The sequence below is a fragment of the Lepeophtheirus salmonis genome, chromosome 1 (assembly GCF_016086655.4).
Source record: "Lepeophtheirus salmonis chromosome 1, UVic_Lsal_1.4, whole genome shotgun sequence".
Lineage (NCBI taxonomy): Eukaryota > Metazoa > Arthropoda > Copepoda > Siphonostomatoida > Caligidae > Lepeophtheirus > Lepeophtheirus salmonis.
Window position 1 is genome coordinate 19,356,908 of NC_052131.2, and position 288,358 is coordinate 19,645,265.

General features: G+C 30.9%; 2 protein-coding genes and 2 long non-coding RNA genes across 15 annotated transcripts; 1 reads left to right on the forward strand and 3 right to left on the reverse strand.

The window, feature by feature from the left end:
* The first annotated feature begins 43,837 nt into the window (after positions 1 to 43,837).
* LOC121120116 (kinesin-like protein KIF19) lies at positions 43,838 to 171,871 on the forward strand. Of its 5 annotated transcripts, XM_071888951.1 has the most exons (17): positions 43,859 to 43,893; positions 44,001 to 44,149; positions 78,518 to 78,910; positions 78,971 to 79,333; positions 79,480 to 79,740; positions 92,197 to 92,432; positions 127,377 to 127,675; positions 128,785 to 128,927; positions 128,993 to 129,206; positions 129,298 to 129,342; positions 140,352 to 140,476; positions 140,542 to 140,657; positions 140,719 to 140,829; positions 142,713 to 142,775; positions 142,935 to 143,051; positions 163,908 to 163,975; positions 171,607 to 171,871. In XM_071888951.1, the coding sequence occupies exons 2-17, from the start codon at positions 44,114 to 44,116 to the stop codon at positions 171,717 to 171,719; spliced, it is 2,703 nt and encodes a 900-aa protein (XP_071745052.1). In that variant the 5' UTR covers positions 43,859 to 43,893; positions 44,001 to 44,113; the 3' UTR covers positions 171,720 to 171,871. The 5 variants fall into 5 exon arrangements, with proteins under 5 accessions (XP_071745058.1, XP_071745052.1, XP_071745055.1 ...); XM_071888957.1 differs by lacking the exons at positions 129,298 to 129,342; positions 142,935 to 143,051 and having other exon boundaries at positions 43,838 to 43,893; XM_071888954.1 differs by lacking the exon at positions 142,935 to 143,051 and having other exon boundaries at positions 43,859 to 44,149.
* Positions 171,872 to 185,957: 14,086 nt separating this feature from the next.
* Positions 185,958 to 186,589, reverse strand: LOC139905592 (uncharacterized). The gene is made up of 3 exons (XR_011780473.1): positions 186,449 to 186,589; positions 186,284 to 186,398; positions 185,958 to 186,098 (listed from the first exon to the last, which is right to left on the reverse strand). It is a non-coding gene; the product is annotated as an uncharacterized lncRNA (long non-coding RNA).
* Positions 186,590 to 187,770: 1,181 nt separating this feature from the next.
* On the reverse strand, positions 187,771 to 230,281 carry Dic1 (Dicarboxylate carrier 1). 8 transcript variants are annotated; one of them, XM_071888983.1, is made up of 7 exons: positions 230,223 to 230,281; positions 229,592 to 230,001; positions 204,446 to 204,706; positions 204,201 to 204,367; positions 199,026 to 199,233; positions 189,977 to 190,290; positions 187,771 to 188,238 (listed from the first exon to the last, which is right to left on the reverse strand). In XM_071888983.1, the coding sequence occupies exons 3-6, from the start codon at positions 204,692 to 204,694 to the stop codon at positions 190,045 to 190,047; spliced, it is 870 nt and encodes a 289-aa protein (XP_071745084.1). In that variant the 5' UTR covers positions 204,695 to 204,706; positions 229,592 to 230,001; positions 230,223 to 230,281; the 3' UTR covers positions 187,771 to 188,238; positions 189,977 to 190,044. The 8 variants fall into 8 exon arrangements, with proteins under 8 accessions (XP_071745084.1, XP_071745087.1, XP_071745085.1 ...); XM_071888986.1 differs by lacking the exon at positions 230,223 to 230,281 and adding an exon at positions 205,379 to 205,757 and having other exon boundaries at positions 187,771 to 188,472; positions 189,167 to 190,290; positions 229,592 to 229,784; XM_071888984.1 differs by lacking the exon at positions 230,223 to 230,281 and adding an exon at positions 205,434 to 205,757 and having other exon boundaries at positions 187,771 to 188,472; positions 189,167 to 190,290; positions 229,592 to 229,689.
* On the reverse strand, positions 219,409 to 220,115 carry LOC139905589 (uncharacterized). The gene is made up of 2 exons (XR_011780472.1): positions 219,797 to 220,115; positions 219,409 to 219,626 (listed from the first exon to the last, which is right to left on the reverse strand). It is a non-coding gene; the product is annotated as an uncharacterized lncRNA (long non-coding RNA).
* Positions 230,282 to 288,358: the final 58,077 nt, after the last annotated feature.

Sequence of the window (288,358 nt, forward strand, 5' to 3'; positions counted from 1 at the left end):
ATCGGAGAGTTCCAACGCTTCTCTCCTTCTTGCCTTTTCTTTATTATATTACTCTAAAACTGTTTTTTTGTTTCCTTCAAAAAGTTACTATCATCCTCATTGATTTTTTTTTTTTTTTTGGTTTCATAAGAATAAACTATTATAATGAAAATAATTAAATTAGTGTTTTTATTAGTGATGGAACGATTAATTGGATTCGGGTGCTTTTTCTGGAATCGGGATTCTCCTATTCCGATTCTTATAGATTATTATTTATTAATTTTTACAGTGATAAATATCATCACGGTTATTTGTTATTTTTGAAATCTGTGCTGAATGGTGTCCAAAGGGTCAACAAGATTGTCCAACAATAGTGATCCTACCAAACTGCTTGAAGACTTTACTTTTTTGGTTGAAAATTTGGTAAAAACAGTGATATTTCCTACCAATCAGCATCGGGTTGTTCCTTTCTCCTTAATCTGGAAGAATACCTTGTTTTTAAATTGTACTTAGGATATGAAGCTGAAAATTTCCTCTCTATTATGACCTATCACATGTGAGAGGATCGAAGTAAGAACCTCAAGGATCGATATTCTCAATTTTTGATGAAGCTTATTAAAGAACTTGGAAATTGGGTTTGGGGCAATGTGAAAGTATCAAAAACAATGTCAATGTTTAGTGTTGGAAATACTTTGTGTGTGGTGAAAAAGTCCATAGTACCCTTTAGTAAAATCATTAGATTTCCAGACTTCAGAGTACATAACAAAAATAGAACTTCAATGGTCTCATATAACCCTTATGAAATGGCTAGAAGCAAAAGACACAGTAAAATTTTGGTCGTCTAATCTATATACTCTTGCTGAGCTTATGTCTGTTACCTTAACAATATTGAACTATGCGTATCTATTTATTTTGAATGAGTGTATTGATTGATTATTACCTCCTCCATGTTTTTACATCTGTTTATTAGTTCGTTGGTAACCAGAATTACGACTAAAGTTACAAATAGATTTTGATCTTTCTTGCTAAGAAGATTTTATACGGAAACATAAAGATACCAATAAATTTTGAGAGGTCAAGGCACCATAAAACGTTAAAAATACATAATCTATAATAACTTTCGAACATGTTGAGTTATAGAACTCATATTGGTGGGTTATTATTGTAGGGTTAATCATGGATTACATAACATCTGGATAAACTGTTCGCTTTTGAAATCACGCATCCTCTCTATTCCAAGTATTTATGTTTTGATGGAATAAGTTACAGAAATTTATTCTTTTATCGTCAATTACTTATATATAAATATTATTTTGCATAGAAATTGATTATTCTTCCTAGACGTAAAATATACCTTCAAATTGGATGGTTTTTTGTTTTTATACTGGTAAAAAATCTGACCGAAAGCTCAATGATAATAAAATAAGAACTTCTTTGCATAAAGTTCCAACATCAAACATGGAAATTCTTAATGAATGGAAGTCAGCTATAGCAATAATTTATATTCCCTTTAAAAAATACTATATATTTTTTTATTGATATCTGTCGAGTACTTATATACTCGTACAATTATTATTTTTTATATAGATGGTAAATCTGTTGATAGCTCTAAAAAAGTTATTTGGTCTCTTCATTTTAACTATGAAGATTTTGAAACAGAAACTAAATAGACAAATGGAGAACTAAAAGTATCATAAGAAAAAGTCGTATACCATCTTTAGTATTAAAAAAAGTGACACTTAAGCAAAGGACTAGTAAAATGGCTGATGCGAGGTGTAAACGGAAAAGTGATTAAATAGAATTAAGGGGGCAAAAGTTTTTAAAAGAAGATGATATTTCAAATTTGTCGTAGCTCAAACAAAAATTAGATATCAATTGTTTGCCTACAAAAATAAGAGTATATTGAATGGAAGATAAATTTCAATTTCTGTATATAACAAAATCAGATTAAGGTATTTGTCACAACACACAAAATTAGAGAAAGGATAACTCTCTTTTTCAGAAGATAATTAATGATTATTTTAATTTAATAACTCTATTTTTATTTAATTAATAATTGATAACTAGTTTTAATTCATTTTAGGTTGTTATTGGATTTAGTGTAAAAATTCAAAGACACTTGAAATATCAAATGTGGAATACTGCAAATAAGATTTTAATCAATGAAATAAGTCATTGGTGGTTGCAGAGTGAAAAAATATATGTGGCGAAGTTTTAAATTTACTTGCTTTTTTTGAAGACTAAGTATGAGGAAGTTACCGAACAAAATACATTTACTAGAATAAACACCTTCAATCCAACCATTTTCGATTTAGCTCAATTAATGTCCTATGAAAATACATGATATGATTTTCAAATAAAAATAATAATTATAGAACTGAACAAGAAATAAGTTTATTTGTTACTTTATTACTCTACATCGAGTGATCGGTGTAATAATGAATTATTCTAATTAAAGATTCATATATAAATATCCAAAAGTAAAGGTTCAACTTGCTGTCACAATAAATTATCAGAATCCATTTCAAATGAGATAAATATCAACCCAATTTAATTATGTACCGTATCTTCAGTTTGGTAGTGGCGATAGTAACAGTTTTTTAAATTAAAATAGGAAAAATAAAGACTAATTCATACTTAACATGATGAATAATCTACATTTAAAATTCTTGAGGTTAATTGTACATATTCAAGTAGATATTGTCTATATATATGTACAGGGGAGAATGAGGCATCCTTGATAATAAACTCTTCAAAAATGAACCACAAAGAAATAATCATCTAGGAAATCAAATCAGAAACACTATTTTCAACACTTTTAATGAATTAGAAAAAGGAGATCAAATCTAAATACAAGAGGTGAGACAAATATTACTTTCTGTGAAGTCATCGATAGATTAAAACAGGTTCATCAAGAGACGCTCTTCTCGAATATAAGATAAAGATGATGAACTACGAAGGAACTGACTATCTCAAACTATGTTATGGATATATTCCTTCAACAAATATATTCGTTCGATGTGGTTCAATAAGAGGTCCTTCCTCCATACTCAGTAATAAAGGCGATATGCAATTAAAAGTAAGATCTTAAATCAATAAAAGGAAATCTTCTTAAAAAAATTAGATCTTTCTTCAACCGAATTAAATCATACTTGATTATTGCTTTTGGAAGATCCTTCAACTTTTACATACAAAAAAAGGAAATTATCCAAGTAAATCTTTCATCAAACGATCCACAATTCCATGACTGATTACTTACATCAAAATGAGGTTTTTCAATGGACAATCGGATAAGTCCTTATCTTCACATTTATGATTCATCACTTTTTAACAAGAATTAATTATTTTCTTTTCAAGTGTTATTTAGTAGAATAATTATTATTTTTTCATTTGAAAAGTTTTAACAATGAGGTTACGTAGCTTGTGTTTATCCAGATCTTAAGTAATCTATGGACTATAACTTTAAGTAAAAGTCAAGGACTCCTGTAAGCAGGGCAAGACACTGCGCTCAGGTGTTTCCAATATGGGCCCTTGTTTATTCTATATCTAATGAAATGTCTCTCTTAAAGTGTTTTGCTACAAAATAAAGAGTTTTTAAAATTATTTTGCTAGGGAAAATCATCAAAATAATAAAAAGGAGGCTATATATTTCTAATAGAAGTGGTATTTTATTAATACTTAATTCAAAATAAACATTAAAAACATATAAAAAAGAAAAGTACAAAGTTGGTCCAAGTCTACAAGTCAGAAGATTTTGATTGAAATTTAGGTTTTTTTTCTATTAGCTTCTGAATTTCTAGCTGCTATTTTCTTTTTTGTCAAAAATCGGATGTCATCATTCAGTTTAGCCCGTAAATTTTTACCCATGACATTAAACAAAGCGAATTAAATTCTTTGAAGAAAAGCTGACCAGGAGTGTCCTTCTTCGCACTTTACTCCCACACGGGCAATAATGTCAGAGTTTAAACTGTCCTGCATCCTGTCAATGAATATGGAAACAAATGAAGCTCTAGGATTTGGGGCGCCAAGTAAACTCTCTTTCTCTTCAGGAGTAGCTGTGATGTAAGAGATCATGGAGGGAGCACAAAGACCGGAGAGGTAGAGAAGGTCGGATGGAGTCGACACCCTCCCCCCCCCTCTGTTCATTATGTCGATGAACTTTATCAGGTCTACATACTGATTGATTGGTTGGACTATCGAAGGTTATTGAGTCCGGAGGCGTGTCTCTGATGACCATTAACTCTTGGCATGATGTACAGCTGATCTTCTTGTTCAAAGAAAAACCAATATACCTGGCCACAAAGTAGAGAGCATTACTCTCTCCCTTGGAAGCTAGTTTCTTGAGGTTATCTGGTCGCCAGTTAGTCAAAATGGCTCAGCTTTACCAGGTCTTCATCAGCAGAGCTTTAATTTATGAAGTAATCATACCTGAAAATTTAAAAAAAGTAAAATTTTGTAATGATATTATTATATTGTACAAATAAGTAATACCTAAATAAAGAAGCTTACTATTAACAAATATCTTATTTACCTCAGAATTTGACAAGACTCAGAATACACTTAGAAGCTTGTATAGGTTCAATCTCTGAGGAGCTGAGAAACTTCACTAACTTGTTGAGAATGTCTTCTCAGGTCTTTGTTTGATTCTATTCCTCTTTTGCTTCCAGAAGAGAATCCAAATTCATAGCTTGAATCACAGTGTTGACCTTACCTTCTCGGGGGATGTGTGACACTGCCTTTTTTGTCAATCAACACACCAGAGTGGTACGTTTTGAATGACATATCTGTCTCAAACTGGATGCTGGCTACTACTTGGGGACCCAATTTCTCATCATGGGATAGCTTCAAAAGGGCAACACTTTGTTTTGCGATGAGGATGAAGTCTAATGGGAGTATCTGCTTGGCCAATTGGTCACCAAGTTCTTCTACAGAGAGGACTGACTCCTCAATCAAGAGTTCAAATTCCAGATGCTGTTATAGGTCATTGAACTGTTGAGCCCTACGTGACGTGGTCGTAGCTTGAGTTGGCCTTGATGACGTTTTAGGAGTTGAGAGGTAGTTGGGGCAGTTTGACCATAAGGATGGCACTACATCTGGTTTGAGGTACCATTAAAGGAAGGAAAGTTATAAGCATACGCATCAAAAGTGAGCAGCTGTCTTACCTCTTCTTTAGAGCCTTGCCAAGGATCTGACTTCTTTTAGACTCACAGATGAAATCAGAGTCCTTGAAATGCTTTGTACTTTTGGATGGTGACTAATCTGTCTTCTTCAGATCTGTTTCTCTTGGTATGGCTCTCAGCCAGGCGGTATCAAGTCCGGGGGCTCTCTCTTTGTTTGACCACAGATGGATCGTAACACTGGACTGTTGTGGCTCGTTTTCATAGCCGTTCTACACCCTGGAGCACAACACTTAGTGGGCATGATTGCAATTACATAGCAATAAAGTAACTAATAGCTATTAGTTATTATGTTACCAAACACGCTGCATTGTTTTTTCAATAGCCCCATGTTGCACCCGTTTTTGAATTCATGTTTGCGCGTGCCTGGTTCTGCTTATAGGAGTCCTTGGTAAGGTTGATAATTTTGGTAAGGATACAAAAGCGTGCGAGGAGAAGGCAAGAAATACTTATGGTATCATTGACTAAAATAATAAACATCTTCCTCTATCAAGAATGTTATCAATTCCCGCCTTTATTATTCAATATTAATATAATATAAATATTAGATACTGATAGTCGATAGAGAAATGAATAAAATGCCTAAAATAACGTCTCCTTCTGTCTCGATTTCTGGAAATGGAGGCTAGGAATTTGGAAATACTTACGGGACGGGAAACATATGTTTTATCGGACTTGTCGATATAAATGTGCCTTTAGTCCCCTGTCTAGAATTAAACGCCACTCATTATCCTCATCTCATATCAAGAGTATGGATATTCATCTATAAAATCAAGTTAATTATGAATACATCAAGTCAAACTTTAACTCTGATCTCACAAAGATGCTTATTGCATGTAATATACCCTTATCCATTGCTAATCATCCTACGTTCAAAAAATTCATGGAAAAATACAGGAGTAAACAAATCCGAGGAAGCATCGTTAAATTAATGGAGGATGTTGGTAATAATGTCATTTATAGAAATACGGCCATTATAAATTGTGAAATTGAGATAATTTTCATCATGTTTTGAGTCATCCACACCAAATTACGATCAAAGTTATCAGTAAAAAGTATAAAATATTTACTAATTTCGAAATGAAACACTGAATTATGTACCATTTAATAGTAAGTATTCATTTTTTTTAAATCTAACCATAAAATATTTTAGCTAAAAATATCAAGAATTATGATACACAACTCATTAAATGGCAAAAACAATTGCTTAAATGTTCACAACAACGAGGGTAGTAGCTTTGGATGGGTTGCAACTAGTTTTTATTTTCTTACTATACCCATGTAGGTTTTTTAAAATGAAAAACTAGGTGAACATCTATCTACGTTTAGGAATATAATACGGTAGACAACTATTACTATTAGTTGCCTTGTAGTTGTAAGTTTGAACAACTGCATCTAATCATTTGTGAATATTTTTCAATTTTCTTTGGATAGGGGATTTATACCATTATCTTTATATTAGGTATAGTCTTATAATAAAAAAAAATCTTATATCGAAGAAATCAATTATATATTAAAAATAAGTCGATATTATTTCTTCTTAACATGAAACGCTTATGTGAAAAAATAAAATTACAACATATGTGACGTCACCCAGCTCAGCCAATCAGAATGCAGACGCTAACCGACAAACCTATATTATCAATTACCTTGGTACCAACTGATTTGTAGCTTCTTTTTTTTTTAGGTAAAGGTTGCCTGATACAATATCAATAAGGAGACACCTGTCTTCCACTAATGTTAGCATTGAATTTTCAATGAAGTAATATACTCAGAGGAAGATATAACATAAATTATTTTGTGCTTCAAATAGAATATGAATTTGTTGTATACATCCCTGTTCAAAAATAGTTGGTCCCTTAAGGTAAAAAAAAAAAATTCTCTGTGTATCTTGTATATTATTATAAAGGTGTCATCACAAAGGAAAAATATCATGATTTATATGTTGGGAATATTTTATTAAAAAACTTTTGAACTACTCATGAGATATTTGTTTTGATCGTCATATTTAATACACAATTAAGGAAAAATGTATATGGAAGAAAATGAAGATATTACCGTCTTATGGTATTACTTAATTATTAATGATCTCTGTCACTTATAACTTACCCTTCATTTAGAAAGTAAAGTAGATATTAAATATGTTTTAGATGATATAAAGTATAATATATTAATTAAGGCAGTTCTTTCTTTATTTGAACAAAAATATTGAACTTATAAGTTATAGGTAGATGATGTTTTTGTAAATAAATAAAATACAGAATTTTTATTATTTAGATAAAACCTCGAATATTAACTGGGAAAATTATAAAGGACGCTTATAACGAGGGCAGTAGACTCGCTCAAATTTCAAGGCGACTCCGAGTTTGACTTGAACTTCAAGATCGAGTCTAACTGGAATTTCAAGTCTGAGTCCCAAATCTGGTAAGTCACACACTTTGATGAATATATGTATGTGTATATTGCAATATGTCTATCAATATTGATGAAAAGTACGACCAAAAGATGAAAAAACACTCTCATACTCTGCATCGTGGGTTCACATGTAGTAGAAACTTAATTGTCATTAAAACAGAATGTAATATTTATCTTCAAAACTAAACATTTTTGTTTCCATTATTTATATTTACAAATACTAAATGAGAAAATACAACAAAATAATTTTTAGATATCCCAGATGCTCTCAAGAAGAGGATTGCATTCAGAAGATACCCTTTATTGGTGCCCTCTGGTCACTTAAAATGAATTTCATTGCAAATAACAATGTGACGATGACATTGGCCCAAATGTATACACAAGAGCACGAACGTCCGAGGAGTACATAGAATTAGTGTTGTGTCGATCTTTATTTAGGACAGAAAACTGCAGTCCCGTTCAGTTCAGTCTCGGTCTGGTCCAATTCAGTCTGATATATTAGTCGTAAAACTGAGTTATGTCATTGATTACGCTAGTTAAAATGATTTCTTCTTTTTTAATCAGTTCTATTAATAACAGTCAGAAGGACTGGTCTCAATTAAGGGTAGGGCCAGTCCTAAAACTGGACTGGACTAAATAAATAAGAACGGACATAACATTACATAGAAGCCTCTTTGTTTATGGCGTCAAAGTCTATTATTCCTCAGAATTGGACCCTTTTTCTCTTCATGGACAACATAAACTATCAAAAAATTTCATTTATTAGTAAAAATTGGGAGAATTCTATGAAAATGACTGGAGATTACAATATGAGCGTATCCTCATCATCCCCAAAAAGTATCTTTGGATCTAAATAAATTTTTTGAGAAAGTTTGACCTCCCGTGATCAATGATATAGAAATGGAGATAGGTGTACACTATAGAGGTATGCCAAGAAATAAATGGAGAAATCTAATGAAAAATCGAGTCAACCTACGCTGTAAGACCTTTTCAACATTAACAACATTAGTGAGTATGTATTGGATTAACTTTATTGTATAGATTATCATATTTTGCCCCAAAATCCAGTGGGCTGGCCCGAAACTTGACACCGCGTAGCCCGATATTTTATAGCCCGATCCACCTCTACAAAAAACGTAACATCGAAATTTAACCTTAGTTGAAGTGATAGTTGTTGAATATTATCTTTTATTATATTGGATAAAAAAGGAAATTCATTTAGTTCACTTAATCGTATACTTTGAATTCATTTAGTTTTAATCGTTCATTTTTCTTAATCGTATACTTTGAATTCATTTAGTTCACTTAATCGTATACTTTTTCATCTTGTTTTTACTATTTTTCACTTTTTAAGCTGTTTTTCATCTTGTTTTTACTAATTTCTGAAAAATAAAACACAAGCATAGTAAATGAACAAATTTCCAACATCTTCATCTAGAGATGAATTTGGGATTTTTAGGTAGTGAATAAATAATAAGCATACCCTTCTCACCAACTTCAAATTTGCTCCAACTACTAATTTGGACGTTGAACAGTCTTTAAGTATGTTTAAACCTACCAATACTGACTGAATGCAAAAATGAATGGAATAAATTCTTTCTATAATCTAGATTTGTGGTTACAATATATCAAAATTTATCAATGAATTCTGGTAGATATTAAATAGCACAAATTACTTTAAATTATCCTTATAAAACTGTATTTGTCTTTAAATACAAATTACTCACTTAGGATATTTTAGGTGGTCATTTTTTTCCTCATTTTGGGGAAAAAAATCGCTCAAAAATCCTTAGTCTACTCATCAATCATGAATGATATCTATATCAAAGTCGGATTATGAGATTTAACTAAGGTGATAAAAAAAGTAAGGTAGCAGTAATTAAAAAAGAAAGAAGAAAATACGTCATTCAGCCATTAAAATGAATAAATAGATAATTTAATCTTACTCTGACGTCATAGCTGGCAATAAATTTAATCATATGAATTAATCATTATAAAGTATTTCCAGAATTAATTGTCATCATGAATATATATTTGTATGAGATATGTTATTACTTTAAGTCAAAAAATAATTTTTTATTGATAATTTCATGTGACGTCAATATTAGAAGCTATGCCATATACCACTTGAAGACCAAGTAGATTTTGTTTCACTTCGTTCCAGGAGGGAAATGAGGAGGCAGACCAAACAAATGGTAACCAATTTATTGATAAAGTCCTAGAACAAAAGGATGAGTATGTCGGGATACAGACAGAACATTCCCTTTTTCAGAAAAATACTCATACTCTCAATGCAGAATTAAAGAAAACGAAATCAGATCTATGTAAACAAAAAGTCAAGGTAAAAATTATCACAAAGAAATTAAATTGACTTGAAGCGAAAAAAAAAGTGCTCCTTTTCTACAAATTACAGTCCCTTTTAAAATTTTCATGGTGCAACCCCGTGGGTCTTTTTTCAAAAGAAAACATTTATTCCTGATTTTTCCAATACGAAGGTCATTTAAAAGAAAAAAATATCTAAATAACAATTTATTCAATCAAAATTTTTAAAAAGTAAACCCCTTAACGCCATTTATTTATAAAAAAACTAAAAAACTTACTTCTTACCGCTTTTTATTCTTTTTTAATATGACTTGAACTAAAGACATGTGAGATTTAATTCCTTTTATACAGTGTTTTCTTTATATTACACCTGCTTTTTCCCCTTTCGACTGTATGGATACATGATATAAATTAGGGAACACTGTATACAGTGCACTCTGAGACTGGTTTTCATACATACATATAAACTTAACTTTATGAATATAAATTAGTGTTGGAATAGTCTAAAGAAACTGCAGCCTTATTAGTCCAGTCCTAATAAAATTTATCAGTTTTAGTAAAGGTCTTTATTGTTCTTTTATTGGAACTAACATAGCTGAAATGACTAACTATGTACATCACAGGAGGTGTGTGGCTACTAAGTATTATTCGTTCTAACTATAATTCCTTATTTCTTCGTTTTTACATTTTTTAATCCTAGCTAGGAGTGAAAAACATAAAAGTATTGGTATAGAATGGCAGTTTCTTGGGAAAGTTCAGCCGTTGGTACTCTCATTGCCGTAGGCCCTGATGAACTACTCAGCTTTAACCCACGCCTTAGAATGGTCGATCTGTACTATAAGTAACATGCCCTATTTTTAACAGGAGAGTTGAAAAGATTTTCAGGAAATATTGCAAACTTGATTATTCAGGCAGGGCGTCACTTCCATGACTACTGCTGCTTATTTCCTACAACAAGGCCCGCCAATCCCCTTCTTTATAGAAATTGGTTCAGTAGAAAGGAAAAAATAACAAAAAAATCATTACCGAAATAAAAATAAAATCACAACCAAGCTTGTTGGTTGCAAAACACTGAAAGAAACTTAATTTGGAAGAGGAAGCCATCAATTCAAGAATAGTACAATCAAACCCCTTTACAACGTAAACAAAGAAGTGGTTTCGGTACAGACTGGCGACATCCTCGATATACACCAGCAAGTCAAATAAAACGGAATGTGGATATTTTTTCTGTAAAGAAGCGGTAGAATCCTCGTTCGACCTATTTTATTTCTGTGCTCGAGTGAGACTTCTATTGGTGAAGAATTTAATTACCGACAGGCTTAACATAACTCTAAAGGTGTCAGACTGGCTCATTACTCTTAAACTGAGAGGAAATAATGCTTTTAAAGTCGAAGCAATAGTTGCAAAGAGACTCACGATTATTTACCTCATCCTTCAAATAACTTTTGAATCTTTGATGCTTTCTTAAATAACTTTAGAAAACTTTGTTTTTTATTGATTTGTTTTTATAATTTAAATTATTGATATTTCGTGGGAATTTTGTACCTATGAAATAATAAACATAAAAAAAAGAAGTAAAAAAATGATTTACTTTTTTTTTTATGTTTGACTTTTTATTAATTAGGGATATAGAATAAAAAACATAAATATATGAATTATAATTATTTGTAAATAATTTGAAATAAAAATTATTTAAAAATAAAATAAAAGTATAACTACTATCCTTTGACTGGAAGACCAATTAATTGGTCCTTAGAGCTGTTGAATGGTAATAAAGATCTGACCAATAATAATAAAAAAAGACTGAAAGGGGGAGGGGAGAATGTTTACTCGTAGATAGATACGGCATTTCTTAAAAAAAAGTACATTTAATGACGTCACGATAAATCAATTTTACAGTATTTAAAGAACGACAAGTAGGACTAGATGGGGTCAGACTGGATTGCAATCCTTGTTCCTAAATAAGGACCGACACAGCACTTGACAACTGACCAGTTGCATAATGGTCTTTTCATTATGTCATGAATATAGTTGGTCAAATAAATATCTAGGGCATTGAACGTTTACTTATATTGTCTAAGTTCTCAATTATTCATAGCAATTAGAATATAAATATTACATAAACCTTTCATTATATTTGTATACTATATATGCCAGGATACATACTTAAAAGTAAGCATTTCTTTTTTACCAATATGTGTTATTGATTAATTAATCAATAACTATTATTCTGTATTATTAAGTTGGCTTGATTAAAAATATGAAATGGGAATTAGAAGTAAGGTGACGACTGCTTCAGGAAAGAGCCTGCGACTGGGGTATCGGCTGATTGATATTATGCTTTTTTTATTTTATAGAAGTAAGATGAAACTTTTTGGGAAATATCTTTTTGGAAGAACCTGAATTAGACCAAAGGACTTTTTTTTTTTAGTAAAGGAAAGTTTAAAAGAATTCCCAAGCTTGAAAAGTGGTAATTTTATTAATTATTGACCAGTGGCGTCGCTTTCTCTCTATTGTTTCTGAAGCCCTCTGATGTTCCAACATATTACATATAAGTCTGTTTTTGTGTTATCATATATTAAATCAAAAATGGTAAGACAGATGATTCTGAAATTTAGCAATAATACGTATAAATTAACCAAGCATGTTCCTATGCTCCTCTAAGTAGCCACGTGGCATATAAATACCCCTTTTTGAAATATTCCCATGCTCCCTGACTTCATAGGAAGGTTACTTTTGTGAGCGCTTAAAGGGGTAGATTTTGTGATCATACAATAAAAATTGAGACATCAACTGAAAGATGGCAGCTTAAAATTGGATAAAAGCTTGAAGGCGGCGCCTACTGGTCGTATCATCATCTTCAGTGATGAAAAAACTTGGACTTTAAATCCGATATTTAATCGCCGTCTCATTATGTTTGGAAACCACGAAGAATGATCACAACGACCAAAATTCCAGTATCAGTGATGAGTCCTGGCTTTTTGGCCTTCTCTGGAATTGGCATACATCCTATCTAATTTCCAGTGCGGTACTGCATCACGGTAGACGATTACGTGGTCAAGATAAAGTCTGATCAATGAGAACTTACCTGAGGGGAATGTATGGCTCAAGCATGGTACATCAACTGCTCATACTGCCAATCTCACCGAAAAATTCAATAAGGAAACTCTGTCTTTAGGGTTCGAAATGTTCTGCCCCCCATATTGCCCTACATCAATCCTCTGGACTTCACTATGTGATTACCCCCCAAATATTGCCTTTATCGGCCGTAGGAGCCCCAGACGACTTGAGGTCGTCATTGAGGTCGAAGGAGACTCCATTGATAACTAAAATGGAGGACGGTCCTGAAAAGGTTTAAGGAAATTTTCAGCAAAAAAATTACCCGAATAAGCCAAACTATAATTAAATTAAATCAAATAATTACAATTATTTTGTAAGACATGGTATGCAACAAAATGTTAATGTTTGCAACGCCCGCTAGTAAAAACACACATTTGATATTGTTACATAAGCTGCAAAACATGAAAATTACCATTAAAATCTTCCACTGCAATAGGTTTGGCCTTTAGATCATTTTTTTTAAATCACGTTTTTATAGGATATTTATGATTCAGAGCCATATTACGATGTTATATAACTACAATTATATATGAAAATAAAAGTTAAAATCAATGAAAAAAAAACATTGGAGTATCTAAAAGAATAATTATTTATTATGTTATCTTGATAGCAGTTCCAAGAAAAATTTGTCGAATCATAAACAAATCAAGAAAAATGAAGAATCTTATTTCGAAGCCAATATTTTTAAATGAATTTATGTAATAGGTTAAACTAAATAAATCCTTATATCAAAATTTAAAAAGATTTAACGTCAAAAAAAGGTCACTTTTGATTGACATTTTTATTTTAATTATTAATTTTCTGATTGGATATTTTTATAAATAAGCAATTAAAAAAGTTGCATGTAAAGTTCGAAAATTAAAAATAAATAAGTCGATGATAAGACTTACTTTATAATTATATTTCTAAGACAAAATTGGGCCACATTAAATTAAGTAGAAAAAACGGAGTTTTTAAACTAAAGTTCAATCTTGGGTATTTCAATTTATCTCAGAAAATTGAATTCAATGCTTATAATTGACCGTATTTTCTCTTTTAAATATTGCCTGTCATTTTATAAATATAAATGATTGAACCTTTGTATACATGATTCGTGTATTTTTGATAAAAATAAATTGTTTATTTAAACTAAGCCCCGATATTCAGCAATGAAAAAATACATTTACAGTGATTAATATACTACTAATAAAATACATTGTATATGAATTATATTTAATCCCCTGATTTATTTTTTTAACTTTAGAAGTAAATAAATAATCAATAGCTACGATCACACTTACCGGGGCGTGCAAAATTATTTACCGATGATGTAAATATACTTTTTAAGAGGTTTTGTGGCAACCAATCTGATTGTTTCGTATTTTTACTGTTAAAATAAACAAAAACCTTCCTATGAGAGCGTAACAACTTCCACACGTGAGACCATGTCCAATCAGGAAACAAAGAGGATCGAAATTGCAGCCCTCCTACGAGCGGGAGTGCCTCATAACAACATTAAGGAACAGGTTGGGGCCTCGTTGAAGACAATTTACAACGTTTCCAAGCACTTGGAGGCTGGGGGTGATCTCAAGCATTCCCCTGGGGCTGGCAGGAAGCCCACTGTCTCAACAAGGCAAGTAAAGGCAGTGTTCAAGAGGACTCCCAACAGGGCCATTGTCGACATGGCCAGAAAGATGGACTCCCAACAGGGCCATTGTCGACATGGCCAGAAAGATGGGAACGTCGACATCAACTGTTTCAAGGGCATTGAAAAGGGCTGTAGGAAAGTCCCTGAGGCGTACTGAACGCCCTCTACTAACTGAACGTCAGTGAGAAGTCAGACTTGAGCGTGCCAGAAAATCTTGAATGATATCAAGAGCTCATCTGGACGCATCATCATTTTTTCAGATGATAAAACTTTTACGGTCGATCCTGTTTTCAACAAACAAAATAACTGTGTTGTGAGCTTTGGAGATGTGCAAGATAAGCAGTGCTATGTGGCAACACCAAAGCACCCTGCTTCGGTGATGATGTTGGGTCTCGTGGCCTCCAACGGGAAGGCCATGAAGCCAGAATGGTTCCCCACTGGCTACAGATTAACAGCGGAGGATTATGTGAAGATTCTGGCGTCCAAGGTCCTTCTGTGGATAAAATCCATAGTCGGCAACTCTCCTTGGGGTTTTCAACAAGATGGAGCACCCGCCCACGCTTCCAAGAAAGCTCAGGAGGGGCTCAAGGATAACATGAACTTTTGGCCCAAGGACTACTTGTCCCCTCAGAGCCCAGATCTGAACCTACTAGACTTATCTATCTAGGCGCACGTGGAGACCAAGGCCTGCAAACAACGACACAAGAACATAAATGCCTTAAAGGCTGCTGTCAACAAGGCCTGGGCCTCCATGGACGCCGATTACATCCAGCAAGTGTGTGGCAGCTTCAGACATCGCCTGACCAGTGTCATTGAGTCAAATGGTGTCTACATTGATTAAATTTGATCACAAACTATTTTATTATTCTAAAAATGTATGAATAAATTGTTTCTCAAGTCATTCGAAATGTCATTATTGTCTGCGATATGTTCTGAACAAAAATCAGTAAGTAATTCTGCACGGCCCAGTATTTCACACGAATGTTGTTACCGGACCTCTATGATATTAAATAATCCCTCACTAGGTGTGCTATGAAATATTCTTTAAGTTGACACCACTTAGTCTTAAGAACACATTTTATTTGTATATAAGTATGTAAATATATTTGAATGAAAAACAGTAATTTTTAATCTAAGAAATAACAAAAATAAAAAAAAATACATTTTCAAAAGAATTATTAATAAATGAAATAACATTTCAAAAGAATAATATTTATATATTAAGGTATAATTGATGTATTCCCGATCTGAATTTATGGCGTAGTAGTATCAGTTCAATATACTTACTTTTTTTTTTTTTTTGAAGGAATACATTTTGACTTTTGCTATTCCCTATAATTACCATTTAAAAGGATGTACATACATTTGACTATTAAAATATACAAACTCGTAAAACACAAGGTACCTACCTATCTATTTAAAACAAATCCCTACGTCATGATTTAAAAGTAAATAAAAGACAATACATTACATGTACAGATGGCTATCCTCACATTTTGTCGATAAATCTATGGATAGAGAAGATGATAGAAAATGTTCCTTCTGCAAAAGAAAGACTGAGACATCTCTGCACTTATTCCACGTCTGTCTTAATCCCTCAAATCTAGCACATTCTGAAAACAAAATTTCTTATAAAAATTGATAACTAAAGAAGAATGGCTAGTATTCACCTATCTATCACATTTAGATCATTACTGCAGCTCTGGATCAACCTCCTACCCGAATTGTTGGAATCCCTCGGTCATCTCTTAGGGAGACGATCTCTGCCCATTACATAGACACTTTGGTCGAACCTTGACTATTACTGTCAAGGTCGTGCGATGCTCCTAAGAGTTAGACTTGGTAGGTGGAAGCATCTCTTGTATTTTTCAAAAGGAAACCTGAACTCATTGGTTCAGTTTATCACAGGGCAATGGGCATTGTCTCCTACGCCCACACTATCACCTGATGTCCCATGAAGTTCGCCCACTAGTCATGGGTGTGGCTTAAGGGATGAAGAACCGCTTCATCTGGTTTATAAATGTCCTAAATTTATAATGGAGCGGACACAGCTTTTAAACAATATTCAACCTTTTCAAGGACATTCCGTCTCCAGCCCCTCAAGTTTTTTTTAATGAATTCTGATAATGGGGACTGGCTGAACAATGCGCTATCCCCAGAACACGTTCAAGAAGGACTGCAATAGGATACCTAATCTGGCAAACTATTACGAGGGCACCAAAAGTTAAAGTTATTTTTACATATACCCGTACTGATTGTGTGTTTTATATGAAGTCTAACAATAAATGTTTTAATTAATCCAGACCATTACAAAATTGAGCTGATCAACTCAATAGTTATTTTCATCCTCTATACGGAGCACAAAAGCGAATCTCCTGTACCCTCTGTTTTATGTAGATTGATTTCTTGGAGTCTGAACCTCTTAAAGGTATTTGGACACCCGTGGAGCTTAATGATGATAAAACTCGTTATATTATATATTTAAAGTAGTACCCGGGATTGTCCGAAGTGATAATGCGTCGAACAGCAAACAAACATTACTTTATTGATGGAGAAGGGGAACTACCTAACGGACCCTTAGTGTTACTCTCCATTTTTGATGGACATACTCACACGTATCTTCTCAATACTTAGATTTTTTTATTTGGTTCCTTCATATTCATATATATTTATATATATATAAACAAAAAAGATTATATAAATATAATAATAATAAAGTACAGGACAATTACGTACAGATATGTAAAAAAACATTATAGTTTAAATTTAGTGCCCCGGAGTTGAATCACATCTACTATAACTATACATGCAGTAAAAAATCATTATCATGAAATAAAATCTCCAAAATAAATTTAATACATAAAATTAAAACGATAAAATAGGATACTACGACAAGCTTTTCCTAAAACTCTTGATCATTATGTTAAAAAATCTTTCCTGGTTGGATCCCCTAGATGGAATAAACTTGATCTCTTGTGATGCTGTGGACAATGTATTCATTCCTATGTTTGGAATTTTGAGCGATAAGGCCACATATGTTGGAGATACGGCCAAATTATATCCCTCACTTAATCCACAACAATCAGTTCATATGACGTCAGCCTGCGTACAGTAAGAGCTTTTGAGTTTAGCAGAGCAAAGTCAATTGCTTTGGTTTTGGATGAAGATCCTTTTTTCCTTTGTGAAAGTTCAAACAGCACAATCGCTTTCTCAAACGTTTCATCTCCACCCATCAAACCTTTTATATTTAATTTTTTAAATTCTTTAGAATGGTAAAAGAAGTGTTATCTACAAAAGCATGGACTGTGTCATTACTCATTGAGTATCTTACCACAGTCCTTACAAGCCATTGAGAAAAAAAAAAAATTAGGGGAAATCTGTAATCTGTTAGATATTCTGTCTTCCATAATGAGAGACAAATAACAGCTTGATAATATTTTTTAATATAATATGTGATGAGTCAGAGAGTAAGTTTGTGTGTCTAGATAGCTTACTGGCTAGGCTATAGTTTACCTACAAACACGAGTTGCTAAAACCAATCTAAAGCCATATTCATTATTTTATATACGTACTTCCCTCTTCCTTACTATTTTAATTTGCTCATGGTGAAAAATGAGTTCTCCTCCAACACACAAATATCCAAACAGACAGACAAACTTTAATATAGAGGATGTATTGTGGTGCTCTGTATAAACAATAATAGGCTTAGCAGGCTATGATATTCCTTTTTTTATTATTATACACAAACTCTACTTCTCTTTTGTTTCATATTTGTAGTATTAATAAATATTTTTTTAATAATAAATTAATAAGCGTTTTTAAACTTATTCCAAACTTTTATCCCTTTCTCTGTTTTCAATAATGTTCTATGTTATTTTTTAGATGAATTTTTTATTTTCACATTTCTGTAAGCATAACAAAGCAATTTTTATGGTATTTAAAACCTTGCCTTGAAAAGAGTAAGAAAGAATACCCATCCAATCAACGTTTACAAGGAGAAAGAGAAATAGAACATCAACACATGACAAAAAAATACATAGGAATTGTTCATGTTTCGTATGATACCATTTTGATAAGAGATTAGAGAAGAAATATATTATTTTATTTAATAGAACTACATTCAGCTTATACAGTTTCTTACGAGGCCATAAATAAATACACACATTCGAATTTTTCTTTCATCTCCTGTAGTTAAACTTAGTAGTTTTGAAATAAGCAGCTAAGTTTGTCGTTTATGTTAAGAGGGTTAGGTTTTTTTTTTCACGATGATTCAGGCACTTTTTACATCTCTACTAATAGCAAAATATAAGAAAAGGAGTTGAGGTCACAGCAAGTACTTTTTGGAGGTCAATACACTCCTTGGCAATTGAATTATATGAAAAATTGTCTGGAGACATTCAATTACTTTTTTGCAGTGTTGCAGGTACATGGTATAACACTACCAACAGATTGGAAGTATTATTTTTACAAAGCCAATAATAAAACTTTAGATTGCGGGTACCATTATAAACTGAATAACTATATTCTGTAAGGGATTAATACTAAAAGGCTGTACATAGACATAACTTCTAAAATGTATAAACACGTAAACTCTACTTAATAAAAAGGACATTACTATCTATTTAAAACAAATCCCTACGTCATGAGATAAAAGTAAATAATCAGAGTATTTTCTCTACTTTTTTTTTCAGGCATACCTTTTTGTATACTTATTTTTTTAAAGTAATAGTCAGGAAATTTATGTACAAATTTTGATACTTAAAGATTCATTTTTAATCAATAAAAAATCAAACTTTCTGTCTTAATGTGGTAAAGTGCGTAAGAATAATGTTAGTTTCTTATCATGAATTGAAAGAAACTCTTATATAACACTATTTAGAGTTAAAACGGTGTTATTCTAAACTTTAGATTTTCTTCTATCCCCTTCAATTTTTCTTCGAACAACACATTATTTCTTTGAGTTTTTATTATTTATTTCATTTTTAAGAATATTAGCAATGTAAATAATAAAATAAAAATGCACTGATAGTTACTTAAGACAAGGTTTTTGCTAGAAAATCAAAGATGTATGTATCAGCAATTTAAGTGTATCCATCTATCAATACAATAGAGTTAAACTAATAAAAGGGAATTGTATATTTTTGAAACAAAGGAAAAAAAATGTTGTCAAGATAGGAAAAAGAAAAGTATAAGCATATATGAAAATAATATGAAAAGTAAAGAGGGAGCAGCTTTTTGTAGTTGCCACCTTAATAGTTGTTCTTATTTTCCAAAGCTTGTATGATTATTCTTTTATTCTTAAAGAGATAACAAATAAAAGGCGATGGTAATCAGTAACAATTTCTACCTCGACGGTTTTTTTAAAGTTAAAACCTGAAGAGTGAATTTTCTTATCTTAGGCAGTTATCATTATTATTTAATTCCTAAGGAGTGAACTTGATACACAAAAACGGAATGAATAATTGTGCTCATAAAGACAGAGATTAACTCTCAGGATTGGTTGTAGTGCTAAAATTGTAAGTCTTTCTTCGACTCAGAGTAGAATTGAAGATTGACTTTGGATTAATTCTTCCTCATGTCGTCCTTTTTAGCTAAGCTCCTCTCCTACAAAACATCTTTAAAATTGTCACGATTACCATGTTAATTTCTAACTTCTTTTTTATAACATGCCAAAAATGCTACCGAATAGCGTCACTAAATATAAGTAATCACTCGTACGTGAAAGACAGCAAGTAACTCTGAGGATCTGTTGTGGAGTTTTAAGTCTAAGTCCTTGTTAGACTCGGAGTAGAATTGAGGATCGTTGCCTATATCACTGCAAGATTCGGAGTAGGATTAGGAAAATGAGTTTGTACACAAATTGTACTTAAAATTATGTACATACTAGATGCGAGGGTTGAAATCTGGACCCATAAAAGAGAGGAATAATAGGAATGAATCGTCCCATCTGCTGACAGGGTGTGTGTATGGACACAATCAATCGAAACATGACCTTTCAAAAAGACAAATGAATCGAGATTTCTGCTCTACTTCGCGCGGAAAAAACACCAACAGAGATCCGAAACTTGACTAAGGCAAGCGGGAAAACGATTAATAACATCAAGAGGGCCATTAATGGTCTTATTGGCATCGATATCGGTATACACAGTCCAGGTTGCAAATACCTTTTTGGAGATCAACATTCAATTCTGGCCAAAAAAAATGTGGCCACCATACTCGCAAGATGTTAACCAGCTCAACTTTTTCAATCTGGTCGTATGTCGAAGTCAGGGCCTTCCAGACAAGGGGACGGAATCTAAAAACTGTGATGGCTCCCGTTGATGAGCATAGGATCCCCAATTATATTATAACCACCTGTCAGAGCTTCCAGTGGCGCATCAAGGCAATTATCATTGCTGATGGTGGGTCCATTGAATATTATAAATAACAGCACACTTGCCAACATCTGACAAAGCTTAGATAATGTAGCTCAACAAGTTTCTGAAATAAAACTTGTTAAAATTCAAGATTCAAAAAGTTTAGTTTTCAATTACGTACCTGGTATATAACAAAGATATATTTCAATACATCATTTTCGCATTATCAAGTTAATTACTAAAGATAATGATGCAATATTGGATTATTTTGTAATTATCTCACTGATATTTATCTATTAAAGTATTATAGAATCTAGAATTTTGAGTAAATGATGGACAATTTTTTCCAGTGTCCTTTTCCGTTTATGGAGAAAAAAATTATATCCTCCATTACAAAAATATAGAATTTCGTTATAGAAAAAGTTACACGTATATAATATATCGAAGGAATTTAAATAAAGATTAAGGGGTAATATTGGAAACACGTCAGATACAGGCGTAAATTTATTTAATACGTTTATGCAAAAATAAAGAAATACTTTGTACTGAACTCGTACGTTTTTTGATTTGACTACAAATAGAATAACTAATACTGGGAATATTATTTTTGATATGCAAATGTACATTTTGCAAAACAAACAAATATTCAATATCATTTCATTTCTTTCATAGCGTATTTCTTAAATGATTCAAAACGAACAAAAAAACCCCATTATTATCAATTTTTAAGCACTTTATAAAATATATTAAGTCTATTGCATACAAAATAATGAAATATTCATTCGCTATCGATTTGCAAAAGTTATTAATATTTAGCAAAGAGTTCTTAATTGGAAATCATTTTGTTCAATTACAGAGGGGGTACCCAAAACTTGTAGTAACCTTACTCAATTATGAAAAACGTGGTTGTTATGGAATCCAGAAAAGAAAACCCAAAATAAATTTTTGAATTGTATAAATACTATATTTAGCTATATTTTTTATTCAATATGTCCTTCTTCACAAGCAATAACAGCCTACAGCTCTTGGGCACGTTGAAGGTCGTCACCATGGTTTACCATGCTGTCATGATGGCAGCTCGGAGCGAATCCAAATTTGGAAGGGAGATGCAACATACATTTTTTTAAAGACACTCCAAACTGATAGGGAGTTGAGATCAGGGCTGGAGAAGGGCCACATATAGACAAGCCAGAAGTCAGCCATATTGTTGCTACATAAATTATGGTTCTTCTTGGCTGTAAAGGGCTTTAATTGACATCTTGATCTTGTAGTTAGTCCGAATGGAGATGCCAAGGGTCTTTACAGCCTTCTCGGCACTTATACAGGAGCGGAGGAGACCGCAAACGCAATGCCTTTTTAAAATGGCTCCAACATAAATACACTTAGAGACATTTACCGTTTGGTTACATAATAAAACCTCATAATTAACAATAAGGGAAACAAAATCGTAATTAAATTCTACTACAATTTTTGGGTAGGTTTAAATAGTTATATATACATTGAATTCTTGCATTCTTTTACATAATTTTTTTTTGGGAGTGAAAATTATAAATAAAAGTAGAATTAAAATACACGATACATACACGAATGGATGTTTCTTTTATTTTCCTACAAAATTTAGAAAGCAATCAAGTAGCTTCACCATGAAAAGTCTTTTAACACATTGAAAAATAGGAATCAAAGTAGCTCATGGAAAAAACTCATTTGAATTCAATATGCTTAGGTTCGCACCCTGGTCATTCATAGAAAAAATAAATATACTTCATGTATATCGACTTCATATACAAGATTCTTAGGTTAGATGGATTAAATGTAATACTACATATAATGTGTACTTATAATTCATTAGTGCAACTCTATCTAACTAATAAAAGGGGAAAAAATATATATTTCATCTACATTCAAGGCATTAAGATAAAATAACCGCTTGTGTGCCCGGGGATTTTGTTATGATGCAGCTGTCTGATGACGTCTCTTTTCTGACTGCAAAAAACTGCAAACGAGCTCTTTCTCAAAATTAATATTTACAATTCAAGGTAATAGAACATGAACATTGTTTTATTATATTAGTTTGTAAATAAGACGACAAAGAGGGGCACCATATTGTACAAAATAATAGGTACAAGTACCTGAATGATAATTATCATTATCACATAGAGGAGACACCTGCACCCTAATGAATCTATTTTTATATTAGCCCTGATCTACAGAAAGTTAGATCACCTTGTATATAATATATATTTTTTAACTTGCTCATTCCCTAGTTTCAAATAAATCCGTCGAAAAATGTGGCCTAAGTGACAATTTTTTAAAGAATGCGGCGACCTTAACAGCCTGAAAATATAACGTATCTAGTTATAAATGGGGCCCTCAAATCTCAAAATTATTGTTTTTGTCTCCAAACGAATGTCTAAAAACACTTATGCTTATAAAATCACAATAATCTTTCTAATGCATATTGTACTTAGCAAAATGAATGAATTAATTGTCCTCTCATTATGAATTAACGATAATTGTTTTTTATGGGTAGAAAGCACCTACCATAGTTTAATATAAACAAAATGGATATTTTACAGCTAAAAGTTAGTAATGATATGTTTCATGTTTATGGGGAATTTGTAATATTTTCTTCGTTACCGAAATACGTAGATGCTATAATTATATATCTTAAATCATTTTCTGTGTTTTAAGATTTATTAGTTATTTCATTAAATTAAGTCAATTTTTGGTCATGAAAAACAAAGAAAAATTTCCACATTTTGACAAGTTGAATCCGGAGTATTAATTTTCATAAGATTTAAAAACCAGACATGTGAGTAGAGTCCACACTTGTTAAATTTTTTCTCTGATCTACTAATTGGTACGCACATGTGCCATTTGGAGGGATTGTTTTTATCATCTATTCACAAATTGATACACTTATGTTTCATTTTAGTAAAAAGTGAATGATTTTTTTTGAAATTTTCTTCTAGTTATGTAAATATTGGCGCGTGTTAATGCTAAAAACATATTAAAAAAAATTTAAAATTTGCCACAAAATATTTTGGTCCTTAAACGGTTAAAAAATGAATTTGAATCATTCTGATCTAAATATTCATCCTGAACGATGCCCTTTAAGTAAGTTTACATCCTTTTTACCTCTGTTGACGAAGTTTAACAGGGATTATGTTTTTGCCTCTGTTTGTTTGTCAGTTGGTCATCATGATTACGGGAATAATTAGAAATCTATTTTGATTTAATTTGGTACAGAGATGATATGTGATTACAGTCAAAGGCCATTAAATTTTGAGAAGTCAAGGAAGCTCAAAACGTAAAAAATAAATAATTTTCCAATATCTTTGGAACATATTGAGGTGCTGAGCTGAAATTGGTTTCATTATGTAGGTTGAATAAAGATACTTCATGTAACAAACAATCCAAGGGGAAAAAACACAATAGTGACTTTCTTTGGAACAAATTGAGTTTAAAATTTTTCTTGAACAAAGAAATACTGTTGTCTCAGAATGCTTACATCATCACTACAGCAAACTAATATTGACGTCATCTCTATAGAATTTTTTTAATATACTAAGTAAGTTGGAATGAAATTCATATTGTTGAAAAATAATGTAATCCATTTTTTAGGAATTACCTTAAAGAGTTAATCCCATATTTCTTTTTTCAATATATTTGCTTATTTTTCAAATATTATTAATATCTAAAGTTACTAGTAAATTGAAAGTAAATGTTCTTACAATATTTTAGATTTTACATATAAATTTGTTTAAAAAAATAAGAAATTAGCGTTGTGTCAAATTGAGGCTTTAATTGTTTGATTTACGTATTGGCAGATTATACTGTTAAAAATACATAACTACTGGCAGAGTACCTGTTGTACGAATTTATTAAAACAATTTATTAAAATCAAAGAAATGGGGATGAATATTTAAAGTTGAATACTATTTTTTTTCCATCTCTGTAGAGATAATCAAGGGACTAGGCAGAATTATCATTTTCATTCAATTTTATCGCTTTCCCTTTAATTAATACCCACTTCACTTTCACTGGTTAAAAAAATCAAACTAATATGTTTTGCTACTATCGATACAAATTAATCAATTAATACATCTATAAACATTTTTGAAGTATGTACATTTTGGAGTTTGACTGGAAAGAAAAAGTGTGACGACTTTCTGTTTCATACAGGGTGTTGTATGGAAATTAGGACACTTTTTAATTATAATTTCACTAACATTTATTTCTATAGTGACTGCTTAACGTCAAGCACAATTTTTCTGCAGATACACGGGGCATGTATTGTGGGAAAACTCGATTGGATTTTAAGCAATAATCATGACCGATAACCTTATGAAATGTGAAAATCTAAGCTCAAAGAAAAGTTTATATTACAAAAGAAAAAAAAAGAAAGAAAGAAAGAAAAATTACTTCCTCTTAGTGTTTAAAATTTGAGATTGTCAGATTTGATTGGATAGAGGGGGGTCCAGCAGCTATTTTGTACATCAACAAGTGACTTTAACAAATAAATAGAACTGTAACTTTATTTTTTTTCAATTTTCTACACACACTCATTGCGAAGAGGTTCGTCATCAGAAGTCCGGGAAGACGATGTGGCATGCCAAGGCTCTTAATGTCAGTGATTGAACTGTGAGGAGTATGTGAAGTATTTGGAGGAAGGCCTCTTCTGTGGGAAGTTATTAACAACTGCTTTCAACAGCAACCAATGCCAATCGGGTCAAAAAAGGCCAGAAATTGTTGACTTGGTTAAAGCCAAAACGACGGTTTAGCCATCCTCCTCCTCATCCTGTTCCCCACTCGACTATGCCATTAAAGGCTAAGTCGGGGAGAAAGCCTGTGCTACCCCTTGCACAAATTTGGATGACCTCAAGGCCTTTGTCGATTAGTTGTGGCCGGCCATGCCCGAGGTCCTCTTCAATAAGTGTAGCAGCGCCTTTAGAACTAGGTTGGAGGTCATGGTAGCGGCTAAAGGAAATCATTGTGAAAAGTAGAAAGATATATCAACAAAGAAGTTTGTGATAGATCCCTAATCTTATGATTCTTTTCATTATTACAAAAGTTTACCCTAATTGTTCAATATCAAGTCCACGATTTTACCTTGCTCTTAATCTTTTCTTTTCATCATTCAACGACTCGACTCAATTGAATAAAGTCTACTCAACACAAGGCAAAGAACTGCCAATACATGACAGTTATTTTTTTTTCATATGTCATTAACAGGAAGTTGATTGGTTATTGCTGTTCTTCGTACAAAACGCTCACTAAGCAAGTGTCTCAGGCATTTTTATATTTAATGAATCCAAAAGATTGTTAAAAACCACTATAGGGGAAACAATATTTTAGCAACAAATTTATGTAACAAGTTGATATATCAACTTCAAATAAAATAACTGTACTTTGGTAAATAAGGAATCAAACGCGACTATAATCAAATATCACAACTTTATTTTTCGATGAAATAAACTAATTAAAAAACTCACGTTACACTTAGCCATTGTTCAATTAAAAAAGTTAAACTTGAGAAAGTAAAATAGTTCATTAAAATTCATTTAATTAAAGGATTGGATATCAATGTTGAAGGAGCAGAATTTGGTATAGGGTTACACATTTAAAAAATAAACAAACGATATATTTAAAAAGCTTCAGTTCAGAATTAATGCATAATGTATTATATTCTACAATAGAGTGAAGGGTTCAGAAACAGAGGTTCCTTTTGATAATGCGTGGCAATCAGGCGGACGAAGTAGTAGCGGGGCGAACAATGTTTCACAGAATATCCTAAACAATTAAACTAAATGAAATTTATCTTCTGAGTTTTTAATGGTGCAGTTTATGAATAACAGTTAAGTGTTTCAATTTTGAATATATAAAATACAATTTTTTAGATTTCTTTTCATAATCTGAAATTTGCAAAATTCTTTAAACACGAACAATCCTCAGATAAAAGTACAACAGAGTTAAAAATGGTATAATGATTTTACATTGGCACAATTTGTCCAAATCGAATATTTCAAGCTGTAGTTATTCTGGAAACTCAATATTTTAAAGATTTCCACACAATTATCAATAATTAATCACATTATCAACTAATAATTTACAATTATAAAATAAGATATGTTGTGAATTAATCTTTTAAGCCTCTTGTATTAATAATACTTCCTCCAAGGTATCTTAATGAAAAGTTATCCAAAAAGTAACAAAAAAAAAAAAAAAAAATATGAACAAAATTCTGTCTATTAAAATACCAAAGTTTGGTTAATTTAACAATGGGGGAATGCCACTTATCTGATATTATTTTTAAAACTATGTAAAAAAAATTCATTTTGTATAATGAAAGAAAAATAAAACATTTTTAATTTATAAAACTTGTTCTTTTGCTGTCTAGAAAAAGAAAGTTATGTTGGCGCACCTCGTATGTGAATGATAAAATATTTAAAAAGCTACAATTCATTTATTCGAAAATAAATGTGATTATTTTTAGTTTCATGAATTAGGAAACTAAGATACATAAATATTGTTTTTATATAGGAGTTTCAAAAATAGTTCTTATCAAGGTCTTAAGTATATCAATAAAACTTTTATAAGAAAAATATGTGCAAATATTATATGGATTTATATACGAGATACCAATGAAGGCTTAATTAAATAATAACTTATCTTTGAAAAAAAGTTTTATTAATATAATACTTTAATTAATTGTTATATTTTAGTAATTAATTAATAACCTTTTTATTTTTGTACAATAGGGTTTTCATTTACTGGGAGCGAAGTAAATGGTTAGAAATGTTCTTTCTTTTTACGATCGTTGTTTAATTCCAATGGATACGTTTTGTAAATTTATGTAAAAGTACCTACAAATGGTTATTTATTGAGATGTTTGGAAATCCCAAGTTTTGGAAGAGAAAAAAAATCTATTTTCTTGATCAAGCGCCTTTTTTAACAGACGCCCCAGATTTATTTTAATTATTCTATATAATAATTGTTCTTATTTCAAGAAGATGCATTAACATGTCCTTTTTAGATTTTAACCTTTCATAATCCATTACCTCATCAAAATTCAGTTATTTAAACATATACATGGTTAGGGAGCAAAACTTGGACTCTTGAGCCTCCCAGACTTCATGACCTCTGTCAGAAGGTAACACGGAGTCTTTGTGTTTAAAGAAACCCCATGACGACCTTCCAACGATCCTGATGGTTCTAGAAGACAAGGAGAAGTCGTTGGTGAGGCGATTCATCGATTTGGTGGGGTGCTCCTTGATCTTTTTCTCCAAACTGGACAAAACTTTGGATCCCTCTTTAAATTAGGCCCTCCACTTCTTTCTTTCCTGCACAGGTCTCTTTCATCATTTTTCATATTATTCACCTTGAAAACCAGGCTCTTGGAGTTTTCCACAATGTATGTAATCCTTGCCGCCTCAACTTCAGCATCTTAAAGATCTGTTATGCGCTGCCTTATTATTTGTATTACTGCAGTAAAATTCACTGGTGTATACATATATAAGAAAAAACCTTAAGGCCAAGATTCAATTAAATTTGAAAAAATAATAATCTCATTTAATTGCTCCATTATTATAATAACTACTTGACTACACAAAAACAAAAAATGAGTTTTGGATGTCTCCAGTAATTGTACAAAGGAAACATGTCCTCTCTTCCGATGTTCTACCATATACACTACCTAAGGAGAGTAAATTAGTGATCACTCTGGTTTTCAACCAAAATAAGGAATAGTCTAACATCCTATTGTTAAGCCCTCGAACTATATCTCCGACTGAGGCTTTAAAGCTACTCCTATCTTTTTTCCTCTCTATCTGAAATAAAAAATCCAAACAAAACATGCTTTTGCTCAAATGAGACATAAAAATATTTTGTTTAATATCAAGCTAATTAATTTATCATAAAATATGATATTTTGCACCTCTTAAACATGTCATAGACTGTAATCTTAGTGTAACCAGTCAGTTGCTCCAGAGTACCCAAGAAGATGGCTCTAATACTCTCCTCCCTGGAAACCATTATTAATTTTGATGCTGATAAAGTATAAATAAAAAAATTATCACCTTACATATAATGTTTGTATATATATATATTTTAATTTTAATTTTTTAATTTACCTGTAAGATCTTGTACATATGTACAAGTAATGAATATTTCAAATAGTATACCGGTAGTTGCATAAATACGCAGACTAATTTTTAAACGCTTATCTCGAGGTTCCGTGACCGAAAATAAAAAATTCCAGCACAAGTAACTCTGTAAATCTTTGGCATTGTTTTTGTTTTTCTTACTTGCATCAAACAAAGTCGTTTACGATTAATGACGAGGCCAAACGTCATATGGTTGCCACTCTCCTCCGCGCCGGTAGGTCTTTCAAGGGATAATCAAGGACACCAGACTATCCAAGACTACTGTGTTCAAGGTCCAGTAGCTTGTCAAGGAGGGAAAAGATCTGAAGGAGGGTGTTTGGACCGCCAGACCACGGAAAATCTATGAGGATGAGGTGAAGGAGGCCTTCACAAAAAACATTTGGCCACCTCAATCACCTGATTTGAATCCCCTCGACTACAGTGTGTGGTGGTAAATTGAGAAGAAGGCCTGTGCTACCCGCCACCCGAATTTGGACTCATTGAAGGACAGCGTCAATGAGCAATGGGCAGCTATGGAAGACCATTACATCATTGATGTGTGCAAGGCCTTCCGCGGGCGCTTGGAAGGTGTCATAGTAGCTGATGGCGGTTATACTCAGTAATTATATTAAATTTTATACCAGAATAAATTCTGTATTATATATGTAATTCTTAAAAAAAATACGTCATACGAATTTTATTACACATTTAATGATTTGCCACAAATAGTCCGCGTATTTATGCAACTACCGGTATTTCCCAAGTTGGAGAATAATTATACTCCTTATATGTTCATAAAGTTATAACAAATAAATCCTGACAAAGTCCAGACTTTATCAACATCAATAACAAAAGTACAATGGCCATTGATCAAGGTATACGGCCTTTGTTTAATAATATAAGTATATAAATGATATTTTATTCAATTTACCAAACGTTTGCCACCACCACGCGCTGCATCATGTACATGAACCTATTTTAAACGTTTTTGACGTGAGCAGGATACACTTTCTTGGCTTCACACACTATGCTGGCCTTAACAGAGGGATGGGAATTGGCACATTCTTTCCTTCTAGCTGTCCGTAGAAGTCCAAGAGGATCCTGTCGGGGGAGCTGGGATATTTGGCTGGGAGCCAATCTTAGACAACTTTGGTGCTGTGGGCCGGTGCAGAGTCCTGTTGGAAAAAATAAAGGAGCCCGAACAAGACCTTCTTCATCTACGGGACTACAGTGTTCTTGAGAAAGTTCATTCTAATTGCTGTTAATAGCTCATCTAATGAAACATCATGAAGGCTAGGCTGCTCTCCTCCGACATATTCTTCAAATTGACTCATTTCAACAATAGACATTTGAACTGTTTATTGATTTATTTTTAGTATATAATGTACAGAGGGGTGTAAGACCGTTTATAAAACCTCCTTAACAGTAAGCAAAATCAACTAAGTTGCCTGGTAGTGTATGGATTACCAGATTATACTATGAGTAGTGAGATATTGTACGACGCCTACAAATCATCATCGTTTCTCCTAGACGTTGAAACGAACATCTGGTTGCATGGTGGTTCTATTTTTCTGGTTTTTGTTTTAATGTTTATAACATAGCAAAATCGTTACTTTTTTATTATCATTAGGGCATCTTCTTTGATATCACACTTAATTGAATATCTCAGAAACGACTACCTCGGCGACATACATGACTAACATTGCCCTTCAGAATAAATAAACAACACATCACAAATAAAATCTGGGTATAAATAATTTTATTAAACGTTTTTAATATTTATGTATATTAATTATTATACGCAAAATGTGCGTTATGTGTAATTTCGTAACCTGCCTAAATATGTAGATCCTAAATTTTTTATTTTGTTAAAATAGACCCCTGACAGCTCTATATTGATTCATTTGGGGTCAGTGTGTACCACTTTGGGAAATAATTGCTTAAACTAAAAATAGATTAATAAACTTTTATGCAATATTAGTTTCATTATTTTTTCCCGTAAGTTTCTAATTTAATATGCTTTTAAAACTTAGAGTAATGAATACTTAATGAATATAATTTTCTATGCAAGGAACGCACAATCTTTTTCATTTTCATTTTTTTAAACCAACTAAAGGCTATTCTTTTTATTTTAGTACTAGCTGTACAGTTGTGAAATGAAAAAAGGAATGGAATTAAAAGAATAATGTAATAAAAGTCTACAGAAATTAGAAGAGCTTTACTTATTAAGTATTATTCTTATGGCATACCGGGTAGTGAAGAGGTATTGTACCATCTTGTATAATGTACTTCATTTTAATCTGAATGAAATGAAAAGAACTGGGACAAGCTAAACATCAAATAAATCTTTATAGAATACATATAGGGTGGGGATTTTAAATCCAGAAAATTTAAGGATTATGTATATTATAATTTATTTCCTGAAATTAATTCAGCAATTAACAAATCTTTTTCTCCTACATGACAAGGTCCATAGTGAAGTCAATCACTCAAAGCAGCTACCTCCACCTTCAACAACAGCCTCCAAACTGGCCCTGAATAGGCCTTGATAAAAGACTCCTTGTCCATATTGGCCCCTGCCTCTAGAATGGATGTCTGCAAGGAGTCAACAGTGTTTACTGCGCGTTTATTGGACTCTCCAAGACACCCAAGAAATAGTAGTCCAAGGGGACCAGATCTAGGAGCTAGGAGGCCAGATTTCCTTTGAAAATGTATTTATATAAGTCTGGAGTGTGTTTCCGACCCATCAGACTCCTTGAAAGCCTTTGCAACATCGTAAGCAGCTGGTTTAGGGAATTTTGTAAGCTCAATAATCTCTGTGGCCGTACGCCCGTTACGGAGACTTACAATTATGGCGTGAGGGAGTTCGTGTACAGAGTAAATGGGAATTTTTTTAAATTTTTTCTGATACAGTTTTATCAGGTTAATCTGATGAGCTCACTTTCATAAACATAGATCTAAGGTTGCCAATATATTGAGGTCTAAACTTGTTCTGGACTTAAAATCCCCACCTTGTATATACAAGAACATTGTTTGTGTTCTTGGCTGCCATTGGCTGTAATTACCGGGCCCAAGCTTGACCAGAGGGCTGATCACACATGTGAGATGTAGTTCAGGGTCATATTCTTCCACTTCTTATTGATAGAGGACTTGAGATTGTCGATGTTTCTGTAGCGGACTCGATAGGCCGTGGACTCCACTTGCCACCTGATGCTAGATGATGTCCGAGGTGTGATAGCCGGTACCTTGATCAAAGTTGCAATCTCCATCCTTTTTCTTTGTATCTTTTCTCCGGAAGTGATATATATTTGTAATGTAATAAATACACTCTCTTCACTTATAAAATGAAATAAAAGTTTTCTGTACAAGAGTTCAATACCTGGTAAAATAAATAAATCAACCCAAAAAATATTTTAATTTTTTAAAGTAGTGTTGATACATATTAAAGTGATGTTTCCATCTTGATCACTCTTAAATCAATATGACACCATGCCACTCATTTTAATATTAAGTATACAATATTTGTTTACTTAATCCCGATGCTTATAAATTTAATCGAATTTCTCGGCGTAATGATCGTTTTCTACTTTTAAATTAATTTAAAATCTCTAATCATTGTTCTTAGGATGTAAAAAAGACGGATGAATTGGAGGAAGTAGTTGTACAAGAATCAGATGCCCTATTTATTATATAATTGTTTTCATTTAATTCCTTCTTTCATTAATAAGTATTCTACATTAAAAAAATCCCGCTTAGAAGGTAAAATGAAAAGTGTGCCCATTCAAAGAATATTCCTTTGATTTATTTAAGCCTCCATTAGTGAACTGGGATATTATAAAAAATCCTTCTTATTTCTTATAATCTACATTCTATTTCCATACTTTTCAGTATGAAACATTAAATCTGATTATATCCAATTATTTATTTAACATTATAATGGCTTGTTTAGGATATATTCGTGTTGAATGCTTAAAAGTCCCCCCCCCCCTTTTGACTTCTTGGATCCTTCTTTTTTGAATGTGATTACTGAGGCATATAACGGTAGTTACAAAATTTAGTATTGTAGTAACTATTTTATGTAATACACACAATCTCATTAAAAACTGATGGGTATTAATTTAATTCCGGAAATTTTTATAAAGTCATGAATATTTTATAAAAATGCTTAATCAAGAATTAAAATGTAATGGTTTTAAAATAAGATTAATAAATCATATTTTTTTTGAAATACACAAGCCATGTTGCTTAGATTATTTTAAAATGAGGTTTTTTTTTTCCGATCCCTTAATAAGTATTTGAGCATTTTAATTGATATTAACGATTGGAAAACGGATGGAATAGCTAAATAAAGGATACAAAATTTAAATGTTATTTATCGTTTGATTGTTTATCAATTAGTTCTTTTTGGGCTCTATTTTTTACTTTAGTTCACTTACCGCGCTATAAGAAAGATATTTACTAAAAGAGGGTTAATAGTGGTAGGTAACATTACCAGATGTGACTGTATTCAAACATACTTGCAGTATGTATGGTAAATTTATAAAGTTTAGATTACTATACCCTACCTACTGCGGTAAAATATGTAATATGTTTAGAAAGGATAATCATGAGATGTGTAACAATTTGAAAAATGAGGGCCTCATTTTTTGTATATTTTTTAAAAGAACTCTTCAATTTGTTGTTATTTATTGTTTCTCCTCATTTAAACATAGGCTTATTCATGGCCTTCATATGTATAACCTTGTTCTATTTTAAATCGATCAGAATCTAGGTAAGTACTTTTGCACAATTAAACATAATAGAGATTGGTCCAGGTGATATCCGAAACTGGAACATCAATGTAAGATTACCAACATATTAACGGATACTCGAGGGTCATTACAACTTAAAATAAGTATTTGGATCTCCAAGGGTAGTCTAAAAAGTTTCTAACCTCGACATGAAGACGGAAATTCTCATAAACAAAAGCTAACCAAATCTATTTAGCATATATTAGTAGTTACTCACCAAAGTTTCAGCCATTTTGGACGTGCCGTTGTAATGTAACAGTGAGTTGATGTGAGTGTTTTTGTAAAAAATGGACAAAATCGAGTATCGAGATGTCATTAAATATTAGTTTTTTAAAGTGTAACCTTTATATATAATCAAACTATAGTATATATATAAAGGCTTATTATGTTAAAATTTGACACGTCTAAGTCAATCTGTCAAAACTGTACTATATGAATGATCATAACCCACGAAACCACTAAATATCACTTTTTAATTTAGTTACTCAAAGGTTATTGCTTATTACTGTTGTGATGCTTTGGACATCTAATAATTACATTAACTACAAGAAGTATGTTTTTGAAAAGCAGCAAGACTTCAAAAGTCCTTGTTTCTTCCCAAATCACAAAGCGGATAAGTATGTACTTCTTTGTCGTCATGTGAGATTCAAGATACCAAATTTTACTCCAAAACAGCGCCATTTGTATTTCCTTAAGTATGGTGGAGGACATCCCCATTCTTGTGGAAGGACTTATATGAGAGGACTTGAAAAATACAAAACTTATGTCTCATTAGTTTGAATGGGCCTTTCTGACTCCAGGATTAATATGATTCGAGTTTTTTCAATTTACATAATGCGAAACATTGCTCAAAGAATATACTAGTCACAACAACTACGATATCAAGCACGTTGAGGTTTTTCCAGGAAGAGTTATCAATATCTGCATAAGCATACTGATGTCATGTAAAAGTTGCAATTGTTTTGCCAAAGAAAAAAACTATGATATCATAACAGAAGAAGTTCGACGATGATTTGGATTCAGAAATACTACCTCCAATTGTTCCACTATAAACAAAACCATGTATTTCTTGCACCAATCCATGTATAATATCAATGTAACTTTGAATACTTAAAATTATATGTTCTTTTATATTGTTTTCATATTTTGAGTTCGGAAAAGCAAGAAAATTTAAGCTTGAATCACATGAAATCATAACAAGAAGATGAATAACTTATTTTATAGAAAACTTCAAATTTGATCTACAAATTTTAAATAAACTGATATGATCAAACTACTCCAATAATTAGAGATCCTGTAAAAATTTATGAACAGTTTATTATAAGCTCAATACTATTTAAAATGGTAGAGTAATGTTATTTAAATTTGTAAAGTATATAAATGAGCTTGATTGCTTCTCATTCTTTTTTACACTTTCACTTTGATAATACATTTTTATAAAACTAACATATATACTTTAAAATTATTTGTTGGTTTTGTTCCATAATTATTAGTATAATAAAAAAAATTATTTTTTGACTTTTACTATTATTATATAAAACAAGGAATAATGCTTTCCATATGTTATTTAAATTATATTGTACCTACATAGTTTTTATTTATGAACAAAAATTGAGATTTATGTTAAAGCCTAAGAGCTTTTGGAACTCTTTAAGTTAAGATATAAATAACATTTTTTTTATTCGTCGTTGGGAGGACGGCGTATGTTTATGAAAAGCGTGCAGACGAGATGAGAACAAAGGTCGAGGACTGATTTGGCTCTTATCTCTACGCAACTTCTGCACCTAGCTAAGAACGCACTTCATCGATCAAGACCCTTTTCTGGTCATAGAATGATAGAAATTTAATTTGAGTATCACCCTTGAAACGTTCGTTTTAGGATTCTGAGATCGATCAAAGAGGATGATGGATTCATGAAGAGAATTAGAAGCAATTTGAAAAAGGGATGTTCCTCCACTTGCTTTTCAAAAGTGTGAGTGGATGCTTTTACAAAAATAATCAGGACAGTAACATCACCAGTTTTATATGAAAAATGAAGGAATTCAAAGATTAACCATTTCAAATAGAAAACATTCTTGACAGAAATTCAATTTTTGCTTGTTCGATTATAGCAGACTCAATTAATTCTTTTAGAGTCGCAGAGGTTGTGGAAGCTGAAATGGAGGCTAAAGCCATTCTAGAAAACAACTCGCCGAGAAGATTAAATTATCTGTCTAAAATGAAAAAAAGCTCAGCACTTAATGTCAAGAAAAGAGTTTCTGTTGGAAAAATCCTAACTGAAACTGAAGATATTATAAGCTACTTTCATTCTGGATTCCAAGCAATTGTTGGGTCTGGAATACCTCTTTTTCCAAAAAGGCGCAAAATGGCCCTGAATCCTGAACAAAAAGTGAAAAGTATGGAGAATATTACTGAAAAATATGAAGGTAGTAAAGCTTTAGGTCCGGAGGGAATTATTGCAACGTTTACTCAATGTTTCAAAGTGAGTAACGTGATAAATCTTTACACTGACTATGTGACTTTAACAATAGAGGGTAATTTTGAGCCACAACTTGTAAAAAAATTGTACTTATACTAAATTTCAGTGAAAGGTTTGAGAAGGGTTCGGGCCTTTCTATAAACAGAAAAAAACCTTTCATCTTACCCATTGGACTGTGGATACCTTCTCAAGGTCGAAGAGTTGCCTCCTGTGAAATAAAAAGGAAGATTAAGATCTTGGGTATCGATTGGAATAAAGATAGTGAGGATGAAAAAAAACTGAAATTACATTTACAGTTGTTCCTACAAGATTATATAAATGAAGATCTTTCAATGAAATGAATAGATCTGTACAACACATTCGTTGTTCCTAGGGTTCTATAAAAAGCCACATCTTGCCCTTATATAGGTGAAAGAATAATTTTTGATGAAGAAAGATGTTTCAGCACTCTATTTAATAAAATTTGATTCAAAGACCGAAAGTCAACTTGGAGCTGGCATAAAAAAACTTTCCATTGTCATTCCTAAAATCCACATTTGAATTTTAATAGAAAAAACAAGAAACTCTGACACTGAATGGCGCCGAACTGTAACTTATAGTGAGGTCTATTGGCGGATTATGTTTGGGTCGGACTTGACGAGCGATACCACTTCCAGACTATCTTAAGTTTGGGGTGCACGGCAAAGAATCCTTTGGAATTGCATTCTAGTTTATGAGAGCGATACCACAATTTATCTGATTAAAAAAAATCTTGGGAATTTTTTTTTCATCCGGAATCTAACAAACCCAAAAGGTCTAGAAGTTAGTGCAATCGGGGAAAAAGTTTTTAACTTTTACAATTTTGAACAACTTGTACATTTTCTTGATGGTAGATTCATATACTCTCTATTAAGATCTCTGAAAGAGCATAAGTTGTCGAAGCCGTGTTATCTAAAAATGTCCAGTCCCTACAAGATTTTCGAAGTTGATAGGATATTCAAAAAATCCCTCAAAATGGGGAAACAAAGATAATTGTGTCCTTAGCAAAAATCAATGACGGAAAGAAGTTAATTATCCAAATCCAGATCTCTGTGGACTGTATAAGATTCCCAAGACCGTTTAAAGACTGAGGCAAAATGTTCAGTTCGACAGACCGTGCTTTTGTGGAATGCAAAACGGTCAGCATTTTTACGCGTTTTATAACGTAAATCTGAAAGACCTCTCAAAAGGCATGTCGAATGCTTGGAATGGTATTATCCTTTTTGGACTCGGAGGACGCGGGACTACCTCAGATGCTGAAACAATAGAGTTCACCATTCTCAATGCAAAGTATCTTATTGCAATGAAGATGACATTATATGAACCACTACATCCCTACGAATTAAGGAGCATTTTACTGGTAGCTGCAGCAAGATATGCAGCTTTGTTTCTGAAAATACCTTCCTTGGGAAACGATAATTCTTGGACAATGGCTGGGAGAGAGATATAATACTTCCCAACTCTCTCTTTGCAAAACAATAAGATTATAAAGAAAATTTAGAAAAAAAATTAACAAACACATTTAGTCGGTTTTAAGTTCTTGATTGCTTTGTTATTTAAAATTTTTTTTTTTAATATTCCTCTGAAATTTTAATTTTACATTGTGATATGAATGTTATTTTATTTTTAAAAAGTAATTGACTTTTTTATTTTTTCTAAAGTTTACTTTTAAATGTACAAAACCTTGAATTTTGATGCAAGTTTAACCCCGAAGCTAAAAATTTAAACTATAATGTTTATTTATATATTCTATATATACGCATTAACAAATTAATGAACGTTGAATTTTTAATGTTCTTCCAGCGTTGAACTTAATTATATAAGTATTTTGAGGATTGAATAAAAAATAAATCTTTCTTCACCAAAATGTGTTTTGTATGTTTTTCCGAGAATATTTTTTCAGTCGAAAAATCTTTATCCTTGAAATGAAGGAACATATAAGTTTCTTTTGAGAATTAATTAATTTTCTATTTGAAAAATATTACAAAAAATAGATGGGTCAGGTTTTTTAAGTTCATAAATTTTTTTTTCTAAAATATGATTTTTTAAATCAAATAAGTTGTTTCAATACTGTTGTAATAATTTGTTTAGAACATTTATACATAAATATGTATTATTGTCCGACCCATCGCCAGACCTCAATCTTAGGGGGAGGGGATTTATTCTATCTGCACCTAGCCATATTGCAATGGGGTTGGTTATACTTATATGAAAGTAATAATATTTATAATAATCTTTTAAATCCAAAATATACCAACGTTTAAAAAATTTAAATACAAGTATTTAATTATAATATCATTCATCAATGTTTTTACGAAGGACTACTGAAGAGTTCACATAGTTATCCTTCGGTATTATTAATATATATATATAAAAAAGGCGAGCTTCTGAGGTTTCGTTGACTTTTAAAATTTCCATTCATCCATTTATCTAGTAATTCATGGTCAATCCAACTCGGAGTAATTTAGCCAAAAACAAAAAGTATTTTATGAAAAATTATTTTGAAGAGAAAATCGCCGATTACTATTTAGTCGGATTACAAAGATGAAATCCTTGCTGGGAAAAGTGTGTACAGTTACAAAAAACTATGCTGAAAAGTAGAATAAAAAAACTAAAAAATGTCTTGTATCTTTTTTGGGTCGGAAACTTTTCTCACCTTTTCTGAAAAACAAGACATCCAAATGTTGCATCTCTCAAAGCCAGCGGGAATGGACAAAATCTAGTAATCCTTAATGTGTAAATTGTGTCAGTCATTTCCAAATTACTTTAATATATTTATTTGATAATTAAAAGAGATATATTGTTAAAATGATAAGATTTTAAAGATAAAAGAAGCTTTTTTTTTGTTACTTAGGACATTTTACTAGTATTCCAATTAATTTGATAGGAAATATCTTTCGTATTAAATTTACCTTTTTATTGTAATCCCTATTGGCATCAAATCTTAATTAACTAGTGGGTGTACCCAGCATTTCTCGGAGTTATTTGTTATGACACAAAGTTTTTCAATACTTTTGATATGCTAATCCAATAAATAGTTAATTAAAAAACTTTCTCTTCTTTTATATTTATGAATTATTATTCCAAGAATTAAGTTTAAACATTTATTTAATAATTAAAATTTTAAAAAAATAATCAAAATTATAAATACTGATAATAAAGTAATTCTTTTTGAATAATATTTTTAGTACTTCCATTTAACGTTAAGATAATTCCTTAGTATGCAATGTATAATTGACAGAGAAGTAAAAAATATGGCCTAGAAAGTGGGAGTGGACTTTTTAATTGACAATCTGAGTAGTCTTATATATTTTCAAAGGCTGTTTTTATTATTATAAAATTATTGAAGACAGAACAGCTAAGTATAAAGTAATAACTAGTGCATGTGCTCATAAAAGACGGAGAGTAACAATGAGGGTTTGCTCGGGGATGATTTTTTTTTCTTCACACCTTTGCTGTTAACGAGCAAATAGAAAAAATATATCTTATTTGATTCAATTGTACATTGCTTCCAAGCATCTTATTGTTATACAGATAAATAGGGGATTTTGATAGAACAAAGTATAAATTTCACTCTACTAAATATTCGTGTCTAATAGAATACTTTTAATACAGTTATATACAGGATCCATCAGATAAATCTAGACGAAGTTTGACTTCATCAAGATGAATAACAAGGGCTGCCCTCAAGTTAACGACCCTATTGGAGAGGTTTAGAGTATTAGCAACAATTTAATTACGAATTTGCAGCGAACAAAGAAACAACAACCTAAGAAGCGAAGAGAAAAGCGACTATTGCTGAATTAACTCATGCAGGAAACGACGATGGGGTGATCATCGACTCCACCCAGTACCTCAGAACGACCGTCTACGATGTTATAAAGCGCCTGAACGAGTCGGGCAATGTCGTTAGGAGGCTCCAAAAGCGATGAAGCGGCAACTCCAACATTCGGATATCATTTAATGCGAATCTAACGAAGCCATCACGAATATCGCTCAATATTATATACAATTGAGAAAATAATATTTTAATCAAAAATATATAAGACTAAAGGATAAAACAATTTCATTGGTAACTGAGACGGTTCATAGATTGTTCTTTGGGGGTGGGTGAATATTTGTTTCAAACTTTGAGATATTATATTATTCCGACTGACATTTCATTTATTTTCTGATGAAGTTTCACCAGAACCAAAGTGGCCCAGTCACCATTGATACCTAAACTTATTTTTTATTATATATTTTTTAGTCCCATAATTTTGAAAAAAAATCTTACAATTTTTTAAAGAAAATGTTTTTTGTTCTATTTTGGTATATTCCTAAAAAAATTAGTATGTTTGAAAAAAAAAAACAATTTGTCAAATTTGACATTTATAAAAAACATCTTGTCGAAATTCTCAAGAAGCCTAACTCCAGTCATGTTGGCATCCCTAGTGACGTCACCGTTACATAATTTCGACCTGTGCAGGTGCTCAGATGTTATTTGATTATGAAATAATCATTGACTTGCTAAATAATTGATATTTCATATTGATAAAGACAAGGATTCTAAAGGATCCATTTTTTATGAAAAAAATTATATTTTACCAAAAATTAATAAGAGGTCTTTTTTATGGAAAATGGTGATGGAGAGCCTCTAGAAAGTTTTCATGTTCAAGTTTGAAAGAAAATTTTAGATAGGCCCATAGTCTCGAGATTGAGGCTCTTTCCAAAGGAATTTTAACTATCCATGATATGTGTACAATACAATAGTCAAAATTTAAGTATGGATAATTTTATTACCCTCTGCAATAAACAGCTAAGTTTCATAAAACCATTATACCTTGGTATTTAAAAATGTTACTTTAGAATCCCTTAGAATATATTGAAAAGAAAATTTGTCAAACATATATTGATCTTCTCGACCTGCCACAAAAATGGGAAAATATAATAATGGAGTCCCTCACTTTTGTCAAGGAGAATAGGACATTTTAGGCTCAGTTTCAAATTTCGACGTGTTATATTTACTTCAACTCTCCCTGTAAAGACTGTGGAAAGAATTTTAAATCAGTCATCTGTGCATTATCAAGATTATGTAATGGTACACATTAGTATATTTTTATGTAAGTCCGTAATAAACAAAAATTATTAATATTGAAGGGTTGGGCTTTTATCTAGGGGGTTAATTTTAAACTATAACGCTTATTTATGATTAATTTTATCGTAATCCCCCTTGATGTATTTTATTATTATTTTAATCTGTATACTGTTGTATTAAATTTTAATAAAACCCCAATTAAAAAAAATAAAATTAAAATTCCAAGTAAGTATCATTCGATTTTCCGACTCTGATTCCCCATCCGGCGTAACTACCCTGATTAGAGTCTGTTTTTTTTATGTGTTGGAGTGATGGAGAACCTCTAGAAAGTTATCATTTTCAAGTTTGAAAGAAAAATAACAAAGGGTTATAAGTTTTACTAATTAAATTTCAACAACAAAAAAAAAAAAAATGCATCGCAACAATTTTAATTTTATTTTCTATAAGATGCATTTTCGCCCATATAGGACTAGGAAAATACTATTCAGTAAAATTATTTCTAGTTATATAAACAAATAAATAAATTTCAAATTTTGTTAAGTTGTGATTTAAATTAAAAAGTTCAATCTTGATATTAAATATATACACCAAAAATACTAAAGCAATAACAAAAAAATCAACGTAAGTTATGTTATAGCACTTCAAAGTTATATTTAAAAAAGTTTTTTCAATCTATACGGTTATATGTTGCAACCTCATTGGTTCTTTTATGAACCATATTTCATATAAATCTGAGTTAATAAAGGAAAGTTTGTCAGTAAGTATGTACATATGTATATAGAGGATAGTAATTTGAAATTCGGAAAATTTAAAGATGATTAAATTACAACTTATTTCCCAGGTCTTAAAAATCTTGGCTTTTCAGGAATAAATCCGGTTCTAATTATCCAATTTGGAGAGACCGTGCCAATTTGAAATTCTAGCAAGACATCGAATCTATTGTCACCAATTGAAGCTATGTATCGTCATTATATATGAAGTTATACCCGTCCTTGGCCTATGCCTGGCATACGCATTCAATAATGATCGCACGGTGTTCGTATTAGGAGGATATCTCTAGTGTTTTATTTTTTTTCTTAAATGTATAGTTTTGTTAGTTGAATTTGAAGAGACATAGTTAATCATACATAATATAATTCCTGCCGGTATGTAAAATTAAAAGAAACAGAAATTAAAGGGATCCCCATGAGATTTAAAGAATGTTTGGGAGGAAAACAGCTAAGCTGTCAAGGCGTTTCATTAGTCAAGCTTCAAGCAGCCGCGAGAGGAAGGAAAAAGACAGAAATCCCACTCGGTATATAACAAGGACATATAGGCTGGAGTTACTCCATTGTCGATCCTCAATTTATTCTATTCCGATTCGAGCAAGGTCTTACTCTTATAACTCTCGAGAAAAACTATCATTGTTATTGTTTGTTTTTGATGAAAATGTGCTTTATTACTTTATACTTCGAATTAAATAATAATGACAACATCTTTGAAAAATAAAAATCCTGTTCAGATTTCCAAAAAACTATTAAAAAAAGGAGTATACCTAGTATAGATCTCAACCTCCTCGATTATTTTATGTATACTTTATGGTTCATTCTTATTATAATTTGATATATCTCCGCAATAACATGGAAAAAACGTGCGTGGAACTTCTGAAAAAATACATCCATACTCTATGCAACTCTTACTACTCTCGTTTATCAGATGTCTTGACTTACAAAATACAGTAATATAAAAATAAACCCAGAAATATAGTTTATAACTTTTATTTTCTACTGTTTCCTGAATATATTTCTTTTCTTAAGTCAAAATTCTAAAGCACCCTATCCAGAAAATATTCAAAATTCAAATTTCCAAGTCCTAAGAAAGCATAGCAAACCTGGACGTGTATGAGTTCGAGTCCACACCCTACAGCTCTGAGTTTGATATGTTATAATATAAACTTTGAAAGTCAGTGTGGAAGATGTTCTTCTCCAAGACATGCCAAACTCTAAATTCCGGGGTGTTGAGGTCAGTGATTGAGGCAGGCCAGAAGTCACCCATATTGTTGCTTAAAGAAATGTAATATAATTATATTCTTATATGCTGTAACTAAAAGAGAACTCAATTATTATATAAATTCAAACATCAAAGAGTGCAAAAGTTATTTGCAATAAAAAAACCATTGCATGTACCTTCCTACATAGTATTATTAAACAAACCTTGTTCTGACAACGAGGGATAATATTGTGTTTGTTATAGTTATAAACAAAAAAATAATAATCCTATTTTACCATGACTACCAATCATTCACTCCCTCAGTCACATACATGGTTGTATGGTATGGTATGTATACATATAATAACACAACCAACCGCTCACGCAGTATGTTAAGAGAAATTACTGTTGAATGTACACTGTACGTATATAAGCCCAATACTATTTGAAAGGAAAAATATCATTGCATTTATTATAGCGTTCTGTTCGTATTGGTTAATAATATATATACTTTGATTATATTTAAAGTGAATAAAAGGAAAATAGATTTTGATCCCTTGGTTGAGGTCCCTTCTACAAACGAGCAGTTAGATGAGCAGGATAGATTCCTTTTTTTTTAAGCAATAAATATTGAAGTGGGGATGTCTGGTAAAAAAGAAGACAACAGAAAGCTTTTGGTAAGTCTGTTATCAAATTGAAATGCTTTTGAGGGAAGGCAAAAAAACTCCCTAAATCTATCAAAAAAAAAATTATTGAAATAATGAATATACCGAAAAAATATCTTTATAAAATTTTATTAACGATAATCATCTATTTAACGGATTTTACACAATGTATCTCGTGTTCATTTTTTTTTTTTTTTTTTTTTTTTGGGGGAGGGGAGGGAGACGGGATATTGCGTTTTAAAGGAAAAAAAATAGGTATTAAGATCTAGATCTTTTCAGTGAACTTAGACTAGAATTAGAGTACTCAGAAAGATAACCAGTTGGTTTTGAATTGAAAATAATGAGTCATTCACATGTCAAGTTGACGAATTAGATTAAGCCGGAACGACCCAGCGAAAAGGAGTTCGAACACTCCAGGGACTCTTTGATTAATTTGAATCCATGATAATGATGACTTAAACGTGAATGAAAAAAGGGATGCATGGATTTAGCCTTCCGAGAGGATCGATCCATTCACTGATCCAAGATCCATGAGTCTTCAATTTAGTCATGATTCATCTCTTGCAGGTGATTTATGACGATTGAAAACTCCACCCCGCACCAAATTTTCGAATATCGACAGGAGCCTTTCAAGAATTATGTCTATCATATTTTCTTTTATTTTTTCTCAGGCATGGTTATTTTTTAGAGTTTTTTTACCCAAGGCATTGAAATGAATTCGAATAAGAGAATAATTCGTGAAAAAATTAAATTTTGTGACTTTATTTATAAAATTAAGCCATAATAAAATATGCACATTGCAAAGAAATGTGCTTATTTTATAAATAGTTTATTTTAAATTTATTTTACACGTTACACAATTATTGTATAGTAGTTTGTACAAACTTTTTTGAAATTATTTTTTCCGCTGTATATCAACCCATTATGTTTTTACATATATTATAAAGCATTCTAAATTCCTTAAGTGATCATAAGTGATTTTTAGTTCGGACGAAACTCAAATCAAATTTTGAAGCCTAATTCGTTTTCTTCTTGAAAATATATTTTTCTTTTTTAATAATCTTGAATAAATGTATATGGGATTTGAATATTCAAAATACAAGTTTATTCATAAAAAAATCCGTCAAAATCCTTTTTGTCGGTAAAAATAAATTTTGTCGTAAAATATTTTACGAGCCAAATATTTTTTTTTTTAAATACATTTTTTTAGATAGCAAATAGTATATAAGAATGATCTAAAACTTACTTATAAAATTGTATTAAGGAAATATAATTATAGTTTAAAATTCCTTGACCAGATTCAGGCTTACAAACATAAATATTCCTAAATCTAAATATTTTGGGTTTTAATAATTATAATTTGGATTTTATTATAAAGTTATGGATCTTTTTTCTGCTTATATGTATAACAAATGTGTTAAGTGTGTTTCACTTTAATAGCAGGAAATCTATTATTGTATTGGGGTTGATCGACATGCACTTATGGGAGTTGAGGAAAATGAGAAATAATTTATACATTACTTAGATTAAATTGTTATTTTTGAGATCAAAAATCACTGTTTTTTAATTAAAAAATAAAAACAAATCGATATACTTTGCTTTATTAAGATAGATACAGAAATTCGGCGAATTATTTATAACCAAAATGCTGAAGAATTTGCATATTTTAAACATATAGGAACTTTAGTATTAATCTTCTGTTATTATATTTTCTGTTATATACAATTGAAAAAAGACGTTTACACATTATGAGTCCACACAAATAATTTTTTTTGCAAGGTATTGACCATTTTATAAATAAAAAAAATGATGTAAAATTGAATTTTTTTCACACAGCGAATATCTTCTCAAATTTAAAACTATTGGTAAAATTTAATAGTCCTTAAGCTCAAAGGACTCACATTCACAAAAAAAAAAAAATAATAATATTTTTTATTTAACCTTTATAATCTAAGATTTATTCAAACGCGTTTATGTTCCAAATTTTCTTAACTGATCATGGATTGGCATTAAATTACTGTTTTTATGAGTTAGATAAGCAATTATAAGTATTTTTTTAACCTAGAAATAATTGTATTATATTTGTTTAAAATAATTAAGAACTAATATAAGCCTCAACGTCAAATGTACGGGCGAAAGTTAAGGGATTTTAGTCCCTCACCTCCAAGCATTATATCTTTATGAACTTTATGAGGTTAAACGTTACGTTTATTAAAAGCTTTTTAATCTTATTTAGACGCATTTTTGTCATTGCAATAAATATGATCTGTTTTAATTATTACTCCAAAGATTTGTCAATTTGACCGAAATGTAGAGTAGTAAAAAGAAATCTCCTTGGCAATCAAGCATACATGACGGTCGGAACCGACAATTTCCATTATCTTATCATCATTTTTGACAATTGGCCTTCTGGAGCGTTTTGGCAACAAAATTACCGAAACAGAATCGACTAACTAAAATTACGTATATTTGGCTGTTACAGTATCAATACTATAAACACTTTCTACATTTTTCAGCCCTTAGGCTTGCAGTTTACCATTTATTAAAGAAAAACTGTAAAATATGCGGTATTTTCTCTTTGTTGGTGTCCCTCTTTGACAACTGCTCAAGCAATACTGAGTGAAACAATCACAAACCTGTCGGAGAAGTTTTTTATACAAAATCTTATCTTATATGTTTTGGTAATTTTTATGTCAAAAATCTCTTCTAGAAGGGTAATTGTCCAAAAATGGTGATGAAATACTGGAAATTGTTGATTCCGACCGTCATATAGGTACTGTTTTGATTGTCAAAGAAAGAAACAAAAAAATCCATAAAAAATATTGAATTTCTTTTTAATACACCTTATTTAAAAAAAAAAACCCCAGATGAAACACGCCTGTTAACTTAAGGATATTTCCTATTCTACGTTAAGACTTTCTACCCCACAAGATTTTGAGCTACCATCAATGATGTTACTTTATCATACCCTGTCAAGTATGCAATTTTTACTTCCCATTGTAGAATTCAATTTGTGAACACAAGGCGAATTAATAAAAAAATTTTTGGTTACAAAGTAATATAAAAATTTACTACACACTCCTAGCGGACAAAATAGTTGTCGCGTAGTAAACTATATTTAGACAAATATTGATCTTTGTTTCAACAGTTTTTACATATCTTTTCTTAATTAATTTTTTCTTCTTTGACTAATATTGTACAAGTTTCAATGAATTCACTCAATTTCTTAATTTAAAATATAAAGACTAATTCTAAATCTTCAAGACACTAATATTATATTATGTAAAATTTATGTATAAGAATATAATTAAAATCATACTTCTATAAACTAATGAATCATTTATTGTGACACGTGATCCATTCAAAAATAAACATTGATATTGGAAAAAAAAAAAAAAAAAAAAAAAAAAAAATGTAATTATGATGAGTATAACAGGTGCATTTTTATAATTAACTCTGAATTTGGTCTACTCTAAAAGTAAAATACTATCAAAAAGCTGTCATGAACTCAAATTATCGTGCTACCACCCCCCCCCAAAAAAAACCCCAAAAAAACAAACAAATCAAATAACAACATTAAATTAGTGGATTAAAAAGTTTGAATGATGTATATTTATTTTGAAACACATATACTCTGAAGGGATTTCTTTAACTAGTTATCTACTGATTAAAACTCCATTATATTTTAAATTTTGTGCATACCCTATTCAATTCTTTGTTGCAGTCTACACCGCACGAGACAATGATTAGATATTAAATTTTTTAAGCCTGAACAGGTCCTTTGTCTGGAGAGTAAGGAACGAACTTGAAAAGTCTGGAGGTGATTATGAACCAAAAGCAAAGCGTGTAGATCAAAACAATGGGATCAGGATTATATTTCAAATTTGATAAAAGTTATTGATGATGATCCATCCAAATCAGGGCTTAGGGTCATTGCCATGTATCCTAGCTGTTCTGAAGGCTGATCAGGAAGCGTGTGGCTAAGGAAGTTGCAGCTGGGAAGCCATTTGTATGGCAACAAGAATCTGTCCCATGCTGCACTAAAAAGAAAAAGTTGACCTTGTTGTCAGATCTGTTTTTGACTTTATTAGATCCAGTGTTAGGCCTCGTAGATCGTCGAGTGAAAATGTGCAACTTAGTACATATTGAAGGAATTTCCAAAAATTGGTTACTTCGTATATTATCATAATATTTATAAATGCGAAATCTTTGTTCGAAATGGGTATCGCATTTTCTCATATAAGAGAAAAAATAGTGTCGTAAAAAAGTTTCGATTGAGTACATTGAGTAGGTTTCACCGCAACAAAGCAGAATTGTTGCACCGTTTTTTTTAAAAGTGTATAGAGCTGAAATGAGATTATGTTGAAAAATAAATCTTATTTCCCCATAACTTTTGTGTTTTCTTTTTTGGATCGGGTACTTCTGGTCCACCCTCATACAGTGAAAGAATCTAGTGTTTGATCCCCTCCTCTAGTTTAGTAAGTTTTCCCACAAATAAAGACTTACTGTGGGATTGACGTTCATAAACTGCTTAGGCAGGTAATAGGACAAAACATCACAAGACAAAGTGTAGAATAAAAAAACGTGGAAGGATTTACTTACAAAAATTATCCATTCTACGCTTTTTACGTTATAAATTTTGTAGGCTCGTTGTTTTTTCCCTTCGAAGTTTTTTCAGTTCAACGTTTTGTTCGTTCTATATTTTGTATGTATGGCATTTTGTCTGTTCTACATTTTGTATGTTAGACGTTTTGTCACTCTACGTTTTTTTTCTTCTAAGTTATTCAGAGCACCTTCTAAGCCACTCTATGACCTCAATTTCCTTCTTCTAGAACCACTTGGGCGTTGCGTGGTCGTATGTTTAGGTCATTGTTATGCTGGAGTACAAATTAAAAAAAACATTTTCAGTGCCCTGCTGTAGGGGTTGTCCTCCAAAATTTCCTGAAGGATATGATGAGTTCGTCCTTTCCCCTTTTCAGAGAAACACTTCCAAAACACAACGTTTCCACTCACGTGCTTGATACTACGGACGGTGCTCTTGCGTTGATAGTCTGCATTTTTTTTTCTCCAATCACTTTTTTGTTCATACTCTCACAATTGAAATATATCTCGCCAATTTACTTTTTTCTAGGTTTGAATATACTCAATATTAACTTTTTGATTGCAGATTGTAAAATTTAAAACTTTTACATATTACATCAAATGTTTTACATATAAGGTACTTTGGATAGTAAAAAATGATTGATGTTTAAAATATGTCAATGATAAAAATAGGTATTATAAATATTTCTAGGGGTTTTACCCTTGAAATATTGCATTTAATTATATAAGCTTCATTTAACGTTATATATAATTTATTCAATTAAACGTTGAAAAAATATATAATAAGGAAAAACTCGGTTTAAAGTTTTTTCGATTTAAGCTTTTCCAATGATGTGTAAATTTATCAATAAGACTTTTTCAAAAAGCATTTTTGTCCACTGGCTATAGCCCCCATTGATTGTTCTTATTTAAGCAATAGAAAACTTGAATGACTATTTAATTTTTACATTGCAGAAGGTTGTCCTTTAACATATTTAAAAAAAAATCACAGTTTTAAGTATAAAAAACATTTTCACGCAACCTTACTTTGTTTATAAATTAAATATTGTATAAGAAAATCAAAAGTGAGAAATATTGTAACTATTTTACAATAACTATCAGCTGTAGTGGTGTACAATTCATATTTTTAGCTCCTAACAAATGGAATAATAACAATATTTTACTTCAATATCTACATGTACTAGTATACAATAGGATTTTTAGAAAACTTTATCATTTCTTAGTACTGGGGTCACCAAACTATGGCCTGCAGGCCAGATATGGCCCTCCATATCAGTTCATTTGGCCTGCCGACAGTACTTGAATTTGCTTTATAAAACGTATTCAACACGAAACATTGGGATAAAATTTAAATTTAAATATATTGTTGGGAAAACTAGACGATATTGATTGCTATGTACTTTATATTTATTATTGTTGTAGTGTATTTTATGCGTATTATCTCTAAATAACTATAGAGTTTGTTTGTATTGTTCTATACATTTTAAGAAATGTGCACATGTAGCACCAGCTATATTCATTGTCTCCATCTCCGTTCGGGTATCCCACAATTATGGATCTTTCCCGTTCTTTCATTTTCAGATCCTTCACTCTTCATTATGGCTACTAAAAAAGTGAAAAGTGGACACCTAGTGTCGTGTTTTCCAAGAAGAGTGGAGAGTAAAGAATTGTTTTGTGGAAACAAAGGACCAGATATCTAGTTGCTTAATATGTAGCAAAAGTGTTGCAGTTTTGAAAGATTAGAATCTTTGTCGTCACAATGAAGCAAAAAATCGGAAATGTTACGCTCTGAAAATTATGAGTCCATGAAATGTAGTTTAAAATTTCAAAGAAACTTCTTCACGAGAGTGTTTGCTGAAAACGAATCTGTCAGTGTTACAAGTTACAAAACAGAATGATTATGCAGTTCCTCCTCGTCATTTTTTTATTTATTAGGCCCGCCGTAAAAAAAAAGTTTGGTGACCTCTGCTTTAGTACAATACAGAGGTAATAAATATATCATTGAAATATGAACTAACTATAAAATCCAAACAAGATAGCACAATTTACCTCTGAATTGAAAATATTTTGGCTGCAAAAAAGTAAAATCTGGCAAAGGCATTTTATAACTTCCCCGTATCTCGAAAAATAAATAAATATTAGAAATAGGTACATTCCTTTTAGTATATTATGTAACAGTGATATCGCTAGGGCTCTTTTTTTAGGGACGTGGTCAATTCATAAATTTCAAGTCTCATATCACCAGATATGTAAATTACTAAGTCTAAGTAATCATCTACCACATTAAGATTTGAGTGTACGAACTATTTTCTGGAGAACGGAAGCAGGACACATTTACTAATATTTATAGGTATGCTCTAACTAACACTCCAGTTAAGAAATTCGGTATAAACATCAACCACTGAGTTTAAAATAAAATAAACCTCTTAAAATGATTAATTTTATAAAGGTGTTTATAAATTTTGGAATTAAGCTCACTAAATGATGAAAGCTAGCAATGTTCCTCCTAAAAGGAAGGGACTCAAACTTTATTATTTATTTGTAACTTTTTTAAATATGAAAATCCCCTGTCCCAAAAATAATCTAGGTTCATTTGACTTATAATAACGCATAAATGTTAGGTATATTAATATCTCATTTAAAACACTTTTAACATTATTTCTAATTGACCTTCGCCTTTTTTGGATGATTGATATCAAGTTATTACTATTATTTTTTTGCAATAAATTATTCATAATGCATACCAAAGGATATACAGGGTGAGGATTCAAAAATTAGAAAATTTTAAAAGCCGTTTTCACTTCTACATATTTTTATTTTTTGCAGTTTTTATGGCAAACTTTTGAAATAAAAGTTGGTAATTCAATTATTTTCTACACTTTTTATTCTATATGCCCCCTCCGTTCTGAATGATGGGTTCTCCACGCAGACAAACAGAAGTACAGATGGCCTTGATGAAGTCCGAGAACAGGTTATTCAACTCCTCTATGATCATGGCCTTCAGGGCATCAACATTCGGGTGATAAGTCTTGTTAGTCTTTCCCTCCAAGACGCACCAAATAGCAAAGTCCAGGGGGTTCACGTCGGGTGAGGACGAAGGCCAGATGTCTGCCGGCCAGAAGAAAGTCATTTTCAGAATGCTACACCTTCTTGGACGTATTTGCCGGGGTGCCGTCTTAGGTAAACACATAGTTGTCCCTAGGGAACGTGCTCTTCAACAATGGCAAATAATGGTACCTGAGCACCTCGTAGTAGGCGTTCGTGCTGACATTTTCGTTAACCTTGAAGAAGTAGGGAGGCATCTTGGTGCCGCCGGACTCCTAGACGCCGAGGACAATGACCATAGCTGGATGTTTGATCCTGAAGGTTCCCTTAAGCATGAGCTGTTGATTCAGCTAAGAAGTGGACATTTTTCCTGTTCAGAACAGCGCCCATTTTGAAGATATTCTTGTCACAGATCAACTTATACACGGGTGAGATCGCCCACCCTATGCCATTTTGCTTGTTGCTCAGACATTTTTGATAGCAAAAAAACAAAACAAAAATTTAATTGTAGCTTTTTGTTAACTCTTTCGAATTTGTGCCAAGTTCAAAAATGTTAAACATTATAGAACTGAGAATAGGCATCCTCCAAGATGATTCCAATTTTTGAATCCTCGCCCTGTACACAAAACCTTTTTACTAGCCTTGAAACTTTAATAAAAAGTACTAATGCCATATTAAACACTTCCATTTCTGTTAAACGTATTAAAAAGGGACGGAGATAATATTAGATATGCAATTATATGCATTAAATTAACTTAATATTCTGTAAATATTCACAAAATGAAATTAATATTTCACGAATCCATTATCCTTATGCAATATAAAAATACTTTACAAAGACAGTTACCCTAATTCTATATACATATATCATTATGAGATCTTTATGACATGAAAATAACTCTAAAGTATAGGGTAGATATCCAACAAACTCCAACTGACTATCTCTCATTTAATAGGTGGGGATTATTTACAACTAAACAATAGCTAATTTAAGTTCTAAAATCAACTTTCAAAATAATACGAATAATAATTATAAAAAAATCGACAGCCGACAAAATAATAGGATGTAAAATTACATTTTAGGCGGGATATCACTGTCATATATTGAGGGTATAACAACAAAATCCAGGATTTTTGATCTTTATATTATAAATTAACATAAAATGGTCATTTATAAAGATTTTTGTAAGCTGATCCGCAGAAATAGTACTGAAACATGTGCAGGCCCTAGAAAATAGAGTCTTATCTAAGTTCTTGCATTACAGGACAATGGAGTCGATCAGGGACTTCATGGACCTCTGTTGACTTTTGTATCAACGAAGCTCTGAACAAAATAATCCATCAAATTCTCGTCGGGAGAGCAAAGAGGGAAAATATCCTTAGGCACCCAGTCATAACAGTACTCCTGGAGCCAATTCTGAGTTTTTTTTTGGGATTTGTGGCAGGGGGCAGCGTCCTGTTGTCTGTCGTGCCGATCCTTATCATGTTTGAGATCTCAGAATTGTCATATCTTAATATTTGTTTACAAAAATTATCACAACATCACACCTGCGTTCGGCTCTAAAAATGTATAGCATTGAAGTCTTCTGCTCTTGACTCCATCTCAGTTTTTTGGCAAAGAAAGTTTGGAAAAAAAAAACATTGAACAATTTCGTCAGCATTTATGCAAAAAAACAGAAATCTGAAGCTCCAGATTTCCTTGTTATACCCTGTATGCATGTATAGAAAAATCCGGAAAGATCAATCTAGATCTAAGAGAACTTCGCTTAAGAACAACTTTTTCTCTGCGACAAATCTTTTACTCAATAAACTATTTTGTATAAAAGCAACATGATGCTAAAAAATTTGAATAAATGTATTTTTTGGACATAATTTTTACCTAGAAAATTCATAAAAATTTACAAATAGAATGGATACAAACATTAGAAAAACATAAAGTCCCACAAGCCTTTTTAATCACATTCGTTTATATAATACTATTGGAAGAAAATTCGTTGAATAAATATTACTTGACAAGCCCCCTGTTCCGTTGAATAAATTGAAAAAAAATAATAATCAATCTTTCTTTGCAAAAAAGAAAAAAAAACAGAGAAAAATAACTTATTGTATATGCTTTGAAATGATAAATAAATGGCTTATATTGTGGTGTTTATCATCAATGTACTTAATAATCAAAAAATGGCATTTTTTCTTTTCTTCAATTAAGATAAACATTTGTAAATAATAGTAAAAAATTTTATGGAACAGAGGAGTGGCTTTTATCCGGACGTGACTGTATATTGAATTTAAAAATCTTCTATTTTATATAAAAATACATAATATTTAGAAAGTTCAATGGAAAGTAACATATTAATATACCTTCTTTGGAGAGCCTTAAAATTGATGGATGGAAAGATTTGTAAATAAATCTTCTTTAATACGGCATTACCTCATTAGCACAAAAATATACAGTGTATTTTGATGTTAGCTGTCAATGTTTCTGCATCTTTTTCCGTAATCTGTTTTTGAATATTGATTTTTTTTTTTTTTCATAACTGGAATAAATATTTTGAAATACTGGAAATATGTTACAGTTTATTATAATAAATTAATAAACACACAAAAATATTAATATAATATTAAAGGCCTTATCCCAATTGTATTTAAAATAACTTTTACAAATATTTATCACGTACGCGTCAAGCTTGAGCCGGATGTTTTCATGGTGTAGCTGGAGAATTGAATTTGGACACTACTTGATTATATACATTGCCATTTGAAGCTTGTGGGGAAAAAATCCTTACTGTTCATTGAGTTTCCAAAATCATTAGGAGCGGAGTAAATAACTTTTAAAATTTGATAGTCCTACAGAAGGTGAGAAGTTGTATCTCTTTCTGAACTGAAGACAATTACGATAATCATATAGGCATCCTGATACCTCCAGCTTTTCTAACGCAACTCGATAAACGAACCATTTCTCCATAAGGAGATGATTTGGGTAAGTCATATAGCCCGAAGGAGCGGAAACATCGATGTTTTGTGATTTAATAATAATTTTGACGAATGTTTTTTTATCTGAATCCTGAATGGGCCAACAAGTTAGTTTGACCCATTTGTTTTTCCTTAGAGACCAAATTAGCCTTTTAAAAGTCATTGTAGCCAGAAGATTTTGATGTAAGCCCTCCAGGTATCCAAGAACTTCCACAACATTTATCAGAAGCAAAGGATGTTTTGAATGTTGATTGGCGTACTATTGTATGATTAAAAACAGCTGATTTGACATATTATGAAGCTTAGAATTTGTGTCATTTCATACTTTGCTATTGATACTTATTTTGATAAAATTATCAATTCAATAAATATATTAATTAGTAACTATTCTATAAAATATATAATAATTTACAGTTGTCAACAAGAAAAGTACAAAAAACTAGCTTACGTACGTTTCTTAGAATTTTTCCTCTATTTTTTGGCGGTAGAGGTTAAAAGTGGATAAAAGAGCTAGTCCTTTATGAAAATTTGTAAATACAAATAATGGGAATTTAATGCTAGTACGTTTTTGGTTATCACTCTGTTACCTTTATTGTATCACTCAACCTCTCCCGCAAAAAAAAAAAACAGAAAAAAAACCTTGAAATCATCTGGTAGTTATCCAAATATGTCAATCACACTTATTTTAGTCAAAACTGTTTATTTTGATGTAGTTTCGACATAACTAGCGTTTAAACATAATATTTTTCAACCTTACATATATATTATATAAAGTTAACTTAACAGTACTTTCTGAGAACACTGTATATATTTCATAATATCTATGTTCTCAAATACTTCCTATGTAGTCTACAATTTCTTTTTTCTCTATTAGTCCTTTATTTTTCTTATTAAAAACCGTTGAGAAATATATGTCTTCTTCCTGGTTTGATTCCAAGGATAGAGGACGTGTAGTAATGTATAGTCAAACTAGCAACGGATTTTGAATTTGATGAATCCTGTTTGACCATCGTACTGGCCTAGGTCAGTGGGAGGTTGGAATAGATCTTACAAAACCTCCCTATCCAGAGTCCCACAACCTAGATAATTTCATGCATACTTAAACTTTGACTAGCCCGAACATTGTTCCTTATTCCTCCTAGCTCTGTTCGTCTCTTTCGAGAATGTTTTGTGTACATCTTAATTTTAGTGTTTTTTTAACTGTTGGACTTGACCAAATGATTCTAGAGTTCTTCTTTTTTTTTTGGAGAAATCTCTAAATTGATATTCATTCAAGAACCCTTATAGGTATTGCGACAAAACTGAGACTAAATAAGAAAGCATGATGAAATTAATATACCATGGCCTCTATTGTATCATTTACAGATGCCAGCTTTTTTGATATATTTTTATGGTTTTTTTACTTTACATTATCGAAGCCTTATTTCTGGCAAATTTCGCTCGAAGATGTTGTATTTTAGCAGATAATGATTTATTTGGCGCTACTAAATTAATAATACATTTAGATAAAAAAATAAAAGATAAAAATTGTAGACTCCAAATGAAGTATTTGAGTAAATATGTCAAAAATTATATCTGAAGGGCTTCTTGTATAAAAATGTCTGATGCCCTTGGGGTTTGAACTTCCTAATAAGGATAATCTTCATTATTTGATGCCATTAGTTGTAGCAGACAAATCTTCTAAAATTAGAATTCTTTGCTTCCTGAAAAATTCTTAATTTTCTTTGTTTCGGTTAAACGGAAGCTTTTGTTTGTTTTTATACTAGAATGTTCAAATAAAGTAGAAATTGCATTATGTACCAAACCCCGCCATCCTTTTGGACACTTCTGCAGAAACATTTATTCTTCAAAATGAGCCTAAAGCGATTAATTTAAGGATGACTAATAAGAATGAGGAGCCAAGTGACATCCTCATAGAATAACCCATTTATTTAGTTTTCACATCCCTCACAGAGTAAAAAAATAGTTGATTATATTACTTGGCAAACTCTTGAGTCTGTGGCAGGAGTTTAATTTGCACTTTTGATGGCATTGATCCACAACTTCCTTCAATTGACGTCTTTTGGAAAATTAAACATTTTCATGGCGATAAGCCTGGATATTTAATAATAAAAAACTACAACAACAACAAAAAAAGAAATGAAATGGCAATGACGTATCAAGTGAGGCAAGAGATCTGACAGATTATAACAAATTATAATGAACATTCTTGTATTAGTGAAGTAACGCCGTGTGCTATTTAGCTAATATTCACATCTCTAAGTATGATAAAAAAATACCATTTAGTTAGCAAAAAATGAAAGAGACAAAAATATGGGGGAGTTCCATATGTGGAATATTTATTTATTGGTATGATTACTATTCCCGTTACCATGATCAACAAGCAACTATGCATTATTTAAATTACATTTATTATTCACATAAAAACTAATTAGAACTAAAGATAGGACGGATTTTGAACCTGGGTACGGATAAAAAACTTTTATTATCAAAAAAGATTCAAAACCCGATTCGAGTACCCGAACTTTAACGGATCATAAAAAATATTTGAGAGATTTTCCATATCTTAAAAAGCTTATAACATTTCAAAATACTTAATCCTAGTTATGAAAAAAAGATTAAATATATATCGTACATAGACTTTATTTATCTTGATTAGTGATGAAAGCGTCATCTACATAAATAGTTGCATCGCTAGCTTATTCTATACTGCATTATCTCTCACGTCGTTACTTTTAATGTATCATACAACTTTCCCTCCAGAAATAAACAGAAAAAATGATTATAAATTAGTTGATGATTTTTTACAGTTTAAAAGGAGCTAATTATAACATAACCAATCAACATTCGGAACACTAAGAAAAAAAGCAAAAAACAATCGACAGCTGATAACAAAATACACAGTGAATTTTTGTGTTAGTGAGGTAACACATAAATGTATACTGCATTTGGTTGTCAGCTGTCGAAGTTTCTTCTTCTTTTCCTCCAATCAGTGTCCTTGACATTGATTGGTTGGATATGAATGATTTCTTATTAAACTGTGAATAGTTATCAACTATTATAGAACAATAACTCCATAGTAGAAAGAATTAAATGATTTTGGACCTTTTTTGTTTCTTTTGGTATGAGAGGGTGCGAGATACAATTAAGGTAATGACGTGTCCAATGATATTATTACAATACTTTTATTAATGACTAATAATTTTGTTTTAATAGTAATACCATTAGGATATTTATCATTCCAGGATCAGAAGTTAATCATTAAAAATGTAACCTTAAACCTGAGCCCCTTTTATTTAGACTCGAACGTCGGGTAAAATACTTATCCGACTTAATTCAAAGTCGGGTATCCTTCTAATTTTGGTTTCGGATATGGATCTGAAAGTTCGAGTACCACAAATTTAGGTGATTATTTAGGTCTAAAGATCCAAATGTACCTGGATCTGAGAAAATGATGATCCGTTCAATGGTTGATTAAAACTCAATGACAATCAGAACGAGGATTTGTTTGTACCTTTGAAATTTGTCATGAGGACACCTCATTTCGTCTTTTCTACCTTTGTTCTTTGAGGTTTCCTTCTTAGTGTAGCCTCTACATATATCCCAAGTGTTTGTCTCATTAAAAATAATTACGACAGTAAACTTTTCTCTTCTTCTTCTCCTACACTATGTAGGTACTCACCAACAGTAGTAGAAAGTCAAATGGGAATATTACTCCTTTCTTTCTCTACGATTTGGAGAGGGGGAGGGGGGGGGGTTATTAAAAAAACACTCAAATATGCACAAATTTTTTTGAATGACTTGTTCTAGAAATCAATTATTTAAGGAGAATTCCAACACTTATTTATCAAAATAACCCTCATTATTATTCAAATTACGGGGCACCATTATCCCTTTTACTCCTCCTATCCCACACTATCAACCACTGTCATTAAATATTCACATAATTGAATTAAATATCGATTTCCCTCAAAACTTATCACTCACGAGTTGAAAGAGGAAATACACTTTCAATGACCATACATATTTGTATATATACAGAATAAATAAGTCAAACCATACACGTCGAATACATTGTACAGGGTGCGGCCATTTTTTAACCACGAACTTGGAGCCTTTTATGACAGGTGTTAAATGCAAATTATTAAGATTGATAAAATTGATATGACACTTCAAAAACAAACCTCTTTGTTAAAATAGTTGATTGAAAACAGATAAAATACAAGACAGCTTGTTAGTATTTCTAACAGCTTTATTCGTCCATCCATTGAACAAATATTAATATTTTTTTAATTTGGCTCAGCAGATTTCTTCCAATAGCCGCCCTTCTCCCTCCTTCAACGTGTCTGAAAATAAAAGTTTTCACAAAATCCGTAAAAATATGTAAAGGTGTCTCCATTCTCCAGTTTTCTACATTTAAAAGAGCATAACTTTTTCCCCTGCAATTTTCCAATAAAATAGGGCTATTTTCATTCGCATATATAAGTTCCTTCCAAAATATTCAATATCCATGTTCCTCAATTTAAATAAAGAGAATCTTTTTTCCGAACCGAATAAAAGTAGCTTAAAATCACGTGAGTTTCTGACATGGTAATAAATGAACTTTGAGATCACATAGAATTTCCACCAATATACCATTTTGGTGTAGTAAATGTTTGAAACTTTGACTATTCTTGCATATTTCTCAATTTTGATCATCTTTTCTTCCTGATTTTGTGAAGGATATTCCCAACTGCTTTATGGAGTCCACTACTACACGGGCCGCTATTGATTAAAAAAAATAAAAAAACCCTCAATGGAGTGCAATTGAGCGAAACACTAACAAATCCTCCTACAACACAAAAACCGAGCTAATATCCAGGATCCAGGAGGAGTTCTGGAATCTGTCAACAGAGACTGTCATCAAGACCTTCTCCCTTTACCAAGGTCAAGTCGAGGTCTTTATTGACACCATTACCATTGTTTACCATTTCCCGGGCAATCAGACTTTGAGTTGGATTCACACAAACAATTTCTTTAAAAATTGTTCTCTTAAACTCAATGTACGTCGGTTTGATACTTGGTCGCTTTTAATGAAGGAAATATTTATAAAATTCAAATTTTAATTTTATAATTTTAATAATAAAAGAAAGAGTCCCGCATATTTATCTTTGCCCTTGGTACTGCTCTTGGTAAATCGACCCTCATTACCATGTGGGATTTAGGGCTTGATCATGCCTTTAGAGGTCATTATTTATTTAACGTAACTGGTATGATTGATAAAACCGAATTTAATCAATCATTTAATGCACTGTTTACTATTTTTCTTTATGAAAGAGCCAAATTACGAAATACAACATATTATTTATGATTCAATTGCGAAGTCGTAAGATCCATAACGCATAATTAACATAATGAAGTCAACTGATTCAAATTGGATTGTACGGTGAAAATGTATCTGTTTTAATAAAGTAAGATATACTGTGATGAGTTATAAATAAAGAAGGGACATGTGTGAAAAAAAAAACTAAGTATAGCTAATTAAAAAAGGAGAAAAAGTTAATTCGTGTTTTTTTTCTTCTTTTTGTTCATTATTTAATAATCGTGTGTGTGTTAACATCTCCCTAGAAAGGAAGAACCTTTCATGTTAATTGATCTAAAAATGCATAATAGAATAAATATAATTATGAAATGCTATTTTAAATTTAGAAAGTTCTCCTCTTTATAGTAGTAACTCATTTTCTCCCTCAAAAAACATAAAACAGGCGGCTGATATTAACAAGGATCTTAATTTAGGTATACTACATGTCTCGCACCAGCCTTCTCCTCGCGTTCTTACAAAAAAACAACCTCTAGTTGGTCATAGAAGTACCCGACCAAAATTTTGAAGGGAAAAAAAAATATTTTTTTAAATAATCTATTTTAGAGCTCTATACATTTGATAAAATAATTCGATTTTTTTTAATTAAAAAAATTATCTCTGTTCCTCTGAAACTTCGCTCAACACTCAATTGAAACTTCTTCATGGCACTATCATTGCTCGTGTGTGAGGAAACACGGTACCCCTCTTTCTCATGAGCAAATTTTCTGATAATATGAGATTAATTGCATGTTGTGAAATGATTAGAATGTCTTCTAGCTTGAACACTTTCAGTCTACGATCCACCAGGGCCGCTCTGTAGATTTTCTTTACAAACTCTGCAGTTGTCACCTCATTTGGTCAACCAGTGGTCGTAGGCCTTTCAAATAGAAGTATTATATCAAATAATCATAACCAATTTTCTCTATTATCACAAATTCACTGATAATGTTTACTTTTGAGTATTGATGACTGCCAAACAACGTTGCACCTCCAAATGTGAAACATATGCTTTATAAATTGTATAAATTCTACTACAATGATTTTTTTCAACAACTACCACTATCCACTCGAGTCCATTTGTACATATACGGACTTCAAAGACAATTTTTAGGTCAGATTGAGTAATTGAAACCAATTAAAAGAATATTTCAAAAAATTTAAGGAGTCCTGTTAGTAAATGTGAAATTTAAGTACTTCTATTTAAGCTTTTAGAAGAAATAATGAACTTAGGTAGTCTTAATAATAAATTATTCATTTGTATAATTATAGATGATAGTGCGTGGGTTGATTTTTTGAAGGCCCTGGGACCCGTTTTTCCGAATTCTGTAACACAATCCCACGCCACTGATTAGTTATATATGATCGCACTGGAGTGCCTCAACACTCAACTTATTAGAAGGGAGTACGAGAAAAAAGAAGAAATCAACCCAAGCCCTTCGTTGTTTTTGGTCTCCAAACGGCTTCATATGCTGGTTTGGGAAGATTCAGGTATTGAAAAAGTCCGTCCACAAACTCAAGCGAGAAGTGAATCAAATATTGTCTTGCCACATCCACACTATTTAAAAATAAGTCACAATCGGATGAAGGAGATAGGCTTTGTGCATTTTGTAAGAAGCTTCAGGAGTCCAACTTCGATCTCTTTTACGGGAAATATTATCTTTTAATGTGAAATCATTTGACATGTGAGATAGTTAGTGGAAAAAAAAAATGAATACGGGATTGAACTTCAAAGTAGACTGACTAGTTTCTATGGATCCCGAGATTCCATCTCATTTAAAAACAGACTCCATCCTTACAAAGATTATATACAAAATTTACCAGAGCAGAGAATAGGGTAAAACTCTGAGGACATTCGATCGGGATGATTTAATAGACAGACAATTTAGAATTTTAAAACATCTGTGAATACTGTTTATTTTTTGTTTAACCTATGAAAGATAAGAGTCCAGTTTATATTTCTTTCACTTTTTGCGTGTGTTTCTTTTTTGTTACAGTAATATATTTCGTCATTGTGGTTGTATTTTATATTACATTGTAATTTTTTTTTTTTTCATTTCCTTACCATCTACTTCAAACTTTGAGTGCTGGAATCATATATTGTGCGTCTAACATAATTTTATGCCTGTTGTGTGTGTGTTTTATTTTATTTATTTTTACATTGAGATTATTAAATAATTGGGTAAAAAATATATACATATTTAATTAATTAAAACTTATATTATGGAATCATTAGACGAGGGATTTACTGGGAATTTCCCGAAGGTGTAAAACCCCAAAAAATACAGGGATCTCGAGAGAGAAATACTATGACATATCATTTGAGAGTATAAGGAATTATTGTTTACACACAGTTGGATGTAAATCCATTTTTTAGTATATACTTTACCATTGTGAAAAATTTGTCTCAATAAATATAAGCTCATATGATATATTTCTACTCTTTCCAGAAAAAAAAAACAGAAAGGAATTTCAGAAATTAAACTTCTTGGTTGAAAAAATAGGACCAAGGTAGTCACCCAGTGGGAATATTCTTTTTTTCACATAGTAGAAATGATCATAGAAGGATAATGTTCACAGATCAAGTATATAGGGGGTGCCCTGTATTTAACAACTAACCCAATTCTTTTTTTAGAAATGGATTTTCTCCTAAAGTAATCATCCAATTTTAATAAAAACAAATACCAAATAAAAACTGTATCAATTTTTTGTTATTATTTAATATAATCGCCTTTGTCGTGAATCACAGTCTCAATTTGACCTCGGAAATTGGAGAAGATCTTGATGACATTCTCCGATGGTGGACTACAGAATTTCTCCCTGATTTTGACATCATCTTAGATTTTGTATGGCAGGAAGATGTGTTGGTGTGTCGCTGAACTGCACCCACACAAAAATTCCATGGGTTGAGGTTCAGTGGGCTTGAATGGAAATCAGTGGGTCCAATAAAGTCCAAAAAAATATAATTTGTAAAGTCAGGTCAACGTTTCTTTGGGCTGTAGTATGAAGCAGAGCTATAATCACCTCCAGACTCTATCAGTTCCTTCCTGACACTTTAAATAAAGGACCTGTCCAGGTTTAAGAAGTTTGACAATCTCAATATTATCTCGTATGGCACGGACCTCACCAATGACCTGGTATATTCGAAGGGGGTGGGGTGGAGGATGTAGCTCCCTCCCAAATGATTCCGGAAGGATTATACCTAATCATGCAGTGGAGCCAAAATTTTAATTTTTGAATTTTTTGAAGGAAAAACAAACAAACCCAAAATATATGTAATTCTGAAGATGCCTCGAGAACCTTCTTTCTTTTCGACAATTGTGGAATAAAAACTTCATTAATCGATCCCATTTTTATTAACTAACACCAAACACTTTGGATTAGCCACTTAAAACAGCAAACAACGTCTTACCTACTCATCTGTTGCAAGCACTCAAAGTTCGTTGTTACTACACCATATATATTAGGATGCATCAGACCCCCCCCCCCTCCAAGTAAAAAATATGGACTTGGCTGTATGATAAAAATGTTATATCTTTAATAAGAACATACGGTATAAAATATTTTTCAATTTAAATCAATTTTACCGGTGCCACATTAAGTATTTTGAAATGAGAATATTACAGTATATGGTTATAATACTATAGCAAGCAACTCTAAATATTCATCCCCCCCAATAATTATGTTTCTGATATAATTAAGGTTAACTTGCACTTCCTCAAAAATACTTTTTTTAAATTTTAGTTATTAAGAAATACATTGTTACTAATCTAGAAATATGGCTTAAGGGAGTCCAAAGAAATTGTATCACTTTTTTTAATCCCCCTAAAAGTGATACAACTGATTTGATTCATTTTAACAGTCAGCCGCTCTTCATTAACAATCTTATCTGTGAAAGTACGGCTGACTGTATCGATTGGTAATGTGGACAAAGTTCCTTGGGATCCCATCTTACAAAAAGGTACTGTCCGACTCCAGGAAACATTATAACAGAGAAAAGCATTGAAATGTTGAATCTATTAAAATATGAAAAATCAGTTGAATTGAGAGTGTTTGACACAAACAACTATCACACAGGTCATATTACTATTGTTTGTATTTGTATTTAACAGGTCTTTGGACGGCAGTATACTCTGGGTAGTATGTCGTCATTATATTGGTGAGGAGATGCTGATACAGATATTCAAAGACCTGACAAAAGACATGTCGAAATTACTAGAAGTATCCGTCTTCAAAATATTTCTTGACATTTTTGAAAGTGTGAACTATCTCAGCAAAGAAAAGCTGACACTTTAGATTGAAGTTCATTGATGAGATTAAGACTGTGGTACAAGAATAGAGAAATGAAGCACTTCTGTTTGCAAAATGTCTCAACACAACATGAGCATGATGATTACAAGGAATTTTTTGAGTTGTAAGTGTTGTACTTAGATGCGCTTAGCAACAAGGATTTTTGCCTTAAACTTCCTGGTTCAGTGTTACGACATAATTACATATCACTGTGGTACAGGCTTTGGAAAACCAAGTTTTCCAATTGACATAATACACGTCTACGACACTTGCAGATTTAGTTTCATGCAACTCATGGCTCATCTTTACACTACTTGGCTTTGAGACTAAATTCATGACCCAAAAATTCACAGAGTAAATTTGTCTTCTTATATGTCTTCTAAATTGAAGATCAATTCCATTAACGTCAATAATGCCTATGCAGAAAGATGCGTAAAACTAAGGTCCGACTTTACTGGTGTTACTAAATTAGAAGAGCCTTTTAAGAATATTTGACAAGTAGTAGATACAGATAGAATTATACTAGAGAAAGTTAATGTAATAGTGGGTAAACATGAGTAGCTGTGAACATTATCAATATGTAGATTATGTTTTTACCTTTGATTTGTTTATTTTGGACGTTGCCTATAAAAAAAAGAATGATAGTATTTTTTTATTAACATCGAAAACAAATATTATTCTTTGATTTAATATCTTTTTGCAAAAATTTATCATTTCAATATGCTTAATGTGGTACCAGTAAATTTAATCACATTTAAAAATATTTTAAAAGGTATGTTTTTATTATAAGTAGAACATTTTTATCATAGCGCCAAAGTATTTTTTTTTTTTACTTGTAGGGGTCTGATGCACCACATTGTACATCATTCAAATTTAGCAGATCAACATTATAGTATCTAAAATAACGGTTCACAAAAAAATGCATATAAAAAGAAACTTATGATAAATGGTAGCTTTCTTCTCTCGGGATCCCATTTTTCTGGTATATTCAGGGGAAATATTTCTTTCTGCCAGATAATTAATTATTTCATAATATAAGTTTACTTTAATTATGTATAAACAACCAAAAATTATAAATTAATTTCTTTCTGTGGTTCAGATCGGCATAAGGAATACAAAAAAAGTTGGCCTTGCGGGGCTAAAAAAAAACACACTGAACCTTATTTGTGATAATGATGAAAATAAAGAACATGAAAATGAGTTTTATCGATCAGACTATCATAAATTTATAATTTCTTTTTTAAATATGACATTATCCCTATATTTCTAGGGAAACTAGAAACCCTATTACCTTTACTTCTTTCTTTTTTTGTAGCCGACTCCTATTTATTATTTAGAGATTAATTACACAAGTCAACCAAAAAACAACAATAATTCCATATTCAATTATAGCAGTACCTAACACACTGATTACGAATCTGTTATTCATTTTTCTGTATCAAATCTGGTGTTCTCATTTTTATTTTAAAATGAATAAGACTTCGGATTTTATATTGTTTTTACACCAAAGGAGTATTTTTGAGGTGACCATAAAATGGTTCTCATTTAGAGGTTGGGCAGCAAAATATGAACTCGAGATGTTGCTTTATAAATACAGTTATAATAACAAAGAAAAAAAATGAGCAAAACTTGTAACATTGTTGATAACACACTCATCAGACAAATTGTCACACACAGTTACTATAGCGGCCTTCAGTGAGGCCACATTTGAGTGTTTTTTTTAAAGGGGGTCCCTCTCCAATTTACCTCACACGGCAAAGTCTAGTGGTCTGAAATTAGGGAGGAAGGGGCCACATCTCTTTGCCTCTCCAGTCTCCTGGCCTTCATTACCTCTTTCAGAAGGTGGTGTGGGGGCCTTATGTAAAAATATAATCCCAAGTTGTCCTTTACGGCTTTCTTGATTGTCCTAACAGCTCAGGAGAAGTCGTGGACGAGGGGATTCATCGATTTCCAGGGGTTGGGGGTTCTCCTTGATTTTCTTCTTCAAGCTATACAAGAACTCTGGACCCTTCTTTAAATTGTGCCCTCCATATACTGCTTTCCTAAATAAGTCTTGACCGTGATTTTTCATCTTGGCCACTTTGGAAACCATGCTCCTAGAGCACTTCACAATTTCCACAATCCTTGCCACCTCAACTTCGGCATCTAGTAGATCTCAGATGCGATTTCTTTTGGATTTTTGCTCACTCATGATGACGATATGGCGAAATGTTTATTACAGCTTGTTTATGCACAAGTCAGAATATCAAAAAATAATCATTAGACCTCCCTATATTACTGAGAAAATCAACATTAATTAACAGTCCATGTTTTGCTGCACAAACCCGTACAAGATATTAATTGGTTCTAAAAGGTGTAGTTCAGCTGTAATATTGATTTGTTTTCTTTTTTATTAAGGAAATAATAAATAAAAGGTTGATAAAATAATAATATATAAAACTCTATTATTTACCTATTTATAATATTTGATTTGATTTATTTCCTTTTGCATAAAATATAATTCTAATCTTGGGACTTTAAAAACTGTTGCATTTAACTAAAGATATATTTTTGCTTTAACAAATTGAAATCAATATAGCTGCTGAAATATGACTTTTAGAATCAAATACTGTTTGGAAAATAATTTTTTTATAATTTACGCTTCAAATGATCTAATGAGACGTAAAAAAAAAACGAAACCCCAAATATGTATTCATTTAAAACAAAAACCATAAAAATAAATATGGTAATATTTTTATCTTTTAAATTGTATTTTCTCAAGATTGGAGGGTTGCTTATAAAGTATAATCTTATATTTGAGATTATCATAAAATTTGTAAATAATTAACAAATTTTCATATGGTTTGCAGATTTTTTCGTACTCCAAAATTATACCAAACCTATAAAAAAGTGTAAAAATTCAAATAAAAAGTTCTTGAAAACAATTTAAAAAAAAAGAAACTATTAAGAGATTCGTGATCCATGCATCATGTACTATTATAATTGAATATCGAATTTAAAAGATTAAAAAAAAGTAACATTATATTTACTTGTGTGGCAATCTCTATTTGTATCCGGTAGCGTCACCTATACAGATGGATAATCACTCACAATTAATCCTATCTCTATATTACTAACAATTTAGTAATAAAATTTTTAGAACATACTTTTTGAATAGAAAATATACTTATAAATTGAAAGTATATCGAAGATGGAATTAGACTATAAGAAAATATCAATCCTCAGTGCCCCCCTCCCCCATCTGTCAAACTTCCCACATTTTATATTAAAATTATATTTTATATTAGATGTATTCACTATTCCTTATTCACACAAATTACTTTATAGAAGTGAAAATACTAATGCAAAATGATAAAAGTATTTTGTGAAGGTTTGTTATTCTTTTTGAGGAATGATTTAAGAGACATGATTTCAAAAATTGATGCCTCTGTAATTAATGATGCAATTAGGGTTATTATTAGTTACAAAGAAATAAATGGGAATGTAATTTTAATAATTAATCTATTTTTTATTTTTTTACTTGTTTCCAAAAAGACATAGCAAAAAGTCACATATTAATTTATAGTTGAATCATTATTCTACATTTAGTAGTAAGGATATAAGTGGATTGTAGATATAAGGAAGCATTTTCACGTGACTTCATGATTCTGAAAGACACCATTTTTTTTGGTATGAAAAAACATGTTTTATGCAAAAAAAAAAAAAAAAAAAAAAAAAAAAAAAAATCAATTATTACCCTGTGTTTAAATGTTATGATGGGACTGACAAAGATATAGAATTAAGCTTTCACCATCTACAAAATAAATATATCTTTATTATTTTCAAGATCATCTATTAACTTGATTTTATTCAAATAATGCTGTTTTTTTGGCATTAAGTACGAATCTCTTCAACATTATAGTTTTTCTTATTTTTAAAGCCAGTACATCAATATTTTTTAGACTTTTTACCTACAATACCCATTTTCAGAATTTAAAAAAACACTCCCATATTAAAGAAAAAAAAATATTCAAAAAATATACAACCAAAAAAAAACCAACACCTATTATTGGCTTTGTGTCAGACAAACCATAAGTAGTTCCTGATTTAATGTTCTGGAGTTGAAGATAGGAGTAAACAAGCCCCAAGAATTGTAGTGTATCTTTGGAAAGATGATAATTTCCAAAGGTGATGAGTTGAAGCGTCTCGGACTCAGAGAGACTCCATACGATACTTGGCTAGCGTTAGAATCTTGAGAGATTTACAGTGAATCAGATATTGGAGGTATCCATGATATGAATGACATTATCTTGCCAAACTGGGTCCACTATATTCGTTTCCGAGACGAAATTAGAAGAGCAAAAGTTTCTTTTTCTATTTTATCTACCATACTCCCACTTTTCTTCCTCAGAAGGGTACCCAAAAATAAGGAATTCACCTTCTTACAAGGGTACACACGTTATATTTTCTCCATCCGAGGAAAAAATATTCAAAACAGCTTTATTGCTTGTATGAATATACTTTTTTCAATATTTTTGCTTTTTCAAGTAACATGATTTGAATAACGTTCGAATGATTTTTTTTTTGTGGTATTTTATATGATGCTTGTTGATATATTCATTGTAAATTAATTCTCTTTCTTTTCATTCCTAGTAATTTCATTCCCCGAAAAATTAATCGCCAAACATTTAACTATGTAGTTTTTGTTTACGGCTCTTGAGAGAGGGCTGGGCAGTTTGTAATGGGGATGTGTGGTGAGTCATCGAAGACTACTGATGTATGGGGAAATATAAGAAGAAGTAGAGTAATGGCGTGATTTATTTCTATTTCCGAAGGTATAAATATCAGCCATGGATCGAGATTCCATTCCTACTCACTATTAAGATTTATCATGACGTCATTTCTATTCCATAAATACCATATATCAATTATATCCGTCTCCTGTCTATCAGTAGTCATCACTCATCTCCAGTGCCGACTGCAACTACCTAGGCCTCCCTTTACAGCCCTACACAAAAACCACTAAGTAGTTTAGAAACATAAACCGTATGACGTCACTAAATATACCTCTTCAAAGTGGGATGAAATGTGCGGGATGAATTTTAAAAGGAATAAATATACTTTAAATGAAATGAATAGGAATGAAAAGACAAGGAATGAAATTACCGGTCACGATTTTATATATACTATCCTTAAGTGTTTTTAAATCTTTTTTATTCGATGTCTATATAAAGTGCATTAACGTAAATTACTTTTTTGATTTGTCCTACGATCCATCATTTCTTCTTCTTTTTTTTTTTTTTTTTTACATAGATGGTGTTTTTACGATATCTCAAATCTCCCCCCCAACATTCCAAATTGCCCACTGGGATGGGAGAATGCTCACCCTGTCAAGAACCACTGCAATAGATAAAATTTTCTAGATATTTTTTTGCGGAAATTTGTCCATTTTGTAGCTTAATGTTTATTATGGAATTTGTTATGTAAGTAAAACACTCTATTCAACAAAATTAAAATACAGAATTCATATAAAGGGCAACAATGCAAACCAGTGTTACTGAAACTATGATCCACGGTCTCTTAGGTGGAGGGATTTCAAAAGGACTACCAAGATTTAAGTGTATTTAAATATTATTTTATTTAAAAGAGACCACGGTAAACAAAATCTTTGAATAGCTTGAGAACCCTTGCCAAAGACTAAAAAAACTCGTACATATGTACACACTTTGATGTAAGTAGTATAACTAACATTATGAACAATAAAAGAATCCTCTTGACAGTTGACCAAAATTTAAAAAAATGTCCTTATATCATTAAATGTTCAAAGATGTAGCTAATTTTTACAATACAAACTCAAGACTTTGCTCAAAATAAAGCCACAAACGCCTTTTAAAAATAGAAGAAGTAAAATAAAGAATAAGTTTGAGACAGTTTATTGTTATTCTCTTTAATATCATTTTTAGAAACTTTTTCAATTCGGAATTGTAGTTGACTGAATTATTAATTTATTACAATTTGTGCTTTATGTCAATCAATCTTCTATATAACTTAAAAGTGCATAACCTTGTCATGTCCACAAAAAAGTAACAAACAATATTTTTACTTTTCTACTTAATGGCTGTTAATTCTCCTATGTCTCCATTCAAGCAAAAAAAAAATGTTTTGATGTAGGACAAATGTGTAATTATTTATGTCTTTGACCTTTTAAATAAGTATGTTCAACCATTGAAGGAATTATTTTTAACCTATTCTTTTAATAATGCATTTAACATAAAACATATTATACTCATCAATACAAAAGCAAGGTAGAATCTTTATTTTCCCTTCAAAATTGAGTTTAGTTAACAATTTTGTATTTTATAAAAGAAATGATTCAAATTAGTCCTTTGGAGGTGCCCTAAATCGCACTTAATTAAGCAAATATTCATCGTTACAATGAAAGAACAAGAAATTGATATATTATTATTTCAAAGACCATATTTGAGCTTAAATAAGACTCATTTATAAATCAAATAAAAAGAATATAATCTAGCTAAAATTCTCCGGTATCTCAAATCTTTCCAGATATTTGGAAACACACCCTAGAATTGACTTAAATTTGTCTATAAAATATTTGTTTATCTTTTTTGGCATATAACTATGTGAATTGTTTGCATTGAACATTTGAGATTTCATAAAAAAGTTTCAAAATATTTTTTTTAAATTAATTAAATATATAAGGTGTAGTAAAAATAATTTCATTATTTTTAATGGGTTTATTTCTTTTTTCCATTAATGTTTATCTCGTTGGCAATCAAATTAGTGCTTACATGACGGTTAAAATCGACGGTTCTCATTATTTTATCTACACATTTGACGATACATATTACAGAGCGTACTTCAGCTTTGACATCAAAATTACCTAAACATAATATATGCCACCACAATTGAGTGTAACTGGCTGTTACAGTGTCAAGACCTTATACACTTTTCATATTTTCAGCCCTTAGGCTTGCAGTTTACACTTTATTTAAAAAAAAAACAAAAAAAACTGTAATATATGGCCTAATTTTTCTTTCCTGGTGTCCATATTTAAAGACTGCATAAACAATACTGAGTCAAACAATCACAAAACTCTACTAAAAAAATTTTTAGAACAAAATGTTATGTTTCTAACATTATATAGCGTAAATCGATTGCACTTATACAAAACAAAATACACATTACTAAAGCCATATATCAGAAAATTATGGATTTTGTTTTACAACACGTATTGCATATCACAATTTAGGCATGAACTTCAATTCAATAATATTAATTAATCTATGTAGAATATACATGAGTAATTTATAATATTTTGTATAAAAAAACAGTATTGATTATATAAATTGAAATCCATATATCTTTGAATTAAAAAAAACTGCAACAAGAAATTAAGAAACATTAAAAGCATTCAGGATTATCCGATTAATTAATTATTAAACAGGACATCCTTCCCTGAAGTACGTCAACAGAAGCTTTGAGGTTGCGGACTCTACAGGCTTTGGACTCAATATGGCACCATATTGGAAAGACCAAAGGACTCAGATCAGGAGACTGGGGCTCATCACTGTAAAAGATGATCCTTACATCATTGTGCTGGAGGTCAATTATTACTCTAGCAACGTTCCACAGGGGCATCCATTTGATTTTGATTTATAAGAGGCCTTTAGACATACCTCAGATATCTTCATTCTGTACATTGGACAGCTTTAGAGTTTTAGCCAGCAAGCATTCCAAGACCTGAATTTTTGGTTCATAGCGTAATTAATAAATGATACCAAACTCAGCACATTTTTTTTCTTTTTTGGAATGGTGGACCTTAACTACAACAATCTTATATGTCCTTACTTCTTAGTCTTTTCTCCTGTCTTATACCTATAGATACAGGGCGACGATCCAAAACTTGTAGTAGCATTGAATTACAATGTTATTCTCATTATGTTCTGGCCTGCCTCCATGTGACCCTCCTACAGCAGGTTTTTAAATTCCAAAAATAGGGACGCATGTTCTCTAAAAAACCACCCATGCACGATTAATGATACTCATAAAAGATTTTATTTCTTCCTTAAAAAAATATTATCCCAAGATCCGGCTCAACGATAATTTCTCAAGAAATAAAAAACTTATTAGCTACATCCATTTTTAATGTTTTCAGTTTTTACCTATGACATTATATGTAAATATATATGGTCATATTTAGTTTTTTAGCATTAATCTAAAGATTTAATTGTATTTTAAATTTCTTAAGCTCCTCCTTGACAATAGCACATGATTAATCCCATGTGATGTTTATTGGACTAAATATGTATTATATTATCGTTTGTTAAAATTATAAATAGTCAAAATAGGTTTTTTTATATAAAAATAATATGGCCAAAATAAAGAAATCAAGAAACTATATCGTCTGCTATAAAATATATACAATGATTATTTTCAAAAAGCAGAATTTAAAAGGATAATTTTTTATTCCTAATAGTAAAAACGATATATCTCTCTATGTAATCACAGCATGCGCATTGATTATAAAAAAAACGATAAAAAGAGATTTTAAGTGAAATAAATGGTAGTATTTAAAGAGCAATGACTCTCAGATCTAAAGCAGTGGTTCTCTACGTTAGGTATATGCCCCGAAAGCGGTCATCTTGATATTTTTATAGGTGACAGTCTATTTTTATATTAATTGTAAATGCTGAAGAGGAGGAAGGCCTCCCGATTCTAGATGTTCCAAGGATATGTAATTATAAAACTGGAATTTATCAATAAATGGCAAAACCAGCCAATGTACAGCGTCCAGCCGGTGTTTAAAATCAAACTTTGAGCACATGCGCCGAACACAATGTTTGGGCTCAAAGCTCACCAAACCTAAACTCCATGGACTTCTTTTTTTCCGAGGCACAGTCTTTGCTACACACCAAAATATCCTCCTACAACACAAAATTCGACCTTTTGACCAGGATCCAGGAGGAATTATGGAGCCTTTTTCCATTTCTGAGGTCCGATTGAAGCTATTGTCGACGCCAAAGGCAATTACACTGAATAATAAAGCATTTTTAAATGATTTAACTTTCATTTAGCATTGGTTTTTATTAAATTTGAATGATTAGTTCAAGAGAAAATCCATGTAAGAAATCCTGTTGGTTTTTTGAATAGAGGTCGTACCCTGTAGTTGCCGTCAAACAAAACCATTGCACCACTCCCTTTTCTCTGACTTTTGATAAAGAAGATTTTACATTCTCCACAATACAAATTTCAAACAAGAGTACAGTTGTAATAGGGTTGAAAATATTAAATTTTGTATCTGGAAACTACGATTTGCGGACAGCATTGGTTTTCTGTTACCATTTGAAGAAAACTACTGCAGAATTACATCAAATGCTTTGTCAAAACATATGGTGAGCATATTTTTGGTATATAACACTTTTCTAAGATTCATAAAAAAATCCACAGTGGCAATTTTGACGTGAGAAAGGAAGAATGTAGAAACCCACCAAAAAAGTATAAAGTCTTCTTTGAGCTGGTAAATCCTGACGAAACTCTTAACATTGAACGTTACTGTCAACAAATGATCAATTTGAAGGGAGCTTTGTGTGAAAAAACGACCGGAATATAAAAAAAAGGCAACACAAATCGATTTTGCTTCATGATAATCTACCATCAAACACAGCCAAACTGGTCAAGGAAACTACTGAGACATTTGGTTGTATAATAGTTTTGCAAGAGGCTTACTCACTTGACTTGTCTTTGTACGATTACCACCTGTTTGTATCGATGAGAAACGCACTTGCTGAGCATCTTTTCACTTTTTTCAAAGGTGTGAAAATGTCTGGTTTAGCTCCAGAGACCAACTTTTTTTTTGGCATGGTATCCACAATTGGCAAACAAGTAGGGTAAAGTATAAATTTAACGATGGGCAATACTTCAAATAAAACATTCTTTATCATTTTCATGCAATAAACGTGTATTTTCTATATACATGGTTCTTACAAAGTAACATAAAAAAAATCAACAACATTGATTCCAAGTGCATTCCTAATTTTTCCTTCCACGATTTCCCTTAAAAAAAACTAGCACTCTTATCCATTTATTAAAGAGATGAAGGAATACTCATGCCATCCTTACAAAAAGAGCAAAACCTCTCTGTTTCATCTTTTTTCGACTTGTTGGTAAAGACGTTGATGTAGTCAGACAATAACTTATCTAATCTAAAAAAAAAAACATAATGAGAGAAGGCTTCTCTCCTCCAAATCATTCTTCAAATTGACCTGACCATATTTATTTTTGGTTTCTTATTTTTTTACATACTGTCAGAGGTTAAGCCTTCTAACTAGGAGTACGAGATTTATTGAGATGAGTGAGAAAGCAATCATTGTTATTTCGTTCCTCTCTTCCCTTCTATCAGCTTCAGTTATTAAGAAAAATAAACAATATTCAATAACTGATGGGAAGGGCTGAAGTGACTTTGAAAACAAATTTTCCATAGAGATTAAAGTGTTAAGGGTAGAACGCGTAAAGTGGACCAAGAAAGTGTCCTTATACGTTAATTCAATAAATTTTGACTTCAACGATACAGGGAAGATTGAGTTCAAATTATTTATCAATGAAGTACTATTAAATTTTACACTTCTTTATTTCCTTAAATAGAACATTATCTCAATGTTTCCCATGACTCTATTTAGAGCTTTTGCTATGGTACAAAATGAAGAAAATATATTAGGTTGGGTAAGAAGAAGTCAAAAATGTTGAAAAATATATCGTGTCAATGCTATATATTAGGCGTCGAATTTTGATTTTATATTATAAAAGATAATTTCCCAAGAAATACTCTCAGTTTTTCATGAGCACACTCGTTCATAGTTACTCAATAGTTAGACGTTCTCTTTTCAAGAATAAACAAATAATAAAAACAACTGGATTTTTTTTTTTGATGAGTCATGGGGTACTTTTGAACGTCGCCTGACCTCATCTTTACTCAATAGTGATATTGAGTTTTTAAAATTCATATAAAGTACTTCCTTTTTCTTTTTTTAAATGAGTTGAACTGAACGCTTGCAAAATTTAATTCATTTTATAGAGTGCTCCCTGTATATTGTACCCCTTTTTAAAAATACTATATTGTTATATGATATACACAAGGGAGCACTATATAACTGTTTACACGCTCAATGCTATATACAAAAACCCTACGAGACATCATTGATATAGATATATGGTGGTTTTTTTTTTGTTATTTCAAAAATATGTGAATAATATACATATTATATAGCTTTGAAGAAACTCCAAAGATTATTCTCAAAATAAATATTTTAAACCTATAAAATATAAATATAACACTTATCATTACTAGCATCTATCGTAATTGTAAGAAATAATTATAAGTTCCCATCACTTTTATAAGAAATAAGCTGGTATTAAACTTAGTTAATAAGATAATATTTAAGTATACATAGAATATAAATAATCTTAAAATAATTACACTAACACAGTATAAAACCTTAACAAAATCCTAAATAACCCAAACTTGAACATAAGCCCCAACCTAGGAGGAAATCCCCCTAAAGACAGGAAAGGAAAAATCCTCCCTCCTCTTGTATTATTCCTTGATGCTACATGCAGAACGCACACGAGATTTCATTAATATGATAAAGTTATTATTTCTTAGATCAAAAATGCTTTTTTCAAACATACAGACAGCTTAACTATGCTTTATTAATTTAGATAATAATTCAAAAATAGTTTATCCCTTTGGACTTTTTAATATATGTTGGTTTTCCTTGTTTTTAATTAGTTTAATAAATCAAAAATTTGTTGTCAACTAGCTAATTTTTCTGCTTCTTTTAGCCTCATCAGTGTTTTAAACGTTAATTGGTTTAACTCGAATTTGTTTTTGTTATATTGTGTATTATTTTCAACAATTATTTAATAATAATTCTTAAGGAAAGATTATGAGATACAAAAAGATAACAAAGTTACATAAGGAAAAAAAAAAAAAAAAAAAACACGACTAAATCAACATTTTTATAGATTCAACGAACTTAAATTTATTGATAGAGATATATAATAATGGATTTTAGTATTATTTTCAGCAGCAATATTTCTCTTCAGAATATTCCGTCTTTGGAAAATTACAATCAGTAAAAAATGTCTGCAGCAAATTTGTCATCAATGGAAAATTTTCTGTCTGCGAAAATCATTGTAAAAAGTATTGGTAAATTAAGATGAACCGTTTATAGTTCTTGAGGAGGTTGTAGCTTTTAATCTGCATGTGGGCCTAACTCTAACTACACATCCTGTCGACCTGGAGTATAGGAGATTCTATAGGGGGTTATTTATAATAGTAGTGGTAAATTTTAACTTATCTTAAGATTTCAAGATTATCCTGCAGCAATTCAATGTGCCTGGGATGCAGATTGGTCAATTAGTAGATGCAAATGAGAAAACTATTAATGGATCCTTTGATGGTTGGTTCAGAATCATCTGTCTACATGGGGCAGATTGGTACGTCTGTCAAAGCAGGGTCTCTCCATTCGCTAGATCGATAGTCGCAAGGGTCCTCAAGCGTTATATGGAGACTTAAGGGCAACCCCAAAGGCCTCAGACCAAATACAGTTTCGACCCTTAGGAAGAAGATCCAGATAAACCCCAACTGCAGCATGCGTCATATGGTAATGGACCATGAGATTTTACCGGGATATCATGCGGAGCCGGTTTAATTTTTACAAAACTTGTTTGCGTATAATATGCAGAAGAAGCAGGTGGTCCCTGATGCCACACAGCAGAAGAGGTTAGAAAGGAATCATGTTTTATTGAAAGAGTTTTTTCCAACAATCAACCCTCAGTGATCTAGACGGATTAGAAAATCCTTGCGGTTAACAGGGCTTACAACTCCCAAAACGACTGAGTTTTGCCTGTTAGCATCGATGAATATCCACCTCAGGACAGCCTTAAACGGCAACATCCTAACCAAGTTATGGCTCTTTGTGGTGGACTTGAATTATGGCCAAATAAGCCTTGATGGTGGTCCCCACCGGAGTAAAGGTCAATTCAATGACCCAGATAGAGATGAAGGAGGAAAAAATCCTACCCTGGCTGGACAGCGAGCATTGGGAGAATACGTACACTATTATGTAGGACGGTATGCCTGCCAAAATCCCAAATAAGATAAAATACTGGTGTACGACAATTTGGCAAAGATATGACCGAAAACAATGTGACCACTCTTTTCCCCGGACCTGAACCCATGGATTTATCCGTGTGAACTATTTTAGAAAAGATGGTGATCTACAAAAATTACCCAAATATGAAGGCCTTGACCCAAGCATTGATTACAGCATGAGATAAAATCCCCGAAGTAGAAATATGTATTATTTGCTAAGTGATACACCTCATAATCAAGGGTGTGGTGGCCAACAAGGGGGGATTAGTGAAATAATCAATTTTTACTATTTCTAATACTATTTATAGAATATATATTTTTTTTAAAGTGAGTTCTGTTATAATACTTATGATTAATGTGTCCTATTTGAAAGGAGTCACCCTGATACATTATATTTTTCCGTAGTTGTCTATTATAAAAATATTTCATTAATGGCAATTTTCTAATAACAATATTCTGAATAGAAGAGAGGATTGTGGGCAATCCTCTGTACAACCCTCTGTGGAGAACTATATAGATAAATTAATAAGCTGGATAAATAACTGAAATCATTTTCTGCTACAATATTATCAATTTATATTGAAATATATTATTATTAAATATATTTATTTCTTATAGTTTTCATTTACATTTACAAGCATTAGCAGACTAAAAAAAATAAATTAACTACAAGGTGGTGTGCTAACTTGTAGCTTGTTGTTTTAAAAAGATGCCACATGCTCAGAATAATTTTCACAGCTCCCTCAATGCGAGTGAAGAACACATATATAATACCCTTCAGGAAGTTGTGTTATTTTTTTGCGAGAGGGAGTCACTCTCTACTGCTTTATTTACAAACTAATATAAGTAAACACACCTTATGCACCATTAAATATCCGCATCATTTGACTATGATATGTTGACAATTTTTGTTTTTAATAAAGAAGTAATCATTCTTGTAGCAATCATGATAAATTTAACCGTAAAACAATTTTTTTCCTAGGTTGCAGTTCGAATTCGACCCATGAGAAATGAGGAAAGAGCCAAGAATTACAAGATCACATGTGAAAAATTTGACAAAGACACAATTGCTCTTTATGAAAAACCCAAAAATTCAAACAATGCCCTAGGTGAAAATCGCTCTAGTACCCGTCGTTACATCTATGACTATGTCTTTGGCTCCGATTCGACACAAGGAGAAGTCTATGCACAAACAGTAAAACCTCTTGTTGAGTATGTTCTAAAAGGGTACACTGCCACGGCCTTTGCTTATGGAGCAACAGGAGGTGGGAAAACATACACCATGGTAGGGAATGATCAGAATCCTGGATGTATGGTAAGAGCCATGGACGATTTATTTAATACTTTACAAAAAGAGAAGAATTTGGCATATAAGGTCAGTCAGACTCTATTAACTCAAAATGGATTATTTAAACTAATTTATTTATCTATGCAGGTGTCAATGTCCTATTTGGAGATCTACAATGAAAATATTCGAGATCTTCTACAACCTAAATCTGATCGTTTGGAACTACGGGATGACCACAAGGGAAATCAGCCGCATGTAATTGGACTTTCTGAAATTTTCACAGAGAGCACGGAAGAAGTAATGAAGCTTCTGGGTAAAGGGAACAAACAGAGAACAGAGAAAGCCACTGCAGCCAACAAGTACTCATCTAGAAGTCATGCAATTCTCATAGTCAATGTAAAACAGACAGTCAAGCTGCCAGAGGGTGAGGTCAGTGGTGCTCAGAGATCAAAGTATGGAAAACTATACATGATTGACTTGGCTGGATCCGAAAAGGCATCCAACACAAAGGTAAGGCAGATTCAAGGGTGTCCGCATGGCTTGGTTTTTTTCTTGATCAAGACCAAAATAACATGATGTGGGGGCGATACAGCCCCCTTGCAGATGCCCTGATATTAATCCCACTTTATAATATTGTATCCTGACTCATGCTACAGAATGAGGGAGAAAGGCTTCGAGAGGGTGCACACATTAATCAGGCTCTCCTTGCATTGAGTAATTGTATCAATGCTCTCGCAGAAAATAAGAAAAAGTTCGTAAATTTTCGGGATTCAAAGTTGACGCGTTTGTTGAAGGAGTCCCTGTCTGGAAACTGTTTTACAGTCATGATTGCTCACGTATCTCCATGTGATAAACATCGGGAAGAAACAAAGAATACTTTGGTGTATGCGGATCGAGCCAAAACCATTACAAACAAGGTGAGAGATAATTTATATACAAATATCTGTGTAGTTATGGGAGTAGATATATATTCCTTTCTTAATTTATGTATTTTGCATAAAAGTTGCCTATTTTATAATGCAAGGAATGCATATGCCCACTCCTTCTTATATGTCAAAATTTCCCTCCCACCGATATTATTACATCTTATTTCTGAAACCAAAATGCATTTCTCCATTCAAAAAAACAAAAATACAAAAACTCATTGTTTTTTGTATTTTGTTTCTACCAAAAAGTTTTTCTACATAAATCAAGTATTATCATAATATTTTAACATGTTTAATATTGATAGCATGGATTTTCATATGATTCAACTATCTGTAATTGCAAAAAGTCATCCGATTTTTTTTACTTAATAAATAATTAATTTAAATAAGAAGCGCTTTTACATAACGTCATAAGTTAGTTTTAAATAAAGGAAAGTTATAGTGTGTATTTGTATATGAATCATAATAACACTGACAAACTTAAGGGCTTAAGCTGTAGAGCAAAAAGAAATTTCTCTCCATGATAACATAGATACTAACATCCGTAAACCTAATACATCTACCCGAACCCTCCTCTCCCCCCTGTTTTTGCCCATAAAGGTTTCTGTACAAAATAAAAAAGTTTTTATCAAGTAATTTATTTTTTTGTTATGAATAAAAAAGGTGGATCAGTTTATAAAATAACTTTGAGTATCATGAAATACAGGGCTAGGCAACCTTTGGGACATGGAGTGCCAACTTCAACATTTATAATCAATGTTTGTGCCACTGTCAACAATAATGGTAAAAAAACACACACAAACTACGGGAATATGTTCTTATTTACACGTGCTAGTTAATTTGCCTACGCGTGCCAGCAGTGGCACGCGTGCCATATGTTGCCGACCCCTGATGTAATATATTCCTAAAATAAAATGTGTCATTTATAGAGTAGGATACCCGTTGTGTGCCCCTATATATAATAGGAAAATATACGCCAAAAGATAATAATTACTCATAAAAAGAGGAAAATTAAGATAATATGTTATTTTTTATTCTATTTTCAAAAAGTAAGATGAATTTTCAAATGTCGCAGGCAAAGTACATTTTGTACAGTATACACTCGATTTTTTATTTTTTTATGTTAACATATTTTACTATTTAAGCTATATCGTATGTTTAGTTTATTTGTGAGAGGCATAAAGGTTATAATTTTTTCCGTGTTGAGACATTTTTTGCTACTGAAAAACATGTATCAAAGAAAAGGCATCAAATTTGGTGTAAAAAATCAAGTTAAGTGCCCCACAACCCTTGATTTGCTTACAATGGCTTAGAATGAAACTGTTCGGTAAAAAAAAAAACATCTTTACAAACTCTTCCAAGATGGCCAGGAGGATGTCAATGACGAGGCTCACTTTGGACGCACTAGCAAGTCAAAATGAATGTAAATGTTGAAACAGTGAAGTAAATTGTTTTTGAAAACCGTCAAAATAAGAGAAGTTACTGAGGATATTGAAATATCGGTTAGCTTGTCCCATAATTTTTTTCCGAACATATTGGGCATGAGACTAGTGTCGGCGAAGTTTTTTCCAAAACATATTAATTTTGACAAAAATAACTGTTGCATTATTTGTCAAAAAAATCAAGATCACAAACATGGCTCAACCATTTTTGCCCCATGTGACTTCTTCTTGTTTTCAAAACCGAAGAGACCAATGAAAGGACAGATATGTCCAACGATTGAGTAGATAAAACTGTATCGCTAGAAGAGCTCAAGGTTATTCCGAAAATTGCTTATGATAAGCGCTTCGAGGATTGGAAAAAGCGTTGGCACAAGTATATTGTAGCTGAGAGGGATTACTTTGAAGGGGACAACATGAATATTGATGCATAAATAAATATTTTTCATAAAAAATACAGCGTCCCCTTACTTATTGAACACACTTCGTATGTTTGACGATAATAATGGGGATGGTATTAATGTTAAATATTATAGTGTCATAAAAGAAAAGACTGTCAAATTGAGTCTGAAGATAAATATAGCAAAAGTATTAACTCTAGAAATGAAAATATATTCGAAACCTTAGCTCACTAAACACAAAATTTGAAAGTTCATCCTGGGTTACAACAAGAATTTCAAGTCTTCAGGATCCTCAAGATTAATCTTCAAGTTTTTCAAAATTTGAACGAGAAACTGTTGCTAATCCTCGAATAAGATTTTTGTGACATATTTCTTAAAAGTTACGTACTAGTTATAAGTCTGATTCGTTAACACTGATCTTTAACGAAAATAGAATTGGTGAAGAAATAAAAATTGTCATCCAATTTATCTACTTAACGCATCCTATAACATTCTGTCGAGCATACTTAAACAGAAAGTAGTTAGGGTCCTCCCTCATATTATATCCCCAACAAAAAAAGGTTTCATGAAGTCTCGGCATCTAGACCACATTCCACTGAAACAAAATACACAGCTCTTCTAGTCGATTTTGGAAATGCCTTTGACACATTTCCTCATAAGTCATTATAGAGCAACTTTTCCAGTATGAATTTCCTATTGGTTGCGTGAAAATGGTGTGAGTAATTCTACAAAGTGCTTCATCAAAGATTGATTACCAGGAGCCCGTAGCTCAACAAAATTTTGGAACGTGAGGGAAACTCGGCAGGGTGATCTACATTCAACACCCCTCTTCATCCTATCAATGCACAGTATATGCGAGATGATTATAGATTACTCGAAAATTGAAGGTCTAAAAATGAGATACTTGTCATTGAAGTGTTTGCTGTATGCAGACTACCTTAATGTGTATCTTATAGTGTTTTCTCCAACCGTGAATCATTCCTGAGGCACACCTTGGTTACGTTACTTTCGTTACTTTTAACTCTGTACTTCGGGGTGAAGTTGCTTTGTCCAATCATTAAGTAAGAAAATAAATAAATAATTAATTAAAAAGAAGTTAATTACTCAAACTTTAAATTATAGTGTCAATTTTTGGTGGAGCAGCGGGCAATTTAGTACCATAATTTATTGCCCTATGGAGCCTTCTCTATTGTCTGTATATGTGTTCGTGAATTTTGTGGAGTATAATTTCATACTTCTACGTTGCTTCTTTGCTGGGTACTCCATTAAAAATCGATTAAATTACTTAACAATAAACGAAGATTACAGAGGGCTACCAGGCATAGTTCTACTTTGCCTGTTGCTTCATCAAAAATCAGCCTAATAATGATAACTGCTAAGCAAATTAAAATTCATTCATCAGATTGTCAATTTTAAAAGAAGGGGCTGGCTATAAAATTCAAAGTATTTACATCAATAAAATACTATTTTATTGATGTCGGAATGGAACAGGCGAGTACTACAAATGCATACAAGGAGGGGAAGGAAAAAGAGATGCTCATAAGAATAAATGTAGTTAAGAGAAAGATTTCTAAATATAATATATATGTGATAAATCTATTTTAACCACTTCATTTGTTCATATATTGAAATATGATCAAAAATTATTATTCGATAAATATATAATACATAAATATTTTGTGCATTAAATCACATATCTTATATAAAAAAAAAAAAAAAGGAAAAGGCTAACAGACCAAATAAGAAATCAAATTTTAAGAACACACTCAGAAATGAGGCATAGATAGGCAAATGAACTTTGCATTGTAAATATGAATTAAGATTTTTTTGAATGTTTGTCCGTCAATAAAATAAAATATATGCTTTAATCCGTAACTTTGGTATTATTACACAATCTAATCGTTATGTGAAAAGTCTTTATTTTTTTGTTCAAATACTACATAATCAATTTTTGAATAAAAATTGCAATTTAAACGAAGGAATCATTTTAAAAATTAGCTTAAATTAAAAATTAACTCCATGGTTATAAAATAGGTTTTATTACGATTTGTTACGCCTGATGTCAATATTTTAGGTCATAAATGTGTACGTTTTACAAAATATAAATAAATAGAACATTTGCTATAGTATACAAATATCCTTCCTGTCTTGTTGAATTTCAAAAGTTGAGTTAGTACTACTGTGCTCATGTTCAAATTATATTGAAACATATGTAACAGTATATTTTTTATTACTGCTATTATTGTGGCTTTGATGAATGTAATAATATTTTATCTAGTACATTTTTTCATATCAGGTTAAACATAAATTTTAATCAACAAAATATCTCCACTAAACGATTTTGAAATGTACAGATATGACTTTTTCATTGTAGGCAGCGATAAGTCCATTTTTATCATTTCTTAATTATAATTAACTGGTCAATTTTATATCATGAAACCACTAGTGTTGGACTGATTTCCCTAAAAGGGGATTTCAGTCTTTCTTTAAATAGGTCCAATCTTTTTTAACATTTAACGGTCCTAAGGACCGATCTGTTGGTCCTTCTTTCCTACGGTCCTAGCATTTTATTTTCTTCATTCCTACAAGGATTGAAGAATATCACGGCGTTACTATTCATTAGTGGGCTGAATGTTGATTGGTTGAATTATAACTAGTTATTGTCCAGTTGCAAAAAAAATCTCTACAATAATTGAACAATAGCTCCACAGTTTGGAAATATTAGCTAACTATCAACTGATTATGGGGCCTTTTTCTCTTTCTTTTCGGAGGCAAGATTGTTTGATACAATAAAGCTAACGATGTGATATAAAAACAAAAAAAATATTGAATAATAGCTAAATCCTATAATTATAAGTACTAGCCATACACCTCCTACTTAAAATTTAGGGTAGCTTGTACCTTAGTATGAGGTTATGCTCAACAGTTGGAAGGACGTAGATGACAACTACGTATTTTTAGATGCTTTAGTTGCCTTAGTTGCATTATTGCCTTTTGGAAGCCGCACCCTGTAGAAAAATAAAGGATCTTCAAAAACAATCTGCTTTGTTTGAGATATAGAAATATTATTTGAGTGATTTATTTATGTGCAGAGAAATCTTTAATCACCACATAATATTTTATTTATTATAGATTTCCTATATTTGATCCCTTTGAAGTATCATTTTATATCTTTATGCCGTAGGTAGTAGTGTTCTTATGAAGTTTTTGGTTCACAAAAAAAATAATATTTAATTTAACTCAAATAAAACTGACAACTGAGTATTTTTGTTTCAATGAAGTAATAGAAAACGGATAAAAGATGTATAATCATACTAAATGAATTAGAATAAAATAACATATGAAAAAAATATAATGATTGATACATGATTTTTTAATTTTCTATGAACTTATTTAAATAAAAATACTTTATTTGGAAATTTAGTTTATTTCACCCTACGTTATTGAATTGGTATATTATTCACCTCAAAATTTATAAAAATACTTCATATTCCGGTGAATCTACATTAAATATTCAATTCTTTTCAGAAGACTCCTGAAACATTACATCAGATTTCTTGATTCATCTTGATAATGCCTTGTTTAGGATTTCTTCGAACGTTTAGCAAATTTTAATTGAAGTTTAATTAATTTAATTGACTGTTTTGCTTAAAATTCATTCCTTTGTTTTTCCTCTTGATTTCTAGGATTCGTCGTTTTTTATTGTGAGGAAATGTAATTTAAGTATTATTTTATATAATACAGGCTACCTAATCACAAACTTATGGTTACTAATTTTGATTTTCAAAATTTGTTTGAAATAATGAAAATTTCATTAAACTATTATCATAACTTAAAAATTTAACCTAATTAAATGAGGGGGTGTTAAGACCAAATTCATTTTTCGCCCAATTTTTCAGATGAAAAAGGATGTACATTTATATACAGTCAGAAACCCCCTTTTATTGTACAATACAATGAATTCTGACTTAAAAAGTCTATACTTTTCTTTTAAAGGAAGCCATATTTACCAAAGAAAGTAAATCGCTCAATATTAACTATTCATAAAATATAACACTTTGTGCATGATTCAGAATGTTTCATTGTTTCCAGTGTATTTTTATTCATCTTTCAATTTCCAGGAGAAAGATAATAATATTAAAAAAAAGTTGTCATTTAATTATATTTTCAACTTCGTATCGTAAATACCATCATGGACCTTTGAAATTGTATTTATTGATACTCTCATGTCTTTGTCTAATTTGTCATTTAATGCATTTTTGAACTTTTTTCTGTTATATATGATCAATTTTTTGATCCCTCTAATCCAAAAATATATGTTCTCTGTCAATTGAATCATTCGGTTAGTTTGAGAAGAGCTAGTAATTATACAACTTTGTTTTAATTAATTGATAGACTGGCTGACAGGGATATATCTTGGATATCTCGAGGATTTAAAAAAAAATCAAAATAAAGTTTCTTCATTTTAAGTACTAATTTTTTGTATCAAACATTTGTGATTTTGCTAATCAAAGGAAAGTACAGTGGTTCTGATCGTTTGAGTATCCGAAGTGTATTTGTTGGGCTACAATTTGTTTTTCTTCAAAATCAAAAGTTAGGATCATGTTATTATGTATGAATTTAAAAAATGAACTTTAATGAAACTTTTGAAATTCAAGAACATAACTTTAAGATTGAAACTTCTGAAGTGCATTAAAATAACTTTAAAGTTTAAACTTCACGATGCCTTTAGAAATGGACAATGTCAATAAAAAAGTCATTTTCATATGGCTATAGTGGTCAAATAGTCAATTTCCCTTTGAATAATGAAACATTACATTGCTTTTTCATAAATTTTACTAAAAAAATATTGTACACGTGGATACATCAGTAATAGAGGGTCTCTTACGAAACCAATTTTTACTAATCCAAAATCCGTTTCCACCATGTGTTGAGATTTAGTATGGGTAAGAATGTCCTACAATATTTTATTCCTGCAGTAAAAATTCGAAGGGCTACTTCCCGTCAACACTTCCGGTTATTTCTAAAACTTCTCCAAAAATGATGTTACATGTACAATAATTGTTTTTTTTTGTAATGTAGTATGAGTGTAAAAAACAATTTTTATTTGATAAAAAAAATCACTTTGTTAATTAAAAAACAAGGTTTTTTACTACACTTGTGGACTTTATCAAAGAAATATAGTGTAGAGTAATTTAAAGCGCGTTGCAATTTTTCTTCCTTTGTTTAATTTTTTTCAACTAATTATAGTAAACTAAACTATGTAAAATTCACATATAAGAACATTTGTAATATAAGTTATATTCTTATTCTAAGCTTTTAAAAAATAACAAAAATATATAAGATAAAATTATTTTTTATGTGTATAAAAATATCGAAAAAGGATTGCAAAAGTAACATTGATAATTAGTTATCACCATCTAAAGCTATAAAATCTGACTTTTGAGAGTTCTTTGATATTTTTGATCTTGAAGGATGAGTTGTTAATAATCTATGATGTCTAGTTCTTTCATCCGGTGTTATTTTAGCTTCTTTAGTAGTTGATGCGACACATCTATCCCCATTTTGGGAATGGCACGGGATGTCTGGTAAATCCAAAAGTTCTCCTTCAATGCACTTCAGAAATTCTTCTTTTTTAATATCAAAAGTTAAAGGAGGTTCCGTTAAAAAACTATTTGGAATCGATGATAAATCAAATAACTCCAAATAACTTTTTGCATTGAAGTTTAAGTAATCAGTTGGGCGAATTTATTGCCTAACTGATCCAGTTTTTCTTTTTTCTCTGTTTTTCATGATTTTATGACTGCTGTCCTTCTGGTATTTTTATCCGAGTCAAATAAAGCGCCTATAGTTTCTGGGTGTGCACCAAATGAGTTAACTTTGAATGAACTTGTAACTACATCTCCTTCCTCTTTTGTAAGATGCTGACGTCCTTGATGTAATGCAAAGAAATAGTGCTGAGAAGCATATCCAACGTGAATATTCTTTATAATGTTTACGAATGTTGGTCCATAAATATTAGGAATGATCACAACCATTCTTTTAAGTTCTTCTGATGGATTTCTGGTTTGGATATAGAGTCTCAGAAGAGTGGATGCTGTAATAATCAATCTAGTATTGTGGACAGTTCCTGGATGTTTTTTTAGGAAAGGCTTTGTGAATGAATGTTGTCCATTTTGAACATTTGTGCAAATTTCTAAAAAATACTTTTGACCCTACTGAGTTTGTTTTTAAAAGAGCCATCGACGTTTGGGACGTATCCTTTGATGGCTTCATATTTTATTGGATCCGTTAGGCATGAAAAGTTTGATATACGCATTCCTCATTCTCCTCTAAATGTGTTGAGTCCTGTTGATCTTCCATGATAAAATTCAAATAGTTTTTTGAAGGGTAATTCATTAAAATGGAGCATGCAAATAATCCATTGTAAAGGAGTGTCTAATTTTTGCTCAAGAAGCCTAATGATGCCACCTTTGTGCCCCGGATTTACTGCAGTTCCATCGCATCCAATGGGTTTGATAGAATGAAGACTTCCAGATTCAGAAATTGAAGAAAATAATTATTCTGCTTCTCCAGAAATAGGGGAAAAATGGCTGATATATTTACCTTCTGGTTCGTCAATTACTGTGATATGCTCCTCAAATATTTCAGATCTTTCAGACCCGGGCAAGGTTTTTGTAAGATCTTTGCGACCATCAAACTGGATGCAAATGAATTCTTTATTTTCTTCAGCAATTTGATTAATATTATTTAGATATTTCTTTGCTTGTCTCACCCCTTTCGATGTTGAAAGTAAACTTTGGGGAGTAGCTAGCTTCAGATCTCTTAATAATGCATTTCCATATGCTGCAGCAAAGACCATGCCTAATATGAATTTTGCTAGATTCTTGGAGTTCGGTATTGTTTCTTTGTAATGCTGTTTGGTATACTTGATTGTTTGGCGTATCATAATAATCCAAATTACTTCTATAATCCCCAAAAATGTAATTTTGTTGTTTAGATTCTTCTTTTTTCTTTGTCCAAAGTAGTTATTCTTTCTTTTTCTCTCTCTTTTTGTTTTGCCATTTTATCTTTTCTTTCTTGCCTTCGAAAAAATTTCGTATAATTATCTCCATAGGACTGACTTGCTGCCTTGTTAATGGATGAAGTGATCATGAGTTTCTTAAAAAAGTTTTGATCCATGTAGCAAGGAAATTAATTCTCTGGTATTTTTTTGAAGGAGTCACATGTGCAATTTTTCACTTTAAAATAACTAATTTTCTTATTCTTATAGCAAGAACATAGAGCAATATCAAAAAGATCTGACATCTTTTTTCAAAAACTCACCAACAAGTTCATCACTAAATCGGTTTTTTACATCCATCTTCTTTACTTGCTCCTTGATGAGAATTTGTCAATTCTTTGATGAGGTACTTGATGCTGTAGGAAGGTATGCTAGCCATCTCCCCAATTCTTTTAACATTCATTGACATTGTTTCGACGATTTGAAGATGTTCTTTTCTTGAAAGTCTTACACCATTAGGATGTTTATTTTTAAGGTAGAGGTAATATCTCATTAAGTCTAGCTTACTTGGCAGAGCATTCAAGGGAAAATCGCGGGGACTTCCAAATAAAAAGTGCTTCTAAGTGCTCCTTGTTCCTAAAGCCATGATAAGTGCAAATAAATAATAGTTGTTTGTAGTTCGATAACTTATAGAATGAAGAGATTGATTTTATAAAACAAAGGATATAATCATAACTACTCAATGAGTAGTTAAGTTCTTTGTTCTTCGAAGTACTGAGTAATTAATAATGACACTGGTAAGACTAAACAAACCCTACGGGTAATACTGTTACTTTTTTAAAAGTAAGATTGTAATGATTTTATAGGCATATACATTTTACACCAATGCCCATTTCGGGTGCCTAAGAAACACAAATTCCGTTGTGTCTTGACCAATGTAAGGTCTCAACTACAAACTCAATTTGATATTTGTTAAAAAAGCCAATAGTTTCTAAATTTTCACAAATGAAACTGTCAAATACCAAACTTTGTCTTATTTATATTCATTATTTTGCTATATAAAAATAGTTTAATTTACTATGAAGAAGTATACAATTTATATTACAAATATTCATATATGTGTATTGTACATAGTTTAGTTTACTATAATTTGTTGAAAAAAATTAAACAAAGGAAGAAAAATTGCCACACGCTATAAATTACTCTACACTATATTTCTTTGATAAAGTCATCAAGTGTGGTAAAAAACCAGGTTTTTTAATTAACAAAGCGATTAATTTTTATCACATAAAAAAGGTTTTTTCATTCATATTACATTACAAAAAACATTTTTGGAGAAGTTTTAGAACTAACCGGAAGTAGCCCTTCGAATTTTTGCTGCAGGAAAAAAATATTCCAGTACATTCTTATCCATACTAAACCTCAACTCATGGTGGAAACGGATTTTGGATTAGTAAAAATTGGTTTTGTAAGACACACTCTAATCAGTAATGATTCATTTTTTGAAATTTGACCAGGTATGACATTTTGTTTTAAAAAATGATTTATTACAACTATCAATTATTTTAGGAAGCTATGACAAAAACAAAACAAAACTTTACATTTGTAGTACCACGTTTGTTGTACAAAAACCAATGTTATAAAAAAAGTCACTAAATAGTCATTTTGGAAGGTATCAATTTGAAATTTCATTTTTATTTACCTGTCATTTAGCAGAAGATGATGTTATTTTGGTAAAATCGCACATCTTGTTTAATGTTTGTATTTTGTGTAATTTTAAAATAAAACTACAAGCACCTTTGAACTTTGGTACTTTTTGTCCACATGTTACAAAAAAAATTTTAGTTGCATCTTTTTGAATTTGAGCGAATTCAAAAAGATATTATTAGGTTCAGATTATATATAAAGAGTGTTTTTATGTGATTTTATATGATTGTTGATGTCGGCTATTTTCGGAGCCTAAACAATAGTAAAAAACCCTTTTCTCTTTGATATTAATGAAAATAGTGAATTATTGGATGTCAAATTTGAACCAACAAATAAAAAGACTTACAACTTACAGTCTATCAAAAATGTATACCCCAATGGTTTCTTATTATACATATATGTCACCCTAATATGTATTGCAAATATGTTATTATAATCTTACTTCCTTATTGTCGATAAAAATTAACTATTTTAATGGACAAAATAAAATATTCTGCTCTAATTATCCTATTTTTATCGTCCCTCATCGATCAAAAAAAAAAAAAAAATGTCCATTTTTGGTTCTGTTTAAATTGAATTAGCTCAATTGTTTTTCATTTGTATAAAGTAGTATTGAATGCATCTTTTTTTTTAATTCTTAAAACTATTTAATAGAGTTTAATCACAATTGATTGGAAATTTGTACATTTTATGTTGTAAAAATATCAACACAGAGCCCTCAAGGTGGTGTTTCTTTCAAGTACGATGCAATTTATGACGTCAGAGAATATATTCTACAGAATAAGAAACATAAATTAGATAACCGGATCTAATGGGACATGAGAATTGTTTCCTCATAATTAGGGATGGGATTTTTGGAGATACTGAGGAAAAAGAGGTACAAGAATCAGCAGCCTGTTATATATATACAAATATATTTGGAGGGCAGGGTAAATTAATTGCTGCAATTTCAAGTAGAACTGTCTAAATTTAAAATAGTATTAGGAGTATTAAGGAAAATATTATAGTTATATTGAAAAATCGATATGTTTTTTTTTGTTATACTTTTTTTTTAAATTCAACAAAGATAAGTGGAAATTCTTCCGTTAAAGATAGATGTTAATGCCAAGAGAATCAATTTAAAAATGAACAAAACAGGGAAATTAATATAATCACCAACTGCTTTTCCTTTTATAATCTATAAACTGTATTTTTTTTCCTAGAAAAAATATTTTGTCTACATGTGAACTTGCTTTTATTATTATTTATTAGTATTTGTATACTAATCTGCTTATAATGACAAATTAGCACATCTCCAACATCTTGGAGATTTATGTTTTTTTTTATCAACTAATAAATAAATTAAAACAGTCAAAACCAGATTCGTATTTAGACCAGTTCAAAGACTTAGATTTTAATCCAGAGTTGAACTATTGGAACTTTAGTCCTTATATCTTTTTGTAGACCATATCAACATTTATTTTGCATAAACCTTGTTTACTTAGATTAATAAGTAAATAAAGTCATAGAGAGTAGCGCCGTCTTGCGGCGAAAGAATACATCTCTCTGTATGATTTTATTATTGAAGTTAAATTTCTTCTCCGCATCCGCCATTAAAAAAAAATAAACTATAAGATACAGACTGTGGCACCAATATGTAGCTAATATATCATGCCCTGCTAGCATAAGTTTCTTCGTTTTTATTTTCCCTCATGATGATATTATTCATTTTTACTCCTATTCTATATAAATTTATTTTCATGATAAAAATAAGTGTAATATTAATGCCTTCAATTTCCCACGTCCATCTACCTATTTTTCTTTTCATGCATGGATAAATATACATAACAATGCATAATCATCTCGTGAATGATAAAGTTATAACTTCAAGTGACGGCTTTTTGTATTATTTTCTCAGGTTCGTCGTAATGTTCTGGATGTATCCTATCATGTATCCCAATATCAAGACCTCATATCCGAATTAAGATCTGAGATTGGACGACTGAAGGAGAAAATTGACAGCACAGAAGCAGAAGAAGAAGGTTTGAGATCCTTGAGTCCCAAGATAAATATGGGGGAAGAGCATAGCAATAGCGAACTGAAGGAAATTCGAGAGGCCATGGTCCAGAACTTTAAGGAGCAAATGCAAATGAGGTAGGTTTCCATTTCTAGATATTCTTAGGTGCTCATAAATAAATTATCCAACAAATATGTTTCTTGCAGCGGTGCTGGAATCATAGGGGCCATTGACCTCCATTTTTTAAAACTAAATGTAATTTTTATACTTTAAAATTCTAAGGTTACGTGACTAGGACATCCCCAATATATAATTTGTACCCCTCTTACAAATAAATTCTCGTGGCACTGGACACATGGCCACATAACCAAGGCACAAAGAGTTTTTTTTTTTTTTTTTTTTTTTCAAAATTGAGTCTGGATTATAACTTTTGTATTCTTAATCAATTAAATTATAATCAATTATTTTAATTAATTATCCTAACTAATCCCTTTCCGTCCTTACAAATTGAACTTCAAGAAGCAAGAATGCATCTTAACAATGAAAGATTATAAAATTTATCGATTTTATTTGAAAATCCATGTGAAAACGAAATTTAATCGAATAAATCTAATCAAAAATTTAAACTATAATTAACATTCTTGGGTATCTCAATAAGGTTCTGGGAATATTGGCCGAAATATTTTTGCCGAATGAAAATTTGCGGACGGAAATTTGGCCAAGGGACCATATGGGTAATTTGGTCGAAAAATGATACTTAATATATGCGATTTCATGTTTTAATTTTATTTAAAATGATAGTATGATAAATAAATATTGATCCAATATTATACATATAAAAAATGGGCTGAAAAGTTACGGGCTTAACGAAATTAAACAACAAGAACGTTTTCTTCGCTCAAAATCGGCTTTTGTAATATTATTATTTGCTTTATAGAACAGAGTCCCCATAACACTTTTCAAACCCTTGCTTAGCTTGAATGACATTTTTTCCTATCAAGAATAATTGTAAAAGTAAAATACGATTTTTTAATCCTTTGTATTAGAAATAACAAAAATTGCGTCACACTTGGCACAATAACACACAAACTAAAGCAATTTTGACAACTGCCTTTTGAAGGTTGGTACTTACTGAAATTGAGGTGAATTATATAAAGGAGTGGCCTCTTTGAATGAATCCTGGGACTTTTAAGTGCATGTTTTATATGCAATTGCATATTGTAATTCAATTTAAAATGAGGATAACATCAATAGATATTGTTCATATACTTACTATAGGCAAAGTAATTGGTGTTATTTTGCAGATAAATATTTTTTATTGCCTCCCCAATCCTCTCAGTGGTTTTCTTCACCACCGACAACATCCTCTTCTTTAGACATTTTGGATCATCCGAGTGGAAATCACTGACTGCTCTTCCCTTCTAATTATAATTTGTAAAAAAATATTTTTTTTCAAAAGGAGACTAATTAATTTATCTACATGACATATGAACAGTATCATACTATAACTTTAAATTGAATTAAAGTATACAATTGCATCTATCAATATATTAAATATCTTTTCTTTGACCCAATGTCTGTTCCCTATTTTGTCTTTAGAAAAAATGTTCATTAGGCAAAAAGTCCTTTGGGAATTTTTTTTCAGCCAATAAATATAAATTCTAGATAGAAATACCTTAGAATGTTAATTATATCTTTAATTGAATTAAATTCATAATTCATTTAGTTCTCTACTTTTTTTAACTAAATGTAATATTTATAATTTAAAATTGTAAGGTTACGTGAGGAGGACATGATCATTATATAATATATGCCCCACATAGAAATATGTACTTTCTAACATTGTTGAACACGTCAACACAAAAACAAGGTAGAATGCTTTTTGTCAAAGTTGAGTTTAGATCCCAATCAATAATTTTTTAAACGAATTATTTATCGTTTATATATATTATTAAATTATCCTCATGAATCATTTTGAGTTGTTGTAAAATTGCATTTCAAGTAGCAAACATTCAAAATTAAGTCTTATAAATCAAATGAAAAAATTAAATTATAGTTTCTATTCGTGAGTATCTTAATTCATACCAGAAATTTGAATACAAAGTCTATAATTGACGTAAATATGACTAAGAAATATTTGGTTCTGTGTATAGATGTTGTAAAAAATAAATTGGAGAAGTTTTTACATTTTTGTTTAAGGTTGTTTTTGTATTATTAACTCCTAACCACATATAAACAAGAAACTTTTTATTTAAAAAAAATAAAAAAACTTTAAATGAAAGGAAATTTTAGTGCAATTTGTCATCCAACATAGTTTTCACAATTTATACACACATAGATGGCTATGTAAATTCTTTTCCTGAATTTATTAATTAAAAAATTAACAAACTTGGAAGAATTCTAATGAGTTAACTTTTTATTTAAATTATTAGAGCTCTAGGAAGTAACATCAAATATTAATTTTTGCTATATTTAGATTCTTCTATTCATGTGCTGAAGCAAAAATTAGATGGATGGAAATAAAATTACATAATTTATTTTGTATTAAGTAATACAAGTTATTGCCTTTTTTATAAAGAATATTTGGGGTGAATGAAAACAAAAAATCTTGAACAAAAATCTTAAAAAGAAGAAATGTCTAATTGTTGTTTTTACATTATACAAAATCCAACATTTCATAAAAATATACTTTGGTCAATTATGGACTTTGTATTCAAATTTCTCGTATCATTAGAAATAGACAATAATGCCAAATATAGTTTGATTTATGGGACTTAATTGGACTTCCGATACAGCATTTTAAATAAAATATATCCAATTCTAATTTCTTTTATTAAGAGAATGCATTTCTACTTCTTTAAGTTTAATTTTTTGTACTTCAAAGGATTAATTAGAATAATGTGCAAATAGAAATGGACTATAAATCGTCGAAAATTACAAAATTCTAATCCAAACTCAATTTGGAGGAAAAGCTTGCTTGGTGTGTTAGATATGTATTACGATTTCTCATTTCCCGGAAAACTATTTTTGTGAACTATACGCATAGAATACTAACTGAGTTCTTTAAATTTGGTGGTTTATCCTATTTTCCCTATTGGTCCAAGCTAATCATAGTTTTGTGACTGTTTTTATTGAAAAAATGTATCAATTGATAATTATTTTATTCTGATGATTGATTTTTCTACTTGGACACCAATTTGTGACTCCTCCACAGCGTAAATAATCTTTGTGTCTCTAGATATTAAATGGAAAACTGATCCTTTATTTCCAACGTCTATTATTATAAACTCAAAGCATGGGCCCATTAAAAGATTATATTCTTATTTACAAACCTTCAAGTCTGTAATTGAATAAGTAGATAAATAAAAGGTCACTAGTTTAAACGAAGTGGTCATTCAGAAAAGTGTCTGTTCGGCAATGCGGCTTTTGGCAAAGTGTCCCTGTAAAAAATAGTTAGTTGATATAAATGGATAATAATTTGTCAAAGATTTTGATAGAAATAATTATAGCTTGTTTTTGTGTTGACATCCTACATATATAAACCAAAAGAAGTACCTACGTATAAATATAAACATATCAGTTTCCCATTCAGTTTTATTGTATGTATTCTCCTTATACTACCTATGGCTAATCATTAGGTATGTACTGAGTGTAGGTCATTGGATTAAACATACAATACATAGATTATATATATATATATATATCACGAATAATAGTAACTATTACTAAAATATGTTACTGTTTAATTAATTTATTTTTACATATATATCTTAGCTTCAACGAGACGACTCCTGACAAACGTCAATTACAGCTGCTCAAAAAAAGTGATATAACTATTCATAAAATGATATTTTTATAGCAAAACATGTTCCTTTTAATTTAAAAATGTAGTTTCTTAGTAGTTGGTTAATTAATAATGGAAATAAACTTGGTAAAGTAATATTTATGAACGGAATATAATAAAGATGTAAATGATTTACATTTGTCTATGAAAGACTTGTTTACCAATACTCTTAGGGCATGGATGTATTTTGTAATCACTGAAGGTTTTTTTAGATAAATTTACAGAAAAATTAATTTCAATTTACATATACTACAGGCTGGCGCGCGTATAATGCAATACTTTTGATTTTTCTTATGTTCCTGGTTTATCAATTCAGCGATTGCTAATTTTTTTATTATTTTTTTCTTCAACCTATTATCAATCAAAAATCACTAAATATTTTTTTGTTTTTGATCAAATAAACAAATAGTTATTCATAAAATGAAGCAGAGACGATCTGAAACTCTTGCTTTTTACACCTAGTGCAAAAAAAAAGAAAAGAAAAAAAGAAGTGCCTTGATACACGTTTATTTGCATTGACGTAACGCTTGTTCATAGAGTATTTCAATTTAATAAACTAACTTTTTATAAAGTTATTAAGGAGAACTTACTGTACTTATCCGTATTGGTGGAGTGTAAATCAAAAATAATCTTTGCAAGAGAAACTGAGGCTCTTGTCGGATTTTGTCTCAACCCAGCTTTTTTGGAGTGATGAACTTATTGAGTGTTGAGTGGGATATTATTCAAACACTTGGATCTATAGACCCCCACTCCCCGTGGAGTAGGATCCTTAAAAAAGGATGTGCATTCTCCGATAATTTTTGTTTTCCAATTTTATGACAGTAAATGATTAATGAGCTGTTTTTACTTTCTTGAAAACTGTATGTATTTTCTTCTTCTACGGAAGCTTCCTTGGAGTTAGGACAGATCCTTTTAAGAGGTCATTTATTAGTTTATTAGCTTCCTTGAATTAATTAATATTGATCCTTTTTAAAGTACGAAATATACAAAAAAATGCAAATAATACTTGAAAGAAAAATGGTGAGGTTTGTTTTTATTTGCAAACTCCACAAAAACTATCAATTAGGACAATAAATAGTGATTTTTGAATTTAAACAAAGCTCTGGTGAATGATAACGTTCATTAATTACGTCATTCATCTTGCAATGTTTACTATATGTTGTTATGATTGTTATAATATTATATATAATGTTGTTGAAATTAATGACGCTGAAAATATGTTCGCTAAAAAATATATATGATCAAATGAATTTGGATAAGATGACACTCGCTGGAATAAACCTGCTCAAATGGATGCAAGTCTCCCTTGTTATATACGTAGTAGAATGGGTGATCATTTCCTTCCTCTCACGACTGCTTGTAGCCGAAATAATAAATCGTCATGCCAGCTAGGCTTCCTTCTTTTCAAATACATATCCAATTTTTAGAGTTACTAGGTTAGCTTTTGGTTTCTTTTATTTTTAAATAGCAAGAATACTGTTTTCAACTATTCATTCCAATCCGACACTACTACAAATACCTGTTTTTACGTAAAGTACAAAATAAAATGAAATAAGATCTGGGGAAGTGTTCAAAACACAAAAAAAAAACCTTTATTTTTATTGTATCTAAAATATTATTTATTTCTCATTTAAGTACCCAGCTCATATTTCTGTCTAAACAAAAGCTTCAAATTTCATTGCCTCATACTTCCTACCTTGTTTATTTTTACTTATTAGTATAAAAATAAGGAACTTTAATCAAGAACTTGAACATCAAATACCAACTCAAGGTACATGCTTACATAGGAATTTTGGGCACATCTTAATTAAACACAGCATTTTATTAGTTATTTTGACGTATCGTTTTTCCTTTCACTTTTTCGTGTTGTTTCTTCGTGGTACTTGAACACAATTTGTTCCGGAATTCTAATGGAGACAGTGAGGCATAAACCAACGGGTATAAAATAATAAACATAAGTTAGGGGAAGGGGGGCTGTTCAAATTCAATTCAATTTTATCCCAACTTTTTGGATGTAAAATGATCTTTAAAGCACTCTAGAAAAAAAAGAAAAATCCGCCCTACCCCCAAAATTACTTTTTCACCCATGAATCCGTATTTTTAAAATCTATTTTCAAAGTAATAATGTTGCAAATGTTGTGATCATTAAAGCCTTTTTATACTTAAAGTAATAGTTTTATAATATTTTAAGTTTATACAGTACAGTTTTAAGGTCTTATAAAAGGTCAAAGGTCACAAAAAAAGGTCAACATCTTCTAATTTTTTATTCTAACGTATGTACTAGAGAGTAAAATTTTGGATACTCGAACGATCAGAACCACTGTATTTTCCTTCGATAAGCAACATCCACAAATGTTTGATACAATAAATTAGTACTTAAAATCAATGAACTTTTTTTTTTTGCATCAGTTTCTTACTCTTAGTTGTATATTATAATTAATTTAAAATGGGATTAACCAGTAATCATCTAAATTAGTACTTGGTGTACTTCTAGCATCATATTTATGTGTATAAATATAAATGTACTCAGTTGCAATGCAATACACTTCCATTCGTGACAAAATATATTTTTTTAAATTATTGAACACTATTAAAGAAAGTGCTTGAAGGTGTTTCATATATAGAAGCTTCAAACATCCCGCTTGGTATTTTGCAACATAAGAAGGATATTGTGGAATGTCTTATGTTTCTTCTTCGGCCTAAAAGGGCTGGTAAAGTCTAGAGAACCAGATCAGGGGCTGGAAAATTCTTGCTTCTGCTTTGAAAGATCATTGGCTGTTCTGCAATATTTATATTATTGGGGAAAAATATATAGGCAATAAAATTGAAGTTCTTTATATCCGCTTCCTCTTCAATATGAGACGCCCACCATCTAAAAGAAGTCATAAATGGGAAACCGATATGAAAGTTTACAATGAGAGTATGGAAAAAAAGTTTCATATATTTTGCAAAAATACACATGCTAGAGAGTCTCAAGAAAGTGATTTTGGAGTCAAAATGGGAGATGAAGAATTTCAATTTTAGTACTCAATGTGTAATGATCGTAAGAGCTACTGTTCAGAACAGGTTGATAAAAAGTGGGAGTGAACAATAGAAAGAAAGCAAGCTAGGGAGAAGATCCTACAAGCCCAGCAGAATAAAGAAAAAAAACGGAAGATAGATCAAGAAACACGGATTGAATCATGATATGAAGAATCTCTGGACAAGGATGTCACATTGCTGAATTCACTGATGATATCCCTCAAAAGGTTGAAACTACTGAAAAGTTGTACCACCCTGAAATCGAATAAAAAAAAGAAATCATTTATTTCTATAAAGAATCATGCATCTGATGGTGATAGTGAAAGGGATTAAATGCCACAATGCTATCGTCATATACGTATATCTTCTCGTAAGATAAAGTCTCAATTTTATAGTTCTGCCGACAAACTCATGAGTGTATACCACTGCTCTCAAAACCAGGCTGTTGCAGACATAGTGGAGACAGCAAACTTTCTGTTCGATCGAAACTATCATTTAGATAATCCTTATATGATTGATCTCAGTATAGTACTACCCAATTCACAAACACGGCAGGCAGGTAACACCATATTGGCGCAAACTCTTTCTGAAATTGTTCAGCTCATAATGACGAGCTCTGAGGTTGTCATTACCTACCACGACGATGAGAGTAAGAAAAAGGGATGTGGATCATTTAGTGTACAAATGATCACAATAAATGGCAAAAATCGTGCTTTTCCTACCCTTCCGTTTCATCTGAGACTACAGATAATCTGACTCAGTTGAGGCAAAAAGTTCTTGATATTTTATCAATAGTCAGCGATGGTAAGTAAACTCCTAAAGATATTTAAGAAAAAATAACATTTAAGCTCACTGATGGAGTTAGTTACAATTTTGGAATCGAAGAAATCGTTGTTGCTCTAAATTCATAACTATGGAGTCACTTCAATCTTGTAAATATCGGAACGAAATTATTTCTGCAATTTGTAGTGTTGTAAATGAACATTCAGATATAATTGAAAAAATAATTGCTATTGTTCTTCCAGAATTAGCTAAGGGATTCCACCAACGATGTCTTTGGATTTGGAGATTTTAATTCAAACAGCAGTATCCCTGTTAGTAAAAAAGATCCATCCAAACTCAAGAATGCGCCTATTAACAACCTGACAGCTGAAAGGCATGTAGGTTCAGTTCAATATGGTGAGCATGTAGCAATCTGGAAGAGATGGAATGATTAACAACAAAAGTTGGAAGAAATGGGACTTAATGTTAAAGAGGCTCAAAATAAGAATTGGGATAGAAAAAGAAATTCTGACTTACAATTACTTAAGTCTAAAGGAGATCCCTTCACAAAACCAGATGAATTCACCAATTCTAACATATCAGAAAAAGCTAAAATCGAACGGCTTTGTATAGCAATTCGATACAATAAGGCCACCAGTCTTCCTTTGCCAAGCACATCATCTTTATTCAAATTAAAAGAAAACTACAGAACATTATCAGTTGATAAATATGCAAATAATTTAAAAACATATCCATGAAACATATGCAATAAAGCTAATTTAAGATGGTATGATTTTGATGTAGTTTTAGATAATTTATCTGAATAAACTTTATATAATATAACTAATATTGCTTTAGTATTGAGATTTAAATTGTATAAATATTTTTAATAAGTTTTACAATACAACATACCCACTTAAGAATATTAAATTTGGGAAAAATGACCTTTTGTGACCTTTGACCTTAAAAATATATTTCCTCAATTTATATCTCTGTAAACCTATCGTTTTTATTATAAATTTACATTTTTTGATAAAATAACACCCCTCCCTCCCCCCACCCCCCAACTTAAGTGATAATCCTGACAGTTTGAAGAATGTTTGAAGGAAAGCATCTTAGCTGTCATGGCGTTTTATTAGATCAGCTGCAAGTAGGTGTGAGACAAAGGAATTAAACCCAAATCCTACTCCGTATATATCAAGGACAGTTACCAAGTCTAGAATTACTTTGATGTTGATCCTCAAATCTACTCCAAGTCTAACAAGGACTTAATCTTATCATTATGGAGAAGTAAACCATTATTATTACACTCCCTTATTCAATAAAAACATGCACCAGTTATTATTTTATACTTACATAAATGTTCATTGATGAAAAAATTATTATAATAGACTAGAGTCTAGCTTTTTATAGTTGCTACATAAATATATGTTTAGATGTAATCAATACTTATCCCAAAATAATGATTCAATTCACAATATGGAAAAATAAGTGCCGGACTAGAAACTGGCTTTATCATAAATATTTCATAGATACTTAAAAGGCAAAAGGAAATGCTAATAGTCATACGCATAGTGACAAAAACAAAGTGTTAAAATTTTTGCTAACTTCAAAGTCAATGTCACTGATTGAACATTATTGGGGAGATTAGTGTATTTATGTATATGACGTGTAGAAGTTGTTTTCTCATGTGTATGTACCAGTGCGTAAATGAGAACTAAACACTTTTAATATGGAATTTTTACAAGTTATTATTATTTTTTAACTTGGTGAGCTACATTAAGTAAACTTTATACAGATGTTGGTGCAATTTCTAATCTTTAACGTAGTCCCCATCAATGCCCGCTGGAAACTCTGACAGATGGTAATGTAATTACAGAATGTAATTGCGTCTCATGGAGTTTCAATGCACATAAATGGAGGCATTGAGAGCTTCGAGATTTGGTGCCATTGTACGGCAGGCCTGGTCTCAACATACGTCTAGAAGGAAAAGTCGAGCGGGTTGCCATATGGTGAGTATGAAATCTGTATTTTTTCGTCCAGAATTGAATGTTGGGTCTGTCTAACCTTTACTGTGTCTATGTCGGTGCAACATCTTGTTTAAGTTCCACACTGAAATCTTCTGAGTTGTAGAGCTCAATATCTTTGGCCTTTCTACACAATGTGAAGATAGGTGTGAGATAGGTGTTCACTCTCTAATGATTGCCCTATCTTGATGTAGTAAATAATTCGCCTGCTTGCCTTAGTCATGTTTTGGATCTCTGTTGGCGTGTGTTCCGTGGGAAGTAGCTCCATAAGTCAGTTTACCTCACTCGTGTTCTAAGATTTTTTCTCCCTTAATTCTGATGATTGTTGGCTTGTTTGCATGTCATACTCGTAGAACCAAGTCTTATCACCAGTTATGATGCATTAAATGAAAATTGGTTCGGAATTCGTACGATCAAACATTTCCGAAGAGACTTGCTCAATGTACTGTTTTTGCAGGAAATTCAGCTCTTTTGAAACATACTTTTCAGCAACGCGTCTCAAGTCCAAATTTTCAGTCTGAATGGTACGAACTGACTCGTGAAAGATGTTAAGGCAATGCAATAACTACCTTACGCTGTTATGATAAATTTTGTTAAATAATTTCGTTTATTAGTGAGGTAGACTCACTAATCCAGCTGTTGTGAGAAAATTGGCGGACAGATTCCACTCAAACATGGCATCATAATGAAAGACAGTGCTGCCCACCAAGAAAAAAAAAGTTTATATTATCAATTCCCGATACTTTTTAGACAGAATGTATGTAGTCCATAGACTAAAGTACTCCTTGGCTCATCATATCATTGAAAAAAAAAATATTGTTGTTATTATTCAATATTCTTTAAGAGATAATATTTATCTATTGATTAATTATGTCTGAGTGTTCTCATAAAAAACCAAGAAAGTAAAATTTTGTCGGTTAGTCGATTCCTAATAACTCTGGTCAATCCCAAGTAATATCGCTAGTAAATAATAAATACTTAATTTTAATAATTTTATATATTATCCCTAAATTCAATGGGAGAATATATGGGGTTAAAAATTAAGTCTTGCCTGTTCCACCAAGGCTGGAAGAGTATGTACTCCACTCAATGGATATCCTAGAAGCCTCTGCCCAGTCAGAGAAATCAATAGGGTCATAGATTATTACCATGTATAAGGCTTACCGACGGACCAGGGAATTCTCTAGATCAGAGGAACTTGGAATATCTCTTCTGTGTTACTATAGAATAAAATAAATGAACAAGATTCCCGCGTAATGACGTCAACATAGAATGATCGATACTACGTCATATTATAAACTGAATGATATATTGGAGAAAAGGAAAGGAGCGAGCGAGGGTTCTAGGATGGAAAGAAAAAAAATACCTTCAAAAAGAAGTTTACCCGTGTTTATATTGACGCATGTGATGTTGTTTATTAATCTTGTTTAAATATTTTTTTAAAGTTAATAGCAATAGTAACTTTTATAATTCAAATTGATTTTAATTTTTGTAATTTTATAGTTCCAATTAATTATAATTTTGGTACATAACTATGAATGTGGTTGTGAATATATTCTGTAGTTTAATGCTTGTGCTTCAAGTTACGTTAATTAAATAATTTTTTTTAAAGGAATAAAATGAATGATAAAAAAACAACTTAAATTTAATAAATAAAAATGAAATAATAACATCAATTTATAGTTGTTAATTAGTATTACTAATACTTTTTTAATTCAATAATCCATTTTAAGAAATTACAACTTGGACAATCTGTTCATACAAGTTATACTTTGTTCAAAAATAGCAAAGTTTGTTAGCCATGTATCCTTGCCATAAAAGAATTTAGCTTATGTATGCATTTGTAAAGGGTATTAAATTCTTCCCTTCTTCTCCAGATAATTTATTATCAAAAATGGATATAGGGTGTAGCTGTGTGCACAGATGGAAAAAAAGAATGGTAAGATTATTTCTTTATTTTTTAAGCCATTTTTGAAATAGTTTAAAAACTATTTTTTGTTAAAATCATTATATACATGATTTTAAACAGTAATTTTATATTCATTTTTATAACGTAGTTAGGAAACTGGATAAATAAGAAACCAAAAAAAATAAAACATATTTAATTACATGACAAACTAGTTGAATAATAATGAAAATGAACTCATATAAGTTTTGTATTCTTTTTTTAATTGCATACTCCATTAATTGTATTTTTGATCAACATTTTAATGAAATATGAATTACTTTATGTGGATTTTGGAAATCAAATTAGTACACATCAATTTTTGATGAGGTTGCGTATATTATGATAAATTATAGCTAACTTTTGTAGCTACAATTTTCTGACTCAGTCTTCCCATTGAAAAAAAAAGAAGAGTCCAATAAATCACAACGAAAAAATTTGCTAAATCTACAAATAAAACTTATACAAGGTATTATCAAGATGTATAAAAATTTCATATAATCTGATATAATGTTTGAAGAGCATACTGAGAAGTATTAACGATAAAATGTAAATTCAAAAGAACCATTTTTATAAATCTGGGGGATTTGAATATTCCGATTCGCCAACAGAAGGTTACATTTTAATTATGGATATTGTTTCATAAATTTTGAATGGATGAATTGGGGCTAGTTAAAATCAGAAGAAAGGGGAGACATATCCTATCCAGCTTCAATTGTAAATCGTGTCCAAGAATTATATTACATATTGGCTAAAGAGTTCAGTCTCACCCCTGACAAAATGTTAATAGTAAGCCACATTAATCCAACAGGAAATAAAATCAGTATATGTTTTCAATTGCCTTACGGATTTATGCCAATGCAAAGCTGACTGTTGAGGTTCAATGGAGTTTGTGAACAGTTTTTATTTCTTTTAATACATCTTCTCCTCTATTACGAGGTTCTCTAACTTACACACAAATATTAGTGTATTTTGATGTCAGCTGTCGCTGTGCATGCTTCTTTTCCTATAATAAGTGATCTGAATGCTTATTGGTTGAAAATAAATTGGTTGTTGTTCAGCTGTGAAAAATCTCCGACAATTAGAAAAGGGTAAAAGCCTTAAGGATCGTCCTCAATCAGAATAGCTACTCAAAGTTGATCCTGAGACTACAACGAAAATTAAAGGAAATCCAGGAATGTCCATAGTTGAACTTTCCGAGTAGAAGTCCATATGCACCATCATTCTGTATAATTATATAAAAACTGCCAGTAGTAAGTAGTTGAGGTATTTAAAAAAATACTCTCCTGTCTCTAATGTACAAGAAACTCTGTTTCGAACGTAGTCGGTGTCTCACTAATTTGATTAATCTTACTTTATTTCGTATATGAAAAACTATTTATTTATTTTACTACTCCATATGGCGAATAAAATAGTAAAGATGCTGCTGAATACGATATAGGAATATTAAAGAGCTGAAGTCATTTTTTAACAAAGAGTGAAGAAAATTGACAAGAAATACATTTATAAAGTTTGTATGACTTTTCAACCTCACATAGAATTCATAATTTGCAACCAATGGATATTATATTGATGATCATGGATGTTTTGTTATTATATCAATAAAATTTCTATAAATATATAATTGCGTTTAACTTCATTAGGCTAAATTAGGATTACGAATGGTTTTTTGAATAAATCTTAAAAATGACTATTTTATGTTAATTTAAAGTAGATAAATCAAAAGCACCAGATTTCATAGTTATATTTTGAATATATTATGTAAGTTTGCATACATAAAAAGTGTCTGAATATACTGTTCAATATTTGCAATTTTGAATTATCTATGTTATCTATCATAAATAAGCGAGGAAATTTAAATAAAATCCAAATTCTGGACTTATTTGAATTGGATAAAAAAGTGAAAGAAAATTCTTAAGATTTTTTTTTTTTTTTTTGACAATGAAAAATGAATAGAATTTTCTACAGGATATCTGAGATTTGATGTTATTTAGTGGAAACGATGAAGAAAACGTTTTTAGTATTATTAAGTCAAATAATATTTATTACTCAATACTTATCAAATCTAAAAAAGATTGGGAAACACAAAAAATTTGTAACGCATATGCTTTTTAAGAGCGTTTAAAAGTAATGTGTAGTAATTGTTTTTACAAACTATAATGTATCGTTGTAAACATTAGTTAATTATAACTAAAATGGAGTAGCATCTGAAAGAAAGTACAAAATAATTAATTTGATCTAACACTGCTTCGTAATTAGTTAAATATATTACCTATATATAATTATTGATTAATTAAACTGGTCAACAAAATTAAAATGACATGGTGTGTTTTTGATCGTTTGGTTTTATATTAAGAAATATGAAATTGACTTTAATAAGTGAAAATTTCTTGTTTTGTGACCTAGAATGTGCTTTAAAAAAATTAACATTTTTATTATTTTGTGTTATTGTTTGGCATAAATAGCTAAATAACAGAAAAAAGCATAAAATCTTCGAGATGGAAAGTATATGTTTTCAAATTAAAAAATATTTTAATTAATGATGGATTTTTTTCTGAAAATGAAATGACAAAAAATGAACCTTTTTTTAAAAAGTCTAATAAATCTCTCATTTTTGAGCAAAAAAGAAAAAATAATAGTTTTGCCTAAAGTGAAGATATACCACTGTACAAGAAATAAAGAGCACCTTAAGCTATCAAGCCTTATAGATAGTGTATGAAATGTTTTCTTTTTTTTTGGCACAATTATGGACCCTTTTGTTTGAGGTGACAAACAGTGTGGCCTAACGAATGTTAAATGAAACTTTGGAAAGGTTTCAATGACTTTCTATTTAAATGGCAGATTTTTAGTCGTAATCCCCTCTCGAAAAGCAATAAAACAAACAATTATGTTGAAAACAATTTCTTCATCAGACCAAGGACAACTGCGATGGAGACAAAAAAAATTGTTTGTCAACATTTTTTTAGTAGGCAATGAGTTATAATTTTAGGTCTAGGATGGTGCAATGGGAGAGGCCATGGGAATCCACTTTGAGATTTCATTATTATTATAAAGTAGAATAAATATACAAAGTCTCAGTCTCTTACTACTTGTTCTTTTTGAGAATCTTGATAAAGTTGAGCTTGGAAAATTCGTTTACGATTTGCAGGGGCACAATGTACTTTTATTATGGCATACTTAGGGCTAATTATTAAAGAAGACATAATGCCTCCTTACTCGTGATATTTAATTTTGGTCTTACAAATGAGGTAAAATATAATTTAACCTTATACTTTAAAATTTCTTCACAAGATTAAGGCTTACAAAGATAAAATACTCATATATCTAATCTAATAATATTAGCATCTAAAATCAATAATTACACACATATAACATTAAGAGCAAATTTGCTTTAAAATTATCAACTGGCTCGTTTTTTCCCCTCTTTCTCAAAGTTTGAGTATTTTCTTTAAAGTCCAAAAATGTTTAGATGCGTTTGATAAATGATATCCGAAGCCCACCCCCAAGCACCTTCAAATCGTCCTATGGATTTTTAATTCGAACACACCATATCTTGCCACCGCCGAAACTCAAAAATAAATATCCTCCGCCCGCAACCCCAGGTTCTCCTACGGTTATATTCTTTGCTAGGTAGTTCTAAATATTAAATAAAACATTCCATATCGACATGACTTTAGGAGTACTTTCTTATTTTTTGATGACACCCCGAATATAATTATCACCATAATTATATTAATGTAGTTGTCCTCCAGACTTCTCAAGTTAAAACTAATAAATAACATCGGAATATATTATTGTGGACATTACGAAAAAACTTGTCTGATAGTGTTGAATAATTTACCACAATCTTTGAATGGAGTGGTGAAAAACAAAATTCCCCTGGCTATTTGAAATCGAGCTATTCGGGAAGTAGAAGACATAATCCTATGCATTTAATTAACTGATATATTCCCTAATCCATCCATCACACCTTGACAACAGAGTATATAAGTCCTCTTCTGAATTATTAAAATTCATTTTCAAATGACAAGGAATGACACATTCTGTAGCTTGACATGTCTAATGACAGGAAAAGTAAACTTCTCCTATTAATGAAATCTCTCAGGAGTTTTCTATGTAGCATCGAGCGTGTGTAGCAAAGGCTCAGCCAGGTAGCGTTATCTACACTAAACAACTCTCTGGCTCCTCAATCATCAGTCATAATGGGATATTATTCTTTTGTTCAAGTTATCATTATTATTCTTTCACTCTTGAAGAAAATGTATTGAGTAACTGTGTGTGAGTGATCTCATGAAAACGGGGAGTAAAACTTAGTATTTCAATATATATGTAAAAAGTTTGTTTGTTCGACGACACCTTATAAATTATAAGTAATGACTGTTACTAACCTAGTAATTTATAAATATAAGCTAAATCTGATGATTTTCAGAGAATATATTTTATTTTTAATGTTCAAAGAAGAGAGGAAAACAACACGCACTTATTAAGGTAAACATATATTTTATATATATGCATTTGCAGCTCTTTGAGTAGGGATTCTTAAATTTATGAATTAAATTAGTTTTATTCAGGGCTTCATCTAAATAAAAATGGAGATGTGACAAATATGCCTTGTTTGAATGCACAAGAAAAGAAGCCAAAAATTAAAATTGTAATTTTGGCAATTTGAAGAGTATCTGGGAGGAAAGTAGTTTATCTGTCATGACTAAACTTAGGGGTTATGAGTGAGGGGATATTTCTGCAAAAAATTGCTCACTTTGACCTTCTCGGGAAGAATTTTAAGTTTCCCCTTTCTTGTGTGAGAATTATTCTTTGTTCTAAACTGGTATAAAATATTTTAGATTCTAGTTAGATTATACAATCAAATTTTGATGATTTTTGAGGGAAAATCCCTATACAAAAACCCTTTTTTGTGAGCCTCTATTTTTGTTGGTTAATATACGTATATATATATATGAGGGTTATGATTACACGATTGAATATGTGAGGGAGCCAAATTACTAGAACAGCCAATAAGTGGAAGGATACATTTGGGGCACATTGACTGTAAAGTAATCCACCATGAACCTTGTAGCAAATGAGAAATACTTTTACGCCAAATTCCGAAATCCTGTTTTTCCATTTATGCAAAAGATTGGTCATACGAGTATAATAAGTGGTGGTGATGATGAGAGGGATCTATCCAACATGACTCACGCCATTTTCAAATTTGCTCCAACTACTCATGTGAACGTTGAACGGTCTTTTACTATGTTTAAAACTACCATTACTGATGGAAGGTAAAAATTATCAGAAGAACATCTTTCTAAAATCTTGACTTGTAGATATAATACAGCAAAATTATGATAAACATTATACAATACTAATCACTTTAAATTATCCTAATAAAGCTGTTTGTTATTTGAATAAACATTGGTTGATTTTGATATTTTAACTGCTCGTTTTTCAAAATTTTAGGAATCTTTTTTGCTCATTTTGACCAAAACATTTGTTCAAAAATCCTAAGTTTAGTTTCAGTGGGAGGGAATAAAAGCAAGTCTCTATTATATTCCGAGTCCAACAAGACCTTACACAAATAACTTCCCAAAAATTATCAATACTACTTTTTGACTTGCATGAGCACATGCCCACGTGGTTACTTCATATTATGATGTTGTCTCCTACAGAATTAAAGAATAGTGATCCACCGGTATTTAAAAATAAAACACAAACTAACATTATATTGTTCTGTTCGTGCTATTGACTAGAAAAAATGTTTGGAAGAAGAAAAGAATAGCTGTTATGACGTTTCATAAAATTAGTTGCGAGCTGTCATAAGATGAAGGAAATAAACACCTACTCCACTCCGTATCTTGCAATGCAATGTAGTAAGGAATTACTCCGCTGTCGATCATCAATTCTAATCAAAGTCCAACAAGAACTACCACTTATAACTCCATGACAAATCTTGAGAGTTACTCTTTGTCTTTTGCGGATTATTTATATTTATTGTTCTTCCTTTAAGAATAAAAGAATAATAATGACTCCTTTCGTACAAAAAAAAAAAAAATATATATATATATATATGTATCTAAACTCATGTAGCAATTACAAAAATCCCTCTTCCATTATAATATTATTTTAATCTATGATAATGAAAACTGCTATGGAAAGTAAATAAAAAATACTATTACGATTGCCAAATACAAAATATTTTTCGAATACAAGTAAGAGCATATTTGTAGAGGACAACATACTACACCATAATTAATTCTTCTTGGTAACAATCAAGAATTTTTAGGGGGTATTTGTAGTTACGAAAGTTTTGTGCTAAATAAAGGTACATATATGTGAACTATATTTTAAAGGTCTATGGAATTCTTAGATAGCCAAAAAAGTCCATTTGGAAAGTTGTATATCTCAAATAGGTAGTACACATTTTTAGGAAAATTTACTTTTTATTATTTAATTTACTTAGAAGTGATCTATAACAAGGACTAAAAAACAATTGACTCTTCATTTCCATGTAAATGTATTTTTTTGCGAGTTTTATTTCTTTTAGAGCAGTTCTTTCCCAATGTAGTCGATGAAAAATTGGGTCAAGAAATGTTTATTGTAAAAATCTTAAAATAAATACTAAAGGAGACTTGGTATTTCATATCATTGATAATTTTTTCCAACAGACAAACATCCCACTTGTTAATATTCTTGCAGTGCAATAGATCGTGTATTATCTATGGTAGGTCGTCTTCGTTGCTTCATCAGTTTCTTGAAAAGCCGCACCTGGTGTATTTGTAGTGCTTTGTACAATCCACAGGCATCATCTGGTAGAATAAAAATCTGAGTGGTCGACTTGAAAAATCAATTAATATCGTTATCACAGGAAATTCCCTCAATTTCAGACTCTTTCGATAGCTTGGCATTGGTAATGATGTAGAGTTTTAACGTTGATTGCTCAATACAAAATTTACATGACTATCGAGAAAAAGTTACAGAAATTTTCTCATTCTTTTTACGACTCTAAAACTGGGCTTTGTGATGATCTAAAAAACATCAAGGATGACATTGTTTATTGTCAGATATATTCACAAAATTTCAATGAAATTCATTTGGAGTTGCAAGGAAATTATAAAAATCATTTCTAAGTTAGATCAGTCATCTCAGTTATTTCCTATCTACGTATAAGTTATTCAAACGAAATTGATCCTTCCATGATCTTTATCAGTTTCCAAGCCACTGAGAATTAGATAAAGAAAATAACATATCCCATTATCACATTCAAGTGTATTCTGCTCTCCTGAAAGAGTGGCAAAGATACATGTCTGAACGAAATTGGGATCTTTTATAGCTAATAGTACCAGTAGAAGTCAGTAGTGATAAAAGAAAAATATGTTGAGTAAGAATTATTTTTAATAAAAAAAAAATGACAATTATTGTAATTAAATAATGGAATGTAAGAAAAAAAATTGCTACTCTTACATAACACATATTATATAACGTAAACATAAAGTGAAAGAAATCACTTTGATAATATGGATCAAAAAAGGTCCTCAGAAAAAGAATCAAATACGAACATTAAATTTTTTTATATTTAAGAAAACATATTTAATAATTTTAGACAAAATTCTTGACTATTTTCTGTACAATTTTTAGGATGTTTGGAATACATTTCTAGTACTTGATACAGCTACAACTCATATAAATAATGTGTACACCAGGGTACACGACAGACCTAATATTTTTTTTTGCTTATTTAGGAAGCACACTGGAGCGTAGACTTTAATCACGTAGTTGGCAAGCACTTGCAAGTTTTTTGATGGATTATGAGTACTTGCATAAAGTCTGAGTAAGCGATTAAAAGTAGTAAGTCATCTTGAGTATGCCAATTTTCCAGGTTTATAGTTTGCCAGCTCAAGAGGGCAGGAACCAGTTGAAACGACTTAACATATTTTATTAAGATACTCTTGATCTGTACTTAGTTGATTGACCACATTCTTCGGCAAGTAAGTCACATTACCAGTCACTGCAGACAACGGGACGACAGTTCCTTTTTCATAGCCAGCCAATTGTTTTCAAATTGGTCGCTAATATTCTTTAGGATCCAAAGTATTTTATTTTAATAATAACAGTTACGGTTTGTTTTTGATCAAACTTGGAAACTAAGATTATATTTTGTCACAGTATGAGTCCATTGCATTTTGAGAGGTCAAGGTCAAAGTCACACCAAAAAATTACCACAGCTCCACCGAGCGCCCATTCTTGTTTTGACCATACAAGAACTCTCAAATTTCATTTTTGTATTATTTTAGACATACAGTTTAAATCTTTGAAGACGTACATTTTTACAAAACTTTGAAGAGTAGTAGATCCTTCCAAATGATGTACATTTTTTTTACTATTCTCATAATTTGTGTAAAATCATGCAAATTTTGGTGCCTCTTGTGTTTGCATAGTTCAACAAAATACATTAACGGGCATCCTAATGTACAGTTTGTTTTTTTGTTTCATCATGATAGTACTCCTCTCAAGTTTCGTTTTATACTATTATATACTATACTCTATACTTTATTGTTGACGACGTCCCATATTGTCCACACACAAAACTTCGGTATTTCAATACTTGGTGATTTTGTCTTTTTTTTGTATCCTTTTAAATGACTTTTACTTTAGAAGGGTTTTAGAGGGAAAGTTATTTTATACAAAAAAAAATTAAAATTCAATTGGGAAGATATTTAATTTGATAATTTGGGATAATTAGTTGGATCAATAATTAGTCATTGGGGATTCTGCAAAGTTCTTAAAAATGTTGGATTTCCCAAAATAAATCTAGTTTCAATTATTGGGTTTCCCAAAATAAATCTAGTTTCAATTATTGGATTTGGACAAACTATAGCAATTTAGAATCTTTTTAAGACATCAAATCTGATCAGATGAATTTAGTTCTCTAGGATATTTATATATGTAGATGTGATTAAATTAACCCACATATGCCATAGACCCCTCATAAAAAGCCATAACGTCACAAAGATAAAAAATTAGAACATTCCATATTTGTTTTTATTCGTCAAACAACGTTGGATAACAAAACGCCACTATATTCTAATTTTAATGAATACGACTATACACATTTAAGTATGTGTACATACATTCCCCATAGGTATTCATAAATTTATGCCGTATTCAAGATTTACCTATCTACATACTAGAATAGGGAATCTCTCATCAATTGACTATTTTTCGGTTCGGTCCAGATCAAGATTGATGTCATAGACAAAAAAAGTTATAGATCAAATTTTGTATTCTCTTTTCTAAAATTTTTATTTTCCCCACAAATTTCTTTCCTTAAAAAGAAAAGAACATGGGAATAGATCAAGATCGTTTTTTTTTTTTTTTGGTAGACTGAATTTTACAAAGATAGCAGTCCAGAAAGTCGAGGAACAGAATTATTTAAAATTATAACAAAAACCGGTCAAAAGTTTCTAGACCGAAATCTAACACAATTATATACCTAATTTATATATATTTATAATTTTGTTTTTGGTGTTATCACAAATAGAATCCAAAACAGTAAAATAAATCTGGCTGAAATTTAGCAAGTAGAACTTTAAAATAATTAATCATGCTCCTATGATATTTTTTTGGGCCTCCAAGGTCATTAAGAGGCTTTTTTTGACCGAAATAAACCCTCTTTTTTTATTTTCTCTTACTATATCTCTCTTCTTCTCTCTGTCTCTCACCTCTTCTCATCTCCCTCTGACCATCCTTTTCTCTGGTTCTTTTATTCTATCTTAATTCTTTGTTTCTATTCAGGCCTAAAATGCAGGAACCCTCTGTTAGTTATGTATATATTTTAGATGTTTTTCGGGCAAAAAGTTAGTTTTTTCCCAATATTTCTATGAATTCATTTATATAATGATACAAACGAGTTGAAATCGCATTAAGGGAATCATAATGCTTTTATATTGACATATCCGTTTGATAATAACAGGGGAAACCCCAGGGGAACAAACCCCAGGAAGACTCATTGAAATGAAAGAAAAGGGGGGGATAAAAGAATAGCCAAGATGTAAGTGATTAATTATATAAGTCATAGTTCTTTTATATAAAGTCTCCAAGAAAGTTAGATTCATTTTTTTTTTTTTTTACATTTCAATTGAATTCTTGAATTGTTATGTTAATCCATTGTTAAGATATACTGACAATAGAAAGTATATAATCAAGGAAAAGTATAAAAAACCAAAGTTCTTATTCTGTAGTTATAATTTTAGGAGATTGGAAACTATAAACTGGAATACAAGTGAACTAATTGCCTTCAACAAAACAGGGGTGTAGATCTCAGGGGAGAATACACCAACAAGGAAGATGAACAAAGCCTGTCAAAAACATGACTTCGATAGAATCAAGAGAGACAACTCAAAACCAAATTAATAAGCCAAAATGTTTCATCTATCATTTGACGAAACTATATATAGCTACCATTAATCCTCTATGCAATATTTATTCTTTTAGTACTATAGACTTAATAATAACATCTTTATTAATTCAAAAAAATTATAAATTTGTGTCTAGGACAGGGTAAATATATATATTTTTTTAAATTGTAGTTTTATGTATTTGCTACAACTTCTATGAATTTTTTTTTTTTAGTTTTTTTTGTTTTCTACGTATTTTTTGAAATACGGAAATAAATAACATTAAGTATCTTGTATTAAATTCTCGAATAACCGTGTGAATTCTCGAAACGGTACTTTTAACACTTGTATCAAACGTTAATTATTCAATCAAAATGCTTGATCTATCATCGGACACAATTGCATAAGCATGGCATTAACTATCCATGCAATATTTAAATATTTTAGTTGTTACAGATAACTAATTAGGGATAAGTATTGATAGCTAACAAGATTCCATTAATAACATTACTATGCCCCTGACAACAGCTGACTCATTATAGACTACTGCAGCGCCCTCAACTATACCGTCGCCGTTCTATATATTCTGTATGAGTGTAAATATGTCAGAGCAACAACAAAATGCATCGTGTTTCCAATTTCCTCTGCACCAATCTCAATGCCGAGAAGGCTACAGAGACCCTTGGCATCTCCATCCCAACTTCATACAATCTTAAGAAGCCGATTAGAAACTTATGCACCCATGAAAAATAAAATTTTCTGCAGCAACAATATGGCTTACTTTTAGCCACCTCCATCCCTAAATTCAAGCCCCTACACATTTCTGTTTTGGGTTTCTGGGAGAATAATGTTTATCGCACCTCTTATCCAAATTTGGATTTGCTCCGAGCTGCCATCATGACAGTGTGGTTCGTCATGAAGATGGGTTTCTTCATCAAAAGCTGCTAATCTGTTCGCCAGAGTGTTCAGGCTGTTATTGCTGGTAAAAGAAGTCCTATTTCATCACTCTGATATTTATAAAAAGAATAATACTAATTCCTTTGAATTTACATTTTAACAACAATGCTTTTGCATACAACAGTAGCTACAAAAATTCTGCTATGATATTAAATAAAATTAAATATATTATAGTAAATAAACGCGACCTCACGAAAAATGATTGATACTAATAGATGTCCAAAATTTGCATATTTTTAGCTGTTTTTTCTTGATTGATAAAAATCACATTGTTCGTAAGTTAGTCGCGGCACTACAAGTTTTGGGGCCAGACTACTCTGTATCAAAGCTAAATAAAACTTTTTCTTAAAGTAAAGGCAATATATTTCATTCACTTATATTTGGTAAAAGAAAATAGGAAGGAAGACGTATAAAAAGAATGTAATTATCGAAAATAAAAAATATATTTACATGATCTCACCTCCAATTTTTTCCAAGTAAGTATAGAATCCTTTCCTATAAAAAATAAATGAAAACCTGAATGAACCTGTATAAAAAATAAATGTTTTTCATCCATCAAAAAATATATTGATGAAAATGTCATAAATATATGAAATTTGTTCAATTATAATCTTACATTGTTTTTATCGATATATTTATTTTTGGATGAGTATTCATAAAATGGAATAAAATATATATCATTTGTTTTATGACAGTTTTCTCTTTACATTTATGAGTACCCTCCTTTTAAATAATACTTATGCATTAGGGTGGTTTGTTTATCAGCTTTTTTCGAATTTTGATTACCACTAGTGTGGAAAAATTGTCAAGTTGTAAGAAAAAAATTTCATTATTCTAAGATGTTTACTAGGGTGACAATTAAATCATGTTTTTTATGAAAAAATTATTTCTTCAAAAATTTGCAAATACGTTTTTTACTCAGAATACTAAAAAAAGTGCCAATTTTATAGACCTTAACATTGATCATCTTTTTTAGGTGTTCTTTTGAGAAAAAAAAACCTATAACCAAGTTTTAAAAAATAAATCAAAATATTGCTATGAAAATTTAGTAGGAGCTAATTTTATAAAAAATAACCTCCAAGGTCATTTGAGACGGAGAGCATGGTTATGCAATATTTCAAAAATTTAGAATATCTTATCATTTTTCAAAATTTGTAAATTATATTTTTGTGACGAAAACAACATTTTTGAATCTAACACCCCCAACCATTTGAAAATTTAAAATAGCATCACCCTTAGAATGCACAATTAATTTAATAATAGTGCGTAGTATTGACATACCTACTACGCAGTAGATTGCTATTCTAATTAAAAGACAAAAAATGGTACAACGCACAAACATACAATCTTTTTAAACCAGTTTTTTAATTAAACAAAAGCATTTGCGTGATAAATTATTATAGTTTTTTTTTATAAAACTGTATCAATGATACAGTTTTTCTTCGTAGAGACATCGACAGGATTCAGGATCCTCATCTGTTTCCGATGTACAGTGGAGTAGAAGTCGATTCCTTCAACTTGATATTTTTTAATGGCGTTGTTAGAGTCTGAGAACTACTCATCTTCGACGGTACAATTCTGACGGCATCAGTGTAGATATTGTTCAAAAATAACTCGATACGGGTTTTGTGAATCCCCTTTGGTCGTTAATAAAGTCGTATGAAAACTTAGATGGGGATCCCCAATCCTGTCGATGTCTCTACAAAATAAATCACTGAATGAGTGATACATTTGGTTCAATTGAGAGTCTTGCCTATAATCCCGCTTATGAAGATAAATTGAATGGGATCCTCTACCCATGAAATGCATTCTGTTTCATGCATTTAACTTGATAGTTAAATTTGACTTATTGAATCCCTCCTTTGTATGAGGACTCTGAAGAAGAATCCCATCCTTATTTCAAGGTGAAATAAAGATTGAGGAATTGACTAAGCTTTCCAGTCTTCATACATATAATCTTCTACAGCATTTCAGTCTAAGAACTACAATATACGAGTTTCCAAGGTCCAAAAAAGATTCACAATTCAATCAGTAAAATATAACTTCATAAGAACAAAATATGAAAATGGGACTGCAGTTGTCTGCTGATGTTTTCTGTCTCTAGTCCTTTTCTTCTTGAAGTCTTTGATATGACCAATATTTAAAAACAATACATAATCCTAAAAAGTACATTATAAAACGACCGTAATATTTTAAATTCTCTAATAAAGTTTTTTCGTTTCGTAAACGGATTCCTTAGACGGATTTCCATTCCGATTTTCCAATATCTGAGTTGAACCGGTCCAAATTCTAGAGACTAAGAGGACCAGATGGTTAACACTCTGCTTTTTCTCTATATCTCTACTGATCTTTAGAGTTTATAAAACAATATAGAAGGGGATATGCAGATCCATGCTCGCTTTTGATCCACCTCATGACTAAGATTCGGTTTGCTGTGAGAAATTTTTTGAATCATAAATCCTGAATCGTACCAGATGTCCATTGGAAACAATTTCAGAGTTTTTCAGCAGTTTGTCCTTACCATTGAAGAGATCATTAAAATTAACTTGCTCATTATCACCTAGAAGTGGAAATATCCCAACCATAAATGAATTCCATGATGAAGACAACCTCTTCCATTAAAGCTCATGGGGTAAAACTCTCAAAAGCTTTGTTGGATATCAAAGCGAAGTAGAAAAAATATGGAATTCTAGCTCTCTATTTACTCGAACCTGCCTTTTTTAGGAATCTTAACACTCTAAAGAAATTAGAGGAAGAAGCCCTGGAAAAAAATATATTAACCTTTCATGACTTAAAGGCGCAAACGCCTATTAGCGAAGTTCGCTTTTACTTCCCTTTAAAAAGAGTGACATAAGAATTTATTGTTACTAGACCCTGGTATCTTAAAATGACTTTTATTAAACCAACAGGCGAAGCTCAATCTATCTGTGATTACTATTAAAATATGTTAGGGCTTCGAGAAAATTGGAGAAAAAGAATTCTATCTTCCCTTATGTATATTTCGGATGGAAGGAAATTTACTCCACAATTTTAGATTTCTGCCAACTGTATCAAATTTTATAAACCATTCAAATTGGGAGAATTTAAAAAAAAATATACTGCATACCTTTGTGGATTGTAGGGCTGTCAAAATTCTACAAAGTTTCATCGTCATCAACATCGAGGCTCGGAAAAATGACCCTTTGAATTTAATTAAAGCTTTTATACCCTTCGGATTAGCTCAAAGGAAGAAACAGTCTCCACAGAAGTCTAAATCCACTGATTTTGCTCTATTTAACTCTAAGGTATTAATTGCAAGAAATCTTACATCCTATGAGCCAATATACCCTTACGAACTAAAATTATATAATATTGGTATCATTCCAACATAAGAAGCTACTAAAGTCAATTTTTATGACATCAGCTTCTAGATGTCCCACCCTTTCCTTGGAAATTCCTAATGCTGATGACACGTCCTGGATCCCAGCAGCAAAAGAAGTAAAATTATATCCATGGTATCATTCCAACATAAGAAGCTACTAAAGTCAATGCCCATAAGTTTATGAATTTCTAACCCGGATTCTTGAATACTATAATTTATTTTTATATAGTAACAATTATAGATGTGTTTTATTAAGGATGTTTTTTTATTATTATTATTGATGTGTTAGGTTTTTTTTTTGTAATTTTAAATCAATAACACTTAACTTCCGCCATTAAAATAAGCTGCTGCTTAAAATAGGCTATTTTGTGTTTTATTTTTCAATTTGTTTCTTTGATAGAAATTTTCGAAAGGTCTTATGAAGTAATAACTTTAAACTAAAAAGTTTAGATATTTATATTTATTTACGCAATTGCTTTGTAAATATAAAAAGAACAGTGAAAAAAAAAAAAAAAAAATCTTTAAAAAGTGTACATTAGCATGCTTTAAATATTATGTTTTTTTAAACATAAATATTCTCAAAAAATCAACTTTAAGTATTAAAAATGAATACTTTTGATTTGTTATTAAATCATTAAGTATAAGACAATATGCTACATTGCAATATTACTTATTTAGATACAAAAATGTATTACAATTGTTAACCCCGTCCTTGTTCTCGGCCTCAAATGGCCTTGAAGGTCATATTTTATCAAATTAGCTCCTACTAAATTTTCATTTCAGTATTTTTTTATAAGAAACAATTTATTGATTATTGTTTCTAAATGGTGTTTTTCATCAAAAAAGGTATAAAAAACGTAACATAACTAAATTTAACTAACAATCTGTAATATGTAGTATATGGATAATATTAAAACAAAATTGTGTTTTTTTTGCCCCAAAAATATGCAAATTTTAAAACTTTAAGGCCGTTAAGCTACCTCTAAATATTCATAGAAATGGTTCCAACTCTGTTATTCTTGTCTTTTTTTTCATAGGGAACGGATTTAAACTCTTAATTTTTTACTTTTTCACAAAAAGTGTTTTAATTGGCATCCTAACGTACATTGTAAGTTGGAAAAAGTCAGAAAAAGCCAAATGTTATTTTTTTTAAAATTTATTGTTTATTTTTTAACCAAAAAATGTATATTTAAAATAAATTCATTTCCCAAAATATAGCAAATAGCAATTTATACTTAACATAATTTATTTTGTTATCACAAATTAGTATTTGAAAAAATATTTGAAGTAGTTATTTGCTTCAATTTCTAATATAAAAAATACTATTTTTCAAATTCATTTTCATAATTTGAAATTATTAGAATGCAAATCATTCCAAAGATAATGATGTTAGAAAACTAAAGTTGGTGCTACCAGATTTGGTTTGAACAATCATTTTAAATTGATGCAATTCTAATAAAATAAAGTAATTGAAACCGGATTTAGTGCGGAAAAACCAACATTTTAAAAACTTTTGTGGAATAGCAAAATACTGAATAGTAAATTAACTAATTATCCACTATTTAAAAGAAGCAAAAAATTGTTAAAAATAAAAATTTGCATATTTTCTAAAAGCTTTAGATCAAAAGTAGTCTAAAGAGAAACTTACAAAATGAAAATACCAAACTTTGGTAAGGGCCGTAACCTATTTCATATGTTTTTCAAAACTATGTAAAATAATACTTTAAATGTGTACTATCATTTAAACACAAAAATAAAATTGTTGCGATTTACTGAACTTGTTATATTGCTTTTTGAAAAAAGGAGGTTATGTAGTCGTACTCTGTATTTATGCATAATCAAACGTCCTAATATACATTTATATAAATGAAATTATGTATGATATAAATTCATTTTTATATGTAGATCATGAAATGTGTTTGACTTTGAAGGAAAAATAATAGAAAATAAAATTATATTTTGACATAATTTATATAAATTTTCAGAAATGAAATCGATTGTCTAAATATTATAACATTCAAATTAACTTTGAAGAGTTGTGGAATAATCTAAATTGATATTGAGCTTAAGTTTTTTGTTGCAAATTTCAAAAGAGTTTGTACTCTTAGCAAAAATATGTATCATAGTTTTTTTTCTGGGCCCTTATTTGTGCCATTCTTATAATTTAGAAATACATGATAATCTAATCTAAAAACATCTAAAAGGAGAACAGTGCAGTTCATCCTTTTATTTCTGTTCGTTTTTACGAATTCAAGTCTAAAGTACATTTTTGTTGAGAAGTGTGTGGTTATTATTATTATGTGTTGCAAAATTGAGATATAAATTCACTCTAAAAGATCAAATAAGCCTATTGCGTTTCCCCGATTTCTAGCAATCAATATCAGAATTATACGTTCAAAGGCCAGGAAGCCTTTCTTTATAAGTCAACGTATTTCATTATTCCACCATTCCATGGCATCCATGATAATTATACAATAGTTTTTATTATAACAATGAAGTTAGTTCTAAGAAACATGTCATTATTAATAATTACATATTAATGTGTGGTTAAATAAATTCAGTATAAACAGGGTCCGAATTCTTTGTTGGCTCCAAGTTGTAATATAAATATTTATTCAATTAAAACTTGGCTTTTATTTACTTTATACTTGCAGAATAAATTATGTGGTTTTAACCAGCATATATTAGTACATAAAACTGTTATAACTTAAAAGTATGATATAAAAAATGATTTGTTAAAGTGGGTTATATTTAATAAGTTACTACGCTTCTTTAATAGTTATCCTTTTCCTTTTTTTAAAAAGATGTCTGAGTTTGTATACTCACTATTTAGGTGCACTTTTCTTGCATAAGCATATGAAAATTTTCATCGGTAGAGAGGCATATAAATAACAAAACAAAAGCTTCAAAGTTGGAGAATAAAAATATTAGATACAAAAATAATCTAGAAAGAGTGCCAAAGAAAGTACCACGAAATATCAATAAAAAAAGAATAAAGTAGTGTCCATTTTCCCTTGTATTTTCATCATATATAACACATACTTGGTTTTTACTAAAATGGCATGGATGTTTTCCTTGCAAAAATCAATCTTATCAAGTTTACAATTCAAGGTATTCTCTAGCAAATTTCAACTTTCATAAATACAACATTTAACAAAAATTTGGTCAGTAGTTTCTAATATTTAGCATAATATAAATTTTTCGCTTGTCTTTATTAAATTTGAGCCCTACTGAAACAGTTCCTGTAAATTTTTCTATGCATATACCATTTCTCTAAAGGCATTAACATAAAAATTTAAAAGCATTGATACATCCATAAATGTCCCTTTTAATGCTCCACCACTCCTTATTTAAAAGTTTCGAAAATTGGATTTTGAGAGCTCTTTCTAAATAAGGGCATAAGCAAAATTTAAATCCTCATTCTGAAGGGGAAAATTGTGCGCTATACCCTATTATCCACAAGGAAAATGGGGCAATAATTACCTAATTCAATTTGATTAATAGAAGTAAGGGGGAAAAAAAAATAGGTGGTATATAATGTTGGTAATTTTTTAGCCAACTTGCATCATCGATATGTTAACTTGACTCACTAATGATTTTAAATGAGTCAAGGTTTATTATTGAAACTAATTTTAATTTAACCAAAAATATATTTTTTTCACAATCTAATAATCAAATGGGGCATTGGAATTGCCTATCATTTCTTTGGCCGACGCTATATTTCTAAACAAAAATTAATCGAAATTCTAATTTCTTTACCTTCCAGACCTCATAATTCAGAGACGGATGAAGTTACGGATCCAATTAATCATTTCGGAGTAAAACTACTTAGTAATACCACATACAGAATCTTAGTACAATTTAAAAAAATATTGAAGATGGAAGGATGACGTCAAAATTTATCAAATTTGATATGAAAAACCCCCGATTGTCTAAAAGATGTCTTAAGTTTGACTAATATATGTATTTAAAAAATGAGATGACAAATTTAGAGTACTTCTAAAAAGATTTTGCAATAATAAACTATTCCTTGTATGGCTGGTACAGGGCGTTAAGATCAAATCGGCACTTGCGTGCACCTGCAATTTTTCTATGATGCAGGTGTCTGATGGTTGGTTTTTTTTTACTGTGCCGGCAAAAAAAAAAAAATGTTGTTGAATGAACCTCTTTATTATGGTTTGGGGCATCATGGCAACAGCTGCTCCAGATATAAAGAAGATTTAATTTATAGAGAAGGAACGGCGTTGGGCAGCAATTAAGATTTTGTCAAAAAAAACATGGAGATTTCCAATTGGGAGGTCTCCAATGCAATTGGCGTCGCAATCGTTAATTGCATCTATTAATATTTCTAACAAACAAAATTGCCAAAATTAAAGTTACCAGTACCATGTTAAAAAAGGCTTGAGGGGCCCAATACTTTTTTGCAAATAGTGCTTTTTTCTCTTTGCCCAAAAATTGTAGCCAGTATTTAATTCTAATTTTGTCTGCTGTTCTAGACGAAATGGCAATTATGAAACAAAGATTAAATAAAACCATTTTGATAAAGGTATTGCCTGACAGAAACAAATATCTTTTTTTCCTTAACGAAATAAAGATGAGGCAAAATGTAATAAGGCAAAATGTTACGAAACAAGATGAAATCAACACTGACAGTATTGTATTACAAAATGTAAATATGATTGAAAGATGAAACAATTTATCCATTCATTATTTTATTACCATACCTCATTTCTACTTATATACACTGTAAATGATAACTATACAGCTATGCAGTGAATGTAGCTTCTATAAAATTGAAAGATGCCAAAAACGTTCAAATAACCTAAATATTCTTTGCATGACCAGGATTATGTATTGAGAATAATTCACGTTTTCATTATTTTATATATGAATGAAAGTATACTATATTGTTTAATGGTCCAAGTGGTCATTGTACATATTATCTTTACATATAGGTAGATATTAAGGTCATTCTGCAGCTATCTAACAAATTTTGTTCCCTTTACAACATACTGTATCCTATATTTTCAATAGTACAAAATATTTGGTACTAGTATAATATAGCTTTATTCAAAATTCATCGGAGCTCTTAAAAGTATAAGTAAACTTCTTACTTTGGCAGAAAATATTTGATTATTTTTTGGAGTAAATTATCCTGTATCCTGGAAGTTAGCAGTAAACTTTATAATGCACAAGTGGACAATGTTATTTTTGCCCGTTAATAGAAACTTCAGACTATTTTTTCTGAAAATGTCCTATTTTAATTATAATATAAAGAGATGTCTCTATTTTAGAGTGTTTTTTCGGGTGCAAGCTCCCAAAGGATGACTTTTATATCTTTTTTAGCGGGATTAACAATCAAAAGGTTAATGATGTCCTTTCCTCAGATGTAGTTTGTCCTAAGGTCAAGGAAAGAGAAAACAGTGGATGACTTGAAACATAGTTTACTATTGCTTTTTGTGTGTTTCTGTCTTTTTTTTTTTTTTTAAAGATATATGAATGCCAAATGAAAGGGGAAAAAAATCTTTATTCGAATGAAATATGTCCATTGAGCAGGCCAAAAAATTAAGACCAGAAGCAATTCATTAGTAGGGGATAGCAACTTTATGACGTTACTGATTGATGAAAATATAGTTAAGTAGTATTTTATTGGTATTACTTTTTTAAAAGTGGAGGGAACAATGATCCCTTGCCGGTTCTGACATGATTAACTACGCTAAATTTGGTATAATTTATTTATTATATAAATGTTACCAGCTATTTAAATACAGTTATACATTGAGATACTAGGGCCCAACATACATTTAAAAAAATCGAGGTGGATTTGGAGTAATTTTGAATTGACATACAAGGTTTATTAACATACAAACTGGTCTAGAGCCGCTTCAAGATTAGATTATTTTTACAGGATAAATTCCTTTGATAATTTCGGTTCAGAAACGAATTAAACTCGTATATCAAAGAACTACCTACTATAAAGCTTTCTACTTTTTTTCTTTTCAAGGAGGGTGATATTTTCATAGTAGGAAACTGTCTCAAAATTTACAAGGAGGACGTCAATGTATAAATATCATGGTCCTAGACTAAAAATTTACAATATGTTCCGTCCCTGAATAATTTTTTCTTTCTTTGGTAAAGGGAAGAATTTTAATTTATTTTTTTTTAAATCTGAAATCCCTGATAAGTAAATACCTCATCCTTGGTCTAAGACAGTGGTTCTCAACCTTTATAACATAACGACCCATTTTAGAACAGGCAATTAAGATATGACCTCAATTCTAAAAATATCTTATATAGGTATATAGTAATTTTTTCGTACAAGAATCTACCATATATTGCGATTATAAATATAGATTATTTATTTGTGAAGTAACTATATATTCTGTAAATTCTTCATGGGGGAAGAAAATCATGAGGTGTTTTCTTGGACACTAAAGTTTTTTAATATTTTTGATAACTTTTAAGTAAGTTTCTTACTTATTTATGCTGTGTATTTTTCTTAAATTGAAAAGTTTTTCAATATTTTTTTTAGGTTAGTAAATGAGGAAGATGGCCAACATTAGATCTGAATAAAATAAACTTAACATAAGTTTGTTCTAGGAAGTTGGATAACTTTTGTAAAAAGAAACTTTCCAAAAAAGTTATACCTCCTACATATGAGAAATTGTAAAAAAAAACTAATTTCTTGTGCTATTGCCAAGATAAGAACAAGTTCCCTTAATTTGCTTTTACTTGGTGCTTCAACATGAATTCCTTTTTTAGAATGCGTAGAAATCCGTCTGTATAAGTACTAGTGGGGTGCAGTGATGGGAATTCCGGCTCCATTTGGAGAACCGAGCCTTTCGGTTCCCAAAACAGCTTTCCAGATTATTTTTTTTATGTCAAATTTTTTAGCTCTGCTGTATAATTTGCCGGAATGACCTTTTTTTAGAAAAAAAATCCCTCAATTTTTTCTTCAAATTTCATCTTGACAGAAAAATTATATAATAATAATACAAAAATCTATCTTCTGGGCTAAGCTGGCTCCTGATTGGTAAGGAGCCAGCTCCCGTAGTTCACTTCTAAGAGCTGGCTCATAGAACCATTACATTTGCAAAGGATACATCACTAGTGGTATGAGAGTTGTTTCATTCCACAGTTTTCTAGGTAACACAGTCGCTATTTTACATTGGATTAGTAAGGAACGTGAAGTTGCCGTCGAAAAAAAAGCTATATACAAATTGTTTGACATAGTATTTTAATAATTAAACTAATTAACTTCAGAGTTTTTATTGGTACGATTTACGAAGATCAGTTAATATACCAATACGATTATTTACGTAGTTTAAAAGTTGCACAATTCTTTGAACGGAAATAACTCTACCAGTTTTATCAGACCTGTTGTTTTTCAAAATTTAAATAATGTGGATTTATAGAAACTTTACACGATTTATACTGGAATCTGATTTTTTTCGGAAAAGCTAACACTTTAAGATATTTTCAGAATCCCCTATAACTAATATGTGTTGTCAATTAGACTTTGCATTTTTTTGTACAGGATAATTGTTCCTTAAAAATTTGTAATGAAAAGTAATTTAAAGAGAAACAAAATAATAAAAAAATTAGCAGGTATAAAAATGCCGAAGTTCGGTTCAGAGCTATCTCATGTAATGGTCGAAACTGTCTGAAACAAAATTTTAAATATGTACAATCATTTTGAAAGAAAAATACAACTTTTTTTATTTGTAAAATATCGATAAATATTTATCATACTATTTCTATGTTATGTTCTGTACAAGTTGCGATTATGTACAAATTGCAATATAATTTCAACAAAATTAATATTAAAAATTGATATGTATGTGAGCTCTCTGAATCATTAATGTAGCCGCCCTTAGCGGCAATGATTACTTCCAGGTGGTGGAAGTCCTGGCACCCGCTGCGGATGTAGTCCTCTGCCATTGCGCTTCAGTGCTGGCTGATAATGGGTTTGAGGGACTCGGTGTTTTGATGACAGACCTTACCCTCGAGATACACACAAAATGCATAGTCGATAGGGTTGGCATCAGGGCTCTAAGGGGGCCAAAAGTGTCAAAAAAGAATTCAAAAGAACTAAAAAAAAGTATTTTAACCAAGAGATGGTTTTTTCTTCTTGATCTCTAACGTTTCGGACTTGCTGACGGCATAAACGGTGGTCCGGTAGATGCTGGAATAGAAATTTGTCGATCACGTTCAAGTCTCATTTACTCAACTATTGCATAAGCTAGAGAGCTCAAATTATTTTTATATTCTAACTAATTATTTATGCTTTAATATATCCAAATATGAAATAATTACAATAACTCAACCTTCATTAATTATTAAATTAAAAAGGGTTTAGATTTCAATGGAGCACCTATTGTATAAACGATATGCAAAAATGAATGAAATCTTGCAACTCATATTAAATATATTTGTACAGGGTGTACAGAAATGAGGGTAATCGAAAACATATTTGTCTCTAGATTATCGAGACATTGTTATATGAGGGTCATCTTTGCGTATTCATTCACTTAAACTGGTGGATCTCCTTAAGTCATGAAAACATTATTTCATCAACATGACCCTATCTGAAAATCTTCTATGTATATTATTAGAGCAAAGTTTTTATTGCATTACATAATAAATTATTTGTTATGTAAATCTGTTTCGTTGATGGTTACATATAATCATTTGGTTTTTATATATGTATTTAATCATGTAAATATTACATGATTATAAATAATTCCCCACGTTCTTTTCGTATTTCTTTCAGACATAAACTCCTTGAAATTGACAATCACCTGTTATGTCTTACAATGGAGTTTGAGAAACAACACATTATCATCAATGATTGGAGTAGAAGTGATCGGGATTTGAGACAGAGTCCAAAATTGAAATTAAGAAGAGGAGGAGGAAGAAGGCAATTTCGAGGAAGGAAAAAGAGACATGAAGACTATGAGAGCGGAATTGAGGATATGGATACCATGATCAAGTATGGCCTTGACCAAGAGAGTGAGGAATATGAAGATGATTATGAGGAGGAAGTAGAGCCAGGAGAGATGACTGAAAGAGGTTAGTAATTTCTTTTGCAAATGTCAACAGAAAAACAATTTTGAAAACAGAAGAAAATCCGAATATATTATTTAGCTCCATATAAACATACAACCAAATATTTCATTGAAATATTTGAGTTATTTATAGGCATTGTTTTCAAATTTGTTAAGATCCCAAAGAATTTTATCTATAGTTTTAATTTTAATTTCATTCACCCCAATATGGCCTCTCAAATAAAATCAATCAATTTCTCATTTTTTGAACCGTAACCCTCTATTCTGCCTATTATATGTAATTTAATTATTGAAGAGAAAAAATCTAAGTATTCCTTAATAAAGTTAACTACAATTTGTGGACCACCCAAGGGTTAATAAGAATAATTTGTTGTTAGAAATGAACAATTAATTGTCCAAGAATAGATTAGATATGTATAATCAATTATAACAAAAATCATTCTAGCTTTTTTTTGTGTTGACGGCTAACATATTAGTTTTGAAGAAAATCTATGCAATGGATACTTTTAATGTCATTAAATGACTTTTGAAAATTTGTATGAAGTGTTTTTAATTGTAAAGCATTTGATGGGTTCGTAGAGATAGCAGGTAGTCGTTATTAAAAAATCCTAAATCATCCAAAAACAATCAAAAAATCGAATATCGTATATTGTCAAACGATAGTTAGTCGAATAATTTAGAAAATAAAGGTGCGCTTTTTTTTCATTGACGATGTAAAGTTTTTTTGTTATAATTATTTTTTATTTCTTAGAAAACATAATATTTGATTACTTTTTTTCTCAAAAGAATGTATGCCCGTCTCAAAAATTGGCCTGCCGACACACAAATGACATACATCATCATAAGCAAAATAAGAATAAAAAAAAAACACATTAAAGAACATCATATATATTTTATAAGTATTGAATACAGTATCCTTGTACAAAATAAAATTTATTTAAAGAAACCAGTATTCGAATATTATTCATTAGATTAGTTATACAATTGTTGCCCTGAATCAATTTTTAGAAAGATTTCTATTTTGCTTTTATGTTGAGGGGTTACAAATATGGTAAAGTATTGTTGTGTCTATATTATAAATTATATATATATATATATTAATTTATTTTAAAGAATCTGACGAGTCAGAGGAAGTAAAGAACGCCTGGTCCGAACTCCAAATGATACAAAAGGAACAAGACAGATACAATGGTACACGATTGGACCTAGAACATGATCTATTGCAAATGAAAAAGATTCAAAGTCAGCTGGAGGAGGTAAGATTTTTTATGAGGGCTGTATAACTATTAGTTATTTCAAATTATGATTTACTAATAAATAGGAACTCCCAAAACGTATCACCACTGATGAAGAGAAGGAGATCCTTTCCCTCCTTTGCCGGGTTCATGAGTTGGAAATAGAAAAAATAGAAATACAGCGCGAGGGTTATATGAAGGAGTACGAGGTCCGGAAAAGGGATATACTCATTCTTAAATATGATAAGCAAAGGAATTTATGTGACGAAATCATAGCAAGACAAAAGCAAATGATTGAAGGTAAAACAACCTTGTAATTTGATTATAAAGATGTAGCAATAATTTTAATAATCTTAATGTATCTACTCATTCTAATTTATGATAAACTCAGAAATGGAGTCAGCTAAATATAAAAAAGATGGCTCGAGTCGAGTGGGTAAGATAATTGATTTGATATACACAGAGCTCTAAATCATATGACTTACTGGTATACTAAACAAAAAATTAACATAGTAACCCTGACAACATGAAAAATGTTTGGGAGGGGAGCAGCTGCTGTGACGTCAGCTACTTAATAGTAGCTATGAGAGGGGGTAAGAAAATAAATTCTTATGACATTTCGTATCTAGCAAGACATGGATAGGACAGATTCCTACTTCTATCCTTTATTCTTCTCCAATTCTAACAAAGACTTACATTTGTTACTCTAAATCTTCAATTGTGTCCATATGATTAAATTTCAGGGGGGACGTGGCAGTAGTACATTCATTTACTATTATAATTAATAAAAAATAACCAATTGATAGTCGTAAGTGTATGTCCTTGTTGGACAAATCAACATCGGTTGTTCCTGATTATGCCCTTACTTGATACGGTATGGGATTTGTCTTTATTTATTTTCTCCCTTCATAACTGCTTGTAGCTAATTTAATGAAGCTGTTTTTTAAATTGTCCTGGAAAACATGTTATTTTTTGTACATACCAAAAGTGCTGCAAATTTACAGTTCTATACACATACATATGTTTCTGTTGTGGGGTGGTACTATGCACAGTTTTGCTTACAATGTGAAACAATATAAATGAATGCTTATTACAACGTATTCTTCAAGAGTATAAATATTTAAAAAAAAGATACAATGATAAAAGTTGCAAATATTGATGCATGAATATGTATTCAATTTTTTGTCCAAATTTCATTGGTAACTAGAATACTTTTTGAACACTCAGCATTTTATCTTTTTATCTGTTGTAGAAAAATATTTTTACCTGGTTATCTTATTTTTCGTCTATATTTGAGTATTTTTCAATATGAATAATCCATAATATCGAATGATAATTAATTGATAACTGAGAAGTGATTAGTACTTCTTCCATTTAAATTGAATCGTTTTTATACTTATACTTAATTTATTGAAAGTACTACAACGCTAATGATTGGGACCACTTACAACTGTGTTGTGTTTATATAGTGAATATAATTAATAAAATAATATTTTTCTTCGAGAGAACACTAATTAATTTACTGGATACAACACATATAGCATGTAAACAGTACCTATCATTTTAAATGTAATTTAAATATACAATCGTTTATATCAATATATATATATTTCGACCGGCTGCGATAAACAAAGCCTATAAAGATCAACTTATTTTATAAATATAAAAATGATCGTTCTTAATAATAGTGATGCATTTATAATACAAATATAAAAATATAAAGGACAAAACATAAAAGTGCAGAGAAAAAAAAAGGTTCACACAAAAAGTTACTAAGTTTCGCTTCAGGTCAGCGTCACTTTCCTGGCGAAAGCAAAAAGGTATTGTGTTCCAAATAATAATAGATCTGTAATAGAAACTATGCATAAAATGTCAATCTTTGGTTTTGATAGGTAGATGGTGTTTTGAGGTGAGAGTCTTTTTTTGTGGAACAGATAGTCTTTATTTAGTATACAGTTTGGGAGGAAATAGATTAATCTTTTTTCTTAAAATTTGGTGTAGTTGAATCATTCCTTTAATTGCACGTCTAGGAGACAAAGTCATGAGGCCAAGCCTTTTGATTTTGTATTCGTAGTTCTCGTTATCTCCCAATGAAGGGAAAAACGAAACAAACTTCGACGGCACCTTTTCTAAGGAACTAATCTAGCAGTTTCTTGAAGGATTCTAGATCTCAGATCCGTAAATTAAAATTGGGAGGACATTAAGTTTATAAATATAAATTAAATATCCTCATTCAGCCAAATGTCTCAAAGGGTCCAATGATAAAATGTCTGTTCGGCAAATTGTCCTTTGGCAAGATATAAATACGGCAAATTGTCCTTCGGTGAAATGGGCGTTCGACAATTTTTTTCCGGACAATTGTTCTAGAACCGATGTAAACATGTGTAGCAAATAGTAAAAAAATAAGTTTGAAAATATAACGTGAATAGAATTTAGAGTTATAAAATAATAATTTCTAACTGATTAGAATTTGATCGAAAAGAACACTTCTCTTGGTGATAAAAAAAATGCATATCCTATCATAGATCTATGAGATAAAGCCCACAGTCTCTTAGGTTATTATTACCAACATGTTGCTTGTAAGAAGACTGTGATTTCAATGTATTAAGTCTATTGATGAAAACATCAAAATAGTGTATTAATCTTAAATAATTAATAGGTTTAGGAAAGTTTTTCAAATAGATAGCTTTAGTTTCATTTTATGGGGTATAAGTTTGATTGGTTTTGGCTTGGTCAAGTAAGGAATATAAGTGCTTAACAGTTTTTTAATTGTTTGACTCCGTATTGTTTGAGTGTGTGTCAAAGATTGACTCCACTAAAGAAAAGATACGCCATATTTTACAGATATTCTTTAATTAAGGTGAAAACCAAATCTAGGAAGCTGAAAATGCGAATAATACTTATAGTAATGCGCAATTTTGGTTCAGTCGATTCCGTTCAGGTAATTTTGATGTCAAGATGTATGCTCGGCATTGCCCACAGTCCTCTCATTGACTCCAACGATGGTAGCAATGTTTCTTTTTTTTTTTTTTAACAAATGTGCATCAAGGAAGTAGGATAAACAACGTAAAATTTTTTAAATGGTTTAAATCTTGTTTAGAGTAATTCCCATCCATTGAGAGGAGTATCCATGGGATTTTTGATAAGGGGGGTTATTTAAGAAATTTAAAACCTTTTTTTGTTGAGAAAATTTTAATTCTTGCTTTTACAAGGGAATGGAGCCTTATGTACATTTATTAGTTTGTAAACAAGGCGACAAGAATGTCCCCATCTTTCCACAAAATAATACAGCTTCCTGAATGATAATATCGTAAAAAAATACATATATACAGGTGTATATTTTATTTACATAGAGGGCGATCTGAAAATTCTTCTCAGAATGTGCTATTTGTTTCAAACAAAAAGATACAGATTGTCACATCATCTTGCGGACAGTATACTTTTTGTTTAGTTTGTTTATGCAATATTAAGGATAATTTTTTGTTTATTATTAAAAGAAAAAAATAAATAATTCTAAACCAATTTATGTATAATGTTCATTACTATAAATGGTAATTATTATAATGTATTTCTTACACTAACTCAATGGTTTAATAAAACCATTGGTTGTATAAATAAAACAAACAAAAACAATGAAACTAAGCTACCATCCTAATATTTAACCAACTTATACAAACTTATTTGAAAATGAAAAGCGTTTTACAAGTAATATAAGATGATTATTTTGTGCACATAAATATAACTTCACGTTTCATGGTTTTGTTGGAGTAACATTTAAATAATATGTAATACCATCAATCTTTAAATTATACTGCAATAATTGTATGGTTATTAAAATGGTAGCTTAGTTTCATTATTTATGGGTTTCATAATATTAATACAACTTTTTAGCTAAAGCATTGATTTTGGGTGAGAAATATATTATAAAAATAAGCATTTATGGGAATGAATATAACTCGTGAATTGATTTAAAGTCATAAGATTTTCTTAACCATAACACCTCTAAAATACATTTAATTAGAACTTTTATTTATATAAATAATTAAACTTATCATATCTCCCAGCGCAAAGACTCTAATCGTTTTTCTAAAGTAAGATATTTATTAAATCTTGATCGGGCAATTTTTTAACAAAAATTAGTTTAAAATATTTATACTAAAAAAATAGGGGAGGTCAATCATACTTCTTTATAACAGAATCAAAAAAAAGTTGTTTAAAGTATTTTGTTATATGAGTCAATAGCTATCAAATGATGTATTATATGCATTTATAAGGTCAGTACTTTACACACTATGTCTAATCAAAGAAACAAAAATATTCAAGACGATTTTTAATCCAATCAATCAATCAAGTAAATACTCTAAAAAATATGAAGTTGATACATTTACAAATCTGAAATTTCAATTGTAAGTTTTTCAAAAATAGACTATTTGAAATACGAAATTTTATTCAAATTGGACCAAAAAACAGGTTTAAATTTTCCATGGAATGGCCTATATACATACGTACATATATCGGGTGTTCGAAAAGTGTTGTAATGTTATTAAAATGAAAATTTAAGTGATTTAGTAGGCTTTTTTTGCTTGAATTTTTGTTGGCATTGAGAAATTGTAGAATCTTCTCAACTTGCTCTCTTCAGAGATAAGATGTATGTAGTCCTCCTCCGTAATTTAGCATCAATAGAGTTCTGAATTCAAAATAATTAGCTTTGTACCACTTTACTCTTCTCTATGATTTTTTTTTTCATCGTTGTTGCCACTGTGAATTAGCAGAACAGCCTCTAAATCACAACTGAACATCCAGACAATATCTCAGCTTCAGTAAGAAATGTCTTCACGGAACCATATCGGCTGGAACAATAGTCTTGGGTGTTGTAGAGACTCCGTTCTCATTTTTATGGAGAGGAAGGAGCGGTTTAATGCAGATACTTACCTCAAACTTCTGTGTATTAAAATCCTACTTTGAGCCAAACAACTTTGTATTAGCTATAGACGGAGTTCTGTGTCTTTGCACTGCTTATATCCAGGCCTTCCCAGTCAAAATTACCCGGATTTTGGGACTTCAATATGTGAACTTCCTCTTCTCAAGAATGTAAATCCCTTGGACTACTCTATCAAGGCGTGGCAGGAGTAAATTGTGTGTATTACTACTCACAGGAGTGTTCAGTATTCTCTAAAGCCTTCAATAAAGAAGGAATGGATCAAGTTCGAGTCACAAAATCTACTCAAAACATTCCAGAGATTTAGGACTGGTATTGTGGCAATTATTAGAGCTTAGGACTCACATATCAACTACGAGTTGTGTCGAGCAATATTTTGAGATGATTTTGTAAAATAAATGTCCTCAAAAAACCTCTTGTTTCAATTTTAGTTTCGAAATTTTGAAAATGATAAAATGTGTACTACTAGATAAGATCAACCTTGTATATGATAAACATAAATATGTATACGTACACACTCTTCAAGCTTCTCTTGTTATTATTATGGATCTTAAAGAATGAAAATTAACCCATATTTTCATTCAATTGTATTCCTGTATCCATAGTATAAATATCAACTATAATATTTAATTTTCAACACCCCCTAAAAGAAAAAAAAATACCATGACTTATCTATACAATAAAAAAATGACAAAATTGCATGTCCTTTTACAAAATCACAAGTGTTTGTTCTTTTCATTCCTTTAAGATAATCAATTATTATTAATATTATTTGTTGTTGAGCATTCACCTACTTTTGATTTGTTTGATTATGAGTGTTTGATCCTAATTGTGCTATTGTGTTTATTTTATACTTATTTATATTTATAGTATATATTTATTTTTATTTGACAGTGAAGATATTAAAGTCATTAATCTCAATTTGAAAAAAATAAAATATATGTAGGGATTTATGTATTATTTGCAAATTACAAAAAGTAGGTTACTTAAATTAAGATTCATAGTCCCTGAACTATAAATCTGGTAATCTATGTATGTGTGCAAATATTGTAACTCGTATGATGAAATTGACAAAGTTATAAAACTAAAAGTATGATGAGAAATTTAAAACAAAGCTTTAGTTAACCAACTCAAAAATACCAGATCTATCTTGTTGTGAGATGTTAATTCCCACGTCTCACTTGATACGTCATGGCTATTTCATAATTTATTATTTTTGATAAATAAAAAAAAGTAAAAAGGTATAAGAATATTCTTATGCTCCGTTTCCAAAAGACAAGAATAAAATTTACTATATACATGCCATGTCAACAATTTCTATAGATGGAGTTGAGAGTAAACCAGTTAAATTGAATAAAAGCTGTCGGCAGGGAGGTCTTTCTACTCCATTTATTTTTATTGCTGCGATTAATGTGCTTGTAGTAGAGATATCAAGAAGTATGGTAGGTTTGGAGTAGGTTTTGGGGGATATACGTATCTAATTAATGCAAATGATGTTACTATGTCAGTGGAAGCAAATTCAGAGGCTCAATTAAAAACGAGGCTGGAAGTACTATTAAATTTCTTTGGGAAATTTAGGAAGAGGTCCAGTCTGGAGCTCAATTTGAATAAAACTGCTATTATGCCTATCAGTTCATGGAATCCTTCTCGAGAGCTCAAAGTTGGAATTTGCAATATAAAAAAGGAACTAATTGAAGTCGCTTTTTTCGATGATGGAGAAAAATGCTTAGCTCTCTCGAAGTTAAGCGCTGGCCAAAAAACTTAACAAATGATTTTATTCATTCATAAAAATATTGAAGAAATTGTCAACAAGATGTAAACATTTTTTTTGGAAATTTTGGAGCTGCCTGATAGTTTTTAAAAAGTTGACTTAGCACATTAGAATGGTAAGGAAAACTACGCGGGGGCATCAGAAAAAGTTGCTTTGCTCCACGTATACAATTATCTTGCTGAAAGAGGAGTGGCGCTCATTACAGAATATATTGGGTTGATAATAAATGACAAATCACAACTTGAATGTATTCTATAAGTCGTGGAAGGCCATCGAAAGATCTACCCTAACACCAACCAGAAAATACTTACAATATTAAAAAAAAATATACCCAAATATACTCATTTGATAATAAATTTACTTAGAAAATAAAATATTTTGAACTGAAGAAATCTTGTGTAGTAACATGTAAAAATAATTTAAGTAAGTACTTGTTCATTTATTTGATATATCATAAAGAAAAAATAACAAAAATGTTTCCATATGATATATCTTTTTGTAAATACCATCTTCGACTAGGATGAACTAGATTTTTAGGCTGGTTTTATGTGTTTAATTTTTTCGCTGAATTTAATGAAAATTAAATATAATTGCAAATTTTTATATTTGTTAGTACAACAAATAGGTTGCAATATGCTAAAGAAATAAAACAAGGGTCATAAGTTAAAATTTAAGAAACTTCAATTGACATAATTTTCAACACATAGATGTTATTTTTGTTGCAATAAATATAAATATATTATATTTCAAATTCAATGAGGTCAATTTAGTGTTTTTCCAAAAAAAAATTAATCTGGCAGTATTCAATAAAAAACTTTGTTGTTGATTTGTCTTTTAAATTTTCAAAACTTTAGGGCCTCTCAATATTATTCAAAACCGTTTAAACTTTTCTCAAATGTTTTTTGTACAATTAGAAACCATTTTTTAACCTAAGCCATTTACTTTTTCACAAGGCATGATTTTATGGTCACTCAAATCGACATCCTTTCTTTAATTATAGAACTACATTTACTCCATATGACTTAAGAATTGTTTTTCAAGTATATTTACATTGTGTATATTTCGTTCTCTAGAAACGACCAAGACGCACAATGAGTTCAAAAAATAACTCTCCCGGGAGCATTGTCCATTGTACTACATCGATCCATGCGTTTTTGTGTCGTTGGTAATCTAGAAGGATTTTTTTTATTTTCCAAATCTACAACCATTATTATTTAAATATTGACTAGAGAACATATAGGTATATAGTTATCACTTGTGCACGTGCTCATGAAATACGAAGAGCAACAATAAGGGTTGGGAAATTTTGAAATAAATTTTCTTTGTGGTGCAGCAAGGCAGAAAATAAAAGCATAGTTTCACAAACTAGACACATTTTGTATGCATATAATGTTGCTCTGTTTAGCAATATGATAGTGGACCTAGAAACAGAACTGAAAGCATCACTAGATCATTAAAAAAATGATCTTTATATGACGTAATCACTCAAATTTTTGTGCCTCCCCTCACTCCAGAATAAGTTACCTTCTAAAAAAAATCTTTAACATAATGCTAGAAACCAGCAAACGAAGGCTCAAGCGGCCCACTGCAAATGGGGAACTAAGAAATTACGACAATGGCATAACACAAGTTCAAAATGCCATTTGTCATACTTTTATGAGAAAAAAATATTTATTAGATTTCAATAGTCAAACATATACTTATATTTAAAAAAATCAGGCTTGTGAATGTAATAATTCACAGTTTTTACAAAATTATTTAATTTCAACATCAAGAGCATCGCCAATCTCTTTTTAGGTATATGTTTACTTTCGACTATTTGAATCAAATTAGTGAGTGTTTTTTTTTTAATAAAAATATTATAAATGATTGACAAATGTCCTTATCATGAACTTATGATGTGTCATTGTTAAATATGGGATGTGCGTAAAGAAAAAAACTAATTATAGGAAAAACAGTTAAACATGTGCTCTTTCTTCTTTTTGTTCTAATTTAATAAGCCGTTGGTATATTAATATCCCCCTCTATAAAAATAATTATTGCCTATTTTTAGTGTAAATTGAGTTAAAAATGCATAATAAAATAAGCCTGAATTGAAATATAATTATAATATTTTACATATACTAATGCTATTTTAAATGTAGAAGGTTCTCATATCAGCACTTCACCCTTTGTAAGTCGAAATTGAAGACATTGACAGCTGATATTTGAAATTATTGCAACCTTTCAATAATAAGGAAATAATTTTGCAAAGCAAAGAATATATTATTAGATTAAGAGGAGAGGTATCTCAGCTTTTTAGAGATCTTTGGATGATTATGAAAGTAAATGGAAGGTCTCAATATATGCAAGAGGTTGTGAGTTTGGCTATTAGAAAGTGGGGGGGGAGGCGTAATAGGTATCATGGAGATGAAATTCTATGTCATCCAATCCATTCAACCCTCAAACAGAAAATTACTTAAAATATTCATAAATAGAAATGTCGAGTACATACTACAATAATTGTCTTTCTTGACTCAATTGATCACAATTGAGTCAAGATCCTAAAAAGGTTGCAACATTCGAATTTCAAATATCCACTGTGGTTGTCTCCCATTTTGATATAGAAAGAGAAAGTATTACCAGCAGACACAACTTATACAGTGTACTCTTTTTATTTTCCAAGGCTGGTATCATTATTTTATTTTTTATTTTTTTGGAGGAGAGAAACTATAAGTATAAATAAATCACTTGTGCGTGAAAAACGAAAAGTAGCAATGAGGAGTTATAAGTGGAAGCCTGTGTTGAACTCAGAGAAGAATTTCCATGGACATGGAGTAATTCTTACCGACTTGATTGCTTAATACTGAGTGGGGCTTGTGTTTATTTCTCTCCTCTCATGGCTGCTTGCAGCTGATGTAAGAAAATGTTATGTCATCTAAGCTACTCTCCCCCCAAATACTCATCAAATTGCCAGGGTTACCAGTTGAATAATAAGTTATTTTTATTTTTATGCATACCGTCGGGTTTTAATTGGTTTTAAACAGATGATAAATAAGTAATTTGAATCGATTAAAAGGAATAGATATCCTCCATTAACATTTAATTGGTACTGTAAAATACGGAGTTTATTATACAATAAAAGTTTATAGGACGTAAAAATTGTAACATTTACATTATGTCCTTACCAATTGCAACTTGAACACCATATAATATTATATACAATAAATTCTATAAAGAGTAAATGGTTTTTCTTTTTAAGAAAATAAGTGTCAAATTTTTATTTATGTACAATTACATATACGATCGACCTTAAGTAGATTTTTGAATTTTATTATATTATTTACAATTGGAGTAAACATGCTATAGTAATTTATATCTGAAATGCTATATACAGGGTGCGGCTCATATTGTAATTAATTGATTAATGATAATTATAGACAATTTTATAAATATACATATATTTAGATATAACACATGGGCCGAAAAGTAACGGAGTTAACAAAGAAAACACGGAATATTTAGTTCAAAATTGGCTTTTTTAAATTATTATTTTTTTTCATTCGCTTTATGGAGCGAAGTCCCCGTAACACTTTTCAAGCCATTGTTTAGCTTGAACCATATTTTTTTCCTATCAGGAAGTTTGGTATAATTTAAAAAAGAAATTTTTTTATCCATTGTTTTGAAAATAAAAAAAGTAGCGTCACAAAATAACTCACAAGCTAAAGAAGACATAGGACCACAACTTTTTGACACCTGTCTTTTGAAGGTTGGCACTCATTTAAAATTAGGGGAGTTAATAAAAGAAAATACTTTTCAGCACATGTGTTATCCATAAATAATGATAATTTAACTTTTCTCCTTCTGCTAACACACGTTTCTCCAAAACCAAGACCCGAAGCTATGTATAGGTAGCGATTATTTTTTCTGGGTCAATTATGGCCCATTATCGTACAAATTGAGGCCTTTTGGTGTTCTACATTTGGATGACATGCCTCCTAGCCCTTCCTCTCGACAATACTACAGAAATAATAATCCTGAGTTTTTTGATTATCTTTGTGTAGATTGTCTTCTTATGGAATCTAAGTTATTGATCAATGGTCTGTATGCTGCATCAACCCATTTTGTGATAATTTCATCCAAACATACTCCCAGGAGCACATTTAACAATCACATCCACCCCTTTCCTCCAAAAAAATGGTGCTCTCTGAAATGCAGACGACCTCTTTCATCGTCTTAAAATCGACATGTGCTTGGAGTAAATCAAGGATTCTTTATATTTAATATTGTTGCTTCGGCATTTTTACTTTATGTAAAGCTCCAGAAAAGGCCATTTGGTTGGTTTAAATTTTTTTTATGGGTTACCAATAGATAAAATATAATTTAGCCTATAAATTTACTGTCACTGTCTCAGTGCACCTTGTATTCCAATAGGAGTGAATGAGTGAACACACACTAGTCCCATATCATTTTATTTTCCAATTATGACTTTGCTTATGATTTTGTGCCTTGAAGGGGATGTAATATTTATGGTTCTAAGATTTCAGATGAATCCTTCATTTATCATTTTTCCAATTCAAGGATTTACTCACACTTAAAAAAATATATTTACTTTTAGTTTTATATTAATACATAAACACTTTTATCCTAGAGTTACTTTCCTTTAAAATATGAAAAATTGCTTAATATTTTACCAAATACGTTTTTTTAACATATGAAGGTTATGCATAATTTATAGAGCTTTCCTTAATTGTAGGGAGTTCCGTTTCTATGCCTCCAGAGCTAATCGGAATGTATAGTCTTTACCAACAAGAGTTGGAGAATAGACAAAATGATGGGAGCGAACAAGAGTACATAACGGATCTAAACGCTTTATTTCGTGTAAGTCCAAACAAGATTAAAAGGTCATCATTTGTTTTTGAGACTATACAAATATTATGTTTCAGTCGCCAAGTACACTCTCACTTCATGACCCCCACGAGAACAAATCAGAGAAGAGAAAATCTGCTATGAGTAGTAGCAGTAGCTGTCAGTCTGTTCTACCGCCCATTGGATATAAATTGTAATACTCGTCAATTATCTTATAACTACATATTATGTAATAATCACCACTTGTTTTACAGAGATCATGTAGGACAAGATAAACTATTCCAAAAGTCGGAACGTCCAATGGACCACTTTGTTGGACATTATAGTGATGATAGTTTGAGTGTTTCAAGTTCCCGGCCATCAAGGTATGTTTTCACTAATAAAAAGTATTTTCTAATGGTACATATACTTAAGTATCCGAGGAAGAGCACATTGTAGGAATGCCTTTTTTAGATTTATAGTCAATAAAATATGTTTTTTTTAATAGTCCTACTTTGTCATATACATTTACGAAAGAATTTGTCTGTTAATTCTAAAATTTGACAATTCTTTAGTTGTTAAATAGTTACTTTTAATATGTTTATATAGAATCTCTCAATGAAAAGTTTTCGAAAAGCAAGAAATAAAAAACCCAAGTTTGGGGAAGTTACTTATCTGTTATTACTTTTAAAAATTTGTGTACAAAATCTTAAATCTGTACTATCATTATAGTACAGAAATTTAAAAAAACCATTTATATTTTTACTAAATTATATAAATGACTACTTGAAAAAAGAAAAATACCCTCAATGACGTCACAATGAATTGATTTTACGTTTTTTGAGGACCAGCAAGGGAGTTCGAACTGGATTAAATAAGGACTGATACAACACTAGTGGAAAGCCCTTTACATTCTGTTTTTAAGAATAATCTAAGAATTGCTCTTGGTTCTTAACATAAAGATAAAAGATTTTTTTTTAATCACACAGGGTTCTTAATAATGCTCTGATCAGAGATTTACTGACATTTTCCGATGTAAATCTTTTTGTGATATGGAAAACCTTTATATTTTGTTTATTAAAGAACAGCCCAACAGTTGCGAATAGTGACGTATGACTAATTAATACCATATTATTTCCAGCCTTTCCTTTTTCCTTTTTGTCTCTTTCAATCATTTTTCTGTAAGAAAAAAAAAAAAAAAGACTGTATGTGAGCGTATAGTTGTTCAATGTTTTCACTCTCCCCAACTGATTGACAACATTTTTATTAGGATTAAAAGTTGGTTCAACAACGGATTTTATTTTCGGTTCGGTCTTATGTTATTTTTTATAGACCGATTCTTTTTCGGTCTCACTTAATGGGCCAATTTTTTTCGGTCTCATAAATTATAAGAGACCGAATATCCTTTTTTTTATATTAATAGTAATCGATGATTTCGTTATATTAAAAAAGATCTTAAATAGATTATAAATATCTTGCTATCCTTGAAAATCTAAAAAGTACACTATATGTTATTGATTCTAGAAGAAATACTGTATATTTATAGCATTCAGAAATTAGGATAGTACCTAAATTTAGACAATTTTAAAGACCTATGATCCTTTTTAATTCATTAAGACCGGATTAAGTGGACTTCTGTGTTCTCCAAGAGTTAGAACAAAAGGAAGATAAAGAGAATCAAAGTAATATAGTTTTAGCTAGATAAAAGAGATAGTCTCAAGAAATTTTTGTATTCTTGTATTTTTGAGGTACGACAAGATGACAATTTATACGAGCTATCTCTGTTTAAGCTTCATATGACGTCATTGTAACATGTTTACAATTGAACACACATATGTCGTTTTTAACAATCGGTCTCCACCGATTTTTTCGGACCGAATTGTTCCTTTGGACTTATCTCTACTGACATTTTCCGTACGAGCGATCTTAGCTAAATTTTTCTAAGAGACCAGTTTAGAACAAATTTATACAAAGGACCAACATAGCTGGTTCAAAAAAAAAAAAAAAAAAAAAAATCATCATTACTTTCTTAAAGAGGTGTAAGACTTCCAGACCGACACGCAACTGTAATTTTTATATAACACTAACTAGTATATATGTTTAAATGCTCGAAAGAATTAATTCTGGTAGATTAGGCTAATACTCATTAAGTGTTGACATTTTTTTAACGGAGTTACCAATGCAAGATATAAAATACTTTCACCACAATTCCAAATGACACTAATAATTAATGAATCTTATAATATAATATTTCATTATTTTTTTTCAGTGAATTGGGAATACATGACTATGAGAGTGGGGTTCCATTGCTACCACCCATCTCTTCCTCAATGTAAGTAATACAATTAAATAAGTTTTAATATAAAATAAGAGGTTTCATAGAATGAGTTCCATTTCCTTTTGATACATGTTCCTTTATTTGTACAAATGATTTAAATGAAATTATACTAATTATACCTAATGTATAATGTATACCTTATGTATAAAAAAGGTATCGGAGTCATTCAATCTCAGAGGATATCCATCGAACACCCTCTACAAGTTATCGTTCTCGTGGATTGATATATCATCATTCAAGGCTCCCTTCACCTAGAAACTTGCTTACGAGGTACAAAATACATTTATTTCCAAAATACAATAATTATACTGGGTGTGACAGCGTAACACGGAAATAAATATATATATATTTGAGCTAATATTCAGTTATATAAATAGTGTGGTAGCCAATAAAAAGACTGCAAAGGTTGTATAATTTAAAAGACACCAAATGGCAACGGAATGTAGTTTTTCAAGAGTGGAGCGGGGGGTGTAAGTTATCAGTTATAAGACATACGTGACACATTCGACATGGATTACTCCCATTCAGACTAAGATACAAAAATGTTTTTGCATAGCATCATTATTGTTGGAGCGTGGTTGAGAGGAAATCACATGATGTCCATAACCAAAGCCTGGAAATATTAAATGTTTTTATTTACAAAACATGGACAATTTGGATCCATTCCAGCCATGAGAATTACTGAAAGGTGTTATAAATATCCTCCTCCTTTAGAAAGCAATTGTCTGTGCAAATGCAAATCAAGTTACCTATAATTTCAAATCTAGCAGTTATATCTTTCCTAATTTTTTAGGGTGGGTTCATTACTTGTCCTTTTACACTTTTGAGATTTTTTTCTTCCTTGTAGCATACTCTTTTCAAAGGTTTTTTTGTATGACAAGAGACAAGGAACTATTAACATATTCCTCAATTTTTAGATTTTCCTACTCTATGACGTCATATGAAAAATTCAAAGGTCATCATTTTATTCATGATGATTAATTTTTGGTGTACAAATTGTCTCTATAATAATTGTATCAGGTTTTGATAATTTGATATATCTACATGGAACAAATAATTTTCTCACCTTTTTAATATTTTTTTCCCCTCAGCGATGTTTTTTTTTTTGCATTGGGGTTTTCATTTTATATACATAAATGATATAAGAAATAAATGAAGGAAGAAGGATCATGTTAAAAAATTAACATAAATACAGATTTTAGTTTATAATTATCCCCATTCTAAAAAAAAAACACCATGAAAATGTACCAAAAGTCTCCATAGTAAGACTATTTCTTTTTTAAAGCTTTGTAAGTCCTTACAATCCATATTAAAGTGTCCAAATATTTAGCCAACATCAAAGTGTAATATCTAATAACATCAGGAACATATTTCTATCCAGGTCCAGAGGTGTCCGGAATCATTAAAGAGAGGCAGCATATCTTGCAATAGTTAAAATGATAACAGCTTTTATCTCTTCAGTAGCTAAGGGTTCATATAGTAATTTTGCCGCCAATAAGAGCTTTGGAATTCAACAAGGCCAATTCCAACGTCTTTGTCTCTCCTGGAGATACCTATGGTTTTGAAAGTCCAAACAAAACTAGTGCTTTTGTGAGTTTTGATTCTGGGTCATCCAGTCCCTTTACGTTTATCCGTTATATTATATTGTTTTATAATTTGAACACTGGGACAATCTACAAAAGTGTGTATAAAAGAGCATTTTGAAGGATAAGGCCTGCCGAGATTTGAAAATGTGCGGTAAATTTTTGTTACAATAAATATGTACCAAGGATTTATCACAAGATTTCGGGAGGTCTAAAATTTTTCTATAATTTTCCCATATCTCAATAACATTACCATTAAAACCCCTCAAATATATCATTTTCAAATGCCATTGTGTAGGAGGAATATGGTTCCTAGCAGTTCTAATAAGTGGAAAACAAAATTTACCCTTCCCAAGTACCAAACCAGGGTATTTCGGAAGGTCAAAATAAGCAAAAAAATGCCAGTCAAAATAAAATTACTTATAACCAGACTTTCTAGCCAGTTTGTACTCTCTGTATTACTGAAGAAATATTTCTTTGCTAAGTTTTTATGAATTACATCTATGGTAGAGTTCAATTCATACGTTGGTGCTCCATAACATAAAAGACAATGAGATTTTCTTGACTGATCCATTTCATAAAATAGTACCCATATTCGAAGCATGTATAGGGGAGTACCTGTCACAGTAACTCTATATTCCAAGGGGAGATTTTTCGTTATGTCAATAAAAATCTTATAGTATATCTTGGGTGTAATAGAAGAAAGTAGAGTTAGCCCACTTCCTATATATATATATATTTATTTTGCCTTTTGGGAGAATAGACAAACTTCGAATGAAAAAGTCACTTCAGCCACGAATTTTCTTCATCTATTATAAAAGAAGCAGAGAATGTTCCTTATATAAAACAAGAGGAACAATTTCAGCGCAATACAGTCCTGCTCTTGACAGTTTGTATTTTATCAATTCTCTTACTTTTTTTATAAACCAATTGGACACAGTGTCGTCCATTTTATAAAAGTTAGACCGTGTATTTCCCGTTTAATGCCTAAATTTTCAACTCTATTTTTGACATTACAATCTAAGAGTTTAGTGGAATAATTTGACTTTTATTTCTCTGCTGGGAGAACAAACGCTTTACTTTTATTAATTACCATGCTAGACCTTTGTAAATATTTTATAAAAGACTCTAGAATGACTTCGATTTTTCTAAGCACTTAACGTTCTGTGTTGGGCTGGACCAATAATCTGACATCCTCCGTAAAAGTATCAAGTAAATGTTTAAAATTACCTAAGGAAATTCTAAAGCCCCTATATTTCAATTGCGGCAATAAATCACAAAGGTCTGTAGGACACCCTTGCCTGCAGCTTCTCTTGAGAAGAATAGGCTCACTTACACAACCATCGATCTCGATGGTATATGATTAATTATAGACCAAGGCTGTTATAGGATTGAAAAAACACTAAGGCCATAGCATTTAAACAACCCAAAGTATATGGCTATGTTTAATAGAATCAAATGCCTTGTAAAAATCCACCGTAATGATTGCCCCAAATTTGTTATTCTCCTTTAAAGAATCAACAGCGGTCCTAATATTTCTAGATGTATAATTTATTTTCCTATTTCTTAGAAATTTCTTATTTCTATTTATTTAACCTTTTGGCTGAGGATAAACTCTTTTTTTATTAATTTATTATTAATTTTTTTAAATTACTCCTGCTAGCATTCTATATGTTTCGTTCAAAACTGTTATTGGCCTCCAACTACCAAATTGAGTAGTGTATCCTTTCTTAGGGATGAGTGCAATTCTATCACGTGTTATAGAAGTAAGTAATTTTCCATATTTCTCCATCGAAACTCTCAACTTAAACAGAAGCAGAACAAAAACATCGAGGAGGATAACAAAAATTTTACTCCCTAAACCATCAGGTCGCCCTGCTTTATTTCTTTTAAAACTATATTTTACGTAACACAAAATATTTTGTGATGTGAACCCAGGAATCATGTCATATGGTTTCCATTTTGTAGGAAAATTGCTTCGGTGGTCTCCAAGAATATTCTAAAATTAAGAACAGAAGAAGACCTAAGAATCCTTAGTTTTTTTAAGCCTTTATGTTCCAAAACTTTATTTATTTATTTTTTTTTTTTTTGCGTATTCCCATTTGAATTTTTCCTCACAATACCATAATTTAAGGAGTTTTTTTGGCAACTTTGAACTTGTAATCAACTTACTTACTAAAATAAAATGTTTTAAAAATTATATTTCACTAATATTTTTAAAAACCTTTTTTTGTAATATTTCTTGACACCAGTTTTGATATGTAAGCTTGTGAAATGCGAGATTCTTCTTCGAATACTGAACTATCACTCTTTCTTACGCTTTCTCTCTATCTCTTCCTGTTTTATGTCTTTTGAAACAAGGAATATCAATCATGACCCACCTTTATTACGTACATACACGTAAACCTCTTAGATTGGGCGTTAAAGTAAACTAGTTGCAATATGATTGATTTTTATGCAATCTGATTTCAATCCCTCTCTTCTGATATAAAAAGAGGACTATTAAAGAGATTTGTTTTTAGTCAAGATGCATTATCTAAGAAAAACAGTAGAAAGTCTGCATTGTGCTGGCAAACATCCCTTCAACTTTATCAAATTTGAGACCTTCAATCAATCTCAGTTCAGTTAAATATAACGTTAAAATGAATCGGCAGACTGGAAATGTTGATGATAAAACAAGAAGTGGACACCCAAGGTCTGTATGGAACCCGAATAACGTCCAGAAAGTTAAATTAGAAATATACAGAAGCACCAATGAAAAAAAAATGGCTAAGAATATCAACGTCTCAAGGACTTCGATGAATTGAATCATCTAAAAGGACTTAGGGATGGTTTCTCTGAAGTTTCTTTACCGTCACAATCTCACAGATAATGCACGATTCAAACAAATAACAAATTATTAGAACTTTGCACGCGGAGAGGAAATATTGTCTTTTTGGAGTAAAAGAAATGGGTCCTGGATCAAAAATTCAACCATCAAAACGACCAAATCTTGGCCTCATTATCGAAAGATGTATTCTTAGACCAAATAACAATTTCAAAACGGGTTAATGGTCGATCCCTTTTGGTATGGGCAGGGATATCAAGTAAAGGAGATAAGCTTCCTTTGATTTTTATTTCGGAGAGCCTCCGTTTGAACACGGGTGACTGCATTTAATATGTTTTGGAGGCTGTGGTACTTCCGTGGTTTAAAGCCAATCCATTTAAAACGATTAAAGTGACCTTGCAGGAATATGGAGCTATAATACATACCAGCGTTCAATGCCAAGAGTGGCTTAAAGTAAATATTCCTTTTGGGGGCAAATCTATTTGGTCCCCTTCGTGTCCATATCTTAACACCCTCGACTACTTTGTGTAGGATTATCAAAGGTAAAAACTGGTCCATATTTAAATTTGGAAGATCTCTGTGCCTCAATTAAGATGGAATTATAAATTACAACTCTGCAACAAATCCTCAAGGTTAATTTCCATTTTTTATTTGCAAACGAATGTTCAATAAGGCTTTGAATATATTTAGGAAAGAAAGTTCATTACTCAGGAATTAAATAATAATTTACAACTGCTAAGGAAAATAAAATTCATATTCAGATTACCAAATTAAAAAAAATGGGACATCTAAAAAGGAAAAACGATTTTCATCACTACTGATAATTATCGAGCAACCCCTCCATGTTTCATGATCACATGAACTAGTTATGAATTCATAGTTAGATGCTCCCTTCTCTAGGGTAATACAATAATGATAACAGCTTTGGTGATAAAAAAAGCCCCTTTTCAGATTACCTACTAGAACAAGCTTTTGTCTAGGGCGTATTTTATATACTTTGGATCATAATTGAAAGACACCGTATTTTGGGGGCTCAAAGTTGATATTTTTACTGTTTGAAATTAACAAATTTACAATAAATCATGATTAAACTCCATCAAATGGGTACATGAATAAAAAAAAGGCTTAATAGTTACTTTGAATACCACTTGATGCCAATTATAAATGGGGATATTTGAAAAAGTTACGCTGCCAGACCCTATTCAAATATCTTCTTACTTTGAACAAAATTGTACACTTTATTCAATTATTAATTAAATACATTTCGATTTTTATCTATATTCTTTTTAGAAGTGGTTTGATATTAATCCTATTTTCTTTTGAATATATCATTTGTCCTTGCTTTCTTTTTGCATGAACAACTTTTAGTACACATTTTTTCATTTTTTAAACCACAAATACACATACATACATATATAAATTTGTCTCATACCATTAATATAATTCATTCTATTAAACTTGGAGGTGGTTGGAAGAGACACACATTGAATAATCTGCACATATTGGAATATGCAAATGAATATCTTCATATTTTTAATTTATATTCAGGTATTTCGAATGATTTAAATATAAAGAATGGGGAATAAAATAGTACTAATCTTATTGGACAAGATCTATAAAGGAATCAATACTTTTTTATGAAAATTTCCCTTTCCTTCTTCTTTTTTATCTCCTTAAAAAGTATCTCAAACTTATATTCATATTCAGAGCAAATGCTGAAAATATGAATATCTTACATATACCTTCATATTTGAAGAAATATTTAGATTTTAACTTTCCTTATTTCTATAAAAACTACTAATATGCAGAGTTGGATTCAATCATTACTCGAATCTGAACAATACTCAGGATAAGTATTTTTTTTTTCCTGTAAATTACTTAAACTCGTCCAAAATATCTTTTGAAAAATTCAACATAGCTTGAACTTGAACCACGGAAACTCAAAATATTTTGATGAGTTTCGAGTCATCATATATTTAGTTATTTATTTTCAATATCAAGGAATATCTATATATAATCCTTTGGATTACAAATTTATTAATAATTATTCCAAATAAAGGATATTAATGGGGCCAAATTTACAAATAATTCTTATGTAATTATTCATAACAAAGGATAGGAAGGGCACAAACCTACAGATTATAACTATTATACAAGTTATAAGAGCCACTCCTATTTTACAGTTAATAACGGACATGTTTAGCTCAGCAGGCCAAGGGGAACGTAATATTTTCATGTTATATAATGATGTTTTCGTGAATTCTTGATCCAGTTTTAGAAACTCGTAAGAAATATGGGTATCTTAGCCTTACTTGAACTCAACCTTGACTTTATTCCTCGAAATCTTGAACTCCACCAAACTCGATTTCAACTCTACTAATAAGGTAATTTGTGACCAGATGCAAAAAAAACTATGTATCGTTTAATCTTAGTTCAACAAAAAATAGGGCAGATCCTCATTTCCATGGATCCAGGTAGGTTAGGATTGTTAGACATAAATATTCGAGTAAACTTTATGTACCTGAACTTTCAGATCAAGATCAGACACCAAAATTAACCGGTTTGGATCTGAATAAAATACTATCCATATTAAAGGTTATATTTTTACTGATTTCGAAAAAATGAATAACATTATGATATTGCGTTTTAGGAAATAACAATTATTTATCATTCAAATTATTGAAATAATAACATTAGGTACGTCGTAATCCATTGTAACCCAATATACTCTTTGATAGCTTGGGCAACATAGTAAACAGTTGATTTCATAAAATTAATCATCTCATTGGGCGTGGACGATTTTACAAACCATGCTTTAAGTCAGAGTCGGACATCATTTGACGTTCTCGTTCTTCTGGTTTTATGTTATTATGTGTATAGACCACTTAGATGTATTTTGCATAATAAAATTAATCAGTCTCCCATCCCACCCTTATCAATTTTGTTATTAATCGGTCCATCTTTTTTACCATTCAACAGTCCTAAGGACCGTTTAGTCGGTCTCAATAATTTAGTATTATACGTTCTAGCTCAACATCTCTTATATTAAATTTAAGATACCTTGTCTCTTCGAATGAGGTCATACGGAAGAGTTGAAATGACGTAGGTAATAACTATGTTATTTTGGCTGCTATAGTCCCATCAAAGACAGATAAGGATCGGTTAACGGAGTTACAAATTTTATTAGGAGCTGACTGATAGCCTGCAGTCTTTTTAGTTTCAGGTTTTTTTTGGTTTTTTTAACAACCCAAAACAAATGTATTTCTCTTTTACAATCTAAATATTATTAAGTAATATTTTGAATGAAAAGAGGGGTTATAGATGTCCTTAATAATAAATATTTTTAACCAACCTTATTTATACCTATATGAAAAATGTAAATGAACCCTTTAGAAAGTTTACTGAAAAAATAAATAAAACGGAAGAGGTCCAAAAATAAATAATTTTGCAAACATATAATACCTTATCCTAATTTATGATCTAAATAAAATATTTTGTTTGTATATTTATGAGTTACAGATAAAAAAATAATTTTTCACAAAAAATATATTTATTGAATGCAAAATGAAAAATTGCTTTTAAGATCTTTTTGTGTACATCATATACCAGGCGTTCAAAAAGTATTTTACCACCGATTTAAGAGGTTTTGTAAGGTTCCAAATATGTTTTTCAATTTATATGAGCTGAGGCTGGATTTTTTTTAGATACAGAAAAAGTGGTTTAACATTGTTATTTTTAATATAATGGAAGCAAAAAGATACAAGGCCAGAAAGGTTTTAGAGAAAGCTTCAGGAATCGACCTCGAAGGGGTAGATTAATAAAAAAAACATGAATTTCTATCCCAAATACTTTTGGCCTCCCAATTCCCCTGATCTAACTCGTTGAGACTTTTCAATATACTGGTATATTGAGCCCAAAGCCTGTAGAGTCCACCACAACAGTATCATTAATCCCAAAGGCTCTGTGGAGTCCCATTGGTCTTACATTGCTAAAGATTGTACTGTCTTCTGACATTGGAAGCTAATGAAAATCAAATTCATAATTTGTTAATATAAAAAAAGTATTTAAGAATTTATCCGTAGAGCTTTATTTTGATTTTTTGGGCATGATTATATGTAGCTCATTGAAAGTAATCAACTTTTCCAACATTCGGTACTACATTGAAGAAACTGTTTATGTATTTTGAGGTGTTTAGTATATTTTTGAAAAAAATAAAAAATGTATTATTGAGACCCCATTTGGAAAGTACAAAATAATGGGAGTAAATCATGTATAGGATAAAAAACTGGGGTTGTGATAAATAAAAATTAATTTTAGTGACTGAAGACCACGATATGATTAACAAAGAGTAAACATATTTTAAACACGTTCCTATTACTAAGGAAAATATAGTGGGAACCTTGTAGAAATAAACAACCATAGTTGTACTCAACATATAATCAATGAACCTGAATGTAGTACCTAGCTTTTACAAGAACTTTGTTGCGTTACTAAGTCTTAAGCAACGTAGTTTGTTAAGAGCTTCTTATTCCCTTGAACTACTCCGTCAATTACTTTTCCAAGAAAAAAAATTATCCTCGCAATGAGCTTTGCTCAATGTTTTTCATTACTTATTACCTATATACAATATACATAAAGTTATATAGCAATATAACATTGCTAAGAAATCAGGAAAATCCAAAAAAACAGCCTAATAATATTTCATATAGACATATACGTAGGCTACTATATATATTTCTGGCCAAATAATGAAAATTAAAATATTTATCATCAAGAATGGTTTAATTGTTGTTTAAAGTATGCGCACAAACCAATTGTCGAAGCTCTTTTTCCACTCCGATTGAGACACCTCCAAAACATAGACTTTAAACGCTTCAACAGCATCTTCTGGCGACGAAAATCGTTGACCACGCATTTTTATCTTGATATGCAGCAATAAAAAGAAATTACTGGGTGCCAAGTTAGGGTTGTACGTCGGATGACCATCAATTCGACATTTAGGACGCTAAAAAAGGTGCTGGTTTGAGCCGATGTGTGAGAGACCGCATTGTCACGGTCAACAATGACTCGTCTTCTCTTGTTCGTTTTTCGAATTTCTCTGAATACTTCAGACTAACAAATTGTGATGTACCACTCTTAATTGACTGTCCTACGATGCTTAAGTGTAACAGTCGCCACATGACCAGTTTTGCCGAAGAAACAGGCGACCATTTGTTTCGAAGTACTTCTTCCACGAACAATTTTTTGTTGTATTTGGCTCGGGGATCAACGACCCCCACGGTCGATTGTTGTTTTGTTTCGCGCTCATTCGTATAGATCTATGATTCGTCAACATTTCTTTGAACCAATCTACGCGAGACTTCTTTTGAGCAATTGTCAAATTGTGCGGGATCCAACGAGAACAAACCTTTTTTACGGCCATGTGTAGATGCAATATCATATGTATACTGGTCGAAGAAATGCCCAAGGATAGGATAGAACAAATGAGTAAAGCGGATTTATAAAAAGTTGTAAAGATTTAAAATCAAATCAATTATTACTGAATTCAGGTACTTCTGCAAAGATTTAGTCATTAAATATGAGCTCATATTCCCATAATCCCCCCAATCCAACGGACATGCAGAGGCTGCTATCAAATTTATGAATATAATCATCAAAAAACTGGGCTTTATTTCGTTCATCACTCCTGGAATGGAGAAATACATCAAGATCTGACTGACTCAATTCAGCCCGATGAGTATTTGGTACTTACAAAGAACTCGGATCTCAGCATTGCCCAATATCTACACTCGTATTACAACTTCCGTTTTTGAGAGTAGGGCAAGAAGAGAGAGAAAGACCTGTCAAAAAATACTATAAATCACACCTCTATAAATCGAAGCCCTTTTTTCCTGCAGATCACGTTAGGATCCAAAATACAAAGATGTGGGACAAACGTGCAAGAATTATCAACAGTCGGGAAGCTGGAAGATTCTACTGTGTTGATGTAGAATGAAAAGAAATGATACGAAATAGGCGCTACCTAAAAATATATCAACCTGAATGTCCTTAAAAATAAGTTAAATAATATTAGTGTTACATAATTATTCGTCAGTATTGTATAGTAATTCAACCAACAGCAACCTCCCTTCTATTGACTTACATCTTCCAGTTAAGTGTGTTTAATATGATCTAAAGAGCGGATTTAATTTTTTTGTGAACACCTGTAGATTTAAAAAAAAAATTCAAAATGTTCAATTTTTTGGGAATAGGTACTAATTTTTGAAATTATTTAATGAACAGCTATGGTTTTAAAAAAAGCTAATTTTAACTTAATTTTTCCTATTTTTTAAATAATTTTTTGAATTTTTTAAAGGCAATAGTAAATACAAATTTTAGCCTCTTATATATAAAATATTCTAAGTCCGTACTTATAAATACATAAACACTTAATTTCGAGTATAGCAAACCTCCACACACAAATAAAGAGAAAATTGGAAGAAAAATATTTATCTACAATTTATATTGGAGGAAAACTATTATGGTAAATATAATGTTTAACGGGAAATAAGTTTCTCTTTTTGAGAGAAAAATGGTGTATGTGAGTGGGGGAAGGGGGGGTGCTGAATTGGACCTTAGAGAGCACTTTGTACCATTGTATTTTAATATGTTGTGGAATAGATTTATGGGATAAACTTAACATCATTGGCAAAACAATGTATCTGTAAAATTTTCAACTTTCAGTTTTTGAGATAAATTAAATATTAATTCTATCATTTGGAATAATATTTTGCAAATTGGACTCAAGTATTTTAACTCGAATCCAATTCTTGTACAAACTATAAAATTGTAAACACTACTTCATAGAACCCTTCCGATATAAAAATAAATACAATTTGAGCATCAACCAATTAAAAAGGGTAAATAATAAAAAAACGTTTTTGGCATTCCTGGAATATTTGATTGAAGCAAGATACACTGTTTTGCTAGACAAGGACATTATCGTATGTACGGAATTCCAGATACATGGAAGTCTATTGATGACAATTTGTATTCTAAACGCTCACTCCTCTTTATAGAACCGCAATTCCTATTGCTTAAATTATATTTAGATACATTTTTCGTTTGTTATTCTTTGGAAATACACATATTAATTGTTATCTGGGGATAAGTAATGAGTTATTTATATTAATTTTTGTTTGTTAAAAGTAATTGTTAAGATTAAAATGTATGATAAAAAATGTGAAGAAGACAATCTTTTCAGAAATTTTAGTTTTGGAATTAAATATATACAAGGCAATAAATTAAGTATTTATTTTACTTTGATATATTATCAGATATAAAAAAAAGAAAAAAGGACACATTTTGGGAAAAGGAAAAATACTCGCTTTTATTCCAGTTATTTAAATTCTCATGTGTTATTCTTTGAGTTGACATGTTTACAAGGGGAAAAAATAGCTTGAGAAGAAAGCAGGAGCGAGACAAAATGTACAACTGAATTACGACCCTTCTTAATATCAGCTGCCTGTTATATGATTTAGAGGTAGAAAATGAATTACTGCTATAAAAAGGAGAATCTCCTGCCAGAAGTAAAATCGCTCGGTTAAATGATTTTGTGCTAATACAGATGATCCAACTCTAAGAGCTTCATCTCCTTCAAGCTTGCTCTATGCAGTATGTTGCGATGCATATGGAGTTTGCAAGCATGGTAAACGTGTAATGGTTTGATTGGACCCGGTTTCAGATGAATTTTTATTGGACCACCTTTTATGACCTGGAGTTTTCCATTATTTTCATGTTCAAACAAAACTTTGAAAGCATCCATGGCTTTTCAGATTGTCTTTTTAGGTGGGAGATATTTTTCAGAGGATATAGCATCTTAATCAACAGCAGTAGCTTTAAAAAAAACCTTTTGGAAGCACAGGAAACTCTTTGGAATAGTATTTAACTCTGAAGTATCTTCCATTCGAGTAGTATCTCATCATTTAGAGGCGTCTAGACTAGAGCACGTACGAGAGTTGATTATCCCTCAAACTTAATTTGAAATGTTGTACTCCCAACACAATTTAACGAGCCGTTATTAGCTACAAAAATTCGTTTTTTATCATTGACATCGATGAATATTCCATAAGTCCTAATAAAATTCATGACAATAATCAATTTTTCTGCTCCAGTGTCAGGACAAGGAGCAACATTGAATGGGATTCCCTTCTTAGGTTGAACGAGCACAGAAATTAAGGGTGTTGGTTCACTGTCACAGTTAATTGAATGAAAAAACTCGTAATATTTTGCGAATCAGAAGGCACTTTGTTGATCCTTACAAGTTTATTTTTGGTGTTCCGGTCGCATTAGTTCCATGATTGACAATTCTTTCTCTTAGAACGAGCACTAATATCTTCGTCAAACACGTCACAAACTTTGACCAGATGATCAAATCGTCCATACTTTGTACATTTCTTCCCAAATGCAGGACACATTCTCTTTTGACAGATCCCATTACTACCCCAACCCCAGCACTTTCTTGATCCATTTTGTTGCTCCTTATTCTTGGCCTTCCAATAATTTATTCTTCCCGGTTTGTAGGAAGAATCTCCAGTTTTGGTTATACGGACTTAATCTCATCCCATTGGGTTCGTTTCGATGCAGCAGTTTGCCATCTTTTCACAATGGCAACAAGGTAGTATTTAATCGGAGCCTTCTGTTTTAAAAATTCAGCTCTGAGATTATCATCTCCCATACGTCGAATCAATTCCAGTAAAATATTTTATTCACCAGTGATTTTATCTAACATAGTTCAAATTCTCAGGCCTTTGATAACTTTACAGCCGACCACTTGGAAAATGTTTTTTCAAGTTTTTGTATATAATGTTGAAAATGATAACGACGACAAAAAAGAGGGTTATCTTGGAGAAACATTACTCGAAGCTTCTATTAGAATCGACCATTTGCTAAAATTGATGATTCATTAGTTAGTGATACATATTATCTCTTGTTTGAAGATCAATAATCGAATTAGGCTTGATCGAAGTGTTAAAAAGTTGTTGCTTTAAAACAGTATTAAATGCAGAAAGATGTTTCTCATTATGATTATAGTAAGTAATAAATTTTTTTGTCGACATATTGAATTTTTCGAGAGTGAAAGACCTCTGAAGGATCTCCTTTGGCTTTAATGTATTTTCCATTCGAGATACACTAACAGATTTGTGATCAATTTTATCAAGTGTTGCTTCATCATCAGGTATTGAATAACTTTTTTTTAATATGACATTAATTTATTTTGAGTATTGCGTCGTGGAACACTTTTTCCGTATTTTGATGAAGCAAATCAAATTTATCAAAACCCTCACTTGTAATATCGTCCATCGTGAATATAGCCATCCAAGCAGTATCCAACCTCTTTCATTGATGCCTGAAATCTTCTTTCTTCTCATTGACATGCACTTCTTCTTTATGAATAATTGAAATGAGTTTAAAGGAATCCATAAACGTGTCAACATCCCCAAGCTTTTTGTCAAAGTAACGCCTGAACATATCCATTGATTTGCTCAGATGAGTAGGCATTATGTTCAGTTTCAGAAAACGAATAAAAAAGCAAAGATATGAGAATTGTTACAAATTGGTTGTGTGAAAGTGAAAGACTTAGCACAGTGCCAAGTCTTTTATATTACTATAAACCTTTACTCCAGGGTTCTTCGTAACTCCAACTAGAAACATTAAATTCATCACAGATCTGTCAGACCCGCTTGATTGAGCTATAAACTATTCAGTGGTTAATGAAATGGGTTGAAATGAGGAGTCGATATGAAGTTTTATGATATAAAACACCTGTGTACGTCTGAGTCTTTAGAAGATAATTAATTCATAAGATCTTAAAGTGTAAATAAAACAATGATAGAATAGGGAGATCCCATCACGTTTGAGCTTTAGAATTGATTCTCATCAAGTAATATTTTGACTAAAAAATGAAAGAGGTTTAAGAAAAATGAAGAATTTTCCTTCTTTTCCCAGTTATTTGAGACAATGGCCTCATCCATGAATAGAAATTCATCCCTTATCAGAACAAAGAAAGTTCCAATTTTCTTATTAGTAATATTATAAAGGGAAATTAATTGTAATACATAATTGAACTCATCCAACATATAAAATCAGTTTATTACAATAATAGAAACAATTTTCTTTGATTTATTAAAAGCCCTTTCTTAGTAATTACATTATTTCTTTCACTTAATAACTTACCATATATGTATACAGGGTGGGGATGCTAAATTTGTAATAAAAATTAAAGCTAATGTCTATTACAATTTATTTCCCAAAATCAATTACCAATTACAAAATATTTTGCTTTTATGTACCTGTAGAGGTCCATAGTTAAGTCCATAATTCAATCCAACACTCTCCAGATTCAACCACAGCCTCCAACTTAGTCCTTACTCTGGTACAAGTATTGATAAGGAACTCCAATGTTTGGTTATTCTGTTAGACCACCAGACGGGGAAGCAACAAATGATTCTTCTGACTCATCTCCTCGTATACTATATTCGAGTGTAGTGAAACAAGGAAAGGGTTGAAGTGAAAAGGGAGGGAACTTAATTGACTAAGATAAGGGATTTAACCCCTTTAACGTCTAAGTGGACCGTTGGGTCCTGATTCAAAAAATGCTTATAAATATAAAACTAGCAATTCTCTAATTCTGATATTTAACTGAACATATCTTTGGTAGTTGAGCTGTCAATAATAACTTTGATTATCACCTCACTTTTCTTTGTTAGTTGTAATTTGTCCATGATAGCGAGTGATTGTATTTGTTATCAATATTTCATCATTCCATTTTTTGAGGAATTATGGGATAAAAACCAGGTGATATCGATGCTTTTCTTTTACGTTTCACTCCTATGAATAAATAAATAATTGCAGTTTTCTTAATAGGACTGCACGGTCAAGCCAGGAATTGGATTGGTTATTTGAAGTAGTTCTGTTGGGCGTGCAGGCAAAAACTAAAAAATTATTTTTCATGTTTTTGTTTAGGTTTTCCAAATAATATACTTTCTGGTACTTTTTACTCAAAAAGGGTAAAATCAACTCACATTCAGAGCTTGATTGCACATATTGCATGTAATAGTAAATCTTGGTCTGCTCTTGATGTTCGAGATCCGGACTGCCTCTTGCCTAACGAAAAATTTCCTGACGATGAGATTGAATAGACTGAACCCAATAAAAAACAGGAAAAATATATGAGCTCTACTGAAAACTGTGTAAGGTAGTCCCGACCAAGGAAAAGTAAAAATCACCATCCCTATTGGAAAAAAGTAGTCTCGAGAGATGTTGTACCATCATCAGTCCCTCCATTTCTTGATCAGAAGTAAGAAAAACAGATAATATATCCCCGATGGATCCTTTCAAGATTTCATTCCTGATGACCTTTTGGACAAGATCTGTGAACAATCGAATGTTTATTCTATCCAGAGAAATGTAAATAAGCCTCGAGCGTTGAAACAAGATTTTTTTTGGGTATGCAACAAAGTCATTACCAGAGCAAGGTGTGAGACTAAATGGCATCGGGAATTTTCCAGAAATAGCTCAAAAAAGGGGTTTATGCAAATGTCCTGGATATAAGGGCAAAATTAGTATGTTTTGCATAAAATGTAAAGTTGACTTATGCTGTGAAAATAACCGAAATTGCTTCCTTCAGTTCCATACAAAAAAAAATGCCGTTATTTTTGTAGTTACAAAATAGTTTCTTATTATACAAAGATATATTATTATAGGTCATAATTAACCATTTGAATAAAGAATAAGCGGGATTAAGTCAAATGTGAGTTTTTACAGTTTATGTTAAAACTAATTACAATGGATTTTATTTGTTTATATAACATAGTGCATTAAGAGGATTTATTGAGTTTAATCTTGTCACGTATCATTCAGTCCGATTTCATTTATTCTGTTGTGATGAGTCTGAGAAGACTCTATGTTCCTGTTTAATTATTTCTGCCATAATTATATTTATAATCCAAAATGGAGTCACAATATCTTCATATGGCCTTAAAAAACGGAAAAAAGTAATAAAATAAATAAACTATCGATAAGAAAAAAAATGGAGTGTTAAAGGGGAAACATTTGTTTTTTTATTTGAAGACATTAATAGAAAACTATTTTGTATTGAAGGTCTGAGGCATATTGACGTTTATGATAATGCATTATTATTATATGGTTTTGGTTTTAAAAAGCGGGATTTAGTAGGAGCAAATCCATTCTTTAGCATAAACCAAGAGGGATTTTACACCAAATTTCAAATTGATATATGAGGAAGATTAGAAGACCTCAAAAGGGTACACCCTTTTAGGGTTAAAAATCTGGATGGAAGCTGTACCAATGTTAACTTAAAATTAAAAGGTATTGCCAAAATTAATCTAAATAAAGATAAAAAAATTACTGCCACCATGGTTATTTCATTCAAACGAATCAATGAGTAAAGAGCTTTTAATTGGTTGAAACAACTTGGGCAAGTAGTCGATCATTACCCCAAAAAAAAAACAATCCATTAATTGGCTCAAAAAAATACAAGGAATACAAAGATTTGTGGAGGGAGGGAGATTACATAGTAGAAATAGTTGGATATACAGCTAAAATGCCATAGCTAATTGCTTTTCAGGGATGCCTTGTTAAACTCAAATTCAGTGGATCCAGACTACAAAGTCAGTATTGTTTTGAATTAGGTCACACAAAACATAACTGTAGTAATAGTAGAGTTAAGTTTCATGACTATGAGAACGTTATGAAGCAAACAATTGCAAGAAAATGTTCTACTAAGGCCCCTAGTGGCATCTGGGGTGTCGAAGAGGGATCTATTGGTGGGGATATGTCAGTTAAAAGATTAAAGGGGTTCAGATTATTGAAGTTCGAACAATGAATGGGTGGGGGTAATCTAAACTCAACTGGAGAAAGATCAGGTGAAGATAGTACTGTGGAGACTTCAGTATGATCAAAATTCTTTTTAATACTATCAGCAAGGGAGAAGGTGATACAAGAGTTGCAATACAACTACGTAAACCATCAAAATCTCCTGTAAATCCTTATCTTATTCTGTTAGCATGAAGAAGGCCAGGGGCTGTCTCGAAAAGAGTTGGTACAAGTAGAGGCTTATCTAACTTCACCAATTTTAATCCTTGATCATATTGATGTTGTTTAAAACGTAGACCAAAATTGAAATTTTTTTTATTCAACCGATCTCTAGGTGTCAGGAAATCAGTGTGAGAATTGGTGAAATTGTTTAATTTAACACCAAAAGGGGGAAAAGCCGTATTTTCCATTAAGCCTTAATGAAAAGTTTAGTTCATTATAAACCTTAAATAATATGCCTTCAAGATGTTAAAGTTCCATTATCAGCGTCTTGTACTTTGAGATGTCCTATAATTATCATTACTTTTTCGTAGGCTCTGGAATGAACAGTGGGATACTTTTTCTAATTTCAAAATCAATCGAAGAACCTAAATATGTTGATGATTACCATAAAATTTTTATTACAACAAAAAGTGGTGGTTTTTTTGTATTTTATGAATATGTACCTAATTTGAAATGCCCCACCTTCTTTCAATCTATCATAAATGTTTGTAAGAATGACGTTTATCCTTTATTGATCATTGTAGATTTATATATTGACTTATATCGTACGAATCGTTGGTACCCAGATCAAAACTTTATCTAAACTCATAATAGAACTGAGTTTGAATGACATCATCATAATTTTGAGGTAAGAAGACATTGTGTCCTGAAGAATTAGCCAGAAGTCTTCCTCGAATCAATTCGGCCCTTTCATCTTCATCTATTTTATCCAAAACTATAAATCCCTCTTACGGGCCTCGTCCTGATTCAGATCATAAGCTTATTGAAATTATTTTCCAATTTCATGGACCTAAAAGACGATTTTTGTCCCCCAAATGGGTATTGGAAGACAAAAATTTCATATACAAACTTGAAACATGTTTTATTAGTCAATTCTTCTGTTTCATACAGTTAAATCTACTACCTTAGATTTTGTTCATAAAGAATGAAAGAGGTAAATGTTACTTCAAAAAAGATATTGAGGAAATGCTGGGAAAAGGTTTCTTATTTGTATGTACTATTACTTCAGATATTATAAACTTATTTCGATTCTCAGAAATTGCTGAATTGGAATTTAAAGCAAAAATCAACACTGAAAATTACGTCTGTAAAAGATTAAAAAACCATCTTCCTAAATAATGTTTTTCTACATATGTCAACAAGAAAATTATCAATGAAGACAATATTATTACAGACTCTCTTTTTCTTTTCAGGGTTAACTTTCCTCACCCAAAATTAGGTAAGCACTCGATTTTTACTAAAGAAGTTATAACTTCTTTAGTAAAAAAAGAGCTTCGGAGCCTGATGGTGTTCATGGCAAAATTTTCACTCGGTGCTTTGATGGTATTGTTCCTTATCTGGTTGAGATAGGGAAGTCCATTGAAATATATGGGTATCTTCCAAAGTTTTGGACGAAAGACAGGATAGCCTGATTCCCAAGAAAGGTTCGCCTACGGATGTCAATAACTGGAGACCAATTACTGCTCTTAATGAAATGTATATATTTTTGTCTGGTATTCTGGAAGTCAAAATTGAGCCAATTTTAAATTATAAGCTTGTTTCGTAGCAGAAAGTATCCCACGGAAGGGGAGGAGGATTTCAGACGTATCAAGAAATATTCAAAATGGAATTGAGAGTATACAATAATTGAAATTGACTTCTGCAAGGCTTTTGATACTATTTTACACGGACATATTTTGAGAGCAATTAATAAACTCCTTCCTAGAAGATTTTTTTTAACCCAATTAGAGCTATTCTATTCAATGGGGCGTCTACTATTGTAATAGGTGATTTGGAAAGTGATTCAATAGTTTGAAAGAAAGGTTGTCGCCAGGGTTGTCCTTCAGCTCCACTACTTTTCGTTGCAGGGATTAAAGATCTTGGGGATACTATAAGAAATATGTTTGGGGGTTTTGGAGTTGATTTTGGAACGTCAAAACGTATTATTCATATTTATAATGACAATATTACTTTGATATTGGAGGCAAATTCAGAAAAACAATTAAAAAAGGATTGAAGTTTTAATGAACTACTTCAACAAATATAAAAAGAGGTCTGGTTTGAAGATTAAAATCAAGAAGACAGTTATTTTCCCCTGGGTAAATGGGATCTCTTCGAAAGAATTAGAATTGTTGATTGGTCTATTATAAAGAGTGTGGATATTTTAGGAATTCAGTGGGAAAGTAAAAGCGCCTCCTATACAAACTGAACTGATCTATATTTTTTTAAATAAATTCTTTGATTAACAAATGGAAGAATTCGAACTATAAAAAAGAATTGACCTATTTAATTACCAAATTGTTCCTGGGACTCTTTATAAGGCAATGTCTATTCCATGGTTAGCCAGAAAGGTCATTGACGAAGAAAATTGGTTACTCAATTAGCTTTTTCATCATCGAAGCTAAATAGATTCCTTAAAAAGATCCAAAAGTCATTTTGGAGGAGGGGTTCTTTGCTCTCTAGAATTATTCAGAAAATGTATCAAAAGATTGTAATAGACCTTCAAGAAACTCGGAGTCTGAGTGACGTGCATCTATTTTGTACAATCCGGTCTACAATTAGTTAATACTAGGAACTGATTTATTTAATGACAAAATCTCATTCTTGGGGGCTTGGGGATCATTTGTAAAGGGACACTAGTCTTTTTATCCTCTTCTACTAATGCCACTGTGCGTCAGAATAGTAATAAAAAGGGTTTCTTTAAAAATCTCATAGACACAAATAAGTTGGAAGGGACAGCCTTATTTAAGAATATAATTACAGTATATGACCATAATTCTTTCTTAAATAGTGGAAGGTTTTTCTTTCAACACTGTCATGCGTGCGTTTGCAAGTTGCCCCACACTCAATATTTTCAAAGATTTTATCACTCTGAACATTGATGGAATTACATACAAATTTATAACGCCTTTAATTTTATTTGGTCTCTCCTTAAAAATTCAAAGTGTACCAATAAAAAGTAAAGCTATGGAGTTGGCCTTATCAAGCTGAAAAAGCTTGATTGCAGATAAGTTGGCAGTAGTGGAGCCTATCCGAATCGAAGAAATCAAAACTATTCTGATCGCAGTCGCATACTGATATTCTGCCTTCTCCGATAAGATTCCAAGGGCGCATCAGTCTTCATGGGGCAGTATGCTGGGAACATATTTCACTACTACCACTCATTGTCATATACAAACTGAAAATTCTTGCGTCGTTTAATGCAAAATTATAAGAAATTTAAAATAAAATAATTTAAAATTTTACAATTATCGTTCATTCTTTTTCATGACATTTGTGGCTATTTTGGGGCTTTGTTTTGTTTATTTATTTACTGTCGAATTTTATAGAAGGAACTTTTTGTTGAAAAAGGATTGTCAACTAACATCATATATAGCAACTTTTTTCGGGATGTCTGACTTTGGTTTAGGGAACAGTTTTTAAATTAGAATGTTTAATTATATATATATTTTTGTATGTAACGTCTCTAAATTAATAAAGTCATAAAAAATCTGATGAACACACTTTCATTAACATAGATCTAATGATATTATTTCTAAACTTATTCAGGATTTAAAATCCCCAATTTTATGTTTGTATATTATATTGTACTTAAAATTATGTAGATAAAAGTTCTTTAATTAATTATGATCTTTTTAGAAACAGCATACGATCTTCTCGACCAACAGTTATGAGTTCGCCAGAATATAGTTCACGGAAATCAAGAAGTAAGTTCATTTAAACATACAGAAACAATAGAGTCTAGATTAACAAATAGCATTCATAATTAACGTTATTGGTTTGCATAGACCCATTCATTCATAACTCTATGTAATTTTCCTTATATAAATTTTACACAAAATTAGTAACAGATTGATTAAAAGGACATTGAGCATTTGCTTTTTTCATTAACCACAGTTTAAATGTAATTTGTTGACCTAAATACTCAAAAGCCAAGACGTTCGTTAATCAAGGTTCTAATGTACACATTATATTGTATATGTTATTTTACACATTTTAAGAGATTTGAAAAATTTCCTTTTTATTGATGCAACAATTTTTCAAATGACCTCAGTTTCTCTTTATTTATTTAAAATAACGTATTTACTTTAACCTCTCAGTTTTGTTGAACAGGACGCATTAACATAACTTCCTTTTACCAATAAGGAAAAGAACAAGACTTATAAATAAGAAAAGGGTATTTGTGTTTCAAAAGGATATTACACATTTAAAGTTTTGTTTCATAGAGTTTTGAAAATAATTTCTGATAATTGACGTCACCCATTGTTCACAAACTGAATAAACCGAGCTTCCGTATTTCAATACCTTCTCATTTTTCACTTTTGGTTAAACTACTTTTCATTTAGTGGTTTTAGAGGGGTAGTTGATCTATGCATGAAGGTTATAATTTCAATTACAAAACATAGATTATTTTTTAGTTGTGGATGATTAGTTGATTCAACAATTCGTAATTGGCACTTAAAAATGTTGGTTTTTCCAGAATAACTTTAGTTTTAATGACCCAATTTCGAAAAAAACATACTAGTTTAAAATTCTAGTATGGCATTGGATATGATGACACTAATTATAGCTCTAAAGCAGGGGCCAAGCAGCTATGTACCGGTAGTTGCATAAATATGCGGACTAATTTTTAAAGGCTTACATCTCGAGGTTACTTGACTGGAAATAAAAAAATTCAGCACAAGTAACTCGGTAAATCTTTTGGCTTTGTTTTTGTTTTTCTTACTCGCATCAAACAAAGTCGTTTACGATGAATGACGAGGCCAACCTTCATATGGTTGCCACTCTCCTTCGCGCCTTTAGGTATGTCAAGGAGACAATCAAGGACACTGGATTATCCAAGACTACTGTGTTCAAGGTCCAGAAACTTTTCAAGGAGGGTGTTCGGACCGGCAAACCACGGAAAATCAATGTAGATGATGTGAAGGAGGCCTTCATGGCTAACCCAAAGACATCCATGACAAAGGTGGCTGAAGACATGAATGTTCATAAGGCCACCATTGTATTTAATTTATTTTTCTAAAATACCATGTCAAACCATTTTTGGCAATGATGATTTTCGACGGCAAAAACATGCTTCTTACTACTCCAACACATGTAAGCAACTGATTGTATTCTCCCCCCCGGAAAAAACAAATTGAATCTTGACTCTAGAATGAAATCCTGTCCACCCCGCTACTACTACTACAGCCTGAATGCCACACATTATAAAAATAAGTCATATTGCCACACTTTCTACAATAATGTATATAATCAATTGATGTTTTCTCGGTTCAATGGCATCTAGGGATCATTCTAAGCAGATATAAGAAGGCAAGTTAATAAGTCTGTTATTTTTTGAATTTATCGTCCATTACCTGGAATAGCAAAACTGCTAATTCTCAAGAAACATCTGTTAGTTGACTCCTTTCAAATTTTGATCCGACTATGTCATTTAGTTTGTGGTTCTCAGCCATTGATAGCTTTAATTGTGGTGAAAATGAAAAAAAAAAGTGAATTTCGAGTACCCATCAAGGATTATTTTTGAGATAAAAAAATATCTATGAAGCTAAGTTTAATGTTGATACTATAGGGACTCTAAACCATCAATTTCAATGATGAAAAAGCGGTTTACTGGTTGTCCAATCACAAGAGATGCCAAATGTTCAGGACGAACAGTTCAGACTGCTACACACGAAACAATTGGAAAAAGTTCAAGATATGGCGGAAGCCATTGGTATAACCAAAAACTACTGCATTTGTCCATGAAAACAAGTTATTTTACGCAAAAACACTGTAAGAATGCACACATGAATAGTCTCCACGACAACATTTCATGATTTCAGCTAGAAATTGCCCTTTCATTGACAATATTTTCGAGATTTTTCCTTAAGTGACTAATTTAAGTGTTTAGAGCTCAAATGAGACTGTAGAGAAACAAAAAGAATTCTTGTAAAAAAAAAAACATTCGTTTTATTCAAAAAGTCATAGACTTATTGACTCATACAAGAAAAATGTATCAAAGTTAGTCTGTCTGTCTATATTAAATCCGATATTCATTTTTGCTCTGTGAAATAACAATGCAGTCATATAAATTCAATCTCGCGGGCGTTTTGTATTTACATATGAAAAATGTTGAGTTACACTGAAAATTCACCGGGAAGTTATCTTCAATTTATTAAAACAACATTCGTCTGTTCACCAACTCATAATAACTCTGAGCAATACTGCATACTACCACTTGTATAAATATGTCGCTACTTTACTAAATAAATGTCTGTATGACAATTTTTTTTCCACTATTAATAATAAGTTATATATATGTATACAAATGGCATGGTATATACAAGTGTGTTTTATAATCTGGAAAATGGTTTGTGCCTTTTTTTGGGCGAGAGGAGGGTAAATACGCACTTTTTTATTGATTAAATAACTGATTATTTCTATTCCATATTAACAATTTTAAAATGTTTCAAATTTTATTTTACTGGTAACTGGTAATTTGAGTGAGATTTTTGATTTTCTTGTTGTCAAGAGGGGCCATAAAAATATTTGGGTGTTTTATTTTAATTGTTCTTCTAATATTAGCAAGTGCTATCAAAAAGTATAGGGAATCAATTATATTTAAACAAAGGATTCATAACAAGTCCTCCTCTCAAGAAAGATAATTCAAGCTCCTTTGAATGGAATAAAATTAGCAATATGAGACGTAGTGGTGCTTTAAGTTACTGTTCTATGACAACTATATGCAACATTGTATGTATACACAAAGTATCTAGTTTGCCAATTTATGCTTATATTCTCTGCCTTGCTCCTACACTAGGAAAATTGCTTTAAAATTGGTTTTAAAATCCCCTTTGACAAGTTACCTACCAATAACAATGAACCATTCAATCATTTTGACATATTTTTATATTTGGTTTCTTTCAAAAATCTACTACTCAATCAATTCCATGAATTAATCTTATTCTGGTTTTAGTGAGTGCACTTTTCAATTTACATAAATATACTTTTTATTTTGGATGGGCTAAAATTTGACACATTAGACAACTATATTTCATGAAGTAAAAATTCAAATTATTTTAAAAATGATTATGTAATCATCATCAATCGTCTATTATTGTTTTTCTTTAAGAATACGTAATGCTTTGCAGTTTATAAATCGTTGAAACTCTACTGTGACTCAAAAATTAGGACTCGATGTTCCGCTGGACTCTTTAAACAAATTTTCTCACAATGTTATTTTTTTTTAAATCAACATGAGTCAGAATAAGTAATCACATATAAAAAATTTACTACTAAACATTGGGGGTTGGTTCTGGACATTACTTTTGATATATTATAACTAGGGATCTAAAAAATGTATTAAGTTTTTTAGCAAAATATATTGTGAGTATATACAGAAAAACGCAAGAATTTGTTATAGGATTATTATGTGTATACTTAATTTCACATATTAAATTTTGAATTTATAAAACTTTGACAACAAAGGATTTTTTAAATGTTTTCTTTTTCCTGGGACTCCTCAAATCTAAAAACATAAATTTTTAGTGTGGGAAAGAACTCTCCACATCGACAGATATAATGGGGCAGAACTTGAACTTAATAGCCAGACTAGGATCAATGGTATCGTTTCCACAGTACAGTCCTTTTCCTCTAATACAAAGGATCATGGATTTTCGACAAAACATCTGACCACTTTTTTTTAGCTACTGACCATATTTGCCAACTATTATTTAACGTTTCTCCACTGTGCTTTTAATCATTTGTTTTGATGGCTCACGTAAAAAAAAACCTTTTGCCCCTATAGAAAGGAAAATCTAAGATGTTTCTCCCTAAAAGTGAATAATATATTTTGTTTCTTCAAAAATGGGAAAATATGTTGTTTTCAACAAAATTCAAAAATATATAAAATACGTTATTTGAATACTTGATAAAATTTACTTAGGAATTGAGAGGGAAAACTGGAGATACGATAAAAAAAACTTTGACCTACACTTTGAATTGAATATAAGGACTTTTCCCCACCTTTGGACTTGCATTCTTTTGGAGTATTAGAATAAATCTAATTTCATTTGTACAATTTGATATAGAGCAATACTAGAAACAAAATAAAAACCTCTTGATTGTTTTGTAAAATCTGCATTGAACAGGCTGATGGACCTTCTCTGAGTCCCTTTACTTACCTTTGTAGTAGCTACCTTGATGAATCCAAATGTCTCTTGTTATTTATATGTAATCATGAACTTTGTTTCTACTAGTGTTGGGGCCGGGGGAGGAGCGCTAGCAACTGCAACAATAGAAGCAAGGTTTTTATCATAGGAAAGCACCTATAACCAGGGTTGTGGAGTAAGAGGACTTTTTGCAAATCCAACTTGACTTATGTAAATTATTCGACTCTGACTAAAACTCTTATTCTGATTTTTTTAAAAGTATCCTACTCCTACTTTTTCTAAAAAAAATCGTTTTCAACACCAATTATTTGAAATGATTGTCATATAGCAAGCAAAATACGGTCGATTATTAATTAATTGTCCCCCTCTCTTGTTGTTTGATCTAATTAAAATTTCACCCTTCTTGGCTCTTCTTTTATTAATGATACAATTTTGAGAGTACTAAAAATGAAAGATGCAATTGTTTCTTCTTTTAGCCCTTCCAACTCCAACTACAGCTCCAACTTCGATTTTTTAACATTCTACAACTCCACAACTCTGCATGTAATTAACAAAAAAATACTTTAAAAAATGGGATACATTACAACTACCAATCAGAGTTCTTGCTTCTATTCATCAAACTTTTTTTTTTCGAGGGGGGATGAGCATAATCTTTAAGAGAATGTTTCACATAACGTCATTATTTTAAAAGTCAGGCATTTTCTAATTTGCATAAACAACGAAATGTTATAAGAGTAAAGACTTTTGCATCTTTTTAATTAAGGAAAATATTGTTTATTTGACTGTCATAATTGGAGTTATGAAAAAAAAATACCTATCAAAAAATATGCAATAGTTTAGTTTTTGTCATTTTTAAATATGTTAAACTTAACTTCCTTTAGATTTTTTTGTAAATGTTTCAATTTTGTTACTTAGCTTTGTCTCTAATATTTTATTAGGGAAAAGTTTAATTTTTATAACATGAAAGAAGCCATTTTTATACCAAATTCTTGTTGATGTGTTTATCAAAAAATACATTCAAAATTAGGAGGAAATACTAATTTTCAAAAACTTTGAACAACATGTGCCACTTGGAAATGAAGTTTTGTACAGATTATTTTCATACTTTAAGGCCACTTTTTTGCACAGCCCGTTATAAGAATTCGAAAAAAGTTGAAAATCTAATGTATATATTTTTATATATAAAGTTGATTTAAATTTTACTATAAAAAACGGTACAATTTGCTTACAAACACTGTAGAACTATTTAATAACGTTGATTTCTTTTTATTATTCAATCTGTGGGGTTCTTTTCCATTGAAGTGAATTATACAGTACAAAAGTCTATTTTAACTTTAGTATGAAGTTTATAAATAATAATAATAATGTAAAAAAAAAAAAAAACGTACAATAAAAACTATTTTTTAAGAAAATAATAATTGGCAAGTAGTATACTACTTTTCTTGAAAGGGAAGCTAAGGAAAGGAGGAAAAAGAAAATATGTAATTGTGATTCTAATTTAAAAATATACATATATGTACAACCATGTACTCGTAAAGTATAAACAACCCACTTATAAAACATTGCCTACACTCATTATTAGTATGTACCTTGAATAATAATAATAAACATACTTAATTATTATTCCCTGGTAAAGTTAGTCTAATTTGTTTGCTTTTTTTTATATTGTGATGAAATTCTTTTCATATCGATTAAGTAATAAAATTAAACATTTGATTTTTTTAATATTATTTAAAAAAATGCTGACATATTAACGTTATTATTAAAATTAATTATTACATAATTTTGTTTTACTGTAAATTCAAAGAAGAATTGAGGTCACATTAACCAAATTTAATCTCATAGAGCTGATGAGGATTTTAAAATTTACGTTGGTTGTTTAAAGAGGGTGTCGTCAAGTACATGAGATTATCCTTAATATACCCAATGATAATATTCTCCACATTGAATAATCACATTCAGCTTCACATTCACATTTCTTTCTTTTAATTCCGTCTTGTAGGAATGAAGTTTTTTTTCTTTTTTGCTGTTTTTCAACCCGTCACTCCTTTTATATTCTTCTAATGTGTGAATAAAATTCAGTGTAATTATTCCAAGTTTCTAAAATTCCATAACTCAACCAACATTTCTTCAACTTATAGAAAACCATATGCAAGTAGAGAGCAGAATTCTATCAATTCTAAGTACTTTCGGTATTACAAAAAAAAACACACAATAATTTACATAATAATCCATATAATTTGAAGAATTTTTAGTTGGGGAACTGCTTAAATGTCATGGTGTTTTATTAGATTGGCTACAAGCAGTTATAAGATGGAGAAAAAATAAATATAAAACCCACTACGTATCCAGCAAGGACAAAGGTAGGAATTACGCAATTGTCGATTTATAATAATACTCTAATTTGAATTGAACTATTAGATACAAATAATATTATCTACCGTATATTAAAAAAAAAAAACTCGAAAAGATTGTGGTCATCCGGATAATTGAAGAATGTATGGGAGAAGAGAAGCTTACCTATCATTAGCATTTATTTGATCAGATGTAAGCAGCTTTGAGAGGAAGTAAATGAACACAAATCCCATTCTGTATTTCCATTCTACTCCCACTCCAACAACAAATACCTCCACAGAGTTACTTTTTGTCTTTCACACACTAGTGATTATTTTATACTCATTGTTCTCTCTTCAAAAAGACTACTTTTGTAAACACATATATTGAGGTAGCAACTAACAAAGTCCGAGAACTCTTCCATTATAATATTATTTTCATCTATTCTGATAAGTTGAACCCAACCTTGAGTGACGAAGAAAATTGCTGCGCTTGTTGCAACGGATCCCTTTGTAAAAAAACGTTACAATTTCACAATTGGTTGCCTGGCCAATAATAATTTACAACTATCCTATAGGAAGGGTGTCCATATTTTGATTTCCCAAAAAAAGTACATGTGCTCCTTTAGTGTCGGTTTTAAGGGAAAAAGGGTTAAATATTTTAATATGAATGTAAACAAGAATTATGATTAGCAAAAACTTATATTGCATTTATATTAAATTAAAGAGAGCAACTGTATTATTTATATTGAACGTAGTAAATGTCTAATTTTAATTTTCTTGATATTTGTTCAAGATAATTTTTAGATTGACACATCACATTTCTTGAAGTTTAATCTTATCCTTTTTCAGGCTCAAGACAGCCCAAATCAAGAAAAAATGAGACAAAGAGAAATCGCCATAAATCCAAAACAAGATATACAGATCCATTATCTAATTATGAAGTCCCAATGTTGAGATATTAAAATCCACTGGTTTTGTGTTGCTTGTATATACATAGTATTTATCTAATTATCTTTTAATATTATTATACAGTTATCTTTTTTCTTGTTCACTTGTCTAAATGTTATTTCTTTATTTCACTTTTGCAGAATATATAGCAATTTACCTTGTAAAATTATCTGTGCTTCATTTTCGTTTGGACCTTTGATTGTGATTGTAAAATAATTTGTAAACTCGGTGTTATTTGAATCAAGGCCTTTGATTTATTCTCTTTTACAAGTATTTTCTTCTTTTATATAATTTGATATTTTTAGTAATTTGCATAAAAAGTACACAAATACAAAAATACCTTTGATTACAAAAGAACAAAAAAAAAATTTTTTTTTTAATCTTTTAAACTCGATATTCAATCCAACTAGTCACTTTTTCGTAAGTTGACTTTATATTTCAATAAATTTCATAAAGTTTGATGCAGTTGTACCTACATAATTAAGACAAAAAAAAAAAAAAAAGGCACAGAATGTATTAACTGTTTTGTTTAGAACAATCAAATAATAATGACGACTGATTATTATCTTATGTACACAATTATATTATATCGTTAGCTAATAAGCATATATTATCTACACGACGTCATGGTCAATCCAATATTAATAATTAATCTTCTGTCCGGTACCTTTTATCAGAAAAGCGACGTTCCAAACTGTTTATGAAACTATTAAACCCAACATCTCCCTTCTTAGTTCAAATTCTTGTAATTTGTTGCATTTAGGACTGTCAATCATCTTCTTAGGTTTATTAACTCCATATTGCACTCTGAAGAAACTCCAGTTTCTCCATAATCTTTTTCCAGACTCTAATCGGACGCAATAGTTTCTATTTAATCCCTTTTCTAAGACTTCCCCTACATCTGACCATCTCCGAGTTCTATATTTTTTTACTATTCCATTTGGTCCCACATCTAAATCAGTTAAGTCTCTTATATTTAGATTGTAATAGTGTATTTCCTTTTCTCCAACTCTTTCCTTATCCACCGATTGAGCCAAGTCCGTTTTATCATAAATTATCCAATTTCGTGGTATTCTAGATCGTACTAGATGATCAAATAACATTTCATTGTGTGATTTTTCATTAATCATTGGAGTATTTCTAAACTCAAGTAATACAAGACAAAACTCTTTTGACCCATAATTTCTATTTACTTTTTCCGATAGTGCCGTCATTTCTTTGACTATACTCTCAACATGGCCGTTATTTTGAGAATAATTTGGTGAGAATGGTCACCATGCTATGCTCCATCTATTCAAAAACTCCAGAAATCTTTTATAATTAAACTGTGGACCTTGATCTGTCCTCAACTTCGTAGGAATTTTAGTCTCCGAAAATATCTTCCTCAACACTAAAATTACATAAGGAACTCTTTTAAATTCATATAAGTATGGGTAAACCGATGGTTTATTACCATAAACACTATATGTTTACTTTTACTCTCAAACAAGTTAGCAGATGCAATTTTAAACAGTCAAACCCCACAAAATGGAATCCTTTGGTAAAGATGGTAACCTTTCTTTCCATTTCCTACATGACTGTACAATTTCTTGAATTTCCATATTCATTCTCAGCCAGTAAACCGTTGTTCTGACTCTTCTATTTTTCTATTCTATTCCTTGATGTGAATAATGTAGCTTTTCCAAAATCTCATTGAGTGTACTTTTTGGAATTATCAATCGATTTCTATTTAAAACAGGGGCTACTCAGTACTCGGTTCAGGTAAAATTTTATATAAGATTTCACTGCATCTCCAATTACATTATTTTCAATTGCCTTTACTAATGGATCAATTATTATCTCTTCTTCTTCCGATTGACTAACTCTAATCATTGGAGTCCGTATTACTTCATCTCTATGGTAGCCCACTTCTTCTTCAAGATTTTTATTAACTTTTAGACATGACACAGGTACCCTTGCGTTTGCACTCTCATGATTCTTTCTTTTCCTCCATTCTGCCCTAAATTGATACATGGACAACTTAAGTTTATAACAGATCAATCTTGCAGTTTCAATCATTTCTATAGTTTGACTATTTAAAATAGGGGTAAAAGATTTATGATCAGTTAAAATCATAAGTGCATGTCGTCCATCCAAAGATATATGACACTTCTTAATTGCCCATAAAATTCCTAAGCATTAAAATTCGATCATGTCATATTTTGTCTCTGCACTGGACAAAAAGTGAATCTACATTGTGTCAATTTCCATTCCTCTTTATGCTTTTGATGTAAGACATATCCTAAACCATTTATTTTTGATGCAGCTGTCCGAACGCATGTTTCTAATTTTGGATCGGATGGTGTTAATACAGGTTGTGAAGACAACATTTCTTTCAATTTATATATGGATGTGGTATGGTTCCTAGTCCATCTAAATTCAACTTTGGATCATAATAATTATCTTATAGCTTTCGCCGCTTCACTTATCTTTGATGAAAATGGACTCAGTTGATTGACTTATCAAAAAAAAAAATCCTAAGATCCTTCCTATTTTTAGGATTATGAAATTTACTAATTGCACTCAATTTATGGGGATCAACTCCTGTGCAGAAATCGTATTGAAAGTTTGACTTTTTTCCACAACAAATGTAATGTAAATAAAATTACTCTAAGTTGTGCAAATATAAATTTATCAGGATTTAAAGTAATCTTCTTCTCTTGGTATTTTTCAAAAATCCTTCTGACTTTAAAAGCATGGTTTTTCAAATCCCTCGATACTGTTAAAATATCCTCCACCACTCTAAATGTATCTGGTAAATTATTCAAAATTTCATCTCCAGGCAAGGAATATGCATCTCTTGTCTAAAAAAACAACTAATTGGTACTCTATTAAAAGCATATCTTCCCGAAGGAGTCATAAAACAAGTCAAATGTCTTGATTATTCATATAATTCCATTTGCCAATAGCCTTGTTTTGCATCCATGGCTGTAAAAAAATATGTCCTATGTAGGTAAGGTCAAAACAACATCTCCTGGAGTCCTCATTGCATGACTTGGTCGATAAAATAGATCATTCCATTTTTTAAATCAACATAAAGTCTACCTTCCCATTTGATTTTGGAACTACTACTGATTTATGATACCATTCGATAGCCTTGTCCCCTACTTTACTTACCACTCCCATTTTGCCCAAATGATCAATTTCAGTTTTTAATTCATCTCTAGGCCCATAACTATCATTCAACAATATTTTCATTGGTTTTGCCCAGAAATTTGAATAACACCTATTTATAAGAAGTTTACTACTAGGTGTATTGGGATCACATTCCATATTTTTACCCAATCTAAAAATTTCATATGGTGCGTATCATACCACAACGTAGTACCAACGACAGATTCTAGTACTCTCTCTGTGTTCGTGTTGTTGTCAATCTCTCCGTCCTCTTTTGTTACTGAGACTCTAAGAAGATTTCATCTAGTGGAGAACTTTAATAACGTAAAACATCTCTTTAAATATCATCTAAAGAAGATAAGACTTCTGTCTTGCTAGTGTTTATTATAAATCTATAAAAAATCTTTATTGTCAAATATGGTTTCCCAGAATTTTCGATTCGAATAGTTGAGAATGTTTAATATTTTTATATGTTCAGATATTTCATTCGTACTAACAATTTAAATAATTCAAAAAAACATAGACCCTCAATCAGTTGTAATTTCCTCTTTATTGAGTTCCTCACTGTTAGCAATATGAGTGACACCATGGAAATTATTTTAGAACTCTCGAGTCTTAGGTGTCGGATTTTCATTTTGATAATGTATATTGTAACGAAAAAAGGACTTATAATGAGGAAAAATAATGGAATTATTTATACTTTTTTATATGCCTCTTATTTGTTATTTTCTCATAAAAATGAACTTCAAATCAATATTGCAGCTGAAATAAATCATCTAGAGCCAAATACTCTTAGCAAATAATTAACTTTTATGTAAACTATTGATTTTTTTTCAAAGTAGGCTCAAATATAAAATATGTTTAAAATATTTGAAAAATTCAAATCTAAAATTCTCGAAAACCAAATATAAAACGTAAAAACTACAATCAGATGTGTATTAGTTATTTAAAAATAGATTTAAATACGGAATTCAAAAAAAAAAAAAAATTGTCAGCTTGTCTGGAATGCTGGAAAGGATTGTTGCCAACAACGGTGGGTGGAATGAGAGGAAATTGTCTGTCTTAATCTAGATTACATTTACTGAAAGTACAATGTATTTTTCAAGTTATTACATTTTATCCACCCTATAACCAAGTGCCTTGTATTAAACGAATAGACCAGTATTACATAGAATAGTAATTCTATGATTAAGTTGCTAAAAAAAGCTAACATACAATTTAAATTTTTTTACACATTCTACAAATATTTCATTGAATGTTCAGTTATAAGAGAGTAAAGATCGATATACAAATGGAATAAAATAACTTACATAAGTATGTGTCTTTTTTATTTTTTCACTCTGAAGGATTGTACTCCTTAGATAAGTGTATTAAAAGAAATAGCTTAAAGGATAATACAATCTTCAGAAGTGAAAGCAAGAATAAATAAAAAATCTTTGAAGTTAATAAATAAAGGAAAGGAATGAGGGAAAAAGAAGGAAAAATAAAAAAATAATTCTCAGCTTTTCAATTCAAAATTTAAAAAGATAATTATTTGAGGATAAATCTATAAGGAAATTTATTTTACTTTCGTATTAGTATATAAAAGGATGAATTAAAAAAAGTTTATTAGTTTCTTAAATGGATACATTTGGTATATATATGTACAGCGGGCAGTTGCTTAACTACGAACTTTGAGCGCGTGTGACAGGTGTGCATGCATAGGTTGGACGTTATTTGTTGTTTTAGCAGCTAGCCAGGAGTGATTACGTCACTTAAAAAAGTGGCATCGATCAACGACGTATTTATTTCAGACAGTGTTGAGATTGCAAACTTCTTAAAAATGGACAGGTCCTTTGTCTGGATAGTCAAGAAGGAACTGGAAGAGTCAGGAGATGGTTATGAATCAACAGAAAAGATTGCTGATCACAACATGAGATCAAACAGCTAGAAAGATCAAAATTTCATTGCAAATTTGCAAAAAACATTGATTTGAAGCCATGTTAGGATTCTGAAAGACAGTTCAGGAAGTGTGTAGCAGATGATCGCCTGGAAAAAGAGTCTGCTCCATACCCCACTGCAAAGAAAACGTAGACGTGTTTGTCAGAATTTTTATTTGACTTTAACGTACCCAGTGTTTGGTCTTTAAGGTCAACAAACCTCAACCCTATGGATTTTTTTAATTTAGAACGCAGTTGAGTGACACACCAACAGATCCTATTTCAACAAAAAAATTGAGCGGATGTCTAGGATCGGAGAAATTCCAAAATATGTCAAAGGAGACTGCCATCAAGCCCTACTCCCGTTTCAGAGGTAGAGTTGACGCCATTATTTAGACCAAAGGCGATTATATTGAATAGTATTTCTTTTTTTTTGCTTCAGCTTTCATTTGACATTGGCTTTTATTAAAATTAGATGCAGAGTTTGAGATAAAATTCCATATTTAAAAAAATGGTGTGGGTTGTTAAATAAAAATCGTACACAGTATAAGAACTGTTACAATAATATTAGTTGACAAAATTTTAATTTGATTTGCCTTTGGGTTGCGATATTGTCTTCTGATTGTTTTTACTTTGAGAAACATATTAATCACTTTTATAATCCGAAACTTTGGCTTTTGTGGTGAAAAAAATATATAATAAAAAATCTAAATATACATGATTGAAATATTACTTTTGTCTTCAAAGATCTAAATTAATATAATTTTGTTTGCAGATACGTCAAATCCAGATATTACAGAAATACTCTTATAGTCAAACGTTCTTTCGGATATCCATTTTTTATAACATAAAATACTTTGCATAGAAGAAACACGCAATAAAATATCTGGATTTAGTCTACTTTTCCTTCTATTTCTTTATATCAACTTCTTAAAAATTGCCAGGAATATAACATTTTCATGAGCATTTTTCATATTAAATAGAAACAAATCGTAAACTGGCGCCGACATTTTTTTTTTCCTTATGTTTCTTTTTTATCATTTCACATTACTTTACAAACAATACGGGTGCATGATATGATTGCCCCCCCCAATTGCTATAAATCATCGATGATCTATCATAAACCAGTTCTATTCAAATACTGGTTGCTTCGAAATGGGGATTTTCAAAACTATTTATTTAAATAATTTTTTTGCACCTTAGTCTTCTAAGCCATGATAAGTTTTCCAGAATGATTAAACATTTGTAACCCCAAGCCCCCATTCACAAATATACGTCTGGAGTCTAATTTCGGATATATATGGTCTTTTGGAGCTCCAAAGAAATATTTTTCTGATGTGGTCTATCTTGCTTTTGATTGGAGAAGAGAAAGGGACAGACTGAGCGAGTGAACTACTCTTGTAATAATCTTCTAATTCCACATTTTAATTTTGTCTATTAAATTTAAACTATACTTTTGATAGTTGGTTGATGAAACTTGAAGAGATCTCAGAATATTTTTCTCATTTTGTAAAATGTTCTTCTACTCCCATTGGGATATCAGGATGCATTGTAATCCAGCTGATGAAGGATAACGAAAGCTTGGGAAAATTTCCCTCATATTTTGGAAAATGGACGAAACAACTTCAGATATGGAAATATTTATTGATAGTCGAGATTTTTTACCAAATGACTTCAGGGCAGAAGAAGCTCTAGAACTGCAGCATGTTGTACTGGTGAACACAATTAGATAGTCAGCGGATAATTGACACATGAGATCAATATTCTAAGTTTTAAGAGCCCTTATTATTTTTATTTTGTGTTATTTCTTCGTATAGGGAATTGATGGTAATAATGAAAAGCATATGAGAGAGAATGTCACCTTGCCTTACACCTCTTTCTATAGGGAACTTCGATTTATTACCTGGGAGGTCAATAGTACAAAGGGAACACCTCATAGCTGAATCTCCTGGGAAGCTATATTTTGTGAGCTGATTGATAAAGAATTGGTGAGATATTTAATCGAACACTTTCTGAAAATCGACTAAGAGGATGTAATAATCTTTTTTCATCTTATTCGCTTCTGAGATGTATGTTTCTAGGAATATCATCCATCATGCAGCCTCTAATAAAATAATCAATTTGAAATGTATTGCCAATATTTGGAAAGTAGTTCAAATAGTTTAAATATTAAATATCTCCATGAATATAGGTATATATTACGGGCAATGAGGAAAATTGGTCATTTTGAAGAATGTCGGGCAATCTATAAATTTCAAATAGAGTGGTCAATTGTCATTTGAACTTCATTTACATTGTCAGACAAAATTGTGGGTCATTTGATTATGAAACAATTCATTACAAGCAATTTGATCATTTAAAATTTAACTAAGATATAATTTCATTTCAAATAATTTGATAATATATTGCGGGGATGTCCAACCTGTGGATTTCAGGTCGTATTGCGGCCTGCCTAATGTTTAGGTGTGGCTCACTACTCATTCTTACTTCAAGTAATATTTTTTAGCAATATTGTGGCAATATCATCAAAAAGCGAGATTCTAATATGGTTGTCAGATTTGCCTTTTTAAGCAGTTTAGCCTTGAAGAATTTGATTTGATCTATAATATTGAAATAAATTTGTTTTTAATAGTTTTGTGTTATATACTCATTTTTCAAGAATTTTAATTTAATAGGTTCTGCACCCAATTAAAATATTTCAAGGGGTTATACGGCCCATGTTAGACATCCCTAATCTGGTGGGGTGGGGTATCCGAAAGTGTGGGGGGTATCCGGAAGCTGGGGTATCCGAAATTTGCTCTAATATTTATGTCTAACAATACACACCAACCCATATTAACAAGAGAAAATGTGGGTTCGTCTTATCTTTAATTCAGATCCAAGAATAGCAATTTAAATGCTTTTAGGTACTAGCATCGAAAACCTTAACAACTAAAATACCAGTAAAATAACTGCAAATCATTTTTTTTCAAATTTGTCTTCATTGGCTTCATATTGTTGATGCAATCAACACTAGTTGAATGGTCGTTGGATACTCCCAAGGCCCTCAAGCCTGAGAAAAAGTTTTCTATTTCAATGCTAAAATTTCATTTTTTATGGATGTAGATCTGTCTGGCAAGTTAAATCCTTTACCCAAGAGATGGCTCCTGAATAGTTTCATGAGGGGAGGTGTATCATATAAGACGTAAATCTTTTTGGATGGGTCGAATATAATCCAAAAGTAAGGAGATTCTTTGGGTATTACTTTGTTTTTTTGCAATCCCACATTTGAGGAACCCGTTTCAAATACCATGGCCTCTACAGATATTCCGCTTTCTTCCATTTTTTTAATAATACCGAATAGATTTTCAATAGGCATTGCTGTGTCAAGATCAAAATAAACAGGCATCTTCTAAAGATCGCAAAGACCATTGCCGCCTGAAAATTTTTGTTCGGGCCACACTTGATCAAAAGATTGAGAATAGTTATAACTTAGTTTTTAATCAATTTCACCGAAAGACAAAATTCTAAGACAGCTTAAATGGACATTCATTTGAGAGAGCTTTAAAAAGGAAAAAGATCTAAATTATTCATTATAAAAAACCATACCAGCAATGTATTTACCATCCATTTATTTATGTAAATTGTCCAAAAGTTTCTGTTGAATTCCAGGAACACATTTAAATTTGGAAATCAATTTGCTTAATGCAAAGGGAAGGGGGAATTTCTTCTGAAGATACATATAGCCTTTTCCTGTAGTCATTGATCTCAGATTGAGAGACCTCTGAATATTTTCTTCCTTTTAGTTTTTAAGTTTGGCGTTAACATTCTCATTAGTTAGATCATTGACTTGACTTGCTGATTTTTTTTTTACTTAATTTAATTTAATAGGCTTTATATTCACTTCTTTTAAATACACTGTTGGTCAAACTGACTCTTGAAGAAGCTGTTTATTACACATATATGTTTGTTCTGACACATTTATGCTTTGTTGGAGTATTTCATTATTTTAATAGTACCCAAGGAGACATCCAAAGAAGGCTTTAAATATTCGAATGATACGTCCATAGCATAAAAGCATTATTCATGTGGCTTATCAACTTTCAAAATTCCTTGTTTGGTTGTAGTGAGAAGTTCATTGACAATTTGTTTTGTGTTCCTAGAGGAGAGCCTAGAATAAATATAAGGATGGTCATGAATATGCATAAAATAGATCTGCTTAATCTCTTATGCATATAGTTATTTTTCTATAAATTACCTTTCTGTCCATTAAACATTTGATTTATCTATCTCCGTAGCTCGAATAGAGCTTCCTGGAACCAAGTATAAAGTAGGAGCTGCATTTAATCTCAAAGTTTTCCGAGCCTTGCTACTAAAAGTCCTTCCGTAGTTAGACATGAGTTTAGTCTTTAGATTTCTCTGAATTTCTAGAACAAATTCTTGCAGTTTTTGGGATTGAATTGGTCTTATCTTTGACAAGCTTGGACCCATTTTGCACGAATATCCTAGGCTTTGGGAAATCTATGGTAAGAATTACTTTTACCCCATAGTTCTCATGAGGGGAGTAGCAGATTGACACAGCACAAGATAAATGATTTCTCGTGGGAGTATTCATTTCGAAAGTATTAATAAATCGTAAAGGCTATACATACTTTTAAAGTAAATCATGATAATATTAAATATATTTTGAAATTGTATATCAAGTATTTTAAATACAATGACGTCAGATGTCACATGCTCTTTTCAATAATAAATCCAAAAAAAATCAGAAGAACATACGTGATTATATATAATTTTCTAGCAATAGATTGCTAATTTAAAGAAAGTACATAAATAGTGCAACGTACTCTATTATCAAAAGCATGTTTAGCTGTTTTTATAGGAAACAAAAGTATTTGCTAGATAAATTATTTTGTGTTTTTGTTTTTTAAGCAGCGTAGCTGTATTGTTTAAACCTTAACTATGACAACGTCAACAAAATCTAAAAATAAATTATTTCTGTTATGTGAATCTGTAATAAAGATAACAAGGAACAAATTGCATTCAATATGTATAGTTTTAAAGATATTTCTACACCACTATCTTCATCAAAATAAAACAATCCGAAAATCATCTCGTGTTACAATAACTGAAATAACTAATTTTTGTGATAAAGCTAACATTCCTATTAAGGCCCATCAGAACTGTCTATATAAGCTTGAACGCCTCTATGAAGAATGGAGGCTCATTAAAAAGAATAAGTCCTGATCATCAAAAACTCAAATCCAAAAACAGTTGGTATTAGTTTCCTCCTTTGATTATCTTTTTGACGTTGCTCATGCAGATGTACAGACTAGGATGTCCGTATTACAAGAAGATAAAGAGTCTTCTTGGCCCAGTGAAAAAAACGATGAAGAGTGTCAATAAAAAACTAAGAATTGGAGAAAAACTGTAATTAAACCATCACTTTCAGCTGCACTCGATCCTACAAAAGTACCTGCCCGAAAATTGATTTTATTATATCGAAAAATGCGAAAAGTCTAGGTCAAAATTTTAATGAGCTTGTTGTTAATGAAGAAACAGTTCGAAAAACAAGAGCTAAACACAAATGTAAAGAGGCAAACCATATTAAGGCAGCATTCCCGCGTTATTTGTTGGGATAATAAATGATTCCAAATCTTATTGAAAAAAAAAAATTATCGGTTCCTGTTTGGTTTCAGAAAAATAATTTGAAGTTATCTATTACACAGCCTCGATCAGGGACAATGGAGCGACAAGCAACAACTGTTTTCAAAACAAGGAAAGAATGGGGCATTATTAACATTGTAAAATGAATGTATTTTTCACACTACAAGTTAAAACCGGAGCTTATTTCTTAATTGAAAAATTACTTCGAAAAAAACTCTTGCCATTTTTATGTATGCACCAAATCATGAAATTAATTGGAACGGTTTTTAAGAGTGTTTGGGTGGCATATCTTCTCCCGAAGTTCCATTATTTAAAAAAAATCAAAGAAAATTGGCAATCGATCAATAAAACGAAGTATGAATATGGAATTGCGGATAATGAGGTGACTAGGCATATTGAAGACACACAACAGGGCAACATTGACTTTTGCTAAACAACACCTCAAAAATAGATTTCCAATAATAGGGAATTCTTAGAGTTAGTCATAATATTTCTTGGTGCTGGTCCTAAACGAGGAGTTTAATTGATGATACAACATACCCGTTGGCTATCAAAAGTCTTATATAATCTTAAAATCTGGATGTTGGTTATATAGATGTGTTTCCTTTCCAAAAAAGGGGCTTAAAACAGGTCATCAAGCTTAAAGCCATCAGCATTGACACTTATTTTTTTATTAATATAAGTAAAAAATCGATTTTGCAAATTTTTGTAGATATCAGTAAACCCTCAATTGCTGTGGTACGCAGATGAATAGGCAGATAGGGAAAAAGGTAACATTCCGTTTAAATATTTTTACTTTTACTAACAAGCTGTAATGTGTAGTATACGGATGATATTAAAAAAGTTACGTTATTTTCCAAAAAAATATGTCAGAATTTCAAAAATTTAGGGCCGTTGAGCAACCTCTAAATATTCATAGAAATCGTTCAAACTTTGTGAATCAAATTTTGTCTCGAAAAGAACAAATTTGAACACTATTTTTTAAAACTTTTCTAAATAAGTAAAAAAAATTGGTACCCTTATGAATTATATAAATGAAAGAGTTATAGTAATTGGAATGAGGATCATGCAATAACGGAATATTCGGTGGATTATCAATTTATTAATATATATTTAAATATTTTATGGTACATTACACAGTTTAAATGCTCACAGTTAAATTACTTATATATTCATAATAACCGTATAATTTCCACTGTTTAACGAATTGATATTATTTTCCAAAACATGTCATTTTTTGAGAAACAAATTCCAAAAAGTAATATTTATTTTTTGTGAAATAATCACACCTGTTATAATATCAAATGAACATGGTAGCCCTGATTTCTAAGAGCATATCAGCTCTCAATAATGAAATTTTGGGAGAGGGAGGAGTCATCGATAATCGATATACATCTCCTACAAGAGAAAAATTATAGCAAATTCGAAGATCCATAGATAAACTATCTGGTAAGGCTACATTTTAAAAATAATCAATGAATCTCTGTCGTTAATCCCCATCGCAGTCATCACGATCATAGATTATAATCGATCAAAAAGTCCCTGAAGTTTATGAACTCCCTCCCTCTTCGTAGTCCCCGCCTAATCCAAGAAGTCGACTTGACATAAATTATTTTCCATTCAATCTGTACCAAATACACGAAGTCCTCGCATATCAAGGCCATTTTAAAACATACTTGAATAATTAGTCTGTTTAATCCTTATACATTGAATCTTTTTCTGTAGAAGAAGAAAAAATATTTATGTTTTTTGAACCAGTTCACGTATTCAAAAATTTTTACAATAAATTTTTATGCCAACAATTTTTTAACTACCCTTCCATTGAAGATGTTAAAATACTAGCTGCCAAATTTGACAATGTCGAATCAATTTATACAAAAGAACATGGCATGAACATTAAATATGCTCATAAATTATCGGATCATGTCATTCATCCCCAGCCAATTGAAAAAACTAAAAATAACTTCGAAGTTAGCTTTTTTCATGAATCCACCATAAACGCATTAAACTATTGTGGAAATAAAGATGTAGAAAATTGAAAATATTTCGAAACTACAGAACTTTTAAGCACCATTAAAAGATTTTGGAATTGCGTAAACGTAGACTCAGACTCCGTAGTATCTCATATTAAACTAAGAGATAATAAGTACAAACCAATTTTCTGTGATGAAAGAGGACAAATCGAATATTTTAATTCATTTGGTGAATGGTTGGTAAAGTGGCAAAACATTTCAAATGGTCAAAATGTGAATTTCTGCTTTGAGTTTGTCAAAAAAACTATTTAAAGCAGCAATTCACACGGCTAAAACTTTGGCGAGGCTGGCTACTTATCTCTTAGATGTGAAAAATGCTATGAGAAAGATAAATTCGGATCCTATAGAAAGTAGACTCGGGTGGTATCGGCTATTTGGTGGAGGAAATTATTTTCTAAGTTGTAGGGGATTTTTAGATAGCGAAAAGAAAATTACAATATAATCTTTATTAAAAAAAACTAACATTTTGTCTTTTTCATCTCTAAAGGGGGGGTTCAACAAGAAATGACAGCGGTAAACGTGAAGGAAGGTGTAAAAGAATATAAAAAAATTGTTCATCACATAGATTGATAGATATTTCAGATTTCGACAAATTGCCGATGTTAAAAGTATATTTTATTATGTGAGCGGTTTCATACCACATTCAATTTAAAAAAAATTACCTCAGCAATGTTTTAGAAATTTAATTTCTACCTCATTGGAAGATGTAACAAAAGCGATAGAGGAGACAGGAAAAAATCAAATATTAAGTCCATTCTTAGATGTTGTTAATTGAGAAGGGAATTGAGAAAAACCATCAGACATTTTATATATGGTTACAATGCATTATTATAACATGTTGTATAATATTTTCGAATCAAGAGTGATCATGGAAAAATTATTTAGTTTCAGTGTCCCGAGACAAGTGTTTTCTACTACAATGGATAGAATTATTAATGAACAAGGTAATTTTACTTGGATAGTAGAATCAAAATGTGAAAACATTCACTATTTCAACAATTTCTTGGATATGATATCCTACAAAATGCTTTACTTGTTCGCAAAAAATCATACATTAGAAATTAATAGCAAAGTGAATTCTTCAAATACAAGAAAATAATATTAAAAAAAAAAAAATATTCCAAAAAATAAAAAGCTACAATCAAATTAAAAGTGAATATTTATTGAGTTCCTTATTCTTATATATGAAATAAAAATATGAAACTCATACTTAAAAAAACAAACAAAAACAGACTAATTATTTAAGTATGTTTTAAACTAGGACAGTATTTAGAAATACACATAATGATTACAATTATTTGTATGTAATATGATTGAATAATTGGATAGATCTGTAAAATTATAAATGTAATTTGTTTTGAATATTATTAAGCACATAATCCCCATACAAATCCTTAATTGGAGGAAACAATTAGTATGCAGTTAGGACTTTATCGAAATCCCTTTAGTTCATTATCCATCAGTATCACACTAAGTTTAAGAATTAATTCATGAATACATGAAGTCTATATTATATTCATTCACTTGAGACTTGAAAGATCACGATACAAAACTATATGAGCTGTTTTATTTCTTCGTGAGTCAGTCCATGGTTACTAAGAGGAATAATACTCCGAGGGTTGAGCTTCTTTATGATCATCACCTAAAACATTATATGAGGATGAGTCGAACGTTATTTAGGAGTCCTTGACAAATAAAGAAGCAAACAAAGGTAAGAAGATGAAGAGATGGATCCTCTTGGCAAACGAACTTGCTCATGAATCATGAGATATATTTACAAATAAAAAGACGTTAAGTACAATAAATAATAAGATTATTATTTATAACCTTTTATCAAATGAAACAGTTTTCCTTGCCTTGTACTCTCCATGTATATAGTTCTCCCTGTATTATGTATGAAGTCCTTTAAGGCATCGGTTCCCAACCTTTCTGGTGCCACGACCTATTGATAACATTAATCAAGTTGTGGTTACTCTAAGGAAACAAAATTACTTGGTTAATCCTCCTTCACTGCATTTTTTGAGCTAACTAGTGACAGTGTTATTAGAGATGGATATTGTATACAATTTATTTGCATATTCAACTCTTAGCATTACCCAAACTATGTCTAGGATTGCTGGTAGAAGCAACTCCTCGGCAATGGTGTGAAGTTTCTTGGTTTGGCTTTGGCGATTCTGAGTGCCACCTAATATATTTTGCTTTTGGTATTTGTAGCCAAAATCAAGCTATAACAGTAAATCCATACCTTAAAAAATTAATCCCTGAATTTTATTTTCCTAATACTTGTATCTCCATTGATCATGGTAAATCTGAAATTTTGGAAAATAAACTATAGTTTATTTCACTATTATAATTAGCAATTATTGATACTAGAACGAGAATAAACGAGTATCATACAACAAATTATAGAAAGACCTCACACAAATTTTCCGGTGACCCCATTTATAGTCGCGACCCACAGGTTGGGAACCACTGCTTTAAGGGATTAATAGATGAAAATGAAATGATAGTATTAATTAACCTAGTTGATAATTATAATTACCAATGATGTAATTAAATTATGCATTTTAGGACGAATACACTGCAACTTGTACGGACATCACAACTCGTACACAAGACATTGATGTTAGGGTAGTTTGTTTTCCCCCTTTTTTCGAATTTCGATTACGGCTAGTTCATAAAAGTTATGATATGGTAAGAAAATAGCCTATGCAAAAGTTCATTACCTTTTAATATCAACTTTAGGAAACACATCTCGTCCAAAGTTTGAAAGGAGGCAGAAGTTCTTTATTTTGTTAATAAAGATTGAAATACAGCATTAATCATTATTTACATTTTTAGACATTATTCTAAACAATAGAAAATGTTAAAGCATTTTTTTTTCTAAAGCTACTTTAAGAATCAAAATGAGAAGAGTATAAGAAGAAAATGTAATATTTCCTGTCTGAAAATGTACAAAAATAACGCAAGCTATACACAGATAGTAGAATTTTCCAAACTTTTTTCTCTTTTTGTGTTCCATATGAATTTAAAGAAAAAAAATTTATCAAACACTTTTTATAGGGTAGAAAATTTTATGGAAAATAACTAAAAACGTCTTTTTAGTATCTGTATTTACAAAGTAAATCCTTTTTGTCTTTTTTCATAATTTGATCAAGATGTGCGACCTTAAGATGACCTTGTAGGACAATGCAATTTTACATAGGTACTTTTCATAGCAAATTACAACTTTTCTGCACTCGCCATAATTGAAATTCGAAAAAGTTGAAAAACAATCCGATCTAATGAACATCTCCGAATAATGAATGAATTAATTCGTAATGTAACTATGTATATTAATATTCAACTTAAAGTATACCTTAGTAAATAATAGTTACAGTGATGCGTATCTGAGAAGCATTGCTATTTTTAAAGACATGTAGAACTCTCAATAGAAAAAAATATACATATATCAATGTTATATAGAATATCAAAATATGTGTAACTGGACGTAACAAGGTCTATTTTTATAAATCACACCCAAAAGCATTTGAAAAAAACAACAACAACAGAAAAAGGCAAAAATAGTATGTGAATACGAAACATAATACTGCAAATAATAATATTATATAACTATGCTTACAAGAATATAATGAATGGCTTTAATCATTTAAGTCTTGAACGGCATAATTCAAATCACTAATCAGTTCCTTGTTTATATTGTGAAAGCCAGAACAAATAATAGACATATAGGAATGGGTGACAGAGAGAAAAATACAAATTATTGTGCGCAGGATTTTGAGCTTGTTAGAATAAATATGAGTTATACTACATGGAGTGATCCTTATATTCATTTTTGTTTTTTAAAATGTTAAAGGGAGGGGAAGGGGCAGATGCATCCGCAGGGAGAGCGCTGAATCCAAATTAGGGAATTTTTTATTCATACTAGGAAATTTAATATTTGAATTTTTTTTCAAAAACTTAATAATTGAAATTTAATTCAATTTTTCAAATTTTTTGACAAAAAATTTAATTGTCTGTGAACAACAATGGATTTATTAAATTTTTCTCCGAAAATATTAATTAATTTAATTTTTTCCCAAAAATTTTATATTTCAAATTTAATTTTCAAAATTTTTATATTTAAATTTTTTTCCAAAAATTTTATATTTCAAATTTAATTTTTCAAAATGTTTTTACAACTTTTTGTGAACAACTTTGGATTTTTATATTTTTTTCAGAAAAACTCCAAAAACCAAGCAAATGTTTCTTTTGATAAAAAATGAAGAAATATAAAGAGTTTGAGGCATATTGATCGCCCTTGAAACTTCTAAACATGTCACAATTTTTTGCTAAAAAAAGGTTTTTTGTCCGAAAATAATTTATAGATATCAAAAATGAGCAATTTATATAAAATAAGTATTTATGACAAATAAAAAAATATTTCAAAAGTTACATGATAGGTTTGTCCAAAAAGGTTCATAAATATTTAAAAAAATAAGAAATATAATATTTAAACCATATTAATTGTCAGTCCTCAATTTCCATTTTTTTTTTTTTTAATTTTGCCCAAAATTATTCAATATAACTCAAAATTGAGCCAATTTAATAAAATAATTATTGAAGAAAAATAAACATTCTTCTGAAAGTTACTCAATATTTTTGTCCTAAATGATTATTTATGTTAAACAAATGAAGAAATAGGAAGTGTAATCTATTCTTAGAGGTTGCCTTTAAAGTTTCTGAATTTCACTATTTTTTTGAAAAAAAAAAAAAAATCAAATTTAAAATTTTTGGAACAGTCGTTGAAAAGTTTTATAGTAAAATTGTTATTTAAAAAAAAGAGAGAAAAAAAAAAGTATTTTTATACTGCGTATAGCGCATATTTTTTTTGGCTTGTCTTCTATACCTATATAATCAAAAAATCATTACTTTTTTGTATAGTTAAAAAAGTCAAAGTGCATATGTATATGTTTTGTACAAATTGAGATGTCTGTACAAATTGCACCTTCTATAAGATCCTTGTACAAGTCTTTGTCGTAAAATGCATTAACATTACAACATTGATCATTCTAATTACCAACTTTTTTTAATATGCTCATTTCATTTTGATCTATTAAAATTACATGGTCACTATGTATATTTGAGTAATATAACTGTGGGCATTTGAACATTATAATAGCCGAGATAATACTTATATTTTAGTAATTTGTATTGAAATAATCAAAAATTAGACTATTAATATATCGGTCATCAATGGAATATCCAATGTTTGCATTATCCTCATTCCAATTACTGTAAATCTTTCATTAAAAATAATTAATTTCATTTTTTATTAGTAACTTGTACAATTTACTAATAAAAGTTAACTTGTACAAAATTGCAACTTGTACATATGATACATACTGACCGATATGGCTCAAACTATATAATTCTTATTTTTTATCATTAAAGCGAAAAAACATTTTTAGACCTTCGACATACAACATTTTGTAACAAAACCCTAAATTGAAGGACCACTCCAATAAACTATATTTTTACATATATCAATAAAAGTGATTGTGTGAGGCACTAGACGTAATGAACAATATAAAAAAGCTGAAATAATTCTATTTCTTGGTATTCGGAAGAACTCCAAAGTTGGCTTTAAGTTGCTCCAAAATCATAAAAGTAATGATGGTTTGAGGACCCAGACGTAGAAATGCAGGAATGTAGCCTTTGTAAAAAGCCATGGGTCCTTGTTTAGCAGTGAATGTTAATAAATCAATAGGTCCTTTGAAATCTCCAGGTTTGGAGTTCATTGCACGGGTTTTAAGTACGTCCAATGGCTGTGTGAGCGTTGTTGCAATAGCTCCCTGGAAGAAAAAGAAAAAATATGTATTAAAAATAAAAACACTAAATCAATTGGAAGTGCAAACTCCAATATTATTTACTTGCATTACTTAAGTAAATGTACCATTTTCGATTTCTTACATATATACCTACATAGAAAACTATCAATAAAAGTAAATATAAAACTTGGAAATTAGATTTATTGGGCTAAAATAAACATATAATCATAGCCTATGTATATTTATAGCGGTAGTCGAAAAAACGATGTACATTTATAAATAAAATAACTCGTGAACTTGGATATAAAAATACTTCTAATAGCACTAACAATCAGTAAATGAGAATTGCATTCCAGGCAATGTCTATATCTTAATATAAAAATATTATAAGAATAATTCATTAATTATTATTATTAAACAAACAAACAGAATACCTCTTATAACACAAGGGGATTATGCTTTTTAATTAAATAACGTCATAATTAAATAATAATAGGGTAAACGTTATATTAAAAGATACATTACAAGTACAACAACAATATTTATCGAAGCTCTAGGCACTATTTATTACGTTATTTATCAACCTTATTCGCAGTAAAATTAATTTCTCTAATAAGAGGGATGGGGGGAGGGCTCGTGATGAGTCCATCCTTTTTTATTCAGTCCAGTCCAGTCTGAGGGCTGTCGGTCATTGGGACACTGGTCTTAAACTTTCGTTCCTTGGAATTTTCCCTAAAAATGTAGACGGTTTATTAAGCCAAAACAGATATATGAGATTATCTATGAGTATCTTATAAAATAATATAATACGAGCATATTATATTGTATCTTAGTTATATAATTCATTCCATCATATAAGAGAATAATTAAGTAAAGGAAAAACAAAATCAATGACATCACGAAGGACTTTCAGGACTGACAATTAGGACTGGACTACGGTCATAATCAAGATTGGACACAATTCTAGTCATGGCTTTTCTTTTCTTTTTTTTTTTTTTGAGAATTTACAATCACCAAAATGTGATTGTAAATTTTCTGAAGCAGTAAACGAATTTGACATATTTTAATTATTTATAATTAGCATAGATGAAAAAAATACTTTCCACCTGTAACTTAAACAAAAGAAATCAAAAGTTAACGTGGCCACTCTGACAGTTAGAAGAATATTTTGGAGAAGGAGCAGCTTAGCTGTCAAGAAGGTTCATCAAATTCGCTGAGAGCAGCTATGGGATTATATAAATAAACACAAATCCCGGAATTACTCACATGTCGATCCTCAACTCTACGTCATGGCAATTCATGGTTACAACTTATAATTTATAAGTATGTCAATGTTATCTCCTCAAGAATGAGGACAACTTTAGAAATTAAAAAAACAAAATAACATATATTCAGGTAGCAACAACGAAAAGCCGGAACCTCTTATATAATAGTATTATTTTAATCTATTGTTATGGGCTTCTACACTTTCAAAAATGTTTCGCAGACACTATTTACTATTAGAAGTGTGTAAAATTTGTTCGAGAAAAGCAGAAGCGGTTTTTTCTAGTTGGTCATCTGAGTAGAATTTTTTTATTTTCTAAAAGCTGTTGTCATAAGTATTTAATTCTTGAAAATAGAAGATTTAAGTATAGAGTGTCTGTTCATGAATGGCGCAGAGAAGCAATGAAGGTTTGCTTGGGAGTATAAGTCCTTGTTGATAGTGTTGTGTCGGTCTTTATTTAGAGTTAAGTCTCGGTTCAGTTCAACATATCTGTCCTAAAACTTATAAGTTCGGACCTTGATGACGTCACTAAACTATATTTCCTCTTTTTTTTAAATGAGTTCTAGCATTGACAGTTTTAAGGACTTTCTCAAAGACTGATATGACCAGTTCTAAGACTGATCTAGACTGGAACAAATAAATAAAGACTGACCCAACACAACTTGTTGGACTCGAAGTAGAATTGAGGATCAACAATCGAGTAATTCCATCCTATGTTCCAATGCTATATACGGACTGGGATATAGGGTCTGTTTCCTTCCTCTCACGACTTGTTGCAGCTGATATAATCAAACATTCTGACAGCTCAGCTAGCTAATCTCCTCCCAAACATTCTTCAAATTGTCTGAGTGACCACGGTTATTTTCGATTTCTTTTATTTTTACATACCAGCAAGACATGTATTATTATGATTAATGCATCACTGAATATCATATATACATCATAATTGTTTACTCTGCCAATGACGTCAAAGTAAAATAGTAAAACAGTTTATTAAAAGACTCTTGCCAAAAAAAAGATTAATCGAAGCCATAGCCAATATTCATTTCGTTATTTATCAATATTTTTTGTAGTAAACATCAATCGTCTTGTATCAATATATACGTCAAAAGCATTTATTTTGTTAATGACGTCATTAATATGACATACTACAGTATCAATTATGCGAAACATGCTAAGTACTGATGGAGTCATCATGTAAATTAACTATTTAACATCACGAAAGAGCTAGAGGGAGGGGGGATCATATCATATACTTACATGAGTTCATTGGAAAGAATTTTATGTACATATAAATCTTCGAAAGAACCAATTTCCTCTAAATTATCATGAAATAGAGACGGAATTAAATGCTTTAAAAATTAAATTCTATGTCTACACTTTAGATTGTGATCAAAATGATGTATTAATCAATTACAAAAAAAAAAAAAATCGTCCTTTTCTGTGCGTTTACAAGCCATTTTCACTACTTCAAGAAAAATATATGGAAATAATTAATATACCTTTAGAATTTGAAATCATATTAAATGTACCAACAAGGTTTTTACTCATTAATTTATATATTTCAAAGCGAATAATAACCTTAAATAGTGTTGTCACAATTCAAACATTTTCGCACTGGTTATGGTACAAAAATTAATCTTTCTCATATTTATTTAATTATAAGATTTCAATCTTAACAGATTATTAATTAACATAAAATGTTAATTTAAAAAAATTATGACTTATCACGGACTACATCGTTTCATATGTATATTTCCAAAAAATTATCAGCGAAAAATGTATTTAAAAACAAATTATGCACTAAAAACTGTACGTGTATTAAGTATGTATAAGTGGGGGAAAACAGAAAAAGAAATTGTATCAATAGACTAGCATGTATCTATAATTACATGGATTAACTGAAGGCAAATTTTTAGAGTAAAATTGTAATCAAATAAAATAGGATATATTGTTAAAACAAGAAGAAATTAAAAAAGTTTTTTTTAGTTGGTCTATCTATTTTAATTAATGATCAAAGTTATTTTAATTCCTTAAGACAATAATAACAAGATTATTTTGCTTGGATTCCCTTTTTGTATTAATTACTATTCCACCATGTATCATGTTGGTCAAGATACATTGGGAAAATCTTTAAAGGCTTATGAGAAACGAACTAGATTTCTGTATTATTCGATAGCTACATTTATTAAAATTCAATTTTTTATAACGAAATCCGTTTGACAGAACCTTTGGCAGGCTTGGCGACCTCGTACTGATCCCGCTTTGCAATGGTATGTGTAATGAAATTCTTCAGCGACTCCACCGACGAGTGATAATTGGCACATGCCTCATACCGTCCTATACAGATAGAAATCGCATGGGTTCAAGTTCCGGCTTTTTTCCAGGCCAAGAAACCAATCTCCAAAAGTGAGAACATTTTGTGGCCGAGACATTTTGCACTTTTTTGGCCTTGTGGATCAGGGCACTCTCTTTTTGGAAAGTGTAATTTCTTCATTGGGCTACTCCATCCATCTACAGAATGACTACCTCCTCAAGCACCTTCAAGTACACTTCCGTCTTCACTGTTTCACCCTTCTTGAAGAAGTGGGGAGAGGGCATGACGTCCCCTCAAGGGAGATACCATCCTTGCATGCTTCATGAATTGACAGTGACACATAAAACATGTCCCGTTGGTATGTGAAATAAAAGAAATCGAAAATGAACGTGGTAATCCTAACAATTTAAAGATTGTTTTGGAGGAGAGCAGCTAAGCTTACATGATCTGATAGATTTGCTGCAAATAGCACTGAGAAGTAAGAAATAAACAAAAATCCCACTCCGTATAGATCAAGGACATTTGTAAAGGCTGGAGTAGTTCCAATATCGATCCTCAATTGTACTCCGAGTCTTGCAAAGATTTACTCTAATAACACCAGAGTAAAATCTGGTTGTTAGTCTCTGTCTTTGATGAACCCACATACGAGTAAATACCTTAATTAATTTATATGGTTCAATGGCTCTTAACCTATGACTCCCCCATTATTTTAATCCCTATTAAAATTAATAAGAACCAAACGTTCAATCTTTAAATAATCATACAAACGAAATTATTAATTTAATTTAATGACGTAGCTATTCGTGATGTACCGGACTTTTCTTGGTATAGGGATATAGTATAGAGAGTGAAATGTAAGGGGTAAAAACGAAAGGTGCTAGTTTGGGGGTAATATGACGGGGGTAGTTGTCCAGAGGGCAATGTATCCTGCTCCCTTTTATACTTAGATGTTTTGTTTTCAAGAGCTAAGTATAAATGATAGCAGCTTTGGATAATAAAAAAGCCCTTTCAGATTGGCAACTATAAAAAGCCGCTCCTGCTTTGTAGGACATTTTATCCAGCTCTGTATATTGAGTATTCCTCGTATAAAATGTATCCTATAATTTTCTATTTAACAACAATATATAATACAGATCCAGGGGCGTGTGTTAAATATATTCTACATGTTCAAATGTGTGAGCTAAATGATAATCACCCTGACTGTTCAACTATCACAAACATACTTTCATTTTACCGTTTCAAAATTGTTTTCTTTTAATATATACTCATGGGGTAGAAAACCATAAAATTACTCTGTAGAAAAAAAAACCCAGAAATAAATCGATTTATATTTTTTCCTATCAATAAATAATTATAATGCAATTTCGACTTGACATATTTAAAAATAAGAGTTAAAATTTCATTTCTCACATGAATGCTTTTTTTCATAAAAGTTGAATTAATCTGTCATTACAAATAATTTTAACAATCATTGGTTCAACCTGTATTGAAGACATTTGCTACAAAGTTTTAACTTTTTTATTAATACAATTGTATTAGATGTGAATATTATTTCATTTAGCTATAAGAATACATTCTATAACTCGTATTTTTGGTTCCCTTTTTACAAAAATGTGATCTCTTATATATATAAAAATAAAGCAAGATTTGTCTTCATGGATGTATGATTAACAGTCCCTGGGTGCACTGTACATAGGGCTCTCTGAGGTATATCAAAACCATATTTTGATCTAAGAAATAACAACAAAGTTATATAAATGAACTCTAGCAGACGTGTCCATCTAGAATTGAGCGTGTCTACAGGGTGCAATGTATATAGTGCATGAAGCATCGAATATGCACCACTGCTTCTAATTTTGTAAATTATTAGTATTTTATGTATAAAATAGTTCATATGCATTTACAGTATATGTTAAGATTTGAATAAAATATAAACGCTGCTAAGTAAAAATGAATTCATTCATACATGGTTGTTCAAAAGTTTTAAACCTAATTATTAATGAAATAATTAATTTATCAATAAAAATATCTAAATTTAGTTTTAATAAAAGTCAATAAGTATATTTATAGCAATAATTTTTATTTATGAATTATTCTATATATCCGTCATCCTTCGAAACTAGTTATGATAATCGACGTTGAGTTGCATGGTGTAAAGATAATTTTTTCGGTTAGTTCGTCCCATGCAGCTTCGATGGGATTTCGTATCGTATCCAACCTTTTATAGGACCGGATTTTCATATTCTAATCTAGGTACCCCTATACAAAATAATCGCAGGGATTGACATCTAGACTTGAAGGTGGCGTCCGGTGTGTATGGGGGCTCCATCATGCTTAAAAGTAACGAGCAAGGGCCTTCTTTCAAACCAAGGAAGCACCACAGGTTCTAAAATCCTTGAGATGTAACCATCCTGGTTCAGACGGAGACCTTCGGGGGAAAAAACTAAGGGGAGTTTTTCTCCAGAACTCTAAACTCCAGCCCAGACCATAAGAGATCAGATGTGGGTAAGCCCAAGTATGGGTTTATCGTCTGAGGACAAAACATTGGACCTGGATCCAATCTGATCGTTTTTTCTATTGGATTCTTGGTTCAAATCCCTATTATTTTTCATCGCTGAAAACAATTTTTGTCCTCGGCGTACAAACTTGTAACAATTATCGACAACGTTCGACTCCCTTCGCTCTGGTATTGGCATTGATGTTTTGACAGTACCTTAACTTGTAGGGCATCATCTTCTAATCCTCATAGATAATTTACGCGATGATAAGGTTGCAATTCCTATTTCATCACCCATTTTGGACATCCATCTTTTCTGATTCCGATAAATCTTTAGTCAAAGTATCTCTAAGATTAACGGATTCGTGCAGTCCTCATCGATCAGATCTTTGCATAATATTAATACTTCCGGTCTCGCGGAGCTTCTTAATGGTATATTTAATCGAACAAAATTTGAATTGGTGCTTTTCCGTGGTTAAGAAAAACATCGACTTCATTCCGTAATTAGAGCATGATGACTGAGGAAGTGAATATTTTTTAAAAACTATATTTATACCTTTAGATGAGAATTGAATCTCTTTTCAATGTCAGCCAATCCCATTTACGATTGATTGATTTGATGCCAAAATAATTATGATGTAAAATGAGAGATTTAAAACTTTTGAACAACCGTATATATATATATATATATAAACCTGTGGAGGCTTCTGTATTGAGTAGTTATGAACTACATAAGAGACAAATAACAAGAACAAACAAAACTAGTATTGCATATTCGATGCTTCTTGCCCACACCCGCAATATTTTATTAATACTCATACATTCTTATTTTTTAGATCAGAAGTATATATATGATATACATGAAGAACCACTATATGCAGTTAACCCTGTATCCACGTTCGATGCACACGCCTGCAAGATTTCCTAAATACGAATACATTGTTATTTCTTAGATCAAAATATGTTGATGACATACATGAGGGATTAGTATAGACAGCGCACTCAGTGACTATTTTTCATACATACATTCAAAAAGATAAACTTGCCTCAATAATCTAGATAATTGTTGGAGCTTGTTCACAGCTTAAAAGTAGATAATTATAATTCAACTAACAAACGTTCAGAACATTGATTAAGAGAAAATAAACAGAAACATCGACAGCTGACAATAAAATAGACATTATATTTTTTTGTTAGCGAGGTAACGGCGTGAGAAATATCTGCATAAGTATCAAATACCTAAAAATGCAGTAGGATGGATTCGAATACTTCCTAAATGCATAAACATAACTTCATAGATAAGCAAATACAATTTGACCAATTTGTCCCACATTATTAAATAAGTACAAAGAAGGAAAGTATAATCAACATGCTCAAAATACAAATTACTCTATGAGTACTAACTTTGAAACAGGCATTTTGATTTTTAATTCGACTAAAAAAAGATATGACATCAATACCGTAGGCATAGGACATCAAAGAGGATATAGTGAGTAATCACAATGGGTTCTCCAAGAAATTAGAGAACCGTAAAAAAAACCAACTTTGATCTCTTAAAATATGCACATTAAGTTGTTGAGAAAATCAATCATGCTAAATGCTTCTTAAGATGCATTTTTTGTTTGCATAAAATGATCAATTAAAAAAAGAGAAACATATCATACATATTATATAACATATACATATAAGTTCTTAAAAAATGACTTTTTTTGTGAACGTCTGTGGATTTTTACAAAAAAAATCGACACAATTTAATTTTTTGGGAACAGGGGAACAATTTTTTTACGGGCAATTTTCTCAAGGAAAGCTTTCCGCACACGATGTTTCTGTGTACAAGTTGCGATTTCTACTTTCATTACGCTTTACTTAATAACAACAACACCAGTAGTATACAACTGAAGACTACATTCCCGTCCGGTTCAGTCCCGGTCCAGTCAACTCATTCCTACATATCAGTCCTAATATCTTATAAAATGTCCTTACTGACATCACTTAACTTTATTTATAATCAGTTCTTGTACTGATAGTGCTAAATAGCGACTATCTTAAGAACTGGTACAAGGACAAATAGAACTGTTCCTAAGAACTGTACTACATAGAATAAATATGAAAAGTCACAAAACCAAAGATAAGTTATTTTTAACTACCAAGCCACATTAATTGATGTAATTATCACTTCATTTTGATCTATTAAAATCACTTAGTCATTCAGTATTTACAAGTAATTTAATTGTGAGCATTTGCATTCAACACTGAGCCACATAATGCAATGAATAATTGACAATCTTAGCTGAAGTTAAGCTTTGAATAATGATATACTACTATTAAATGAAGAATAAGTTAACAATTGAAAATAATTGTATGGTGCTTTTTCCATTTGCTTTTTGAAGGAAAGGTTGGGAGATATGGGGTCGAGATAAGGAACTTATATGTAACAATTTATAAAGCCCTTAACGTTTATAAGGAATTCTAAGGTGTGCGTATGTATGTCATGTTGACAGAATAAAGACTTTTAATTCTTCAATAAGCTAAATTTGTAAATTCCATGTCAATTTTGACATACATAAGAAAAGAGCCATGACACATGTTTAAACAAACATATATTGTGACACAATAGTCGTAATGAGTTTGAACTAAAACTAAATTATATTGATACAGTATGAAATAGAAAACAAACTCACCGCAGCCAGGGAACTCGTAAAATGTGCCGTCAAATTATCTTGAAAATAACCCGAGGAAAGAAGTTGTTCCTTGACGACATCGTAGAAGCAAAGCTGTCCCGTTGTCACAAAGACGGCACGAGCTGTGGCCAAATCCGCTCCATTGAATAACTTTCTAAAGCCTTCTTCACGTGCTACTCGTACCAAGCCATCAATGGCATGTTTGTAACTGTAAAAAACGATAATTTTATTTAGGTTTTGCAATCATAAAATTAGAAGAGAAAATATTTAAGATAAAAGTAATACACAACCAAATAGTAGAGTTGTATAATATATAACCGGTCGGTATGTAAAAATAAAATAAACCAAATATAAAAGTGATCTCTCTGACAATTTGAGGAACTTTGTGCAAAAGAGCAGCTTAGCTGTCATAACGTTGTATTAGAGTAGCTGCAAGCAGCCGTAAGGAACAAAATAAATACAAATCTCACGATGTATATAACAACAACATACAGGGTAGGGCAGCAAAACGTAGACTATTAACTTATTTAACGGTTCTTGTTAATTTATTTTTACTAGCCCTTTGAAAAATTTACTATCCCAGAATACCGCATAAATTGGATCATTTTTAAACTAGTATACGTATAGGGGTACTTTTGAAAAAAAATATGGCAAGATAGAGGAGTACAAAACTACACAGAAACTTTCCGAACATCACAAAAAGTGAAATATTGCAAAATGTGTTCTTTAAAAATATATATTGTACTTAAAAATTACCAATAACATTTGCTTTCAATGTTTATTTGACGTATGAGACGTTGATACAAGGTAATAGTTATTACATGCACCCAAAATTTCCTACGTATAAGTGGTGATATTTAAAGTACGCCAATACGTAGCCAAACAGACTAGATATAGGCCGCACTCCAATATCCCAACTGGTTTTTACTAGTCAGGGCCTACTGGGCTAGTGTGACTTTCGAGCCCTGTATAGATGGTATATTTTTTCTCTGATGTCGATCTTCAATAACACAAGAAAAAAATAATCCCGTCTATATTTAATTATATTAAGTACTCCACAAGCTGATCAAAAAAATTTGGTTTTTTTCTTCTTCATCAAACTTTATCTTGAATTGTTTCCACCGGTAAATATAGTTTACTTATTTTTTTCTCTCTCCCCTTAAACAACTTTGTGCATCTTCGGGGGATAAACATTATTAGTATGAAAATCGTCTCTATAATGGGAATGTTAAAAAAGAAACCAAAACATTGATAGATGGGAGTATACAATTTTAGTTCTGCAGTCTGCGCATCTAGATGTTTCTCTTTACCTTCATTGTACTGGGAAATTTTGGTACTTATATAATAAAAAAGATAAAAAGTATTATTGAAAAATGGTAATATGTTAGTTTAATGTCTGCTTTTGGCATTCAATTGTGTGTTTTATTTATATTTTTTATTTAAAAACTACGCAAAATCATGACAAAAGGCATTTTGGGAAAAAACTTTTAGGGCAATGAGGCAGGTTAATGACTTAAATCCCTAAAAAATGATTTTTTAGCTTTTCACATTTTAAAGCATGGGGAAAAATGAGGAAACATATCATTATTAAAGAAAGTATATTTTTGAATATATAAATATACACTATGCGTCCACTAAAACAAAAATTTAATCAAAAGCATAGAATAAAACAAAAATTCATATATCACGCAAAAATTAAAACAAAAACCATTGAATTGTAAAGTTTGATTATAAAATAACTATCTGTTTTAAAACACGAAGGTGATGTTTCACAACTGGTAAAACACTGGATATATCATCCGAGGAAGCACGTCTCGCCTATAATTTATGATGAGCCTTTGTAATAATGCATTAATATACTTCTCCACTTTTCCAGAGTAAAAGGCTAAAAAATCGTATTTCTTCATGTTATAAAAAACAAAATACTCCTTTAAAAGTTTGACTATGGTGTTATATATTGGACAGAGCGTCTCACATCCAAGGAGAAAATTATTCGTGTTTTGTCCTTGGTCCGACAAAAGCCACATTTCCGTTTATCACCGCAAATTTTTTTTACCAGAAAGTATTCTATACTTAAGATATTTTTCTGATGAAGATAGTAAGGCATTTTTTGTAACATTTAAGCTCTTCCTTAGAGTTTAATTTATTGCCTCTCTCCATGTATTTAAGAATAAGGTCCCATGTCGGAGTTTGACTAGATTTTCTAATATCCGACGTACTCAGTATATGGAATCGAAGACGTATTGGTAATGCAGGTCTTAGAACTGGTACATAACTCCCAAAAGTTAATTGGTATTGTTCGAAGGCTATTTTGTTTGTTAGCGCATTTTAATTTGCTGTTATTCTGCAAAATCGACTCTACTCGTCCGGACATTAATATCACAGAGAAACCTCTGGTAGGAATTTCCCACCTAAGGGACTTCTCAAAAGAGCAGAAGATATCAACGACCCCCTTGATATACTTTGCATCCTTACGGAGTAAGTTGTGAACTTTTCCAGAACCCTTCTGGGACCTCTGTAGGGTTCAATTGCGTACCTGTTATCTTAAACATTGAGAGATGAGTACTTTAGAAATGTTCCTCCGTCCAAAGTAACCTTATGAAGTAGGAGTTAAACAATTTCCACGGAATGCCCGCCATATTTCAGAAGATTATGAATTTTCTTCACCGATATATATTTTTTTCTTATATAATTTTTAAAAATTCATCTTCATCATGAGAATCTGTGGGGCAGTTTCTTCGTCATAGAGAGTTACTCATAAAAAATGAATCCCTTTGGAAATTATATACGCATTCCAAGCTTGAACTTTGTCCCAGGTGTTAAAATTGAAAGCTTTAAAAAAACCACAAGTCTTTTTGGTTATTTATTTTAGATTTTTTTCCGCACAGTCCGTCCCAATCCAAGACTCTAATAACTTTATCTTTTCTGCCGTGTTCAAGGTAATCCATGTTTTTTCAATGATTCCAGGATATTGGCTGAGTATTTCCGTTTTCTCAGGGTTTATATTTAGTCCAGAAACTATGAAAAAACATCCAGCAGACGTAAAGCTCCCTTAAAGAACGTAATTGTTTGTAATGGATCCCCGCCCCCCCCCCTAAAAAAAATATATATCTAGTTAAGTCATCTGCGAAACAAAGACACTTTAGCTGGGACGAAAGGGCAGAAAACCCAATCATGTCAGCATCCATGTGAATTTTATGGATGAAAGGGTCGATACAGATAAAAAAGGAGAGCAGAGGAACGGTATCCTTGTCGCACACCTCATCTCTTATTAAATATAGCTGATTCGTTTCCACACTGAACTATGGTTTGTGATTTGGCTAGAAGAAATTTGTAAAAGAGTATATCGAAAGCTTTAGAAAAATCCAGAGTCATTCAAGAAACATTGTCAAATGATTCTAAAAAGATCAACATCGTAAAATGTATACTATCCATTAATTTGTTTTCATAAAACCATATTGGGCCGGTTGTAATATTTACTTCAAAACTTTGCTCAAATGGGTACATAAAATGAAGAAAAACGAGTTGTTCTGTCTTCAAGAATAAAATAATAATTATAACAGTTTAGAGATATAATATCTTGTTCAGATTACCAACTACAAAAATCCACTTTTGCTTTCCAGGACATGTTTTGTACACCTCTCAATATGTCCACTGATGCATAATATATTTCCTGCGCTAATTAAGAGGCTACCCTTTTTATTTGAAATATAAAAAAAAACAGTGTATTTTCCTCACATATTTTGTATCTGATACTTAGTAATAGTAAAATAAAACATATATATTTTTACACCTGTCGTTGTCCTCGGGCTCAAATGACCTCAGGTCATTTTTATAAAAGATCAATTTTTGATTTATTTTATAAAATTTAGTTTAATATATATTTTTGCTCTAATAAAGGTCATAAAAAGGTCACCCATGTCAAAGTGAACCATCTTTACAATCTTTTGTTTATCTGAGTAAACATTATGCGTACTTGCAAATTTTAAATGTACCAGTTGAATTGTTTAGCTGAGATAGACTAAACAACAGATAGACAGGCCAAATACTACAATTCATCTAATTACAGTTATCAGTCTTTTGGAAATTAATTAAATATTGTTAATAGATATTTAAAAAGAAAAAAAAATCTTATTTAAAAAAAGCTGTAATATGTACGATATAGATGGATCAAAACAAAAACAACTTCTTTTTTTTTAACTATAAAATTTCAAAATTTAAGACCATTATACTACTTCTAAATATTTTTACAAATGGTTCAAAATTAGCTAATGATATGTATAGACTAAGCAAAACAATTTAATAAGTTCAAAATATCATATTTCGAATATTTAAAAATTAGGCTCCATCCACCTAAAGATACTTTTAAAAACTATTTCTGGAATGCTGATAGGTATTTAATACTTATCCCAATCTATGTTATTGTTTGGGATGGAATTTTTGTAGAAAAAATAAAGTTTGATTCTCCAACCAATCCTGAAAGTAAATCCACTCCCGCGTCATTTTTTGATGGAGTGTGGTGAATGAGTAAACGTAGTACTAATGGGTGCACTAAAAAAATATATTATTTTTCCAATAAATGGCTTTAATAATATGTGCCTCGCGTTGTTTAAGTGCGATTGCTATACGCTAGATGGATTTTACAGATCAGATTTCATACTAAAAAACTTTTTAGACAGTTTAGTGATTGTTTGACTTGGTATTGTTTGAGCATGCGTCATTTTAGACACTAATAAAGAGAAAATCAGCCATACTTTATAGTTTTTCTTCGAATAAGGGTAAAACGTAAGCCAGGCGTTTGAAAATGTGAATAGTGCTTATGGTCCTGATACTGTGACATTTAATTACGCGATACTTTACTTTCGTCGATTCTACTCTAGTAATTTTGATGTCAAAGATGGGATGTCAAATTGTTGACTTAAAATTTGACTTAAAAAATTGAAATATGCAAGTCCGACCGTCATTTGAGCACTGTTTCGATTGTCATTGAGGTAAACGTTAATAGGAAAATAATAAAAAAGTCCATAAGGAATAATGGATTTATTTTTACTAAACCTATTATTTGAGATAAATGTGTTGGATTCATTATTATTTTATGCAGAATGTCACCCAATACCCTTAGAGTATCTTTAAACCACACTATATATCAAACTTCCTTAATGTAAAAATACTTACTTCCTTCGTTGCTCTGGCGGTAACTTGACGTCATTTTGCATACGAACATTAACCATATCTCCGGGAGTACCAATGAACCCTCCACAAGCACCAGCAAAGGCAGACATGGACACCCTCTTTAAAAGTCCAATTTTTTCATTGTTGGGTGCCACTTGATTCTTTGCACCCTATGTTGTTAAGAAGTATATAAAATGATTCAAACAGTTTTTGATTTACGTAAAAAAAAAAAAAAATACAACTCAAACCTCATAAATAGCGAATCGAGTTGTTGAATAAGTCAACTGTCGGACCAAAGAAGCAGATAACCCACTATACATTGCAAGGATACCTTGAGTTTTAACGATATTCACAGTGGACCGAAGAATGCTTCCCCCTTCAGTTGAAGAAGTTTGCAAATGGACTTTAATTAGATCCAGAGGATGTGTGCAACAAACAGCTCCAGCCGAAGAAAGACCTCCGAAATACCATTTCCCAATCTTTTTCTCTGTTGACATAACTGGCTTTTCCTATAAATATATAAATAAAAGTAATAGGAATAAAATAAATGTAGAATCTTGAGAAAGTGTGCATTTTTAAATAGGGCCTTCTGTACTTTTTAAACCTCTCCCTTCCCACAACCCATAAATAGGAGCTGAATATAAATGCTTTCTTTTCATAGAGGGGAAAATAAGTAAGCCATAGAATAAAAGTGAATCAAATCTCATTGATAAGATCGAAGTATAAAAATTTACAGAGTGGTGACCCAAAACTTGTAGTAGCATTATTAAATTAAGAAAAATGTGATTTTTATGGAATAAAAGAAAAAGTCCGCTCAAAAAAAAATTGTGATATGTTTATCACAACCAATAATAGCATGCACACCCCAGCTAATAAATTGGTAGCTCTAGACCAAGGTTAATAGAAAAACAAGGTTATACTATAACGCTTGTACCACTGATGTTTGACTTCCACCACGCTGATATTGACGTCATAGTGTATGAGTGGTTGCATATGTTGTCAAAATCTGTTTTCTTGTCCTACAGTCGACACAATACATTAAATTGAAAATTCTAGCAGTAGTGATGTCATAGACTATGAGTGGTTGCGTGGTTTGTCAAAATCTGTGTGTCTTGCCCAGCAATCAGTCCGATACTTCAAATTTGTAAACTCTAGCAAGCCCGATTACATGATGGTCTAACCTTGTATTTCTATTAACCTTGGCTCTTGACGATGTAGGGCGTATCCATGGCATACCACGCTGTCCTGTTGTCAACTTGGAGCGAATCCCAATTTGGTAGAAAGTTGAAACATTCATTTTTCTCCAAGACGCCTTCAACTGCAAAGTCCAAGGAGTTGGGGGCAGGCCTGGAGGATGGCCACATGGAGGCAAACAAGAAGTCAGCCATATTGTTGCAGTATAAGTTTTTATTCGCTGTATGGAGCTATTATGTAATATTTGATGTTGTAGGTAGTCCGGATGGAGATGTCAACGGTCTTTCTAGCTTTCTCAGCACTGACATCGGCGTGGATGAGATTGCACATGTGTTGCCATTTTGTTCTTGCTCCGACGTTTTTACACTTAGAGACATGGGATAAAAACAAAATTTGTTTAATTTTGTTTCAGCTGTCGTTTGGTTATACAATAAAACTCGTAATTATAAATAATAGGTACAACACCTTAATCTAATGTTACTGAAAGTTTTTTGTCCCCACTCTGTAGGCAAACGGCTATTGTTTGTGTTAAATCTTTTGAGAAAAAAAAAATAGAGCAAATAACATGAAAAATAGCTCCTAAATAATTTCTTTCCAAAACATGGAATGATATATTTGTCAAATCTTGTATGGACATATAATAACTAAAAAGCATATAGACAGATTCAAAGGAGAAATCCTTCTTTTATGATGGAAACACTTAACAATATATTAATCAAATTAATATAAATGCTACTTTAATTCCCTGTACGTCAGAAAGTGAAAGATTCTACTCATAACCCCATGTATACAAAATATATACTAAGCTTAAAAAGAATATAATAATTTAATGCATATTTTTCATTTTTGTAAACAAAAAAAAAATATATCACAATACACGTTGCTCAATATACTTCCTACCTATTTAAGGGTAGCATCAAAAAACATAGATTTATAACAAACAACAGCAACGAATATACAATTATATAGAAATAAAAAAATCATGCAGGCAACATCTGTGTATTGAATTATTATTATAATTATGTATATATAAAAAAAATAATAATCAAGTCATGCGAATAGTGAGAAAGTCAAACCTCAAGCAGATGGTGTACTCCTGTTTCATCCATCTTGACTCAAAGACTGAGTTTCTTGCTTTAATATACTACAAAATAAGGGAAGACAACGCGGACATCTAGAAATATCTGGCAAGCTATATCTAGGTACAACGTATGTACATCTAATGTGTAGTTACTTAGAAGAAAGTGTGTTTAGTGTGTGAGCAACTATGAAAAAAAGATATGTAAGGGGAAGGAGAGATGGAGACGCCACCTTTGGGTATGCAGAATGCATATTGAACCATATAAATGATGATGAAATTGTGTGGAAATATTTATACAAATACAGTGTTCAACAACATAATGCATGACAATCAGGCTGTAGGAGTAGGAGCATGGTGGGGGTGGTTTCACTGAAGGGGCTAGTTTCTAAAGTTCTCTAGGAAATACAGTCAGTCGCTATCGTGCGTTGGAGTAGTAAATATTACCCAAAAAATGGGTTGACGAAATATTACATAATTTTAAACAAATTGTAACTTAACTCCTGAGTTTGTTTTTATTGATGCAATTTACGAAAATCCCTTAATTGCTCCTATTTCTTCTATACAAAAACAATTTTTTTTGTCATTTTCATAATTCAAAATTTTCAAAAGTATTTGAACGCAAATAACACCACGGACATGTAGAGAGCTAAAACTGATTTAATCAGAACGGTGCTTTGTAATAATTCTAAATTGGTCCAACTTGTCTAAATCAAGTAATTGAAACCTGATGTATTCTGGAAAATCAAACATTTTTAATATTTTAGCGGAATCGTGAATAACTACTTACGTAATCAACTAACCATCCACAACTATGAAATAAGAAATGTTAATAATTACGTTTTGCATCTTTTTGTTTAAAATAACTAAGCCTCAAAAACGTTTCAGTGAATGATTATTCAAAGATAAACAAAAAAATGCAAAATTCACCGGCTTTCAAGATACCAAAGGTAGGTTCATTCAGTGTAAAAGAAAAATGAGGGACGTCATCTACCTGATATGATTTTCAAAACCTTAACTTTAAATATGTACTATCATTATGGAACAAAAATAGAACTTGTGTGCCTTTTGGAAAAAGGAAGTTATGTTGCCACACCTTGTATATAGTATTTTAGTATGTACCTACACAAATATATTGTACAGTGACCTGTAATTTTGGCTAAAGTATTTTGCCTTCAACAGTTTTGCTTTAAGGATATTTCGCCTTATTCTTATATATATGAGGTTTATACGTCGTTATTATTTATTTTCAGTTTAAAATGAATGCTCCCTTTGAATTTTTTTAATCAAAATATGTTATGTTTATTACTACAATAAGTGTACAATGGTAATTTTTTGTTGAAATAACGAAATCTCACTATATAATGAGTTCAAATCAGAAACAAAATATGCAATATAATTAATATAATAAGAAAAAAAACAAAAATGAAGACTGTTCGAAGGGAAAAAGTGCTAGTCAGTACTCTGTTATTAATTATCATTAGAGATTATTGATTATTCATATTGAGAAAGACTCATGGAAAGAGGAACATGCATAATACATATTTTAATTTAGAAAATCCATTAACGACCTATAAACCTCATTTATTTGAATATGAAGGTGTAATATCCTTAAGGCGAAATATCCTAAGGGGAAGTAGTGTAAGGTAAAATGTCCTGAGGCAAAATAGTGTAAGGAAAAAGTACCTAGTGCCATATCATACATTAGTTTGTTTTTCAACTCTTTTCAAATTTCAATGACTGCTAGATTAGAAAAAATGTAATATGGTAAAAAAATAACCTATGCAAAATTTCATTTTTTAGATAGCACATCTAGTTCTAAGTTTGAAAGGAGGCAAAATATATTTATTTTGTACATAAGAATTAAAATACTGTATTAATCGTTATATTGAATTAATATATTAATGTAGAAATTATTCTAATCAATAAAAAATATAAACATAATTTTATTTTATTATGTACCCTATGGAGCAAAAATAGAGAATAAGATAAGATAATTTTGATCTTTCCTTTCTGAAAATGTAAAAAAAGGATGAACACTATACAAAGATGATCAAATTTTCTTAACTTGTTTTCGTTTTTTGTTCCATACGACAATTTCTAAAATAAACTTGTCAAGACATGGTTTTGAGATCCGACGCGTTTCGAAATATGGATATCTTGCTCAAAAATAGAGTTTCTGTTGTTTCGTAAAAAAAAAAAAATTCCAGAAGTATTAAGAAGTTTGACTTAAATTGGTAATCATTTTCATAGAGAAATATATCTTTGACATAACTGATTAAGTTTTCACGAATATCGCTCATTCCGTATTTTGCTTGAGAACTCTTGTAATGCAAAATTTTTCATAAAATTTTAAATGTGTAAATTGTAAAAAAAAAAAAATCGGAAATATGAAAGCTGGTAAGAGAAATATAAACACATCAGCCTAAAATATACTATTGCAGGTACAAACGATCAAATTTTAAAGTATCTTGCTCCAAACCTTTTTATGTACCATCCATTTTAATGACCGACATAATTTTTTTCACACTTGAATAAAATTAGGGAGTAGGTGTAATTTTTTTTTTTTAATGTCCCTGCACAAGAAGTTGTATAAATTAGGTATCAATTTAAAGCTTATTAATTTTTTTTAATAAAATGATACGTAAATCAAGCTTGTAGTCCTTTTTTATTAGTAGATATGGCTACCTAAAACCAGGAATTTATCTAAAAGTGTGAATTTTTTATTCTGTTTGTACAAAAGTTATGGAAAAAACAACTGAAACAAACAGTTTGATTTTAAAGTCCTGGCCACTATCTATCATTTGAACATAAATAATGAATTTTTTAAAAATGTATATAGTAGATCCTATAGGTTTACAAAATTGGGATTTCAAAAATTTTGTCACGCAAAAATTGGTCCCAAATTCAATTTTTTTGTCTAAACACAAAATACAGGATTGAAACTTAAAAAATCATAATCTACAGATATTTTTACCCTACATAAGGCTTCTTAAACTATTCTCAATTTTTGTTTTCTACCCTAATTATTTTTTTTAAACTTTTGGCAGTGAAATAGGGTTCAAATCTTCAACCATGTCTTGAGCACTTTTTATAGCTTGAAAAAATGTCTATCAAAATCATTTTATTCCACATAACTAAAAAGGTCTTCTCAGTATATATATTCACTAAGTAATGATGTTTTGCCTTTTTTTCATAATTTAATAGATATGCACGACCTACAGATGACCTCGTAAGACAATGTAATTTTGCATAGGCAATTTGTAACCATGGGACATATTTTCTTCACTAGCCGTAATCGAAATTTGACAAAAGTTGACAATCAAACCACTCTTTTGTCCATACTTTGAACAAAAAAGTAGATCCCTAACTATTATATTAAAAAAGCAAATCTCCGAATTTTCTTTTCTCTATAGCGTTTTTTGATGTATGATGTAAGCAGATATTATTATATCCACACAAAATATATAAGTATCTACTAACTAAATAAAAGTGTTGGCAACATCTTTATTGAAGAAATGTAATAAAGTTATAAACTTATGTATACGTTACTCTGAACATACTTATTTAATAGGCTTAACCCTTTTCAGTTATCTGTATTGGGGATAACAAAAAAAAAAGATATATTAATAATGGCATAAAGAGGTTTTATGAAGAAAAGTTATTAATTATTATTATTTTTAACATTTAAGACTCCTTATTGCAATATAACATAGGTTTTTTAAGGGGATCCTCACTTTCCAAACCTTGGACAATAATCATTATTTAGACAAACATTATGAAGTATCACTACTTAATAGAAATATATTATGTAAGTTATTAATCAATGCATTTACCCAAAATAACAATGAAATTATGTTAAGCACATAAAAATATGAATAATACGCTACTTATTGCATCCTTAATATTAGCACATATTTATAATTTTCCCCCTGCTTCTATGGAAAGGTGATTAAAAACAATTATGAGAGATGCAATATCAGAGCTATTTTTAGTCAATTTAACTTTGCCATATTATAATTCCTATCTAAAATGGTGTTTGATAAACAAAAAAAAAAAAATTCATTTTTAGCTACAATAATGGATTTAAAATCATATAATATGAAAATGTTTGATCATTTTACTCTAAGTTATAATTAATGTATTTGTTTATTTTATAGCAAATTAGAATCAATTCTGGATTGATATCTAAAAAAAAATTCCTTTTTACCCAGATTTCTTCAATATCTTACAAATTAAAAGATAGTTTTATCTACTTCTTATGAAATAATACGCCTGAGACTAATACAGGTCTAAAAAAAACATTAATTTTACTTTAAGACTGTGTTCACAGACTTGAGATTAATCTATAACAGACAAAATTCTGACTTCATCACACTCATGGTTGAATATAATTATTATGAAGCGCCCCAAAAAAAATCAAAGCCCAACGTAAGTCCTAAAAATACCATACCCGCAGTCAAGACAGAGACGATATCAAGACCTTCAAACAAAGACAGATTTAAAGAATCACATTAATAACAAAACTATATACAAATTTCAGGTTTTGGAATGCCCATGGCTAAAACCCACAATTATTATTGTTGTTGGCGCCGTAGTTCACGAACATGACTATTAGAATGATCAACAAACATATATTTAACCTTTAAAGCTTTTTTCAACAATGAATAGAAAAATATTCCAGCTTCCTTAGGTGTTTTTAAACTTTTTCTTATTCAACTGGAAGGGGTGATTTTTTGCCCCAAACTGCCACGCAAATCCGCAGTTCATTACATCTTCTATATATTAGCGACTAAAAACTACTTCATCTCATAAAAACTGATTCTGTCTATCAATTTATACATTTTTTTCATAAATGAATGGAAAAATGTTCAAGCTTCCTTAGGTTTTAATATATATATTAATTAGAAGGTTAATTTCTGTCCCAAAACGTCGAAGCCAATTCCGAGGCATTTTAAGTTATTTAATGAAACCGTATATTCTTTTCTTGAATTTTTGCAATGACTATACAGTTTCAACCCTATATGTATTTGTTTACGACTAATTGGTATATTCAAAATTTCAAAAAAAACTAGGACACAATCAAGTGACGACTCATTTTCTGTCTTCTAAGCAACATAAAGCAACCGACTCATTTGGAGAATTATTGTTTATCGGTAAGAATAATACAATCTGGAACAAAAAATAAAGAGGTAGAAAGAATTTAACCTTTTTTAGACAAGAAAACATTTTGAAGGAAGTCCAAGGTCCATCATCCTTTTCAAAACGTAACATAATTACAGATTCAACATTATCAGCTTTTGAACTTTTGATCCATAATTATATTATTGATCAAATTATAAAATGTACAATAGTTGAGACTTGTTCAAAATTTTGGATTGATGTATGGACAACCAGTAAACGACAAATACTCTAATTAATTGCTATAATGTATGGGAGAATAATATTAGCCAAAGGGCAGCCGACTGAAGTCATTTGGTAAATCAAATTAGGAATCAATCTCTTTTGGAATATTATGCCTCGTGACAGATATAAGATATTAGTGAGATTTATCCGCTATGATATTTGTTCCACAAGATTACAAAGACTCCAAAACGACAAGTTCAAAATTAATTACAACACTATGGAATCGATCAGTCGATAATTATAAGTTAGCGTACAGGCCAGGTGAAAAACTATTCACAACAAAAGCTAAATATCTATTTACTTAATATATGGCTAAGAAGCCTGATAAATTTGATATTAAATTTTGGTTAGCAGTATTTTAAAAACTATGACTCGTTCTCGCAAAGAAATATCTTCTGAGCAGAAGGCTGCCAAAAAAGCATTAATTTCAAGACTTTTTTGTAAATAGTGGCAAAAGATTGACTTCTTAAAATGTATTTTTGCAAAAAGGTCATTACAAGTTTTTAAAGTATTTTGAATTTTGCTGGTATAAATGCTGTTATCTTATACAGAGAAGTGACGGGTAACCAATAATATATAGAATGACGTTGTTTGCCTAAGTATGTATTGTATATATAACGTATATACCAATTAATCATTTAAAAAGATGAATCTATTTTCGGAGGAGGACTATGAATTGATAATACGAAATTATCATTAAATTTATATAAATACATAATTCATATTGCAGATATTATAAGATTAGGTCTAAGCATTGCTGCTAGTATCATTTCTGGAATATCTCACAATTTGTCATCATTTACAAAGAAATAAATTTAACAAAGGATACAACTTTCACATATTTACATTCTATAATTATTTAGAATGAGACTAATCAGTAGTATTTTGGGGAGGTTCAAACGAAAATCAATATGGTCACCCTGACTATTGGGCATAACCCCTATTTAATTATATTAGTTTGCAATCAAAGCTTCAAATAATACAACCCCAAGGTGGATAGAAGGTAACAGGCCGAGCTTAGTTTACTTAATTCTAAATTAACAACGCCTTCTTGAGCATTCCTTACCTCCCCCATTATAGTAAACAAATAAATTAAAAGTAAGGACGTCCCTCATAAGCTGGGAATACAAATCTGAGGATTTTTAACCGTTATACGTACTACCGAATACTCCTTGGGAAGGAATAAATTGTATCCGGTGTCATGATAATATATCTGTTCTAAGGATTCCTACAATATCTCATTTAAGGTTTATTCCTCGCTTCAGATTTTATCTTCCGATATTAAAGGAACCCTATGAATTGGATTTTAATAACAAAGACTAATCCAAAGTTGATCCTGAATTCTACTCTGAGTCCTACAAGGACTCACATTTTTATAACTCCACAATAAATCCTCAAGATTACTTACTCTCTGTCTACTTATGAGAAGACGTTAATGTTCAATCCAGCTTCATAAAAATCAATGATCGCTTGTCTATAGTAGAAGTTCACTCCTCAAGAATTAGATAATAATGATAACTGCATAGGAGAAGAAAATTAAAAAAAAAAAAGAAATGTGTGAGTTAAAAAATGCTAGAGATTGGAACCACTATAATTATTCATATATCTCTCGGGCACCATTTTTTAATAGAATAAAAATACTTTACAGCAGGGAGGTTTGTTTTTCAACTTTTTTTAGAATTTCGATTATGGCTAGTTTGGAAAAGTTGTCATATGGTAATCAAAAAATCATTCCAAAATTTCATTATTCTATAAGGTCACCTATGGGTACCACACCTAGTTCAAAGTTTGAAAGGAGACAAAAGTTATATATTTTATCATTAAATATTAAAATACAGCAGTAATCCTTATTTTTCATTGATCAATTATGATAGCCATTATTCTAACTTATAAGATACATTTATAAAGTTTTTTAAAGCTTTCCTATGGAAAAAAAAAAGAATGAACAATATAATAAAATTTTGATTTTTCCTTTTTGAAAATGTAAAAAAAAAGAATGAACACAAAACACGGATCAACAAATTTTCCTAGCTTTTTTACTCTTTTTTTTTTATTCCATATGATAATTTTAGAAAAAAAAAATTAATTCTTTTTATAGGTTAGAAAAATGTTAAAACTATTTAATACAAAATAACTAAAAATGTATTCTTATTATCTATGTTCATTAGTAAAGAATCTTTGCCTTTTTGTATAATTTAATTGAGATGTGCGACCTAAAAATGACCTCGTAGGAGAATGCAATTTCATATAGGTAGTTTTTATACCAGATAATAACTTTTCTGGGCAAGCCCTATTCCAAATAAAGTTCAAAATCAAACCGATCTACTGTATAGCGTATAAGTTACAATTTGTACGTCTATTAAAGGCAGATTAAAAGAGCAAATCTTATAATGAACAACATCAATTATGCTAATTACGAACCATTAGTTTATGCAATCATTTTGTTTTGACATATTAAAATGACTTATATAATTAATTATGTATTCACGAGTAATATCAGTGTGCAACTTAAATCATGTTAATTTAATATATATATATTTATATATAATATTTGAATTGTAATTTCTTGGTTAATTGAAATTGTATTCCAATTATAAGGATTAATACTATTATTTTCTATCATTATTTATCAAACTTCTACCAAACTAACTTGTCCATAGATAGGCCAAGTTAAATTAAAAAATTGCAAACAATAGACTGTATATTCTACCTATTTAAGACTTTAAGTTGTTAAGTTATGAGCGAACTAGCCTTCCCTTAATCATCAATGGAGTTGACATTTTTCTACAAAAAAAAAAAAAAAAAAAAAAAAAAAAAACGAGCACAAGGAGAAGATGATATCAAGACATATGGTGCTACTGAAATAAGGATCAGCTGCATCTTATATTTTGTTAAGGGTGGGGAGGAGGAGTAAATTACTGCTATAGTGAAGAGAAAATATTGTAATTACTATATTTATATTATTCTACATTTAACTTTATTATGCCTTTTAAAAACAATTTACACCAAGGATAGCAATGACGACCATTAAAATAATGAATAAATATAAAAAAAGAGCACACACAACAACCGTTTCTCTTTTCCTAACTTTTAAAGATGTTTTTTTTTTCATTACAAGCATGTCAACTCTACTCATCGATAGTCATCTAATGCTCCTTATTTAAGATTGAAGACTGTAGCTCCATCCAAGTCAGTCTCGCTCCGATTTTGTTCACTCCTCCATATCAATCTTAAAAACTTATGAATTCGATCCTTGATGACGTTACACAATTTTTTGTTGTCTTTTTTAAAAATCAGTTTTAGTGCTGATACTCATCAGACTTGATTAGATTGAATACATAAGGACCTAAACAACCCTACTCATCAATAATTCATTTTCATTAAAAAAGTTAAAGCTATTCGATCAATATATCTACTATCTCAGGAATAAACCATTATTGTATTATCAACAGTCCACACTACAAGTACGAGTGAATTATACGTCTTATTTTTCAGTTGCAATTTTGAACTATTAAATTAAACAAATTATAATTAGTATGCCGGATAAATTTATATATTAAAAGTAAGAATGGTTCATCTAGTAAGTTTGTCAATGTTACCATATCAACCATTTTATATATTTAAAAAAACTATCCAAAATATAGGAGAAGAAAAAATAATTGTTAATTATAGAATGATCATAAATTGAATTCAATTTACGTCACAAAAAAAGTTATGAGCCTTTAAAAAACAACCTTGAAACATAATTATGAAAAAGAAAAAGTATGACACGTTGATCCTTTTATCAAAATAATAGAACGAAAAATAGAATCCAAACAGTTTGCAATTAGCTAGCTAATAAATTGTATTTTTTAATGCTACTCTGAAAGCCTTGTTGATACAACTAGACATAAATTTAATACCAGTCTAAATGTAATGACGTCGTAAGTTTCTACGTTAGATTTAAACAAGTCTAATTGCTTTGAGAGTTTAACAGAAGGGTTGAAAATTGGCATAATATTTACGTTTCAACTCTGTATATGATGTATGTAGACTAATGTAGTTTTTTAACTTGTAAAATAGTCAGAGGGGTATAAAATATGCAAGAGAGAAAGGGAGCAGCAGCTTTTGTAGTTGGCAATCTGCACAAGTTTTTTTAATTTTCCAAGGATGCAATCATTTTTATTTAATGTTTGAAGACAGAATATCTTAGTATAAAGAAGTAACTAGTTGTCATCATCAAACGTCAAAGATGATAACGTTTTGGTCTACGTTCAACATTTAAATGCCCCTTTACGATGAAAATGAAGACACAGATGGCATATTATAAGAAGAATTGATCTGAATTTTCAGTAACTAAAAACTGAAGGTTCAGTTCATGAAGGCGTATCCGGAGTTTTGGGTTAAAAAAAACCTTCACTACTTTATGGACTATTACATAAAGATTATTCATGGTTTTTCCATTATTATACCTCGTAGAAAGGGGTTTAGCGTGGTTGTTTGTCAATCTTTTGATGAAATAATAAAACCAATTGTTATCATAGCATCAAACCTTACTGTTTCTATAAATAATTAATTCATTATTATTTTGTTGTTTTATGTAGATAATAATCTTCTTATCTTTTGATTTGTTTCGTTCCAATATGATTATGTATTCGTATTATTTTATTTTATTTTTGAATAAAAAAATTTCTAAACTATTTTTATTACAATTGCCCAGTTTAAAAATAACTTTATCGAAGTGATAATCATTGTGTAAGTTGTCAAAACATATAAAATTAACAAGTTAACAAAAAAAATGACACGTGGTCTAAAAAAGTTTAGGATCCTTTGTTCTAAATTATATTAAAAAATTTTTGTTCCCCTTATTAAAATCTCAGTAAGTTTAAGACTTTTAGCCGTCTTTTTATTTTTGTAGGGAAAATACCAGTCATAAGGTATTATGTCTTTCTGTACTTCCTTCAATCGGCCAACATATAAAACTATCTTATACACAGAAATGGGAATTTTGTAAGACATATGATAATACAGAATTGAAACCCTTGTTAACATCAGGTGCCTGTTATATGATTATAATTTTTTTTTTGCGGGGGGGAGAAAATGAATTACTGCTAACATTTAAAATAGCATTAGTGCAGAAAAAAATATTATTATATTTAAATTTATATATATTTATTTTAGAAAGCATTTTTAAAACAATTTACACGAAAGACAGATGAGTATGCTTACATTAGGGGGAGATGTTAAGTCGACGACGACTTAATATATAATGAACTAAAAAGAAGAAAAAGTACACGCAACAAACGTTTTCCCTTTTCTAATCGGTAAATTAAATTTATTCCTTTCACAGATCCCTTCTTTATTTATGCGTGATGTTTACAGGAACTTTTTGATGTACAAGAATAGCCACTGAAGCACACTCTATCCAATCAAAACCTAATAGGACTCGAATTTTATACACTAAGGGGAAGTTGAATTTCTGTCGAAATTTTTTTACTCCATAGGATACAGGGTGTCCACGATAAATTGGAACTACTTTAAACTTCATCCAGATCCATAATGTGGATATTCGGGGTTAAGTCATACTAAGACGCCATCCTCGAATTGGCTAGCGCAGGACACAAGCCCTCTGCTATCTACAAGCTTCTTAACTACTCCAAGACCCCGGTGTACCGGGTCTTCAATGCCTGGGAGGTTGAGGGGAAGGTCCGCCGCAAGACCCACAACATAAGAAGTGACCGAATCCGCACTCCCCGCTTCCTTGAAGGCCTCTGGAAGTCCATCAAGGCTTCGCCGGGGACTTCCTTGTCCAGGTTGGCCATGAACCGTGGAGTGAGCAAGCAGCTGGTCTCCAAGGCTATGAATGAGGACCTCGGGTACAGGACACACCGAATGGCCAAACAACACATCCTCACGGCATCCATGACGGCCACCAGGTTCATCAACGGTAAGCGTCTCCTCAATGACCTGAAGATCCGTGGAGGAAGAATCATCTTCTTCTCCGACGCGAAGAACTGGACTGTCGACAGAAGCTACAACGTCCAGAATGACAGGTGGCTTGCCAAGGAGAGAGAAGAGGTCCCTGCGTTCTTCACCACAAAGTTCCCGGCCTCTGTGATTACCCTGGGTATCATCTGCAGCACCGGTAAGGTTATGCAGCCTTTCTTCTTCAATCCCAAGGAAAGGGTTAACGCGATAAGGTACTGCGTTTCCATTCATAATTATCGTTTAAAATTATGTTGTGTTTTGCTGCGATACTTGCACCTTGTATCTCCAAACAAGTCGCGCCGGACATTAAACAGTGACTCTAAACTAAAATTTCTATAAAAGATAGCCTGCTCTTAAGCAAAACATAAAGTAATTAATAGATATTATAGTGATGGTCTGCCACACCTAATAAGGTATAATCACAAGCAAAAAACCACTTATGAAAACTGTCTATATTCATCTATATTCCAAGAAAGTGAAAAAAACATTTTAATCACTTTGTAAATAGTAAATAAACTTACTTTTATTTCATTGAATATATATGAAACTAAGTATTTCAATTGGTACAACATCAAAGGGCTTTTGAAATAGTATATGTAGATAAAATATAGAAGAAAAAAACGATTATTTTTTGGGCTTATTTTTGGTTTACATGAATATAATCTTAATTGAAAATATATCTGATACATTAATAAAAGAGGGAATTAAATTGTAAGGACTCGTCAATACCTATAAAATTATTCAAATATTATATTTGTACACACGTTTAAGGAAAATGTTCTGATATCTCCCGTTGAATCTAGCAAAATGTATCAGACATGCATGAATGTTTTCATATCCAATTTCAAAATATTTTAATTTTTTTAAAGTATTTCCATATCATTTACATGTTACTACTGTCAGATCAGTCTTAAAAGAATACAGTCCTATCAGTCCAGTGGTAATAAAATTTATCAGTACTAGGACCGGTCCTCATCGGTCTTTTATCGTAACTACAAAAGCCGAAATGACTTTTTATTTACTATAATAACATTGAAACTTCAGTTCAATTGTTGAAGTTTCATCATAATCTCTTTTATAGAGACAAGATACCTGAAGTTTCAAGTAGGAGGTGTGTGGCTTGATCTTATTATTATTATACGTTCCACCTATCAATAATTATTTTCTTCGTTTTTGTATCATAGGCTTACCTTCATTGTATCCCTCGGACGTTCAGTTATAAAATTGATTTAAAAAGAAGAAATAAAGTGGAGTGACGTCATCAAGGACCGAACTTTATAAGTTTTAGAAACTGATTGGAGGACTGAACAGGACGGGAAAGGAGTCTTCAGTCCTAAATAAGGACCGGCGCAACACTAATTGTTTGCCATTGTTCTCAGCTTAACAATAGTTAATCGTAATTCAACCAATCAACGTTCAGACCACTAGTTAGGAGAAAAGAAGGAGAAACATCGAGAGGTGACAATAAAGTACACTGTATATTTTTTTGTTTGTGAGGTAACCCCATGATATTCTTCAATTCTAGCCAGAAGTAAAGAAAATAAGGAACGACGAATCGATCCAACATTACTTGTTAGAAAATAGCTCTGATATATTTATACATAAATGAGACATCAATCAATCAATCCATGTTCGCAATGGTCTGAACAAATACATCAATCGACACATTCCGTTGCAGATTAGTTCCAAATGCCCTTCCAAGTATTGCCGAAATAACATGAACACATCGAGGAACAAAGCCCACACCTCGTCTTTCACTCTCTTCCCAGTCTTGACAGGAACACCTTTTCATAATGAAAAACATATGTATTTTAGATATACAAATTTCAAAAGAAGAATTGACCCAAATTATTAACCCATTTACAACGATTTACTAAAACAAATAAATGTATCGTATAACATACTATGTATTTGAGTAATAATAATTTGAGCACTTAAATAAATGAAAATTTGCCTGTGTGGATATCGATTAAAGATAAATATATTTTGTTTGCAACTCTGAATGCAAAAAAGAACGGAAGTAGTTTCAGAGCAAGAGATTTCCGTCACAGCCTTTTTATCAATTAATTCGAGTGCTCCTCTTAATTCAGATCCAAAGAATGAATGTAGAGCAAAGAGAAGAGACGGCGAGAGGGATTTCCTGTTGGACTTGTAGTGTTGAGATGATTGTTGGATAAGGTTATTGAGAAAGGGATCATGGGTGTTGAAGTTGAGAGAGTTGGGGGATGTTGTTTTGGTGAGTTTTTCTACTTCTTTTTCTTCTTTCTCCATCTCTTCAAAAGAAGACAGAAAACGAGGGATAGAGAGAGAGAGTAGGTTAAAATATGAGGATTATTATTTACGTGTCGAGATATTGTACTAAAAAAAGAAGAAAAGAAAAAAGAATCATCAAGAGAAACAAATAGGAATGAATATTCCATATATGTACATATCATATAAATTAATAAACATGCAAAACCCGATTCTCAAAGGAATGAAGAACTACAGAAAAGGTAAGAGATGCTGTCTGCAAAGTTCGAAGAGTAGAAAACAAGTTTAAATCATAATAACATACATAATTTCAATCCATATTGAAATTTAACAACATGAAAATAAATGAGGTTGAAAGAAAAGATGAGATAAGTGGCAGGGAAACAATAAACAAAGCCTGGAAGAAAAACAGTTCTTTTTTATCAATATATAGACATTAGTAACAAACATTTACAGAGTGGGGACCAAAAACTTCAAGTAGCATTATATTACGATTTATCCAAACTATTTTTAAATACGAGGCTTTATTACTCAACTAAACGACAGCTGAAATAAAAATACACAGCTAATTGTTTTATCTCATCGGAGCAGCAACAGAAAAGGCAACACGTTTGTGATCCCTTCCGTGCCGGTATCAGTTCCGGTATCAGTGCCGAGAAGGCATACGAGATTGTTGGCATCTCCATATGTACTACCTACAACATCAAGAAGTCAAATACAGCCCTATGTAGTAACAATATGGCTGGCATTTAGTCTGCCTCCATTTGGTCCTTATACAACTAACCTCATACCTTTGGACTTAACAGTTTGGGGTGTCTTGGAAAATAATTTGGATTTGTTTTGAACTGCCATCATGACAGCGTGGTACACCATAGACACGACCTGCATCACCAAGAGCTGTCAATCTGTTTGCTGGCGTGTCGATGCTATTATTTCTTCTGAAGGGCATATTGAATAAATAATATAGTATTAGAACATAACACAATTTGGTTTTCAGTTGTCTCTTCTTGGTTCGATACAAATAACATTTTTCGTAATTTGGCTATGCTACTGCAAGTTTTGGGTCTGGAGTCTGTACAGGATCTAACAAATAAATCCGTACAAAATTGGAAAAAACAATAATTACAAAAAAAAAAAAAAAAAAAACTCGTACGCGGTAAATATTTCGAACTTACTCTGTTCTCTAATCATTATATAAATGAGTATTGAGTTGGGATGTGAAAATTGTCTAAATCTTCTCAATCATACATTTTTTTAAAGTATCAGTTCGTAGATTGCAAGGCATTAGTGCTGTATGTTAATTATTTCTCCTTATTTGAAAATTCAAACGTATTAGCGAGCAAGCTGTACAATAGTTTTTATAGTGATCTCATTTCAGCAGATATACAATTGCAAACGTATACTTTTATTTTTGATTTACACTCACAAAGATTTTGACAAGATCCACATCCCTAGGAAGGAGAATAATATATAAATTGCAATAAGCTTAAACCCCACACCATAGAGAATGTAGTAAAAAAATTGGTAACTTTGAAAGTCAACGTTTTTACTTACATAAATCATTATTAACTATAATGATCCTTTATTACTGATACCCTAGCATTTTCAAAATAGGGAGGAATAATTAATAAAAGCTGTCCTCCCGTCGTTACTTTTATTGTATCCTGCATCCTTTCCTCCGAAAAAAAACGGAAAAAAGCCCAAAATCAGTTGGTAGTTAGCCAATTCTTCCGAACAATGAAATTATTATTTAATAATTGTTAAGAATTGTTCCAAACTTAAAAAGAACTCATTCTAATTCAACCAATCAGCTTTCAGAATATTGATCTTGAGAAATAAAGTTGAAATATTGACAGTAAATGACAAAATATACTGTATATTTTTGTATTATCGAGGTAACACCGTGTTTCAACGCTATTCATATCCCTAATCATTATACATATTAAGGACGACAAATATAAACAACTAAATAGCTTGATGACAGTTTTCTTTGATAAGCCGATTGCAAAAATAACAAAAATATGCATCTAGTCAAATAAATATTAAATATCATTTTATTTGTGTGTGCAAATAGGAAATATATTATGTATAATATATTACTGTAACAATATTTTACATTTATTTTTTTATATGTGCTGTGGATAAGTTGCGATGTCTGTACATGTTGCAAATTGTATGAATTGCAATTTCTTCGTCTTAAAATCAATTATATAGTTAAAATATCATTCTAAAAATAACTTATAATTAGATTCATGAACAAGATGAGTGATCAAAAATTGGATCAAATGGTTCTAGGTTATTTTGACGCCCACATTTTTTTGAGAAGTAAATTTGTCTAGGATAAGATTTTACCGCATGAGTTTATAGTTAAACCTGTTCTTCTTTGATTTTGAATTTTAAACCTTCAGTCAAACCATGTTTTTTTTTTTTTTTTTTTTGGGGGAGATTTAAAATACTTTCACAAAATGGGAGTGTTGCTTAAAATACCAAGTGATGTTGATATACAATTACAATTACTACGACAAATATTATAGCTTAATCATTTTCCAAAGTGTTCAAATGAGTTGACCAACTATAATTTCTCATCAAAAATGATGTTTTTCACAAGAACAGGTTGCTTGATTAGAGCTCGTGCTCCTCCGGATAGTATTAGAACTCATTGGCTATTCCTTTTTCATTATAATCAATATTAATTATTTAATCCTTATTTTCCTTTTTTTCTAATTCCCCAAACACTATAATTAATCTGGTTGAGATACCTTAGTAAAATTCGGACTGAAATAATAACATAACAGAGCGGGGAATATAGAATGCGGCAAAATTACCGGCGACGAAAATGTTCGTGAAAAAATATATAAATACATACTTATATGTACTTCAGTATTTTTTTCAATAAAATAGTCCAACATTGCAGCATTAATTTATCGATTAGAAATGGAATATTGAATTATTGCATATCTTTATCCCAAGTATTCTAAATCCTTCATATCCTCCTTGGGCTGCTACTTGTACAATTTGGTAGTACAAGTTACAACTCGTACAAAATCGCAACTTGTACCCAACATCATATAAAGAGTAATGAATTAATCATTAATAGAAGCTTATTTTCTATTCCTTCATATGATCAAACAATAACTAATTCGATATATTTCATTTATTTCATAAATATCATTGATATTTTATACTTCAAAAAGAGTTAATATCCCTTAATATAATCTGTTGGCTAGTAACTCTAATATAAAGTTGAAACATTTATCACAATTTCATAGTAGTGTTGTGTCTTGACAAAGTTGAGGAGACACAAACTATTTAAACCAAGGAATCCAGGATGACCGAGAGAAATGGGGAGAGGAAAGACGTGGAGGAATAAAACAAAGGTTGTCTAATAGGAACAATCATATTCTTATTAATACAATAACCTACTCTGATACATACATAAAATACACGACTATTTATACTTAAAACGAGGTAAAAGACTGTACTTTACACACATATATACATACAAGAAAATAAGAGAAGTAAGAGAACAAGGGGAAAGGAAACAAGAATACATTACAAATAGCAAATTACATTGCTTTTTAAGTGAACGGTGTTTTAGCAGCCAGCCAGAAGTTTTTGACGTAAGTTAAAAAAAAAGGCATCAACGAAGTATTTATTCTACAATCATGGAAGAGGCAGTGTCTTTGTTGCAATTCACCCTTGACAAGACTAGGTTGAGAGTCTGGAAGTGATTATTAATCAACAGAAAAACATGTTGATCACAAATCGTTGACCTGGTTGTCATTTTTTACATTATTATACCCAGTTTTTGGCCTGCAAGCTCACCAGACCTCAGTCCTATGGACTTTTTTGTATGGAACACAACTGAGCGACACGCCTACAGATCCTCTTGCAACACTAAATCCAAACTGATGTCCAGCATCCAGGAGGAATTCCGGAATCTGCCAAAGAAAACTGTCGTCGTCAAGACCTGCACCCGTTTCCATGGTCGAGCCAACGCCAATGGCGATTATATTGAATAATAATATTTATTTTTACTCAGTTTTCATGTGTTTTTTATAAATGTCGAATGTATTGTTTAGGAGGAAATTCATTAAAAAAACAGCAGGTTGGTTGTTAAAGAGAGGTCGCACTCATAGTGAGGTAACACATTATATCTTTACAATGCATATAAATCAGGCTGTACGAATATTACCTGCAATTAACTTTTTTGCATGCCTTGATAAATTGATAGTGGCATTACATAATTATATATGTACATCACAAATACTCATCTGGCGGGCCTTTTCTAGGTAGGGTAATACGTTTACTGATTGTGAATCATATTATCATGCAACTGCCTGGTGTTGTTTTTCTATCCTTTATTTGTAACGTCCGAAACTTTATTGTACCATGCAACCTTTCCTCTGCAACGAACAAGACAAAAGGCCCAAAATCAGTTGGTAGTTAGCCAAGTCTTCCCTACTATGAATAATTATTCAATAATTGTTGAGAATTGTTCACAACTTAAGATGAGCTGGGTTCTAATCAATCAATCAACGTTCAGAGGAGAAAAGAAACAGAAATATTGAGAACTGACAAATAACACAGTCTACCTTTTTCTGTTAGCTAAATAATGCCGTGATATGTGGTGCGTTCAGATAAAAACATTTTGAAGAAAAAGTCAAGAAAAAGAGTATTTCCCTATTCAATATTTTACTTCATATATATGTACATACAGCCCAATATTTCATAGCCCTTTTTGAGTCAATTATAGGCTTTGTGTGTTTAAATTTGTGGGATAAGTTCAGATACCCAAGAAATTTAGCTATAGTTGAAAACCTTTATTTTTATTTAAATACATCAAATTAGCCTGATAAGGACCCATTCCACCATAAAAATCCATCAATTTCTAATTATTTAAATGTGGCGATCAATGTTGGCTACTTTAAGTGTAATTTCCGGCACACCCAAAGGTTCATAGGAATAAGTTATTGACAAAAATTGACAATGATTTGACTAACAATATAAAGACAAAAATAACTTATGTTTTCTTTTGTGTTGACGGGGCACATATCCTTTTGTAAATTTGATTTTAATATATAATTCATTTAAAATCAATAGGATGAAAGTTCACTAATTATATCTATAAAACACATCTTTGATGCATCACCAGCAGAACAATATGTCATAACTCATAATATGTTGAAAAAAACAATTAAAATGCTTACGTCAACTAATTGATAATTGGGATGATGTTGTTTATAGAGGGGCATTTTAATGTTCAATCAAAAATGAAACCAACCGAAAGAAATTTCCTGGAGATTCACTATAATATGTATGAATGTACATAGATAAACACACTCAACTGATAAGTAACAAAACGGAGAATGCAGAATATTTGAGGAACGGGGAACTTAAAAATAAAAATACTTATGATATGTATCAGTCAGCATTATCGAAGTAGGGCGAGGATTCTACATATTTAATGACTTCCCTTCATAGTTCCCACAAGACGATGACTACTTTAAAAGTTATAATTAGGTCATGGATAGAGTTGTAGAAAATATAGCATGGTTACCCTTAGAATTTGAATAATGTCACGTATAATTAAAAAAATGTTTATTACTATAAAAAGCAGTAAATGGTGATTTTTTGTTGAAATAATGATGGTAATATGCCCCAAAATTTCAAACCATACTACTGAAATCTCCATATGTGGTAAGTTCGAACCAAAGACAAAATAGGTAATATAATTCATAATAAAAATAAACTAATTCAACAACGATTCGAATGGAAGAAGTGCTAATCACTTTTACAGTTTTCAATATCAATTATACATCGACATGATGGATTATTATTACAAACATGCATAATATCAAGCAAGAGCACTGATTTCCACTTCGTTATGATCCAGTATGTTGATCTTGACCCAACTGTTGAGTGCCTCCTCGAATCTTCTTTGTAGTTTGAGGTACTACAGCCAACTGCCTCTTCTTCTGACAAATTCTGGATCATAATCACTGCTCTGTCCTCATAACAACCTCCCAATATTTTTAATGTATTTAACCTTACATATTTTAATCAACATATCCAAACGGAACATCAATTTCAACCGAACTTAACGAGGTATAAATCTCATTTTTATATATATTATGGCCAAATATCCTTGAGGCAAAACGGTTTTAAGACGAAAGTATGTAGCGACATAATATCTGTGGTAGAGAATATAATAGCAAATATATTTAGCATAAGTACCAAGGGGTCAGATTGGCTCATTTCCCTTAGAATGAGAGGCAAAAAGGACTTAAAGTGGAAGCGACAATATCGAAAAGATCAAAAAGGACTCTTCTTCTTGTAGGTTTGAACAAAACCATATTAGATTTTTAAACTATATTACATTATATATATTTGCTACATAAGGGGAACTTCTCCTCATTGTTTAACAGCTCATGAATCTCCAATTGATATTTAATGCATTTTTTAATAACTTGTGAAAAATCCATTCTTTTTTGACTTACTTAGTGTACTTTCAAACAATTGTACTCTATCAATTTGGTCAATTTAATTAAGTGAACAGGAAGCAATGATGTTAAAAAAAGAAAATTAAACTTCTCATATCGCTTATAAAATACGATCAATTTTCAAAAAAATAATAATAATAATGTCTGGGAGAAGAGCAACTTAGCTGCCTTAACATTTCATTTGTTTGATTGTCAAAAATATTAGCCGAGACAAGCGAGGATACTTTTGTTTGTTGCAACAAAGGTTAATATAAATACAATGTTATGCCATAACGCGTGTACGACTGATGTTTGACTTCCACCACGCTTTTAATATTGACGTCATAGTAGATGAGGTGTTGAAAATTCTAGCAATAGTGACGTCATAGACTATGAGTGGTAGCGTGTTTTGTTAAAATCTGCCTGTCTTTTCCAACAGCCGGTACAATAAATCAGATTGAAAATTCTAGCAAGCCCGATTACATGATGGTCTAAACTTGTATTTATAATAACCTTGGTTGCAACCAGAATATATTTTTTTTTAATTTTCCAAAGCACTTTTCATTACTTTTTCATTCTTGAGGAGGGAACATCTAACATAAGTACATAGAGTGCGTGAGCTCACGGATAATTAAGAGTAATGCCGAAGATTCGTCACTATTGGACTTAGCCCTGTCACAAGAACACATTTTTCTGCGCAATTAATTGCCCAAAAAATTATTAAATTAAGCGATATTATTGGCGTTTTGACACCATTTTCAACTTATATAATGATAATGGCATAATAATGTAATTACACCCTTTCTAAGATGAATAAACTTTTATTTTTAGAGAACACTGGAAGTGTACATCTGGAAGACATTTAAAATATCCATAATCAATTAACAGAACATCCAAAAACAATAAATCAAATCATTTACAGCAAAAATATTCATGAACAAAAACCAAACACAATAAATACAACACTAAATAAAAAGGATGTAAAGCAAATTGTACTTCAACAAGTAATAAGCATTAGGCTCAGAAATACAGGCAAAACTGACAATTATGACCTTAGTACAAACTAACAATAAAAAACTTGACTGAAAGTGGATGTCTCAAAAAGTCGGATGCAAATCTGCATCTTCTTTAGTCTTGCAGATTCCGTGGAAGAAATGCAAACACCTGATTAAAACTATTGATATCCAGTTACTTTGAAGCGTGCGGATGGAATTTATTACAGCCAGCAAAAGATTATTGCTCATATTAATTTATCCTGCAATTAATCGATTTATTGCATATGCAACAGGCCTAATTGGACTAACTAAGACTAGAATTAAGGCTATACTTTAACGCCTTCCCTTATCCTTGCTAGATATAAAATCGGAATTTTATTTATTTCCTTCCTCTCATAGCTGACAACAGCTGTTCAAATAAAACGACTTGACAGCTAAACTGCTCTCCTATTAAAATTCCTACAATTATCATGGTGACCGAATAATTTTGTTTTTATTTTTTTTAACATACCGGAAGGTATCTTAAAAGTCAACGTTTCGGACAGGCTTATGTATTTTTCTTTAGAATAAATCGGAGACATAAACTAAATACATTACTCTAATCATCTACGAAGGGTATTTGTGTTCTATATTTTTGATCGAGGATTCACGCAACGTGAATCCTGAACATAATTCATGTACATGCTTTTTGTTTATTTATTATTTCAAACATCTTGGTTCCCCTCTTTCCTTTTTATTTTCTTTATTCTTTGCTAAATTTGATTTGCATTTATTTCCTTGCTTGCAGCTTATCTAATATAATAGAATGTCATGACGGCTATGCTGCTCTTATCTTAAACCATTCTTCAGATTGTCCGGATTTTTACCTTTATTTCCAGTTTCTTTTACTTTTATATACATGTTTTATGCATCACTAAATATAGTGGTACTGAGGTACTGACTGATCAATGAAAACATTAAATTAGGCGTATAAAAGGTTAAAATCCACTCCCATAAGCAAAAATGAATGATATATTTTATTGTACTTCTGTACGACAATCTTAATTCTGATGACCAATACAAATGGACATCTTTTATCCTTCATATTTCCATTTTTATTTTATTTTTACATACCCGCAGGTAATATATTATACAACTATAACGATTTGGAAAAATTAAAAGAAAAACAGTTCAATTTCCCATCTACAAAAAAAAAAAAAAAACCCTCTTGTGATATCATATTTTTTTACAACTCAAGTAATGGATTATACTACTATGATTTTAAGTTGACATCTATTGCATTAACATGTACCAAAACATCTACTAATTAATGGAACTCTTTAGTTACTCACATGCTCTTTTTGTTAACAAAATTATCATGAACGCAAATTGAAAGAGTCACATGGTTTTTTATTGCAATGCTGTACAAGCAGTATTAAGCCTTGAATGGGGCCAATGAACCACAAAGGAATACTTTGGTACATTTATCATTATTAGTTTTCCTACTAAGATGATTTTCAAAGGAAGATTCTCCTTGTAAAAAAAATCTATAACTACATGTGCACATAGATACAAAAACAGAAGAAATTGATATTTTATCAAGTTCGAGTCCGCGCTTAATATTATTACAACTTCACTACAACACATATTTCTAATTGAAAAAAAAAGAGAAATATGATACAACGAACTTCATTTCTATTTTGTTTTCTTTTCTATATGTAAAAAGTTATCAATGTAATGCAATTGGTGAGGTATAAATATGCAATTAGATTGAGCAAACCCCCCCCCCCCCAAAAAAAATGGAATCAATACATCCATAAATAATGCATTAAAATGTTTCTACAGGTATGTAGTCACGTACATAGTTGTATTAAAACGATTCACTGCTCTGCCATTACATCATTAAAAATCACGTGACATACAAAATAGAACATCAAAAGAAGAGAAAGGAAAATCAAAAAAAAAGGGAGAGGACAAACAGCTCTACATTATAAAACTAATAAACTTTAATGATAATTCAATATGAACATGCAAAAAACCTACCTTAGGATTGAAGATCAAATAGACTCCTGGAACAGAACGATATGGACGGAATCACTCTGAACACACAACTGCAATGTTCCACATAATTTTAACAAGAAGGAATGAGGGACCGGTTTTTCGTCAGGACAACTTTGTTCTTCCAAACATTATTTGTTGTTATGAATTCTTGTTTTGGAAACGTCATATGATCTCTGTTGCAAAAAGAAGAAGGAGAAGGTTACCAAAGAAAGTCACGTGGTTTCCCTTTGATTCTGTATTAAGGAAGACGCCGTTGAACGGCTACTACATAAATTGTACAAAACGTAATGTTGCGTACGCCTTTTTCTCTTCCCAGCTCCCAGTTCCATTATTAATATTAAGGTGGTTGACGTTTTCCTTGTTTCTCTCTTTCCATCACTCTTCCTGTTACTCTAGGATAGGAATATAACATTAATATAATATACTCTGGGGACATAACTTAGGTCATTTGTTCTATTATGCAACTTTTTATATATTTTAAATTACTTTTTTTTAGAACAATAGTATTGTTATATCATCTTAATTTTCTAATATTACATTTTATATAATGAAATATATACAATATTGTATCAATTAGAAAATATCAACTCACAGGTCGAAACAAGATATATACCTTAGTTTACTGGTTTACTCCGTAACATTTTTTCTCTCGATAGAGTTTTGTTTTCCTGGAAAGACTTAAGTAAAAATTATATTTCCTCTCTAATAAAATCCCACAGCGTTACCTCACTAACACAAAAATACCCAATGCATTTTGTTGTCAGCTGTCAATTACCTATTCCGCTTGATACGTCATAGCTAATTCATAATTTATTATTTTTGGTAAATAAACAAAGTAATAAGTTATTCTATGCTTATGGTCCGTTTTCAAAAGGACAGGAATACAATTTATTGTTGATTCCTCTTCCATAATATAATAAATCAAGGTCATTTGATTATTTCTATGAAGATACACAAATCCAAATGTATAACTACACTTTAATGAAATATTAATTAAACAATATTATAATACATTATCGAATAAAATACTATGTAGAAATTAATAATATGTAATTTATTTTAAAAATCGTGAAGAAATAATATAATAGCTATAGTCTAGGAGTAAGATAAGATACACAGGGCATTAGGTATAATTGACTTTCTACCTAACTACTACGTGATTTCGGAGCTGTTTTCTGTTTCTTCTTGGAGGAAAGGTTGCGTGATAGGTATCGACGGGATCTTATTCTTACTTTTTCATTTGCTTCTACCTTACTTCAATAAATTGCCCTTATTTGTCTCACTACTAGCAGCGATGGATAAAATATATCCTGCAAGTATGTAAATATAATGACAGGGAATATGGTAATCCGGAAAATTTAAAGAAGGTTTCCAAAAAAAAACAGCTTAGCGATCATATTGTTTAAATTAAGCTGTTAGAGGTGGGAAATAAACACAAATCCCACTCCATATATAGTAAGAAAAATGAACAAATAGGGTAAAATTACTACGATGAACATCCTCAATTTTACTCCGAGTCCAACAAAGACTTTCATATCCAAGCAAACCTTAGTTGATCCCCTCTGTTTTTCATAAGCACAAACAATAGGGATTACTTTATACTTAATTGTTCCTTTCTCAACAATAAAATAATAACGATATCTGCTATGAAAAATAAAAAACCATGTTCAAATTGGTAACTTGAATAATCAGCTTCTGCTTTCTCAGATGTATTTGTGTACCTATGCTAGTCATTACTGCACAGTGCTGTCGTCTTGCTATTATTGAGGGTGTCTGATTTTTTTATATCGTGGGCCTGACTGGAGTGACAATGGATGATGTATCATGAATAGGCCAATAATTACTACAGCTGAAAACATCATTGGAGTCCAGGCTCCTGCCGGTTATTATGGCCCAGCTGCAACTCGAGTTAAAGCAACTCTTATTTCGAGTTGTCCAAATCAATTAAATTACTTATGCGTACGAGGGTCGATTAATATTATTTATTTTTATATGGGGGGGGTAAATTTCCCCCGAATATTTGTGAATTGTATTTTTTTGATTTTTCATGATGACCTTTTTTAGATGTGCACAAGGATGTGCCCATATCGGTCTAGTGGTTCCGATTCTTGAACAACTAGAACTATAACCAACAAAGTCGAATCGAGACTGCAATATATTACTTATCGGTCTAGGTTCTTGTGTTTGTCAAATAATCTCCAGCACAGCGCCGGCCTAGGGTCAATTTTAAAGGGATGGGTGAGGGGTTTATACTTATTAAATCCCTGTACTCTAATTTTTCTCAATGACCTAAAATGGAACTAAAATTTAAAATTAAAAAATATGCATAGAAAATTAAAATGATCAAAAACAAAATTTAAAAACTTAAACATTAATTGGTGGAATTTCCAAAGTTTAAATTTTAAATCAGGAGAGTCCCAATAGTAGGGTTAAAACTAATTTTTAAGAAACTAACTACTATTAAATAAAAAATGGTTGTAGTTTAGAATATTGTTTGATTTTTTTATTTTTTAATCTCTCTTGTAGGTTTAGTAAAAAACTTAAAAAACCAATGTTTATGAGAGTTATCTAGAGAAAAACATGTAAAAGTAATTAATGATCATATTTCCTTCATTTCTTGATTTAGTACTAAAATTTAGAATCTTGTAAAAACTTTCATTCAAATACGATCCTTGTTATTTTATAGAAGATTTGTATAAGTCAGTCATTTTTACAACTAAAACGACAATAAAATTTTGTGGTCAGTGTACATCCTACAGAAAAAAGTTAAAACAAATTTTTAAAATTTTATGAACACAAATAACTCAAAAACTTTTTTTACCACTCTGATTAGTGACCTCTATGTTGAATTAAGTAATTTGGGGTGTACGAAGTTCCATTTTAAGTCTGTTTGACTTATTGTACTTCCATGATTTGAGTTAAGATCGACGTAAGTCAGATTGGTTTCTATCTCTAGATCTTTATTTATTTATTAGTACGAAAGGAAAATAACTAATTTTGAAGATTTTTTTAAATTAATTATTAAGCTAAAGCTAACTGAGGACAAGAATAAATTATAATAATTGTCATCGAGGGGGGTAAGTATGCTTAAACTGAATTGATCTATCCCTATCACTTACGTCAGAGTGGTAAAAAAAGAGCTATCTAATCCCCAGTTTTTCCAAAATTTTAAATTAGTGCAGTTGGTCCCGATCAGTTATTTGGAAGCAACTCTGGGACCGTTAACAGAAGATTTAAACTCTTATTTATTAAGTAAAATGGTTATGATCTTTTTCGAAATAAACAAAGATCCGGTGTATCTTCAATCAACTTTTTTTAATAGTTTTCATAAATTGACTAGTATATGACATAAAACCTCTTACTCAATGTATTATTTTTAACTCAAAAAAGGCACTACATAAAATTGGGAATTCTATATTAACACGTCCAGCTTTTTTTTTTTTTTTTTTTTTTTTTTTTTGCAATCTCAACCTCAAAAGGAAAGGAAAATTTTAAATAAAACAAACATATGATAGCTAGCCTTCTGTATTTATCTTGTTACCTACAGTTAATTAAAATTTAGACAATTTCAATAATTATTGTACACATTTAATTGATGATTTCATCAAATTAGTACGAAATATCACGAATTTTAAATGAAAGCCCTTGATTGTTATAAATTATTATAACAATTCAATTCCTATGTTATCCTTCTTTTGACTTTATATACAATGAATCATGTCAGCTGCTTTAAATTATAAGAGCTTCAAGTAATGAAAGCAGCCAAAAGGGAAATGCTATACATTTTTGTTTATTACAAAAAGCTAGTTGTGTAGTTCATATCAATCAAAGGCTTTTGTTTAGGATTTGTGTAACTTCATATTCTGTCATTGATATTTATTTTAATACAATTATCAATTCAACGTATATAGAAATTATTAATTAATATGTTAATAATAAATAACATTGAGCAACCAAAAAATACAAAAGTCTAGCTACCATATTTTGTTGTTTTTTGTTGTTGTTTTTTCCCTTTCCCTTTTGATAGTCGAGGCTGAAAGTGGATAAAAAACTAGTCTTATTACAACTGAACATTGATATTTTAATGTTTTTAGTGCTTTATTTGTTTTTATTTCTTTTGTATGTTTGCTGGAATTGGTATAAAAATTGATTTATCATTTGTTGTTGTATTTGATTTTTTTTTCTTTTAGTTTGTATTTTATACATATTTTTTTGTTTGTTGTTTTTCAATTGAATTTATATACATTTATATTTGTAAGCCTTAGTCTGGTGAAGGAATTTGTAGTGGATTATCCTGAGACTCTACATATATTAAATATATTCTTTTGTTTCATTCTTTTCTTTGAAAAAGTGTCAACGTCACCCGTAGAGCGCCCTTGCTCATCTTCCTTATTAATCATCCGAGATATTAAAAAAGCTATTATAAATGAGGGCCCGGAATATTGTAGTTGTCACCTTACTCAGGGAGAGTGCTCCCTGCATTACTATATGTTTTTATTTACAAAAGCTGTCATCATTATTTATTTCGTTCTTTTTTGTTTTCAAAACTCAGTGGAGTCCCAAGGTAAATTAGTGTTTTCAAAGATTATGGTCGAGACTAAAGCGTTAAAAGAAAGTAGGGTATCCAAGCAGGTAGCCTGTAAAAATTCAGTGTACCCGGGTTACAATTTTTCCTTGCAAAATGTCGCTTTTGAATCAACATTCTTACGTCACAATTCCATACGTCATGTATAGAATTGTGACGTAAGACTAACATGACGTATGATGCATGTTATTAATCTCATTCAAATATAATTTAAATTATCATCCACTCAATTTTATTTTTTAATTTTAGCATTTAATTTTATAATAGTTTCATTACTTATAAAGAAGTACTTCAGATAAGAGGGAACAAATTGACTTAGTACAATTTTACGAAATGATGTCAATTGATTTTAAAAACTAAAAATGAATTCTATAGAGCTATTATTAGGGGCATATTTACTTTAATTATTTTAAACTAACTTTTCATACATTTTAAAAGTTCATATACATAGTTTGTCCTCCTTTTCTCTTTATAGATTTTTTAATTATTGTTCAGGTTATATTCATTTTTTTCATCATGGGTGGATACTCCGTGCTCGGATGTATGAGCTGAACTTTATCCAAATACAAATAAATCATGGAGACATACAGTTCTGTAGATTTACTCTTCCAAAAAATAAAAAAGAACTAACTAGAGGAAGACAACGGTTATCCAACCTTAATATTCCTCTAATTGGAAACCAGGTCCAACCTGAAAAATATTTTGAATGTAAAATGTTTGGGACAAAGACATCGTTGATGGGGGGAAATTAAGATGTGATGTAATTGTAACAATAAACCTTCTCTTACCACCGGATTGTAAGTATCGTCAATCCAGCGAAGTAGAATTACGCTTGTCAGCCTCTAATTCTGAAGAACAAGTGACATGTGTTCCAATGGAAATGTTCAGTCCTCTAACAATCTCCTTAACTTTACATTCAATTCCATTTAATTTTAATATGCTAAAGTTGAAGTTAAAAGCATATGATATGACTGTCATTTATACTTAAAAGAGATGAAACATTTAAATTATGTTATATCTTCAATTAAAAAAAGATTGAAGTCATAATAAAAGAATTAATTGTCTTGAAGACAACGTATTTCAAAACTTAATTTTTTCAATTCCGATTTTCTAAATAATTTGAAATTCAACAAATTCAATTATCACAATGACTTGTTCTCTAATGCTGGGATTAACGAATTTACACGATCTTTTCATAGATTCAATTCGCAAAGGAGTGACAGTCAATACAAATTACTAATAACAATACTTATGGATTGGATTATATAATTGATGATGACAAGGCTAAAGAGTAAACATAAAATATTCCTTCAATTTCGTCCAAATCGGTTTGAGTGAAATCAGACAGTCTTCTTCGTAGATTGTATTGGCAGACTTGGAGGAGGGGGACTCAGGACTCCCAATTCTTTGAAATAAAAGAGCATTTTTTTCTTTGTGAAAGCCTTTCATTTTTTCATAAATGCTTAGGATGATTTCATACAAGATACAATATCTATTTATATCTAATAGTAGAATATAATATGATTCACAGTCCAAACTATAGAAAATAAAGAGGCACATTATCTTTAAGATTCTAGAAAGATTTTCCACTTGTTTTTGAGTGAGAAAAGAGTCCAGCTTCTATAATTCACCATGTATACCGTATATCATGGACTCCACCTAATAAATGGAATTAATGTAAATGGAATAAAGATAAGTTATTTCTGCGTGATCTACATCAAGGACACTGAAGGACTCTGAAGATTGAAATAGGTTTCTTAGAGACGAAGCAGTGTTGAATTAGGAAAGCAGTAGGAATGGACACATGGAATTCAATGAAGGAGTTGAGGATATGGGAAATAGTGAGTAACTCTCTATGTTTCTGAGTCACACTCAGTCTTTAATTAAGTTGTAGTGTTTTTTTATGGAGCTTCCTGTTTCTTGTGAAGTCAATGATAAGCCCGTAGGAGATCTGTAGGAAATGATGTATTCTTGTAGATAGAGACAATGAGTCAATAGGTGCGAAGTGACACAGATCGCAGATGTTGATGTGAAGGGCATCTGTCTTCTCATGGATTCTTCTCTATAACGAGATAATATCCCATCTAGGGAGTGAGAAATGAATATCCCTTGAACAGAACCTGACGTTGTAGAAGGGAGATGAAGGCGTTTGACTCACCTGAAACCATTGGACGAATGGGGATCCTTATATCATACATGTGAATGCTTGTTAGGAAGATCCATGGTATGAAATCCCTCTGAACACACTGTCTTTGGGATCCAGGGAGTTCTCCAGTTCTTTTCTCTCGTATCCCTCATTCTCCTGAGTAATAAATAACTAATAGACAGTAATAATAGTCGCTATAATTCCAAGCCGTAGCTACTAGTGTCTATAAATTCTGCGAGCGAAAACGAAGTCATAATCCCTCCATTATATAGTCCCAGTTTTTGCAATTACTTATTAGTATTACTAGTCTATTACTCAATTAGCCTATTATTTTTAAATTTGAAAAATTAAATTAGTATTTAATATTTATTCGGAACCAGAAAACCTCGGAGCATGAGGACTCGTACTTTATCTGAACACTGAATAGGTGGATTCAAACACTGTAATATAATTAATGGGAATTGTGAATATAGGTTGATACCAGTATAATATTAAAAATATATCTTAATATTTGGTTTCTTATATTTATTGTACTATGTAGGTTTTATTGATGATAACCTCAACGAAAATTTTAGCGGCTTAATTCATCAGTTAATATTTAAGTTAAATTTGTACTTGCCTTAGACGTGACTATAGGTAGATCCAGATATTATTTATTTTCCCATCTACCCGGAGCATCATAACTTGGACTCAGAACCAGAAAGACCCTAAGCATGAGGACTTTTACTCTACTCTACTCTACACTGAAAAGATGAATATTGGATGGATCTAATAGATCTTTACTCTTTTTTTAATTATATTTACTAGTTAGAATGAGTTAATAATAATTATTTGTGGAATATGAGGAGGATCTATAATGAAGGTACAAAATAACAAATGAGATTTATGAATATAGATAGATAGTATGGTATTATATATTAATATTTGATTTCTTATATTGATTGAACTATGTAGGTTTTATTGATGATAACCTCGACAAAAATGTGTAGTAGCATCATTCATCAGTACACATTTAATTTAAACATAACAAAGATTTTAAATGCCCTGAATGGATAACGTTATCGTTGTTGATTTATTAATTGCATCACTGTTTTCATCCATCCATACCATCGAGAATGAATTGAAGTACTCGATGTTGTAATTAATTGTTTTCGTTCCTCAGATTTAAGAAACTAAATTTTTATTCCAGAAATATCGTAGTTTTGTCCAAGACAAGAAGATAATTAATCCTACAAGTTCTTTCTTAATCTTTGAATACAATACTTTACTTTGAAACTCCATTGACTCGGGAGTAACTTTAGCTTTACCAGTATATGTTTCTATAAATTTAACACGATTTGGATGACTATCAACATGTATTGGGAAAATGCAGGAGACATGGACCTTGTTCATATTCAACTTAATATTAAAAGTATCATGACGTGGTTCAACTATATTCTTTGAATAAAGCTTCAAATTAATATCGTCAATACGACTATTATTATATTGTTGAATTTCAAATTTTCTAAAAGCTTGGCTCACAAAATCACAAAGGCCACATGACAAAATTCTATTATCCTTGTCATAAATCTAGACTTTTTCTCCTTCATTATCGGCAAAAAAGAATTAAAATAAATATATATATGTATATATAAGTTATATAATACAATTGTATGTTATTTAATGGTTGAAAATTAAATATAATTTTCATATATATTTGTTCTTGGTACATACATAATATTTTGTTTAAAATGTGTTAGAATTCATCATAAGAAAAGTAAGGAATTGTAGGTACAAAAGTTTAAAAAAATGAGACTATCTATATAATATACATACGCATTGTATTTTATACAAATGGAAATATTTTTATTATTTTATCTTACATAAAGGAAGGCTACAAGCTATAAAATCAATTTTATTTTTAAATTTTGGATCATGTCTATTTAATTCTTAATCAAACTTCGGAAATTTTCTCCACAATTATAGATTTAACTAGTTTGGGTTTTTATTTTTATTTGTTCTTGATGATGACAAAGGAATTTTTCTTTGACGTCCTACATAATATTGAATGCGATTCATGGTAATAAAAATGTTGTAATTAAGGGGTTAATATTATTTCAATATTTAGAGGACATGGCAATTTTATATTGTCATATCAAAGAGCCATATCGTCAACTCTTCTCATGTCTTTACGGATGACAATGCCATTTTAAGACACAAATTATCTGGGATTGGATAATTTTCTCCAAATTTGAACATTTAGTAAGTCCTTCAATCTCGATAAAAACTAAGTAATATAATGGATTAATATTGTAACCATTCTTTGCTATACAAAATTGGTTGGGAAACTGTGATTATGGTAGGAAAGATTAGGAACGGAGTAAAAAATTACGATTGTGTATCAATTATTTTTCACACGAATACTGTAAATTTGAAGAAAAAAAACAGATTCTCTAGATACTTGAATCAAAGCTTGAACAGTTTATAACAATTCTAAATACCATTGAAAATATTGAAGATGATTTTCAATTTCAAGAAAATATTTTTCATAGCTGAACAGTTGAACAACATATCAAATCCAAACAGAGGAGAAGATACTCATTAAAGTTTGAGTAACATGTATGTTATGGGAAAACTGTATTACTTATCTATATAGAAGAATTGTACATAATAGCTCTTTTTGTATTCCAAGCTTGTAATACTTGAGAAAATTGTCTGGAGCTCTAAATTCAAATACAAGGATATCCTCTTCTACAAGCACATACCTCAATTCGTGGTCATAGTCGCCTCCTTCTGAAAATTTCAAAATACCAATAATTTTTTTATAGAATATATTCTTCTAGACGCATCGACTTTATTGGTAGAAATACATTTAGTCAAAGAAACTAACGGCATATGGCAAAGGAAAGATAATTATCGCATGGTCCACTTGTTAAATTAAATTCATAATCTTAAATTTGTTATCAATTATATTTCAATATCAATAAAGTAAAAAGTTTTAAGATACTTGAGTTTAATTAATTCATTACATAACAATGTATACTAAGAAAGTTAGGAACTGCACTTGATCCTAAAAGTTGTTTGCTTCAAGGAATCTTTATACATAATAGTCCGTATTTAAATTCATTTATGTCTCGTTATCTCTTAAAAAGCTCATGAAATGAAACCGATAGAATGGTTACAATTAATTATTCATTATCACTATGTGTAGTTATGTTCCACTTTATCACAGTCATTTGTTCTTTAATGCTGGGAGTGACCAAGTTACATGATCGTTACTAAGATTCAATTCCACACATTCGTCAAGGAGTAGCTATCTAGTATTTTCTAATTGATGAAGAAGACTTGTGATAATTGATAGACCTCCAAACTAATGACAGTCTATATAAATTAATTATTACAATACATATGGATTGAGTAAATTTGGTCATGGATTGAATGATAGAATTAATGACGACAAGGCTAAAGAATTAACACAGAGTGAGGCTTTTATTTCATTTTCCAAATATATTTGTGTGAAATCAGAGAGACTTCTTCGTTCCTCGCTGTAGTTTGCTATGGAAAAGTCAGACTTAGCTTCATTTGCTTCACTATGAGGTGGAATATCCTCAATGTGTTTGAATGACTTTAATAAAATGAAGACCTTGTCAAATTGTAGAATCATGAATTTACATAGTTGAGACATACTCGGAGAAGACTTGGGACTCCAATTGTTGGAAATAAAGGAGCATGGATAGAGTTGTTAGATTAGAGTCTGACCCAGGAGACGAATGTCCTTCACTTTAATAGCAGAAATAAAGATTCCTAATGGTCCAAAACCCGGAGTAGATGAGGATGATGGACGAAATGGATGACTGAATAGAAGTAGACATCGACAGCTCTTTTTATATGTCTCTGACTAAGACTAGAGTTTAGGATCGACTACGAAGTAGTTCCAGCCAATGTTTTTACGATATATAAAGCAGGATTTGTGTTTACTTCCTTTCCAACTCTTTCAGGGCTCCTTACAGTTAATCTAATAAAACGTCATGACAGTGTAGCTGCTCTTCAACCAAAAAATTCTTCAAATTGTCACGGTGACCAGGTTAATTTTCTGTTTCTTTTATATCATACTGGTGGATAACATTTTGAATATTTTTGTTGATCCTCATCTAAAAAATTACCTGAGTATATATATACAAACGTTCTTCCTTTCTATCTTATTATTATATATATTCCTGATGGGTATAATCTCGGAAGAGGCCTCATTGGATCCCATTCCTAAGAAGCTGAGCTATGCAAGTATTGACACAAGACACAAAAAGATGGTGGAAGATGTGTCGTAAAATATCAATTCAAACTCTGATTTTAAATGGGACACTTTTGTCCTTGTATTAACAGATGTTAATGATAGTTCGTTTAGACAGGAATGGATCGATTTTGTGGATGTTGTTAATGCTGCTATTTTCTTTGGATCAAAGAAGAAGAAATATATCGAGTAAATCCTAAAGACTCCTTTGGTTATGCAAGTTTTTACACTCACGATCGAGTTGATGTGAAAAATAGGGCTCCAGATCTAAGCAGGTATACAAGACTCTAATTCCGTCAGTGAGCGGTTACGACACTATGGTTTTAAGGAACATTAAAGGCTCCGAGATACTAAATAAGACGATAATTAAAAATCTAAAGATTGAAACTCTAAACACAATAATGAGAGTTAAGGATAAATCTATCATAGCTACATGGCAGTTCGGGAAAGTTCTGGACCATGGTCCATCTAAGTGCCACCTATAAATAAAGTTGCTCACTTACAATTATATAGTAAAATCAGAGGTCCAAGCTATGTAATAAGTATGGATGTCGATCCAAACGCTATCCCTCAAGCCATACTAGTTGGGCCTCGTCAGTCTAAAATTTGGTGGCATCACAAGGCAATGTCATCAGTGTTTTAGCCTGGGCCATACCAAATTAACTTGTAATGCAAGACAAGTTCAATCTTTTGGCTAAAGAAAGATCCTAATACTAAAATCAAAGAAAGGCTAGTTTTCAATAGGAGAACCAGTGTCGGGAATTTTTATGTTAAAGAGAATGAAACTCACAATGATGCAGAGTCATATATTATACCCACTCAAGCACAATGTGTTGAAGGCATCGAAGTTAGTGGCAATGGAACATCGGATGGCAATTTTACTCAACTAAGTAACAACAACATCTCTCCTGAATCTATTTATAAAGGGATCACAACACTCGTATCGGAAGAGCCATTGGATGCTGCTGAATTCTCTGGAATGGGTTTGCCTAATGAAAATCAGAACTGCCTCCTTAAACCAATCTCTGATCATAATGGTACGAATAAGGATACCGACTCAATACAAGTACAGAACCCTTTTCTAAAGAAATGGATAACACAACAAAAAATATAGTACAGTATCTTCTCAATCAAATAAATATTAACAAGTTATCGAGGAAACACCAACCTAGAGATGGTCTTTCTGTATATGCCTACGCAGACGATACATCTGTGTTGACAAATAAGGACACAGACATCAATACAAGTACAGAACCCTTTTCTAAAGAAAAAAATATTGGAACACCATTGTTAAACTCTTTAGGGAAATGTTTATTAGAGAGGAAATTGGGATATTCCTCTACAAAAGATATAAATAAAAAATTATGTAATGTGTTAAAAAAAGAGGATTCATAGAACTCAATAGAGTTTTATCTTCCTTTGGTACAACGTCAGACCCACTAGTTAATGAAGAGAAGTCCAGCATAATCACAAATAATGCATACATTGTAAATATATATCGACTAATAGTCTAAAACTGGATCAGGGTACTTGGTACATTCATTGGAAAATACATCATGAGTTGCAATAAGAGAGCAATTCTATCCAAAATATATCAGCATACCAGTTTCATAGAGAATGGAATCGAATTGATCTATGGAACTCCTCCGTGATTTCTAAATGCCTGCATATCATTCGTCTAACAAAATTTCATTAAAATTTGTACAAGGTGATTGGCAAAATTCTTCTCGGATTCCTTGATCTCAGCACAAAACTTAACATCTCGATGAAGAGAATAATGTCTCTCAAGAGATGGGGAGGTCTAGGAATTATTAGTTTCCGAGACATATGGAAAACTATGTTAGCCGAGTGGTTGGTGAAATGCTTAAAAGAAAGGACGTATGGAACCAGTGTGTCATAGATAATACCCTAAATGAAAAGAACTGCCATCAAGGCATGAAGTTGATTTTACAAAAACTAAGTGCAGTTGGTTCTATAAATAAACTTATCACTAATACAAAAGAAACGTTCCAATTGCTTTAACTATCTTGTGGCCTAAATGCACATCTAGCTGATGTATTTACAGAAGTGAATCCTTCGTTTCTGAGAAATGTTGTGGAAGTTCTTAAGGACCTGAAGGGATTGCATCAAAATCTTCTGGTTACATTGACTTTTAAAAAACTTACATAGTTACAGAGGAAAAATCATTTCAGACTACCTTGTTTGATATGACATTTCATTCAGGAGTCAGTTAAAAACAATGAGTGTCAAATCGATTGGAAGATTATGGTTGCAGTCGTTATTGGATGTGGCAAAAGTCGATATTAAATCGAAGGAGCATTGATGTCTCCACTCCTCAGGTTTGTATGATCCACAAAAATTATTTCCTTACTCCATCTTAGAAATGGTTCACGAATCGAGTAGTGACAGGAACACTGGAGGTATCAGGATACCTATCATATAACCCTAATTGCTATTTCTGTAATTCAGAAAGAGAGACAGCTTCACACTTTCTGTTGGAGTGCCCAGTTTTAAAACCTGTTGACTCTACTCATGGAGAGCTGGTAATGGAACGCTTTAGGGACTCAGTGAGCAGAAAGGATTTTTTTTCACACTAGCTTCCAATGACAAAATATATCATCACATAGTGATTATGAAAATTCAATTCTGCCTCTACGCCATGAAAGCATCCAGCTCCAAGCTTGACTGTGGCGTGATAAATATTTTAAGAAACTATATAAGCATTTTAAATACAATTAAGCTTAGGTCTTGAAGATTTTAATGAATATTTGTCCGTGTTTTATAAGTTTTTTTATTATTCTATTTTATCATTCTGTAATATGTTTCCAGTACTTCAAAATCTTTGAAATAAATTCTGGTTATAAATAAAAAGATGGTGGTGGTATGAATCGGTCTAGGAGACACATTCAGTTGAAGGGGCTGTCCTAAGCATTATTGGTCGCCCTGTTTATAAACTTTAAGAATTTAATTGCAATCATTAAGAATTGTCAAACTCAAATATACATATACGAACGAAAAAAAATGATAGCTACTCTCATTTTTGATTGAGCTGAAGAGCGCTCCATTCTTTAAAAAATGAGATGGAGGGAAAGCGCACTCACAAAATTAGTAACTGAGCGGGAGTGCACTCAGGATATAGGACTAATGCTACTTACGATAAATTTTGTGTCTTAAACTATTCTAGGTGGGAAGAGCCTATGTGAAGAAAGTCCCAATTCGCCAAATAATGACACTTGGTCCAATTTGTTATTAAAGCCAATTTTTGTATTATTGTCTGTGTTTACTTAGAATTATATCCTAGGGCGACAAACATTTTTTTAACGAACATGTCTTCTTTCATGTCTTGTTCATGGATTTTTTTATAAATGAACATACGTTCGATTTTATAAGGGATATACAGTTGAAAATAAACTTAATCGAACATTATTCAATCAATAATTTAAAAAAATATATTTTGTTAGAGGAAATAAGTATAAAATGTATTAATTTTAAAAGCCAGTTTGTCTTATTCTTTTTTTTAATACGTTATTTATATACAATATTCAGTACCTTTACAATCATTATGCGCGGGACCTAAAGTGATTATAATCTTATATAATTAGGTATAGTATTATATGTATATTTAAATATAGAGGCCGTTCTTACCGTGAGCTAAGCATAGGGAAAAGATAAATATGAATGTATTTTTTTTCTTAATTCTTTTAAATTTGATATTTTAAAATATTTACATTTTTTAAATGACCAAATGTGGTCACTTTTTTCATTTTTTTTTCGAATGAGTTTTTTTTGTAAGAAAAAAAATATTGGCCTCTTGTAGTAAATTTTTTTATAATATTTATAGAATGACTAATTTTTTTTTATACTCTGTTATTTTATTTTTAAATTACCTAACGACCGAACCCCGGTTGGTTTTTGGCCTTTTTTAAATAAATTGTAATTTCATTATACAACGTTATTTCTATTCTATTTTTGACTTTTATTGTTAACAAAATATATTTTGTTTTATGCATCTAGTTTTTTGTTTAAAATTCATCCGTCCAGGGCTCTCTCAAAAATGGGGCCTGGGAGATGTAATCCTAGTTTTATTCCCAAAGCTGGTATTCTTTCCATATTGTACATATTAAATAAATTATATATAATAATTGCTAAATAGTTTTAAGTTTATATAATACATTTCAATTCAAATGAACTATAGATAATTCAAGTTTTCAATTTGAATAACGAGTAGATCACGAGGAAATTTTCTTTGCATTAGCTTCTCCAAACATCTCCACTGTACTTCAATTAAATTTTTTATTTATTTTGGTGGATTTGACATGGAATAACCCATATATCATATTTTTAACTGTTAAAATTAAATTATCTCACATGGGGATTTAGGTACATCTAAATTTATATGAAATACTCTGTAATTTGGTAAGATTATAATTTGATATGTCATTGAAGCTCTCCACTACCAAATCTATTTTGTTCTTAATTGACGTGTTAGCCAGGAACGTAAGCCTTCTATTATCTTCTACCGGTGCTTGTCATTTCATTATTGGTTGGTTATTCATTGTCCTTTCCCACTTTACTTTTAAGTTTGTCTTCAAATAGGTGCCTAATCCCCTCGAAATGTCAATTACTCAGGTTGGGCCTTAACCCTCAATATCTTCAACATCATTTCCTATTTTTTTCTTCTTTGGCCTTGAAGTATCTTTACAATTATTTTTATCAGTACCATCATCAACACGGGGCATTTACAATTTCCTCCGTGGAACTACTTGCACAATCATAAACAATGGTAGTTGTATTGTGTTGATTAGACTTATCAACACAGGGTTTACAATTTTCAACTTGGTCTATCACTTTTTCCACAGTTTCATCACTTTCTTGAGTTACAGGCGCGTTCCGAGGGTCATGAAAGCGCAACTTAACTCAAGAAAGTGATGTAGGACTTTTCCTTGTTTCAGATTTGGCCAGTTCGACCTTACTTCTAACACTTCGATCGTGGAAACTTCTTTTGCTCAGCAGACTCCTGCTTTGAGCTTTGAGGCCTTTTGGATGGAGAAGTTTCGTTAGAGTAACCCTCCCTCTCTCGTTTCTTACTTCGAGGGGCTTGATTTTCAGTTTTTTTATATGCAGAGTTGCACTTTCTGATTATTATTTTTATTGGAGTTAGGCTTTTTGACTCCAAGTTTGCTATTTTTGTTTTTAAGTTCTTAGGAAGCTTGTTCTCCCATCGTGGGAGGGGCCCTTAACCTGTTACCCAACTTGTTGTATGTGACGGTCTCCCATTTCAGGTCGACGTCCTTTCTATTTCTATTTCGATATGTTTTATCCGTATTATTCTCTTCACTTTCATTTTCAGCCATAGACGAAGGTTAAGTAACAGATAAATGTTCCACTCATTTAGTGAGTTGGAAACACTCTTATTAAGAAAAAGATGAGATCATTGTCTTAGCTTTCGATTGATCCATTTATTGGTGGAATGAATATGCCTGAGGTCCAATGCTGGTTCAGAAAAGGAAGGATGTGCACTTATAACACTTTTTAACTTAGTAAAAATGAACGTTCAATCCTTCTAAAACGAAGTAAACTCCAAGACAAAACGAGTGACGTGTCGATAGTATAAAGCTAGGAAGTCGACTCTTGATATCAATCCCAATCCACCATACTTTTTGGGAGCTGTTGTCCTCTTCCATTTAATTATCCTGGATGGTCCAATCGGGAACAGAAAACCACTAGAAACTTGTTCCATTCTCATAGAAAAGTTATCTAAGAAAGGAGTGACCCTCAAAAGATGGATGAATTATGGTAAAATAAGTTTGTTCCATTTAGATCATTTCATGTCAAGTGTAAACACTTTCTGCAATTGACGGCAGGATCATTCCCTATTTTTATGATTTTTGGTGAGCTGCCTTGTCTATATGAAAGAAGAGAGTGTGTGAAATATTATGATTCTGTCACTCATCCTAGCCGTTCTAGGGCCGCTCAAAGTGGACCCTAATGCATCGGAACAGTGTTATTCAGAAGGTCATAATTACTCTCATAGGGATGTGATTTAAACAAAAATTACGTCAAAAGGTGCAAGAAACCACAAACTATAATTTATACTTATTAATAAACTTATTGTAATCTAAAAAAAAAAGTTTGGGGCTTTGGTGCGGCCTTCAAAATGACGCCCCTTCCAAGCAGCAAACCCGATTTTTTTTAAATTTTGGTATAATATGTCACAGTATATGTTTTCAAACATATCCAAAATTCAGAGTGGGATCTTAATGGGATCACTTGCAATGAGAGCATTAGCTGCAGTATGTAGAGCCGGTTTTATTAGCATTACTATTTTATATTTAAACTCTTATTTTATATAATATAATTTATTTTCCGCTGATTAATAAAATAAATTAGGATTCTTATTTAGATAAGTACCATATTATGTAATTTAAATTGAGAATTGAGATAAATTGAAACATGAGGTTTTTGAACTGTAGGTTGATTTAATATTATTACAAACATAGAATGTTATATCAAACTAGTAGATGCAGGAACAGTTTATTTTTGTTTGTAGACAAACATGTTAGTTCATTTTTGGAGTAAACTTCCTTTTTGATGACGCCCTCTTATGTAGAGTATCTGAATGATCCCTCAATCAAACTCCAGCAGTAATCAGCCATCATATGCGAGTCCCAACGATCTTGATATCTGTCTTCCATGACTTTAATGTCTTCGTGGAACCTCTCACCTTGTTCGTTGCTAACATCTCCAAGGTTGTCTGGGAACGTGTCCAGGTGACCGTATAAGTAGTGCAGTTTGATGCTCATTCTGCACCCAAGCTCTTGTAGACTAAGGAGAAGTTCATCCACAATCTCTTGGTAATTGTCGTCTTTCTTGTTCCCAAGAAAACCCTGCACCACATTAGTAAATGCAGTCCACGCTCGAGATTCAACAGCAGTCATCCTCTAAATGAAATGTAGTATGTCCCTGAGTAATGTTCTGATCTGGGGTCCGCCGAATATCCCGAATATTTTTCTTTGCATCACTAAAACTCGGAAAGGTTGAACATATGTATTGAAAACAATCATCCATTGTGATCAAGAGCTTTTACAAACTACTTCATAATACCGAGTTTGATGTGCAATGGTGTAAGGATGATGTTTTTTCGATCAACTACTTGTTCATTAATGACATTCTTCTCTACAGGTACCAACGTATGCCTTGATGGCCATTCCATTCTAACCCAGTGATCATTGTTTGATTGAGGGATCATTCAGATACTCTACATAAGAGGGCGTCATCAAAAAGGAAGTTTACCCCAAAAATGAACTAACATGTTTGTCTACAAACAAAAATAAACTGTTCCTGCATCTACTAGTTTGATATAACATTCTATGTTTGTAATAATATTAAATCAACCTACAGTTCAAAAACCTCATGTGATAGCCAACAACTAGTACTCCCCTATAACAAAGGAAACAAGGGTATTTTGTGTAACCTCCTTGTTGACCCAAATTAACCACTCGCGATGGAGGTATTTCAATCGTTCAAGTACTATTTTGATGTTTCCATACTCTTCCTTCTTGGAGACTGAGTGTCCAATAGGGATACATCCATATATGTTACCATTCTGAAGTAAAACACACTTTAAACTTTTTATTTTTTAAGCTATCAATAAAGAGTCTTCACTCACTTGAATGATACGCAGATAATCACATAGCCACAAGAATCCCTTCAATGTCACCGCAGTATACAAAGTGATTGTCGGAATCAAAGAACTTCCTCAGTTCTGCATCTCTGTTACGATAAAATGTGACACTTGTGCCCTGAGCAAGCATGTTTCGCTCTTGCAGTCTGGAAGCCAACAACTCAGCAGATTGTTTAGGTAAATTCAAATCTCGAATCAGGTCATTTAATTCAGGTTGACTATAAAGAAAATGTTGACCAAACATTCAACTCAATGGTGTCTAATTTCTAAATCTGTATCTTCTTCATCATCATCATCGACTGAAGTATGTGCTTCATCATCAATATCTGCTAACTTGGTGAAAACAGGTACAGTTATTTCGTCCGAATGAGGAACTGGCCGTATTCCAGAGTAGATTCTAGGGTATGTCATGTATCGCTTGTTCTTTTTATTGCGTTAAGTACTCGATTCAAAGAGAGAGAAAGATACATACATAACAGGAACACGTGTTATCATTATGGTTTTTTTTTTTGTAAACATCCACAAATATTAAATATCAGATATCACAAAAACTTGATGTAATGTGGCAAATCTAAGCATATATTCGGAATCAGCAGTCCAAACTCTATAAGAATCTGTTGTCAAAGTCCATCCAAAAAAAAAAGTTTTTGTTGACCTGTGTAATCAAGGAGCCACGAAGGGAGTTTTTTGACCTTGTGCTTCAATGCATATATTCTACCTTGCACTTTGGCGATAAGCCACTCAATCTTCCACCTATCCTTATACCGTGAGGACATTACAATGAACCAATCTGAGGGACTCAAACTTACATCAAAGTTTATCCGGGTTTCTTCCTCCACCGTTCTAAGGATCGGGACATTTTTATACATTCGCAGAATGAATGAAAAGTTGCCTACAATACTTCATGGCAAAAATAACGAATTCTCACTTTAGGATATGCCCGGACTTGTTTATAATAAAACAGTCCATTTTGACTTGTATCATTGAATGGATTCTTCGAAATGACGTTTGGATCCGCATGTACCATACTATCTCTAAGACCAAGTCTGTCGAAGTTTCACCTTGCGATAGATGATGGATCCTTCTCTTTACACGACCAATAATAATACTGGAAGCTTTCTTAATCATTTTGTTTGGAATTAATTCTAAGAAAATGAAAGCCGGGATTGGAGGATTGAGATATTTATTTAGAAATCTGGTACTGAGAACATCAACCGTGGTCTACATGATAGAAAAAAGTTATTCAACTCGGGGCTCCTGTCTGAAACGTATTGCCCTACAAAAGTAATCCTTGCACTTCTAATGAACTCACTCCTACTGTTTCTTCGATTATTCTAATTCAGAGTTTTGATTTCTTTTGTTTTTTTATCTTTATTTATATCATATATGTAATAAATATATACAGACTTATACAAAACATAAAATATTAAATTCCTTGAAGGAATTGCATTGTATTAACAAAAATAAGCATTTTAACTTAAATTTATTAATTCTAGCCAAGATCTACACCTAAAAAAACAGTTAAACATTACCGCAATAAAACAATAATAATAAAAAAACAAAAACAATCACACTAAGTAATATAAAATATAAAAATCAATCCATTGGGATCCCTTGATGAAAGCGTTCATACCTCCGGATAATTGTTTTTAAATTATTTCTATATCTTGTTGAATAAGAAAATTTATATTTGACAATGTCAATAGTATGGTCCCAGGAATCACAACATAATCATGGTATTTTCAATGCAAAAGCACCATATCTTGGTTTGTAGAACGAAACTATTGATCTCAGGGTTTCTCTGAGAATTGTTTCTTCACTTACCAGTTGTTTGCCAATAAGGGCTTTTGGCACTCAAAAGAGCGAAATGCATTGCCTGATTTTCTGCACTTTTTTGTCTTTGCCTTGTAGGCAAGCCGAACAAAATTGTTGCCTTTAAGGTATTAATGTTTTCCCCCCACAATATTTAAATAAACAAATTTATTTCAAAAGGCAGGAAAGGGCACTCCACAAATACATGCAAAGTAGTATTAAGAAACTTTCCACAGTCTTTATAGGGAACATAGTAAACAATACTGTCTGTGGAAATTTGGAATTAAGACGTAAATTTTTTTGCTTTGACAACTCCACACAAAGAGTTACTGACCATGTTAGCCCAAAACTCTCATTTTCTGATGAAATTTTGACATATTTTGTACCATATATATCAGCACGTTAATGCCAAATTCTCATCTTTAAGTGCCAGGGCCCTGGATGTAAATGATGTCTTGCGGATTTTGTAAGGAAACCCCGATATTTTCCATTATTTAGCAGGAAGTTAGTGGTGTTGTTCAAGTCATAAACAGTAATTATATTATCAGTTATTGCTTCAATTTCCAAGCCCCTAGGATTTTCTATGTATACTCTTGAAAAATTATCTTTTGCATGCACTTTGTCTCACGATATCCACTGTTGACGTAGAATCCCGTGTCATATAATTATTTGTACAGCTGTCCAAGTTTGAGTGATGGACTCCAATAAACAATTTGATTGGTCAGAGTGTAATCAAAGAATATTTACTTGAATAACATACAGTCGATTTTTTCTAAGTCTGGTAAGAGTCGGAATAACAGACTTGTGAAAGAAACACAAAAACAATTTGCTCTTCTCTTTGACGACGGCCTCTATTTAATATTATCGGATTACTTTTTTCTCCATCTATATTAATTACCTCCTCAATTACTTTAAAAAGGAAATATCGAACAGGGTTGTAAAAACATTTCTTCATAGTATAGAGAATGTGATCATAATTTACTGTTTGATTTGATATTGCATTTTTCATTAATAAAAAAAATAGTAATAATAAACATTGTTTGTAAAATGAATATCAAAAGTAACATTTATTAGTAACCGATAAAATATGTATGCTGAATTGGTTAATGTCAAGTCATACATCCTCTTTATGACACTATAATTCTAATTTAATAAAATAAAAGACTTGATGTTATATATGTAATTATAATTAAGTAAAGTATTCAGTGTTATTCGAACATGAATATTATACATAAGCTACAATTATAAAATTTAAATATATTAAAGGATAACATGCTAAAATATTTGAATAATTGGAGGGACAAATTATAAATATAAAAGTGTTTTCATTTGCTTAGATTGATCTTCATTCATTATAAACGAAAATTTGTCTATGAATTATGACAAAAGAAGATACCCAAGATACTCAACAAGAGATGCTTGAAGTCCTATATATACGGGAATGTAACACGATGAAAATAGCCGAAGAAGAAAACCAAACAAAATTAAGCTTCATCCTAGAGTAGAATCGACTTTTTACTTGAGTGGGAATATATCCATCCATATAGAACAATGAATGTATTCAACAATTGAAACTATATGGGATCCATTTACTTCCAGATTCCGATGAAATGCTCTATATGTCAAATATATTATTAATTATGTACTAAAACTAGAATATACAACAATTTGAAATTTAAAGACAATTTTACTTTCACAGTGTTTAAAGCCTAAGATGTTTTAATGTTCTCCAAGAATTAGAATCATAGGAAGAATATCCATCTCAAGAGATGCTCTTAGCCTTATTCGGAACTCCGTATTCTATGAGGGACGACGGGATGAAAATTCATAGGATAAAAACTACAAAGCTTCATAGGATAGTAGAAGGGACTCCTTCATTAGGAAAGGGGATTCCAAGATAAAAACAACTTCTTTAACTGACTTAAGATAATCTCCCCATTTCACAAACTGACTGATACAATTTTTTGCAAAGTGACCTGTTTCGTAATACTTTGCTCATGTTATTGACTGAACTGCACAACTGATCCAAGCCTTTAAATCTCTAAAAGCTATAACTCCTAGAAAGTCACGCTTTGGTATCAATCCGGGAACAAAATTCCCGTTATTAAGGCCTTTAATCTACCATCAATAAAAGTAGTCTCTTTTGTAGGTTTTACAATTTTCGCCAAAATCATTAACATCCTCATGGTGAGAGTGAATTGTTATTTTCTTTTCAAATACAATAGGATTTCCAGACTCGTCTTTACGTTGGTCTCTTAACCCTCTTCCAACTCCTTTAATTCCCCCATCACTGTCATTTGCTACCCTTATTGGAAAGGTATCTTCTACGTGAGAAAAGGCAATACTAATATCCAATTCTTTTTCAGTACTATAACAACCATAAGGCAAGATCAAGGATAAATATGAATTCCTTGAATGAGGAGTGTGAGTTCCACAAAATTAAATTCTAAACTTCTAGAACAGTTGGCCGTGGGATTTTCCCACTAGATGATTTGTTCATTATTTTCGGAACTTTTTCTTATACGAAGAGATAAACAAATATATGCAACCTCTTACCACCTGATCGATGTCAATAAGAATTTAAGGATGATATGCGAAAATTATAAAATCACTTTTTCCCACAACTATTCCACAATGTAAGATATGTATCTCACTAAATATAGACACAAGATATATAGGGTCTCACTTATACACACATTCAATGATAACTTTATTAAAGTAATATTTTTGAAGAATAAAAAAAAAAAAAAAAAGTTATTCAGTATGGAGGTCCCATTTGATGTATATTGGCCTGTATAAGTAATCTCTGATTACTAAGAAACTCATTTCTACTGTTCAGTCGATATATAAATTCTTATTATTTCCTCTTGTACCCTTAGTAGTACCATTATGAATTTTAAAAAAATATATATAAAAATATTCTTCCTTTATTCCCAAAATAGGCCATACATTTTTTAATATCATGAATAATTATTTTGTATCTTTTAAAAATGATAAAGTGCGAAATAAAGTTGAAAAAAGAACCACCAATACTCCAGCTAAAAAAAAATAACAAAACTCCAATCGATGATTATCCTTAAAATATTAGGTATATTAGTAAAGTTACTTTGATCAATTAAAAGAAAAAAATATTCATTGATTCTCACACAATTAGTTTTATTGTACACTGAAAAAATATCTTTCATCTATGTAATAATTAAATCAACTTTATAGAAAGGAGTAAGAGAATATGAAATGGGAAGGGGGAAAAAAATGAAATAAGAAAAATCAATTGGTGTCTAAAATATAGGTTGTGTGATTATTTATTGAGTTTAATTATATAGTAGTTGATAAGTCCATGTATATGTCAATACTTATATTAACAAATTAAAAGTATTGGAAAAGAGGATTGGAGTAGATGATCGGGAATTATTTAAGAGTTATGTCTTAAGGGATCAAAGCAAACTTTATCATATAAGCAGATTATTTTTCGCAATTCAATTTCAAAAATACATAATTATATATTTTACATTTATATAGAAATAAATCAATATTTTGGCTTTCTAAGTGAGCAACAAAGAAATAATCAAATATTTTGTAAAAATAATATCAGCAATTTATGTACTATATGGAATCATTTCTATGTTAGTAATTCTATTTTTGAAGTAAAGGAAGTCAAAATTGAAACTCACAAACAAATAAAATTACAGGTTACAGATGTGCAAATAGGTTTATAAACGAATCAAGGTCTTATTATTACAGATGTGCACTGTGCATTGAGCAAAGCAGGTCTGTACTAGGGTTAATTTTAGATGCAGCAACTCGAAGATCATCATCCACGTTAAGCCACCATCTATATTATATGATTGATATCATTTAATAGGGAAAAGTTATTCTGACGTAAATAAGTTGAACCAAATGGTATAAGTAAATCTAAAGCTGCTTTAACCAACGGTAACTTCTCATTTATGACGGAAATCCAGAATTCGTCAATGTTTTAGAATCAAAATCTATTTAATGTTTGGTCAGATGAAAGTTCGATAAGTGCATCTTCCAAGTCAGACGATCAATGATTAGCATTGGAGGTAAAAGGGGGGGGGGGTAGCCAATTATGTTTTTGGAAATCTTCCTTAAAATGATCCAGAAAAGACTGATAAAAATATTTACATTCATCATTACTTAAGTTTTGATACCACAATTTTAATTATATTCTTCTTTTTTGGAAATAATCTTTTAATATGATCCAAATTAAATATGGCGACATTTCAATTTATTATATGTAAAAAATGAATAACAAAGGACTTAAAGTGAGGAAGACCGAAAAATATGCGCAAGTATACATTTATGCTATAATGTTAAAAATATGAGGGTGAAAGTTCCCAAGTAAAACTTAGCCTAAGCAAAACTTCTTAGTGCGAAACTTCTCAGAGTGACAATTCTTAGAGCGAATCTTCTGGTCACCATAATTTAGAGATCCCGGAGAAATTCACTACACTTGGATACAATCATCTCCTTCGATACTTGCCAAAGATATTCAATGATTAAAAACACTTTTACACTTTAAAAAGGTTTAAAAAAGAACTTAGATCTAATGTTATATATCAAGGACAAAAACAATGAGAACTATACGTGGTACAGTAAAAGTTTATATTTCATTTTTTGATAAGTAAATAATCTTTTTTTTTTTTTTTGAGTAAACTATATTAAAATTATAATTACTCATTAATTTAAAATGGTAATTTTTATTTAATGTCCTATTTAGCTTTATATAGCCTTTTTTAAGGTGCACATACTATTTTTCCAATAAAAATGTTATATTTATAAACTTGAAAAGTTGTTTACAAGTTCTAAACATTTATCAATATGATTCAAGCTTATATTTTTCGTGTTTTACAAAAAACAAAAAATACATATTTGATTATGGCCCTCCAATATTTAGAAATAAATCAAAAATGTTTAACAGTTTAATCCTGAAAATTTTGAAAGAATTTACTCAAGCTCATCTTTGTCACGATTCTTAAAAAGTACCAGTTGTAAGATAATGTTACTTTATATAAACAATTAAATCTCAAAGTGGCTACTCTTGGCCTCAATCCTAGGTCTGAAAACCTTTCATATTTTCTGCACGCATTCCTCCGACATCTCAGCCCACTCCATCTCCACGACAGTCTTTAGGGCATCCACATTCACATGGGAGTTGGCAAAAGCCTTCCTTTCAAGAGGGTTGTAGTCTGGTAAGGATTCAAACCACATTGACTATGGCCAGAAATTCGTCAAGTTGTTAATACACTAATTTTAATTTTTTCACTTCTAGGCTTCCTCTCAAGGCTTTTGTTGTCGTTTTTTAGCTTTGAATCTCGGTTATGATACCCTTTGAGCAGCAGAGGATATGAAATATCTCAGAATAACCCTTTAACTCTCCAAGAAACATTGACACACGATTTCTTTTGTCCTCCATCTGAATGTCCTTGATCTGATGAATAAATTTGTTTCACAAGAATTGATTTTTTTATTGCTCTACCACTTGATATTACGGGAAAATATTTACTGTTTAATACTATCTGATTACTATATTTATCGATTTGAAAAATTTAAGAAAAAGGAAATTTTTGCCAAACTTTACACTTATTTCAAATATTAACTTACATTTTATATGCAATCAACCAATCTTGAATTTAATTCATTAAATAGAAGCACATATTTGGAATAAACATATGTTTATGCAAAAAAAATAAAATATATATATATATACATTGGGGATTATTGATTTTTTTATTTTCAATGTTGATTAAGGGATACTCCACTACAAGGAATACAATTTAACCATTCCGGAGTATATACAACACAACGCTAGGTAGCTATCATAAAGGAGGTATTCAATGACTATTTGCAGTTTTTCACTATAAAAAAACTTTAAAAAAGCTTATATTTATTGTTATAAATATATCAAAGGTAAAAAAAGTGCGTATTATACGCGGTACAGTAACTTTATATGTCATTTTTTTCACAGAAAAAAATCATAAAGGGTAATGAAATATAAAAGGTAAAAATAATAAAAATAAAATCAAAAATGCTTCAAAATCAGATTTGAAATGAAAAAATTATTTCAGATTCTTGATCTGCTTGTCAAGTATTGCTATAATTAATTATGGAATTTAAAAAGATTTTTGAGTAAGTATATTTTTTTGAATTTTGTAAAACATCTGGATCTAATTAATTGAAGTATTTTATTTTACTTATTATCGTAGCTAATAAAATAAATTATTTAAATAGTTCATTACAAAGTTAGAAAACAACAAATACATCATTTCTAACTACGTAATTCAAATTTTAATACTTAAATACATACAAGGTCCACAAATTTGTTTGTTTGAGTAATATAAAAAGCAAACCCACGAATATTTTCGCACAAACCCAAAGCATACACTGGTATATTAAATTGATATTAAAATGTATTGTGTCAAAAATGACTCAACCAAAATCACATTATTATTGTTTTATCTTTCAATATGATAAAAATAACCCTATAATCTTTTATTTATGTATCGAAAAAATAAATAGTTTTTCTCCAATATGAACATGTTCTTAGAAAGCTTTTTTTTATTAATGTTATCATTTATTTTTTCGTTATTGATCAATTATAGTAATCCTTATTTAAAAATGTACCTCTATGTGAATATGTATTTTTTTAATTAATTTAAAACTAATCTCTTTTCAAATCATATACAGACTCCTTCATCTAGAATGCAATACTTTTGAAATTTAAAAAAATTGTTATAATCATTAAACTTCTAGAATTTAATTTATAAATTCAATTAAAGGACACACTATTTACATTTTCAATCCACATAGCTGCCTTTTGTTTTAATCACCAGTTACAGAACATTGCAAAACAGTTGTTTCCGTTCCTAAAGCTTTCCTAAAGCAGTGACCACGGTGGCTTTCAGTTGGTCCTTTGTTGTTTATAGTCTTCCTGAAAGCTTCCCCTTGAGGTGCCCACAAATACCAAAGACAAGGGGGAGGCCAAGAATCTTGCTTTTCACCCGTATTAAGGATAATTTTGCACTGGGTTATCCAAAGGCTTGAAACCCTGACGAAGATTTTTCTTGATGGCATTTAGGGTTAAGTATTGCTGAACCAATTGGCGTATGGTGGTCTGGTTGTAGTCAAATTCTCGAGCAAGGATGGTCACTTTCCCATTTCTGCATAATGGTGCCTTTAACTACCTCAATCAATTCTTTTGGCTTCTTTGGCCTTGATCTGGACCTTGTGGAATCTTTTGGCTGTGCCTTTCGTTGTCACGCGGTACACAGTAGAGTGCGTAGTATATACTCACACCTTTACAACATCTTATCGTATGATCCGGTGTGACCAATAAGGTGCAAGATATACTTTGTTAAAGAAGGTTTTACTTAGTTTTTTCCACAACATATTATTAGCCTTTTCAAAGAATTTATATAATGAACTGGAAGAGCCACACGGGTAATTCAGATAAATGGACAGAAGAGAAAAAATCCGTTCCTTTTATTAAAAAAAATACAACTAACAAAGTTTGAGACAAATTGAACAGAGTTTCAACGACTTCAAAATTTTGAAAATTGCCATTTTTTTTTAAAGTGACTTTTTTCTCGATTATTGTGAAAACAGTGCTCGATACAGCTTTTTTTGCTTTATAATTTTTTCAGTATGACTTAATTTCTTTAAGAATAATTAATATTGTTGTGAGAAAAAAAATAATAATGTCAATTACAATGCAAAATAGTTGAATAGAAAACATATGATACATGCATAACATGTTGCACCATTTTTTTTTTTTTTTGCATTTTCTCCATTTTCCTCATGCACAATAATACTCTTGGTTTTGGTTTTGTCGGTCCTTAATTTGCAAATGTAAAATAATCCCATTTATCGGTTCTTCATAGGTGTCCCAAATTTCAAATCCCCCTCTATGAAACATCATTTCTCATATGCACATCTAGACTACTTTTGTTTACAATTTAAATTCATTCGGTAAAGAAATAGGATCCCACCTCAATTATTCATTATAATAGTTGAGGAATATTTTATAACAAATAATACTCCGTAATACATTGTAGATTCCTTAAAAGTTAATTAGCACGGATGCTAATTTGAAAAAAATAGAAAGTAGATATATTACTGGAATATTTTTAATAGAGGAAAATGAAACAAAAGTTGCAAAGATGTTGCATGACACTATGGAAAAATTAACACAATATCATAGTAATTTCTTAATGACATATTTATTACCAAATTGACTGGAAATATATGACCTTTAGTGCGAATAGCTGTCGTCTTTCTTACATCATAGTGTTGAATTAAATACAGTATTCAGGAATCATCAAATATAATAATTATTTAAAAAATATCAAGTTTTTGGGGGAAAAGTATCCGTAGAGATACCTCTTCTTCCGAGGTTCTTCACTTTAAAAGATTCCAAAAAAGGTACCAAACGACACTAAGTATGAGCTTGGAATTGTAAATTGTGAAATAGTATAGTATGTCTTACTGTAGATAAACAACAAGAAATTATTTATTTTGCCAACAAACACATTCAACAGATTCTTCCAAGAGGTGATTATAATTTTTTTCTTTTGAACTCGGAATAATATTTCTTCGTAGTGCTAGAAACCGTGTAATTAAATTTATGCTACCCTTTCAAATACTCCATGCACACTGGTTTTCCAAAATATTTTATAGTTTAAAAATTAGCTAAATAATATAATAATTTAAATTAACTTTTATAGAGGAACGAGGATATTTGTATCTTTATTGTACGAATATATTTTTAAGTATAAATCTCTACACTTACAACCTCAGGTGCTCCATTTGATTATTTGAATTGGATGTAAACACTTCATAATTATTCCGAAATCAATAGTCTAATTACAAAAACAGCATCACAAAAACTTTCTATGTATTTTTGATGTTTATTTGAAGAGCTCGTTGGTTTGACTATACTTGATAGTTGAGTCAGTTTGGCATCCAAAAGAAAATATTATTTGAAATGAAAAATAAGGAAAAACAAAATCAAAATAAAATACTGACCCAAAAAAAATTAGAAGATTTTGGTACAAACATGATGAAAAATATCATTCAGATGCTGAAACTCACAAAAGAGTTATTAAAAGTCCATCCACAATTATGGCCATGTAATTATGATTTTCAGAAATTCTTTGAAATTATTGATGCCGTTAAAGTTATTAATGATTTATGATCAAGCAGAACGAGGAGTAACAGTCGTTCAATAATACAGTTTGTCGTTAACAACTGACGAATTCCACCTTCAATTCTTATTACAAGTCGTTGAAGAGCTTCAAAAGATCGACCCCGACTCGAAATCTCTAGGCTATCTTAGTATTTCAGACATATTACTCAGAAAAAAAAAATACCCATTTATAAATATATTATGTACGTATATTGATTATATAATTTTTTTTTTTTGATATTAATTATGCTATGTCAAAAAAGTAAAAAACTAATAAAATATGTATCGTAAAAACAAAAAAAATATTTATTAAAATTGAGTAAAAAATCCTTTTCTTTAGAAGTTATCAACATATAAATTGTTGAGTTACCAACAAAATGAGATATTAGATGAAAATCAGAAAAACATGTATATTTCGAAGAGTAAATTAAGTCATCTTGAAAAAATGATGAAACAAAGAAAGCTATTTTATGAATTGTTATCACTATAATCCTTAAAGCTTAAAACTTTGAGCCTGTTGAGCTACCTCTAAATATTGTTCAATTTTGATCAAACTTTGCCATTTGTATTTTTTAATCAAAAGGAATGGATTCCTACCCGGCGACCGAGACAATTCAACAAAATAAAAAAAAAACCTAATGGACAGCCTTCTTTTGTCGTGTGTTAAAGAGCATATATATATGTTTAAAAAAAAAATATATATTTGCTATTATCTTGTGTTTATTTTAGTTATGAATTATTACTTCATTATTATTTCTGAAATATAATATTATTTTTATAAATATATCTTCATCAAAAAGTGGGGGCCCCATTAGAGGAAAATAATAATTCAATAGCGTGTTAATTTATGGTAAGCTTATAACACCTGGTAAATTTAATTTATGAGCCCCAATGTATTCATCACTTCAGAAAAGTTATAAATGGCTTCTTGTCCATCAGGAAGTCAAAGTAGCGTGTGGAAATTGTTTGACTGTGGATGAAACCATGATGGCCATGTAAGCCGATAGACTTTGGAGCTATTTACTTAATAAACCAGTTACATAGTCCCCCAATTAAAGAAGAACATGATCATTGTAAGATTCTACCTCCTTTACTTCCTACACTCTCTTCATTTAGGAAGCTGTAATCATTTATATCACAGATTTGTTATCCGAAAATTGCAGAACTGTGTTTGGTGCATCTCTTGCAAATCAGTGTTGACATATTTATCCAAAATGGATAACAATAATTCATCATTGAATAAAAGGAAAGCCTAAGGAGGTCCGATATACCCTTCACAAGATACAATTACTCTGTATCAAGAAACTGAAAGAGCATGTTGGATTGGTTTTACTGAACAATATTTCTCTTTTTAATAAATAAAAATTCTCCTTCAATTACAATCCAAGTATAGAAAAGAATATATGTAAAATAATTAGAATATAAAGGCTCTTAACGAGCACATGTTTAGGTAAGTCACATTTTTGTATTGATCAAGAAATTAGCATGACCTTAATCTAGGATCCAACTTTTTCATCAAGGGATTACCTAAAATTACACTAGGAATATGTGAGGAAGACAAATAGTTAGTCAAATAAGTCAATCATACTAACTGCTATTTATTTTTTAAGTGCTCTCAGACTATCTTTGTCGTATTATTAATCTACAATTCTTTAAATGAATTATAAACATATATATATATATATATTTCATAATATTAAAATCCTACATAGTATTTTATTTGATACTGTTTTATGATATTGCTTACTGATATTTTTTTAACGTAGCTATAAATTTGTATTTTTAAATGAAAGCCAACATTTACTCTTAAAAATAATATAATGGCCAATACCTATAAATACGATGAGGGATGAACAGGGGATTTCTTCTTTGAAACAGAGTATAAGTATATTCTATTAACTTGTCAGTTATAACTCACTCCTCTATCAAAAGACTATTTATGAAATAGCCGTGACGTTTTAAGTGACAACAAAATAACAATGTTATTTTTTTATCATGGAGGTAAAACCATGTTATGAAACGTTTCTCACTTGATAAAAAAATTGAAGCCAAAGATAAATACATGAAGTATTTCAAGGTTAACTTGAATTGAAATATTAATGTTATAGGAATTTTCTAAAAGCAGCAGATATTCTTTTCAATGAAATACATAAATTTATTAAATTTGATGACTTAAGTGATCTTAAAAGGATGTTTTTTAAATCTTTTAAGATTAATTTTATTCATCATATTGTATTTTTCATTCTTTATACAAATGTTAATATTTTTTTCTAGGGTCCACCATTTTTGAAATATAAAATTTGCATGGTATTCCTTTGTTAAAATCTGATATAGTTTTGGTTATTTTACAAGCATTAAACTAAACAAGTGACAATAGGTCACTGATAAAAGATTGTACTGGTCAGTCTAATTACTTTAATAATAATTTGATTTTAAGCACCATAGCGTTAAGGTATAACAGTTGGCTGTCCTTAAAAATGAATCAAAACACAAAGAAAAATAAGTAATCCTGTGCGAACGTTTTGTCTAATATACACATCTTCTCCTCCCAAACTCACATAGGGATTTTTTATAGTCAGAGTCTAAGAAGATTCTACGAATCTTACGTTCTTGAAACACACCCACAAAATAAATAACTAAACTCCTTCATTATGATTTAATCATTTAATGGGAAAATTATTTATGAAAGAACATAATAAATCAAAGGATTACAAAATGTTTGATATAACAATTTGCTTATGCACTTTTGATATTGTAAAGAAGTAGGTATTTTATCATAGTTAACTACAAAGTCAATTCAAAGTTAATAATATATATTTAGAAATATTTGATTTGTTAATATTATTAGGCCAATGTGGAAATAGAAAAAAAATATAAGTTGATTGAGAGGGTTCTAGGTAATTATATCACATACATTCTCGTCTCTTTGAGATTTTGCCGTAAGTCATAATTAAATACATAATGAATAAAAAAGAAAAAAAGAGGTGCGCAACCACTGTTTTTCTTTTTCCAATTTTCTCTAGGTAGTTTTTCATTACAAATATAAAAACTCTACCTTTAGTTTTGGCTACTAAAACCTTTCGTCCTGTCAATTCATAATCTCTTTTTCCTTTTTTGATTTCGACCAGCGGCGATAAAATCGAACCAACGCACATTGCGTTCAAGAGAATAACTTCTTTTGAGTGTGTTGCTCATTGACTTACAATACTAAAAACAAGCGAGAACATTTTCTTGATTTAAGGTAGGGAAACTATTTTTTTTGTTTTTTGCGGGACTGATAATTGAAAGAAGGATGAGTGCAGGCCACATAATCACTCTGTTCAATACTTGCAAGCCAGAATGGAATCTCTGGAAAAAAAGATAAAAACTAAGTATAGCATTCCATGTTAATCATAGGTGAGTGGTGTGCAATGAACAAAAAACAACAATAACTGATATGTTTATTATGAAAAATTTACAAAAGAAGCAACGTTAGCAAAAAAAAAAAAAAGTTGCATTAGACACAGTGTGCACATATCGTAATCTTACAAACTAATCAGAAAAAAAGGTTCGTGGGATTTGTGAAACTGACGTTTGGCTTTCAAAATATCATCTTTTATGTAGTTGGGAGTTACTACATTGAATCAAAAGAATTGCTTTCGAATGTTCATCAGTCAATTGCGTTCGATGTAATGACATAACATATTTCATTTTTGAAAATGTTTGCTCACGAACATAAGTTGTTCCAAACACTGATGCCATACTAGCAGCAAAGTTTTCCGGTTTAGGAAAGTCATCATCAGGCAAGCTTCTCTTTCAATAAGTCATTCATTTGCAAATGAATGAGCTCCAACTGTAGTTCAACTGGCACATCATCAAGGTTACTATGAGGTTATCGTATAGAAAAGTTAAAACCTGTATGTGTACAATATTATAATCTGCCTTTGTATAGAATATATTTATGGTAGTATCAATAGAATCTTCTAATAGTATAAACGTTCGTAAGTTGGTAACTCAATATGGCGCAGTTAAGATTAAAGAGCTTTATCCACGAAATAAGGGGAATCTAACTCTCCAAGTTATAGCACTTTACAGAACTTTATGGGAGAAGTGGAGTCGGTGACATTGGTGGAAAGAACCGAGGATATGATGAAGAAAGTTCAATTCATCATGTCCAAAGCCAAGGATGCCTTACAAGAAATAGAGACGAGATTCAACTCAGAGTTGGAATGGGACGAAGAGGAGGCTAACACTGAAAAGATTATTCTTCTAGAGGTCTCTAAAACAGTCGATAAATTAAGGCTATCGATCCTATAACTATCCAAAAATTCCATAAAACCCAAAAAAGAAACCCCTCTTCCGTTCAAGAAGTAAAAATTGCAAAATTTAATAAATCTTTGAAGCCCAAGAGACTCACAAAAGACTCGACACTGGTGGAATTTAGATCATGGCGGACAAATTACGAGTTCTACTATTCCACAAATAAGATGGGGCAAATGAGCAAAGTAGTACAACAGGTATATTTAAAAAGTTGTATAGATTTAATATTACAAACTATATTATCATTCACAACAACTCAAGACATTCTAATATTGCGCATCCGAGAATAATATTTAGATGAATTACACAAAAAATTTCTTCAGTCAATTCCCCTCCTAACACGACTGTATTAATTATTTCAATGTCATCAAAAGTAGGGAGAAAAGTTCTGAGAGGCACCACCGTCTTAGACTACAGGGACTAGAAGCAAAGATTAGCACTACAGAGGGAAACTATTTGTACGTTATATGCTTGATCACGGGTACAAATAATAGACGTCTACGCGATGAGTTTTTCAGCCAAAGTGAGCCAAAACATGAAAAGGTAATCCAGATAGCCATGGCCTGGGAGTCTGCTTCATCTATGGAGGAAACAATAAAAAAATTTATAAAACAACAGATGCTGTAGCTCTTTCTTTTACAAAGATCGACAAAGACAACAACAAAATCAGACAACAAACACCAAACCTCATCATCCATCAGAACGTAAGTTCTATAGATGTGGCAAGTCAAATACATCATATATACCTTTTGAATGTCCTCCTAAAAATGAGACGTGTGTGAAATGCAAAAAGAAGGGTCATTTAGAGAGAATATGCTTACATGTTAATAAATCTCCAATGCAGAGTAAGGCCAAGCCAATTAAAACGTCAACAATCCGAGGGAAAACTTTATTCATCCATCACGTCACTCCATATCTTGAGGCTGAAGTTTATCCAAGGTCAGGGCTACCTTTTAACATGAAAGCTCTGCCTGATACAGGAGCGATGAGTCTCTTATGTATCACATCGTGGTACTGGAGTACAGCATTTAAATAGACTCAACTAAAAAACTCTTCATCACAGTAGCGCACAATTCAAGCTTGAGATGCATGGGTGCAGTCTGTCTTCGTATCAAAATCGGAAAAGTCTCCAAAACAGCCATCACGGCATACATTACTACTGATCTGCAAGATGAATTAATTTTTTGATGGCATGGTCTACAAAACTAAGGATTATACCTGAATCTTTTCCTCAAGTCATTCAAGTCTTTCCAAATGACTTTATCATCCGTAAGACAATATCAACGACATCTTTCCAAAATGTAAATAGGGAAGTAACTGTTATGTCCAATGAAATTAAACAGTTGGTATCAAGCTGTAATTAATGGCAAGAGCTAGGCTTTAATTACCTCAAGAATGACTACAACAGTCTTTAGCATCAAGGCCCTTCGAATCCGTGTTTACGACCTAATGGAGGCCAACAGGAAAACATATCTCTCCATCATAGACCGCTATTCAGGGTGGACCCTCCTAAGTCAGTTAAGAAAGACTTCAACTAAGTCCGTCATTGATATCATGTTGACATGGTTTGAAGATTGGGGGCTTCAAATGCATATTCGAACGGACAGTGGACGGAATTTGAGAACTTTACGAGGGTGGAAGAGAAGAAGAAAGAGAAAGATTTTTCATTCAAAAAATACAACGATCGCATCCATACAAGTCAAACCCCTTTGATTTGTAGAGATCAGGTTAGGATCCAAAATACGAAAACGAAGATGTGGGCCACACGTCGAGTAATTACAAAGATTCCAGAAGATGGAAGATCCTACTTTGTTGACATAGAAAGAAAGAAACTTATATAAAATAGACGCTTCCTACAAACATATCAACCTTGATGTACTTAAAAAAGGCTTACATAATAATAATATTATATAATTATCTGTCAGTGTTGTATATTAATGTTATGTAAAGTGTATTAATATTATGTGTTAATAATGTTAATATATGAGGGTATTTGTCATTTTGGAGGGAGATGTGAGGTAGAAAAGATTATCTCCTGTATTTATATAATATTAGAATATACCTTTGTATAGAATGTATTTATATTGGTATCAATAGAATCATTTATCAATGGAAACGTCGTAAGTTTATAATTCCTTCTCTGTGTTTCTCTTTCAATAAGTAATTTATTTGCAAAATAATGAGGTCCAACTGTACTTCAACTGGCACATCATCAAGGTTATAATCGAAATGATTCTAGAAAATAAGGTTGTCACTCTCAATTCTGTCAAGATCTAAATATCTCTTCAAAAATTTTCTTTCATGTCACGAATTATCTTGTTTGGAAAATCGAGATTGACATCTTCGGCGACTGTAGCACAAAATTATTTGAAACAGTGAAAATGAGAAAAGTGTTTTATTTCCAGTTGGGTTTCAAACAATTACAGAACATGAGAAGTTGTGAAGTACTCAAACTATCAGTACACTCATCCATGGCCAGAAAATACCACAAAAAGTTTCGTGTATTTATACCACTGTATTCTCTCCAAGTTCTTCTGTTCTCCATACTTCCATACAACTTGCCTTTCTCAGGACATCTAATTTGTTGCTTCCATCATATACTCTTACATTAAGTGACCATCAGTACACGGGTTTTATCATTCTGCCATCATTTAGACTATGTTGTAATTTGTAAGAGTGACATATTCATTTTCAGCAAACTTTCTCTTGAAGAAGTTTCTTTGAATTTCTAAACCACGTTTCATTGACTCACATTTTTCTGGGCATAACTTTCCGAAAAAATTTAAATATGTTGATAGATGTTTTGCTTCATAGTAAAACGAAGACTATATTTTTAAAAGCTGCAACACTTTCGCTGTATATTACACGACTAGGTTACTGGTACTTTTTTCCATTAAGAAAATTTTTACTTCCCACTCTTCATTGAAAACGCGACACTGGGCGTCCACTTCTCATTTATAGTAGTCATAATGAAGGGTAAAGGAAACGGGGTCTGAAAATGAAATAACGAAAACAGCAGGGGCTACATCTACACTATGCATGAAACAAAACAAAAGTACTCTATAGTTATTTACAGGATAATACGCATAAAATGCACTACAACAATAGTAAATTGTTTTATCAAGTAAACTCAAGTACAATCGGTGGGCTGGAACAACTGACGTCGCAAGCCTGTTATGGCCCGCAGGCCGTAGTTTGGTGTCCCTGCCTTAAGGGATGGAGGTGATACTCAGGAGATCAGTATCAACCATTGAGAGATTTGATGATAACAGACTACTACGTATCTAAATAGTTAGCTAACACTTACTCATAGTTTAAAAAAATATATGTTTAGATTTTTTAAGGGACTGAATTTTATTCATGTGCATGTATTTTAATTTCGAAATAAATGTTAAGTTATGTTTATTTAGATAAAATTAGGAATTTTAGAGTTAACTGACCTAGGGGATATGAGGTAATACCAGGGAAAGAGTTATAGAGGAATTTGTATAAGACACGGCAAATAACTGCTGCTTTTTTTAAATGAGCTGATGTTTAAAAAAAACAACGTCTATTAAGTATTTTTTAAAAAGCCGATTCGGTTTTTAATCAATTAAGCTCAACAAGTCATAACAATAATGCCACAATACTTATAAGCTTAAGTCCAAAAATTTTTACTTCTAAATCCTATTAATATTTATTTTTGTCTAATTCTTAATAATTATTAAATTTATAATAAAGATTAGCCCTAATCTCTTTTATCAAAAATGCAAATATTGAATTAGTTATGTTTTGCATTTTTCTCTTTTCTTTAATTATCAAATAGTTACACAATGAATGGAAGTACATACAGTCAAGATCGTAATCTGAGTAAGTTTAAGCATATTATATTTTATTGAACTTAGCTAGTGTTGTAAAAAAAAAAAGCTCTTTTTTTTGGGGGGGGGAATATGACATTTCACCGGAGAAAAATTTGGCTGAAAAATGATGTTTATTATATTGATATATGCAATTGCATAATTTAGTTAAATTTAAAAAATTAGTATTATAAATAAGTACTGTTCATATGCCATATATCTCATATAGGTTAAATAACTAGTGTTCTTTTGTAGAATAATATTTTTGTATTAATTATATTCATTAATGATCATTATCACGGCAGTGCTAGGCTTAAGTTCAGCGATCTATCGGTCCCGGTCTCTATTCCTTCATTTCAACAATTTCGATCTCGGTTCTTTTTTATACAGGCTCAGTTTGGTAACAAGCACTTAAAACAAGAGGCTTTGCTAGGAAATAATATTATATACAAACGGGGCTGCAGCTACCTTATATGCAGAGTGCGTGAGTTGTGCCCCAAATTATCGCAGGAACCCAAATAATTAAGGTTGCTTAAGACAATGGTTTTCAAATTGGGGGCCGTGAGGGGGGCAGGAAGATAGAGAATTGAGGATTGCTTCAGTCTACATACATAGTACACATGTTTCGTATAAAGGGGCCTCGGCTAAAAATGCATAAGTGTAGGGGGGTCTTGGTATGGTAAAGTTTGGGAAAACCTGCCTTAAGAAATATTATAGAGGGGTTCAAAAAGCTTAGTAGCGGATAGGGATCAATAACCTGCCCACCCCTTTTCTATTTTAATTACACCAGGCTGGTGCCTAAACCCACTTTTGCAGATCCATAAGAAGCCCCTAGCTATTTGGAATTCCGACACAACTGTATAACCCTTGCACCCTAAAAGAAATAATTGGAAAACTTGGAAAATTGCACACAAAAAAAAAAAAAAATCAGAAAATTGACTGAATGATACAACCTAATTTTGTTTTAATAATATATATTGTATTTTCATTATTTATTCTATAAAGGAACAAGAACCGAGACCGATAAGCAATATATTGCAGTCTCAGTTAGACTTTGTCGGTTCCAGTTCTAGTGGTTCAAGAACTGGAGCTGCTTGAACCGGTAGACCAACAAAGGCACATCCTTGATCATTATGTTAACACAGTAGAGTACTATGCGGTACTATGTCGTGTTTGTTTATTATTTAATTTGTGTAAATGACTATAGAGTGTAAAAATACCCGAAAATTAAAATTGTATCCCTCCAAATTTAATGAATATTTGGGAGGAGAGTAGCTTAGGTGGCGTGATATTTTATTATATTAGCTAGACGCAAGTATGAGAGGAAGGAAATAAACTAAAATCCCATTACGTAGGAATAACTCGAATATCGTTTTTCAATTTTATTTTAAGTCCATCGAGGACATAAACCAATAACTCCCCAAGAAATGTTTATTGTTACTGTTACAAGCAAAATCGGGCATTTTGAAAAATGCCCTTTAGAGTGGGCAATGTGCATAATGCCCGTTTTAACGGCTGCATTGCCCGGGCAATCTATAAAATTTCAAAGTGAGTGGTTAATTTACTTTTATTTACATTATCAGCTAAAATAATTTTGTAAAATTGGATTTTTAAATAATTCATTGCGAGCAATTTGATCATTCAGGATTTGATAAGAATCCAATTTCATTGTATTAGTCGTGTGCATTTACATTGAAATTTATACTATATTCGGACAATCAAACTCAATAAGATCAAAAGGTACCCACCCCCACTGCTTCCCTGAGTGTCAAAGGCCCTTTAAAAATCCCATTTTCTAAAATATTTCTAACAATAAACTAAAAAAAAAAATAGTTGCACCAAAAACCCCACCGCTGTCTCTTCCCTGACCATTAAGGACCCTAGATATTTTAAATCACTCAATGGGCTTAACTTTTTTTTCTATTATACTTAGAGGGGTCTGTTAAAGTATGTGAAACTTTTGTTGTGGCTAATTACCTTCTTGCAGCTTCTCCTCAACCGAAAGATTCAGTTGTTTTTAAATAATATAATATATGCCAAACAGATGAGCAATTTGATAAAATGTGGGCATATCAGTATTACTACAGCAGCAAGTAATGGTCAAATCAAAAATTACAAAAGAATCGTTGATCCTATTTAATAATATTCGAACTACGCAGTTGTATATGTTATTATTTTCTTCAAAGCTTAAGAACAAAAAACTTATTTCAAAATACTTTTAGACATCTAATACAATAATTTATAAAATTATAGTTCTGAAGATGGTTTTTTTATTTAAATATTTTTACATGTATCATAAACATTAAACAATAACAAATCCAATATCTTTGTTGCAACATGAATTGATATTATGACATTTTTTACTGCAGAAGTTCCCATTTTTTTGGGATTGCACATATTTGTTTTGCACCTGGTCAAGTTTGTGCAATTGCACCGCTTTAATCCTTGTCCACTTCCATCCGACAGAATTGATGCGGTCTGTCACGAAGTGACTTCATTCTTATTAATACTTAGATGACTCCTTGCAAGGCTCAAATTGGCTTCTTAAACAATCACGACACTACATGGTGCTGAAGGATGGCATTTATAGTCGCAGATGAAACAGTTTTGTTGTCCAGTTACAAGCTGCTGATAGAATACACATTTATTGCCAATATCTGGTATCTGGTGCTTGTCTTCATTTCCACATATCTCTAATAGTTCTTCTTCTGTGTTTATATTGTACTCCTTTGATAAATACAATCTCTCAAGTCCGACCTGTATTGGATGCCCCTACATTGCTTCGTATAGAGTGCACCCAATACCAGAGTGATTGCTGCAATTCTGTGCATATTGTACAAATCACAATCCATCAGTCCACTTATTATTTTATATTGTTACGCTGCCACATCATAGCAATGTTCTGGATGTTTCGATTGGCTCTCTCAACGGATCCCCAAGATTGAGAGTGACGGGGATTTCCATGCACAAGTTTGCAGTTTGGCCACATCGTACCCAGTTCTATAATTATTGTATTAGCAAACTCCCTACCATTGTCACTTTGTAATATCTGTGGTGCTCCATTGTCACTAAAGATGTGAAGTATGTAAATGAGAGAAACCTCCTCATCGGTTTTTGTCTAAGGGACGCAGGTAGACAAATTTAGTGAGATGAATTGTTAAGAAATCCAATTTTCTAAAGTTATTTTACCTGGCAATGTAAATAAAAGTAAATTGACCACTCTATATGAAATTTTATAGATTACCCAGGCATTTTGCAAAATGCCCGATTTTCCACATTGCCCGTAACATTACTATCCTTCTTTCATGAGAAAATAATGTGTGTAATTACAATATATATTCTTGGGTTATACTCAACTCTGACCTATCAAACAGTTCTTTGGAGTCTATTTCTCAGATTGAAACCGATGTACAAATAGTTATATGGCCCTGAAATACTGTTTTTGAACCTACATCAACATTGGATATTGTGAAACAAAATATTTTTCAAGCTATACAAAATCCTCTGCATTTAGAAATGGAAGCAGAAAATGGTTATAAAATTACTTTTCATCACCTTAACCCCTACACAAACTCATTGTATATTAATAGAAAAAATACCGGTATCCATTTACAAAATCTGCAAGACTTCATTTACATCCCGTTCAAAAAGTTTGTAAGAAAATCGGAACTGCTGGAGTATTGGGCGAACACGATAGGAAATTCTTTGTATGGAGTTGTCTAAGCAAGAAAATTTATAGCTCAATTCCAGATTTTGACTTAATGTATTGTTTTCTACGACCCCTGTAAGGATTGTGGAAAGTTTTTTTTAACTTTATTTTGCATGTTTTTGTTGAGTGTCATTTGGTTTCCTTTTTACTTAAATTTGTTTTTTTAATGTGGATGGAAAATATTAATATCTTAAAAGGCAACCATTTTGTTCAGCTTGCCAACTAAGTAAATACACTAATATCTTCTTCATAAGTTGAAAAGAAACGAATTAAACAACAGTAGGGAAAAAATAAAGGCTATATTGGAGCCCAAATTCTATGTATGAAAACTTTTGTGAAAGAGCTCATAAACCTCCTTCATACTTAAAGTTGTTACATGTTTTATTTGTTGTATTTTTGATATAATTTTGTGGATAGGTGGCTACTATTTTTTTTAAAGTATCTTAACTTGATAATGTTGATGGTTATTTTACCAATAAATGTAATAAAGGCAAGCCATTGGAACCAATGCTGCCTTAGTGGTCTCTGTAGTTCGATTAGGCCCCAGGTAGTATAAACGGATCTTGGATATTTGAATGGATTGATCCTCAGGGAATGATAATGTTTAAAATAATCTATATATCCCATTAGATAATCCCGGTTGAGGTCATCATTATCATAGGTTCACTTAGATTACACAGTCGCTTAAGTTTACGAACTAGTATTTTCTGCTTCGTATACCTAACCTAATATAATTTATGAACTTGACATGTTAATGACTCATTATTTTCAATTCAAAATCAACCGGCCATCTTTTTGAGTATTCTCTTCCTAATATAAGTTTGGTGAAATTATTCATCTTTTATATTACCTAATTTTTCTTTATAAGACGAGATATCGCGTCTGCCACAAAAAAGTAATTGAAAACGAGATATATATTGTAAAATCCGTGAAGGAGTTAAGCAATAAAAAAAAATCACCATCATATAGCTAGGAGGCATCCGAAGTGTTCGTAAAATTGGTGAGAACTTTAAAACTAACAGACTTGTCAGATAAGAATTAGGGAATCCCTGCGTGGACTAGTGGAAGAAAATAAATTTACTTCACAATGCCAGATATCCACAAATTATCTCTTTTTCTATAGTCCATGTAAGGACTGAGGGAAACTCTTTAAGATTATTCAGCATTCTTTCGTTGATCGTCCTTTTGTGGGAATAGTTATAGAGTTCTTATCATTGAACATAGAAATGACAAACCACAACATGGGAGACATTAAAGTTTTTTTTATCATGCAGGAAATCGTCACACGAAAGTCAAGCCATGTATTTTGCTTTGTTAAGTACTAAGGGTCTCATCGTATCAAAGTTAACTAAGTGTGAAAATATTAGCAAGCAAGATTTAAGGTCAATAATTATATCTACCTCCGCGAGATTTGCCGCTTTTTATCTGAAAATCTCAAACTTGGATGGTAATTGTGGAAACTTTTTTCTTAAGAAAATGAACCCTAATTACAAACCGAATCAAGCAGAAACATATGCAGGAATTACTTTGTTTTCGATACTCAATTCTACTTTGAGTTCAGCAACGGGAACTTACACTTATAAAGGCTGATTACCATATATATATCGTGTGTGTAAACGTATACGTATATATATAAACTCATGTTAGATTATTAAAGGCAGGGGCGTCTGCAGGAGTATATATATTTTTTTTTGGAGGGGGAAGGGGGGGGGAATTTTTTATTTATTTATAAAAATGTTTTTATAAAAACATTAATTATTTTCAAAAACTCATAGCTAATACCGGAAAATTAAGATTTTTTGTAAAAAAAAATTTCAAATATTAAACTTTCAAAAATCCACAGCTATTAAAAAAAAAATTTTTTTCTCAAATATTACTTTCTTTTGGAAAAAAAAAACTCAAATATTCTTATCTTTTCACAAAAGTTATTGTTTGTCTAAAGTGCGAAAAAATTTCTAGTAAAAAGCAAAAAAATCCTTAATTTGGAAGGGGTTACAGACCATCCCCTGCAGATACTCCGGAAAAGAAGCCTCTACGAGATCAACTCTTCTCCCGATATCCTTCTACTGGTTGGGCGAAACAAAATTGCATATTTTTTTGATAAAGTTAAGAGAGATTGCTAGGGGCGGAACATAAATCTAGGATTTAAAAGAAAAACTACGTGATTTGCAAACAAATAATATGGTAAAGTAAATAGTTCCAAATTTTCACTCCTCTTAGAGAAAATTGCACCCAAATGTAATATTCGAGTTAAGATCTGCTCCCCTTTACACATAAGAAAATCTCCAACAGAGATATCTAGGTTCTTGGGCTTGTCTGTTTTCAATGTCAAAGACAGATGGATCTGAAAGAAAGCCTGGAAAAGCAAAAATAATATTCTTGATGCTGATTAGGTGAAGGACATTGTAAAGGGCAATCTTTGGAAGTCCTTGCGCTCTCATGCAAAATGACATAGGCGTTGCAGGGTCCATCTTACAGATCACTGTCAAAAACTTGAGGGGAAAGAGTCTGGTGAGCGTGGAGAGGCCTTTGGTGACTCACAACATTAAGCAATGGCATCTCCTATGTTGTCTTAAGTAATCAAGAACACAAATAACCAAAGTAATATGTCAAATTAGTTATAAAATGTCATAATTTGACTTGAACAGATTAAATTCTCATAAGTGCTCATTCGAATTGCAGCAATCCAAGACAATATAACTGGTTAATGCAATCTCCCCTTCATATTACTAGCTGAAAAATTATTCAACAGATTGAATTCTCATAAGTGTTCATGCAAGACAAATTAAATGGATAAGAACATCCATTCTAATTTTTAATATTAGATTGAAGAACAAAAACTGTTACTCTGGAGGAAAAAAACGGTTGAGGAGGAAGATTCAAAAGTTTATTTTTGTATATATAAGATTAGTATGAGCCTCTCCGTTCCACAGTCTCATGGGGGTGGACGAATTTGGACAAAAAATGCTAGTGGTCAAATAATTTAAAATTCAATTAAATAATGTTATTATTACTTATGTTCGTCTATTTGAATCGTATGTAAAAGTACCTCATTTATTCCAGAAAAATATTAAAAAACCCAAGAACGTATTTTTTTTTTGGTAGCCTCCTGGGTTTGATAAAAAAAAGGTTATGCTCACCAGAATTACTCCTAAACATGTATTGCTACTCCTATAGCTACGCATGCTTTGGAGACAACCTAACAAATTGCAAAGATACCAAATAATCAGTAAGAGTAAGCAATCAATCGATAGACTGAACAATCCTCTCAGTATGTAGCTAAACCAAATTTATGATCAATAATTTTTTGATTTATTTGCTGATGTTTTTTTTTGTCACAAATAAAAAGTTTATTATAATAACCTTTGTAAATTAAGCCCTGTACAACCCCATGTCAATAAACCAACTTACTCCTAATTTGCCCAAAGTAAATATCGCTTAATTCATGCACCAACTACATAACAACTTTAAAATAACTTTACTTCCAATAAATTAGTATCTTGCATAATAACCAATGCTTCAATATAATGTTTAAAGACCATAGGTACTTCAAAGTATTAGCAAAGTAATATGTCAAATTAGTTATACATTGTCACTATTTGGCTTTATTGAACAAATTAAACTCTTATAAGTGTTCCTTTGAATTGCACCAATCCATGATTAATTAACTAGCTAATGCAATCTCTCTTCATGTTACTACCAAAAAAATTATTGAACAGATTGAATTCTCATATGTGCTCATCCAAGACGAATTAAATAGTAGATAGAGCTAGAAGAAAACAAAAACAGTTGCTAGGCAGCAAAAATACGGAGGAGGAAGATGTATTTGTTTTTTCTTGTAAATATAAGATTTGTCACAAAAAAGGAAAGAAAAAATATTTCATTTGTAAGTCAATAAAATGTATGAATAGCTGCAATTCAGAACAAAGGTCAATATACAATGGGGTTCAAGTAGAAATGTTTAATATAATAGTTAGCAGTTCCTAAGTAACTCATCATGTTATTACAGCTTGTTTTTAGTTGGAAAGAAAATAAAGATTTGTAAGATTGATATTTAGTAGAAATTCTACCCTGGAGCATTAAGTATTAACTATAATGTTTATTTATGTAATTTTTACGCAATTGCTCCGGTTTATTTATATATATGTATGTTCTATATAATATATAAGCCAAATAAAGAATGTTCAAAAAAAAAAAAAAAATTGTATCAAATATTACATGAATGTATATAGAAAATTCTGATGTTCATATGGTATCAAAGTATGGTTTCTTATGCTTTGATCAAAATTACTTTTAACACACATCAAAAAAAGCTGTTTAAGAAGATTTTTTATTGTTATATACATTGTGTGTAGATCCTTACAATGGATTATTCTTCATTACTGTGTGTTTCCAATGCAAATAGTGAAAAGTTAGCAAAAACGAAAAACATCACTCTTTTTTTTGACTTAGTATATGCAATTGTCCAATTTAACCATAAATAATCATTTTTGGGTTGTGATTTTTTTTAAATGTTAAGATTATCAGAAAATTAGCGCTTGAATATAATAGTTGTAGTAAAAAAGATGTAGACAAATATATATTATATTTATAGTTGAAAAAAGTATGGTTTTAGAAAAGTGTGAAACATTTTGTTGTCTTTTTGTTTCATTATTATTTCACCTGTTTTATTACCGCTTTACTGAGAATATATATAGCCTTCTTCATTGGAATAATTCAAATAGACAGTTAGATTGCTAAAATGGAAAACCCCTTTGCTTTTCCTTATAAATTTTTAAAATATTCTATTTGTTGATTGAAAAGTTGGTTCATTGATACTTAAAAATATAACTGACACCTTTTTACAAACAAACAATCAGGTTTAAACATATATTCTCATCTTAGGGACTCACCAGAGTGATTTATAATTTAGTTAATAAATAGTTAAGCAAAAAAAAAAGGAAATACAGGAATAAGGCCTAATTAAATAATAGAGAAATCAATTATTAAAAAAAATATTCTTTTTGATTATCTTTTTCTTTTCAAATTAATGTTTATCTTCTTGGCAATAAACACAGTGATTAAGTTACATATCGGTCTCACTCGACGATTTACATTACTATATTTCCTTCTTTTTTTTTACAATTGCCTTCCAGAGCGTGGTAGATCTTTCACATCAAAATCGCTGGAACAGAATCGACGAAACCAAAATACTGCGTGATTGGCTTTTACAGTATCAGAAGAAAAACAGTATTCACATTTTCAACCGCCTGTTTTCGCCTGGTTTCGCGAGAAAAACTGTGAAATATGTCGTATTTTCGACTGCTCAAACAAACCTGAGTCAAACTACAACTAAACTGTCAAATAAGTTGTTTTAGTACAAAATTTTATTGTTCCAACGTCATCTAGCGTAAAACAATCACATTTATACAACGCGATATACATATTACTTAAGCCATTTATTAGGTAAATAATTGATTTTCTTTCACTAGACTTATATAACTAATATATCATAATCACATTTTGTCATAAAGAGTCAAACAATATTTTGACCAACATTGATTTTTTGAAGATAATATATATATTTTTGGAGATAAGAACACTAATAACTGATTCATTGCTCAAATTTTTTTCTTCTTCAACTGAACTCCAAGAACATTGTCGTACAATTTTTGTCATAAAAATCGCAACACAGCTCATTTTTTAAAGATTTTGAGACATCCAAGATCTTGAATCCGAATAATTTTAAATATCGATTCATGTGTCATAAAAGTCAAACAATAAAGTGTTGTGACCATATCAGGGTTTTTTTACAATTTTTTTACCTTTTTGATAGAGACCAAAGTGTAGATTTTTCTAAATTTATAAATGATACGCGTTTAAACATGTAATATCTCTATGAATATTTAGATTATTCTAACTTTTGTTTTTGCAAGATAATACCTTATTACTATATTTTTTATATATGAAGTACTTTTAATATTAATATTTGTAGCTTTATTTTGTAGGCATGCCTTTTTGGTATGTTAATACTTAATTATTAAGTAATAGTAAGATCATATTATAAGTGCAAATTTATAGACTTATTGACTCATTTTTTTTATTGGAACAAATATCATTTCAAAAGAAAGAGCTGCTCTAATTCAGACAAAAATGTAAAACCTTCGGTCTTAATGGGTTAACGAAGCAAAGTTTATTTTTATGAATGTCTGAATGAAAGTATTTATGAAAAACAGTCAAAGGAGCACTCTATAAAATTAACTAAATCTTGCACCCTGATGTTCAAGACTGTCCTCACTGTCACGCTGAAAATGTTTGAAATTATTATTGGATCAACATTTGCGTCGAGAAGATCCAAAATCCTTTCTCTTTTTTATTCCTGTTCACTCATTTTTCGTCTGATTTTGATACAATCAAAACAATGCGAATGAAAAACAACAACTGTTAATTAAACTTTTAAAAATAAGACTTTTTATTTATTATTCTTTAATTTCTCAAGTTGATTTGAGTTTATTTAAGTATATTTTATATTCTTTAAATTTGATATTTTTCATTCAATTATGAATATTTTTTTATGAAGCTAATCAGTTTACTTTGAGGAAGGACTACCGAGATAACAGGCTCCGTGGCGTTGTTCAAATCCTTGATATTAATAATTGAAGTATAATCCCGATGGAGGTTAGGTGAACAGTATAGCCGTACACTGATATCTCCCAAATGACTTCCATCTCTTTTGTCTCTTATTTTTATTTCCCGAATTGCCTATCTTTTTGGTTAGAGCTTAATAGTAAAGATAGTACAACATGCTCATAGTGTAACAAATAGAGAAACTTTAGGTCAATAGACTTTTTAAAGTAGTGTGTGAACTTCATTCTAATAAATTATCGCTATGTCACATAATATATGAGCTTGATGTTCCCAAAAATTATACGAATAATATATATTAACTTTATTAAGCGTTTATTGATTGTTAATAGAGAAAAATGGGAAAATTATTTGTGGTAACGTTCATGACTTCAAATTTAATTATAAATTCAGAAAAATGTCTAAAAGTGCCGTTGATGATGTGTCTAATGATCCATTTACACTTATCACATTACAAAAATGCTTGTCTTAAGAATTGCAGATGAATAACTTCTTAAAATGAAAATTGTCGTATTGCAAAGTCGTTTTGTACAACTCTACATCTGAAAGCATTGGTTGGCTGGACATGAAACAAAAAAGTTGCGCCTTATACTCGAGTCATTGTAAATTTTTCCTTCCATATGTTGTTCTAAACTAAAGTTGATTTAAATATTTTAAATGGTCCATTAGATACCTCCATCAGATACAATTCATTCAGAACATTAAAAAAATCACTTAAAAAAAGAATTATTGCCATGAAATTTGTGCATACAACACACCTTTGTGTATGATATACTCACTCTGAGCATGTTCAACTATCTTTACTATCAAGTTCTAAGCAAGAAGATATACGATTTAAGATATAAAATATAAGAGACATAAGAGATGGAAGTGATTTGGGAGATATAAGTGTACTGTTCACCTAACCTCGATTGCGATGCAATTTCAATTATTAATATCTAAGATTGGAATAAGGAGACTCGACCTTTTATCACAGTAGCAATTCCTCAAGTCAATTGATTAGTTTTGTCTCTTCGCCGATTCGACATATGAAAATAGCATGCCACACACTAAGTTTTGAACGTGCAGTAAACGAAGTAACCAACGCTTCGGCACAAATTTGTCGAACAAGAGAGATGAGACGGCTATATTAGAGAAAAATTAAAATTTTCCAAATTAATGAAACAAAAAAAAAATAATTATAAGAAATTATTGATTCAAAGTTTCATTTTTAAAAGAGTATAAAAAAAAGAATTAAATATTCATAATAAACTTATAGAATGTATAAACATGCTTAAAAAAAATAAATAAATAAACACTAGAAATTAAGAAATAATATATATAAGGTCGTAAATTTAAGAGTTTATTTGACATTTTTTGTAGTCGAAAATTATAAACAGGTAAAATAAAAGGTCTTTTTGGCATAAATGAACAATGAAAGTATAATTAGGAATAATATCTTTCATATTTAGTATCAAAAAATGAGATTGGAGTAATAAAAATGAAGAGAAACATCAGAATACATGAGTTTAAGATGTGGTACTGAAAGATAATAATTATTTATTGACAGGCTGATTGTAACTAAAACACCCATACGATGAGGCAAGTTAGAGAAAAATGGTAAGAATATTGTTGCAAAATATATCTTTCATCTATAATACTTAATATAATAAAAATTCTATAACTGGTTTCAAATTGATAATTTTAATGACCCAACAAAAAATTACTTTTTTTTTCAACAGATTTTCAATTCAAAACGCATGCATTAAAGAACATTTTTTTGGACGTTTGATGGTTACTTTCTTGTTTAGAGGACTAAAATGCAATAAAAAATATCCGTTTCCATATTTCCCTCATGTTGATCTCAAAATCCAAGGATGATTTCGAACATAAGGTACCTATGAATAGTAGTACTATGAAATGCTTATTATGAAGTCAACTATGCTGTGAATTTACATTCATTAAAATTTTTATTTTTACGAATGTATCAAAAATATATTACTTAAAATTTCCCAATACATTCCAATGCAATAAAATTAATAAACTTCAATTGAGATTTTGAAATATCAAAGAAAAAGGAAGGTCTTATTATACTAAAGTCTAGTATTTTGATAGTCTTTTTTTAAAATCGTAGTTTTGTCTTCTTAAGCTATAATTCTTAGATTCAGCTACAATCTTATATGCATCAATCAATTATAAAGGTATCCTGTCTATATTATTTATAAATTGAGAGAATAACTAATAACGGCAGCGCAATGTCCGGTTAGAACAGATACGTCGCCTTGCCTCGACTTTGTCCATCCAGAGGACTACAGTGTTTAAATCATTTTATGTTCTTTGTGTGTAAATTTGTATGAATTTTCAAAAGAGAAGGTACGTTAGGCAATTTATGAGCTATTTAGGTCATGCTTCACTTTTCGATGACCAGGTAGAAGGTGAATTGGAGTAATCCTCGTCCCTAAAATAGCGACTTTAAGTTAAGTGTATAAGGGAGATTGTGTGCTTACGCTTCTGCTGTGAGACTACCTCGGTCTTTCTCTCGGCAATCCACCTGTATATAGAAGTATAGACGAAATAAATAGGATATTCTTAAATGAATATGATGAACGAGTAATGAATATAAAATGCCTCATCATCAAGATAACTGCAAAGACTGTATGAAAAAACTTATGATACATGGATATTTCAAGGAAAATGGAATCATATTAAAAGCTTATATATATGACCTAGAACACTGGGGGAATATACTACTTGGATTGTTTTATCATCCAGATATTTTATCTCTCTCTTATAAATTAGCACGAGTATAAATAAAAAGCTATTAACATTTTATTAATAGTACATTCATATATTTATTAAAATTGATATTGTAGCTAAAAGTTATATTAGTCGGAATCTTTTCATATAAGTAATGCACAAATCTACTAAACATGAAACATGAAAGGACCTTTATTCACCGAATTTTCCACTTTTGTGGTCTACAGAGTGTTTTTATGAAACCAATCTTTTTTTTTTACAACATCTAATTGATTTAATGTTATTTTTCCCCCTAAAAAAGATATAAATAAAAGAAAAAAACAACAACATAAGTATAGCTTGTACACATTTCCAAATATAATAAATATTTAAATTATCTATGTATCGTTTTTATGAATAGAAGAAAATCTCTTTTAAGTACTGACGAAAAAAATATACTCTATCTTTGGACATCTGATTGCTCATTTTTGATCACCATGATAAAAATTACATATATAATTAATAGAGATAGTAACAAGGTCTTATTCCTCCGACCACACGATTAACACTGCGTACATTTCATACACTTATTAACCGATTTGTAAATTTCATCACATCAGGTATGACTTTAGAAGTAACCGGGATACCGTTTTTCTCATTTGGAACGTCTGAGAGGTTGACAGTTTTCAAATTGCGTTGGAATAATTTTTGGAAAGACAGAGATGTTATTTTAGATTGTCTAATGATTCTTCTAAATTTAGATATCCTGAAAATAGAGATAAACTTCTTGTAGCATTTTATAATTGATTATCACGATTATCAAAGAGGATATGAATCACATAAGTTTCTACAGATTTTGCAGTTGGATTTTCTATGTTATTTTGAATAGTAGCAAATTCCTTTTAGGAAACAACTTTAGCAGTCCGAAGTTCAACTTCCTCAACTTACTGCTTATATTTACTTGACCTTGAATTTTCTTTAATAACAACTGGTCCAGCTATTGTTAATCATTCTGGGAGGGAATATAGACTCGAGCTTCTCCGTAGATGATGAAATAATATACTAGGTCGTGCACTACGATTGAAACAAGCTTTAAACTCATCCATATACCATATGAGGGCATCACAAGTATGTTTTTTTCTGCTGATACAAGAATCTAGGTTACTAGTATAATAAATTCATGGTTTTTTTCTTCATTTTTAATCAGTTGTCGAGATGGACAAACACAATCGCTCTTCAAGTAGTGATTTTCTAATAATTAAAATTTTTTGAACGCGTATAACTTCAGAATGAGTTATGTTGCAGTGCTATATTTGATGCCTTTTTATCTTTCGTTATTCAAAAAATTCAAATTGGCACTGTTTGTTCAGATCAAGTTATTATAAATAATTCTGGGACCGTTTATAGAAGATTTAAAACATATCCTTATGAAGTAAAATGGATTCAATTGTTTTTACTTTGTAAATTCAAATATAAGCAAATATTGAGATGTAAGATTTGAAATATGATAAAAAGTCAGTAATACCGACGATTTTAAATGTTACCACACGGCCTAATATAATGTTGAAATTTCTTCATTAAGAGTTTATTCTTTGAAAATGTACAACACAGAGAAAAATGGCAGGTTAGGCCAGATAATGCAAACCTTTACTTATTCAAAACTGTATATTTTGAAAAGATCTTGTAACATTAAAATCCTAATTTGACTGTAAAATCAATATTTCTAAATCTGGGACCATTTATGTAGGATTAATATTCTTCTTTATGAAGTAAAATGGTAATTTCATGGGAGAATTGAATAAGTGATTAAAAAAAAATATATATATGCTATTATCATCTATACTATTAAAGAAACCACAAAAAATCGTTACAATGCATTTGTTCAGGATCTGGATTAGGTCAAAGTTTGTTCCAATTGTAGTGCACAGCCCTGTGTATATGAAATGTTGACCTATGTAGGCTACAAAATCAGACAACACAGGTGATGAAAGTCATTTATATGTTATTCGATGTAAGAGCAATCAAACGCATACAAGGGCAACATTTGTTGGTTAGTTATATTTATAGAACAAACTTATTCGCCAAGAAAGTAAAAAAAAAACTTTATGAGGAGTGAGAAAACTATATTTTAAGGTAAATGTTTTTATTGTAAAAGGTTGAAGCAATTTCTGGTCCCATCTCTAAGGAGCGCTTATAAATGTCTTCCTTTTACTAGCTCTTTTTATTTCTATTAATACATTAATGAAAAGCAGACTATGGCTTGCCTTTTTAAAGGTGTAGAGGGAGAGGGATGCTTACAAACCACTGCTTGACTAGCATAAAATAGATTTATACAAGAAATATATATACTGAGCACATAAGGAAAGAATATAGAGAAATAAGGAAATTACCTTTCCTCCTTTTCATGAAAAAACAATTTATTGTGTGTCCATCTCATGAATATTTAATGGTTTTTATCTATTTATGTATATTGAAATAGCTTCTACAGTCTTCTATCAATCTACAGAGTAAAAAAATAAAATAAAATTATATACATACCTACAATATCAGAAAACATCTCTCAACCTTTCCTCCAAAAAGGTATAGAACAAAAGCCTGAAATCAGTTTGTGCTTAGTCCATTAAACCACTCTTTCCTGAGCAATTCTTTGGTTGAAAGGGCCTACTATAATTAAATCATACGATTTTGAGTTAGAATCATCCTTCAAACAATGCGTGTACCGTCTGTCAACAGTCAGACGATTGGTTCGTCAGATATTATGTTGTGAGTGAAGTTAAAAAAAAGGAATTTATAAAAAATCATAAGTTTCTGTTTATATTTCAGCGAGCTTACACAACAATCAGTACCTGATTCCGAGGAATATTAACGAAATTCAACGGTAATAAATATGATTTATAAAACAATATGGTAATATAGATAAAACGTGACTTCATCAGTACAATCCAGAGTTAAATAACTGAACATGATGAAAAAAATCCAAGAAGTGAAATTATGTAACTGGCAGCTAACATTGTTATGTCATCAGTATTCTGTGATGTGCACAGTGAAGTATTATAGAAAACGATTGCAAAATTGCATGGATTACGCTACGCATGGCTTCTTCATCGATATTAGTCTCCAGATCTGTCCCCTAGTAACTTTTTTCTGTTTGCAGACCTGAAAAGTATGCTCGCTGAAAAAAAAATCAGAGGTAATGAAAAGGTAATCGTCGTAACTGAGGGGTATTTTACAGTTAAAGAAAAATCATATTATAGAATGGCATTCTAAAATTTTATTTATGATCACCATAATAGTTGTATCGCCCTGATTGAGTAATGATGGAGTAAATGTGATACTATAATGTTTGCTTTTATTTAATTAATGCAATTTCATCCGACCAATTAAAGGAACAAAAAAAAAAAAAAATGGAACCTTTATTTGGAAGTTAAATTAATTTCTATAAGAGTCTAAATAATTACATAATTTATATGTAAGAATCTATTAACTTGTTTTAATTCCCTTACATATAAGTTATGTAATTATATAGACCCATAAGTAATTAAATTTTTTCGTCGAAATATTATTATAATATATATTTACGCAACCTAACCAGCTTATTATATTTAATTTTTGAATAAATATTATAAATTTAATTGACCATAAATCAATCAAAATCGACCTTTTTTAAAGGCAATTCTTTTAAAATTTAAATATTAGATCTATTCTATAAGTTCAGCTATGATATAAAGCATTTGAAGAAAAAATAAAAAAATATTAGCATCTAAGTAAGGTCCTTCATTTTACTCGATTTTTTGGTACTTCTATACATTTTTATTACATGTAATCAAGATAACGTAATAAATAATTCATTTTTTAAATGCTAAAATGTTTTTGTCAATTTATATTTACTTTGATTTTCATAGGTATCGTTTTTTCATTCACAAAAAAAGGCACTGAATCTAAGTTATACGCTACAAATTTGATTTAAAAAAAAGGCCCTAAAGGCCAAATCTTCATGGATTGAAATTTTTAATGGTCATAGTCGGGTTTTAGAGCTTAAATAATATTACGGGTTTCAGTTTGCGGGCATTTCAATGCCTTCATTTTGTTGCATAGTGTTATTAATGAAAAAAAATATATCAAAAATTGCTTTCCGGAGGAAATATATTTCCTTAAAACTTTCCTCAAAATTATTTAAATTGTGATATATTTTTAGAAATAGACTCCCCCATCAATGAAAAAGAAATTTTGGAGGTCATCCAAGATTAATATAAATAGTTTAAAATTTTGCCTTATGAATTTTTCAGTAGGTTTAAAAATATACTTTCTCCAATCCTCGAAGAAGTGTTGAAGGAAATATTCAAGAAGGGTTTTGTTCCTGACTTCATGAGCACTGGATCCTTAACTCTTCCTAAAGAAGAACAAATCAATGTATGACATGAAAAATTACAGACCCTTTTCCCTATTTAATACCTCATATAAAATACTCACCGGAATATTGAATCAAAGACTTTACTGAATTCTCCCATACAATATATCAATGAATCAGAAAGGATTTATGGCGTCATGCTTACTAGAGATTCTATATTGCGCTCTATGAAAAATAGTATAGACTTACGTATATCATCCAAGTACGCTACCATTTTTGGTTGACTTCGAAAACGCATTCGATACTGTCTCACACAAGTTCATTGTCGAACAGCTATGGATTGATTTGTTAACATGGTCTCGGCCATCCTTAGGAACTCATCATAGAGCATTGATATTTGCAGTGTTCTTCTAAGTTTTGCATTGAGGGTGGAGCTCGGCAAGAAGATATGCCATCTCTCTTTTTAATTGTAATGAATGGATTTTGAACGAAATTATGAACTATAACTCCAGCTTTGAAGGATAGAAATTAAATGAAAAGTCACTGAAGTACTCAAGGGCAATCTTACCTTATTTCTAACAGGAACATAAGTAAAGCTGTTCTATTACATATCCAATGCCATTGAAGTCATTCTGTATGAAATGAAATGAAAAAAAAAAATCCATCAACAACAAGAAGACTAGGATCTTATCCAACTTTGACGACTATCTTAAGACGTATGATGGTCTCAGCGAGTTATGTTTTGTCAAGTATTTCTCACTTCTAGGGATTAAAGTTTATAGGTGCAGTGCCGATGCAGAGGAAGAAATGGGTTAAAATTTTTATCTACATACTGTTCAGAAAAGTGTTAGATTTTTCAGTAATACCCCACTCACTAAATATGAAAAATTGGAGGCATGGCATATCAATATTCTTGCAAAAACAAACTTAACTATAAGTCTGGACTGAACTAAGTAATGCAGAGATTATTTCTGCAGGCCAATATATATCAGACAGGAGCCCCGTGCTAAGTAACTTCTTTCTATCACATAGAACACGGTGGCTGTTTTCTGGACGAGATTTCAAAATTAATTATCTTGGTCCCCCGATTCCTGAATTCATTGCCTTAGAAGTAATTCCCAACAAAATGATAAATCAAGCTTCGACTGTTAGCATTGGCTGTGAAGAGCATGACCCTTCATCTAGCACAATGCAACTGTTCGAATGGCTTGGTATTAGCGATGGCATGGAACATGGAGATCCAAACGTCATTTGAAGAACCCATTTACGGACACACGTCAAAAATGGCTGAGGTACAGACTAGGGGCGTCTTGTATTTTTACAAATAATTGCCGGGAAGGTCCTAAAGAGATAATTTGTTATTTTTGCAATAAAAATAATTGAAGACCTCTTTTCATTAATTCTGCCAAGGTATAAAAATTACTTAGAATGGTGGAGGAAGAAATCTGAAGAAACGAGCAATACTAAAACTAAACACAATATGAATATACTAATATAGATTTTTTACTAAAGTTTTCTTGTCAGACTTCACTCAAGAACCTCATTTCTTCAACTGATAAGTTATCTACAAATTTTTCTTTTCGTCCTTAATTATTTTAATTACACTTATAATATTTCCAATTCTTAAATTGACTTATTTTAATAATTATTATTTGTACACTGTATGTTTTCTGCTTTGGATTACAAACTTGTATTATTTTGACGGATGTAATATATGAAAAAAAAAAAACATATAAAAAATACAATTGATTATTTCCTAGGATAAAGAGTTGAATATTACAAAAACTTATTTTCTGAAAAAAAGGATTTTGTGGATAAACTGCAACTGATGTAAAATTTCAACGTGACATTTAAATTCTCTATCCTTTAAATGATTACAAAAAAAAGTTACGTTAACCCTCTGTTAATGAACATCATTTAAAAAAACTAAATTAGTGAACATGCTAATAAAGAAATCCCAAAAATTAATAATCTTAATTACAAGAGTTTGGGGTTTCAAAAATTTCTTTGAAATAGACGAGATGAAGAATAAAAATACGAAATAGCCTACTTCATGCAAACAGTGAATTCTGATAGGGGAAGTTAAATGTCATTGATTTAAAATTTAAAGAAATAAAGCGCATCAATAATAATAATAAAACACATCCATAATTGTTACTATATAAAAATAATTGAAACCAAAATAAATACTAGCAATGAAGAGTCCGGGTCATAAATTCTAAAACTTCTTAGGATTGAATTTAGTAGCTTCTTATTTTGGAGTGATATCTATGGATAGAATTTCACTTCTTTAACCACCCGTATCCAGGACGTGTCATCAGTATTGAAATTTTTTAAGGAAAGGGTGATATATCTAGCAGTGGATGCCACAAAAATTGTTCTTAGTTCCTTAGGGTATATTGCCTCATAGGATGTAAGAATTCCAGCAATAATGGCTTAGAGTTTAAGAAAGCAAACTCAATGGCTTTTGACTTCTGTAGAGACTGCTTCTTCCATTGTGATAATCCAAAGAGAAAAGAAGCTTTGATTAAATTCAAAGTTCCATTTTCCAGACCTTAGATGTTGAAAATTTTTTGTTTCTCTCTTTCAAGGTTAGTAAAGGGTTTTTCATTAACAGCGCTCACATTTAAAAAAAAAAATAAAACGAAAACGGTTTGAGATATGGACGATTTCTTTATTTACAGTTAAAATACATTTAAGTTAATTTATGAATAAAATTCGATGTCGTTTGAATGACCCCCACGTGCACGTTTTACGAAGTCCAATCGTTGAACCCAATTTTCGACTACTTTTCCGCATAAATTGGCTGAAACTGCAGGAATTTCTTGTTGAATATTTGTTCTGAGCTCTTCTAACGTCGACAGATTATTGGTGTAGACCAGGGCTTTCACGTGACCCTAAAGAAAATAGTCTAGAGGCGTTAAATCGCACAAGCGAGACGGCCAATTGACTGGTCCATTTCTGGAGATAAGACGCTCACCAAACTTACTCTTCAATAAATCGATTGTAACATTTGCTGTGTGTGAAGTGGCACCGTCTTGTTGAAACTACATATCTTCCAATTCAGGCCAAAAAAAATCGGTTATCGTGGCGCGGTAACGATTTCCACTCACACTAATGTGGCGATTGTCATCGTCGACGAAAAGGTACGGCGAAAATCAGGATCATTTTCGAATTTTCCTTCAGCCCATTTTACGAATTCCCGACGTTTGAAGTGGTCAAGCGGCTTCAGTTCTTGTGTTAACTTAATCTTATACGAGTGTAGGCCAAGATCTTTTCGTAAAATTCGCTACAACGATGTCAGAGAAATGCCCAACGATTGAGAACGGCGCGCAAGAGACAAATTTGGGACATCTTGAAGTCATTACACTTCGTGCATTTCTTTGTCTCACTGGCACAGGAACATTATGTAGCGTGTATGTGGACTCAAATTTTTCAGCAAACGTTGAATTGTTGATTTTGCCGGTCGATTACGTTGACCATAAATTGGCGTGAACGCTCTTAAAGTTTGGATCAAAG

What these genes read in the sequence shown, in the direction of transcription:
- Dic1 (XM_071888978.1), bottom strand. Translation starts at nt 225,347, where the DNA reads ATGCCCCTCTATAAACAACATCATCCCAATTATCAATTAGTTGAC. An exon ending in CTCGATTCGCTATTTATGAG is followed by an intron (nt 204,368 to 204,445) that starts GTTTGAGTTGTA and finishes TTAACAACATAG; the next exon opens with GGTGCAAAGAATCAAGTGGC. An exon ending in CCGCCAGAGCAACGAAGGAA is followed by an intron (nt 199,234 to 204,200) that starts GTAAGTATTTTT and finishes CGTTTTTTACAG; the next exon opens with TTACAAACATGCCATTGATG.
- LOC121120116 (XM_071888951.1), top strand. Translation starts at nt 44,114, where the DNA reads ATGTCTGGTAAAAAAGAAGACAACAGAAAGCTTTTG. An exon ending in AGATGGCTCGAGTCGAGTGG is followed by an intron (nt 129,343 to 140,351) that starts GTAAGATAATTG and finishes CCTTAATTGTAG; the next exon opens with GGAGTTCCGTTTCTATGCCT. An exon ending in TCAAGTTCCCGGCCATCAAG is followed by an intron (nt 140,830 to 142,712) that starts GTATGTTTTCAC and finishes ATTTTTTTTCAG; the next exon opens with TGAATTGGGAATACATGACT.